Below are 288,358 nucleotides of genomic sequence, written 5' to 3' on the forward strand. Positions count from 1 at the left end.
CTTTGATAATTAGGTTTTTATCAAGTTGAAGAAAATTCAAATTATATTTTAATATGGATATTTGCAAGTAGTCGTGCCCCTGGATCCTATAGAAGGGGAACACTATGTCGAGCCAGTGAGAGGGGGCCTAGAAAATATCTACAATGTAATGACCATATTTGATGAATATGTCAATCCTACAACGAAGAGTAATATAATTTAGCATAGTTTCAATTCTTATTTGTTACACTAAAATTTGTCACCATGACTATTTGCAGTTAGTATGGCTCCATCAACTGTCATACTATCCTCCTTGACAAGTCTTATACCTCTGCTCCTCATGTCAAACTCCAAGAAAGAGAGAAAGTCCTTAAAAAGTTAATTAACTCTGGTTACGCAATTTCTCTTAACCTTACCTGCGTGTACGCACCCTAAGTTCACAATACCTGCGTACATGTATGCTTTTTCTGTAAAGGGGTGGGTGCGTACTCCTATAAAGGTCAAAAGGCGCGAGTTTTACTTCAAAAAAGTTACTTGTGGTCGATTCTAGAGCATTCTAGAAGTTGGTTTGACGTGTATTGAGCGCCTCCAGATGGTTCATGTATCCCTATGAAAGAGGAACTTATCCCATCAAGAGGGGAGCTATCCCATTCAAAGAGGGGCTTATCCCATTGATGGTGGACCTGATTAACTTCCTCCAAAGCATTATAAATACAGGCATTGGGCCAGAGGGAGGGGAGGTTGAAAGCTGAACATTCCTAAGGGTAGATGCTGCTGAAATTAGGACTCCCTTATAGAGCTTGAGAGGAGAGATTCCCATCCTTTCTTAGCTTCATTTGGAAGTGGGTGAGCTGATCAAAGTAAAGGAGAACTCTTGCTGGACCCTGGGAGGGTCCTGCACAACACCAAGGCACTGGTTGTAATGGTTTCTTTTGTTTCCACTTAATACAATTAAGTTCATTTTTCTCAACAAGTTGTTATATATAATTTGTTTCATATACTCCTTGGTCTTTATGATGAATATGTTTTATTTTATGAGTTATTTAGGTGCTATGTAATCGTTTGCTTGTTAGTGAATGCAGGTTTTGAAGAGAAGGAGGAGCTCATCTGGATCGGAGAGGCTGGACTACTACAAACAGCGTTGGACTAAAGGTATGTTTTAAACACCTGATTACTTGTATTCTAAATGCATATTTAGGGAAAGATAGTGCTTAATTGTCTTGTTTGTCACTAGAAAGCCTTAGCTTCTAGGGAGGTCAGTTTTGTCCGCAAAATTGACTCTTTCCGCATGACAAAATGGCGACTCCACTGGGGATCGAACCCAGAATCTCTGGTTTCCCGAAGCTATTGCAGTTTCCGAGCTTGCTGGTAGTTTTTCATCTACTAGTGATATAGGCGAAGAAACTGAGATATCTGAACCTATTACTCCAACTTCTAGTGCTCCTGATTCACCTAGGGTAGAAAGAGTCATCACCGAAAATCTTCCTTCTGGTTTGATAGCTATTGAAGAACTTGCTCCAGAAGAAGAAATAGGCGTCCCTATCCCTGAAGATCAACCTACTATTGATCTAAGGGAGCGTGAATCCATTTTTTACAGTCCACCTAGAAGTACTACTTGGTATCTTTCGTTAACTAATTATTTGGACAACTCAGGGTCAAGTTTTTCTCCACCTCGTACTCCTTATCCACCCGGAGGTATTTATACTCCTGTAAATATGTTTGGTTAGTCGTCCATGTTTACTCAATCGCCTGAATCTTTTTTGTACGGCGGTCCTTCTGTTCCCTCTGGGTATCAGTCACTTTCTGGTACTTTTGCGGGGGCATCTCCTCAACCCATTGAACATGGGTTATTAACTGGAAACAATGGTAATAAACCGTTGGGCGTAGGAGACATTTACATGATGTCAGGTTCAATTCCCAATTCTCAATCTCAAGGTGGCCAGTTACTGCCTGGGGGGCAACCTCAAGGTACACAAATTGCGTCTGGGGGGCAACCTCAAGGACAGTATGTACCCGTGGTGCAGTACATTCCTCAAGGTCAACCCCAGCCTCAATTTATACCTCAAGGTCAACCCCAGTATCAGTACTTACCTCAAGGGTATCTTCCCCAAGGTCAGTACTTGAGTCAAGGTTATCAACCACCCCAAGGTCAATCTTATGTTCAAGGTACGGGAAATGTACCTTTCAATTATCAATCCTACCCTCAATCCGGTTATGGATCTCAATATCCTCAACCTGTCATGGGTCAATACCCCGGAATGACATAGTGTGGGATCCATCGCAAGTTCAACATGTATTGCAGCCAAGTGTATAGTTGTCATCTCAAGCTGGACAACCCTTAGTTTCTGGTTCACCCCAGCAACCAGTCCAGTCTAATGTTCAAACTTCTGTACCTTTGGTAGTTTCTCAGTCTGGGCCTATTGGACCTAGTACTCCATCTCAAACGACTGCTGCAACTACCGCAACATCTGTTCAGTCTACCACACTTACTTCTGGAGTATCGACAACTCCGGTTTCTACTGTCTCTGTAACTTCTCCTCAGACATCTTTACCCTTGTCTGGATCCACGATTCAAACTACGGTTCAGATGCCTGTAGGACAACCAGGTTTAAGTACGGTTGTCACTAGTCAACCACAATTCGCTTATCAACCGTACCAGGGACAATACCAATACGGGCCTGCTGTCCAGCAGCCAGTTTACTAGTATCAACCGTATCCTGGGTACACTTATCAACAACCACAACAACCCCAGTACGGTCCAGTTAATCCTGGTTTTCCGGGAGGATACAATATCCCGAATGCGATTCCTATTCCAAGTTATCCTGGATATCCTCCTCCTGAGACTGGTCTCGTGACCCAGAGTTTTAGGGATCCTAATCGGCAGTTACCGTTTATCGCAACTTTGGATTTACCAGACTTGTCGCGCCTAACGAACGATCCAATAAATTATCTTCCGTTTTGGCCGCCAATGCCAAATAAGTTGCCCAGTGACATACCCAAGTTCGAAGGTAAGTCTAGAGAGGACCTGTCGAATCATGTGATGACTTACCACCTCTGGTGTGCCTCTAATTCCATCTCGGATGATTCGATCCGCTTACGTCTTTTCCAGCGTACTCTCATTGGTCTCGCGGCCAAGTGGTACATTGAGTTACCACGGGCCTCTTTTTATAATTTTAGCCAGTTAGCTACCTCGTTCTTAACTCATTTTCAGTTGCCGGTCAGATATGATAATGGCACGGAGTTACTAACTTCATTAAAACACTCGACGTCCACTTATATTTCCGATCATATTCATGAATGGAGACGTCGAAGGCGGTTAGTGAAAGTTTTTATCCCGGACCAAATCTTAGCTGAATGGTTTGTTAAATCATTGTTACCGAAGATTACTGAAGACGTAGCTAAGGCCGGAGTAGTTACTGAGGAGCAAGTGATTGCTCAAGCGCAGTACCTTGACTTAGTTTATACTCAGTGAGGTACGTTACATGAAAAGATCCCAGATCTTCCTAAGTCAAATCAAATCGCTGCTGCTCCTTCGGGGTCTCATGCCGCTGATGGTATGATTGGTACGGTGAATACTAAAAGCAAGAAGAAATCCTCAAAGAATTCTTCGCCTATTATAACCTTACCAGACTCCCCGACAGGAGAATCTTCTGCTGAAGTTTCCGCTGATATTCACGTTGTAGAGTCATCTACGGCTAAATCAAAATCCGGTGGGAAGAAGAAAGGTAAGAAGAAGAATAAAGTAGACAAAACTCCAAAGGAGAAAACAGAAAAGTCGGAAACCAATGACGAAAAGCGCAAACCTCGATATCCTTGTCTTATTTGTGAAGAGGATAATTTTACAAGAGATTGCCCTCATCGGGCCGAGGTTGTGAAAATCGTCAAGGGTTCCCCAACTCCTGCTGTTTTGAAAGATCCATTTCCAAAGCAGGAGAGTAAGATGATAGGTTCTTCCTCGAGTGCCAGTGAAGAACCCATATTGATGATGTCTCATGTAAGGATTGCGACTCGATCGCAAGATTATGGTAGTAAAAGTCCTGTTGATGGTAAAGAAGCAGAATATTCTCATTCTAATCCATCAACCTCAGCTCTCGGTTCCGATCCACTACAGATCGAGAAACCTAACCCGGACTTAGTAATCAAACCGCCCGCCAAGGGTGTACTTCGAAGGTCTGCTTTCAATCCACATGCGAGAGCGGCCCAGAATTACAACATTGTTGAGGATTTAGCTGTTTCACCCTCAGCAATGTCGGCTTTGGAAGTGCTGCAATCATGCCCAGCACAACGCAAATTACTTTTGTCGGCTATAGGAGTTGTTGATGTTCAGGACCCGAACCTAATAATCTTTGATCTAGAAAATAGTACACCGCGTTTACCTCATCAAATGGCTTTCCAGATCCCAATGATAGTCAAACACAGGCCTATTCATTGGACTGTAATTGATGAGGTAGCTTCCACGTGTATTATGTCGATACAATGTTGGAGATCGCTTGGTTCTCCTTCACTAAATCAATCCCCGACAATTCTTAAGGCCTTTGATGGCCATGGGTTCCATCCGTTTGGAATTCTACAGGATTTGCCTATAGGGGTTGAAGGAAAAACCGTTAGTCTGGATGTGGAGGTGGTTGATGCCCCTCTAGACTACAACCTTCTCTTGGGTCGAAGTTGGTCTTACGCTATGACGGCGGTCGTTTCATCGGTCTTCAGAGTAATAAAGTTTCCACATAATGGCAAGATCGTAACCATAGACCAGCTGGCTTACTTTTCATCCGACCTAGCCTCTTCAGAGAGTATCCAGCATGTCGGTAAAACGACTATTCCTTATAAGGATGTTGGAGTAGGATTAGTTAAAGATGCCGGTTTACTGGGAACTTTTCCTTTTCCTCCAATCAACGCCTTGTCTTCGTTTGCATCTATTCATATGATTACTTCAGACACTGTTGTTTATGATGATCCTTGGATCGTTCCTTCTGAATCTGAGATAGACTCATTTGGTGATGCTATGCCTTTGAGTCCATATGAAATTGCCTATAAAGCCGTGCAGTCTTTTACCGACCCGCGTTCAACCAAATGAATGTGGTCCATGAGGAATCACTTTTCACGTCAACCTCGGAGTTAATAGCGTTTCCCGAAGTTGTGTCATCTGACGAGCAACTTCGTGAAGTCCTGTGTGTAGACGATTTACCATGGGAAGATCTCCATCACAGATCTTCGTTTTTACCTGAGGATGATCGATTTGAACACGATTTCTCATCAATCTTTACAGCTGAATATGTCAAAGAAGCTCAGAATCCAATGAAACATCCTGATTCAGAGCTGAATTTGGGAAACATTTCTCGCACTATTCCCATTGACATTTCAGTCAAGCCCGGAATTGTTGAGCATATTCATATAGGTGCCTTGTGTTCAGATGACGAAATTCAGACATACAAGGCCCTATTTCAAGAATTCCGCGACGTGTTTGCCTGGTCCTATGAGGAAATGCCAGGAATTGATCCCGCAATTGTTATCCATGAGATCAAGACTTACCCGGACGCTAAACCCGTCCGTCAACGTTTTTGTCAGATTCACCCATGAAAAGTGGCTGCAATTAAAGCAGAAGTCGAGAAGTTGTTGAAAGCAGGTTTCATTTATCCGATCTCGTTAACGGATTGGGTATCGAATATTGTTCCGGTTAACAAAAAACAGGGAACAATAAGAATATGCATCGATTATAGGGATATCAATCGAGCTTGTCCCAAGGACAACTACCCAACACCCTATATCGATCAAATAATTGACGATTGTGCCGGTAGTGAAATATTTTCCTTTATGGACGGTTTTTCCGGTTACAATCAAATCAATATTCTACCTACCGACCAACCAAAAACGACTTTCATTTGTCCATGGGGGACCTTTGCTTATTTCAAATTACCTTTTGGACCTAAGAATGCCGGAGCCACTTTTCAAAGGGCGATGTCTTATGCGTTTCATGACATCAAACACATTGTGCAACCGTATCTCGATGATTTGCCCACTCATTCATTACATCGAGCTGATCACCTTGTCCATTTACGAGCAATCTTCATGAGGTGTAGGCATTATTGTATTCGGTTGAACCCACACAAATGTGTCTTCTGTATAGAAGTGGGACGATTGCTGGGATTTGTAGTTTCAAAAGCCGGCATTCGCGTCGATCCCTCGAAGGTAGAAGCTATCATCAAATTGCCTCCTCCTTCGAGTCTTCGCCAACTCCAAAGTTTGCAGGGGAAAGCAAACTTTTTACGCCGATTCATTCCTAACTACGCCGAGATTACAAAGGGTTTTACTCGGTTGTTGAAACAAAACGCTCAATTCTCTTGGGATGAGATAGCTCAGAAATCTTTTGATGCACTCAAGCACGCGTTGACCCATGCACCGTTGCTGCATCCTCCCAATTACAACCAGGATTACTTTTTGTACCTCGCCGCTGCTCATTCCACCATTGGAATGGTCTTAGTTCAGGAAGACGAATTCGGAACGGAACATGTGATATATTACCTTAGTCGGACGTTAAATCAAACTGAGCTCAAATATTCACATGTGGAGAAATTGGCATTGGCAGCCGTTCAAGCTGTCCAACGTTTTCGTCACTACATTCTACTCCGTCAAACTACAGTCATTTCGGATTGCAACCCTATGATCTACATTTTGACTAAACAATTGCTAGGGGGCAAGTACTCCAAATGGATTGTTATCCTGCAGGAGTTCGACTTGGAGTTTGAAAAATCTAAGTCTAAGAAATCTTTAGTTTTTGCAGAGTTAATGTGTGACTTCCCGCGTGCTGACACATAAACTGTGGTAGAGGAACCCATTGCGGACGAATCTTTGTTTCTCATCAGCACTTTAGATTCATGGTATGGAGATATCATCGTCTATCTCCAGACCCAATCCTTTCGGCCCGAAGTTTCAAAGTTGGAACGTTGGAAAATTCGATTCCAGTCCCAACAGTACAAAATTATTGCAGATACTCTTTATCGCCGTGGGGCGGACTTGGTTTTTCGACGTTGTTTAACTCACGAGGAAGCTGAAAGGGTTCTGAATGACTGTCACTCTGGAGTGTGTGGCGGTCATATGTCTGGGTATGCCATAGCCCAAAAGATATTGCGCGCTGGCTACTTCTGGCCGTCCTTGTTTAAAGACTGTATTACTGCGGTCCGGAAATGACACAACTGTCAAGTGTTTGATTGCAACATGCACGCTCCACCTGCTCCTCTCCACCCTATAATTGCCGTTGGTCCTTTTGCCAAATGCGGTATTGATTTTATTACATGTAACCCTCACTCGGCCGGGGGGCATGCGTATATCATCCTTGCGGTTGATTATTTTACTAAGTGGGCCGAGGCGATGCCTACATTCGAGGCAGACAGCAAGACAACTGCAATTTTCGTATTCAATCACATTATTGCTAGGTTTGGTGTCCCACAAGCGATAATCACTGACCATAGGCGCCATTTTCGAAACGTTATTATGACAGAACTTACAAGCCAGCTTGGTTTGCGTCATGATAGCTCAACTCCTTATTATCCACAAGCGAATGGTCTGGTTGAGGTCCATCAACAAAGTTTTAGTTATCATGATCCGACGAATCATTGGTATTCATCGGTCGAATTGGCACAACATGTTATTTTCCGCGCTTTGGGCGTACCGAACCTTAGTGAAAATATCAACAGGGTTCACTCCTTTCCAACTAGTTTATGGTTTGGAAGTTGTGCTGCCCATTGAATGCGAAATCCCGTCACTTCAAATGGCCGTCGAATTACTTCCAGCTACTCCGAAGAGGAGAAGCGTTTATTATACTTAGCTCAATTAGATGAGACTCGACGTGATGCTGCATTGGCGATCGAGACTCATGCAAAACGTATGAAAGCTCAGTATGATCGAAATGTGACTCGAAATTTTTCGGAAGGAGACCTAGTGCTATTATATGATCAAGCTAACGATAATTTAGGTGCTGGAAAATTTGTTCCTATGTGGAATGGGCCCTACATTGTCAAGCGAAAGCTAGCAAAAGGGGCCTATGAGCTGGTTGATTTTGACGGGGACTCTTTGGGTAAACCCAGAAATGGACTTTACCTAAAGAGGTATTATGCTTAAATGATGGGTATGGAGAATTTTTAGTTAGGTTAGGTTTTTCTTTCTAGCTGGTGTGTTTGTTAGTTTAGACAGTGTGCTTAGCTTAGAAAGTGTGTTTTTCGTCATTATTCTGCTTATCTTGGTTTTATGCTTGATGTTTGCAGATGTCGATGCCTCTCCAAACATACATTGGATTTGCTGATGGTGCTTGTCGTAGTACACGGAATATCTCTTCCGCAGCTTGGGTTATCTATTCGCCCTCTGACAAGTTAGTTTCTATGCATGGGGTGAGCCTCGGTCAAACAACAAACAACATTGCAGAGTACAGTGCAGTGATTGAGTTATTGTCTGAATCTATTTCATTTGGGATTCGGAGTTTGATAGTGAGGTTAGATTCTGAACTCGTTGCATTACAGCTTAATAGAGTGTATGCCATTAGAAATCCAGTGTTATTAAGGTTATTTTTGAGAGTGCGCCTCTTGGAACGTGAATTTGATTACATTGAATATCAACATATTCCAAGGTCTTTAAATACATTAGCAGATGCAATTTCTTCTCGAATGTTAGACAGACATTTGCAATAATCATACATGTAAATTTAAAAACATTTCATCACACATGTTTAACAAGATAAGCCGGTAATAATGATGTATATAGATAGGAGTGTGTCAAAAATACATCGTCTTCGATCATAGGTTGAAAAACACCTTATGATCGGCAAAAATGATAAGTACAAAAAACCAAAATGTCACATGTGTCTACAAAAACGACCATCCAATCACTGGTGATGCTCTCTATACGACACCACTGCACGAGCCACCCTACACAAGAACCTCCTAAAAGGTCCTGGGACTGCGACTACATAGCGCTGAAGCCTGATAGGAATATCATCTATAGTAGTCTCTGGTATGTCTGCTGTAAGACGCTCTAGGTCTTGTTCCAACTCAACTAGGGTCTCTGTGGCCTCGTCCCGTGGGGCCGGTGCCGCTGCAACTGGTAGTCTCCTTTTGAAAGGCCGGAGATTGGCTGGACGACGTGGGCCTACATCTGCATTTTGAAAATTGTTACTGTCAGTTTTGAGGCGATATAAAAAACAAAATATAGTAGATAATTTAAAAACTTGTGAAAAATGAAGTACCTGTGTCATCCCATTGTTCTCCCGGTGGAAGAACCATGTCCGGATCTCCACGAAAATCAACTCTAGCATAAGGAAAATCTTGTATGGAAAAGATCTGGTCCTCCAACCAGTGAAAATACTCCGGAGTAAATCGGACAACCTCCGTGCCCTCGTCAGGATGACGGGCCATAACCGCAACCCATCGCATCAACTTAGGCTCTCGGGGAGGCCCAATCTCAACAGTGAGCTGCTGTGGGATCAGCATCGGAACCCTCTCTAGGGAAAAACTCACAACTAAAGGCCCATAACCAAAAGTCTTCAACTGTCCGTTTTTGGTTCTAGTCAGTTGGCCCTTTAAATTGGCCAACACAGCATCACACCAGTTGAAAATGGTGCCCCGATAGTAATCAATCGCCATCCGCATCTGGGATCCAGTGGCAATGTGCAAAGCGGCAGCCCCGCAAAGTCTGGTAACCATGAAAGCAATCACCATAAGTTCAGTTGGGATATAGTTTTGATCTCTATCCTCTTCTCCTGAGACTGAGTGTTACACCACTCTTGTCGGAGACTAGCGATGGACTGGCCACCCAGCCTAGTCCCGAACAGAGTCAAGTGTTCGCCTCTCTTGGGCAAACCAGTGAGGAAGTAGATATCTGAGGGCTCTATCTCGAGCTGGTGCCCTCCAATGTAAAAGCACTGGTCCTGGACGTTCCATCTCTCTACTAGCCACTCTAAAAAGCGCACCTGGGCCCTCATGCCAGGTATGGCCCAGTATTTGTAGAGGCCGCATGCCTTTAAAGCATCAATGGACGATTGATGATTAATGGCGGCCAAATCGACATCTTCGTGCTCTCTCTCGTGCCAATCAAGCATGGTGGGCAATCTACACACCAAAAAACATCTGTTAGAATCAATGAAATCAAAAAATTTTGGTCCTTTTTGAAGAAATTGGGGTTTGAAAACTCGTTTTGCGGGGTATGCTCCCCGCCTTTAGGAACAGAGCATGGGTACGCGGGTTCCCTTAAGGCAAGGTGCGTACGCCCAGGATTTTCCCAACTGAGAAAATGTCGGGGTACGTGGGTCACCAGTGGAGCACCTGCGTACGCCGAAAGGCGGACCTTGAAACCCCAAAGCTTCCAAAAAATGAAACTAGGGCCTAAAATCAAATTCTAAACGGATGAAAACGAAGAGGAGGATGTTGTAGAATACCTGATGAGACGACATTCGATTTCGACGGTCGGATTCTCCGTAATGTCCACGGGAAATTTCTTGCCAAAAGCCCTTTTTCTCTCCTCAACAGTAAAATGGTAAAAATGAATTGGTAAAAGCCCTTTTTATAGGTTTTTTGGGTAAATAAATGGTAAATTTGTTTATTTTTCACCATGAAAAGGTATTTTTCAAAGTATTTTTATCTATCTTAAACAGGTATGAGTAATGTGTTGGTTTTTGTGCAGGATAAAAGGATTTTCAGGGAAAATTGTCATTTTTCACAAACAAAAACATCAGAGTCATCTTTAAGCCCTTTTCTGACTCCTAAAACATGAAAAGATTGCCGAGCGTTTCTTTTACACTCGTTAAAACGGAATTATAAGACGGTCCCCTTATAGCCCTTTTCTGACCGTAAAAACAGGAAAATATTGCTGGATTTTTGTCGTTTCAAATTCGATATTGGAAATAAAACAACGTGTCCTTGATCGCTTTTTACTTTTCAGGTCAAAGACACTAATTATGAAAGTACTCCTTGGTCGTAAAATATCAAGCGGTTCTCTCAAGTATTATTTTATACTTTTTCGGGCTTGGGAGACACAAATTTACGAAAAAGTTCAACCCTGGAGTCTTCTTAAGTTTTTTCAGACTCTCTAAAATTGAAAAACGCCGAGTTTCTCCTATACTGGACTCGTTAAAATTTCACAGTAAAGGACCTATTCGATTACAAACAGGAATGGACCACTCCTTCTTAGGGTTCGAATCTAAACTAAGTTGGACTCATCCGAAGGATGAGCTTATAATCAAGCATATGTTATCCTCCTCAAGCTTGTTAAAAAATAAAGAGGTACTTGCCAGAAATGGTGGGGGAAAAGAGAGAAAAATGAGCCTATTTGTTATCCTTTGTCTCAGAAGAAACCTTATCACCACTCTTGAATACGACACTTTTCATTCACCTGGGATGGGAAATCCTTTGCCTAACAGTTGATCAAACCACATTGAAAATCTTCAGCTGGTTCCGGGTATTAACTTTGAGTCGATTGTCACCAAGCCATCTGTCATTTCGTTATGTGTTCAAGAGGTCACTGCAAATAAACCATTCATCTGCAAAATACCTGGCATCCATCTCGACCATCCCTGAGTCAGTCCTTACAGCTACATCTCTTCAACTTGATTTATGATTTTGTGTTGTGGGCTTGCCTGCAACGGGTCGCTTTCTATCGACATCAGCACATTATCTAGAAAGATGACCTAGAAATCGTCAGTACCTTGAGATCTGCATGCATCAATGGCAGGTTTCTCGCCTTTGACGACGGTTTACATCATTGACTTTCGATCGAAGGATTCCGTGACATGTTCGACATCAACACATTCATTCACATCTCATGGATTGTACTGGGTACTTTGAGAACCATTGACATCACTGGTGGTCTCTCTCACACTTGTTAACAGTTTACATCATCGACTGGTAATCAAGTGGTTTCTACCATGTTCGACATCAACTCATTTATTCGCATGGATAGAATCGTACCATTTCGGGAAGTAGAAATGAAGACCCTGGATCTAGTTTCCACCATCCAGGCTGTGAGGATTTTTGTATTCATTATACAGTAGACTAATCATAAACAGATGGCTGCGTCCATACTGTGTCTACAAGAGTCTATGATTATGATGTACTGCGAAATCATTCCTATATCAGAGCAGTAGTTAGTTTGTTAGTTAAAGTTTTCAATCTGAGTATGGGAATGCCTACCTCAGCGATGATATGATCTTATATATGTATTTTGTGTTGAATATTTGCAGGTTCCAACTGGGCTCTCCACAAGATAATCCTTGAAATGATAAAGTACTTCACCCTTCCTAGATGATATGAAACCCTAATCTACTACAGGCTTCGCACTTTAGGGGGCAATCTGTTACACTAAAATTTGTCACCATGACTATTTGCAGTTAGTATGGCTCCATCAACTGTCATACTATCCTCCTTGACAAGTCTTATACCTCTGCTCCTCATGTCAAACTCCAAGAAAGAGAGAAAGTCCTTAAAAAGTTAATTAACTCTAGTTACGCAGTTTCTCTTAACCTTACCTGCGTGTACGCACCCTAAGTTCACAATACCTGCGTACTTGTACGCTCTGTCTGTAAAGGGGTGGGTGCGTACTCCTGTAAAGGTCAAAAGGCGCGAGTTTTACTTCAAAAAAGTTACTTGTGGTCGATTCTAGAGCATTCTAGAAGTTAGTTTGACGTGTATTGAACGCCTCCAGATGGTTCATGTATCCCTATGAAAGAGGAACTTATCCCATCAAGAGGGGAGTTATCCCATTCAAAGAGGGGCTTATCCCATTGATGGTGGACCTGATTAACTTCCTCCAAAGCATTATAAATACAGGCATTGGGCCAGAGGGAGGGGAGGTTGAAAGCTGAACATTCCTAAGGGTAGATGCTGCTGAAATTAGGACTCCCTTATAGAGCTTGAGAGGAGAGATTCCCATCCTTTCTTAGCTTCATTTGGAAGTGGGTGAGCTGATCAAAGTAAAGGAGAACTCTTGCTGGACCCTGGGAGGGACCTGCACAACACCAAGGCACTGGTTGTAATGGTTTCTTTTGTTTCCACTTAATACAATTAAGTTCATTTTTCTCAACAAGTTGTTATATATAATTTGTTTCATATACTCCTTGGTCTTTATGATGAATATGTTTTATTTTATGATTTATTCAGGTGCTATGTAATCGTTTTCTTGTTAGTGAATGCAGGTTTCGAAGAGAAGGAGGAGCTCATCTGGATCGGAGAGGCTGGACTACTACAAATAGCGTTGGACTAAAGGTATGTTTTAAACACCTGGTTACTTGTATTCTAAATGCATATTTAGGGAAAGATAGTGCTTAATTGTCTTGTTTGTCACTAGAAAGCCTTAGCTTCTAGGGAGGTCGGTTTTGTCCACAAAATTGACTCTTTCCGCATGACATTATTCATTAGAATCGAATGAGGCATTGGAAAATTGGAAGCAACACCTTCCTAAGGTTTCCAGACAAAAATGTTTACATGTAACCCACATAGTGTGATGGATTAACACAAAGAATTGGGAATCTCCTAGGTTCAATGGATTAATTGATGTATATAATTTTGTTAAAGAGTTGGAGACACAAGTTCTAGATCATATCATATTTTCGGCCCTAAAATCCACTTTGACACACTGGTGGGTAACAAACAAGGAGGATACATAGTCTTAGCAATAGTGCAGGTACTTGTTGCAGATTGGATTTGGATTGGATGTAGGAGATTGTAAGGAAATATATATTTGTAAGGAATCTCCGACCAATCATCTAGATAATTGTATTTCAGTATGGAGAGAAGATAAGATTCAAAAGTAACATCATTTTTTACATACTTCAGATATTGTGCCTTGAAAGTAGTATACATAGTTGGAGTTGTAGTGGAATACAACAAATTAGACAATAATTTCAAAGAACTTCCAGCTAATATTTTAGCTCAATTTTGATGACCTGTAAATATATGAAGCATTGAATGGAATGAAATAAAATATATTTGCACCTAGACCAAGGACTGCTAAAAAAGGAGGTATTTCTTTGCACATTTCACAGGCACTGTCAAACTACAAAAAAATTAGCAGAGTGTTATACTATGTTAGAATAATTTGATGATGATGAGGATTCTAGGGACCTACACATTCTAGAGTTTGAAGGAGAATGTGAGGTATTTGGACCATAGTTGGAATCCATTACATTATATTATACTTAGCCAATTACGAAACACAAGGTGAACATTAGCATGGAGGGAAAATTGAAGTTTGTAGTAATTGGTGATTATTGGGATGAGGAAATTGTTGGCCAAATCTTTGAATTATTGTGAGAATATTAGGATCTCTTCCCCAACACTTTCTTGGAAATGAAAGTCATAGTTAGCAAGCTATGGGAATGAATATTTTACTAAAATTGGATGCCAAACCTATGTGGCAAAGACCATATCAACTAAACTTGATATAAAAGTAGAAGGTTAGGGAAGAGATCGAAATAATGTTGGAGGTTGGAATGATAGAACCTATCAAGGAGTTCAAGTGGATTAGTCTGATGGTCTTACAACTATAGAAAACATGTGAGATTTACATCTATGTGGATTTGAGAAAGTTGAATGTTTCCTATGCTCATTGGGCCTTTCCCTATGTCTTTCACAAATGAGGATTTGGAAAATGTCCACGGACAAGGGACTTACTCCTTTACAAGTGATTTATTAGGGTATCACCAGATTAAAATCACTAAGGAGGATCACCATAAGATAATAGTTTCCACTGAGTGGGGATCATTTCAATACATTATCATGCCTTTTGGATTGAAGAATGCTTTGACAATATTCTGTCTAGTGGTTTTCGCAACATTTAAGGACTTCATACACAATTTTTTAGATATTTATTTAGATGATCAAACCACTTTTAGTTTGCTAAAGAAACGCATCAAGGTGTTGTGAATTATGTTAGACATGTGTTGAAAGGTTCAAATTTATTTGAATTTAAAGAAGTTCATCTTTTTTTCACCATTTGGGATTCTACTAGGACATATTCTATACAAGCAGGGATTGTTGGTGGATCCATAAAAAAAATGTAGTGGTTGTAAATCATACACCTCTAACTTTAGTTCAACAATTGTACGTTACATTGGGGTACATTACGTACTATAAGATGTTTATGAGCAGTTATGCACAAATTACCGTGCCGCTAAAAAAATTGATGAAGAAGGATGTTAAGTTCCATTAGAATGAAGAATGCTAGCATGTGCTAGACACAATAAATAAGAAACCAATAATTGTGCAATTCTAGTATATCCTGACCAAAACAAATAATTTCATGTATGTGTGGAAGAATCATTGATTGAGTTGGGAGCGGTATTGGCACAACCAGGAGAGGTCGAGACGGATCATCTAATGGCTTTTAACAACAAGAAATTATCCTTGGTGAAGCAAAATCACACCACAATGGAGGGTGGAGGACTAGCAATGTTGTATACTCTGCAAAAGTATAGACACTACCTATTAGGATTGAAATTTAATCTATACACCAACCATTATGCATTGCACTACATTTTCAATAAACTAGTGCTGGGGGGTGTGATGCAGGTAAGTTCCCTCTACGGACAGAGACAACCCCTCTAGCCATAGAGTGGGTCTAGTCACAGTAAGACAAAGACAACAGCTAATTCCTTAAATAGTTTTCGTTGAAGAGGCCTACCTTATACCGGTGTTTGATGAAATCTTCGTCACGTAGCTCCAGCTATCGCTTTCTTCTCCTTAATGAATGATTCACTTGATACAACATATGAAAACGACAAAACACATAATAGAGCACAACAATGAACTATCTACTTATAGAGTCAAGGAACCATAAGCTATCAACATACATTTCATACATGATATAGGAAATAACCATTGATTGTATTAATGTAAACAACAGTAAAGCTTACAAACACGCCTTGACGTCGCAAGCTTCCTTGAAAGGGTCCGATCAGTATGTCTCCATAAGCATTCACTCTCAAAGGTCTCCTAGAAAGACTGATGACTCTCTCTCTCACCCAAAAGCACAAGTATGAAACTAAGGAAATTACAACAAGGTTCCTTCTTACAAAACCATTTTACACTCTCACAACATGAAAGGAATCCAAACTGTAAGATATCAAACCAACAAGCTAAGAACTAGCACACCAAAAGCTCAAGTAGCACTCTCAGAATTATGAACTCCCTGATCATAGTCATGGAGGATGCTTTTATAAGAGGAGGAGCCTCCACAAATGAGGGGAGAGGAAGCTTATATTCAAGGGAGGTTACTCAAAAGGTGGAACCACCATCTCAAAAGGTGAGAGGAAAACTTCCTTGACCCAATAACCAGCTCCAGAACCACCCAGAAGCATTCTGTTTGAACTAATTCACCATATCTGGGTCATCGCAGGTCAAACACTGAGACTCAGAGACGACGTCGCAAGGCGTTAGTGCATTCTGGGCTATTGTCGCAGGCAGGATACTGATGACCTGCGACGATCCATAAAATCCAACCGTTGCTAAGAATAGATGTACCCTTGCGACGGTGTCACAAGGTTCTCGTTCAGTTTGGTCCATCATCGCAGACAGGATACTAATGTCCTGCGACGATCTTGAAACATAGGTAAAAAGGGTCAACTTCAGGATTAATGAGCATGGTTAATCTTCTTGAGTGATATGGAAGATGTATAACACAAAGTAGATGCCATTCAGGGACCGACTCTACCTGGGATCAGGGGATGTGAGGTCGGTGACAAAATACTGTGTAACAGATGCCCCCTAAAGAATGAAGGCTGAGAGAGTGGAAGGGGTGAAATGCTGTACGAAACCATAACTGAATCAAGACACCATCGCGAAGAACCTGCAGACGTAAGTACAACTAATATCTCTGATAATGAAAGAAGTACATGTAGTCGAGGTATGGGCACAGCCATCCAAAAGACAAATAGAACTGGTCTGTGGTATGGACGCAGCCATCCAGAAAGACTCAAGTATGGTCGCAACCATCCAATCAAAAGATTCATGTATAAATAATCCACGCAACCTAGACTTGTGTGATATGAGCCCAGGGTCTTGAATCCCAACCTATCGATCGTACAATTTCTAATATGCGAATAAATGTGTTGAAGTTGAACATACTAGAAAATCACTTGATTACTGGCCAATGATGTGAACCATTAACAAGCGTGAGAGAGATCACTAGTAATGTCAATGGTTATCAAGGTACGACTAGTACAATCCACAAAGTGTGAAGAATGATCTGGAGTCGAACACTTGTGAAATCACCTGATCGAAGACCAATGATGTAAGCCTATTGTCGAGTGTGAAGAACTTGCCATTGAGGCATGCAAGCTCCAAGGTACCCGAAAGGAGTCTCTAGATCAACTTCCTGGATAATGAGTTGATGTCGATAGGAAGCGATCCATCGCAGGAGGGCCATAATGTTTCCCACATCAACGATGTGAGATAAAGGAACAAGATGTAGATGGATGAAACAGAGAATCAGAGGAGGATGTAAGGGCGCAAACTGCAGAAGGATTAAGCTCTTGAACATATCGGCGACACGACTCTGGAATGTGGCAGCATTTTGGTACCAAGGGATCAAAGGTCATGTAGAGACAGCAGGGATCGAATGGAATGAGGCAAAATGAAGAACCCAAATCCCGGAAGGCCAATGATGAAGTGAGGATATCCCAAACCCGACGAGAAGCAAAAAAGGTGTCAATGTTCAAGAGCGACAAGCTGCTGTAGGTAATCAATCGAGTATTTCCAAATTCCCCCCCCACCATTGCTGGCGAGTACCCCAATTATTTTTGAAACACAAGCTTGAAGGGGATAGCATATTCTTGCAATATAAGTTTGTCCTTTAGACAAATCCAACCCAGTGAAATTTTAATGAGCCCTAGGGAGGAGAAGCTCGGGTCTCATCATGGTGATGAGTCCAATGTCATCAGGGTTTAACGAGTCCGACATAGGTAAAACTCAGAGTCTTTTTCATGTTTAGAGAGTTTGAAAAAGACATGGAAAAGAAAACTCCAAAGGGGCCCTTTTCGTATGTTTGTGTCTCTCAAGCCCGAAAAGGTAGAAAACGATACTCGAGAGAACCACTTGACTATTTCAATCAAGGAGTACTTTTCGTAAATAGTGCCTCCAACCCGAAAAAGTAAAAAACTTACTGGGGACATGACGTTTCGTAACCATTAACAAGCTCGAAATGACAAGGGCTTGACAATCTTTTCACATTTCAAGAGTCAGAAAAGAGCTTAAAGTTGACTCAGAAAGGGTTTTTCAGTACTTCTTGAGTATATAATTCATGCACCGATCATCACTAGTGCTCAAAACACCTACCGCTACATAAGAAAATGCAAACGTAAGATCTGCCTCACAAAAACACGCATATAGGCCAAAACCCTAATTTCAAACTGTCACACGGAATAAGTCGATCTTGCGGACAAGATAGACCTTCCTAGAATCTAAAGAAGACCTAATGACAAGAAAACCAACCAGACACTATCTTTCTCTAAATATGCTTTTATAAACAAAGGCAAACAAGTGTTTTAGGGCCTACCTTAGGTCCAACGCAAGTTTGTGGATGCCCTCGCTCCTTCGATCCAAATGAGCTCCTTTGTCGCGAATCTGCAAACACAAACAAGCAAAAAAATTAAATAGCACCTGAAAAGCCAATATCATAAAACATATTTAACATGAAAGTCAAGGAGTTCATGAAACAAATAACATGAGATACTTGTTGAGAAAAATGAGTTTGATTGTATTAATTCAAAAGAAGAAGAACTTTACAACCTGTGCCTTGACGCTGTACAAGCTCCTCCCAGGGTCCAGCAAGAAGTCTCCTCTACTTTGACAAGTTTCACTCACTTCCCAATGAAGCCAAAAAGGTATGTGATCTCTCCTCTTAAGCTCAACTAGGAAGTCTTGATTTCACCAGCATTTACCCTCAAAAATATTCAGCTTCTAACATCTCCAACAACCAGCCCAATGCCTGAATTTATAGTGCAATGGAGGGAAGTTACTAGGTCCTCCTTCAAAGGGATAAAGCCCTCCTTCAAAGGGATAGCTCCTCTCATCAAGGGATTAGCTCCTTCTCTTTTGGGATGCATGAACCACCTAAGAGCGGCCAATCCACGTCAAAATTCCTTCTAGAATCATCTAGAATTAACCCAAAGTGAGTTTTTTAGAATAAACTTACGCCTTTTTGACTTTCACAGGGGTCTGCACCCACACCTTTAGGGACAGAGCGGGCAGGTCTGTAGTTTTTGTAAACAGAAGGTGCGGGACCACAGTGACAATGAGAGAAAGTGCGGAACCAGAGTTTTATTGATTTTCAATGTCTTTCTCTCATTTTCAAAGCTTGAATTGAAGAGCTGAAGTCTGAGACTTGCTAAGGAGGACAGTACAAGTGATGATAGACCCATACTGACTGCAAATAATCATGGTGACGATATTTTTGTGTAACACAAACCTTAGGGAAAACCCTAAATTTTTGAAAAAAAGATTATAAAAGAGACATTATGGTGAAAAACCAATTTACTTGTGTTTTTGACTGTGGTAAAAAACTTCAAACATTGCGTACCTTATGAAACTGGGCGATCGATTTCGGGAAACTCAGTGGTCCATTGCCTCTCGCGCTTCCTCCAGGTAAATACCCTATCCCTACCATTGTTTTTTTGCCAAAATTAGATGTAATTTTATGTTTTAGACCGGGGTTTAAAGGAATCTTTTGGACAAAAATTCCGCGTCAATCATTGCAAGTTTCCCCCTCGGGGTTGCGACGACCGAGAAATTTGCACAAGGAAAAAACGAGATTGTCGCAGGAAAGTGATGTACACTTGTGACGACCCACGAATTTGTGAACTATTCAAATCAGCCCATCGCAACTATTTTAGGAATAACTATGATGACCACCAGAACCCAAAAATATTCATTTATAATCAGTTTTAAATGGTGAAAATGGTTGGATGGCTTTTAACAATGGGATGTTTATGCATGCAGGGATAAACAATGGCATTCGTATGGCAAGAACGTACACATGACCATGATGATGAGATTAGAATAGCGGATCCTCAGTGTCTGAACATCTTGTGGAACTATGGGTTACTGAAGTTCTTCCTGACACCATTGCTAAGAGCAAAATTGGATTTCCTGGAGTACCTAATCCGAGCATGGAATCCAAACGAAGGCAAGTTTATAATTTGTGGGCAAGAAATTGAATTTGATGCCACGAACATCTACCTTTTGACTAGATTGTCAAGGAGAGGAGAGATGCCCCGCATGGTGGGAACTCGGGTTACTGGAGACTCGATGGACACACTTATCGCATGACTGTGCCCCCCAGGAGCACGGAAATCATCAACAAGTGGCAAGCTACAAATTGTCACTGTTAATGATTTATCACTATGGGTGTTGCTATATAACCAGAGCAGCTGGCTCCCAAGCCTAGCACGAGGCGACCAAGACTTAGTTACGGTTAGCCCAAGACTGCTTGAACCCTACTATGTTTAACTGGGCAGAGGTCGTGTCTCTCAACATGAAGAGACAACTGACCAAGTGCCATCGGGGTGAGGCAAAACAGTTCGGCTACGGCTCAATCTTGATACCGCTCATGCTGGAGCGAGTACCAATCCCACAGAGACAAGATGTGACGTTGGGATGGCTAGGACCATGGCAGACATGGATAACATGATGGGAGCTTGTGATGCCGTGAGGAGGCGGTGGCTAGCCTACATCATGGGGTCCAGAATTTGTTGAGTGGATGAACTGCCAACAAGTTATAGTTGAGGATTGGTCGTATGCTGGGATGGACTTTAGGGGAGATCCATACATGCTGCTTCCACCTGGCGAACAGTGGGACGAAAGAGGTAAAATACTCAGCTTGACCGACAAACTTTTGCAATTTTTTGTTGTTTTTGGATTTTAAATATACATGCCCTAATTATTATGTATGATTTATAATTTGCGCAAATGTGTATCTAATACATAATCCACCAATGTATCAGTCAATATATTTAACATCTGCATAAAAGAAAAAAGACACAATAAACGAGAAATTGCTTTACACACCAAACCAAAAAAGGTACATCGGTGCATGGGTTCATTTTTTCACAAGCTCGAACCATGGAGAACTATGCTTGGGTTTGGTTTCATTTTTTCACAAGCTTGAAATGAAAAACTATGCTTGAATAAGGTTTGCATGCCCCCAAAATAATGATCCAATCGAGGTTTGCATGTCCCCAACATAAGGATCCAATCGAGGTACATGCCCCCAACATAATGATCCAATCGAGGTTCACATGCCCCCAACATAAGGATTCAACTAGGTGGATGGAATGAAGGTTCACTCTCGAGATTCAGGAAAGAATTGACTGGGATTTTACGAGATCTTTAATCAAAGACTCGATTGGGAAAAGGGAGTTGTTTCATTTTTTAAAGAGGTTGACATAGTGAAAGAACTATCCTCAAGACATTTGTTTCATTTTTTAATGAGGTCGACACAAGACTATGAATTCTCCTCAAACCTCTTGTTTCATTTTTTAAAGAGCTTGACACCAAACAAGGAACTATGCTCCATACTCCTTGTTTCATGTTTTAACGAGGTTGACACAAGATCACAAATTGTCCTCATGATTCCTTGATTCATTTTTTAATGAGCTTGACACAAGACAAAGAACTATCCTCAGGAGATTGGGTTCAGTTTTTAATGAGGTTGACACAAGATCGAGAAATCTCTTCAGGACACTTGTTTCATTTTTTAATGAGGTCGACACAAGAAAAGAACTCTCGTTAGGACACTTGTTTCATTTTTGAACGAGGTCTAAACAAGAAAAGAACTCTCCTCAGGACACTTGTTTCATTTTTTAACGAGGTTGACACAGGAACAAACTATCCTTGAGACACCTGTTTCATTTTTTAACGAGGTTGACACAGGAACAAACTATCCTCGGGAGATTGTTCATGGGCCATACGAGAACATGACTCCCAAGAGGTCTTCACTGGATGGAAGAACCATGCTCTAGGAGGAATACATGTCAAGGGGCACCAATGACAGATCGGGCTCCAACGCCCCTAGTACATGATGTACGAGACCACCTGCATGATCATCAACAGATGCGGAGATGGAACAGGTAGCCACATAATTAACCTGTGGCAGGGAAGGTACTGCTGGAAAACAAGAGCCAATAAGGGATGATGGTTGCAAAGGAAGTACTTGGTGACCAAAGAACGACTATTGATCTATAGTCACAATTCTTCCATCATGTGGAAAACAAACCACACAAAAAAGCGAAGAAATAAGAGCTCCCATGAAATAAATATAGTCACGGCCAAGGAGAATATTGAAATCCAACGCACCTTGGATGACCATCACGTCTATATAGGCAATTTTACCTCCCAAAGTAATAGGTAACTTCGGAAGGATCCTTAAGGGTTGACTGGTTCCTCCGTCGAAAGCTAACAGATTCTAGGTGATAGACACAAGTTGTGGGGAGCCCAAAGCTTGCCAAGTAGTGGAAGACATGAGATTAATAGACACACCCTCATCCAATAAAGTTCCAAGTACCGCCATATTATAGGCGTGCACGGTGATCTGAAAAGGCACATAAGATGGGAGGTAGAAAGCAGTCAAGTGACTCCAATCGAAGGAAACAACAGAACTACTTGGTGGGGGTATCATATGATTGCCCCCATGCTCTGTAGGAATCAAAGAAGGACTCTCTTGATTAGTCGAGACAGGAGGGTCGCTCTTTGATTCAAGAGAATCTAACGAGATGAGAAGAACATGAGTAGTATGATCATAATTCTCTTCCAGAACAAAGTGAACAATTGGTGGCGAAACCAAGTCGACACTCTGTGCAACCAATGGTTGGTCGAGAATAGTCATGAGAGACTCTCACTCAGAGAGAGCAGGACAAGCAAGAGATGAATCCAAGTCAATCTCTTTGTCAACCGAGAGAGGGTCAGAAGAAAGCCTCTGATAACCAACCGGAAGTTGGGGTTGAGGAGCTGTAAGATTTTCCAAAATGGTGGAAGCTTTATCCATGAGCGGACAAAGGTGAAGAAGATGTTCGCCTTCACATAACTTATAGGGGAATCTAATCTTCCCTTTCTTCTTACCAATGCTAGTTGAGGATGTGACATCGACATGACCTTCAGAGGGCAATGAGGTTTGACGAGTCAGATCTTGAGGCCATACTTATAAAATCCTAGGAATACCAGGACCATCACGAAGAAAATGGTCACACTTACATAACTTACAAGGAAATTTAACCTTCCGTGGAGGATCAGAAGGTTTTTCTATCGGAGGTGTACTCAGAGCAATAGTTGCACGGGTGGCCTCTCGCTTATCTAACTTCTTCTTCTTCATCTTCCTCTTCTTCTTCTTAGCCTCCTGGTTACTGGATTTAGAACTTTCACCAGGCAAAGTAGAATGGGAGGGTGAAGAGATAGGGGAAGAAGGCAAAGGGTCAACCCTACAATCATCTTGTCATGATTCAAATGAAGGAGACGGCGAAATAGGAGTCGGGACGCTCGGGACCACCAAGGTTGAAAACAACCAAACATGTAAACCAATGGTTAACCTAGGCAAGGACAACGTTGCCATATAAGGAGCACCAACATTTCCAAAAGAAGGAAAAGGACCAGGACTCCCATCCGGGGGAAGACCTTGAATGGTAGACTCTGGAAATGTTGCCATTGGAATCGACCATGAAAGTAACACTAACTTTAACCCGAAATATTTCGTGGGCAGTTAATTTTACAACATTGAAACAAAATTGTGCCTTTTCATATTTTAAGAGTCAAGAAGAGGATGAAAGGTGACTTTATCTCTTTCGAGGTTTAATGAGCCTGAAAGGACAAGTGCTCAGATGATCCTTTTACTTTTAAAGAGTCAAAAAGGAATGAAAGTGACTACTCTGGAATTCTAGGCAAGAGGTTTACCAGACAAATCGTAAAACTACATATACACCTTGGTAATAAAATGAAACAGAAATGACCAAGGACTTTCCGTACAGCAGTCAATCTTCCTGAATGCTGTGTTCAGTGCATTACGACTCGTAAGGCGATAGACTCAGTGTCCTATGGATAATAGGATGATAACCTAGTGGGGTCTCCCAATATATACGCGATGATACGGGGAGCACAAATCCATACTAGCATCTATTGTATCACAAAAGGAGGAATCACCCAACCTTAGTGAGAACGATAGGAACTAGGTTTAACAATGCCGGAACACATCTCTAGCCTAGACCTCTAAATATGTGAGCGTTAGGTTCCAATGCATTTTTAAGTTCATTTAATAGATTTTAACAGTTAATCTTGAATTAAGTCTCAATTTCAAGGCCTTATTGAATGTATCTTTAACACTCCTAGAATGCAACTAGATGAGCAAAAAACCATTCCTTTCGATGAAAGACTACCTAAATGAGGGCAAGGAGTTCATTTCCAAACAAGCAAATGCAAGAATAGCAGTGTAAGAAAGTAATCCAATCAATAGGAAACACAATGCATCGATTTCTGCTTATCTCACAAATACTATGACAAAAAAATGAAAGATTCAAATTTTCTTTTTCAATTCCTAATCATAAAGAATCTACTAATGCAAACATGATTTCATTTAAGTATACTATATGAGTGCAATTGTTTTTGATTTTTTGGAATAAATAACAAACAAGCTAATGCACAACTTGATGTTGGAAATAATACTGAGAGGGGGGGTGAATCAGTATTATCAAGCAATTTACCAAATCTTCCTTATTTGATCTTTTGAATTATTCTTGCATATCAGTACCATAAAATAATGAGCATGAATAAAGAAAATAGACAGTCACACCAAAGAACACAAGATGTAAGGTGGAAACCCAATGCGGGAGAAAACCACCTGCTGCAATATGTCTCTATCTTCTTTCAAGAAATTCTTTTTACAATGATTTTGTACTGGTGCAGTCCTTTACCAGCACGCAGGCTGCAACCTGCAGAGAGCTACAACTCTCTCTCGTTTTCCAGTCTCTCCTGGAAGGGAGCTACAACCCCCTACTTCTTTTCATGAAGAATCAAATGATCAACAAGTATACAACAGATACAGTCCACTACAGATATCAGATCAGTAATTACAGAAATAACCCAGAACACCTTATGAACAGAAATATACAGTCAACAGATCATCTTAAGACAGGGACGCATATTTTCTTTCTGTGACCTGCGACTGGACGCAGTCTACCTTCCACTGTTCTGCGTGCCGACGCACCGTTCCTCTATGCTTTGCTGCGACCGGCGCACCTAGAAACACTATCGCGCCGCGTCTTGTGCTTCAGAGACGCACCCAATAACACAGTCGCGCCGCGTCCTTTGCCTCCGAGACGCACCTGAGCCTTTACTGTACTGCGTCCCGGCGCACTTTCCCTTCACTGAACTTGCGTCCCTTCAGATATAAAAGATATGAGGACTTCAGAACCAACCCAAACACTCAGATCCACAGATCTGATCATGCGCCATAGAGATCACAGTCCATTAGAAGATTCGCCTTCATAGATCTGGACTAGATCTCACCAAAAGATATTCAACCAAGATGATGCTTAATCCAAATGAACTCCTTTGCTTTATATAGGCAAGCATCTCCCCAAAACATGGAACAAAACCACGAGCTGACACCATAGAAACACAAAACCGTCAGCTAGATACCACACAAGAAACCCCCACGTGCTTTTCTCTGCCTTGAAATGTGTGCACTGGGCGGACGCACCTCCTGAACGGCTGGCCTGCGTCCCTGGACGCGGGTTCTGTATGGTATACCTGCGGGGACGCACTTGCTGAACATATTTCCTGCGTCCTTCTTGATTTATCACCTGAATGGGTTTGCCATCAAGGACAACACCTGAATCATAATGCCAACAATCTCCCCCTTTGGACTTGATGGCAACCACATAATCTTCAGCTTCATTCTCCCCCTTTGACATCAAGGGCAAAGGGTATGCTCCCCCTATGCTCATGCATCTCCAGATCTGTAACCAGAAATCCATCATGAAGGAGATAGAGACATATTGCAGCTATTTCCAAGATCTCCTTCTCCATAATGCCAACAATGCATTATGTGCTCCCCCTGAGCCTATACCACCAATAGGAAGATGATCAACAGTAAGATGATGCATCAACAACCCCCAGCTTTTGCCTGAGGTATTCAAAAGTGTCCCTGGGCAACGGTTTGGTGAAAATATCAGCAACTTGTTCCTTAGAAGGAACATACTCCAACTTGACCTTCTGTTCAAGTACTTGTTCCCGGAGAAAATGGTACTTGATTGGTATGTGCTTGGTTTTTGAATGCATAACCGGATTCTTTGAGATGCTGATTGCACTTGTGTTGTCACATAAGATAGGGATTGGAGGAGTACAAGTGATTTGATAATCCTGCAAATTCTGCATCATCCAAAGGAGTTGGGTGCAACAAGATGCAGCGGCAACATATTCTGCTTCAGCTGTAGACAAGGCAATTGAACTCTGTTTCTTGCTGAACCAAGAGACCAGTCTGGGACCCATAAAGAACGCACCACCACTTGTGCTTTTCCTGTCATCCACGCTTCCGGCCCAATCTGCATCTGTATAGGCATGAAGAGTAAGATCTGTATCTCTAGGATACCATAAGCCATAATTTTGAGTCCCTTGAAGATATTTGAAAATTCTCTTCACTGCTTGAAGATGAGTCTCCTTCGGATTTGCCTGAAATCTTCCAACTATTCCAACTGCATGCATGATGTCTGGTCGGGTACCTGTCAAATATAGTAAACTTCCAATCATAGATCTGTAGGTTGGTTGATGTACTGCTGCAGATTCATCATTTGCACTGAGACTACATCCTGTGACCATGGGTGTACATACTGGTTTTGCATCTTCCATGCCATATTTCTTCAAAATCTGCTTGAGATACTTGGTTTGAGATAAAAAGATTCCTCCTTCCTTCTGTTGGATTTGCAAACCAAGGAAATATGTCAGTTCTCCTAGCAAGGACATTTCAAATTCTTTCTGCATGACTGAGGCAAAGCTTTGACTCATAGCTTCTTCATTGCTGCCAAAAATAATGTCATCTACATACACAACAAGTATTAGCAATTTGTCATTTTCAACTTTTATATACAGATTGCTATCTGCTGAACCTTTTAAGAAACCTTGTTGATGAAGATATTTGTCCAACCGGTAGTACCAAGCCCTTGGAGCTTGTTTGAGACCATAGAGAGCCTTTTTCAATCGGCATACAAGATTTGGATCATTTCCAAGAATGAACCCATCTGGCTGTTCAATGTACACTTCTTCTTCCAAGTCTCCATTCAAAAAGGCTGATTTCACATCCATTTGAAATACTTTGAAGTTCTGAAAACTTGAGAGAGCAAGGAACATTCGGATGGCCTCAAGTCTTGCAACAGGAGCAAAAGTTTCTTCAAAGTCTATTCCTTCTTGCTGCGCATACCCTTTACAGACGAGTCTGGCTTTGTTTCTAATTACTTCTCCATTTTCATTCAATTTATTTTTGAAGACCCATTTTGTTCCAATAACATTCTTATCTTTTGGTCTAGGAACCAGCTCCCAAGTGTTGTTCTTTTCGATTTGCTCAAGTTCTTCATCCATTGCTTTCACCCAACATTCATCTTTGCATGCCTCTTTCACATTTTTATGGTTCGGTGGAGGAAAGTAATGCCAAATAGCTTGAAGCTTCTGCAACTGTTCTTCTAGTTTGTATACCTGCTTCTTTTTGTCCCATGATCTGAGATTCTGGATGGTTCTTCTGAACATATCTGGATGGAGTCTTTTCTTCTATTCTTGTCCGTTCTTCTGCTTCTTCGTGAGGTTCTTCTTGAGATTCTTCTTGAGGTTCTTCTTCTTCATCATTCTGTCTTTGAGGGTAGCTCTCATCTTCTTCGATGTCTTCACGATGTATTTGCCTAGGAATATATCCCTTTTCATCAACCACTACATCAATGCTGTCAACAATTCTGCCAAGTCTTTTATTGTAGCATTTGTATGCTTTGCTATGTGGAGAATAGCCAAGAAGAATGCCTTCATCTGCTCTAGGATCAAGTTTGCCAAGCTGCTCCTCAGTATTCTTGATATAGCATTTGCTCCCAAATATTTTGAAGTGCTTTACCGAAGGAGTTTTACCACTCCAGAGCTCATGAGGGGTTTGAGTGCTGTTCACCCGGACATTTGTCTTGTTGAGAATAATAACCGCAGTATGTGCAGCCTCACCCCAGAAGGTTGCGGGGGTTCCTGATTCATCAAGCATAGCACGAGCCATTTGTTGGATTGTTCTGTTCATTCTTTCAACAACTCCATTTTGCTGAGGCGTTCTAGCTGTAGAGAATTCTCTCCTTATCCCATGTTCATCACAGAAATCGAAAAATTCATTTGAAGTAAATTCCCCACCTCTGTCAGATCTGAGGCACTTAATTTTGTGACCTGATTCATTTTCAGCCAAGGCTTTGAAGGTTTTGAATTTTTCGAATGCTTCATCTTTGTGCTTCATAAGACCTAACCAAACAAACCTGGAGAAATCGTCAATAAATAATATCAAGTATTCCTCTCCTCTAGGTGTTCTTTTTCTGAATGGTCCACATACATCTGTATGTACTAGCTCAAGAGGCATGCTGGCTGATCCTTCTTTCTCTGGAAAGTTAGTTCTGGTTTGTTTTCCAAACTGACATGATCTGCATATGGTGTTGTCAGGAATTTTGATATCTGGAAGATCGCGAACTGCCTGATATTTGCAAGCTTTCCTTATTTGTGAGAAGCTTAGATGTCCCAACCTTCGATGCCATAACCAGTGCTCTTCATTCTTGCTTAGATAGCATTGTTGTTGTCCTTCATCAAATATGTATAGATTATTTGGAGTTCTCTTTCCTTTGAGAACTGTTTTACCTGTATCAAGATCACGAACAAGGCATCCATTTGATCTGAATATAACCTCGGTTCTTTGATCACACATCTGGCTGACACTTAGTAGATTATGCTTCAATCCATCAACAAACAAAACATTTCCAGCCTTAACATCTTCTTTTAAAGGAGCAATACCTTTTCCTTTTATAGTTGCAGGAGTATCATTTCCAAAAGAGACTTTCTTTCCCTTTTCTAAATTAGAATAAGACTCAAGTTTTTCTTTATCACCTGTCATATGCTTCGAACATCCACTGTCAATGTACCATAGATTTTCTTGTCCTTCTGCATAAAATGCTATCCCACATCTTTCTGTTTGAGGTTCCTTTATTCTCCATGTTTTGGCGCCTGAGGCTTGTTCCTTTTTCTGCTCTTGTACCTTTCTTTCCGGAAACCTGCTTCTGCATTCAAAGTCTTTATGTCCAAAATTATTGCAAATAGAACATTCAACTTCATTTTCAAGAGCTGAAAAGTTGTTATAGGTCCTTTTTGTAATCCCTGTCATACTTCTTTGTTTTTGAGCTTCCCTAGTCATGATTGTTTTATACGCAACACATTGAGCTGCTTTGTGACCAAATTTATGGCAAGAAAAGCATTGTCCATTGAAGAAGCTTCTGCGATTATTGGATCTACCAGCCAACTGATTGTAATTTCTATTTTCATCTATTCTTGAACCAAATTGAGAAGATTTTACCTGTGGCTGGTTGTGGCTTTTGTTCACCCTTAAGCTGGATTGCCCCTGATAGTTTCTGCTTGACATTTGTCCCTGCTTTACCTGATGATCTTCCTTGTGCTCTTGCTCATTTCTTCTTGCTGCATCAAGATAACTTTTTGAAGTGGATGCTTGAGAAGTTTCTCCATTATAGCCCAAACCTGTCTTATTTAGTGGAGACCGCTGCACACTGATAATCTCATCCAAAGTTTCAGATCCTTTGACAAACTTGAGATTAATAATTTTTGTTTTCTCAATTTCTTTTCTAAGACCAACAATTTCACCTTCTAATTTTTCAAGATGTTTTTCCTTTTCATCAATTTGGAATTGTAGAGTATCAATAATCATGTTCTTTTCTTCTATGCATCTCTTGAGTCTAGTAATTTCATCATAAAGGTTATCCACATCTACAGCATCCTCATAATCATCATCTTCAAATGCCATTAACAACCTATATTTATTACCTTGTTCATCTTCATCACTGTTTGATAAGCCATCACTATCTTCATGGGTGTAGTAGCTTTTCTTATTTGCGCTTTGTTTCTTGTTCCATCTAACTGGTTCCTTTCCTTTATCCTTATAAGAGCATTTTGCAGCATAATGACCTACTCTTCCACAAGCAAAGCATTTGAAAGGTAGCTTACCTCTGAACCTTCCAGAACCTCTTTGAAGATTTCTGACAAAATTTGATTCTTCTTCCTCTTCTTCTGGATCATGGCTTGCTTCATAGTAATCTTCTTTGCCTGATGCTTTAAAAGCAGCCTCCCTTCTGTCTGATGGTCCTCCCTTTCTCATTTCATAAGCAGTTAGAATTCCATGTAGCTGAGACATAGTAAGAACACGGAGATTTTCTTTTTCTTCTATTGCAGATACTTTGGATTCAAACTTGGGGGATAATGATCTTAGAATCTTTTGAACTACTAGAGACTCCTTTACTTCTTCACCCAAATTTTTCATACAATTTACAATCTCATCTACCCGAAGAAAATAATTAGCCACACTTTCATCATTATACATCTTGAGAGTCTCATATTGAATTCTGAGAGTTTGAAGTTTGGCTTGTTTTACCTGTTCATCTCCTTCATAGCTTGTGATCATTTTGTCCCATATTTCTTTTGCTGATTTGAAGTGCATTACCTTCATGAATTCTGTTTGGGATATACTTCCTAATAGAGTACTGACTGCTTTTGCATTTGTTTCATACTTCTTTTTCTCAGCTGGATCTGTAGGAGTAGCTGAAGGAAAAGCATAGCCTGTTTCTACAATGTCCCAAACTTCAGTACCAAGAGATTGAAGATATGCAGTAACTCTTACCTTCCAATAATTGAAGTTTGTCCCATCAAAAACTGGTGGCCTGATTGATGCTTCTCTCTCGTAGTTGCTCATGATGAACGATCTACCTTCAAGCGATCAAGCTTTTCTGAAGGACCTGCTCTGATACCAATTGTTGGAAATAATACTGAGAGGGGGGTGAATCAGTATTATCAAGCAATTTACCAAATCTTCCTTATTTGATCTTTTGAATTATTCTTGCATATCAGTACCATAAAATAATGAGCATGAATAAAGAAAATAGACAGTCACACCAAAGAACACAAGATGTAAGGTGGAAACCCAATGCGGGAGAAAACCACCTGCTGCAATATGTCTCTATCTTCTTTCAAGAAATTCTTTTTACAATGATTTTGTACTGGTGCAGTCCTTTACCAGCACGCAGGCTGCAACCTGCAGAGAGCTACAACTCTCTCTCGTTTTCCAGTCTCTCCTGGAAGGGAGCTACAACCCCCTACTTCTTTTCATGAAGAATCAAATGATCAACAAGTATACAACAGATACAGTCCACTACAGATATCAGATCAGTAATTACAGAAATAACCCAGAACACCTTATGAACAGAAATATACAGTCAACAGATCATCTTAAGACAGGGACGCATATTTTCTTTCTGTGACCTGCGACTGGACGCAGTCTACCTTCCACTGTTCTGCGTGCCAACGCACCGTTCCTCTATGCTTTGCTGCGACCGGCGCACCTAGAAACACTATCGCGCCGCGTCTTGTGCTTCAGAGACGCACCCAATAACACAGTCGCGCCGCGTCCTTTGCCTCCGAGACGCACCTGAGCCTTTACTGTACTGCGTCCCGGCGCACTTTCCCTTCACTGAACCTGCGTCCCTTCAGATATAAAAGATATGAGGACTTCAGAACCAACCCAAACACTCAGATCCACAGATTTGATCATGCGCCATAGAGATCACAGTCCATTAGAAGATTCGCCTTCATAGATCTGGACTAGATCTCACCAAAAGATATTCAACCAAGATGATGCTTAATCCAAATGAACTCCTTTGCTTTATATAGGCAAGATTCTCCCCAAAACATGGAACAAAACCACGAGCTGACACCATAGAAACACAAAACCGTCGGCTAGATACCACACAAGAAACCCCCACGTGCTTTTCTCTGCCTTGAAATGTGTGCACTGGGCGGACGCACCTCCTGAACGGCTGGCCTGCGTCCCTGGACGCGGGTTCTGTATGGTATACCTGCGGGGACGCACTTGCTGAACATATTTCCTGCGTCCTTCTTGATTTATCACCTGAATGGGTTTGCCATCAAGGACAACACCTGAATCATAATGCCAACACTTGACTGATCAAAAGGAAAATGTAATCTATGCTTCACTAGTGTATGGAAATCAAATCAACACAACAAGCTAGTTTGATGACCAATTACTATGGATCAACCAAGAAGATGGGCAAGTAGCAAGAGAACAGCTTCAAACAAATCAACAAGACCGTTGTGGATGTAGTGCAGAACCTTGGAAGGACAAGCAACCCAAAACAAGTGAATTCTTGATGAAACCCTAAAAGACTTAGGTCACACAGCCCAAAAACCAAAATTCATACAAACGGAATCAAGAAGGATATGGCTTAGCAAACACAGTCAAAACAAGCTTAATAAGATGTAATACATAGCAAAGGACAAGCTACATTGGCCTATTCAGGAGGCAGGGCTATAAAAAGCAACCCTACAGGAATCGTTGTAGGGGTAAGACTGACAACTTGAGACGATCGCCAAATCATCGCAAGCACTACACTAGCAATGGAGTGATGTTGTCGTAAGGGTACACCTATTCTCAGCGACAATCTGATTTCAGGAATCGTCGCAGCTGTATGACGGGATATCCGCGACGTACAACTTGGGTAAAGAGGACAAGAGTGATTCGTCACAGTTGTTAGGAATTAAACAACGACGATCTCAACAGAGAGGGAAAACAAGGCAAAAAAAACTGAAAGACACCAGGCTTATCACTCAGATAGTGAGGTGGACTACCAGATCTACTCAAGTGATCCAAACACTGATGGTTCAGTCCCAAAACAAAGAGACACTATGTAATTCAATAAAAAACAAATCAAGAGCAAAAACAAGAGACAACACACAAAAGGGTCCCCAGTGGAGTCGCCAACTTGTGATGCAGGTAAGTTCCCTCTGCGGATAGAGACAACCCCTCTAGCCCTAGAGTGGGTCTAGTCACAGCAAGACAAAGACAATAGCTAATTCCTTAAATAGTTATCGTTGAAGAGGCCTACCTTATATCGGTGTTTGATGAAGTCTTCATCACGTTGCTTCAACTATCGCTTTCTTCTCCTTAATGAATGATTCACCTGAAACAACATATGAAAATGACACAACGCATAATAGAGCACAACAATGAACTATCTACTTATAGAGTCAAGGAACCATAAGCTATCAACATGCATTTCATAAATGATATAGGAAATAACCATTGATTGTATTAATGTAAACAACAGTAAAGCTTACAACCACGCCTTAATGTCGCAAGCTTCCTTGAAAGGGTCCGATCAGTATATCTCCATAAGCATTCACTCTCAAAGGTCTCCCAGAAAGACTGATGACTCTCTCTCTCACCCAAAAGCACAAGTATGAAACTAAGGAAATTAGAACAAGGCTTCCTTCTTACAAAACCATTTTACTCTCTCACAACATGAAAGGCAATCCAAACTATAAGCTATTAATCCAACAAGCTAAGAACTAGCACACCAAAAGCTCAACTAGCACTCTCAAAACTCCGAACTAGCTGATCATAGTCATGGAAGATGATTTTATAAGAGGAGGACCCTCCATAAATGAGGGGAGAGGAAGTTTATCTTCAAGGGAGGTTATTCAAAAGGAAGAACCCCATCTCAAATGGGGATAGGCGAACTTCCTTGACCCAACAACTAGCTCCAAAACCACCCAGAAGCATTCTGTTTGAACTAATTCGCCATATCTGGGTCGTTGCAGGTCAAACAATGAGACTTAGAGATGACGTCGCAAGGTGTTAGTGCATTTTGGGCTATCGTCACAGGCAGGATACTGATGACCTGCGATGATCCCTAAAATTTGACCGTCGCAGAGAACAGGTGTACTCTTGCAACGGTGTCGCGAGGTTCTTGTTCACTCTGGTCCATCGTCGTAGACAGGATACTAATGTCCTGCGACGATCTTGAAACATAGGTAAAAAGGGTCAACTTCAGGATTAATGAGCATGGTTAATCTTCTTGAGTGATATGGAAGATGTGGACACATATTTTGATGTATGACACAAAGCAGATGCCATTCAGGGACCGACTCTACCCGGGATCAGGGGATGCAGGGTCGGTGACAAAATACTGTGTAACAAGGGGGGTGTTGTTGCTACTACAACACCCTCCAAATTTTTTCTATACTCAAATTTTGGAGCCTGCTTTCTAACATGTTAAGTGTCACTTTTGGTTGTCAAGTGTTGTTTTATGTTTCTACACATATGATAGGTGTCCATATTCCTTTCTGAGTGTCATCACATCATCAAGAGTAACAATAATGAACATTAGGGTCATACTTGTACACGTTTTGATCATAAAATGATACTTTTGGTCGTAACTGCACATACTTTGTCTGTTCTACTTGGAGAATATTTGTAAACTGACGTTTTGATGTATATTGCTTAGTCCTGGGTCATGTCTAGGTTTTATCGATGTTTTGATATGTTTCACACTTGATTTTACTTCTAACTCAATGTGTTAAATGATTTCTGACTTTGCAAGCCCACCCTCTAGATTAAGAGAGTGCACTACACACTCTCAAGGCTTATTGGAGCCCCACTTGTCAGTTGTGACTATAACATGTGCCTAGAAAGCCTTCCTCTAGCACACAACATTCTCTCAGTAATCAATACCCTTCCTTGTTTCTTGTTCCTACACCCTGCGCCAAACCTATCCATAGTCTCCAAGTTGAGTGAATTTCACACTGTTAGTGGGCAGTGAGACCTTCCTTGCGACTTGGTCCCTCCTTGTGGCCCAGGCTCTTCCTTCCCAGTGCACAATGTGTCATTAGTGAACGGTCATGTTCCTTGTCCCTTAAAGTTTCACCCTACGCCCATTAGGCTTCCTCCTCCTCTAGTTGAGCACACAACACATCATTAATAGTCAATGAAGCCCCTCCTCATTCCTTGCAAGAGAGCCCTGCACCTAGAACCTTCTCTCTCTCCCCTTTGGTGCACTGTGGATCCACAAGTAGAAATTTTGCATGAAACATGATAGAATATGAAATTTTTGGGCTTGTTATCACCCCAAGAAACTCTCATAGGTTGTAAATCGCAGATGCTTGGGAACATTACAAACTCAACAAATTGTTAATATTTTTCTCTGAACTATGGGAATAAAAGATGGTTTGGATCAAGCCAGATAACCATTTCTACTATGTTTTTACTCAAGACATGCATGAACACCCTCATCTTTACAAGGCTTTAGACCACTAATGCTCAATAGTTTATAGATTTAATGAATGGATGGAGAATAACTACTGTATCAGCAGATGCATATATAAACACATATGAATGGCCAACTACCGAAAGTAAAAGAATCTTGCAAATCTAATTTATCAATGTAGAGATAAGATGATAGTTATCTGGCATTAGACACAGAAGAAACATGAACAACCTGTTCAAGTGCAAGCTTGGAACAGAAGAGAAAATGGACATTGAACATATAATAGTAAAAGAAGCTTATATTGCTAGAATGAAGATGAGAAGCTTGAGTAGCAAAGTCCCAATGGTCTCCAGAAGTTGAACCCTTGTTACATGTAGTTTTCTACCTTTTATAGGCCCTTTACAATGCTCCTAAGCTCTCTAGAAGTCTCAGAGTCTTAGACTTGTTTGATCTGTCCCTTAACCGTTTGATTCCATCAATAGGTAGGCATGGCTCGGAGGTTTTCCTCTTCTGATAGAGGAATAACCATATTCAGATATTTTGGGCAGTCTGTTGTGATGCCGGAGAGCTCTCTTGTGCCAAAGATGCCCCATCGTATTTGTTAGGATGACTACTGCATTGGCAGGACTGTTAATGCCCCATGATTTCGTTTGATTTGGGTTGAGGCATGCAGTGGCCCTTCTTCTTCCCTTTCCGGGCTCTGTTTTGCGGCCACTGTCTCTCCGCCGAATCCTTCTTTTGGTGTGTATGATGATTGCAAGACTCCTCTAAGGATGGCTTGCCGCCTGAACCTGCAATGGAGTGGCTATCGTGAGTAAAAGGGAATGGAGCAACAAGGGCTGTCAGATCGGGACGCGGCAGATCCGACAGTGATCGCAAGTGGGAGGTGTGCACAAGTTAACGAGTGGGGGATCGTACCGGAAGGGCGGTAAGCGGTTTCCCCGCACTGATCTTCGGGAATGATGGTTTCCGTAACGCGGGGTGCGATCGAGTAATAGAGCGCCGCGTGGCAGATAAGTCTGGCGGGAAACTACCTTCCCCGCTGCCTAACAGATGTGCAAGTTCCAGCGGCGGGGGAAGCGTATGGCGTTGGATCAACGGGCGGAGGATCAGACTGTCATGAATTAACGCACATGTCTCGGGGTTGATGTGACAGGTACGGTGTGCAGGTTTATGATTTTCAATATATGCACAGTTATAAGGGCTTAAGAGGTTAGTGGCGGAAATAAACAAATAAAGGTTTATGCAGGGTTTAACAGTGTTAAAACGCAATATGACCCGAGAATTGGTAAAAAGGGTTTAGGCGGGGTTTTGGGAGAAAAACAGGGATAGAAGGGGTTTAAAGGAGAATAAGGAGGATTCAAGGGGAAGGAGGAAATGGAGGTGTGGGAGTTATAAGGAGAAAAGGGAAAGTAAAAGGGAAGGATGAAATGAAGGTAGCAGGGAAAAAGGGGAGAAACAATGATAACCATTATAAACAATCTCTGAGCCAGCAACCAAGGACCAAACTTATTCCTTCTCCTGGAAAATCAACAACATGTAGCAGAGCTAACAATGGCTCCTTCTGGGGATGAGATCCTCCATGTGAGGTCTCAAGAACCTGTAGACCATTGCCTTTCCAGCTGAAAGCAAATTAATCAAAATTCCTAGTGTTCCATTGGGCATGGAGTCTACTACATCTATACTAAAACTGATAAAAATACAATATTTACAACCTTTAAGGCCAAAGACCTTAAACAAAATAAACTTTCAAAAATCGCCCATTGACTGGGCCATCAAAAACTGCCTCTCCTCCCATACTTTTCAGTATGAAGGTGTTGTTCCCTTGAACCTGTGAAATGATGAAAGGGCCTTTCTTTCCCATGATTGCCTTTCTTTTCCTTTAGTGCATCCCATTTCAAAACCAAGTCTCCAACCTGAAACTTGTCTATTTTTGCCTTCTTGTCAAAGGCTTTCTTAATCTTTTTCTGATGTGCTACAACCTTTTAAACCAGATGTTCTCGGATTTGATGTACCTCTGCTAAATCAGTGATCCTGTGTGCCATGTCTTCTTCCTCACTCTGTTCTGGTTGCAGGAAATTCACCACAGGGAGAGTTAACTGAATCGAGAATACAGCCTCAGTGCCATACACCAGCTTGAATGGAGAATTCCCTGTGGATTTCTTAACGGTCACTTTGTTAGCCCACAGTGCATACTTGAGCTTAGAATCCCAATTCTTTTTGTTGTCCTCCAACAGCTTTTTGATTATCCTTATCAGGCTTTTGTTAGAAGATTCTGCTAGACCATTGCCTTGAGGGTAATATGAGGTGGAATGAACTAGTTTAATACCCATTGAATCACACATTTCCACCAATTCTTTAGCCCTGAAAGCTGCTGCATTATCTGTGATTAACTTATGTGGACTACCAAATCTGCTGAAGATATTCTTTGTCAAAAACTTCATGACCACATTATGATCAACCTTCCTAGTAGGGACTGCTTCAATCCACTTAGTGAAATAATCAGTGGCTACTAATATCCACCTGTGCTGGTCACTGGAATGTGGATTTATTTCTCCGCTAAAATCCAAGCCCCACTGTTGAAAAGGTCCTTTTGCCTGAATTGGTTTTAGGGGCAGGGATTTCAACTGTTGTTTTCCTTCAAATCTTTGGCACTTGTCACAAGATTTAACAAAAACAAATACATCATAAAATAAAGTGGGCCAATAGTACCCAGCTCTCAGAATTTTATGGGCTGTGGTTTTCCAATAATGATGCCCTCCCCACAGGCTGGAATGAAATTGCTGCATCACTTCAATTGACTGTTGTTTGTCCAGGCACCTCAAAAGCACTCTAGATGGATCCCTCCAATAGAGCAGATTTTGATTGATGCAATACTTTTTTGCCCTAAGTTTCAAAGTTTTGGCTTGACTTTGAGTAAGTTCTGAAGGGATTTCTAGCTTCAGCAAGAAATTAATTATTGCAACATACCAATTACAAGAAGCTAGATTCTCGGCCATTAACTGCTTTCTGTCTGGTTCAGCTGCTTCCTTTTTTTCTTCCTGATCATTTTTTGCAATTGTGCACAAGAAATCAATATCTAAAGATCTGCAATTTTCTTCAGCCAATAGCTTGGCAAGACCCTGACCTCTAACCAGCTTAGTGGGCTTCAGCTCTATGTTTTATTCAATCAGTTTAGCAATCCACTTTGCCCTTTTTCTTCATGTTGCTTCCAACCTTCCTCATAAGCGAATTAAGAAAGAAACAAATCGTCATGGTGTATTAGTTTCTTCAGTGGAAGATTTTGTCATTGCCACCCTTGAAGAGTTACCAGATCCTACTGAAGGAACATATAAACTAGGGGAACATACAACTATTGATGAATATTTGGAAGGATATGAGTAAGACCTTCAATTCTGTGACAAAGAACAACTTGGTTGTAACGAACATTTGAACGGTGAAGGGGAAGAATCACCAGATTTGGAAAGAGAGGAGGAAGAGCAGGAATAAGACACGACTGATACAGATTTGGATTGGATGGTCCAAGGGCCACTTTATCTTCCAGATAATCTTCATTGTATGCCTAAACACCTGGAAAAGTTTCTATCAATTTTTGGTCCTAATAAGAAGACAAACACTAAGGACCATATCGATGACTTCTACATGCATTTATGAATGCTTCAGGTATGCTTTGATGACATTGCTTGTAGAATTTTTTAGTACACTCTATAAGGTAGAGCATTGATATGATATCATAGTCTTATGCTCAATTCAATTCATAGTTGGAGGGAGTTTAAGAATTTATTTTTAAAAAAGTTTGTTGTTGACAAAACTACTGCCATATTGCTAAAATAACTCAAGAATCTAAATATGGGGGAGAAAGAGAAGGTAAAGTATTTTAATCAAATATTTGCAAGTATATTGAATACATTCCCCTCAAATTTCCAACTACATGATTCTATCACGAAGGATTATTACACAACTTCCTTGCCTACAAATATTTTTGTATTCGTTAAAACAACTGCAAAGGATACTTTGGTTTTAAAATTTGCAGAATCCATTGATGTTGAGAAGGAATTGCATTCCATTGGAGCCATCGATGATAGTGAAGAATCTAAAGACTCCAAAGGTGCTGGTAAGAAAACTCAAGCTTCTTCAATCAAAGCTAAAGAGAAAGATTCTTGGCCAAGTCTCTAAAGTCACTCACCAACGAAGTATCTAAATTAAAAAGAAGGTCAAGTGAGGCATTGTGAAGCCCTAATTTATATAATTAACATATTTTAACAAAACTTATGCTTAGACTACCAACAATGAAATTTTTATTAATTCATTAGTGAATACTTACCTGGAACTCGTGTCTAAAGGTGTTTCTGGCGGTTGCTTCTCCTTCTTTTGTTACCAAACCGACCCTTTCCTCCCAGCCTATCTGGGATCAACCTTTGTGGTTCCTAGATCTAGAAGACTTCAAAATGTCTTTTGGCCCCCATGCCCAAAGCTCCAAGAACAATCAAGACTCAGTCTTCACTATTTGTTTGTGGCTCCTGGTTATAATTTCCTCCTCTGTCTCTATGTAAAATTGCCTCTCCTTTCTATGTCATATTTCCTCTCCTTATATCCCCAAAAACCATCGTCTTCCCCCTCCTTCCACCATCTCAACATTCGTCGTCCATCTGTTTTCCATGCACCTGTCCTGTTACGTGGAACCTGAGGTGGTCACACTTTTCCTTTAAATAACACTATTCGATTAGATTAAATTGAAATGATTTATTTCACTTTTAATGTTTATTCCATACTTTTTATTTATTAACTTATTCAACTTTTATGTCATATGCCTTTTGATTAACATAGTTTTATGCAGTATATTTCTTTTACTAAAATAAAATGTATAATTCTTTTAGTTAATATAAAAATGTTATATATTTTATTTTCACATTTATCTTATAAAATCCTTTTAATTATTATATATATATATATATATATATATATATATATATACTTTTATTAGATTCATATTATAGGGGTGGTATAGCAAGTACCCCACTCTACATATTCATTATATTCTAGTGAGTTAGGTATTTACTTAGTACTTCAATAATTAATTAATTACTCTATACTTAGACATTTTCCATTATCATCTAGTATGTATACTAGTGCGATACACGTGATGCATGTATAATATATAAAATATACATGCAGTGTGTGCATGCTAATATTCCTTTGTTCCCTATAATTTGATGGGTCATTACAAGCATCTACCAACAACAGGTCCTCCAAGCCACCTTTCTTTAAAAATAATAACAATAATCAATCGGCTAAGTCCACTCAAAGCTCTAATTCGATGTTTAATGTTGAAAGTTGGGGTATGGATAACTATTTCACTTTCCATCATGAGAAGCATTCAAAGAAGACACATACCCAATGGAATCATAACATGACTTCTATGATGACTAACTTTGTGGATACTTTACTATCAGATGAGTAGTCTGAGCAGAGTGAAGAAGCAAATGAATCTATCATGGATGAGGAAATTTCAGGTGTTGGATACTCAGTTAATTCATTTCATGTCATATACAAGACCGATAAGCAAAGTTTTGAAGAACCACTAGTGAGTGAGGCTCCTCCTCAAAAAAGACTGACCGATATAATTTAAGGACAAAAGGACCTATTTCTAAGCAAGATATTAAAAATAATTTTTTAATAAGTATTTAAACCACCCCCCCCCACCAAAATCCTGCTCAGAATTTACAAAACAAGTCTAGAAGTGCTCCTTCTAAGAACACTTCCATGAATAACAAGAACAAGTTCGTCACTGCAGAGGCTTCTAATAAGACTACACCACTAGATACTTCAACACAACCTGTGAAATTTGAAAGGATTGATTATAATATTGTTTAGGATATGAAAAGAGCTCATGCCAATATTGAAATCTTTGAGCTCGTGAAGATAGAAGATAAATGTCAACTGTTAATCCAAGCACTTTTATCACAAGCCCTGATAGGTAAAGAAGTTTCTACTTCTCAAGCTTTTTCAAGTAAGTCTTGTGATGTTCTTGAATTTGTAGTCAATGTTATTAATTTAAATTCTAACACTCTTTGTCCCTTGTTCCTTTTAACATTTTAAATATTTAACTATAACATTCACAACTGTCTCGTTGATTTGGGTGCGCCTACAAATGTAACACCTTTATTCATTGTTAATAAAATTAATGCTAAATGGGAAAATATTGATGCATGAATCATATAGTTGGACAAATCATTGGTATAAGTAATTGGTGAACTCCATAATGTTACTATATGTTTTTCATTTAACCAAAGAGTTCACCAATTCATTAACATTGTTATTGTGTACATCCCCGAAGCCTATGGATTACTTTTGAGTAGAGATTGGTCCAACAAATTACAAGGATGTTTCTCAATATACTGGAAACATTTATGACTTCCTTATAAGGGAAGAAACAATCAGATTCGAATAGAAAGTGAGCCTTATATGAATTACAGTGTGACACCACTTAAGGGACTTAATGACGTAGTTGGCTTTACAAACATCATTTTCGGATTTTTTTTTCTAGAGACTAACCATAGGCATTGTCAAGCGCAACCATCACCTGTACCATTAGATACACAGTTGGAGCTCCTTCCATTTCCAACTAGTGCAAATCAAATTTGTAATATAGATGTACATAGTACTAGTATAGGAATAAACCCAATAACTATTATGATTTGGACCTTGTACTTTGATGGTTCAAAGACCCAAAATGGTTCCAAAGCCTATTGCATTCTCATAGATCCTAAAAAAAAAAGTTACATACTATCATTCCTCTTGGATTTCGAGTGCACGAATAACACTACTGAATATGAGGAACTCATTTTAGGATTAAATAAATTCATTGACATCAAGGTAGAGGTACTTAAGGTAATTGGTGATTTAGAGATCATGAACCATCAGGTATGAAATACTGTTCACTGTGTTTCACCTACTTTGAAAAACTACCAACAAGAGGTATGGTGACTTATTTCATCTTTTAAAGCATTTAGTATTGTTTATGTTCCTAGGATTCATAATGTTTCCAAAGATATATTAACCAATGAAGTTTCTCATATGTCACCATTAAAAGATGGTTTTTCTATCGAAATTATTTATAAGCCATTTATGCTCGACAATGTAACTAATTTTCATGTATTTAATGATGAACAACAGATACTGCATTTCATGGCCAATGATGATGTCTTCAAGGATGGCGTCATTGAAAAAATGAGCATGATAAGGCTTTGCAAGATGCAGTTCAAGCATAAAAGTGAATTCCATGCTCAAGAGTGTGGTATCACTTGAAAAAATTTATGGCTTGCAAAATTGCTTCAGGGGACTAGTGAACACAAAGACCTATAACTCAACACTGTCACATGAACAAGTCAATTTGGGAACCAAAGAGGATCCAAAGTATGTCATTCTTGGTACATGGTATTCTCCTCAAGAACAATAGGATTTTATCCCCCTCTTCAAATAGTACCGAGATTTTTTTGCGTGGATGTACGATGATCTGAAGACATGATACACACATCATTCAACACGTTATTCCTATCAAGGATAAGGAAAATCATTTCCAATAGAACAAGTGCAACCATGTCTTGTAATTTAGATATACAACAATATTTAGAGCATGAAACCTTTCCTTCTCATCTATCAAATAAATAAAAGAGGGAAATACATCTTAATCTTTATCATACAAACTAGTACATGACGTGCTCTTTAGAAAGCACCATAATGGTTGTCCTGCTTAGATGCTTAGAGTCACAAGATTCATAACAATAGGTGGACAATTTTTGGGTGATACCACAACACATAAAGTCATGAGGGTTGGTTATTATTGCCCCAGATTATTTAAATATGCTCATGTTTGTGCCTAAAAGTGCCCAATATGTCAAAGGTGTATTGGTCGAGATCAAAAGTCAACTGCCCCATTGCTACCTATAGCAGTTGAAGAACCATTCCAACAATAGGGATTGGACATCATAAGTGAAATATTTCCTTACTTGTCAACAAAACATAGATACAATCTAATTGTGACTAAATATTTCACTCGGTGGACTGAAGCAATTCCATTGAGGCAAGTCAATGATCAGGAAATCATTCAATTTCTCAAACATAACATCTTAACCAGGTCAGGCATTCCTACATCTATTGTATTTGATAATTTAACTTACTTTTCTTCGTTAAAACTTTATGAGTTTACATTAGAATATGGTATTGTTTTAAAGCATGCATCTAACTATTACCCACATCGAAATGGTTTGGATGAATCCACAAATAAGAATTTGATCTGCATTATCAAGAAAATTGTTTTCTCCGAATAGAAGAATTAGCACAATGATTTTGTGAATGCATTATGGGTTGAATGTGCCAGTCCTAAGCCCTTGCTGCGAACATCTCCATACTTCCTTGTATATGGGAAAGAGGCAATCCTTCCACTGAACATTTACCTTATTGCCTTGCATCTTTTGAAAGAATCTAAAAAAAAACCTTGTCTCCTTGCCTTGTCTTCTTGTTCAAATATGGATAGACACTCTTTTTAAACTTGAGGAAGAAAGGCTTAATGAAAAAGAGAAATGTTCCATCCATCAGAACCAAATCAAGTTTTGGTTTGATAAGAATTCTATAGGGAACACAAACTTTAGTGTGGGTGACTTGGTATTAAAGTGGGATAAAGCCCATGAAGAGAAAGGGAAACACATCAAATTTAAACCCCTGTGGATTGGACCTTATACCATCATTGAAGAACTGGGCCACCATCCTTACAAGTTGAGATATTTATATGGGAGGACTGAACCTCTTCCCATCAATGACCGAGACCTTAAACACTACTTCTAGTAGCATCCTCAGGTCACATTCCTTTTGTACAATTTTCTTGCCTTGTATTTTCTATTTGTTTTGGTCATGTTTTGTTCCCTTCTGTTGTTTGGTTAGTGTACATAAATAAGACTTGTGTGTATGAATGTATGGCTCAAAAGGATTATGTGGTGAAATAAATAGGGATTGTGACAACTGCGATGCTTGGGTATCTGTTAGTTCTTTTGCTTTGTTTGGGATGTGCCTCAAGTCAAGTAATGTCCAGACGGATAATACAACACATTCAAGAGGAAATATTTGAGTAGAACCATGCCATTCACATCTATTTAGCATCTCCATTCCGTCACCTGGTATTGAATTACTTGGTGTTCTTCATGCTAATCCAAACATGTAGAGAAGGGAAAGGAGAAAACCATTGGTGAGCAAACCTATACTAGTGGTATATATACCCTTCTCTGAAGGAAAAACCTCTTCTGCTCTTAATAAGTCATGATCCCTCCTCCACCCCATGAAATAATATGTGCCTTAGCATAATTACATATATAAATAAATAAAGGGTGATGAAGAGAAAGGATTCCTACATAGAGAGGTGAAGAAAGTAACTTTGTCGGGGTACTTAACAGGTTCACTGGCAGTGAAGCTATGCTTGTGGTCCTGTAGTGGCTCCTTCAGGGCACTAAACAGGCTTGCTAGAAGCAGAGAAACACTAGAGATGGAAATAAAGACTTTGAATATATTTAACTCGAAATTACATACTACCCTTTCCTTGGACCGAAACAATTGTGAAATGGAAAAAAAATTTGTTTGTGAAACCAAGAAAGGAAATGAGGGTACTACATTTATAACTGGGTTGAGTGGGGAAGCTAAGGAAAACCCCTCCGTGAATCTATACATCCTGAAGGGCTAATAATTTTATGAAAACTATTCCTAGACAAAGAATTTGAAGTTTGTCTAGTGTGTCGCCAAGTGTTTTCATTACTACAACACTCTCCAAAATTTTTCTATACTCAAATTGTGGAGCCTACTTTCTAACATGTTAAGTGTTTCTCTTGGTTTTCAAGTGTCATTTCATGTTTCTACACATATGTTAAGTGCCCATATTCTTTTCTAAATTGCATCGCATCATCAAGAGTAACAATAGTGCACTTTAGGGTCATAATACACTTTTTGATCCTAAAGCGACACTTTTGGTTGCAACTGCACATACTTTGTATGTTCTACTTGGACAATGTTTGTAAACTGGAATTTTGATGTATACTTCTTATTCTTGGGTCTTGTCTAAGTTTTATTGATGATTTGATATGTGTCGCACTTGATTTTAGTTCTAACTCAGTGTGTTAGACGATTTTTTACTTTGCAAGTGTGCTCTCTAGGCTAGGAGAGTGCAATGCACACTCTTAAGGCATAGTGGAGCCCCCCTTGTCAGTTTTGATTACGCCCTGCACCTAGAAATACTTCCCTCATCACACAATGCACTCTCAATCATTAATACCCTTCCTTGTTTCTTGTTCTTTTTCCCTATGCCAAGCCTAGCCCGAGTCTCAGAGTTGAGTGCATTGTGCACTCTTAGTGGGTAGTGAGACCTTCCTTGTGCCTTGTTGTTGTGCCCTGCATGATCCTTATGGCCCTAGCTCTTCCTTCCTAGCGCACAATGCATCATAAGTGAACATTCATGTTCCTTTTTCCTTTAAGTTTCTCACTACACCCATCAGGCTTCCTCCTCCTCTAATTGAGTGCACAACACATCATCAGTAGTCAGTGAAGCCCCTCCTTGTTCCTTGCAAGTGCATCCTGCACCCAAAACTTTCTCTCTATCCCCTTTGGAACACTGTGGATCCACAGGATTTTTTTTTGCATGAAAGATGATAAAACAAGATATTTTTGGGCTAATGTTTGCTTTCCATGAGTGATCTACATCTGCAGGTGTTCAATGAAAGATGGAAAATATTTATGAGGAGATCTGATGAGAATTGTTGCCCAATGAAGCATGCTAAAGTCGAAGGCACCATGTTGCAACAATTAAAAGAACAATGGATCCTGATGATCAAAGTGACTCATGAATACTCTAATATCTCTCTAGACCCTTTGGAGGGTAGGTAGGAAAGAATGCAAGATCTATTACGAGTATTGAAGACATAGTGGCAGTGTCATCACTTATCAAAGAACCTTATGTACAAGTCACCATGAGTCCAAGTCATCAATGTTGCTGACTTTTCATGTTGTCGTCACATGATGATGTCATGTATGGAAAAAAGAGCCACATGGAGAAGTCCAAAAGTCACATAGAAGTACAAAAGTTATATAGAAGTCCAAAGGTCACATTAGAAGTCTATGAGTCATGGGAATAGGAAAGGTCACTCCTTTTGTTATTAAATAGGCCTCATTACTCAAAGAGATTACTTTTAACCTTGGATTCTCCATCCAAGCATAGGAGAGGAAGATAGTTCTTTTGGAGAGAAAGTAGTGGTTCAACACTCCACCATTGGAGCTAGTGGTTTTCATTGTATTAATGTATCTTGAAACTTTCACCTAATATTTGAATCTCTTTGAGCCAACACATTTTCATGTGTATATCGTGGATTGTTTTGGACTATTCTTGGAATGTTTGAAGTGTACATTGTCATTCATGTGTACTAAATAAATTGAACTATTTCGATGGCTTTTGGTGCTTATCTCATTGAATATGTGTTGTATTTGTTTTCATGATCTATTTTCCTTGATGGCTAATGATTATTTCATATGTATGTGTGTGTGTATTTATTAGATTAGTACTAATAATTCTCTTATAAATGCTTGTTTTTATTCCCTTCCAGTGAAAGAGCCTTGATACATATTACAATTAAAAATTTCACAAGGCATACTCACTTGCTCATTCAAAGTACATGTGCATTTCTCTCTTATGCTAATAGTTGCATCCAAGGCAAATCTTTAAGTAAATGGAAGTTGGGCCATACTCCCGGATGGGACTCCTATACAAAATGGTATGAGGCCTAATTGGGGCTTCATATCATGGAGATCCATTGTATTTTGGTGGGTCTAACATTGTCAATAGCGGGAGAATATGCAAATGGAATTTTTGGTTTTAGGAATATGACTTTGAAGTAATAGTTAAGCTTGTAGGTTGAATGCAGGGCCAGATCACTTTCTAGGATACTTTATAGTGAATATGCAAGGATCGTGGGAAATAACTTACCTAATACACAACTATTCAACATCAAGATGGTAGATGATTACTTTGTAGATATAATTTAGTTCCTTAGCATGGGAATAACACTGCAAAGCTATACAGTCGCACAAAAGAAACAATTGGTCGTTAAGGGAGTAGATTATTAGTTAATTTTAGGTTGTTTGTATAAGTTGGGAGAAAATAGTATAATCCATATTTGTGTATTAGAACATGAAAGACCATCTATATTAATGGAGGCACATGAAGGGGTGGTTGGAGGCCACTATGTAGGAAAATATACCATGCAAAAGATTTTGATCATAGGCCTTTATGGCCAATAATTCACTGTAACACGAAGGAGTTATATCATAGTTGTGATGTTTATCGGAGAGTGGGAAAACCATCACATCATGATGAAATGCCACTACATCCAAAGGTAATGTTACAACCATTTGAGAAGTGGGAAGTGGATTTCATTGTTGCAATTAACCTTGCGATCAAAAGGAGCAGAGCCGCTATATTATAATTGTGACAAATTACTTTCCCTGATAGGATGATGCAACCCATCAAATACTATATTGCAGAAATATGAGGTGGTTCTTATTTGAAAATGTTGTCACCCATTTTGGTTGTCCCAATATTTTTATGAGTGATCAAGGAACTCACTTTCTAAATAGAACCATCGAAGCACAAATGGAGGAGTTCTAGGTGCACCATCAAAAAAACACTCCATACCATCCACATGCAAATGGCACAGTAGAGACCTTCAATAAAATTTTGGAAAAGGCATTGAAAAAGGTATATAATGTGAACATGGATGACTGGGACTTGAGAATTCTCATATTACTTTGGGTATACCAAATTATGTCAAAAAGAAAGATACCCCACACACCGTTTCAGTTAGTATATGGGTAGAAGAAAAAATTACCATGGAATTCATAGTCCCTAGTATTCATATTGCTTTTGTGACAAATTTTAAAGATTCTGGTACAATAGAACAAAGATTGATAAAATTATTACAACTAGAAGAAGATAGGTTCATAGTATGATTCCACCAAAACTTGCAAAAAACTAGGGAAAAGGTGTGACATGATTGTCATATTAAGAAGAAGTAGTTCTAGACTGGCGATCTCATGTTATTGTATGACAGTAAGTTTTTGAAGCACCTTGGTAAATTTCAAATGAATTGGATGGGACCATATATTATTAAGTATGTCGCAAATGTAGGGGTTTTCCAACAAGAGAAACTAAATGGGAAGCCCATCAAGGGACTTGTAAATGGGATTCACTTGAATTTGTATAAATACGACCAACTAAACTCTTAGAGATGATTTGTTTTTGAAAAAAAAACTACTTTCTTTGTGTTTGCAGGTAGAAGCTAAAAAGGAGGAAACCACAAAGACTTCGTGACCATGGAAAACAACATGCCAAGTCTGACACGATAGAGCTTCCACATCATTGTGAATATCTGACATACATTAGACTAAGAGAACCATGTTGTCATGTGAACAAATGATCAAATGGAGTGCATGATATTAGAAATGACCTGGAAGGTGGAACATAGCTAGATATTGGTGACAACAATGAAAACCAGAACAATGCAAAATAAAACACTGGAAAAAGCATGAGCTACCCACATGGAATGGACACCATGGCCATTTATTGGAAAAAATAATAAATTTATTAAAGAAAAATATGTTCCATATTAATGGATTTGACTGAAAGGCTATTGACATGACCTCCACCATGGCTAGGTCTACCAAAAAATTATTCACCTAGAAAACCCTCCCTTGTTAGACTGACAAGATTATTATGGGATTATGATGGAATCTCCAAATTTATTATATTTGGAAAGGAATGTAAGTGTAACAACCCTGGTCAAAATTCCACGTAATAAGGTGTTGATGGTGTTGGACCAACCAACATTCAAGGGGATATCCCTGGTAAGAAGTCCCAATTATACCTCAGACCGTTTGGAGTAGGAGTACCGACAATGGGTAGTAATGTAGTGCCTTGAACATGGTAGCACGTAGAGGTAAGTATGATGACTTTGGTCAGGATAAAGTGTGTGACCTTGGAGTGAGTCAAGTGAGATGTATGGGGGGTTCTAACACATGAAGGGGAAGGGAGGTGTGTCTCTTACAAGCCTGTAATAGTACACATCCTGAAAGGAACACACAAGCGGAATGACATCACAAGTTTCAAGGCGAAATAGTCCACAAAACAAAGTGACAGGTTAATCCAACAACACGCCTTCAACAAGATTAATACAATTACATACAAAATAGTTCATAAGCAAATGCGTAAGTTAAAAAACATACATTGCTAAAGTAACCAGAATAGTCAAACTACAATAACAACATATGCATGAAAACATGTTGGCTCAGTTATATTATTATTAAGTGAAAGTTCCATCGATACATACACCATTGACATCCACTAGCCCCAATAGTGGAACATTACAATCAACACTTCCTTCCACTCCAAAGAAGTGTACTTTCTCTATGCTCTGTAGAAGCCAAGGCTCGTCACAATACTCCCAAGCCTTCTCTAAGCCTAATTCTAGCTAAAAGCTTGTTCTATGAGTTATGAGGTTCTATTTATAACAAAGGGTGGGGTGACCCTTGACATTCCCCTTTGACTACCCTCATGAATCTTCAACTCCTTTACAAATAACTCTTTACATTACATAGTGACTGTTCACATTCCACTAATGAAACTTGCAATTTCACTTACAATATATTTACAAATATACATTTTCCACAAATACCCATGTGGGACAAAATAGGCTAGAGTTAGCCTAACAAGACAAACACTATGACTCAGAAGCTTGGGGAAAGACCAACTCAGCAACATCCTCTTGATGATCTTTGGTGATGAACTGATACTGAGCTTAGTATTGCACTATGGTGTCCCTATACTGTTTGGTGATGTATTTATGGAAATAGACTCTTGCCTTCATGGCTTCTGGGTATATGGTCTTGGAATCTTTTTCCAATTCATCTTGAAGTATGCGCGACATTGTCCTGAGTATGGCGAGACCACCAATGTACCTCTGCATTTTTTCTGTGCTTAGCTGCAAGTCATCACTGGTGGCTTCTTGCATTAGCTGCTCCATGTACCTGTCGACCTCCAACCATACTTGGTTCTTCTCAATGGCTTGGATGAGGGAAACGAATGAAGGGATCTTGTATGTCCTCACACTAACATTCAGACTCTTGAACAACCATGCATAGGAATCCTGTATGCTACTGAAGAATGGAGGTAGCTTCTCATAGTTCTGGATCAATCTCTGGATCCATGCTTTGTCTAGCTCTTCCTACGGCTTCATCATCTTATGCAAGCAAGGCAGGTCTCCCTTTTATATCATTGTCCATTCCTATACATATGCAATATCTATATGTCCTTGAGATTTTGGTTAATATTTATGCACCGCTGCTGAAAACCATATAGATGGATAACTTCCTTGTGCACGGTGACAAATCCGTCATAAATTTTGTGCATGGTGGTCTTAAGAGTTGATACTTAAGCAAGTATCACTTTCCTCATCTCTGCCATAGCAGATCCTGTGGATTGTTCTTCCCTCTGCCTAGCCACTTGTAAGTCCTTTGCCATCTTATCATTCTCTGCTAACAAGAACTTGACATTTGGGCTTGTGGCTTTTGCATAAGCCTCAGTGGCATCGACCATGGAATATGGATGCTTTCTAACATCTGACAATATCACCCTTTCCTTCATAAATGCAGGTGATGTGTGATCATCTAGGAAATTATCTCTCTGTGCATGAAGAATCTTTTGCTGCAACTCATCAAAGGATATATTGTACACATCCATCAACGGATCATCATAAAGGAGAACAACCTAACCTTTCTCGCTCGAGACTGGTTCTAATACTGGAGGTGGTGGAGACTGCGGGGCAACCTCAGATGCTCTTGACATGAGGTCGGTATCTTGGTCCTGTGGCTCCTGTTCCAACTCCATGTCCATCTCTTCAACCATTTTCTCAATCTATTGAAAAAGTTCCTGATCCTACAACTACTCACCCTCTTCTTTATCTATTGGCTACTCTGCTTCTTCAACCTATATTGGTGCAGTTTTCTTTGTCATTGCACCTTCAGCTTCTTCTTGTTCCTGTTTTTTATTCTCTTCCCTGTCTCTCCTTCTTAGCTTATGCTCTTCTTTCATCTTCTTCTCTGTTTCCTGCAACTTCCTTTCTTCTTCCTCAAACTTTTTCTTTTCTCTCTTCCTTCGCTCTGCTCTTTTTATGCGTTACTTCCTCTTCCCCTCCACTACCAAAGATGCTTTCTGAATGAGAGGATATTCTATGAAGTTGGAGCTTTTCTTAGCCTCTGAGTTCTCAGAAATCTTCCTCTTATTCTTATCCTACACCGATTTGCTGCTTATTATTGTTGTTCTTGTTTCTTCTTGCTGTGTTGCTACCTATAGAGCAACTTTCCATTATGTGGCTATGCTGACTAGTTCAACTAGCTTAGAGTGGTTGTAACAATAGCTCCAAGGGCCCTCCTCTGCCCAATGACATGCCCCATGGATCCATGGATAATACATTCTCACACAATGGTTCTTGGAGATCTTGTGGGGATCATACAGATTGTAATCTCTAGTGCCGAAATCATACTTCACTATCTCCTTGGCTTCGACATGCACATCCTTCAAGCTCTTAATCTCGTACAATCCAATCACAAAGGAAGAGCGGGCCATGGTGCCTTCTTCCTCCTATGCAGCCTTGCTGATAACCCTATGGAGATGTGATATGCAACCTCTTGCATGACCAACTTGTCCGTAGCAAACCTTCGTAATATATCTAGAGGCTTCTCTCTGCCAAACATCCTGATGAAGGTGCCACTGGGTGAGGCACACCAATCTGCAATGTTAAGTAATTCCATCATCGCTTCTTGGGACATGCAGGGTGGATCCTGCTCAAAGATAAACATGTACACCGGGGTGATGAAATGGTCATATAAACTTGCCATAACTCCTTGGTAGCTACACTCAGAAAGAAACTTGCAATAAATATTGATGGCATGTTCCTATGGTGTCCACATCCAACCCATGCCAGGAAACTGATGCTCAACACAGATTGCATCAAGTAAATATGTGAACATGTAGAATCTCGCTTGCTTATCCTTGGGCGGATTATGGGCATTAGTCACATGGAATTTCAACTGATTAGCCAACATATCCGACCAATTATATGGTTTTCCATCTTTCACCAACTGGTCCAACACAACAACCTAATTATGCGGAAAGGTCTCTGTGCTCTCTTAACAGTACAATCTGTATGCGAATATGATTAAGAACTGGCAGGCCTTTCTAAGTGACTTTGTCTTGTAAACATGATTTGGTGTGGATCTGAATTTTGACGGCTCCTTCACTCAACGATTTATAATATCCCCGATGTTTTCATAGCTATGGGTGGCATAGAAAAGTTCATCCATGTGGTTCACCAGTTGAGGTAAGTGATACATCTGATGATAATTCTCCATCCTGAAGGTAACAAGATGTGTTCCATAGGCACTACTCAATATAATCATCTCGGGATCTTTGTGTGAGACAATCCAATGGATGATGTCTGCGCAAGGGAAGGTTGGGTACCTGCATGCAACTTTATGTAAGTCTGACTGATGGATATTGACATACACCTGCCAATCTTCTAGATCTTCCTTGAAGTCTCTTGCAAACATATCCTTGAATTACTACCATGTTATCTTCATGCCTTTCTCAATGAACAACTGAGTGTTTACATAAACTAGTAAACTCACTGACACCTGTTTAACTACATCGCCAATGCTACTTTCAATAGTGTCTTTTGATGCATCTCTCTTGGAATCCATGTTCCCTGTAACTGTGGAGAGTTTCTCAACAACTGTTGTACCTAGAGACAGGGAGGAGACTCATGGCATGTAAATATTAGTGTGAAACTAAAATCACTTCAGGAACAGACCAAACAATAAAATAGGCAATTGCTAGGAAGAATTGTGCAATACTGGCTCACAGAGGTGACTGACTGCCAGTTGGTTCTACACATTGCCCAGTCCCAACTGCTAGTGGGGAGGTGTTGTTGACTGGAATTGCGTAATGTGTAGTTCAGTCAGGCTCAGGTTAGCTAGGACTACACATTGCGCAATCCCAGTGACCAAGGCTTGGGACTGGATCCTGGAACTACACAGTTGGAGCCATGCCTTGGTGGCCTCTATGCAATTTCTGGAGCCAAGGTAGAGCCTTGAGATCCAGAAATGCGCAGTGCATGCCGGGAAGAGCTAGATCCAGGATAAGGAAGTCTAGGTCTTCCCAAGAAAAACATGAAAATGAGAAGCTCTGAAAGTGGAAGTGAAGGTGGGTATAGATCTGAGTGAATGATAATGCATACAAAAAAAAACAAGTGCAGGAGTCAACCAAATGGAAGAACAATGAAGCATGTGGAGAGAGTCGCCGCAACTATGACCGTTAGTGCAAAAACTAGGTTATGCATGCAACACTTGGGAAAGATAATGAAAAACTTTAAATAGCACTTCTACAAGAAAAAACAAATCAAAACACTAGCAGTCATTCAATAAAATAGGTACAATAGTACTCTCACAATCTAAGAAAACAAAAGCGACATAAAAAGAAACAAAAGACTAGAAAAGAAAGAATTGCCCAAAAAAGTTGCTACGACTGTGTCAAAGGTTTCTAGATATCCTCAGTAATGCCAAAGCTCCAAGATCAAATGCACAAATGAGCTCTGGTGGTGTTCATTAAATAAATTTGGTTGATTTAGGGTTTATGACGCAAAGGCCAAAAATATAAGAAAAATTGACATAGGCGGAAGTTTCCAAAAATAACTCAAGTGTAACTTCGACTACTAAAAATAGATCCCTATTTTTTAGGGATGGTTTTTCACTTTTTGCTTTTTTTCTTTTCTGGGAGAATCTTCCATGCATGCACGGAGAGATTGTGCAATTCCTAAGGAAATTGACAACTCACTAGCTCATGCATTAGGAAACTGCTAAGGGAAAGCTTCTGCGCAATTCCTAGGCTAATTAGCTCAGGCTACTTCTCATGGTCTACGCAGTTTCCCATATGAAGGTAGGCTGCTAGCTGGGCTTGTGTAGTTGGGCTTGCGTAATTTTTGAGACGAAGCTCACTATTGGCTTGAACTGCACATTTCCCGAGAGAAAGGCTGGTTTACCTTAAGGATTGCGCAACTCACTAAGGCAAGCCTGGAGTTAGGTTGCAACTGATTCAAGAGATCGGCTTGTGGTTAGACATCAAAGCAAGTTAGAAAACACAAGTTGTAAGCATAAGATACAACTCAATGAAAGGACAAGTACCTAGGTCAGTGTGAGATAAGCTATTAAGATTTTAGTAGGGAGGCTCCAAAACAAAGTGTAGGCAAAATTTTGGAGGGTGGTTGTAGCTGCTGCAACATTGGAGACAAACTGGTAGAACTCCAACTCTCTCTATTGACCTTGTCTCGTGCAAAGTGAGTCTATCTCTTCCGAAAGTATTGTTCGATTCTTTGATCATCGTGTCTTCCTCACTAGGTTGAGTTAAATATGTAGTCCCTACCATTCTCTTTATCAGCAGAACACATACCAAGCCAAGTCAACTAAGTTGTTTTAGTTGGGGATGAGGGGTATATTGATGCACAAGAAATATAGATTGTCAGAGTTTTAGTTTCATCTCTGGTGTTGCTCCACTACCAGCAGACCTGGACAGTATCCTGACGGAGTCACTTCAGGAAAAAAAGCATTGCTCCACTGCTGGCAAGCTTGGACAGTACCCCGATGGAGTTACTTACTTCACCTCCCTGCGCAAGAATCCTTTCTCTTCTTTCACCTTTATTTTATTTTTTTCATTTTTTTATTTTTCAAAGAATTGTGCATAGGCACTTATTTATTCACGAGGTGGAAGAGGTATCCCGACTTATTGAGAGCAGAAGAGGTTGTCCCTTCAGAGAAGGATGTTTATATATACCTTTAACACACTTGTTAAGGTTTCCCCCTCACCTTACTATACTTGACTTAGTTGAAAAGGGTTAAATGAATATAGAAAATCGATTAGAGTAGGCGGTACTAGTTAAAAGTGCAAGCGTTGTGATTTCACCAATAACTCACTTTAAAAGGAACGTATTTTCCATTAGGGTATCATCGATTAAAATAAATGAAATATCTTCATAAGGAGAGGGAATATATACATAACCAAATTTTCATAGTTGTACAAGTCCTCTTATATTTCGCCCTGCTTGTCACAAGAAGCCAAACATGATTTCATGGTACAACTAATCCTACAGGTGCATAAACAAACAAACAATAAAAGGAAAGAAGTAAAATGAAGAAAAAAACAAGTAAGAAAAAGAAACACAATAAATAAAACACTACTCCTACTCCTAAAGTAAGAAAACCATGGGCCAACTCATGTGAAGTGATATTTCCAATGTAGCCACTGGCACATTGGTTAGCCCATGTAAGTGATGGTATGGTTAACAAGAAAGCTATTCAGGAAAACCAACAAAAAAGAAAGATAAATCAATGAAAACCAACACGTTTGAAGTTTGAATGCGTCCATAGAAAAGAAAATATTGAAAGCACATGAAAGTCACTCTGCATAGGTATAATGGTGTTGTATCACACTACACATAAACAACAAGGATGTACACTTTTTCAAACGTGACAAATGAGAAACCAAGAAAAAGGAAGAATTTTTTTGTTTCACCACAGTGCTTGCTATGTATGACTCCTCCAATGCATGAGCGATAGGATTGTGTGATTCTAGTGGAGCATTTGAAATATGTAAACTAGATTGATTTTCAATGTGAACAAGAGAGTAATGAGGATCCCGGGGTGATTCAACAGATTTTTGATCATACATGGAACTGACCTCAATGCTACGAGAATTTGACATAACCATCAGCTCAGGCCAAAGTGTCTCGACATCTTGATGGGTTTCCACTTCATCAGAAGATAGATCATCAAAGACCAGCAGCTACAAATATCAATAGTAGGTGAATCAAAATAGTGATCAGATGAATGAGTGAAAAGATCACAACAACCATGATCAAAAAATTCAAGATGTACATCGAAATCCTCATGGTCTGACGAATCATACAAAGGGGTTGATGAAAAACATTATTTTTCACCCTCTGAATTTTTGGAAATGAAAAATGAGAGGTCAAGTGGATTTGTGAAGAAAGATTTGTCCTCTTCGCAATTAAATGACATATTGACATCCTAAGCGTTCTGTGAATGATCAGAAGTAGAGACATCCGGGGATGAATTTTCACAAGAAAAATAAAAATGGCAGAATCAAAAAAGATGTAAGGATAGAGTGGATGAGGTGTGGATAAAAGGAGGTCAAACTTCAACGCGACTTCTTCTTCATATTCCCACACATACTCTTAAAAAATGATAGTGCAGGTTGGATTCTCAACACCAACTCCATCCATAACTTGATCCTTGTGAACATCACATGTGGAATCCGGAACATATGAACACAACACATAAAAATTTGGAGGATCAAAAGAACCAGTGGATGGAGGTCGAGCGGATGAGATCATGTGACAACCATCAAGGTTACAGTCCAAATCTATGCAGAAATCCAGAGTAGGTGGAGAGGGAGGAGGTGACGGTTCAGTAGGTTGGTTCACAATTGTTGGATTAAGGGGGCCTGTTCCAGGTTCAAAGTTATTCGTGCCAACCAAAAAAGCCCTACCCTATTGGCCCATTCAGAAACAACTTGCGTAGCACAAGATGCAATCTCACCTGAAGCAGTATTGGGGGATGCTAGAACCAAGTTTCTATATCCAGAGACTATGTGATGTGTATTCTAAAGCCATTATAGCTCAGATCTACCTTCGTGCAGATCTATACCTTCCTTTTGTCTACTACTGCAACTCTATCCAATTGACCTTCAGGTCTTCGTGAAGGTACACGATATTCGTGCTTATCAGACATAAACGAGACAGATCCACTATTTTCACTTAATCACTGGCAACCCTAGATTTGTCTTCGTGTAGATCTATTCACCCAAACAGTTATCATAAAATATCTAGTTACTATCTTTGCAAAAACAACTCATTACTTATTTCATGCATAGATATTAAATATTCAATAGATTCGCGCAGTAGAGCACATTCATTTATAGGAAACTGTTTACAGAAAGAAGATATATTAACTCAAGCATATATCAAGAACAAAGCACATATGTAATTGATTCAACCCAAAATCATCTTTATTAGATTCAACATTCAATTTACAGACTCTTCTACGCTGCACACCCAGCTGCAGGGGCTCGCGCACTCAACTACGAACTTGCCAAGGTCTCCGCGTACTCAGCTCTAGGAGGCTTCCCCTTTCACCTAAGTATAGGAAACAAAGCTTTCCTGCCTTAGAACCTTTCCCGTGCAATGATTTTTATCCAAATTTATTCTCCTACACTTGCTATGACTCAAATATTTATAGACTTTCTATTACAATACCATGGCCTATGGCCTATGGGTGAGTCTCAAAACCATCCTATCACCTACCCATTCAAGGGGCTAAAGCCCCTTTCACTCTTACTTAGCCATGCACTCTACTTCCACATTTGATGGAGACTTTACATTCTTTACAAAATTCTAACCCAAAACTGATTAAACTAACAAAAATTGACCCTAGGGACCCTATCCCAACACGCCCCCAACACAAATATGGTGACTCGCCCTCGAGTCACTCAGCCGGCTTCTCTACTTTGTGGTGGAGCTCACTAAATCCTACTTGAATGCTTCCAATGTTGCGATGCCTTGTACTGCAGCCCTCTTCACCTCTTCGACCAACTTTTATTTAGTTGGTCCCTCTATCATAAGACACATGGTCCTATGAGTCTGCTGCAAAGCTTTCAATTTTCCTGAATAGTCTAAGAAATCTGGCTGGCCTCTTCTATCCAAGGTTGAAGCCAAGCCTTTAACACTGATTCTTTTTTCTATGATTCCTGAACTTGTTCCTGTACAAGCTTCCCTTCCTGTAGGTGTGCGAAGCGCTAGACTGGCTCCGATGTGCATGCAGTCACCCTGATCTCATCATATTTCTGCTAGGCCTCTTTGATTTTTGTACTTAATCTCTTCAAGTTTGGGTGCTCCTACAAAGTGTCCCATAACTCCATGGAATTGTTCAAAAGGAAGTCACGGCCTTTGGCTACATTCTCCAAAGTAGTTATGTGCTCGTTGATGGCTGCATCGCACTACTCCCTGACCTTTAGTGGAGTAGTTGGTTGTAGTTTCAGCTGTATTCCGCTATCTTCATATGGAAATCAAAAGTGACTCAGCCTATTTCATATTTTGATTCACGCACGACAGTAACCAATTTCCTAATCTCTGCCGCAGGTGCTGCATCCTTAGGAATATGTAACTCTGGGACTGAATTATGCGCCTGTGTAATTGTTGCTTCCAAGCTTTGACTTTACGCTTCTAGCTGTTCGTTTTCTTTAAAGACTTGAGCCTTCTCAGCGAATATCTATTCATTGTTCAACTTAACCTCACTAACCACTGCTAATGTGTGATACTCTCTGATTCGAAGCTCGTTCGAGACCCCCTGATGAAGTGCATGGAGGGTCTAAAGTGGCAGCGCGACTAAGTTCACCCCCATGCCTTTAATCTTTCCTAGTTGGGCACGGTCTTCCTCTGATTCTGCGTGCACTGTACCTTCTTGTAAGGAGATGACTCTAAGTTCCAGAGTCCTTTTTGTCTCCAACATGCTCTCACTCACTTGTTTCAGGCTCGCTTGAACCCTGCTCACTTGTCCAACGCTTGCCTAAATTCTTCCTATCTAGATCTGCAATTCGTGCACATCCTTCTGGACACTCCCTAGTGTCTGCATGTACTGTTTTTCAAATTTTTTCCACAGTTCTGTTGTGGTGTCTCTGACCTTATCCCTAATTTCATTGAGGTCCCCTTCTATGAGGACCATTAGGTCAATGCACGCTTGCTTGTCTGATTTGTGCTTCTTCCTTGGGCCTGATATTGTTTCCTTAGTCCACTTTTTCAATGTGAAGGGAGTACTCTGCTCATCCCCTCCATCTCCGCCCTACTCGGATAGTTCCTATTCCTCAGTATTTTTGGAAGCCGATGCTTCAACTTCCACTGTGTCCTACTTTCCGGTGTGCTCTTTCTCAGCGCGCTCTTTTTCAGCACCTGCCTTAGCAACGACTTCTTTCTTCATCTGCTTGGCCAAGGCCTATGCAACTGCCTATGTTGCTTCTTTTCATTTTTGTGCAGCTGTCTGCACAACTGTTGTCTACAAAAGAAAGATTTCTCTACCTTGACTGGTGCCTGTGCCAACATCTGTGGGTTGTTGCCACTCCACTGGCCAACTCCCCACAATTTCCTGCACATTTTTTTCTGAAACTAGGTATGGAAACTTGTGCTAGATCTGCTTAGGGTCTCGCCTTGCCTAGATAGAGACATTATGAAAGTCGACCTTAAACTCTGCAAAGGCCTGCAGTTTCTTAAACAAGGTTGGAGACAACCTTGGTCGCTAACTTATCACTGTGCATAGGTCCATCTCAACCAGTATCCAAAAAACCTTTGATTCCATGATCTTGTCTGGATCCTTCATCACCCACAGTGAAATGAACTTCGCTGCCTTCGGTAAGTCTTCTTCCTGCAGAGGAAACTAAATATCCTCTGATAATCACCATGTTATGGATAGAATTAGCAACAGGAGCTAGGCATACTGAAATGCCTTGCTGTCCTCCTGTGCTTCATGGCAGTTCACTAAGAATTATTTACATAGGTATTGTGCCCAGTTGTACTGCACCCCCTTTGCGCACTGTGCATCCAACGAAACGACTGCCATCGGAACCCCATCTGTGCGACATTTCCTCATTATCTTCCCGACTAAAATTTGGGTGGAAAACTGCACCGCTTAGTCTAGAATTGAGTGGATAGAATATCCACATGACTTTTTTTATCATCCCAAATTTAGTTTTCATTCGATCCACCAGCTCCTTTTCTTTGCTCTTTCCTCCAAATTCCTTGGCTGGGTCTGCCCCTTTATAGGGAAACTTCGTAATTCTATGGATAAGCATATCAGTTATAGGGATGGGTTCACCTAGCCATAAGCACCCATCATGCACTAGCGCGAGCAGCTGGCGCACACAGAAAGTGTTGATAATCAACCAGTGGAAGTGTGGCACACAAAGCATATGTAGTAATCTGGCCTACTCGACACCTTTGACCCATTTCATGGGTTCCAGCCTTGTGACCCCAGTTTCTTCATAATAAATCTTGGTCATGTATTTATTGGTGGCCAAGTGAGGGAATTTCTCATGGTTGGTGAGATCCCAATCCTCCATCTTCAACACTAGGATGCGCACTAAGAACACGCCTTCGAAAACTACCTCTTCTGATTACGAAGGTGTAGAGATCGTGAATTTTCCCGAATCTGGGTCCTTGGTTACCTTGGCTTTCCCTTTCTGTAGAGGGATATACATCGGGAGCTATGTGATAGGCTCACCCTCCTCAACATCTAACTCCTCAACTCCATCATGGAGCTCCTCTACCTCCAAGTCCACTGGTTCCTCCGACTGCTTTGCCTTGTCCTTCTTTTCTTTCTGTCGACCCTCTGGGCTCTTCCTCGATGATTGCCTCACTAGTAAAAGTTTCTTCTTCTTCTCCTTAGCAGTTGATTTCTTTGGCCTAGGTGACCTCAGCGCTGTAGGCACTGAGGGCAAATCTTCCATGGAAACAACCTCAAGGGTCTTTGTTTTAGAGACAACAACTTCAGAACTTACTAGAGTAGACATTTTTTCAAGAATAAGCTGTTGGCTAATTTTAGGCAGCTTCGCGAATGTCAGGCTGGATACTAGGTCCTCCCAAACCTATCGATTCATATAGAAAAAACAAGAGGACTTGCACCAATTTCTCAGAAAGAAAAGTGTTTTGCGGTAGCCCAACATGCCAGCTTTATAGGCGAATTTGAATTCAAATTCGACCATTCCCTCCATTTTCTGGTCATAAATGTGGCTTTGGTAGCAGATCTCCAAATATTTTCGCCATAAATGTCGCCTACTCGCTCCTCCTAATGGGATTTTCACTATACAATCATGAACAGTTACTTCAACGGCTACTTTTGGACATGGCTATGCAACATCGTCCCCCATGGCACAGCTCGTGCATCGTAGCTTCTTCTATTGTAGCTCTTTTCTCCATCGCCCAACCACCTTACTGTATTTTTCTCCTCTTTGGGCAATGTAGTTTAAAGTCCCGCTCCCCCTTGTAACTGCCTGGAGCACTAAGACTATCCTGCGACCATGTGATCATTGCACGGGGCCAGGATCCCTTGTATACAACTTCAACCTACTTCCATTCACTTTTCCAGGGAATGGCTCCCCATCCAAATTCACAAGATGAACTGCGCCACGATCCGTGATCTCCTTAACAACATATGGCCCTAACCAGTGCATTTGAAATTTCCTTGGAAACTTTGTGAACTTGCTGTCATATAGTAGCACTAAATCATCCACCTTGAAAGTGCGTAGCTTAATATGTGTTATGTAAAAAACTAGTTAATTTAGGTTATTATTTAATTTTAGGTTTAGTTAGATGAAAGGGCACGATCATAAGATCATGCTCTTTCCCAAAGGGTGCCCATGGCAGCATATAAGCCAGGCAACCCATTGTAAACAATCATCATCTGTAAATTTATCTTATTAATAAAATATTTCTATATATATTCCTGTCTATCCAGAAGTTTATGCTTCCTGTCTATCCAGTAGTTTATGCTTCATTGGTATCAGAGCCAGCCGCTGTTGCAGCTCTTGTTCGCTCCTCGTACCGTCCGTTGTCTATGCTCACTGCCAGCGTCATTCTACCCTGTCCACTGTCCTCTGCACGTGCCGCAGTCTGCTGCATATCGTCCCCATCTTTCGCACTGTCCAGGTGACCGGCATCGTTTTCCCGCGGCAAGCTCTGCGATTAGTTTGAATAATTGTTGCGGTGGTATCAGCATGTGGGTTTTACTTTTGAAGGTCAAACGAGGGGTGCCTACCAAAAGCCGTAACTATTCATGTGATATATATATAATATATAATATAACTTTATATATAAGTTATATATAATATATATTATAATTTAATCATAAGTTATATGATATATAACTTTAATTTAGTTATAAGTTATATATAAATATATATAGTTAATTTAATCAATTAAAATTATTCTAATTAATTAAAAAGTTATATATTTAAAAGTTAATTTAATTAATTAAAAGTTATATATACAAAATTTATTTTAGCTGAAAAAAAAAAAAAAGAAAAAAAAAGAGGAGGAAAAATATTTTAGCTGGCAAATAAATACACGCCCCCCCAAACCCGCTCAAAGTCGACAATGACAATGGTGGATTTCCAAAAAAAATTGTCGGATGAAGAGCATAAGATAAATAGCAACCACGATGAGGTCAATAAAAGATTAAATGAATTCCAGATCAAGCTTAGGGAGCAAGCTGATGAAATAAAAAATCTTCACGATACAACAAATCGAATAGAAATAAAGATGGAGAATTACCATGTTCAGACAGAAGCAGGCATCAGAGAGGTCTTAACAATGCTAAAAGTTCTGTGTAAAAGGTCGAATTTTACACCCGAACAACTACTAAAAGAAGGTGAAGAGAATCAAGAACACATCTCGTCAGATTCAACTATGTCCACAGACTCTCATGACAAAGTTGAATCCCCAAAAAAATTAGCGACACCCCACCAAGAAGCAAGTAACACAGCCTTTACAAACAAGCAACTCTGGGATAACTTTACCAATCAACACCCTTTTTTCGCTCAACCAGTAGCAACATACCAACGAAGGGCAAAAGTCGAGATGCCTAAATTCGATGGAAATGAAAAAAACAATGTTGCATGGATAAATAAAGTAGAAGAATACTTTGAGATATATGACATCAACAAGGATAATTTTAGGGGCGAATGCTCGCCCTTTGGTGAAATTAAAGGGTTTTAAATTTTTAGTGGGCGAATATTTTGTATCATAGTACATTTTTACAAATCACCTCAAATAGCCCACCTTATTTTAAGGGAGAGGGTAAAAAAGGTAAATTTAGCCCTTGAAATTAGGACTTACAACCTTCCATTCGCCCATTTTCAAGAATAGGTTTTATTTAAGTGAATCCATTCGCCCATTTTCAAGAATAGGTTTTATTTAAGTGAATCCTATGGGCCAAATACCATATTTATAAAAGAGGTATGGTAAATTAATAAAAATATAAATAAATGAGAGGTATGGTAAATAAATAAAACATTTTTTATATTTACTCCAAAAGTCACCTTATATACATGTAAGGGTGTAAACAAATAAAAATATAAGTAAAGTGGAGGTATGGTAAATAAATAAAACGTCTTTTTATACTTACTCAAAAGGTATGGTAAACAAATAAAAATATAAATAAACTAGACGTATCGTAAATAAATAAAACCTCTTTTTATATTTAGTCCATAACCCTCGTTTCTATTTATGAAGGCTCAAGAAAGAGGTTTTATTTAAGTGAATCCTATGGGCCAAATACCATATTTGTAAAAGAGGTATGGTAAATTAATAAAAATATAAATAAACAAGAGGTATGGTAAACAAATAAAATATTTTTTTATATTTACTCCATAAGTCACCTTATATTTACGAACACTCAAAAAATGGGTTATATTTAGGTGAAACCTATGGCCAAAATACTATGGGACAAATACCATGGACTAGATTGTTATTAATACCATGCAAAAAACCATTATTAACCCTAATATTAGAATTAATAAAAATAAAAATGGCACATGGTATTGACCCATGGTATTCACCTGGAATGTAGCCTATTTAAATGGGGGAATTAAACCAACATGTAGCCTATGCTAAGATTCACTAGGACTTTACAAAGTTTTATTATTTAGTGAAAGACTCGCCAAGATTTTATAATTGAGTAAAATATTCGCCATGCCTGGTGAGAGATTCGCCAAAAAATTATATATACATATTATATTATTGATAAAATCGCCTTCCATTTTTCCTATATACCATGGAGATTCGCCCATTTATTATATTTATAAATTTAGGGGGGTTCTTAAAATTTTCCTTGGACATCAATGACGATGACGAAAAGCTCAGGCATGCATCCATGAAAATGGAAGGAGAAGCATATAACTGGTATATGTGGTGGAAAAAGACAACACACGTCATTAGCTGGAGAAAGTTTAAAGATGCATTCTTCAAAAGATTCCAAGGTGTAAAGGAAGAAGAATTATTTTCAAAACTCATCAAATTACGACAAAAAGGAAGTGTGGATGAATACACTCAAGAATGGGAGACCTTAGTAACATGAGTACCTGGGTTATCAGAATCTCGTCTAATTCAGTCATACATCTCGGGACTCAAAATCCATTTACAAGCAGAACTTAAGATGCATGACATTACATCTATAGAATTAGCAAGACGAAAAGCAAAAACAACCGAAAAGAAATCCGAACCAATATTTTGGTCAAAAGCGGAAAAAGCTTATGCAAGATGAAGGATACCCCAGTATGTGGACTCAAATAATACAAGATATGTTCCACCACATCGTCGTGAAGATGAAAAATATAATGTGGAAATGCAAAGGATAAAAGAGGGTAAATGTAAACGCTGTGGTGAGAAGTGGGACCCCAAACATAGATGTGCTAAAGGAAAAGAACCAAAGAACCTATATAATTGTGAAGCAACCAATGATTCAAACAGTGAAGATTATGACATAGAAGACACAGAAGACGCCCCAGAATTCTCGCCAGAATTAGATGATGGAAGTATTCCACAAGTGTCATTATCAACTATGACAGGTATATCACAACCTTAGACTTTAAAGTTAAAGGACACATAAAGAAGAACAACGTAGTGGTTCTCGTCGACTCTGGAAGCACACACAATTTTTTAGATGCAATCGTGGCAAAGAGACTCAACATCTTTTCATTTCCCTTACCAAACATGAAAGTGATGGTAGCTAATGGTAAGAAGATTGAAAAGGTAGGGAAATGTCATAAGTTCAATTTGCAGATTCAAGACTTTAATCTAGAGTCTCCATTCTTCACGGTACCATTAGGAGGAGTAGATGTAGTCTTAGGTATCCAATGGCTACGAACTTTAGGTACTTATGCTGCCAACCATCAAGTACAATTTATAAAATTCAAATGGGGAGGTCAGAAGTACAAGCTACACAGATTCCAAGCACCAGAAAATCAAGTTACATCAGCATCCCAGATGATGAAGCTGAGTCGAAATGGAGCACCTGCTTATGTAGTACAATGTCACCAGTTAGAGATGTTATCTGCAAATATGACTAGAGAAGAGTCACCAGAGATACAAGATTTGATTCGGAAGCATGAAAAAGTATTTCAAGACCTACCTATGAAGATGCCACCTAATAGGGAGATTGAGCATAGAATAGAAGTCAAGGTATGGTCAGACCCCATCAACATCAAGCCATACCGATATCCACATCTCCAAAAACCAGAAATTGAGAGATTAATCCAAGATCTTTTAAAGTGTGTGACTTTGATCATCTTGGAGTGTCTGATCAAGTGGAAGAACTTACTTGAAGAAAAAGCTTCTTTAGAGAACGAAGCATTTTGTCAACAACGTTCGCCATTACATGTGCTTTGAGGACAAAGCATTCTTTCGAGAGGAAGGCAATGTTATGTAAAAAACTAGTTAATTTTAGGTTATTATTTAATTTAGGTTTAGTTAGACGAAAGGGCACGATCATAAGATCATGCCCTTTCCAAAAGGGTGCCCATGGTGGTATATAAGCCAGGCAACCCATTGTAAACAATCATCATCTGTAAATTTATCTTATTAATAAAGTATTTTTATATATATTCCTGTCTATCCAGAAGTTTATGCTTCCTGTCTATCTAGTAGTTTATGCTTCAATATGCCTATCATGCCGTGCTTTTTCTCGTTCGTTTTGCGCTTGTTGGTGGAATCCTACAGGAAAGTGATATTCTTCCAACTCCAGTAACTGCGTGAGTTGTTCCTCCAAGGTCTCGTGATATGCCATCTCTGTCAATACTAGAATACATAGGCTAGGAAAAATGTATTCCATAGACATCATTGCCTTGATCCCATAGACCAACATAAATGGAGTTTGGCCTGTCAACTTCATGCAGGTAATCCTATATGCCCATAGAACCGCTTGTACACGCACATCCCAGTCATTCCTCTACGTGTTACAGACCCTTGTCAACGCGTTCTCCAAAATCTTATTGAATTCTTCAATACTACCATTGGCTTGGGGATGATATGGTGTACTCTTTTGATGGTACACCTGGAATTCTTAAAGCATCGCGCTAATTATTTCATTCAAAAAATGTGTACCCCTATCACTCATCAATACCTTAGGAAACCCAAACCATGTTAAGATATACTTGAATAGGAACTTCTCAGCAGTGGCAGCAGTACAATCCTTCATCACCTGCGCTTTTTCCCATCTTGTTAAGTACTCCGTTGCAGTAATAATATACCGCACTCCCGTCTTCTTTCCTGGTGGCTATATCGGTCCTATAAAATAAATGGTCCACTTATAAAATACTTTAAGTGACACCTGAGGGTTTAGGGGCAATTCATCTCTTCGTGAAGGCTTTCCCGGCCTTTGGCAAGCATCGCACGCCTTGCAGTAAGCCTTAGAATCTTTATGTAATGTCAGCCACCATAACCCTGTGCAAAAAATATTCTGCATAGTCACTTTTCCTGCATAATGTCCTCCCGCCACTTCTCCATGTTTTTCGGCGAGGATACTAGCGCGTTCAAACTCGGGAACATACCTTTGTAGTATTTCATATGTTCCCATCTTATACAAGTGACCCAGAATCATCGAAAAATATGTAGAATGGACTACTAATTCCTGCTTCTGCTGAGTGGAATATCCTTCTAGAGCTGTACCCGTGGTTAAAAGCTGAATGATATCAGAAAATGGTCATCCGCGATGCGCACCACAAAGAGATGCGCATCCAATAGTCCTTCCTCCAAACTATTTGGTTCTTCGCCCGTTTCAATCCTTGACAGGTGGTTGGTCCCGCATTCAGCCTTCCAGGCTTTACAATTATTTCAAAGTCATACTCTTGAAACAACAATAACCATCGGGGGATTTCCCCCCCCAACACAGGCTTATTGATGAGGTACTTCAGAGTGGAGTGATATGTATACATTTTAAAATGCGTGCCCAACAAATAATTTCGAAATGTTTACACCGCGTAGACCGTCGCCAACCCTTCACACTCTGTAGTGGAATAATTCTTCTCGGCCTTTGATAACTTTATGCTCATGAAAGCTATCGAATGATCAATTTCTCCCTCACCGTCCTGGGTCAATACTTCTTCGAGCGCAATGCAAGAGGCATCCACATGCACATAGAGTTATTTCTTCCAATCCAGGAACATCAAGATCAACGTAGTCACCATCTTCTCCTTCAATACATCCAGGTTGTGCTGACATTCTTCATTCCAACAAACCGTTGTGTCTTTCTTGAATAACTTTTCTATCACCGTGGTTATCTGAGCATAAGCCTTGATAACTTCCTATAATACCTAGTGTGCCCCAATGTCACACATAGCTACTTTACATTCCTGGGAACTTCAAAATTTACAACCACAGTGATCTTCGCAGGGTCCACCATCAAACCTTGCTTACATACTACATGACCAAGCAATATTCTAAAGGGCACATTTAATATGCACTTCTTCAAGTTTAGCACGATCCAATATCTATGACATGTATCCAACATAAGGCGCAGACTTGCAACATGGCACTTCACCAACCTAAACACAGTCCAATCATCAAAATAAACCTCAAAAAAATTATGAATAAACTCCTTAAACCAACCACAATTACTACCCAAGAGAAGATTGCAGGTGTGTTCTTCAGTCTAAATGGCATTACTGTATATTGAAAGCAGCCCCACTCTGTCGTAAAGGTTGCCTTGCTTCGATCTTCCGGTGTGATCTTTTTTTGATGGTATCCTGAAAATCCATCAGTAAATGAATAAGCCTCCTATCCGCTAACATTCTCTAATACTTCATCTGTAAATGGTGTTGGAGATAGATCATGTACACATGCATCATTCAAGTTTCTTAGGTCTATGCATATCCTAATTTCACCCTTTTGTTTCTTCTCTTGGACAACCATTGGGCTCACCTAATCAAATTCCTCTACTAGTTCAATAATTTTGGCATCCAACATCTCATCAAGCTCTTAGCGCACCTTTTCTTTATACTTCGGATTGAGCCGATAAGGTCTCTGCTTGACGGGCTTTGCGTCAGGTTTCAAAGTGATTTTGATTACACCCAAATATCCTACAATCCCCTTCAGATCCAAGAACGTTTTTGGGAATAGATCCTGGTATTTGCGTAGCAGTTCAACCACCCTATCAACTGTATCTTCATCCAAATAATCTCCTATATTCACGAACTTAGGCTCTGCTTTAGATCCAATATTTACTTGTTTTTTTTAAAAGGATCTTATATATCTAGGTTCTTTGCTTTCGGTCCTTTGACTGCACGCTGTCCTTATGTCTCTGGAATGCTAATATTTTGTGGGTCTTCTTCTTCCTCTTCAACAGTCACATTGTAACATTCGAGCGCATGGCACAACAGTTTACTCCAATTCGGCTAAGCCCATTCTACTAGTTCCTTAGGCATTCTGAATATAGTTGATTTTATTTCCTAGAGTGCTTCATCAATGCATTCAAACCCATCCTAAAAGCTGAAAGTCAATAATAAACTATCTCTAAAGATATCTCATTCAGTTTTCCCATGGTGAAGTTCCGTTTCCAAATACTAGTTCATTGGAATTGTATCTAAGGTATGATAGAAAATGTGCACCCATTTTGGTTGTGAATTCATTCCCCAGGCCTTAGTCCACCACGCCAAATGATAGTGGGGATCATTCTTCCCACTGTACTTCTCAGTCATTCTGGTATTATCATATCCAAATGTTAATTTCATCATCCTTTTATATTTCTCCCAATCAACAAAGTTATCCTTGTGCATACCCCACCAATGGGCAGGTGTAGTGCGCAGTGCCAATTCAAGCGCTTGGAAGGGATGTTATTCAGGTACTTCCCTTTCAAATTCATCCAGAAATAGATCGACAACATTCAAACCATCATAATGGGAAGCTTCTTTATCTCAGTTGAGACGCACATTAGTGATTTGGTCATCATATTGCAACGCAATGTAGATACTTCATGCAACTGATTTTGCCAATGTTCAAGCTCTTCATCTGAATCTGAAGTGCAGGAGCTATCCCTATCCCATGAAATTCGTCCATCAGCCGTAGGATTGATCCCATATTCATTTCACGCTATGATCTTGTATATCTGATCCATATCATCATCATCATCCACAAAGTTGTGAAAAGGTTCAATATAGTGCTCTCCCTCGGCAGGGTCTAGTGGTACTACAACCCGGAGCGCCTTCCTTTCAAATGTCATCTTCCGCTTCTTGAAGTTGATTACTGCATCCATGTCAAAAGCCCAGTCAATTCCTAGTAACGTGGGGTAAGGTTTACTATCATCCACTATTTCAATGACCTCAAAGTCAGCCAGTGCATTCGCACCCTCAATGTCTACCGTCAAACCATCTAAGTGCCCCACTGGAATAATCTTTTGTTGATTTTCCTTGCGTAGCAAAATAGGAGACCACTACAGCACATGTCTCCCCATTCTTTCCCACATATGCTTCATCAATACATTCACATTAGAACCCAAATCCATGATGACTTGGTCCATTTCATATTCGCCTATCTGTGCAGTCAGTCTCATCTCACGTCGTGTCATCTTCTTATGCTTACCGAGTTTCCTTACAGCGTGCTGTTCTGAAGAAACCTTAATCCTATCTGCATACGTGTCTATTAATTCTTGGGGCCCTTCTACTACCTTCTTATTGAGTAGCAAATTCATACAAGTTTTCAGGAAAGTGGCTAACAACGAGGGATCTACATCTTGCACTGCATTGTGCCCAACAGATTTCTCTTGACTTCCTGATGTAGAAGCTTCAATGAAATTCTTTTTAGCCTCCATGAAGTTTATTTAGCTCGGTTAAGGTCAAATCCAACTTCCTTTTCAGTGGCCTTGCGCACCCATCCCTCGGTCTTTGGTTGTTTTCCCTTATCTTCGCCAGTGGTCATACCACTTCTTGTTACTATATTTACACTATGATCTTCTTCGCGTGGTTCCACCCTCATCATCTGGATATTATATGTAGGCTGTTGGGGTTGTGTCTTCTTTTCTTTCATCTTTTCTATAAAGATCAGACAATCTTCTATCACATGGTCGAACTGTCTGCAGTATTGACATGACGGATGTGTTGGGTTTTGGAAGTCTCATGTGAAGTGTCCTATCTTGCCACAGTTATAACATATCACTTGTCCACGACCTCTACCATCCCCTCCTCCACTTCCTCTTCCCTGGCCTTGGAATCCTCCACACGCTTCACCCGCACCCTGCTCTTGAGGTTGATTTTCTGCCTGCATGCGGTAGGTAGGGGTTCTATCCATAATTAATTCATATCTTCGGCAATGACGATCATCATGACCTACCGGCTTGCATAAATTGCAAAAAAACTACTAAGGGGTCTGTACAAACTTCTGTAGCAGATGACAATTGTATGTTGCCTGCTATCTTGTAACCTGACAGATAGCACACCATGGTGCAACTCCCGTGCTCGACCTAGCCGTATTTTCTGGCTTTAGGGGAACAGGCCCTCCCCCAATAAGATAATTCTTATAACCTGGGAAATGGTCCTTATCATGCCCATGGCTCTTGCATTTCAAGCACCAAACTTCAGCGTGCACCTTAGGCTGGGCTTCCTTTCCTTTCTTCAGGAAAAAATCTAAGTGCAGGATTTCTCGCTAGGAGTGAATCTGTTGCACTCCAAGGTTTGTATCATGTGTGGGTGAGGCTTCCAACCTCATCGCAATTTTTAAGGCTTCTGCTTGCATTGCTATCTTTCGTTGTGATAACGGAAATCTTAAGTGTGGCAAGAGTGACGCGATATACCAGTCTCGATGCTAGGAATCTGTAATCACCATATTGGCCTGCCTGATAAGGAATTTCAACCTCTTATTAGAGTCCCAGGATGACTCATTTATCCTTTGTCAAATTTCTTTGAACTCAGTTACCCACTGTGCCTCTAACTTAGGCTTTGCTGATTTTCTGCCAACATCATGTTGGGGTGATTTGTGTAGTACTTGAAATACCAGGTTAAATCTCGGTCTTGTAGGGCTGTGACCGGATGCGCTTTCTTGATGTTATCGTGCATAATCAGTTGTGTTGTCCACATAGCTCTTGCAACAAACTAGAATTATTCGGGGCCTTTGCTCCCAACCCATTTAAAAACTGACATCTTCATCACGTTTTCCATGTTGAATGGTGGAAGTGGAGGTGGAGGTGGAGGCAGAGTGGTTGGACGAGGTATCCTCGGGATACCCTTCTTAATCAACTGTACTATATTTTGTGGTGTATTCAGCACCATCCCTTTGTCGTCACTTGAAGGGGATTTAATGAGCAGATTGTACTCTGAGCTTGTTCCTTCGTTTCTTTTGAAGAATTTACCACTTCGTGGAGCCCCAAACATCAAGGTAATTGCATAACCCTATTTTCACATAACAACATTTTAATCCACGTTTTCAATGATTTCATATACTTACCTCGTGGTCCCTCAAAGAGCCTACATTCTGCTTTGTTATAGCTGATAGTTCTATCGATCGTGAACTCAGTCACAAAACTTCCAAGTGTGTGATCAATCCAATGATCCATGACCCGTGCGATATTGCTTTCTGATGCTTTCAGACATTACACCAATCCTGGAGTCCACACTATAGGACCATCGAGCTTCCATGTCCCTTGGCTATCTGCCAATCTAGACAACCATTCATGTAGTTCTTCAAGGAAGAAACAAAAGAACACTTCGGTCTTGTCTATGTACAAATATCTCTGCAACCACTGGTCCTTGGACAATTTGGGGCTTCTATTCTCTTGAGCTGCAAACGCGTGCACTTTTCAGTCAATCCACTTCTCGATCTCTTTCTTCGTAGGAAAGAACTTATTACACATCTCTTAGATAGATCCCGGTCCCGACAAAGGAACCATTTGTTGGCTTAAGGGGGCCTGACCCAAGTTTAGAGTTATTTGTCCAACCAAAAAAACCCTACCCTGCCGGCCCTTTTGGCAACAACCTATGTAATGGAGGCTGCAGTCTCACCGAAGCAGTATTGGGGGATTATAGAACTAGGTTTCTACATCCAAAGACCGTGTGATGTGTATTCTAAAGCCCTTATAGCTCAGATATGCCTTCGTGCAAATCTATACCTTTCTTCTGTCTACTACTGCAACTCTATCCAATTGACCGTCAAGTCTTCATGAAGATACACGATTGTGCTTATTAGACATAAAAGAGACAGATCCAATATTTTTGTTTAATCACTGGAAACCCTAGATATGGCTTCATGCAAATCTATTCTCCTGAACAGTTATCATAATAGATCTAGTTACTATCTTTGTGAAAACAGCTCATTACTTATTTCATGCATAGATATTAAAGATTCAATAGATTCATGTAGTAGAACACATTCATTTATAAGAAACAGTTTACAGAAATAATATATATTAACTCAAGAATATATCAAGAACAAAGCATAGATGTGATTGATTCAACCCAAAATCATCTTTATTAGATTCAACATTCAATTTACATACTCTTCTACCCTGGGCACCCAGTTGTAGGGGCTCGTGCACTCAGCTATGGACTTGCCAAGGTATCCACGCACTCAGCTGCATGAGCCTTCCCCTTTTTCCTAATTACAGGAAACAAAGCTTTCCTACCTTAGCACCTTTCCCTTACAATTATTTTTTATCCAAATTTATTCTCCTACACTCACGACGACTCAAATATTTATAGCCTTTCTATTACAATACCATTGCCTGCAGCCTATGGGTGAGTCTCAAAACCATCCTATCACCTACCCATTCAAGGGGCTAAAGCCCCTTTGACTCTTACTTAGCTGCGTGTTCTGCTTCCACATTTCGTAGAGACTTTACATTCTTTACAAAATTCTAACCAAAAACTGATTAAACTAAAAAAAATTGACCCTAGGGACCCTATCCCAACAAAACATTCTACCACCTTGTCTTGTGGAGCTAGAATTGTTTGATGAGAAGAGGAAAGAGATTCACTCGTGACAGTGACCTTTTCCATCTTATATTTGGAACCTATAACACTGAGTTATGTTGCGAGGGGTTTCAAAGATTCTGATTCGTGTGGATTGTTATATATGCGAAGAAGATACTTAAACCTTTCTGTGAGAAAATCCCAATCAACTCCATATTCCGGGAATTGAAAAGTGATATTAAAGAAGAATTGCCAAAATTGCGCAATAGATTCATCGGGTGCTTTACGTAATTCCAACATTTTATGATTAAGTGCTTTATGATCGTAACCACATAATGAACAACCTAACTCTCTAATCATGTGATTGAAAGAGTGAATAGAGGTTGCAGGCAATGTGAGACACCATTGATTAACGCGCCTTTCGAATGTGTAAGCGAACAACCCACAGGAAATTTCATCCAAGGGGACTTCATTCCTGTCATGGAAACCTAAAAAGGAAACTCCATGTCTTAAAAAGGCTATTCCGCCTTCACAATCATATTTAATTCATGACAAGTCCTTGATGAAATCCTCTGACACTTGAAAATCATGAGCATGAGAGAAACATGCCAGAGTTGAGATTGTGATGTAAGTCATGAATGATGTGTAGAGATTCAAAACAAACTTTGAGGGCTTAGCTTGTCATCTGTCGCTCCTTCTAGCGCCAGAAATGTTGAAGGTGCTAGACTCGCCAACATTCAAGAGGATCACCCCGATAAGAAGTCCCAACTAGAGCTTAGACTATTTAGAGTAGGAATCCCAATAGTGGGTGGTAATGTATTGCCTTGACTGCAGTAGCGCAGAGGTAAGTATTATGACTTTAGTCGGGAGAAAGTGTGTGACCTTGCAGTGCGTTAAGTGAGATGCATGGGGGGGTTCTAACACACAGAGGGGAAAAGGAAGTGTGTCCCTTAGAAGTCTATAATAGTATGCAACCTGAAAGGAACACACGAAAAAAATGACATCAAAAGCTGCAATGCGGAATAGTCCACAAAAAAAAGTGATGGGTTAATCCAACAACACGCCTTCAATAAGATTCATAAAATTTCATACAAAATTGTTGATCCAGATCTTGGGGGGAGGCCCCCAAGATCTAAAAGAATTGAAATGGATTTTGGGGGAGAAGCCCCTAAGATTTGAAAAATTGAAATGGCAGAAGAAAAAGAAAAGAATGCCCAATAAACAAAACCACAAAGAATTTTTTAATTAAAATGGAGAATAATTGTAAAAGCTACATTGTGGCAGAAAAACTATCCTTTTACAAAATGTGACTTGTTACTTATAGTATTTTTCAGTTACAATACCATCGGCCAATTCCATGGGTGAATGAATACCATGGGTGGATGTCACTTACAATACCATGGGTGGATGCTACTTACAATACCATGGGTAAATTCCATGGGTGGATGAATACCATTGGTTGATGCCATTTTCTATTCGGATCATTCCTCCTTCCTTAAGAAGCAATGGTCCCCATTGTTACTTATAGTATTTTTAAGTTACAATACCACAGGTCAATTCCATGGGTGGATGTCACAATATCATGGGAAAATACCATGGGTGAATGAATACCATGGGTGGATAAATACCATGGGTGGATGAATAACATAGGTGGATGAATACCATGGGTTGATGCCATTTTCTATTCGGATCAATTGTTCATAAGCAAATGCATAATTTAAACAACATACATTGCTAAAGTAACCATAATAGTCGAACTACAATAACAATATATGCACGAAAACATGTTGGCTCAATTATATTATTATTAAGTGAAAGTTCCATCCATACATACACCATTAACAACCACTAGCACCAATAGTGGAACATTATAGTCAACACCGCCTGCTCCTCCAAAGAAGTGTACTTTCTCTACACTTTGGAGAAGCCAAGGCTCGTCACAATACTCCCCAACCTTCTCTAAGCCTAAGCCTAGCCAAACACTTGGCTCCCAAAATATTGTTCTAGGAGTTATGAGGTTCTATTTATAACAAAGGGTGGGGTGACCCTTGACATTCCCCTTTGACTCTTTAACTACCCTCATGACTCTTTAACTCCTTTACAAATAACTTTTTACATTACATAGTGACTGTTCACATTCCACTAATGACACTTGGAATTTCACTTACAATATATTTACAAATATACATTTACCACATATACCCATGTGGGACAAAATAGGCTAGAGTTAGCCTAACAAGACAAACACTATGAATCAGAAGCTTGGGGAAAGATCAACTCGGCAACATCCTCTTTATGATCTTCGATGACGAACTAATACCAAGTTTGGTACTGCGCTATGGTGTCCCCATACTGTTTGGTGATATCTTTCTAGAAATAGACTCTTTCCTCCACGACTTCTAGGTATATGGTCCTGGAACCTTTGTCCAATTTATCTTGAAGCATACACAACATTGTCCTGAGTATAGCATGACCACTTGTGTACCTCTACATATTTTCTATGATCAGCCGCAAGTCATAATTGGTGGCCTCTTGCATTAGCTGCTCCATATACCTGTCGACCTCCAGCTGGACTTGGTTCTTCTCGATGGCTTCGGTGAGGGAATCGATTGAAGGGATCCTGTATTTCCTCAACATGACATCCAGACTCTTGAACAACCGTGCATAGGAAGCATATATGCTACTGACGAATAAAGGGAGCTTCTCATAGTTTTGGATCAACATCCAGATCCATGCTTTGTCTATCTTTTCCTACGACTTCATCATCTTATGCAAGCAAAGCTAGGCTCCCTTGTATCTCATTGTCCATTCATGTACGTGTGCAATAGCAGCATGTATGTCATTGATATTTTGGAAAATATTTATGAACCATTGCTAAACACCATATAGATGGACAAATGCCTTGTCCACAATGAAAAATTCATTATAAAGTTTTGTATTTTAGTCTCAAGAGTTGATACTTCAACAAGTATCACTTTCCTCATCTCTACCATAACGGATCCTGCAGATTGTTCTGCCCTCTGCCTGGCCGCTTGCAAGTCCTTTGCCATATGATCATTCTCTACTAACAAGAACTTGACATTTGAGCTCGTGGCTTCTGTATAAGCCTTAGTGGCATTAGCCATGGAAGTTGGATGCTTTCTAACATCTTACATTATCACCCTTTCCTTCATAAATGAAGGTGATACGTGATCATCTAGGAAATTCTTTCTCTGCGCCTATAAAATATTTTTCTGCAACTCATCAAAGGATATATTATACACATCCATCAAAAGATCATCATCAAGGAGAAAAACCTCTCCTTCCTTGCTTGTGACTGGTTCTGATACCAAAGGTGGTGGAGACTACGGGCGACCTTGGTACCTTGGTCTTGTGGCTACTATTCCAAATCCATTTCCATCTCTTCAACCATTTGCTCAATCTGCAGAGAAAGTTCTCAATCCTGCAACTTCTCACCCTCTTCTTCATATGCTAGCTGCTCTGATTCTTCAACTTGTATTGGCACATTTTTCTCTATCATAGCGCCTTGCCCTTCTTCTTGTTCATGTTTCTTCTTCTCTTCCATCTCTCTCCTTCTTAGCTCCTACTCTTCTTTCAACTTCTTCTCTGTTTCTTGAAACTTCCTTTCTTCTTCCTCCAATCTTTGCTTTTCTCTCTTCCTTCCCTCTGATCTCTTTATGTGCTATTGCCTCTTCACCTCTGTTGCCAAAGCTACTTTCTCAATGAGAGGATCTTCTCTGAACTTGTAGCTTTGATCAACCTCTGGGTTCTCATCAATCTTCCTCTTACCCTTATCCTGCGATGATTTGTTGCTTATTTTTGTTGTCGTTGTTGCTTCCTGCGATGCTAATTCCCATAGAGTAGCTTTCCATCATGTGGCTATGGTGACTGGTTCATTGAGATTGGAGTGGTTGTAAAAATACCTCCAAGGGTCCTCCTCTACCCAATGACATGCCCTGTGGATCCATGGTGATACACTCTCACACAATGGTTCTTGAAAATCTCGTGGGGATCATACAGATTGTAATCTCTGGTGTCGAACTCATACTTCGTTATCTCCTTGGCTACAACATCCGCATCCTTCAAGCTCTTAATCTCGTACAATCTAATCCACAAAGGAAGAGTAGGCCATGGTGCCTTCTTCCTCCTATGCATCCCTATTGATAACCATATGGAGATTTGATATGCAATTTCTTGCATGACCAACTTGTATGTGGCAAACCTTGGTAGCACATGCAGAGGCTTCTCTTCGCCAAACATCCTGATGAAGGCGCCAATGGGTGAGGCATAGAAATCTGCAATGTTAAGTAATTCCTCCCTTGCTTCTTGGGACATGCAAGGTGGATCCCACTTAAAGATCAATTTGTACACCAGGGTGATGAACTGGTCATCTAGCCTTGCCATAATGCCTTGGTAACTACACTTGAAAATCAACTTGCAATAAATATTGATGACATGTTCCTGTGGTGTCCACATCCAACTCATGTCAGGAAACTGATGTTAGGCATAGATTGCATCAAGTGAATATGCAGACATGTAGAATTTTTCTTGCTCATGCTTGGGAGTGTTCTAGGCATTAGTCACATGGACTTTCAAATGATGAGACAAAAGATCCAACCAGTTAAATGGTTTTCCATCATTCACCAACTGGTCCAACACAAAAACCCAATTTTGCTGAAAGGTCTTCATTCTCTCTTAACCATACAATATTCATGCGAAGATGATCAATAACTGGTAGGCCTTTCTAAGTGAATTTGTCTTGTAAACATGATTGGGCATGGATCTAAACTTTGGCATATCCTCCACCCATTTCTTTATAATATCCCTAGTGTTTATATAACTATGGGTAGCAAAGAAAAGTTCATCCATTCGGTTCACCGACTGAGGTAAGTGATACATCTGATGATAATTCTACGTCCTGAAGATAGCAAGTTGTGTTCCATTGGCATTTCTCAATGTCATCATCTCACTTTTTTGTGAGACAATCCAATGGATGGTGTCCACACAAGGGAATGCTGGGTACCTGCACGAACCTTATGTAAGCCTGACCGGTGGATATTGACATACACTTGTCGATATTCTATATCTTCCTTGAAGTATCCTAAAAAGATATCCTTGATTTCCTACCATGTTATCTTCATGTCCTTCTCAATAAACAACTGAGTGCCTACATAAACTAGTAAACTCACTAACCCCTGTTCAACTACATCCCTAGTGCTACTTTCAATATTGTCTTTTGATGCAACTCTCTTGGAAGCCATGTCACTTGTAACTGTGGAGAGTTTCTCAATAACTGTTGTTCCTAGAGACAGAGAGGAAACTCATGGCATGTAAATATTAGTGTGAAACCAAAATCTCTTCAAGAACAAACCAAACAACAAACTGGGCAACTTTTGGGAAGAATTGCGTAATAATGGCTCTTAGAGGTGAATGACTGCCATCTAGTTCTATGTATTGTGAAGTCCTAGATGCCAGTGGGGAGGTGCTACTGACTGTAATTGTGCAATCCATAGTTTAGTCAGTCTCAAGCCAGTTGGAACTTTGCATTGCACAATCCCAATGACCAAGGCCTAGGACTAGCTCCTAAAGTTGTGCAATGCATAGTTGGATCCAGGCCTTAGAAACCTCTATGCAATTTCAGGAGCCAAGGCAGAGGCTTGAGATCTAGAAATGCCCAGTGCATGCTGGCAAGAGCTAGATTTGGGCAAAGGAAGCCCAGATTTGCCCAAGGGCAACATGAAAACGAGCATGTTTGAAAGTGGAAATGAAGGTGGGTGCATATCCGAGTGAATGATGATGCATGCAAATAAAACAAGTGTAGGAATCAACCAAACTGTATAACAATGAAGCATGTGGAGAGTGTTGGAAATAATACTGAGAGGGGGGGGTGAATCAGTATTATCTAGCAATTAATAAATCTTCCTTATTTGATCTTTGAATTATTTTTGCATGTCAGTACCATAAAATAATGAGCATGAACAAAGAAAACAGATAGTCACACCAAAGAACACAAGATGTAAGGTGGAAACCCAATGTGGGTGAAAACCACCTGCTGCAATATGTCTCTATCTTCTTTCAAATTAGATACTCCTTTTACAATGATTTTGTACTAGTGCAGTCCTTTACCAGTACGCAAGCTGCAACCTGCAGAGAGCTACAACTCTCTCTCGTTTTCCAGTCTCTCCTGGAAGGGAGCTACAACCCCCTACTTCTTTTCATAAAGCATCAAATGGTCACCAAGTACATATCAGTTACAGTCCACTACAGTTATCAGATCAGCAATAACAGAACTAACCCAGAACACCTTATCAACAGAGAAATTCAATCAACAGAACATCTTAATACAGAGATGCAACTTTCCCTTCTGTGACCTGCGTATAGACGCAGTTCACCTTCTGCTTTCCTGCGACCACCCGCAGAGATCCTTCTACTGTGCTGCGTGCCTGCGCACTGTTCCTTCAACTGCTCTACGTCCTGTTGCTTCAGGGTCGCACCCAAACACACTATCGCGCCGCGTCCTGTTGCTGCAGAGACGCACCCGAAGACACTATCGCGCTGCATCCTGTTGCTTCAGGGACGCACCTGAACCTTGGTCGGCCTACGTCCCCACGCAGATCTCCAGATACTGAACTGCGTCCAGGACGCACCTGAACTTCGTCTACCCTGCGTCCCCACGCAGGTATCCTCCTACTGCACTGCGTCCCGGCACACTTTCCTTTCACTGTACCTGCGTCCTTTCGGGTATGAATGATTTCAAGACTTTAAGTGTAACCCAAACAGTCAGATCTATAGATCTGATCTTGCGCCAAAGAGATCTCAGTCCTTCAGTAGATTCGCCTTTTAGATCTAGACCAGATCTCACCTCATAAGATATTCAACCAAAGACTTGCAAAAACCAAATGATCTCCTTTGCTTTATATAGGCAAGTTCCTCCTCAAATCATGGAATAATACCACGAGCCGACACCATAATAACACAATACCATCGGCTAGATACCAAGAGTAAAACACAAGAAACCCCCACGTGAGCTTTTCTCTGCCTTGAAATGTGTGCACTGGGTGGACGCACCTCCTGAATGGCTGGCCTGCGTCTTTGGACACGGTCCCTGCAAGGTGTACCTGTGGGTACGCACCTTCTGAACTGATTTCTTGCGTCCTTCTTATTTTTCAATAAAAAGAGAGCCTTGTCATGGGAGTTGCCATCAAGTACAACATCTGTAGCATATATAGCCATTCCTGAAACATAATGCCAACAGAGAGAGTCTTTGCAACGATGATCGTTAGTGAAAAAACTGGGTTATGCATGTGACACTTGGGAAAGGCAATGCAAAAATTAAAACAACACTTCTACGCTATTCCTGGGCTGAGTGGCTAAGGCTTCCTCTCATTCTTTGTTTAGTTTCCCAGATGAAGGTAGGCTGCTAGCTGGGTCTGCGCAATTCTAGAGCTGAAGCTCATTGTTGGCTTGAACCGCACATTTCCCGAGAGCAAGGATGGTTGCCCTCAAGGATTACATAGCTCACTAAGAAAAGTCTGGAGTCGGGTTGCAACCAAGTCCAGAGATTAGCTTGTGGTTAGACATCAAATCAAGTTAGAAAACACAAGTCATAAGAAGAAGATAAAACTCAATGAAAGCACAAGTACCTGGGTTAGTGCAAGATAAGTTGTTTGGATTTAGGTAGGGAGACTCCAAAACGAAGGGTAGGAAAAATTTTGGAGGGTGGTTGTAACCGCTACAACATAAAGTTAATAAAGGAAAAATAATAACCAAGGTCATGGGACACTTATTCCAAGTTGAATGTTGGGGAAAACATCCCAGTGTGGGTGTTCATTTGGTTTATTATGGCTAAGGAAATTGGCAAAGGAAAAGGAAAATGTTTTTGAAGGGAAAGAGGCAATAATTGGCATTTTATTTATGAAAATAATGGAAACTAGGAGAAAAGGAAGGTGAAAGGTCATAGGTTGCATGTGAGGAGGAAAACGAAGGAAAATGAAGAAAGTAGAGGCCTCAATGATAAAAAGGCTTCTGAGGACCAGTTCACAACCTTTTTTCTGTTCAATTTTGGAGCTCTCTCTCTATTCTTTCTCTCTCTTGGACACAGAGTATTCTTGCAGCACTCTAGAATTGGAGGAAAGAAGGAAAAGGAAGGACAAGAAAGTAAGAGGAATCAAGGATTGAGTAAGGAAGAGTGTGATTCAAGTGGCTACAACAAGAATACTTGCACGTATCGTGTTTTATGTATGATTTCCTTGTTAGTTTTCACATGCATGTGTGTTTTTAATTGTCTTGTTGTCTTTGGCATGGGTTTTTCCAGGTATGATAGTGGTTTTCAGCCTCTCCTTGCCATTTCTAGATTACCATGGTGTGATGGGGTTTCTTGTTTTTGTTGAGTTGGATTGTTGGATGGTTTCAAAACTGAGTGGGGTGATCTCAGGGGAGAAACACAAGGCCTAGGAATCCCTAGATTGGTGAAGGTGGGATTGCGGTAAAGCTTGATTGTGTATGCCCTTGTTAGGCCTAGGAATCCTCGATCGATGAACGACAGGATATACGATAAATCCTAGAGGGTGGAGCCTTGTTGGGCCTAGGATTCCTCCACTAGTGAATAGCAGGATATACAGTAAATCCTATAGGTGGAGATAGACAAATTCCGCATGGTTTAGGTGGAAATATCCGGAGGCATGCATGCTTGTTTATGGACTAATGATTTGGGGCAGTTGTGGAAAAGCTTGGCTATATTGATCAAGGTTTCAGGCCTAGGAATCCTGTTGGTTTAGGTTGGGCTAACCTAGGTTTGAATCTTTATTACGCACCAACAAAAAACCCTCAACAACTAGCCCTTTCGGAAATGACCTGCAAGCAAGTTGCAGTCTCACCCGACGTGACTATGGGAGGTTGCAGAACCAGGTTTTTGCAGCCTTGAGGGGTACCATGATGTGGTAATGTGGTATTTTCTTATGATTTAAAAATTATAAACTACTTCACATTCACGAACTACTTCACACTTATATATTAATTCACAGAATTACATTAATCACTTAAACATCTTATAAACATCCATAAACTTCATTGTACTGAAATAAAGTGCAGATAATAAGAAAATCAACACATGAAGACACAGATTTTACCGTGGTTCATCCCAATGTGGGACTACGTCCACAAGAACTATTTCTTATAATATATAATTTGGTACAACAAATAATTCTTCACCTACGCACACAGTTGCAGGTTGTCTGTGCACTAAGCTGCAGATGGTCTGCGCACTAAGATGCAGACCCAGGCCTCCGCGCACTCAACTTTGGAGCATTTCCCCTTTCTTTGAAGTACAGATCACAAAAATACAACCATAAACATAGATTTCTATCCAATTCATGCCTTCCCTCTTTATTATTCATCCCTATATATACTATTACATTGAAGGATTACATCGGTACATTACCATGGTTTCAAAAATACAAGGGGCTATGGTCCAAAACCATTCAAATTTTACAATATTATATTATTTTACAAAAAGGGAGGGGATTTTCCGTGAAGCCCCTACTCCACGTGGTGACTTTGTTGTGCAGTCCTTATGCTCTGCTGCACGGTCCATTTTGCACATTGTGACATTCTTTCTACTACGTGGTCTACCCACAAAATTTAGATTCCTTGCCCAAAATCTAACCAAGTTGGGTTGCACCCAACAAACCCCCATCATTCACATGTGACTCATCCCGAGTCACTCAATTGCTTTGCCTCTGAACTTATCTACAATGTTATTGTATGTCTTGTTGAATTGTTGCAAAATCTTTGCCAGCTTCTTTTCCTGGTTGTGCACTTCTTCTAATAATTCTTTTGTGACATTTTATGGAACCTTCATTGCCAATTTTGTCTCCCTTTTTCAAAGTTGCTAAAGCTTTTCATCCATTGCTTGTGATAGCTAGAGGGCCTCATCCTGTCAAGGTTGAGTCCTTTCTATCAAACTTTTCTCCTCCTTCAACTCTTTGATTTTATTTTGTAGGTCCTTTGACTCATTAAGTTTTGCGAGCCTCTGCGAGATTGGAAAAGTCTTTGCAGCTACCCAACTCTCCTCTAATTGATGCTTCTTTTGCTACATTTCCTCCTATAGTTTCTGAAAATTTGGATCTTCCTACAGCGAAGTCCAAATTTGCATGCTCTCATCCAACAATATTCTAAAGTTCGCCAATGTTGTGGAGATGCTGGCCATCCCAGTCTTTAAGTCAATCTCCCTCTGGTCTCTTACCTTCTATGGCGTAGTTGGATGCAACTTCATTTGCAGCTCACTACTCTGTATCTCATACTTGAATTTCACTGCAGTAATTTTATTGTTCTGCTCCTTGACTGTAAGGCCGAGCTTCATGACCTTGTATCATGCTGACTCTTCTTCGCGGACATCAAGGTCTGGAATTCCCTTACATGTTGTTTCCACTACGTCCTTGAGCCTATGATACTCTTTTTGTATCTGCTCTTTTTCTTGTATTGTCTACTCAAGCTTTTGCCACAACACAACCTGCTCCTTTTCCACCTATATATTAAGCTATGACATCTTCTATTCTCTTAGCTTTAGTTCTTCTATAATATCCTCGTGTAGCTTGTGTAGTCTTGGAAGCAACACTGCTGCGATTTTCATGTTGATATGTGTCCACTCCTTGGCCTAATGCTAGATTTATGCTGATTCAAATTCTAGACCCCTTATAGGTATCTGTTTCAGCCTTGATTGAAGGGTAGGCTCTAACAGCCTTCCTTCTATAACCCTTTCCTCTATTTGTGCAAACTATCTAACTGATAATTGTAAAATATTTAACTTTGCAATCCTTTACTACACACCTGTGATAATCTTGCCATAGTGATCTTCCACCCTATTCTAGGATTCCATTGTTATCTCCTGAACCTTGTATCTGATTTGATCCAGGTCACCCTCAGTGAAAACCATTGGTGTGATTTCTTTTGTTTTATCCGCTTTATGCTTCTCTCTGATCTTAATGGTAGCTTCGCCTTGGATCTTGCTTTCCTCCACGACAATTTTATCTATTTCTGCCTTTTCTGTCTCCTTAGTCATATCCTCACCTCCTTGAGGGTCCTCCTCATGGTTTTCTTCGTCATGTTGTTCTTCTTCATGGTGTCCTTATTCCTCTTCCTCTTCCTCTGATTCCTTCTCCTTATCTTTTCCATTGGCTTCGCCATGCTGCGAAGTGTCCTACTTCCTCTAGTAGATTCATCCATTCTAAGGGCCATGTCTATACTAATTCTACCAGATCATATTCTGTGACCATATATGGGAATGAATGCCATTTCTTCTTCATGTCTCTGCATGCCTCTATGTACAATTTTTTAAATTTTCCTTGAACCTCACCATAGGGTTGTACTGTTTGTGAAAACACGGTGAAAGGAACGGATACTAGTTTACTAACATGTGAAGATCCATTTGATATATATGAAAAATATTATATTCTCCTACACTCGCGATGCTTGAGTGGTATGCCACAGTGAAGCATACCTCGTGGCCTCACATACATCTAAAGGCACCGAAGGGAACTATGTGTCCTCCGACTCTTTCCATGCTAACATAGCAATGATCACGATTAACTAGGCGATGTGGAAATATGTACTTTTCTCCTAGATCTCATGGAAGTCATCCATGAATTCCTTGCATAAGTATCCATCCCAGTTATACTGGACTCCATTTGTGCACTATGTGGCTAAAGACACCACCGATGCACAAACTTCATTTGCGTGGCACTTCCTCATAATCTTTCCGGCAAAAATATGTGATGTGAAGCAAACTGCCTAGTTGTCGATCAAGTTTATGTTGTATCCCCTTTTGCCTTTGATCAACCCGTACTTCTTCTTCATATTGTCTGCCAAAGTGAAATACTAATCCTTTCCCACGAACTGCTCCACGGGGTTACACCGCTGGTACAGTAATCTTGTGATCCTCCTGATCAACGTTTGGTCTATGGGGATCTTATTCCCCATCCATAGGTGTCCATCACGTATTAATACCAACAATTGTCGCACACACGTTGTGTTTTATGAACTTCTACCAAAGTGTGACACATTCAACATATTGAGCGGTCCTAACTATGCCAACCCATTCGCCCACTGTTGTGGTTCCAATCTCGTCACTTTGATCTCTGGGTAGTGAACCTACTTCAAGCACTAGTTTGGTGTGAACTAAGGGTAATTCTTCTGGTCATTAAAATCATAATCTATAAATTTGAGCTACGGAATTTTCCCTAAAATTTCCCCTAAAAGTGACACAACTTTCGGAAATAGTGGTGTAAATGCCCCATACTTCGCGTCTTTGGAATCCTTTACACGGTTGGCACTTAGCTTCCTTGGCAGGATGTATGAGGGTAGAGGCAAGATGAACACTGTGCCACCTTCCTCTGCCTATATTTCCTCCACTTCTTCTTCACCAATATTGACCTGCTCAGGTTGCTTCTGAGGTTTCACAGGTTTGGCAGGCTTCTTGTCTTGCTTTTTCTTGGTTCTTTCTTCCTTGGTTTGCTTCTTCCTTGGTGATTTCCATTGTTTTTGTGGCGACAATGTTGCTACTATGGGTGATGCTAGTGTGGTTTTCTCAACTATTGGAACAACCATATCAACTGTTTCCATGACTCTAGACAATCCCTTCTCACGAAAATTTTGCACAATCTCCTCCCAAGATCACTCAGACGACATACACAACGAAGTCTCCTACAACTTCTTTGCACTATTAATCACTTGAGCTCTTGATTCAGCAAATTTCTTAATATGAGTGGGAGTCGGTTATTTATAACAATTCCAGCCTTCGAACCTCATCATTAGATTTGATTTTGTCCCGATTTTATTCAGATTTTATCATTAAATGCACATCTGTCCTTAAATTCTACCAATCTGTCATCTTAAATGCAACACTACATGTGTATTTTCCCTTTTAACGGTCATATTTCTACTTTCTGGTGAAATTCGACACGTTCCCTATTGTAGCGCACCTTTTAACTTCGACATATTCTCAACTGTAGCGAAGTACTTTCTTCGTCAAAGCTCTCCCCTGCATATTAAGATGCATGCTTTTAAGATAGATGATTTAGTGCTTCTATATGATAGTAAGTTCACTAAATTTACAGGGAAATTTCAAATGCATTGGTTAGGGCCATATGTTGTTAAGGAGATCACAGATGGTGGCACAGTTTAGCTAGCAAAGATGAATAGGGAACCATTCCCTGGAAAAGTGAATGAAGGTAGGCTGAATCTGTACACAAGGGATCCTTCCCCTACGTAATGACTATATGATAGCACGATAGTCTCAATAAACCATGCAACTACAATGGATTGTGAGACTATAAATTACGCTGCCCAAAGAGGAGAAAAACATAGTAGGGAGGTTGCACGATGGAAGATAAGAGTGTGACAGGTGAAGTTGTGCTAGATGAGCTACACCCTGGAGGATGGTACTACATAGATGGGTCCAAAAGTAGCCGTTGGAGTCACTATTCATGATTTTAGGGCAACAATTTTGTTAAGAGGAGAGGGTATGCATAATTTATCGAAAAATTCTTTGAAGATCTATCGACAAAGACGCATTTAGGATTAGAAATTGGAGGGAACGATCGAATTTGAATGCAAAACCTCCTATAAATTGGGCATGTTGGTCCGCCGAAGAACACTTTGTGTTTTGAGAATTCTATATGAGCCCTCTTATTGTCGCTGTATGAATCGTAAGGTTTATGAGGACTTAATTTCCAGGTTTAAGGTCTCGAAGCTCTCCCCTGCATATTAACTAAACTGCTTCGGGTGAGACTACAGCCTGCGCTATGCAAGTACTTTCTTTGTCGAATCTCTCCCCTGCATATTATCGACTGTAGCGAAGGACTTTCTTAAAAGCGCGCATCTATCCTCAGGATACCTTGCGTAATTAATTGAACTGCACTTTGCGGTGTAGTCAGCACCATTCCTTCGTCGTCACTTGAAGGGGGTTCAATGAGCAGACTATATTCTCAGATTGATCCTTTGTTTCTTCTAAAGAATCTTCCACTTTTCATAGCCCCAAACATCAAGGTAACTGCACAACCGTAATTTCACATAACATCATTTTAATTCAAGTCTTTAAAGATTTCAAATAATTACCTCGCGATCCTTTAAAGAGCCTTTGTTCTGCTTCACTATAGCTGATATTTCTATCAATTGAAAAATAAGTCATAAAACTTCCCAATGTGCGATCAATACAATGATCCACAGCGCGCGCGATATTGCTTCCTGATGCCTCTAGACGTCGCACCAGCTCAGATTTCCACACTATAGGGCTGTCAAGCCTCCACGTCCCTTGACTATCAACCAATTTAGACAACCACTCGTGTAGTTCATTAAGGAAGAAACAAAAGAGTGTGTCGGTCTCGTCTGTGTACAAAAATCTCTACAACCACTGCTTGGAAAATTTACGGCTCCTGTTCTCTTGGGACGCGAACACATGACCATTTTGATCAATCCACTTGTCAATCTCTTTCTTTGTAGGAAATAATTTATCACACATCTCTTAGATAGATCATGATCCCGGCAACGGAACCATCTCTTGGCTTAAGGGGGCATGTTCCATGTTCAGATTTGTTTGCACCAACCAACAAAACCCTAACTGTTGGCCCTTTCGGCAACAACCTGCATAACGCAGGCTACAGTTTCACCTGAAGCAGTATTGGAGGATGCTAGGACCAGGTTTCTACATCCAGAGACCATGTGATAAGTTATCTTAAGCCTTGGTAGCTCAAATCTTCCTTCGCGCAGATCTGTATCCTTCTATGGTCCACTACTGTAAGTCTAAGAAAACAACTTCTAGACCTTCGTGAAGAGTCTGAGATTAGACTTTATAGACCTAAAGGAAGTAGACTATCCACTTTCGCGCACTAAATAATAAGCCTAGATCTGCCTTCGTGCAGATCTACCCGTTTCAACAGAAATTATAATAGATTTAACCTTTATCTTCGCGAAAATAGATAATCACTTAGTTCATGCATAGATCTTAGAGATTAAATAGGTTCACGCAACAATTATACTTCATTTCATAGAAAACAGATCATTAAGCCATAATCCATAACTTGAATAGAAATAAGAATAATACACAAGGTCAAGGTATTTGTTCCAAAACCAATCTTTATTAAGTTCAGTGTTCAATTTACAGACTCTTCCACCCTGCACACCCGGCTGCAGGGGCCCGTGCACTTAGCTGTGGACTTTCCAAGGTCTCCATGCACTCAACTGTAGGAGCCTTCCCCTTTCGCCTAAGTATAGGAAACATTGCTTTCCCTCCTTAAAACTTGCCCAAAAACAATAATATTCTATCTTACATTGATACTTAGACTCACTATGACTCAACTATATATAGCGTTTTCAATACACTACCATGGTTCGCGAACAATGGGTGAGTCCTCAAAACCGACCTATCACTTACACAACAAGGGGCTAAAGCCCCTTTGACTCCTACTTAGCTGCATGCTCCGCTTCCACATTTCACGGAGACTTTACATTCTTTACAAAATCTATTACAAAAATTGGTTAAACTAACCCAAAATTGACCCTATCCCAACAGGGTGTCTGACCTATCAACTTTTGTATGTATTCCTATAAGCCCATAATACTACTGGAATCCTAAGATCCCAGTCATCCATGTTTACATTACTTACCTTAGTCAGTGCATTCTCCAAAATTTTATTGAATTCTTCCATAGTTCCATTCGTTTGAGGATGATAAGGAGTGCTCTTTTGGTGGTAAACTTGAAATTCCTCAGTTAATGTTTCAATGGTATTATTCAAGAAATGTGACCCTTGGTCACTTATCAATATGTTTGGGCACCCAAATCTGGACAGTATGTATTCAAATATGAACTTCACAACAATTTTTGCATTGTAATCCTTCACTAGTTGTTCTTCGGCACACCTTGTCAAATAATCAGTCGCAGTGATTATATACCTCGTACTAGACCTTTTTCCTAGTGGATTGATGTGTCCAACAAAATCAATAGCCCGTTTATCAAAAGACTGCAATGTTAGTTGTGGCACTAGTGGCATTTGATCTCTTCCTAAAGGTTTCCCTGTTCTTTGGAAGACATCACAAGCTCGATAACACTCCTTTGCATCTTTGTGTTGTGTAGGCCACCATAATCCAACTCTTCAAATTTTTTGCGCAATATCTTTCCCTACATAATGTCCACCAGTTTTTCCACCATGAGATTTTGTTACATTAACTGTCTTTCATGCCCAGGAACATACCTACGCAGTATTTCATCTGGTCCCATCTTATACAAATGCCCTGCTATTAGTGAAAAATATGATTCCTTAACCACCAATTCTTTCTTCTGTTTCATAGTGTATTCTGAAGGGGCCATCCCTATGGTTAAGAAGTGAATAATATTAGCAAAGTGTGATCCTCTACTATGATCACAAACAGCTATGCATCATGAAGATTATCCTTTATATTCATTTGTTTTTTTCCTATTTCCAACCTTGACAAATGATCAGGTCCAACATTTAGTCTTCTTGGCTTAACAACAACTTCAAAGTCATACTCATGAAATAACAATAGCCATATGGAATTTTTTCCTCCTAAAACAGGCTTATTAACTAAATACTTTAGTGCAGAGTGATTTGTGAACATCTGGAAATGTGATCCCAACAAATAATGTCTAAACTTCTGTAAATAATATACCATAGTCAATCCTTCCCTTTCTGTAGTTGTATAGTTCTTCCCTACTTTAGATAGTTTCCTACTCACAAAAGCTATAGGGTGAGTGATTTCTCCTGCACCAGGTTGTGCCAATGCGACTCCTAAAGCTATGGATGAAGCATCCACATGAACATGAAATTCCTTACTCCAACTCGAAATACCAGTGTATGAGAATTTACCATATTTTCTTTTAGTGTGTCGAGTCTCTTTTGACATTTTTCATTCCATAGGAATGTTACATCTTTCTTCAACAGTTTTTTCCATAGGCACAGTGATCTGTGCATATCATTTGATCATTTTTTTGTAATATCTTGTATGTCCCAATGTGGTGTGAAGTTGTCTTACTGTCTTTGATGGAGGTAAATTCAGAATAATAGCAATCTTCACAGGAGCCACCATTAATCCTTTCTTGCAAACAATATGTCCTAGAAATATACCAAAAGGTACACATAATATGCACTTTTTTATATTTAGAAAAATCTGATACTGCCTACATGTGTCGAGCATTAGTCTTAAGTTCGCAACATGTTTCTTCAATAACCCAAATACTGTCCAATCATCAAAGTATAGTTCTAAAAACTTGTGAATATATTCTTTGAAATATGCAACCACTGCTCTTGAAAATATGGTAGGGGCATTCTTCAGTCCAAAAGGCATCATTTTATACTGATATGAACCCCATTATGTAGCGAAGGTGGTCTTCTGTCGTTCCTGTGGTGCAATTCTAATCTGATGGTATTTTAAAAATCCATCTGTAAATGAGTAAGCTTCCCGACCTCCTACATTGTCCAATACTTCATCAGTGAAAGGAGTAGGGAATGGGTCATGTAGAAATGCATCATTTAACTTCCTTAAGTCAACACAAATACTAATTTCTCCTTGTGTTTTCTTTTCTTGTACCACCATAGGACTTACCCACTCTAATTCTTCCATAGGTTCAATGATTCCAGCTACTATCATTTTGACAAGTTCTCTCTTCACTTTTTCTTTGTACTTTTGATTCAGCCTATAAGGCCTTTGCTTACTGGCTTCACATAAGGATTTAGAGGAATCTTCATAACTCCTAAATCTCCTACTATGCCCTTCATTTCTAAAAACTTAGTGGGAAATTACTCCTGGTATTCATGCAGAAGATCTATCTTTTTTCTAACTATTTCTTCGTCCTAATAATATCATATTGTTGCAAACTTCAGCTCCTTATCTGATCCTATATTCACCTTCTTTGTCTTTAATGGCTTTTCTATATTAGACATTTCTAACTCAACTCCATTCACTTTGTGGTAGCCTTCATATTCTTCTGTGTCAATATTGCGAGGGTCTTCATCTTCTTCTGTAATGATGTTGTAGCATTCCAATGCATTTTGTAGCTCTGAAGCCCAATCAAACTACCAAGTGAGTAGAATTTCATTCTCAAAAATAATCTTTTTAACTATCTGAAGGGTTGAATCTATGTATGGAAAATCATCTTCAAAGCTAAACGTCAATATAAACCCATCAAACATCTCTGCCCAATTCGTAATACCATGTCAAAGTTATGTTTCCAGGTACCAGTTTTGAGGAATTATCTCTAATGTATGGATGAACCCATGCACCCATTCTTCTTGTGGAATCTCCTTCCATGCTGTCATGTAGAGCCGGATGTGCTCTCTAGGATCAGTTTAAACATCATATTTATCTGCCAAGTTTGTTTCTACCTGACCAAACCTTATCCATATCAACCTTCGACAATCTTGCAAAGTTCATATATTCTTCTTATGTGTACCCCACCATCTAGCAGGAGTAGCTCTTAGGGCTATATCCAAAGATAACAATGTTTGACACTTTGGTACATGTTCTTCATATTCTTCCAAAAAAGTATTTATATCACCCGAACCATCATAAAAAGGTAAGTCACATACCTCAGCTATCATACAACAAACTGCTTTAGTAACATTTTCACATCGCCTCATAGATACTTCATGTAACCTGTTTTTCCAATTTTCCAAATCTTCTTTTGAATATGAAGTACATGAGCTTTCATGCTCCCAACTCAACTTGCCTTCATTAGGGTTAACATAGTCTTGTTCTTTTTCTTTCATCTAATAGATGTTATCTATATCAGCTGCATTGTAATCCTCTTTAACCGGTTCAGTATACCTTTCTCCTTCTGATGGATCCAAGGGAACGATCACTTTCATATTGTTGCTTTCAAATATCATTTGCCTCTTCTTTAAGTTGATTATAGCCATGTTGGAAAATTCCCAATCCAGTCCAAGTAATGAAGGATAGGGGTTACTGTCATCCACAATTTCTATTACTTCAAAAAGTAATAATGCACTCCCCTTCAATGTCGAATGTAATGCCTAATAATATTCCTAGATGAACAATCTTTTGTTGATTCGCCATTCTTAGCTGAATAGGTGACCATTGCAACTTTGGTTTACCCATTAACTCCCATGTTTTCTTTGTCAGGACATTAGCTTCAAATCCCATATCTAACACAACTTGGTCCATGTCGTATTCTCCTATTTGTGTACTAAGCCTCATTTCCTTTCCAATTCTCTTTTGTCTATGTAAATTATTAACTTCTTGCATCTCACTCCACGATACTTCTTTATATGTGCAGGAATTTATCAATTCCTAAAGTCCTTCTACATCTCTTTGATCTGGCAACAATTTCATACAAGTTTGAAGAAAATATTTTAAAATATCTACCTTGTATGTTGCATCATGTTCCTGTATTGTTAGATCTTGGCCTTGTGTCAAAGTTGATACATCACTACTATTCTTCTGATTTTGTTGTGCAATAGATGTCGAAGCTCCTGAATCCATAAAGGTTTGCTTCGATTCCATAAAGACTTTTTTTTTCCTTTTGAATATCAAACACAAGGTAATTTTTAGTATTCTTTCTAACCCATGTAGCTTCATATTCCTTCTTTCCATCTACTTTATCACCTCTAGTCGTAATTCCGGTCTTTGTTACAATACTAATGTGAGGTTCATTGGTCCTTGGTTCCATAGTCATCATTCAGATGTTTTGTGTCAGCTTCTCATTTCTTCTTTCTTGCATTTTTTCCATAAGTACCGGACACTCTTCAATTACATGATCAAAGGATTTTCAATACATACTTGTGGTGGTGGGATTATGATAGTCTCTTGTGAAGTGTCCTTTCTAGCCACAGTTATAGGAGATAATCTATCCTTGTCCTCGACCAGCTCCTCCACCTCGACCTCTTCCTTGATAACCACCTTGACCATTGCGCTATCCATTGTCTTTGTGTCCATGTTCTTTTTCTTGCATTCTATATGCATTGGCACTTCTCTCCATCATCAGTTCATAAGATCGACAATTGTTTTCATAATGTCCCACTAATTTTCAGAACTTGCAGTACAGTTTCTTGGGGGTTTTCACATATTTTTGTAACAAATAACAATCTTCTACTCAATGTTCGCCTCTAGTTTTACATATCTCACACCATAAGATGGATCCAAGATTCAAAGGATTCAATGCTCCACTAGCCATGTAGTTTCTGAAGAGAGGGCATTGTTCTTTAGAATGGCCTTCTGCTTTACACTTTGTACACCACACTTCTTCTCTGACTTCCTTACTTTTCTTCATATCTTGTATCTGCAGAGTCAAATTTGACAATTGACTCTGGATCTGCTACATACCTACATTGGTATCCCCTATAGGTGAAGCTTCTAATTTCATCACAAGTTATAAAGTTTTATCTTGAGTTTCTATCTTCTTTTATGACAAAGGAAATATTATATGTGGAAGTAGCGTAAATATAAACTATTATTTATGTTGTTTAAGAGCTATTTCGAAACTCACCTGATCAAATTATATCTTGAATATTTGATCAAATTCCTAAATAGACTCAGTAGGCCTCTTTTTTATTTCTTTTAACTTTGTGATACACTGCAAATTAGACTTTGATTTCTTAAATTATTTTACCAATGTTGTTTTAATGTCTGCAAATGATCTAATTTGATTGCTTGAATACTTCATGTAGCACGTCAACGCTCTATCTCTGAATTTCGTGACAGGCTCCACTTTCTTTATATTTTCATCATGGACCTACTTCGATGTCCATACTACTTCACATAAGAATGAGAAATTCTCTAGATCCTTTGATCCAGTCCCTTTAAAGACAGATAACTTAATATCATCGACCATAGTTCTTCTTTGGGAGGGGGAGGGGGATTCGTAAGCGGAGGGGGATGGGGGTAGGGGGTAGGGGGACCGAGAAAACCAAAAGTACCCTAATTACTAGTTGATTTTGGCTTCGAAAAACTTTCAGGCTGGAAGGGTGAATACTGTGGAGTTACTTAAGGGTCCTTAGGGCAGTTTTCTTCACTTTTAGACTCACTTAACATAGGGCTATAGTCAGTTTCAATAAAAGTCCTTGGATCTTGGCCATGAGATCTCTTTCTAATGTCTATTCTATGTCTTTTTCCACTTCGTATTGTTCCATTTTCTTCTTCGGATCTTATTCCAAATAGAAGTAACTAATAAATTGTTTGCATTCATAAAATCCCCTTTTCCCACAAAGGCATCTTAATATAGAGTTTTAGAGATCAATAGAACTTACCTCGTGGTCCTTTGAAAATTTTCCATTCTGCTTCACTGTAGGACACAATAGAGTCTACCACAAACTTAATAATGAATCCTCCCAAAATGCTATAAATCTAGAAATCAATAGCTCTTGATATCCTATTATCAATATTCTTGAGTCGATGTATCAGTTCAGTAGTCCATCCCTTAGGTTCGTGTCCTTTAAAAAATGCCTTTCTCTCAGTCAACCTTGATATCCACTGTATATCTCAACATGAAATCAACTTAATAATATTTCGTATTGATATTCAAAAATATACTTCTCCAACCACCTTTTAGATGACAAACGAGGGCCTCTATTCTCCTTTTCTACAAATTCTCGTTCCTTCTATTCTACCCACTCTTGGATTTATTTCTTCAATGTATGCCACGTAAACATGTCCCTCAAACAGATCCAGGGCCTAGCAATAGAACCATTTGTTGGTTTAGGTTGGGTTGACCCAAGCTTGATTCTTTATTGCGCGCCAACAAAAAACCCTCAATCATTGGCCCTTTCAGCAATGATCTGCAAGAAAGTCGCAGTCTCACCCGAAGTGACTATGGAAGGTTGCAAAACCAAGTTTCTACAACCTTGAGGGATACCGCGATGTGGTAATGTGGTATTTTCTTATTCTTTAACACTTATAAACTACTTCACATTCATGAACTACTTCACACTTATATATTATTTCACATAATTACATTCATCACTTAAACATATCATAAACATCCATAAAATTCACAGTACTAAAATAAAGTGCAGATAATAAGCCAATCAACACATGAAGACACAAATTTTATCATGGTTCATCCTAATGTGGGAATACATCCATAAGAATTGTTGCTTATAATAGAGAATTTGGTACAACAAATAGTTATTCACCTTCGTACGCAGATGCAGGTTGTCTGCACACTAAGTTGCAGACGGTCTGCGCACTCAATTGCGGAGCATTTCCCCTTTCTTCGAAGTATAGATCACAAAAATAGAACCATAAACATATTTTTTTATCCATTTCATGATTTCCCTCTTTATTATTCATCCCTATATATACTATTACATTTAGGGATTACATCGCTACATTACCATGGTTTCCAAAATACAAGGGACTATGGTCCAAAACCATTCAACTTTTACAATATTATATGATTTTACAAAAATGGAGGGGCTTCGCCACGAAGCCCCTATACTGCACAGTGAGTTTGTTGTGCAGTCCTTGTTGTGCTCTGCTACTCTACTGTGCGATCCACTTCGCACTCCGTGACATCCTTTCTACTACGCACTCTACCCACAAAATTCGGATTCCTTGCCAAAAATTTGTCCAAGTTGTGTTGTTCCCAACAAATCCCCTGGTGGATATATGGTAAATCATGAGGAAGCCTTGATTGGTTCTATTGTGAGTACCACATTCATGCCTGGAATATGGCACAAGGGTGATTGGCTAAAAAAAGATTTTTTTAAGCTCGATCTATGGTCAAGTGGTTCGTGGAAGTCCCTAACTTGGTTGGCTTATGCATACATTAATAAGAACTCTTTTACTTTGGTATTTCATGTGTAAGTATACTTGTTCATATGTAGTTTCTATGGTTGTTCTATATTTTTATTTTGTTGGTTATATGTTGTTTATAAACATGGTTTATGATAGACTTTGGTAATGGCTCTCATCATGATTTTATTATTGCATGAAATGTTAATGAATATATGACCTAATAAATGATTATGTAGTTATTGTGATAAGGCCTAAATTCTTCTTGATGATTCTCAGATAAGTATGAGACCCCTATGCCCAGATATGTGGTTATGACCTGTAGATTATATGTTTGTGATATGCTTGATGAAATTCTTGTCATGGCTAGTAGGGATTAGGTCAAGTCCTTCTACCAATATTTGCATTAGTAGCTCTTATTCATTGTTATTTATCATTTCTGGAGGTTTCATGAAGTTATGGGAAGAGGTTTGATACCTAGCCCTAAAAAATAGCTCAGAATTGCCTAAAATGGGCCACAGTTGCATGCATGCCTTACTAAGGGAGTGAATAGAGGGTCTCAGTTGCATGCATGGCTTTTCATGGAATCGAGTGGGGGTCTAGCTAAACAAAATGACAAGTGATGAAGGTGCATCTAACCTAGGGTTGAATGTTTACTAAAGGAGTTAGTTTCCTAAGTTAGGATTTAATTATTTATTGTATTTTCCTATATTTTTAGGAGAGAATGAGAATTATTGTAAATAGGAGAAAGTTCGAAAGTATTTTGGTAGGGTTGAGAGATTTGAGGGTTCGTTATATCTTATCTAGAGATGAGGGATTAGATGAGAGTTTTTATGGATCATGAGAGATATTATGGGAGTTTGTTTAGGATCTAGAACCTACTTTGGGTTTAGATCCACTTGTATAAATCTAGGTGAGCCCATGAGGCATGTATGTAGGAGTGAGAGTGAGGAATGAGATGCCAAAAATTACGCCAATAGTTATATTGTAAATATATTATTTCTTTAATGAATTATTTCTGATATTTTATGTGCATACATATTGTGTGGTTTTCATAATTATGTTGTGTGTTCATTTTTAGTTGCAGGCCCTATGTCATGTCTCATCAACAAGTTGCCTCAGGGGTTGGGCACCTAGAAGGGTTGGTTGTCTCCTGAAGGTTCTATGGCTTCTGAGAAAGGTAATATTGGTCCTTTTTTTTGTTTCCACTTCCTTAACTGTACATGGGGAGTTGAATCACATCCTAGTAACTCTTCGTCACATGTTTACCCCAGTGGAACAGTTAGCTTGGGTAAATGTGGGAGGATCTTGTTACAAAGTGGTATCAGAGAATCTTTCACCTTTTGGACTAGATGGGAGAAATGTGTTCTTCATGCATACATGTTAGTTTCATATTTATTCTTTATGATTATGGTCAATGTACTTGTTTTGTAGTCATGGTTTTAGTTGTGTCACCATGTGAAAGTAGATAGTGTTTTTTTTTTATTATGTATTTTCCATAAGTGTGTGCCAGTTATGAACTTGTTATGCATGTCAGTGTATATACATCATTATACATACATTGGCATGGTTATGTTTGTCATGCATGAGGTCATGGTATATGGTTGGTATAGTCATGCATTGTAACTAGATGATGGTTGATATGATGTTTATATAATGTTGGCATTATGGTTTCCTGGTATGACTGTATGTTACAGATGTTGTACTTGATGGCAACTCCAGTGGTAAGGCTCTCAGTTTGTTGAAAATTAAGAAGGACGCAGACAATCGGTTCAGAAAGTGCGTCCCCGCAGGTATACCATGCAGAACCCGCGTCCAGGGACGCCGGCCAGCCGTTCAGGGGGTGCGTCTACCCAGTGCACACATTTCAAGGCACGTGGGGGTTTCTTGTGTGGTATCTAGCCAACGGTTTTGTGTTTCTATGGTGTCGGCTCGTGGTATTGTTCCATGTTTTGGGGAGGAGCTTGCCTATATAAAGCAAAGGTGTTCATTTGGATTGAGCAATCGTCTTGGGTTGAATATCTTATTTGGTGAGATCTAGTCCAGATCTAAGAGGGCGAATCTTCTAATGGACTGTGATCTCTATGGCACATGATCAGATCTGTAGATCTGACTGTTTGGGTCTGTTCTGAAGTCTTCATATCATTTACATCTGAAGGGTCGCAGGTTCAGTGAAGGGAAAGTGCGCCGGGACACAGATACTGTAAAGGGCAAGTGCCCCGAGACGCAGATACTGTAAAGGGAAAGTGCGCCGAGACGCAGTACAGTAGAGAGAGACCTGCGTGGGGACGCAGGGAGATCAAGGTTCAGGTGCGTCTCTGAAGCAGAAGGACGCGGCGCGATAATGTTTTCAGGTGCGTCTCTGTAGCGAAAGACGCGGCGCGATAGTATCTTTGGGAGCGTCCCTGAAGCAACAGAACGCAGATCAGTCACAGGAACAGTGTGTGGGCACGCAGCGGAGCAGAAGGATATCTGCGTGTGGACGCAGAGTAGCAGAAGGTTAACGGCATCTGGTCGCAGGCCATTGAAAGAAAAACTGCGTCTCTGTTTTAAGATGTTCTGTTGATTGAATTTCTCTGTTGATAAGGTGTTCTGGGTTAGTTCTGTTATTGCTGATCTGATATCTGTAATGGTCTATATCTGTTATGTATTTGTTGATCATCTGATGCTTTATGAAAAGAAGTAGGGGGTTGTAGCTCCCTTCCAGCAGTAGACTGGAAAACGAGAAAGAGAGAGAGTTGTAGCTCTCCGCAGGTTGCAGCCTGCGTACTGGTAAAGGATTGCACCAGTACAAAATCATTGTAAAAGAAGTTTCTAAATTGAAAGAAGATAGAGACATATTGCAGCAGGTGGTTTTCACCCACATTGGGTTTCCACCTTACATCTTGTGTTCTTTGGTGTGACTATTTGTTTTCATGCTCATTATTTTATGGTACTGATATGCAAAAATAATTCAAAGATCAAATAAGGAAGATTTATTCAAATTGCTTGATAATACTGATTCACCCCCCCTCTCAGTATTATTTTCAACAATTGGTATCAGAGCAGGTCCTTCAGAGAAGCTTGATCGCTTGAAGGTAGATCGTTCATCATGAGCAACTACGAGAAAGAAGCATCAATCAGGCCACCGATTTTTGATGGGACAAATTTCAATTATTGGAAGGTAAGAGTTACTGCATATCTTCAATCTCTTGGTACAGAAGTTTGGAACATTGTAGAAACAGGCTATGCTTTTCCTTCAGCTACTCCTACAGATCCAGCTGAGAAAAAGAAGTATGAAACAAATGCAAAGGCAGTCAGTACTCTATTAGGAAGTATATCCCAAACAGAATTCATGAAGGTAATGCACTTCAAATCAGCAAAAGAGATATGGGACAAAATGATCACTAGCTATGAAGGAGATGAACAGGTAAAACAAGCTAAACTTCAAACTCTCAGGATTCAATATGAGACTCTCAAGATGTATAATGATGAAAGTGTGGCTAATTATTTTCTTCGGGTAGATGAGATTGTTAATTGTATGAAAAATTTGGGTGAAGAAATAAAAGAGACTATAGTAGTTCAAAAGATTCTAAGATCATTATCCCCCAAGTTTGAATCTAAAGTATCTGCAATAGAAGAAAAGGAAAATCTCCGTGTTCTCACTATGTCTCAGCTACATGGAATTCTAACTGCTTATGAAATGAGAAAGGGAGGTCCATCAGACAGAAGGGAAGCTGCTTTTAAGGCATCAGGCAAAGAAGATTACTATGAAGCAAGCCATGTTCCAGAAGAAGAGGAAGAAGAATCAAATTTTGTCAGAAATCTTCAAAGGGGTTCTGGAAGGTTCAGAGGTAAGCTACCTTTCAAATGCTTTGCTTGTGGAAGAGTAGGTCATTATGCTGCAAAATGTCCTTATAAGGATAAAGGAAAGGAACCTGCTAGATGGAACAAGAAACAAAGTGCAAATAAGAAAAGCTACTACACCCATGAAGATAGTGATGGCTTATCAAACAGTGATGAAGATGAACAAGGTAATAAATATAAGCTGTTAATGGCATTTGAAGATGATGATTATGAGGATGCTGTAGATGTGGATAATCTCTATGATGAAATTACTAGACTCAAGAGATGCATAGAAGAAAAGAATGTGATCATTGATACTTTGCAATTTCAAATTGATGAAAAGGAAAAACATCTTGAAAAACTAGAAGGTGAAATTGTTGGTCTCAGAAAAGAAATTGAGAAAACAAAAGCTATTAATCTTAAGTTTGTCAAAGGATCTGAAACTTTGGATGAGATTATCAATGTGCAGCGGTCTCCTCTAAACAAGACAGGTTTGGGCTATAATGGAGAAACCTCTCAAGCATCCACCTCAAAAAGTTATCTTGATGCAGCAAGAAGAAATGAGCAGAAGAACAATGAAGATAATCAGGTAAAGCAGGGACAAATTACAAACAGAAACTATCAGGGACAATCCATCTTAAGGGTGAACAAAAGCTACAACCATCCACAGGTAAAATCTTCTCAGTTTGGTTCAAGAATAGATGAAAATAGAAATTACAATCAGTTGGCTGGTAGATTCAATAACCGCAGAAGCTTCTTCAATGGACAATGCTTTTCTTGCCATAACTTTGGTCACAAAGCAGCTCAATGTGTTGCATATAAAACAATCATGACTAGGGAAGCTCAAAAACAAAGAAGTATGACAGGGATTACAAAAAGGACCTATAACAACTTTTCGGTTCTTGAAAATGAAGTTGAATGTTCTATTTGCAATAATTTTGGTCATGAAGACTCTGAATGCAGGAGCAGGTTTCAGGAGAAAAAGGAACAAGCCACAAGCACCAAAACATGGAGAATAAAGGAACCTCAAACAGAAAGATCTGGGATAGCATTTTATGCAGAAGGACAGGAAAATCTATGGTACATTGACAGTGGATGTTCGAAACATATGACAGGTGATAAAGAAAAACTTGAATCTTATTCTACTTTAGAAAAGGGAAAGAAAGTTTCTTTTGGAAATGATACTCCTGCAACTATAAAAGGAAAAGGTATTGCTCCTTTGAAAGAAAAGGTCAAGGCTGGAAATGTTTTGTATGTTGATGGATTGAAGCATAATCTACTAAGTGTCAGCCAGATGTGTGATCAAAAAACCGAGGTTATTTTCAGATCAAATGGATGTCTTGTTCGTGATCTTGATACAGGTAAAACAGTACTCAAAGGAAAAAGAACTCCAAATAATCTGTACATATTTGAAGAAGGACAACAACAATGCTATCTTAGCAAGGATGAAGAGCACTGGTTATGGCATCGAAGGTTGGGACATCTAAGCTTCTCACAAATAAGGAAAGCATGCAAATATCAGGCAGTTCGCGATCTTCCAGATATCAAAATTCCTGACAACACCATATGCAAATCATGTCAGTTTGGAAAACAAACCAGGACTAACTTTCCAGAAAAAGAGGGATCAGCTAGCATGCCTCTTGAGCTAGTACATACAGATACATGTGGCCCATTCAGGAAAAGAACACCTAGAGGAGAGGAATACTTGATATTATTTATTGACGATTTCTCCAGGTTTGTCTGGTTAGGACTTATGAAGCACAAAGATGAAGCATTCGAAAAATTCAAGTCCTTCAAAGCCTTGGTTGAAAATGAATCAGGTCACAAAATTAAGTGCCTCAGATCCGACAGAGGTGGGGAATTTACTTCAAATGAATTTTTCGATTTCTGTGATGAACATGGGATAAGGAGAGAATTCTCTACAGCTAGAACTCCTCAGCAAAATGGAGTTGTTGAAAGAATGAACAGAACAATCCAACAAATGGCTCGTGCTATGCTTGATGAATCAGGAACTCCCGCAACTTTCTGGGGTGAAGCTGCACATGCTGCAGTTATTATTCTCAACAAGACAAATGTCCGGGTGAACAGCACTCAAACTCCTCATGAGCTCTGGAGTGGTAAAACTCCTTCGGTAAAGCACTTCAAAATCTTTGGGAGCAAATGCTATATCAAGAATACTGATGAGCAGCTTGGCAAACTTGAACCTAGAGCAGATGAAGGCATTCTTCTTGGCTATTCTCCACATAGCAAAGCATACAAATGCTACAATAAAAGACTTGGCAGAATTGTTGACAGCATTGATGTAGTGGTTGATGAGAAGGGATATATTCCTAGGCAAGTACATCATGAAGATATAGAAGAAGATGAAGGCTACCCTGAAAGACAGAATAATGAAGAAGAAGAACCCCAAGGAGAACCTCAAGAAGAAACAGAAGAGCAAACAAGAATAGAAGAGAAAACTCCATCCAGATATGTTCAGAAGAATCATCCAGAATCTCAGATTGTGGGGCAGAAAGAAGCAGGTGTACAAACAAGAAGAATAGTTGCAGAAGCCTCAAGCTATTTGGCATTACTCTCCTCTACTGAACCACAAAATGTGAAAGAAGCATGCAAAGATGAATGTTGGGTGAAAGCAATGGATGAAGAACTTGAGCAAATCGAAAAGAACAACACTTGGGAGCTGGTTCCTAGACCAAAGGATAAGAATGTTATCGGAACAAAATGGGTCTTCAAAAATAAATTGAATGAAAATGGAGAAGTAATTAGAAACAAAGCCAGACTTGTTTGTAAAGGGTATGCGCAGCAAGAAGGAATAGACTTTGAAGAAACTTTTGCTCCTGTTGCAAGACTTGAGGCCATCCGAATGTTCCTTGCTCTCTCAAGTTTTCAAAACTTCAAAGTATTTCAAATGGACGTGAAATCAGCCTTTCTGAATGGAGACTTGGAAGAAGAAGTGTACATTGAACAGCCAGATGGGTTCATTCTTGGAAATGATCCAAATCTTGTATGCCGATTGAAAAAGGCTCTCTATGGTCTCAAACAAGCTCCAAGGGCTTGGTACTACCGGTTGGACAAATATCTTCATCAACAAGGCTTCTCAAAAGGTTCAGCAGATAGCAATCTGTATATAAAAATTGAAAATGACAAATTACTAATACTTGTTGTGTATGTAGATGACATTATTTTTGGCAGCAATGAAGAAGCTATGAGTCAAAACTTTGCCTCGGTCATGCAGAAAGAATTTGAAATGTCCTTGCTAGGAGAACTGACATATTTCCTTGGTTTGCAAATCCAACAAAAGGAAGGAGGAATCTTTCTATCTCAAACCAAGTATCTCAAGCAGATTTTGAAGAAATATGGCATGGAAGATGCAAAACCAGTATGTACTCCCATGGTCACAGGATGTAGTCTCAGTGCAAATGATGAATCTGCAGCAGTACATCAACCAACCTACAGATCTATGATTGGAAGTTTACTATATTTGACAGGTACCCGACCAGACATCATGTATGCAGTTGGAATAGTTGGAAGATTTCAGGCAAATCCGAAGGAGATTCATCTTCAGGCAGTAAAGAGAATTTTCAAATATCTTCAAGGGACTCAAAATTATGGCTTATGGTATCCTAGAGATACAGATCTTACTCTTCATGCTTATACAGATGCAGATTGGGCCGGAAGCGTGGATGACAGGAAAAGCACAAGTGGTGGTGCGTTCTTTATGGGTTCCAGACTGGTATCTTGGTTCAGCAAGAAACAGAGTTCGATTGCCTTGTCTACAGCTGAAGCGGAATATGTTGCTGCTGCATCTTGTTGCACTCAACTCCTTTGGATGATGCAGACTTTGCAGGATTTTCAAATCACTTGTACACCACCTATCCCCATCTTATGTGATAACACAAGTGCAATCAGCATCTCAAAGAATCCGGTTATGCATTCAAAAACCAAGCACATACCAATCAAGTACCATTTTCTCCGGGAACAAGTGCTTGAACAGAAAGTCAAGTTGGAGTATGTTCCTTCCAAGGAACAAGTTGCTGATATTCTTACCAAACCATTGCCCAGGGACACGTTTGAATACCTCAGGCAAAAGCTGGGGGTTGTTGATGCATCATCTTGTTGAACCTCTTCTTATTGGTGGTACAGGCTCAGGGGGAGCACATAATGCATTGTTGGCATTATGGAGAAGGCTGCAATATGTCTCTATCTCTTTCATGGTGGTGCGTTGCTGCAGATCTGGTTCATATTCAGGGGGAGCATGAGCTTAGGGGGAGCATACCCTTTGCCCTTGATGTCAAAGGGGGAGAATGAAGCTGAAGTTTGTAAGGTTGCCATCAAGTCCAAAGGGGGAGATTGTTGGCATTATGGTTTCCTGGTATGACTGTATGTTACAGATGTTGTACTTGATGGCAACTCCAGTGGTAAGGCTCTCAGTTTGTTGAAAATTAAGAAGGACGCAGACAATCGGTTCAAAAAGTGCGTCCCCGCAGGTATACCATGCAGAACCCGCGTCCAGGGACGCCGGCCAGCCGTTCAGGGGGTGCGTCTACCCAGTGCACACATTTCAAGGCACGTGGGGGTTTCTTGTGTGGTATCTAGCCGATGGTTTTGTGTTTCTATGGTGTCGGCTCGTGGTATTGTTCCATGTTTTGGGGAGGAGCTTGCCTATATAAAGCAAAGGTGTTCATTTGGATTGAGCAATCGTCTTGGGTTGAATATCTTATTTGGTGAGATCTAGTCCAGATCTAAGAGGGCGAATCTTCTAATGGACTGTGATCTCTATGGCGCATGATCAGATCTGTAGATCTGACTGTTTGGGTCTGTTCTGAAGTCTTCATATCATTTACATCTGAAGGGTTGCAGGTTCAGTGAAGGGAAAGTGCGCCGGGACGCAGATACTATAAAGGGCAAGTGCGCCGAGACGCAGATACTGTAAAGGGAAAGTGCGCCGAGACGCAGTACAGTAGAGAGAGACCTACGTGGGGACGCAGGGAGATCAAGGTTCAGGTGCGTCTCTGAAGCAGAAGGACGCGGCGCGATAATGTTTTCAGGTGCGTCTCTGTAGCGAAAGACGCGGCGCGATAGTATCTTTGGGAGCGTCCCTGAAGCAACAGAACGCAGAGCAGTCACAGGAACAGTGCGTGGGCACGCAGCGGAGCAGAAGGATATCTGCGTGTGGACGCAGAGTAGCAGAAGGTTAACGGCGTCTAGTCGCAGGCCATTGAAAGAAAAATTGCGTCTCTGTTTTAAGATGTTCTGTTGATTGAATTTCTCTGTTGATAAGGTGTTCTGGGTTAGTTCTGTTATTTCTGATCTGATATCTGTAATGGTCTATATCTGTTATGTATTTGTTGATCATCTGATGCTTTATGAAAAGAAGTAGGGGGTTGTAGCTCCCTTCCAGCAGTAGACTGGAAAACGAGAAAGAGAGAGAGTTGTAGCTCTCCGCAGGTTGCAGCCTGCGTACTGGTAAAGGACTGCACCAGTACAAAATCATTGTAAAAGAAGTTTCTAAATTGAAAGAAGATAGAGACATATTGCAGCAGGTGGTTTTCACCCACATTGGGTTTCCACCTTACATCTTGTGTTCTTTGGTGTGACTATTTGTTTTCATGCTCATTATTTTATGGTACTGATATGCAAAAATAATTCAAAGATCAAATAAGGAAGATTTATTCAAATTGCTTGATAATACTGATTCACCCCCCCTCTCAGTATTATTTTCAACATATAATGCTATGATTAAGTTTATATATGTATTGTGCTAATATGGTTGCTCTTGTAGATGAGATATCCTCCCCTAAACTATACAAAGGTATGTTTATTATGTTATGTTTTGGTTTAATATTACATGGTATACTTGCAAGACGAAGATCAAACATGACTAGCAAGATGGTAGACTACAGTTCATGAGACTCTCCCTATGGATCAAATGAGCAACGTGGTGGTGGGCACTGTTATGACTTAGCAGGCACTTTGAGAAGTTTGAAGGCATAAATAATAAGTTGCAAAGCATACAATGACAAAATCATTTAGGAATAGGTGAAACAAGGAGAAGTTAATGTAAAAATCCTTTAGAGTTTGTCAGACTTGTAGAGGGAGGGACCGCTTAGGATCCGCCATGGGTAGGAGGATGGAACTAAGGGGACATATGGTAGTAGATCTCATGGTGGGTACATGTCGGATAGAGATGAAATGATTAGATATGGAAGGTTCTTGTATACCCTAGATAGGATAGGCGGTGGACACAAGTTCTATTCCATTTCTGGTTGCCATAAGTACCATGCTCATCATCATTATCATCCTTACAAGAGTGACAGGGGATATTTTTGAGAGGAGTTCAAGAAAGAAAATCCACCTACCTTTGATGTGGTTTTGAAGAAAATGTAATATGAAAAGGCATGACTACTTGGGATGAAGAAGTTCTTTGAGCTACATGATTACATGGAGAACAACTATCTTCAGCCTCAAAGGGAAAGTAGACATCTAGTGGGAATATGTGAAGTGGGTTAGAGACATCAGGACAAAGGAGTTGAATTGGAATGAATTCAAGAAACTTTTCAAGAAGAAATATTTGTTAGAGAAGTACTACTACAACAAAGCCAATGAATTCTATTCGATAAAGATGGGATCGATGACAGATGAGGAGTATATGACCAAGTTCCTAGAGTTTTTGAGGTATGTACCGTATCTTAAGGATGAAAAAGCCAAATTTCAGTGATTTGTCAGTGGATTTCCATTAGCATTTAGAGATAAGATTGAATATGATGAGCCTCGATCACTTAAATAATTAATTGGTAATTTGAAGCACTTCTATGAGCAATCAAAGTGCAATATAGAGTCTCAACAAGGTTGGAAAGGGAAAGACAAGGCTAAAGGTAAATGGCAGCTAAAGAAAGCAAGACCTCAGGATACAGGTGAGAAATAAAATGTTGCACCTTACAAGAAGTTTAATGGACCTTAGCCCGGAGAAAAGAAGAATAAAGGTGATGGTAAGGGATGATTGCATTGTTGGACATGTGGTAAGGAGAATCTCAAGAGATATTATCTGTAGAACTAGGGTGATATGCCTTAGATTTATAGTGCACAAGATGCACAGATAGTTGGGGATGTTGGGTAGAGCATTCCACTTATTTACACAACACTAGATAACAAGCAGGAAAATCCCCAAGAATCTATTATCGAGATGGAATGTAAGCTTTGTGATCAAGTTGTTTCTCTTTTGATTGACCCTAGATCTAATTATAGTTATGTTAATCCTAACCTAGTGGATAAGTGTCATTTGAATAAACAAATGTATGTAGAATCTTGGTTAGTGCAGTTAGCTACAGGTACAAATAAAAGAGTTCATCATTTGGTAAGAGGTTGTGCATTCGAGTTGAATGGTATGCCTACATTAACACATTTGAATGTGATTCCATTAGGATCATACAATATGTTGTTGGGTATGGACTAGTTATATCTTCATAGGACCAAGGTGGATTGTTATGACAAGGCTATTGAATGTTTGGATGAAAATGGAGAACAAAGGATCTTGTAGGGTAAGAAGAAGAAAACATCAGTTAGAATGGTCACAACTATGCAAGCAAAGTGTAGTCATAGAAAATGGTGTGTGTTATTTGTAGTAAGTATTTCCAGTGATAAAGTAAGGATGTCGAGGATGCAGATGTATTGAGCAGGTACCTGATATCACAGTAGTTTCAGGATGTATCTCATGCAGATATTTTAGTGTTTTCACCTCACAAGGAAGTGGACTTTTCCATTGAGTTGGTAACAAGGGAAGCACCAAAGTCAAAGGAACCATACAAGATGAGCACACTAGAGTGAGTAGAGCTAAAGTTGCAGTTGAAGGAAATGATTAACAAGGGATACATTAGGCCAAGTGTATTGCCTTGGGGTGCACCAACGTTGTTTGTGAAGAAGAAGGATGGTACTCTTAGGCTATGCATTGATTACAACTAGTTTACCAGTTTAACAAGGTGACCATTAAGAACATGTATTTGTTGTTGAGGATTGATGACTTGTTCGACCAATTGAAGGGAGAAATAGTGTTCTCGAAGATTGAATTGAGATATGGATATCATCAGGTATGCATTAAAGGAGAGGACATCTACTATTGGGAACGGGTCCCCTGGGTGTTGGGAATAATACTGGGGGGTGGGTGGTGGGGGGGGGGGGGGGGGGGCGAATCAGTATTTACAAATCAATAACTTTTTCATTTCCATAATCAGATTTATATATGCTACTTCAGTGAAGGGAACTCGCGTGTGTACGCAACTGTTCATAAGGAAACCAACGTATATCCAGTGAACTTATGATTCAGTTAATTCATCATATGTTGATCTTTAATCAATGCATTAGTACTTTATTAAACATTAAATAGTAACCATGTGTAGTACTAAAAAAATAAACCATCACACATAAGAAACACACATGAACACCAAGATTTAAGGTGGAAACCTAATTTGGGTGAAAACCACCTGCTTCTGTCATCTCTGTCTTCTTTTAATAATAAGAAAATATGTTTACAATCTTGTGTTGGTGCAGACTCATACCAGTACCAAGGATAATTTTAGGGGCGAATGTTCGCCCTTTGGCGAAATTAAGGGGTTTTAAATTTTTAGTGGGCGAATATTTTGTATCATAGTACATTTCTACAAATCACCTCAAATAGCCCACCTTATTTTAAGGGAGAGGGTAAAAAAGGTAAATCTAGCCCTTGAAATTAGGATTTACAACCTTCCATTGGCCCATTTTCAAGAATAAGTTTTATTTAAGTGAATCCATTCACCCATTTTCAAGAATAGGTTTTATTTAAGTGAATCCTATGGGCCAAATACCATATTTATAAAAGAGGTATGGTAAATTAATAAAAATATAAATAAATGAGAGGTATGGTAAATAAATAAAACATTTTTTATATTTACTCCATAAGTCACCTTATATACATGTAACGGTGTAAAGAAATAAAAATATAAGTAAAGTGGAGGGATGGTAAATAAATAAAACGTCTTTTTATACTTACTTACTCAAACGGTATGGTAAATAAATAAAAATATAAATAAACTAGACGTATCGTAAATAAATAAAACCTCTTTTTATATTTAGTCCATAACCCTCGTTCTATTTATGAAGGCTCAAGAAAGAGGTTTTATTTAAGCGAATCCTATGGGCCAAATACCATATTTGTAAAAGAGGTGTGGTAAATTAATAAAAATATAAATAAACTAGAGGTATGGTAAACAAATAAAACATTTTTTTATATTTACTCCATAAGTCACCTTATATTTACGAACACTCAAAAAATGGGTTATATTTAGGTGAAACCTATGGCCAAAATACTATGGGACAAATACCATGGACTAGATTGTTATTAATACCATGCAAAAAACCATTATTAACCCTAATATTAGAATTAATAAAAATAAAAATGGCACATGGTATTGACCCATGGTATTCACCAAAATGGCACATGGTATTGACCCAGGGTATTTAAATGGGGGAATTAAACCAACATGTAGCCTATGCTAAGATTCACTAGGACTTTACAAAGTTTTATTATTTAGTGAAAGACTCGCCAAGATCTTACAAGATTTTATAATTGAGTAAAATATTCGCCATGCCTGGTGAGAGATTCGCCAAAAAATTATATATACATATTATATTATTGACAAAATCGCCTTCCATTTTTCCTATATACCATGGAGATTCACCCATTTATTATATTTATAAATTTAGGGGGGGTTCTTAAAATTTTCCCTGACCAGTACATAGGCACCCACCTGCATAAGGCTACAACCTTCTCTCGTTCTCTAGCTTCTACTGGAAGGGAGATACAACCCCCTAGTTCTTGTACTAGCCGATATGTTTACTAGTACGTAGGCTCCGACCTACAGAAGGCTACAACCTTCACTCATTCTCCAGCTGCTACTGGAAGGGAGCTCCAACCCCCTGATCAAATCACCAGCCACTACTGGCAGGAAGCTTCGACTTCCTCACTGAAGGCTCCAACCCTCAGTATCCTCCAGGGACCACGTTTCATAAATTTTCACACTGGATACTCCTGGTACACAATACTACAATATGAAGGCCACGTTTCATCAAATTTTCACACTAGACCCATTAGTAACATTGAAGCTCAAAATCAATCACCACTGCAATACAACCATCAAAACCAATCACTGAAACTCAATCATCAATCTCTGACATAACTGAAACCAATCATCAATCTCTGAATCAACCATAACTGAATCAATCAATCACTAAAACCTCTGACATACTGAATCAAAAAATCACTGAACCTCTGACACAACTGAATCAACCATTCATTCAAACTTAATCAAATTCAACCAATCAACTGGAATAGACAGATTACTATAACCAGTACACAGATCTGAACCCAGAACACTACATCAACAACCAGAACCAACTGTAACCTCACAAGTCATGTGTCATAATGTATACAATCCTTCAATGAAGCCAAATTGAGTGTATACGCCACTTCCTTTAGCCCAACCTGCGTATACCTCTAAATATACTGAATCATAAAACCTTTGAACCACAAACCATATCAATCAGTGACATTATGAAGATCTACTATCATATTACAAATTTCTAAACAAATAGCAATAAGGATCACCCTTCTTTTTTAATCAATCAATCAATCAAACTCAATTTCTTTACGCATTCAGTTTTACTTTCAGATCTAAGAAGAATTCATTGGTAGACAGTAGTAAAACAGTGGCACTGATCTGATAGATCAGTCATCCCTGAACATCAATCTTTTCTTTTTCATATGCTACTTGGAAGAACCAAACCAGCGTGTATACGCACCTTCACCAAAGCGAATCAACGTATAGATATTAAAATACTTATAACTTCGCTGCAATTCCAGACTTCAGACATACCCATATCATCACATATAAAGGATAAAACATGCGTTAGGAATCAGATTAGCCTATCCATTATCAGATCACATTATGATAAGTTATTATGATCCTGATCCATCATTAGATCTCATTCATCATCAAACACTCAGGTGCATACTTAGTTCATATCAAGAAAAGCATCAGAAACCCATAACATGCATATTTTATTTTGATCTAATACTTCATAATACATTCATTACTTTTTCCCTTAGCCCTTTGATCTTCTCCTCCTTATATAGTTTTAGCCTTTCTCAATACCTCGGATCAAAACAACACTTAGAGCCTATGGTATTCTTTGATGTGATCAAATAACCATTATTCCACTGAATATTGTGGGCTAATACCATGGTATTGTCCCTTGGTATCCTTTCACCTTAATTTCCTTAATTTTTCATCCCATACGTGCTTTTTCTTCTATGAAAGTGTGTGCATATGTATACACTCTTTTTGTATAGTGAACCCGTGTGTACACGCTCTTTTTGTACAATGAACCCGCGTATACAAATTAACACACCTAAAAATGTCCTTTTTCTTCGACTTCTTGATTCTGATCTGTAGTCCTTTGTTCCTTCATCCTATTCTTTTCTACCATTACTTTGTTCCCTTTGAATATACCTATTATAATGTGATTTTCCATTGTACATTACTTCTGAACTGATTCCTTTGAATTGCCCTGCATTTTGTCACATTTGTAAACACAACTTCCATGCATTCTTTCAACATCTCATATCTCTCCTATAGATTCATCTAGTTATGTAGATTCATCTAGTTACCATATACAAGTGAGTTGTTCTGGTACAAGTGGGTTGCCATCAAGTACAACACATGTATCACAATTCCAACAATCTCCCCCTTTGGACTTGATGGAAACCATGTTGGTGTTGATTACTGCAAGTTGTCAAAATTATTAGAGATAACAAGAAACACCAAATACTCTCCCCCTTTGACATCAAGGGCAAAGGGCAGACCAAGATACTCTCCCCCTTTGATATCAAGGGTAAAGGGCTGACCAAAATGAAGAATTTCATATTTGAACAACCGAATATGAACATTGATCATGCTCCCCCTAGGTACACGTTGAATTCCCTGATTAAACTCCCCCTTTATACATGTTGAGATGCACTATATGTCCATGCTCCCCCTGAGCACATGGAGAGTCTACAAAAATATTTTCCAAAAGAATAACATGACTCTATAACTCAACTATGTGAGTATGAACTTCCTATCACCAATGACTCATACATACATAAATCTCCCAACCAAGTGGGGATATACCAAATTTGACTCATCTACATAACCGAGTGGGGATATATCAATTGTTTATGCATGAATGAAATATAGAAATTATTACATCATGGGTCTTTATATGACCTTTACATTGAATGATATACATGACATTTATAACAGAGACCAAATATCTAAACAAGACCATGATAGTCATCAGAAACCATGTATGATATGCACCATAAGCAACTATCAACAACATCTAGACCAACAACCTGTATATGTCCATCATTAGTACCAAAGATATCATAATGTAATTATCAACCTGTGACAAATTATGCTACATATAGATATCAACTCATTCTCTTGATCTCATCAAGATCAACTTGACCTGTTTCCTTAGTAGAAAGAGCCTTATCATAACCTTCCATGAATCAACTAAGCATATGTCATATCTACAAGTAGTAACACAAAATCATTCACATCATATCATATGTATGTGAAAACACCATAGTCATCATCTATGATCATAGTATCATAATCAATAACTGCATGATCTTTCCACAAGAACCCTCAATATATCAACAATGTATCATCACTAGGAAACATCCCACATCTGATAAGAATCAACCATGATAATCAACATATGTGAGTATCAAACCTATCATCATAAAGTAAGAAGTCATCATCATTATGTGACTAAGTAAGCCATGTCTCCAAATATATATGTCTTCATGAAACCTGCAATATCACCTTCTCTTGGCCAACCAACAATATTTATCAATATGCATAATGTGTATCCATCAAAGAGATAGCAATATGTATCTAGCTTCTCATCAATGTGAAAAGAAAACCATGAGCTCACAATCATTTGTCAAACTTTCTTGATACCATCAAGATCAACAATCCTCAACCAATATATCATGTGAGAGCCAAGAACTATGTGAATCTTACACCATAACTGCACCATATGAACTTTATACATCTTTGAAGGCATGATGACAACAACATAAAAGAAATGAGTGACTCTTATCATCATGAAGTTGTGTACTCAAGCTTTTTTCTTCTCCTTGTCCTTATGAAGATCACCATGTATATGTATTGTATGCATCATCAAAAAGTCATCCACTATCGTCCATAAATCTGATCTGAATAACAACTATGTAACCCCAAGCAATACAAGTATCATCTGAGACTTTATCATAGGCAACTCATAACTGCAGCATAGCATGATGTATCATTTAAACACTTCAACAACATAAGTACCAAAGACTTCTGAACATAATGCCAACAATGCAATATTAGAAGCATAGCATATTCTCCCCCTGAACCTGTGCCACCTGTTCATTGTCAGATTTGATCATTGCATATATCAGTAAGAAATATCAAGGCATCATCATCAATAAGATATACTTCAATTTATCAACAACTTATGAGGATCAAAAGTGCTTCTAAATAACATCCACTGACTGTAGTCATCAATCATCAAGATAGAAAAGATAATTGATAATTGTCTGAACCATATCAAATCATTTTTCTGAGTCTGTCCCACTGCTTCTTCATCAAACCAACATATACGTGATTGTGCAGCTTCGAACTCACGTATATACGCGACTTATCTTCATGATAATTGTGTATGAGAATTAAAAAACTGAAATTTCATACTCTCAGTTTCTCCTGAGCCTGTTCTGTCTGTATACTGAGCTATGCCACATATTTCTGGTTGTACTTCCTTCTTCTTCCATACCTTGGAGTGTGATGATGTTTGCTCCTTTTGGTATGTTGGCCAAATTTTTCTCCTACATTCTTTTGCTATATGCCCAAACTTGTTGCAAGCATAACATCTTATATTTTTCATATTCCCTCTATGGCAGTTGATGGCTTTGTGACAGAACATATTGCAAGAAAAACAATATCCCTTAAAGTACTTGGAATTTGATGATCTTTCCGTGTGACAGTTATTAGCTTGAACCATTCTACTTCTACATCTGGCTGCAACATGTCCAAAATTATGACATATAAAACATTCAACATTATTAATTAGAGGAAAGAATCGATTAACACTTCCATAGTTAGGATTAAATCATTTTCTTTGAAGACTTTCTTTCCTTGTTTGTTGATGTGGTTGACCTCTTTTCTCATTGTTGAGCATTTCTGATTTTGCACTAGAGTTCCTTGCTTCAGTTTGTGACTTAGATTCACCTTTAACAGTTTCATGAAAACCAAGACCAGATTTGATGGAAGGAGACCTTTGACTACTAAGAATATGATCCAAAATCTTAGTAATATCTTGAAATTGTAAAAGTTTATCCTTTTCTTCTAATTTACCTTTTTGGATATTTACCTCAACCTGATATTTCTCTTCCTTTTCAAGATACTGCTTCTTCATGATTTCTTCATCTTTTCTTCCTTCTTTCACTTGTTGCCTTAATTCGAGAACTTAATTTTATTGTTCTTCAAATGCTTGGAGTAGTTCTTCATTCTGAGTATTTGAATTTTTGAGATCTTCTTTTAGAGAAATGATCACACCTTCAAGACCTTCACAGTAGTTGGTTATTTCTAAAATTTCCTTGGTTGTTGTGTCCTTTTCATTCACTTCATTTCTCAATGATGTCACTTCATCCTACAACCTTTGACATTGGTATTCCTTTTCCTTGCATTGCTTCCTTACTTTGTTTCCTTCCTCTAACTGGGCTTTTAATCTGGTAACTTCTTCTTTGTAGGCACATGCCATTTTATCAATTAGATCCTTTTGATCTCTAATTGTGTCTGTGAGCTTTTTAAATTATGCCTCTATTTGATTTCTTTCTCTTTCACCCATAAGAGAAAATTCAGCTGTTTCGCTGTCACATTCATTATCTTCAAATGAATAGAGAAATGTATCACCAAAGGACAACAAATTTGTACCTGATAATTCTTTTGCATTTTCATCTTCATTCTGAGGTGATTCTGAATATGAGAAGTTCCTTCCACATAATGGCCAACCGTCTCTTCCACTGTCATAGTTCCCTTGAGATGTCTTCTTCTTTTGAGGTGCTTTCTTCTTTAGCTTCTTTCCGATTGTTTCTACAGATCTCCTTCAAGCGATCAAGGTTCTGCTAAAGGACTTGCTCTAATACCAATTGTTGGGAATAATACTGAGAGGGGGAGGGTGGGGGGGGGGGGGGGGGGGGGGGTGAATCAATATTTACAAATCAATAACTTTCTCATTTCCATAATCAGATTTATATACGCTACTTCAGTGAAGGGAACTCGCATGTGCACACAACTGTTCTTAAGGAAACCAGCGTATATCCAGTGAACTTATGATTTAGTTAATTCATCATATGTTGATCTTTAATCAGTGCATAAATACTTTATTAAAAAATAAACAATAACCATGTCCAGTAATAACATAATAAACCATCACACATAAGCAACACACATGAACACCAAGATTTAAGGTGGAAACCCAATGTGGGTGAAAACCACCTACTGCTGTCATCTCTGTCTCCTTTTAATAATAAGAAAATCTGTTTACAATCTTGTATTGGTGAAAAATCTTACCAATATGCATGCACCCACTTGCAGAAGGCTATAACCTTCTCTCATTCTCTAGATTATACTGGAAGGGAGCCACAACCCCCTAGTCCTTGTACTAGCCGATATGTTTACTAGTATGTAGGCTCCAACCTACAGAAGGCTACAAACCTTCACTCATTCTCTAGCTGCTACTAGAAGGGAGATCCAATCCCCTGATCATATCACCAACCACTACTGGCAAGAAGCTTCAACTTCCTCACTGAAGGCTCCAACCCTCAGTATCCTCCAGGGACCATGTTTCATAAATTTTCACACTGGATACTCCTGGTACACAATACTACAATATGAAGGCCACATTTCATCAAATTTTCACACTAAACCCATTAGTAACATTGAAGCTCAAAATCAATCACCATTGCAATACAACCATCAAAACCAATCACTGAAACTCAATCATCAATCTCTAACATGACTAAAACCAATCATCAATCTCTAAATCAATCAATCACTAAAACCTCTGACATACTAAATCAAACAATCACTGAACCTCTGACACAACTAAATCAACCATTCATTCAAACTTAATAAAATTCAACCAATCAACTATAACAGACAAATTACTGTAACCAGTACACAAATATGAACCCATGACACTGCATCAACAACCAGAACCAACTGTAACCTCACAAGTCATGAGTCAGAATGTATACACTCCTTCAATGAAGCCAACCTGCGTGTATACGACACTTCCTTTAGCCCAACCTGCGTATACCTCTAAATATACTGAATCATAAAACCTCTAAACCACAGAATGTATCAATCAGTGACATTATGAAGATCTATTGTCATATTACAGAGTTCTAAACAAATAGCAACAAGGATCACCCTTCTTTCTGAATCAATCAATCAATTAGACTCAATTTCTTTATGCATTCAGTTTTACTTTCAGATCTAAGAAGACTTCATTGACAGACAATAGTAAAACAACAACATTGATCTGATAGATCAGTCATCCCTGAACATCAAGCTTTTCTTTTGCATACACTACTTGGAAGAGTCGAACCAACGTGTATATGCACCTTCACCAAAGCGAACCAACGTATAGATTTGCAAATATTTACTTATAACTTCGCTGTAATTCCAGACTTCAGACATACTCAAATCATCACATATAAAGGATAAAATGTGTGTTAGAAATCAGATCTAGCCTATCCATTATCAGATCACATTATGATAATTTATTATGATCCTGATCCATCATTAGATCTCATCCATCATCAAACACTCAGGTGCATACTTAGTTCAGATCAAGCAAAGCAACGGAAACCCATAACATGCATATTTTATTTTGATCTAATACTTCATAAGACATTCATTACTTCTGCCCTTAGCCCTTTGATCTTCTCCTCCTTATATAGTTTTAGCCTTTCTCAATACCTCGGATCAAAACAACACTTAGAGCCTGTGCTATTCTTTGACAGGATCAAATAACCATTACTTCGCTCAATATTGTGGGCTAATACCATGGTATTGACCCTTGGTATTCTTTCACATTAATTTCCTTAAATTTTCATCCCATACACACTTTTTCTTATATGAAAGTGCATGCATACATATACGCTCTTTTTGTATAGAGAACCCGCGTGTATACGCTCCTTTTTTAGAGTGAACCCGCGTATACAACTTAACATACCTAAAAATGTCCTTTTTCTTCAACTTCTTGATTTTGATCTTTAGTCCTTTGTTCCTTCATCCTATTCTTTTGTACCATTACTTTGTTTGCTCTGAATAGACTTGTTATAATGTGATTTTCCATAGTACATTACTTTTGAACTGATTCCTTTGAACTGCCCTGCATTTTGTCACATCTGTAAACACAACTACCATGCATTATGTCACATCTGATATCTCTCCTATAGATTCATCTAGTTGCCATATACAAGTGAGTTGTTCTGCTACAAGTGGGTTGCCATCAAGTACAACACATGTATCATAACGCCAACACTAGGGTCAATTTTGGGGTTAAAAGACCAAGTTTTAGGGCAAAAAGCCCGAATTTTGTATAAAGGAATGTAAAGTCTCCGCATTTTGTGGTCGTGGAGTGCGAAGATATCAAGATTCAAAAAGGGTTTCTGCCCTTAGTTTAGATAGATTGTGTCGGTTTGATGAGATCCGACCTTGGTCCATGGACCATGGGATTGTATAAAAAGGAGCTCTTATAGGAGTCTAAGATAATACAGTTGATAGTGCGAGTCATTGATGAGTTTGTAATGAGCTAAGAGTGAGAGTCTTAGAGTAGGAAAGAAGCTCTGTAGCTGAGTACACAGAGGCCTAGGGTAGAAGTCTGCAGCTGAGTGCATGGACCCCTGCAGCTGTGTGCGCAAGGAAGTTAGATTCTGTACTGGAAATCTCGATCATCACTAAAGAGAAGTATTCTGAAATTACTGTGTATTTCACTCCTATCAATTGCATGTGATTATTTTATGTTAGGCACTGGGTTTATGTTTTATTGCTAATTTGATGCGCTAATCTATATGTTTTCCTCTGTTATATGAACGCAAGTAGGGATATATGTTTACACAAAGATAATCTTAATTACATGGTAGAGTTGGAAAACACTTAAGATAATTAAGGAAACTATACAACAAAGTAGTTACAGAGGCGCGTAAGTGCCTAAATTTCTTGTTAGGGTTACGCGAAGGATGATCACAGACCTTCGCGGAGGTTCTGAAAGACTGATAAATAAGTACATCGATAAGCCTAAAGGTTTATCGATCTGTGTGAAGACAGAGTTAAAGTGTAAAACTGACATCACAACCATCTCAGGGTTTGAAACTTGGTTCCTGCATCCCCCCATACTGCTTTGGGTGAGACTTCAATCCGCGCTTTGCAGATGGATGCCAAAAGGGCTAGTAGTGTAGGGATTTGCTTGGCTGACTAACGTTGAACCTGGGTTAGGGCCCATCAAGCCACTGGATCCTGCAGAAGGACCGCGCTATACAGAACCGATCCATGATTATGAAAGTGATGACTATTTGGACCAGATTTACAAGATAACAGCTTGAGATCAGGATTGGGTGAATCTGATAGCAGACGGACGTATTACATGGGACTACGAGAGCTCCTACACATCAGATTCAGATGAAGAACTGGAGCACTGGTAGAATCGACTGCATGAAGTATCTATGCTGCACTGTAATATGATGACCAAGTCGTTGCACTGTGTATCATCAAAGATAATAAATCTACCTCACTATGATGGGTTAACTGATGTTGATCACTTTTTGGATGCATTTGAAAGAGAAGTACAAGAGAAGCATTGCCTCGAGGCATTAGATTGGGCGTTTTGTGCTACACCCACAAGATGGTGGGGTACACACAAGGATAGTTTTGAGGATTAGCGCAAATATAGAAGGATGATGAGGATATGCTTTGGCCACCCGAAGGTACGACTAACAGAAAAGTATAACGGGAGGAATGATCCACGCGATCATTTGGCCAAATGGATTGAAGTATATGGAGCGAAGCCTCAGCTAGAGTGGGTCAATCTATTTTTTCATACCTTGGATGTTATACCAATGAACTGGTACTTGGAGATGAAACTCCATCATGGCACCGAAGAATGGGATGTTTTGCACCAAGGATTTCTGATGATGTTCAGTTTTGAGGATGGATTTGAATCTATCGATGAAGAATTGTAGGAGGTTAAAATAACCATCTTTAGGATACTGCGGGATCCTCTAGACCTGATTCAACCTAATTGGACTACCCATCTAAGCCATGCGTTGGAGTGTTACAATGTAACACCAGAAGAAGAAGACAAAGACCCGAAGAAGATTAATATTCTAGATATTGAAGGACACCGTGAATTTGAAGGAACACAACTAGAAAACCTAAACATAACTGAGCCACTCAAGACTAGGCAGGTGAAAATTGGCACAAAAGCAAAGCCGAAGTTTGCAAAAATTGGGAACTACTAGGACGAAGCGATAGTAGATAAGGTCACCAAACTGCTCCGCGAATATCAGGATTTGTTCCCCACGATGTTTTCTGATCTGAAAGGAATAATAGGAGACCTAGGTGTCATGAAGATCACCCTAAAACCAGACATGAAACCTCTGAAACAAAGACCTTACGAACTCAATCCAAAGTATAAGGAAAGGTTCCGTATTGAGTTAGATAAGATGCTCGCGGAGGGTATTATTGAACCTGTGGAAGAATCTGATTGGGTAAGCCCAATAGTGGTTCAAGAAAAGAATCAAAGGGAAGAAATAAGGATATGCATAGATCTCAGGAAGTTGAATGATGCTTGCGTGCATGATCCCTTCCCAACCCCATTCACCGATGAGGTCCTGGATAATGTTGGTGGCCAAGAAGTGTATTCGTTCACTGATGGGTTCTCTGGGTACCATCAAATCAAGATCGTGCCAGAGGATAGAAGTAAGATGACCTTCGCAACTGAATAGGGATGCTTCCAGTATACGGTGATGCCTTTTGGGATGAAGAACATGTTGACATTATTTTCACGTGTAGTCATCGTGGCGTTCAAGGATTTCATTGATAAATTTCTAGAAGTATACTTTGGCGATTGGACAACGTTCAGACTGGTGAAGCGCCATGTGGCATGTTTGCGCTTGATGCTAGATACATGCCGGAGGTACCAGATTGCACTCAATATGAAGAAATGTTTGTTTTGTGTCCCTTTTGGGATCTTGCTGGGCCATGTGGTATGAAGACAAGGATTGATGGTAGACCCAACAAAGATCGCGGTCATAATCAATTTGGAGGTGCCAAGGAGTGTGAAATAGCTGCGCGCAACCTTGGGGCATACAAGGTACCATAGGAAATTCATCAAGAGCTATGCCCAGATCACAGCGCTGATGGAGAAACTATTAAAGAAGGACGTCACGTTCTACTGGAATGGTGAATGCTAGAAGAGCTTGGATGTGCTGAAGGAGAAAATGGTCACCACGTTGATCTTAGTCTTCCCGGATTGGAAGAAGGAATTTCATGTGCATGTGGACATGTCATGTATTGTGCTGGGAGAAATATTGACACAGGCCGGTGAAGGGGACTTGGATCATCCTATAGCATTTGCAAGTAGGAAGTTGTCCAAAGCGGAGACAAATTATTCCACAACAGAACGTGAAGGTTTAGCTATGGTGTACGCACTCCAGAATTTCAAGCACTATTTGTCGGGCAGACACTTTAAGATGTATACAGACCGTTCCGCGTTGAAATACCAGGTCAACAAACCTGTGTTGGGGGGGAAGATATGCAGGTGGTTGTTGTTGTTCCAGGAATATGACTTTGAATTTATTGTGAAACTAGGACGCTTGAATGCTGGACCGGATCATCTGTTGCACATTGAAACAGGGGAGGAGCCTACTAATTTGGAGGAGGGGCTACCTGATGCACAGCTCTTTACAATGAACATCATGGACAGTCACTTTGAAGATATTATACACTTCCTGATGACAGGTATGGCTCCGGAAGGATATACGGCCAATAGAAGAAGGAATTGGTGGTGTGCGCGACAGACTTTTCTATCATTAGAGGGCACTTATAGAAATGGGATCAGATGAAATATTGCGACTTTATGTGCCAGAGTTTGAACAAAATAGCATCCTCATTAAGGCTCATGACAGAGCCATGGGAGGTCATTATGCAGGAAAAGCAACAATGCAGAAGATTCTACACACTGGGTTATGGTGGCCGACCTTGCATAAGGATTCAAAATCATATTGTAGGGCATGCGACGCATGCTAAAGGATAGGTAGACCATCGCATAGGGATGAGCTACCATGGAATCCACAGATATCACTACAACCCTTCGAGAAGTGGGCGATTGACTTTGTAGGACCAATTCAGCCTCTAGGGAAGAAGACGGGTGCATGGTACATCATCACCGTGACTGAGTACTTAACCAGATGGACAAAGGCACATCCTACGAAGGACTGTACAAGCATGACAGTAGCCAAATTCATCTTTGAGTACGTGCTGACAAGGTTTGGTTGTCCAAAAATTCTAATGAGCGATCATGGTACACACTTTCTCAATGAGATGATTAGTGTGATGACAGAAGAGTTTCAGGTTTACCATCAGAAGAGCACACCCTATCATCTGCAAGCTAATGGGACGGTGGAAGCATTTAATAAAATATTAGAGAGCACACTCATGAAGGTTTTCAATGCTCAAAGAAATGACTGGGATGTTCGCATACTTGCGGTGCTATGGGCTTATAGAACGACTTGCAAGAAGTTGACTGGACAAATGCCATTCAGACTGGTTTATGGCATGGAAGATGTGATGCCGATGGAGTACATTATACCTAGTCTACACATAGCAGCATTCACAGGAATGGTAGATCACGAAGCCCTGGAAGAGAGGCTCGCGAAGCTAACGAAACTGGCTGGATCACGATAGCCCTGGAAGAGAGGCTCAGCGAAGCTAACGAAGACTTGAGGAGAAGTGGAGAATGTTGATGTGTGAGATGTCTAACCCCATTTATAAACTGACTCTAAGTACATTCCTCCATGCAGAGGCAAGACAAAGGTTCCGAAGGATATTGATGAAAGTAAGGTCACACTGCACACACCCTTACTACCAGACCAAATCATCTTTGAAGGACCGCGCTTGGGGCCATCCCCCTTTTAAAATTGGAGGACTGGGATTTGGCTGATGTGGAACGCTTTCCCCATTTAGCGATGGACCAACTCATGCACCGCGTCTTCTACAAAGACTCTGGTGTGACCACGCTGGAGCCAAGAAAGTGGGTAAAAGGGGTGGATAAGGTGGGTCTGTTAAACATGTTGTGGGTACCGCACTACAACCGCACACCCATAACCATGGTAGTGATCAAGCAGCTATTGTGCTTGGTGCACGATGGGTGTTTGTGGCTAGAAGAGCCGATACCCATCACTGACATGCTGATCCATAGGATCACGCGACTATCGCATTTAGGACAAAATCTGGCCATGGCATTTGGCAGAAAGACAGGTGAGCACGACCTCGCTGAAACAATGAAGGAAAAATTCAAACTCGCTAAGAAGTTGTGTGGCTACGCCATCACAAGTATAACTGACGCCGCGGTCAAAGTAGCAACCCAAATCTCGGCAGGAAAGATTATGCAGAAGTGTCACGTAGACGAAGTGTCGGCACTAGTATTAGCCTTAGCGGCCCAGTGCGCAGAGGGCGTATAGTTTAATTGGGCGCGCTACCTCTACGGTGAGTTCCTCGCGAAATACAAAGAGGCACAGGATCACAGCAAAACATTCCACTATGCATGGCTGCTACTGTCCATAGTCTTGGTTTCGTGGGAGTTACCAAAGGATAGCCAGTTTCCTCCAGTTGCACCCGACCTATCGGAAGCAACAAAGTTCACTTGGATATGGGCTATGAAGGACCCTTAAAGGGTCAAGGATAGCAAGATCTTTTGGATCTTGATGGAGATGAGTATCCATATGGCCATCAACCGCAAACCGCGGCTGTCGACAACCATTTTTGAGAAGTTGCAAGAGTATGTGGAGTTTAAGGCCGAATTCCACCGTGTCTCAATACACGTGAAAAAGGATCCTGAATAGAAATGGTATGACCTGCCATACCTTGCCACAGACAATCTGATTAAAACAGTCCTCGACCACTGGCCAACAGATTGGTGCACTACCTTAGACTTGACAGGTGGGTCTAGCAAGACCGTAACGCAGGGGAAAAAGGAAGAGGCCAAGTTGAAGATGGAACAGTTAGCTGCAAAGAGAAAAAAGGAGGCTGAGGACAAGGCCAAGGCAGAGCACGCTGCCACGAAGCAGATGGGAGGATAGGCGGAAGAAGAGGAGCTCGGCTCTGACAAGAGTCAGAAGTTGCCTTCCTCGGAGATAGAGGAAGAGGACCAACAGTCAGAATAGGGAGGAGTAGACCCAAAGACTACTCCATTCCGTGTTAAGCACAATAGATATCCAGAGAAGTTAGGGCCATGAAATAAGTCTATGGCTAGCAAGACTTCTCTCAATCCAATCACCTTAACTGAAGGTGATTTAAATGATATCGATGATACGGTAAGGGATGCTACCATGGAACTGCTTCAGCAGTTCGAGCTACAACAAAAGCAGGCCTTGGGCACCATTCAGATGGGTATACATGAGCTACAGATCCAGGCATCGCAGGTATAGACTAGCGTGGGTTGAAGTAGCGCGGTGTCCACTAGTTTGGCGCCCAACACATCGGAAGCAAAAGGGCTGGTACCACACTAGATCCCCGGGCAATATTGCTGCTAGAGGGAGCGCTAACCACAGAGACCAAAGCTGACAGGTCTGGTGTCAGTGCCCTCAAAGGAGTTGGGATCAATTTGGTCGCGCTTCCCAGTGACGCACTTCACATTTTGCAGGATGGCATGATAACGGAACTTCGGGCCCACAAATAGCACGCGTTATAGGTAATCAGTGAGCAGAGAGTCAACAACGCTCATATGACTGTACAAAGAGATTCCGCTATTGAACTCTTCAAAGCCATCATAGGAAAAAATGAGTGCACGACCAAGGTAGTGGCTAAGGCATGCAGGACTGTCCTAGAGTTGGACATTCCCAATGATGAGCCAGTAGATGTGCGGATTTGAAAGCTCGTTGCCGGAGTGCGTGATGCAAGAACAAAGTTGGAAAAGGTTCAGTTTGACCTGAACCTCAAGATTGTAGAACTGCAGTTGAAGGCCCAACCTTCAACTCTGCCAGAAGTAAGAGAGCAGCGTGAGGCAGTTGTGAAAGATGCCATGGCAGTAGTGAATAACGCAGTAAAGGATTTCACTACGCTCTTCAAGCAGTCGCTCGAAGTAGTCACTAGCCTGCAAGAGGACCCCAATGTACAAAGGCTTGAAACGAAGGCGTGGGAGCTACAACAGCAATATGAGGAAGTTAAAGTGATGGCACGCACCGTCGCCATCACACAAAGGTTAGCAAAGGCGCTAAAAGAGCAGGTGGACGTAGCTCAGCACAAGGAAGAAGTGCTGAAGGCTCGCTTGAAGCCTTGGCTGGAAAAGGCATATTTGATCACAACCACTATTGAAGGCAACCTGCCTAGTCTATAGGTGACTCAGTAGAAGATATGGTCAGATAGTGTAGGGCTAATGACGGAGCAACTGGTCGAGGAGATGAAGCAGGCGGCAACGCAGTGCACTGCTGAAGTTGTAGTAGTCAAAGTGGAGTTGGGAGGTCTTCGCGACAAGATCTCTGCACCAACCGAGTGAATCGAGGGTGAGTCACCATGTTTGTGTTGGGGGCTTGTTGGGAACGGGTCCCTTGGGGTCAATTTTAGGGTTAAAAGCCCAAGTTTTGGAGCAGAAAGCCCGAATTTTGTATAAAGGAATAAGGTCTCCACATTTTTTGGTCGCGGAGCGCGAATATATCAAGAGTCAAAAATGGTTTCCGCCCTTAGTTTAGATAGATTGTGTCGGCTTGATGAGATTCGCCCTTGGTCCAAGGACCATGGGATTGTATAAAAAGGTCTTAGAGGAGTCTAAGATAATACAACTGATAGTGGGAGTCATTGATGAGTCTGTAAAGAGATAAGAGCGAGAGTATTAATGTAGGAAAGAGACTCTGCAGCTGAGTGTGCAAAGGCCTAGGATAGAAGTCCACAACTGAGTGCATGAACCCCTGCAGTTGTGTGCGCAGGGTAGTTAGAGTCTATACTAGAGATATGGATCATTACTAAAGAGAAGTATTATGAAATTACTGTGTATTTTACTCCTATCAATTGCATGCGATTATGTTATGTTAGGCACTGGGTTTATGTTTTATTGCTAATTTGATGCGTGAATCTATATGTTTTCCTCTGTTATATGAATGCAAGTAGAGATATATGTTTACGCAAAGATAATCTTAATTGCATGGTAGAGTTGGAAAACACTTAAGATAATTCGGGAAACTATACAACAAAGTAGTTACAGAGGCACGTAAGTGCCTGAATCACTTGTTAGGGTTACGTGAAGGACAATTGCAGTCCTTAGCGGAGGTTCTGAAAGACTAATAAAGAGGTACATCGATAAGCCCTAAAGGCGTATCGATATGTGCAAAGGCGGAGTTAAAGTGTAAAACCGACATCACAACCATCTCAGTGTGCGGAAACTTGGTTCCTGCATCCCCCCATATTGCTTTAGGTGAGACTTCATTCCGCACTCCGCGGATTGATGCTGAAAGGGCCAGTAGTGTATAGATTTACTTGGTTGACTAATGTTAAACCTGGGTCAGGGCCCATCAAGCCAACATCTACACAACTTCCTTCCAGACTAGGTATGGGCATTATGAGTTTGTTGTAGTTCCATTTGGTTTGACTAATGCTCTAGCTACTTTCATTTTCTTGATGAATAATGTATTGTGTCCTTACCTAGACAAGTTTTTTTTAGTGTGGTCATTGATGATATATTGATATATTATAAGAATGAGGAAGAGCATGCCGAACACTTAGCAGTAGTGTTGAGATTACTAAGGGATCATCATTTGTATGCTAAGCTCATTAAATGTAGTTTCTTTCAGACAAACATACATTACTTGGGACATGTTATTTCCAAGGAAGGCATAACAGTGGATCCAGAGAATATAAGAGTTATCATGGAGTGGGAATTTCCTACAAATGTGGATGGGGTAAGATCATTTATGGTACTAGCACATTATTATAGGAGGTTCATCAGGAATTGTTGGCATTATGACTAATGTGTTGTCCTTGATGGAAACCTACTTGATGAGTTTTCCTTTGATGGAAACCTACTTGATGAAGATGTCAACAGGATATGTCTACATGTGACAGAAAAGGATTATCAGTTCAGAGATAGAAGAATGATAAAGATGAAGTTTGAAGAAGTATATACAGGTTTGGTGAAGCAAAGTCGAGTACACACAGGTTTTACGAAGAAAATTCGTGTACACACTCAGGTTTGGTGAAGCAAAGTAGAGTATACACGGGTTTTGTAAAGAAAAGTCATATACACATACGAGTATTAAGAATGAAAGGGGCGTACAGTCTCCACATCATGGTATTCTAAATACCAAGGGTCTTTACCATAGTATGACCTGTGGTATTGAGCCCAGCAACGAATATTTGATCTCGTCTAAGAATACCATTGGCATTAGTATGGTTTTGACCTATGGTATTGTCTAAGGGCTAAGCTATATAAGGACATGAATATCAAAGTCTTTTAGTGTGCAAGTGATGAACATTTAATGAATAGTTAAATCTGAAGAAAGTGTGCATGTAATGGGTTATTATTCATTTTTTTGATCTAAAATGAAGTATGCACCCGGGAACTTGATGATGGATCATATCCAATAGCTCTGAGATGACCGTTTTGATTATGGGTTGATCTGATGAGTGATGATAGTGTCTTGACCAGTGATTTTTCTGTGTATGCAGAGATCTGGGTATGTCTAAAGTTCTGTGATGCAACAAAGATTTATGCTAGTAATTATAGATTTGTACGTGGGTTTGATAACCTGAAAGGTGCGTACACACGCAGGTTTAATACTGGTAATTCGCATATATATTCATATCTATACGTGGGTTTGTTTCCTAAAGAGCGTACACACACAAAAGTTTTATGAGGAAAGCATGTATATAAACAAGGGTTTTGCTGAAAACGATGTCTGATCAGTTTAATCAGTCTTGCTATGTTTCCACTATCTATCAATAAAGAATTACATGATGATCTGGGCTTAATAGTGTTGTTTTGATTTAGGATTGATTGATTTCAGAATTATGAATATCAGTGATGTTTCTGTGATTATTTCAGAATGATGCAATGGATTTGTGTATGATACAATGTTTATTTCAGAGTGACAGTGGTTCAATTCCAAGGTTCAATGCTTTGATATTTATAAGTGAGTATGCTTCAAGTAAATCGTGTATACACATGAGTTTGCTAAAGTAAACTAGCGTATATATTCTGTTATTTTATTAATCAGGGTTTTTAGTTGGTTCTGTGAGTTGATGCAGTGTTTGGGTTTGATACTTGTATTTTGGTTACAATGATCTAACTCCTCTAGTTGTTTGAGAATAAGTTGATCAATTTGGGTTTCAGTTGATTCAGTGATTCGTTGATTGGTTGATTTAGTCGGTTCAATGATTGGTTGGTTCAATGATTGAGTTACAGTGATTAGTTTTCAGTTTTGATATTTGGTATTGGGCTTAAATGTTGGTAGTGGGTCCAGTCTAAAAATTTGATGAAACCTGACCTACAGTTGTGATTTTTTGTAGTAGGTGGATCCAATATCAAAATTTATTAAACGTTGTCCACGGATGTGATGAGGGTTGGAGCCTTCAATGAGGAAGTTGAAGCTTCCTTCTAGTGGTAGTTGGTAAATCAAATCAGGAGGTTGGAGCTCCCTTTCGATGGGTGCCGTGTTGTAGCGGCTACAACACCCTCCAAAATTTTGGCTTGCACTTAAATTTTAGAGTCTTCCTTGGTCTTTCCATTTGTGGTTGAAAACACTTGAGCTGATTTCATGAGCTTTCTAAGAGTATTTTTCACCCCTTTTTCTTGTTTGATCAACTATCATCTTTTAGCATGTTTGATTGTGTTACCATCCTTGTGGCCCTTTTCTGGTGATTTCAAAGGCTGGTCTTTCTGTATTTGAGTTGGCCTAGAAATGTAAAAATTTGTTGCACTCATACACAAAGTTTTAAGCACTGTCGCACAAGTGTTGTCACAGTCGTCCTATGTTCATCCTAAGCGTCACACTTGTCACTTTTCATTCTAGGACAGTCTAAGAGAGGGTAATGCTTTGTCTTGTTGTTCCAGTGGTCTATGTTGTTGTGTCATCAAAGTATGCTAAGTGTGTGATCACAAGTTCAAGTTCCTCACAAGCTCACTTTCACTGGACCCTAACTTAACTGCACACTGCATAGCCTCAGCCCTAAGTGATGCAACCTTGCCACCTGGAACTGCGCAGTGCGCAATCACTATCCCCCAAGGTTGTTGCATTGTGTAATACCATAGATGAGAAGTCTGCCTTCATCCCCATATTTATGCAATAACTTCTCCTAGCCTCACCTGAACTGTGCATTTCACAAGACCAATCATCAAGCTTCTTCCCTGCTTACTGGAACCTCAAAATGTACAAAGAACCAAGCCTTCTTTGCCTCCCAGAACTGTCAAGAAGTGTCTCCCCAGTATCCTCCCTCAGCTAGGACCTACTGATCTCAAGAACTATGCAAAATTGTCCTCTGAGGCCGCTCTTCTGCCTAGTCATGTCTTGCCTCTAAAAAATTCACAGGCCTGCCTCCCAGGGTCCCATCCTGCATCAACCACTGATTGTTAGAACTACGTAATCTTGTCTTCGAGTGGCTTCTATGCATTTTTTCCCAATAGTGAGGACTATGCTAAGGAGTTCCTTAGCCAAGCTTGAGCTATGATTTTCACAGTCTCAGTGACCAACCTCCCTCCCTATCACTTGGAACTGCGCAATGCGCAATTACTGGGCATTTTTTCTCAGCCTGTCACCTATCCCGGGCCTAGTCCATGAATAAGATTGCATCATCTTAGACTAGGGAGATTTTGGATTTGATTTCATCCTGTCATCAGTGAATTGTAGGAATAGGTACACTGTTAGATCATGGCGAGATGATGAATAAGGAGAAGAAGGAGCAAACATGCTAGAATACTCACTCATAGCTAGACGGAGAAAGAAGTTTATCAAGAGCAAGCAAAGGGAACACATGCATGCAACCACCTATCAAGACCAAAGATCATTTAAGACCCTGCATCATCAAGCAATGTGGATGAGAAGAGAAATCACATCCATGAACACATCTATCACTCAGCACTAACAATGACTTGACATTGCCTCCTCAACAAGCTAGTCCATGTCAACAGTGCCATGTCATGAGTTGTCAAAGGCCGAATCACTATTATGAGCCATGTATATTTTAAATCAAATGTAATGTAAAATGGAAGTCTAATGGACACACATGAATATGAAGAGTCATTTGAGTTAAAAATTCATAGGAATTTGAACAGTCATGAGGGTAGTCAAAGAGTCACAAGGGTTAAGCATCACCCCTTGGTTATATATACCCCCTCATTGTATGACCAAAGGACTTTTTACCTTGGCTCCTCCTACAAAGCATAGAGAGTTTCAATTAGTTCTTTGAGGAGCAAGGAGTGGCTCTAATGTCCCACTACTGGGGCTAGTGATGTATGATGTAAATATGTGTCTTGTAACTTTTTATTAATACAAAAGCCTTTCAGGCCAACACTTTTCCATGCATGACTTATGGATGTTTGTAAGACTATTTTGTGAGCATTTATATTTCATGTTTGTTTCACATGTACTAATATAGTTGAACTATTTCGGTTTTTTAGTGCTTATCTTGTTGGGTATGTGCTATAATGGTTGTCACTATTGTCTCATCCTTGTGGACTACTCCATAGGATACTAGATAGACCTTTCCCACTCATCAGTTATAGAAACTATCACATTTGATGTGGACTATTCTATTGGATGGTAGACATATATTTCCCTATTCTTTAGTTTTAACGAGTGTTGCATCCGTTGTGGACTATTCCACTGCATGTTAGACATGTTTTCTTGGTTCATGTGTGTCTCTTCCTGGGTGGTACTATTACCTCTCACTTAGAGGCTCACTTTTCTCCCCCCTTTTTCAATAAGATAACCTAGACACAATTATGTTGCACACTCACTATGCACACTCACCTTTCTTTTCAAAGGTACCATTGCAACACTCTCTTGTGTTGAAAGCTAGAGCTGAGGAAAAGCTCTAATTATTTGGAAGTCGGACCATCATACCGGATGGGACTCCTAAACTAAATAGTGTGAGGTCTAATTGGGACCTCATATTGGGGAGATCCCCTAAATGTTGGTGGATCCAACACTGTCAACATTTATGGCACTAGAAGGAGGGTAGCCTATAATTTATGGCTGATTTTTCCACTGACCCCACTCATCCATTTTTTGGTCAAGGCAGTAACATTCACTCCCTCTCCCCTACCTGCAATTCTAAAGTTGGTAATTCCTCACCTCCCAAGCCTGAATGTGAAATCTCATACCATCAAATCCGGGCTCTCCGTCCCATCACCCGTCAATTTGCAAAAGTTGTTGGACTGATTCCAGGAGTGTACACTCTTCCATATTCTCAAAAGAAGAACAAGACTACCCCCATAGGATTAGTAGTTACATCTATTGAAGAAATGATCTTTATCGCTCTTGAAGAGCTAGCAGAAGCCATGGAGAAAGAAGAAGAACCTCTGCTTTTTCAAGGAGAAGAAGAAGGAAACCCCTTACTCTCAGGTTCAAGGTCTGACGGAGGAGGCAGAGGGGAAGGAAACGAAGGAGGAGGAGCCAATAGATTCAAAAGAGGAATCATCATGCTCATAAGAGGAAGAGGAAGACAACAAAAAATACAACATGGCAGACTAAAAGCTGGATTTGATGACTCAGGGCCCATTGTCACTTCCGGGAGTCCTACACAAGATGCCAAGACACGCGGACAAGATCTTAACGAAATATGACCCTGAAAAGACAATGAAGGTGGAAGATCACTTATACACTTTCTACCTACATATGTAGACACTCGAGGTATGTTATGATGACATTGCATGTAGACTATTTCCATGTACCTTGGATGGTAGAGCAGTTGTATGGTACCACAACCTTCCTCCAAACTCCATCCAGAATTGGAGGGTATTCAAAAGGATCTTTCTTGAGAAATTTGCTGAAGACAAGACCCTTGCCATGTTATTGAAGGAGTTGGGTAGTCTCAAGATGGAGCAGAAAGAAAAGGTCAAATATTTTAATCAGAGGTTCAACCATATTTTGAACAAGTTCTCATACGATACTAAACCTCACGACTCCATCACTATCGACTACTACACATCTTCCTTGTCTAGTAGTATTGCATAGTTCATCAAGCGAGGTGTGAAACCAACTTTAACAAAAAATTATGAAGAGGCTATTGCCACAGAGAATGACCTGCATGCTATTGGATTCATTGTATACGATGAACCCACTAAGGACTCCAAGGACATGGGTAAGAGCTCTTAGACCTCTGTGAGCAAGGCTAAGGAAAAGGAAACAAGTGATATTGAGAACCTTACTCACCTCATCAAATCCCTGACCACTGAGATGGATAAACTTAAACAAAGGACAACCAAGATCACCGTGAACAATAGGCCCCCCAAGTACCCACAAAAGAACAATGTATCTTCTAGCAGCAGCAACAACTAGCTGGCCAAATCTGCACAGAGCTCCAACATGGTTCTGAACATTGAGGAAATCACTACAGATCCATACTACACGTTCCACCATGAACACCATTCGGAAAAAATATGCCCATAATGGAACGATGGAATGAGTAGTCTTGTTACATAGTTGTGTGATGAGGTCATGGTTGATGAACAACCAAAGCCTGATGAAGAAGAAGAAGCTGCTATAGCTGATGAAGCTCCAAACACTGGGCATGTAGTAAACATGTATCAGTATGCTCTCGCAGCCCAGAATACCACCACCAATAAGGAGCCTCTGAGTGACGGTCTGACCTCGAAGAAAAATAACTGATACAACTTGAGAAGTCAAGGGGCCACCACTATGATTGAGGTACCAAAACATAAATTCAAAGAAAAGCTATTAAGAGAAATGGTTTCGTCAGTCAACTCAAGACAAAACACTCAGATCAAGTCCGGGAAGACAGCTTTGACGAAAAGGGTTTTCACAAGCAGTAAATACAAAACCATTCCACTGGAAACCATGAATTTGGTTCCACCCCCAAACACCTCAGTGAGTCTTCCCGCAATAGAGTATAACATTGTAGAAGATATGAAGAAGGCTTGTGCAAATAGTTCACTATTTGAACTTACAAAAATCATGAGCGAGTGAGACATTATTCTATGAGCACTTGGGAAAACCTCTACTGGTGATGCCACTTCTTGAAAAAAGGGATCTAGTAAGTCTCCTGACACTCTTGCATCCGTTCTTAACGTGCTTTGCATGGAGGAGGCAAACTCACTCTGCCCACCATTCTTGTTGTCATTTGAAATCTTTAACTTCAATGTTCACAATTGCTTGGTTGATTTGGTGCATCAGTTAACGTCATGCCACTCTCCATGGCCAAGAAGATCAACGCTCAATGGAGTAAGATAGATGCATAGATCATCCAACTAGATAGAACTTGTGTGCCAGAAATTGGTGAACTCAAGGATGTGATCATCTGACTATCATCTGATGAACAAGTTCATCAATGCATAAATATTGTAATTGTGGACATCCCAGAAGCATACGGGGTATCGCTGAATAGAGATTGGTCAAGAAAGTTGCGAGGATACTTTGCCACTGACTGGTCGCACTTATGGCTTATGTATAAGGGCAAGAACAACAAAATCTGAGTACTATTAGAGAGATACATGAAGCACAACATAACTCCCTTGAATGGATAGAACAATCCGTTGGATTTCACGGAACTTGCTTTAGGCAATTGTTTTCTAGAGACACAATTGGGGTGCTATCTTGCAAATCCATCCCCTATCCCACCAGACACACAGTTGGACTTCCTTCCATGTTCAAATGGTGGAAATGAAACTTGTACAGTAACTATTAGTAGAAGTAGTAGCAGTAGTACTAGTGCGATAAGCGGTCCCTATACATATGAGATGTCGGCCATGTACTTTGACGGATCCAAAACACAGGAGGGCTATGGAGCTGATTGTGTTTTAATAGACCCGCTATAAAGAAAACATTTAATCTCCAATTTCATGGAATTTAAGTGCATGAAAAACACTATAGAGTACAAAGCACTCATTTTGGGCTTACATAAAGCCATTGAACTCAATGTTGTTGTCCTGAAAGTGGTAGGTGACTCTAAAATTGTGGTGCGTTAGGTATGTAACACTATACACTGTGTGTCACTTCATCTTAAGAGTTATCAACAAGAGGTATGGTGACCCATTTTTGATTTCCAAGCTTTCAATATTATTTCAGTTCTAAGAATGCGTAATGCAACTGCAGATGCCTTGGAAAATGCAACTGCGAGGATGTTATCATTAAGGGACAATTTTACTATTGAAATTTTGTATAAACCATCTGTCCCAAACAACATCACTAGTTTATGTGTTTTTGATGATGATCAACATATACTCAATTTCATGGCTAATGGTAACGTATTCAAAGACATAGTGATAGATGAGGACGAGCATAAACAGTCTCTGCAGGACGCGACTAGTACAAGAAAAGGTAACCTCATCCCCAAAGGTGTGGTATCACTGGAAAATATGTATGACCTAAAGAACCGTTTTCAGGGACCTATGAATTCTAAGACCCATAACTCTACATTTCCACGCTAGTAGATCAATCTAGGAATAGAAAAATATCTGAAGTATGTGAATCTCAGTACTTGTTGTACCCCACAAGAGAGACAAGATTTTATCCGCCTCTTCAAGTAGTACATGATGTCTTTCATGGATGTTCAATGATCTTAAGACATATGACACGTGAATAATCCAACACGTGATACCAATCAAAGAAGGGGCCAAGCCTTTTCAACAAAAACTGAGGAAAGCTCACCCAACGCTTGAGCCCCTCATAGCTTTGAAAGGTCAGTTTCAATCTTCTCTAACTTCTGATCCAGAAGTCCATTTTTGGACTTCCACATATCATTGGAAAGATTATTCCGAGCACTATCCAATGGAGAGGGACTAATTTAGCTTTGAGAGCTTATGTGACTTGGGATATTTCTTCAAACTTCACTACTCTTTTTCACTTTGGACAACTAAAAACACATTTGGCAGTGAGTGACAACATTGGCTCCACCTGGGGATGGGGCATTGGATTGCAATGCATTGAGAACCTACAGTCTGTGAACTTCTCTTTTTGGGCATGGAGTATTTTTAAACAAGTGAAAATTTTGTGAAAGTGAAATTTTAAACAGAAAACTAGAAATTTCATATGATAATTACAATGTACACACTGATATTTAAAATGAATGCAAGATAGGTACCTTTCACTCTGGAAATAGAGTTTGACGAACTGACCATTTACTAGAAGCTCCAAGGATTCACCTTCCCGATTTTCTAGTAGGTACGTATTATTTCCTTTTTCCTCTGAAATTTTGAAAGGTCTGAACCAAAGGGAATCAAATTTTTCGTGTTTACCTTTTTCTTCCGTCAGACGTCCCATAGAAGAACTAAATCTCCCGATTGAAGAGGTCGATCCTCGGCCTTTTTGTCAAATAGGGATTTCATCTTCTATTAGTAATTTGCCAATTTAGCTCCCACTCATTCCCTATTTACATGAAGCTCAACCAATTGGTTTATCCTTCGTGTCAAAGCACTTGACTCCTCTTTAGCTTCTTGTAGTAACTTCGCCGCTGGCATTGCTAATTGGATTGGGAAGACTTCAACCTTACCATACACTAGATTGAAAGGCGATTTTCCAGTGGAACGTTTAGGAGTCACTCGGTTAGCCCAAAGTGAAAACTTCAATTGGGTGTCCCAATTCCTCTGATTTTCGGTGATGTTATTCTTCAACACTCTCACTAAATTTTTGTTTGAGGACTCAACTAAACTGTTTCCTTCAAGATAGTAGGTAGTGGAGTGCCCTATGATGATATTGAATTTCTCACAGAAGCTGTTGAATTTTGCCAATTTGAAGACCTAGGCATTTTCAATGATGATTTTGATAGGGCAACTAAAACGCGATAATATGTTTTCCTCCATAAACTTAATTACCACTCTGTATGTAGTGTTTCTGGCTGGGATGGCATCTACCCACTTGGTGAAATAATTCATGGTCGTTAATATCCACTTATGTTGGCCACTGGAAGGTGGGTTTATTTCTCCTATGATGTCTAGTCCCCACTGTCTAAAGGGTTCTTCCACATGCACTGGGATCAGGGAAAGAGGAGAAAGTTTTTATCTCTCAACAAAGACTTGGCACTTCCGACTTGACTTGACTTGTAAATGCATATTTCCAAAGAGTGTAGGCTAGTAGAATCCTGCCTTGAATATTTTGTGAGTTGTGGTCTTCCAGCTGTAATGACCTCCACAAACTCCCCCATGAAATTCCTCAATCACTTTATGAGTTTCACCTTCTACCAAACATAACAACAAAACTCCCACCAAGTCTTTCCAGTAGAGTTGACCATTGGATATGATATACTTTTGAGCTTGTAGTCTCAACGTCCTGTATTTGGATTTATCCAGCCCTAGTGGGCACCTTAGGAATAAGAGATAATGGATGATATTCTTATACCAGGGTGATCCCTCATATTTAGCATAGATATTTTTCTTTGTTGTTTTAATCCCATTCTGCTGAACTTTTGTTCTGTCTTCCTCTATTATCAGGTTTATTCCCAAAGCTTGGCAGTTAGATTTTGATAAAATCTTGGCCAACCCCTGGCCTTTTATGAGCTTAGTAGGCTTTATGTCTAACTCATATTCTTGTATATTTGCTATCCACCTACCCATTTTTCCTTCATTGTCTCCTTTGCACAAGGATGTCCTTGACCGTTGTCGTTGGGAAAAATGCTATGATTTCTGCCTGTAGCATATACACTCAAAGTGCCTTCAAAGCTTTGACTAGTGCATATGCTTTTTTCTCCAAGATGTTATATTTCAGCTCAGCATCCCTCAAGACTTGGTAGAAGAAGGCGATGGGCTTCTCATAACCATATTTTTTCTTCTACAGCAAAACTACAACAACAGTATGCAGAGAAGCAAAAGAAAAGATATAGATAGGTGTTGAGTAGTCAAGGTTGACTAGTATTGGTGCTTCAACAAAATCTTCTTTAATTCTAGTAAAAGAATCTCGAGAGGTAGGGCTCCATTTGAATTCATTTTCCTTTTTAAGCATATATGTAATACCCTTCACTATTTTTGCATAGTTGGGTATGAACCTTCTCAAGAAATTGATTCTCCCTAAAAAGACTTGGACTTCTTTCTTATTTTTGGGTAGAGGAATGTGAATAATAGCTTCGACTCGCTTAGGATCAATTTTCACTCCTTCTTGTGCTACTATGTGTCCTAGTAGCTTCCCCTCACTCAGGGAAAACTGAGATTTCTTGGGATTCAAAGATAGTCCATATCTCTTGCATTTCTCAAAGGTGAGCTTCAAGTGGAGGATGTGCTCTTCATCGGTCTTAGAGAAGACTGTGATATCGTCCAAATATATCACTATGAACTTGTATTTCTCTCCTACAAAATCTATATCCATAGCTCTCTGAAAGGTGGCCCCTGCATTGATAAGACCGAAAGGCATGCAAGCATACATGAAAGTTCCCCAAGGGGTGGTGAAAGAAGTCTTCTTCTGGCCATCAAGGTGGACTGCCACTTGGTTGTAACCATAGAACCCATCCATCATGGAAATTCTAACTGATCCAACCACCTTTTGTAATATGTAATCCATCTTGGGCAGTGGGTAATTGTCTTTCAAATATGCCCTATTAAGGTTATGAAAATCTACACATAACCTTATTTCTCCATTCTTTTTTCAGACTGGGACTAGGTTGGCCACCCATTCTAAGTACCTTAAAGGCACTATGATTTTAGCCTGTAGAAGTTTCCTCACTTCTTTTTCAATAGAGGTGAGTAAGAGTGGATTAATCTGCCTGAGCTTATGCTTGCATGGTTTTATTCCACTCTATAAAGGAATGTTATGTTGTATGATGTTAGTATCAAATAATTTTAAATCCTCATAAGACCAAGAAAAAACATCCTTATAGGTTTTGAAGCGATTTAAATACCTGTGTTTATATTGTGTGGGGATTCCTTTTAATAGTCTGACCATCTGGGGTTCGTCTTCTAAGCCGATATTGCAATCTTCTACTTGTTTGTCCATCTCCGTAGTCATTGTTTCGGAAGCTACATCATTCTTTTTAAATAATCTTTCTAGTGGAACTAGCCCACGAGGAATAGTATCCCCTTCCAGTTGTAGAATTCTCTGTCCAGCCACTGTGTCTTCCCACGAAGTTGTTTCTTAATCTACCTCTTTTTCCTCTCCTTGATCAAAGTTGAGCTAGTGAATTCCCCAACTACTTCTATAAATCGTTTTATCCACTCATCGTCCTTAAATACCTGCCAGTGCTTGACATTATTAGGTATAGAGCATTTGTGTCTGACCTCCACCTCATACCTGAGGAGAAGATATTAAGGAGATTTGAAATTTCTTGCTACTACCACAAGGGAATCAACCATTTTTTTTCCTTCTCTGGGCAGAAATTGGATATTAAAGGCCAGGAATAAGTTGTCAATTAAATTCCATACTTCATTCTGGTAAGTCCTCAATTTGGGGTGTTTAGCCTGGCACTGATTTCGGATCTTCTTTACAATCAGCTTGGAGTCTCCATGCATAGTTAAGCATTCAATATTCATATTCCTTATCATTTTTGGCCCAAGGAACAATGATTCATACTCTACCATGTTGTTGGTTGCCTCAAACTCCAACTTGAATGAGGGGTATTAAGCTTCCCTCAGGACTTACCAACAATACTCCTGTTCCATTTCCCTCTTTGGAATTTGCTCCATCAAAGTATAATTTCCATAATTTGTTTTTATCTGTGTGCTGGTCATCTAACGGCATCATTAGATGTACTTTTGTTTCTTCTAAGATGGTCTCATATTCTTCTAGGAGTAGGAAGGAGAGGTCACTTTCTTTTCCGTACACTGGAGAATTTTTAGAACCTTCAGCTATGGTCACAGTTTTTACAAATCTGGACTATTTGTACAACCTCCTTTATTCGCCTCCAAAAGTGGGAATAGTGGCATAATTTATATCTAATTTGATAGATCCCCCCACCTTGAAACCCCAAGACCTAGATAGTAGCATGCAGAATCGAGGGGGAATATCTGCCACTACTATGTCCATCACTACGCTCTTCATAGGGATCTGAGCCAAGTTTACCACCAGATTTTTATCATTCCTAAGCATTTGACCCTCTTAGAGTTAAAGGAGTATAGGTCCTGTTATCACCCCAAGAAACTCACCTAGGTTGTATATCAATGATGCTCAGGAACATTGCAAACTCAACATAATGTTGGATAAAATGATGGATGAATGAAAGAAATGTTGTATATTCAAGCCAGATAACCACTCCTACTATGATTAACCCCAGACATGGGTGAACACCCCCAAACTACAAGGCTTTTAACCACAAATTACTAACAGTTTAAACAAAATGTAATGATGGAGAAGATTGACTACACCAGCAGATACACAGGACCCTGTGATGGCTAGCTGCAACCAGTTAAAAGGTCTGCAAATCTGTTTTCTAATACATAGATAGGATGAAAGCTCTCTATGCATTAAAACAACAGAAACCTGCAATCAATTTCAATGAAACGGCTAAATTCTAACACATAGGTGGGATGACAACCCCTCTACTACTAAAAAAAATCAACAGCTCATGAAATAATGCATGACAGGCACAGCCTAGGACATAGAAGAAGTGAAAAATGAGCAATTGACAACAAAAGATGCTTGAATTAGTTGGAAATGAAGACCGGATGCTGTAGGTCTCAAAGTAGTTACAATCTCCAGAAGTTGAAGTTTACAACACACTCACACTTCATCTATCACTCATCAAACTGATTACATAGTTTTTCTAGGTATATATAGAGTATGTTTACAAAATATCTCTGTTAGGCTATGCGTGAAGGTGTCAATAAATGATCACCAACCACATTTACATTTAGATATAGCTCTTTTGCTACAATATGAATGTTTTAATGGACAAATGACATTTACTGGTACTTTGGTGTACTCCTTGAACAGGTTGAATGTTGACTGGATAAACTTACATAATTGCTGCATGGTTGAACTGCTTGAGGGTGTCCTTTCTGTCCTTGACCATGCTATTCCTTAACTGAGGTAGATGATGATTAAATACAAGTAACTAGATCATAACTTGCTTCTCCACACGCCCAAAATTGGCCAAAAACACAGTAATATACATCAAAATGGATAGGGGTCGAGGAGGAACACTGTCCGTCGGATAGATTGCATGGACGATCAAGATATGTTGGCGGAAGGCAATGGGGAGGCACAAAGGAGCAATTTGAATATGAGCCACTAGATTAGGGAAATGGATGGCGTAGATCATGCTAGAACGAACTATCAGGAGGTGGATGAACAGGGTGAATGAGGGCTGTCGGATCGCGGTCGGGCAGATCCGACGACGATCAAGTGGCAGAAGAGGGCGATGGTTAATAGGTGGGGAAATGGTACGATGGCGGGAAGTGGTTTCCCTGCACCACCTTTGTGCTACGGCGGTTTTCATACAGGGGAAGCGCGATGCAATAAGATTAAGGCACGTGGCTAGCGGGAAACCGCTTTCCCACAGATTATATAACGTGCAGGTTGACAGAGAGGGGTTTGCGTACAACGTTGGATCAACGGGCGGGATGATTGGACGGCACGGAATTAACATGCATTTTGGAATGATGCGACAGGCGATGGGACATGTAAAGCCGTGGGCCTAGGGTTTAATTAAAGCTAAGGGTTATGAATTATGTTATATGCACAAAAAACATAGGTTAACATGATTTATAAAGGGTTATTAGGGTTTTTAACGTTAAACAATAAAATGCCCGAGGACTAAAGGGAAAAGGGGTACACAAGGTTTTGAAGGGATTAAGCAGGAAAAATGGAAAGGAGAAGGGTAAAATGAATCTTCCAGGAGCTCCTTAGCCAACAAACCCATCATTTTACAACCTGATTTTAGCCCTTACACACTAAATCTGTAGCAGAGCTAACAGGTCCTTATAGGGTCTAGTGATCTATAAGCCAAGTTGTTCCATCACAGCTAAGGGCATTGGGGTTATGTGAGGCTCCAAAGTCCAGTTATGCAATAAGAGGTCATGAATTACCAGGGTCACATAGAAGGGTGTAGTGGAAGAATCAAGTTATTCAACATGAGGCCCAAAAACAACCATTGGTCTTTTTTCTTGAAGGTTTAAACAGTCATGGGTCTGTACTAAGGTGGATGGAAGCATGAACTAGGAGACTTGAGCTTTATAAGTGGGTTGTTTTAGAAGTTCAGTTAGGGGAACAACAATATTTTACCTTCTTGAGTTCCTTCTGAAGATTGAATACAGACTGGCCCTTTTCTATGCCTCCAAGCTCTACCTCTCTTTCTTTGTCACGGTTGTTTTTATCATAACGGATGTCTTCTCTTCTGTGTGTTCCTCAGATTTATTGCATTCCTTATTTAAGGAGACTTTTACTTTGGATTGGTAAGGGTTCAACTTCCCTTTCCCTTTATTTAAAACTAGGGGATATTTTTGGGAGCAGTTTCCTCTTATTGTTAAGGTTCCCTAGACCTCTTTTTTGAAGATTTGAGATCATACTTTCGATGTAGTTGTGCTTGCATGAAATCCATAAATTTTTTACAATAATCCCCTATGTTTTCCTATTCCTCTTCAAAGAAGGAGGAATACAAGTTTCCATTCATCTCATGTGTATTCGGTGGTTGTTCATTGGGATCATCTTCTAAATATAGAGGAGGAGGGATCTGATCGAGTTGATCTTTTCTTTCCCTCTGAAGTATCTGACCTTCTTGAGTTCCTTCTGAAGATTGAATACAGAATGGCCCTTTTCTATGCCTCCAAGCTCTACCTCTCTTTCTTTATCACGGTTGTTTTTATCATAACGGATGTCTTCTCTTCTGTGTGTTCCTCAGATTTATTGCATTCCTTATTTAAGGAGACTTTTACTTTGGATTGGTAAGGGTTCAACTTCCCTTTCCCTTTATTTAACACTAGGGGATATTTTGGGGAGCAGTTTCCTCTTATTGTTAAGGTTCCCTCGACCTCTTTTTTGAAGATCTGAGATCATACTTTCGATGTAGTTGTGCTTGCATGAAATCCATAAATTTTTTACAATAATCCCCTATGTTTTCCTATTCCTCTTCAAAGAAGGAGGAATATAAGTTTCCATTCATCTCATGTGTATTTGGTGGTTGTTCATTGGGATCATCTTCTAAATATAGAGGAGGAGGGATCTGATCGAGTTGATCTTTTCTTTCCCTCTGAAGTATCTGAAATGGTGGCCTTCTGTACTGTGGGTTATAACCTCGGTTGTTACCTTGAGCATTCTATTTCAGGAGACTCTTGTTCTCAAGCTCAAGCTTCACCACCTTGTGCGATAAACTCTTAATGAGCTTATCCATTTCTTCCCACTTCAGATATGGTAATTATTTACCTTGACCAGAGAAGGATGCTTCTTCTTTCCCCCTTTTCTTGTCAGGAGGTTTATTCTTTCCTGCCTATCGAGGTGAAATTTTCTTCCACCTCAAAAGCATCAACTTGGAGTTGATCCAGAGTACGAGAATTCCTCTTCCTCTTGGTAAAGCCAAATTCGGACTTAAAGGCTGCCATAAATACTACACGATCAACAACTTGAGGAGGCTTTATCTCAACAGGTAGATTATTATATTGCTTATTGAATCTTTTTATGAATTCTGAAATATCCTCTTTTGGCTTCTTACTTATAGCATTGAACTCTGTGAAGACATACTCATGATCTCTCTTTTCACCCCACTTTTGTGTGAAAGAGTCTTCGAGTTCTTCTCAAGTGGTGATGGCTTCTCCATCAAGGAATTACACAAAGATTCTCAGGACCACATCCAGTTGTTCTACATTTAGATTCTCAGCAAAAACACAGAAGCTTTCAATGTGTCTCTATGTAGTGTTTTCATCTTCCCCATTGAACCTAGGAAAAATGTTTAGGTAGTCCTGAGGCATAGCACTTAGGGTTGAGGTAAATCAAGAGGGGCATATTTATTCAGTAAGAAACCTGGAAAAACCATCTGGATTAATGGAGGGGGGTTGAGATTTTCTAGAGGAACTTGGGCCAAAACCACAGTGGTTGGAGTAACTAGAATGAGAGAAGTGTGACTGCGTGTATAGTGGATATTGCTATTATTGAGGATAGATTTACCTTTTTAAATATTAGGAGGAGGAGGAAATGAAACAAAAGGAGTCGTAACTGATATTTCTTCCACTTTGATCTATGATTTGTGGGAACGATGCTTTAGATCATCTTCTGCAAGGTATGTAAGGACCTTAGGAGTAATATTTGAGTAGTGACTGACAACGTGTTGGGATCTGGAAGAGGAAGCTTCAAATAATGATGAGACAACAACATATTTAGTAGGAGTTTCTCCTTCTAGACTCTCCTAAAAATTAATTTCTCTGGGTTAGATACAGAAGGGGTTTGCTACTGAGAGGTATTTGAGTGAGTGTGAGGATTTCTAAGAGCCAAGATGATAAATGATAATGAGATTTGTGGAGTCGCCAAGGTGATGAGGATGCAATGAGAACGTCTTTTCTCACCTACATAAAGAGTGCTTAACTTGTCGTATCCCAGTGGAAAAATCCTTCAATACATTCCCGAAACAACGCCAAAAGATGTTGCCGCTTCTAGAGACAACCTCAGATTGCTTACAAGACTAGTGCCTGGAACATCTATATTTTATGTGTCTCATACGATTCTCAGAAAACTGGAGACATCACATATATTTTTGTACTTATATATATATATATATATATATATATATATATCTATATATATATATATATATATATATATATATATATATATATATATAATATATATATATATATATATATATATATATATACAACATGGGTTGGTTCATTCATCCAAGGACATAAGCCATGTATTTCTGGTACTCTTTCACATATACAACTCACAGAATATATGTATGAACTAGTGGAGGTCGAGTAGTTCGAGGACCTACAGTTTAATCAGCTTTAGTAGAGCAATGAAAGAAGAGAAGGAGATAAAATAACTCATCATATAGAGCTTGAAACATCAAGAATTCTATACTTATCTAAGTTAAAGATAGACATAATGGATGAAAGAGGATTGGGTGTAATGATTCATGGAGCGCAATTTTAAAGAGATAATCTCAAAGATACATACAGGCATGTGCATTAACGAGTCAATACAAATGAATCTGTAAGAACATATGAAACATTTATAGTAGCTACAATTACATGAAATTAGAGAGGAAACCTGAACATAATGGAATTTAAACAAAGAGGGAACACACTATAGTACTCAAATGTAGGAATCACCACCATTTCATTAATATTCTAAAAGATACAAATCTTGAAGTCATACAGTCTCAGAAATAACATGTAGTTTTTTTTTTTTCTCGGTAAAGATTAAGTCTATTAAAGGAAGGTAATGTACATCAGGAAAATAAAACCAGGAGAAGCAGGAGCACAGGCAGCCGGAAAGGATATGCTATCCACCTCGACTCCTAGAAGAAGTGAGAAGAAGGAAGAGATGAGCATGAATTAACTAGAAGAACCAGGGAGCGAAAGCATAGAATAGGATTCTACCCAACATGGGCAGAGTCAACTATTCGGCACTTTTTCCCTTTCTTTTTACCAACTTTGACCCATTCAGGAGGGCAATGTTGAGCTGGCATGGATTACAAACTGAGCTGGATTGACTGAGAGTTTTCCTTATCTGAATCCGAGGTAGAAGATTCATGAATTCTTTTCTGGGAGAATGGCTGGACGGACAAATTTTTAGGCGCAGCCGAGGGCAGATCCTGTGCCATCTTTGCATCCACTTCCTCCTCATTCTCCTCCTCTTCATCCGAGCTGAAATCAAAATCGTCCATGGGTGGAGGATCATGAGGCTTCCAGCTTTTGGATTTCTGCTTAGGATTGGCTTTCTTTTTTTGGGCTGGCATCGAGGGACAAGAGCTCTGAAGGTGCCCTGTGAGATGGCAGTTGTGGCAGTGGAACGCTGTGTTCTCGTAGTCCAAGTTCTGAGTCCAGTGGAAGTCTCCAATCTTGAGATTGATCTTGTCCGGGAGACCTTTGCTCATGTCTATTTCTGCACAGATTCTGGCAAAGGTGTATAGGCCCTTTTCTCCTCTAGACGTGTCTGTGTCTAGAAGGCGGCCTAGAGAGTTACATATCCCTTGGAACACTGCGAAGTGCCATAGATGTGCCGGGAGGTTAGGTAGTCTGACCCAGATTGGGAGCTTGGTGATGATTGTTGTGGATGGATCGAAGTCTGGGAACCAGGGGGTGAGGAATAGACCTGCTGAACCCCAGAACCATGGCCCTTCTTTTAAGGCCTTTTGGTAGTCCTCATCAAAAGCAAACACTGTAATGAAAAAGCCTTTTGAGCATAACAGAACTCGACAGTTGTTGGTCCAGTTAGAGTGAATCCACTGGTAGAGGTCTGCTGTGCGCGGCCATAGCCCATTGAATCTGCATATAATACCATGCTCTGCAAACTTTTGGGTCTGCTCATCCAGCGTTGGATGCCCTATTTCGATTGAGGGGGTTTCCTCCAGTTTGTCCACCAGAAAAGGTTTTGGAGCCTGGACTGGTGGAACTGTTTTTTCCTGTTTTTGTGCATGGACAACCTCTTTGTATGAGTATGCCTTGGCAGAAGATGATTGTCCTGTAGCTCCCCCTCTCAAACGAAGGGCAATACTAATGGAAGCATTTCTTTTAATACTGTAAAAAGAAAGAGAGTATGGATCCTCAAGTTGTTTACCTTCGTAGAGAAGCCGTTGAGCTACCGAAGGGATCCCTAGCTTGAGATCCAGTGTTTGCTTGAGGTCCTGCACTAGATCTGTGGAATTCACCCATTGTAGCAGGGTTTTACCGGAAATGAGCTTGATTTGTATTTGAAACAAGACAAAAAAATCAGAGCTCCTCTTTCCTCTGCAGATCTGAGACAAGGGGAGGCGGGAGCTTTGCTGGGTATTCTTTTTCTGAATTTGCCTGAAGGGCATGAGAGAAGAGGATGGGGGTAATCCATCGTCATTGAGACTGTTGATGCAACCTGCTCTATCAGGCCTCCATATGGCCCGTCCAGATAGATCCAGGGTTCTGAGGAAATTCTGGAATTTAAAAACAGAGTACTGGCTATCTTTGGGAGGCAGAGGAGGAGATAAGAAGGTTGAGCAGCCTTCCAGATTACAGAACAACTTCCTGTTTGCCGTCATCTGAGGAAAAGCATGAGAATGATCCACCTGATCATCCTTGGCCTTCATGTTTGCAGTCTGAGGTAAGCAAAGGATGCCCGAAGCCGCCACGGAGGGCCAAAGTCTAGCAGCCCCAGAAATCCGAGCGGAAGCTAGAGAGGCGCGGGAAGCTTTCAGACAAAGATGAAATACCTGCATTTCAGTGCTTAAAGGGAAAACCATCGTCCTGTGGCTGAAACGCGCTCCGCCAATAACCTCAGGGCCGAACAGAGGCCAAGCGGCGGTCAGAGGAAGAGAGGCGGCATCCAATAAAATAGGGATCATCGTTCCAGCCTGCAGATCATTGTTTAAGGGGGAAATCAGCGCTCTGGGGCTGAAACGTGCTCCGTCGTCCATAGCATGGCCGAGCAGGGACCAAGCAGCGTCGGAAGGAGAGGAGGCGACGTCTACGAAGCTAGGGTTCATCGTTCCAGGAAAACTCTTAGGTCAGAAACATTCGAAATAACATGTAGTTAATCTATAGGATTCATACCTTTTTCTAAGTGTTTCTTCCTCCCTTTTATAAGGAGAGGGAGAACATGGAAATTACAAAATATCTCAGGCTAGAAATTCCAGTTTCCTGCATGACTAGCTGTCTCATCATGTAGGCTTTTTGGTCTCGAATTATTACAACAGAAAGATCCTTTTCTTGAAAATAAAACGGAATGACAATAGCAATCAAAAACAACAAAACAGAATTAACAAGTGACACTGAAATGATGGTCTTGTAAAAATATCTCCATGCCACTCTCTTTGCTGGCCTCTAGTCCAACTGTGTTTCTACTACATTATGCCTCATGCTCTCTTAGCTAGTTCCTTGTCACTTTCGGTCTTAACAATTTCACTTCTACTCTTAGAGGAAGTGAGAACGATGACCCATGATGGTCATAACAGATTCTGAACACAACTGCCAACTCATCCGTCCCCTCTTACTTTCTTTATCAGGCCAATGGAACTCAGTCTGCCTAGTGAAACGAACATACAAGTGTAGCAGAGCTTAGAGATCAGGGGTTTTAAACTAAAGAGACTCTACAAAATTGTGAACGTTGATCTCCTTTGACCCCCTATGGTTTAGCACCTTTTAGTGTTTCTGTATCATAGGATCGAGGGATGTGACTTGGGGCTCAACCTTTATATCAGAGGTTTCTTATTGGTGGTGTTATCACTCAGAAGTCTTCCCTAGAAGTTATAAAAAGAAGGAATAATCTGAGGTAACCACAAACCTAATCTTTTAGACTCGGGTTCTAGCCAACCTAAGTCCAGAGAGGGCTCTCTCTTTATAATTTAACTTTGTTTTGGGTGGGATTTCAGGCTAGTTCTTAGTGCTCATGAGATTTTGATTTTGATTGGGTGGTGGAATTCTGGGAACAGATGGGCAGAACAAGTCTTCAGGCCATTGGGCTATGGAGTCAATCAAAGAGTGGCTTAACTAGATTAGATCAATTACTAAAGGAGGAGTTCACAGGGCAGGCTAGCACAACAAAAAGCAAATCTGTAGGTTCAAATGGATGAGGTAGTCCTAACCAGGGTAAAAGGGAAATGAAGAATCCTTAAACTGGGATCAAGATGAAGAACAGAAGGAGATCAGTAGCAAAGGGAAACTAAGAATCATTTACTATGGACCTAAGGGGGGAAACTATGGAAGTAAGGGAGCAATTAAGAATTCCCAGACTAAGATAGTTTAGCAAAAAAAAGTGAGAAAGTAAACAGTCAAGACGGAGATCATTAAAGCTAATTCTGAAATATCATTCCATTTAGATTTCATAGAGAAACATGTGAATATTTATAAACATGAAGAGAAAACAGTAATAAACACAAAGAGATAATACTTATTTGATTTCCACTGTGCACAAGAATCCTGTGAAATGTCTTTAGCTTTATTTCATGATCCAGCAAGCCAGTCCAGTCTTGATTACAATAGCTCCTTAACTTGATATGAAATGTCTACAGAAATGTCTTTTAATCCACCCTAATTACTTCGAAATGTGAAGTATTTATACAAAAAATGTTACAAAATATCTCATAACAGTTTGAGAATTATTCTAGGAAATCAAAAATATCTTCAAGCATTAAGATAGAGACAGATGGGAAACTACTTCTTGCTGTCCCTTTTATTGTGATTGTCCTAGCTATTGTAGTTTGAATTTGTCTCTTTCAGTTGATTGATATTTGTGTGCTGGAATGACTTTATGTCTTTAACCTGCTGACACTCTTTACTTGTTACACTTTGACCCTGTTTCACCTGTTTTACCTAGCTGCCATATGGATTTACTGCAGTAACTTTATAGTAAATCTGTTAATTTTATCCACCATTCATTTTCAGGTAACTTAATCTTTAGCATCTTTCTATATGTCTCATCAGCTTTGGTGTACTTGGAAAAATTTGGCTTGTTGACAAACAGGTGCTTTACCTCATGCTCTAGGAAGAACAGATTTTCCAGATTGTCATACAATACCTTTCCTATGGGCAGAGCTTTTACCCCTGAAGTACTAGCTTGGTTGCTAGCCAACTTGTTTAGTCTTTCAACGTAGTCCTCTTGGGTCATAAGCTTTTCATGGATGACCATAGGACTGGGGAGGCCTTTTTCCATCAAAATACCAAACTTTTTCGTGAATATATCAATATCAGCTTGGATGCTTTGGCATTTCTTCTCAAGATTGAGCATAAGGTTCCTTTTAGTAAGAACCTTCTTAATTTCTATGATAGTTCCTGTCCTATCTTCTATGCCCAGTTCATCCAGTTAATACCTGTTCTTGTTGTTCAAGAGTGTTATCAGTTGGTTAGCCTCCTCTGGCTTGTCTCCCAGGTCTTCTCTTGCCTTTAGAATTGCTTCGGTGGCCACTTTCACTAGTTCAGTCTACTCAAAAATTACTTGAATTTATGGCCAAACATCATTTACAGAGTCAATGATGTTGGACCAGAGCATCTCCTTTATTTCTCCTAGTGGTTGTTGCAATGTTAAGTCCTTCTCAAGGATTTTTATCCTTTCACCCATTCTTTGACTCTTATGAGCTTCTTCTTTTTGTTGTATTTGTGCAAGATGTAGTCAGTTTCGAGACTTGACACCTGTTCTCTAAGTCTTTTAAGTTATGTAGCCTGGATGGTCATTTCCTCCATGGATTTTACTAATTAAGTTGTTTTCTCTATAGATGTACCTACGCTTGTAGATGTCCCTGTGACTGGCATGGTTGTAGCTGGTGGAACTGTTGGTGCTAAGGAAGCAGCCAATATAGAGGGCACTGTTGTAGAAACTGTAGGAATGACAGTCTATGGAGTGGTGGCCAACTCACTCTGTTTAGACTGAATCAAGTTGTCTAACTCTTTCTCTGTTTCCTTTAATTGATTATTTAGCTTAAGGACTAAGTCCATAAGCTCCCCTGTTCCTTCTGGGTTTCTAGTACTTCAATTGTTTGTGGATGATGTAGATGAGGGATTTTGAGCTGCTTTTTCAAGGCAGCTATGTCATCATTTTTCTTTTTGATTAGCTTTTCTGTTGCATTTACATCCTTGGGATCATGTCCCAACTCTATGATTAAGTCCTCCAAGGACTTTATCTTGGTGTCCTTGGCCTGTGAAGAGGCCTTCTCTAGTTGGAGTTGCACTGATATATTATTCAACGAATTTTGTAGCTGATGTGCTGCAATGGCCTTACTAGTCAATGTGGAATAGACCATTTCTCCGGTCTGTTTGTGCAATTCTATCTGGTCGATAGGATGTATATCCTTTTCTAGCACCTAAAAATCTATCTTCAAGTAATCTACTATAGACCTAGGTTGTTGTATGGTATGCTTCATGAAATTCATTTGCATCTTACCTTCTTTTACATCAAAGGCTAACATTAGCCTTGTTTGATTAGTGGGAGCCATTTTAAGGTATTGTGCATAGCTCTAGGCCTTCAACCTTTCATTTCCGGCCTTTATCTCTTTGTATTTCTCTCTAAAGTCCTGGTCCTAGCCAGTTGAAGCCCTAAATGAGGATACATCCACACTCTGTTGTCTTTCCAGCATTTGAGCTTGTGTAGTGGAAGATTCTTGTGTTCCTCCAGAGGGAGTGCCCTACCTGCTCTCTGCCCTTTCTATACCTGTGGTTCTAGTTGTTTCCTATGTAAACTCTTGTTCTGAAAAAGGATTTAACCTTTGCCTTTTGATATAAGTCTGTGCAATAGGTCTGCTAGAAGGAGTGGTTTCCTCCCTATCTCTTTTGGGATTCTTCTCCTCATTTAGAGGATTCTGTACAATAGGAGGAGTACTCATGATGTGTTCTGGTTGAGCCAGCTCTTCTGATATGTCTAGTTGCTCTAATTCTTCTTACTCTTGAGGTCCTTCTTCTGCTTGTTTCTCCCTATGTTCCTGTGTTTCCCTTTGGGATTAGGATTCTCCTGGTACCTGTACAAAGGAATCCTTATCAAGTCTCCTTTCTAGACCAATCAACACATTATCGACAGCAACTTCTGTGTTATCTTGGTCTACTGAAGTGTTCTCCACCCATTCTAGTTGATTTGCATATTATTCTATCTCAGGAATTCTATGATGGATATAGGGAGACAATTTGTTCTTTTACTTCTATTGCAGATGAAGTCAAAGGGGTCATATGTCCATATGAAGCTTTGTTTCAGTTTGAGCCTTTGAAGGATTTCTGATGCTTCTCTTCCAACTTCTCTATTGTTGCATATAAAGGGGCCAAGCTGGTCTTTTATTTTGAGTTGAGCTTTCTTCTTGGCCTTTACAAAATGTACCTCATCTGAATTAATTATTTTCCTGTAGTACTCCAGAGCAAACAATCTCATGGGGAGGTATCTTGGTAGTTTGTAGGGTGCTAACTCACAGCCATATATCCTGATTTCAGTGTGATTTTGGTATAAATACCAGTCTCCCACTTTGTGTTGTTTAGATAACTGTAGGACCCTCCTGATATCTGCACTGATCCTGGGGGGAGGACTTCCTAACAACATGGTTGCCACTGGGTGCACAAAAAGATCTATGAAATCTGTATAAGTATATGGAGAGTCATATTGGTGGATTAATGGGGTCCAGAAGATTACTGATCTAGGGTTGCCTCTAGTATCAAGCTTTTGAAGTGTGAATGGAAATTTATCAGCTTGATAGTATAGGAAAAGATGATATAAAACTGATGAGTACTTGAATACTCTTTCATTGTCCATTCCCACGAGTTGATCATGCATTTTATTTGCAATGAATTTGGCATAATCAAACATGATGGCAGGGGGTTGTCCAAGAATGTAAATGGACATGAAAGCTATAATAATATCATCAACATACTCACTGGTAGTATAGCCTAACACACTAGATATCATTGCTATGATGTCTCGACCAAGTTCAGAGAATATGGTCCACATGTATGGGGGAGGGTCCTTTGGAATGTATTTCTCTTCCACAATGAAGGTCTGGAATAATTGAGCAAGTTTGATGGAGGTGATTGTAGGGAATTTGTTAAGCAGGTCTCCAATAGAAATGGGAGTCAGGTTTTTCCCTGGTTGCAACTGTAGTATTTCATTGATGGATTCAGTAGTGATGGTGAATAATACAGTATGGTCAGGAGTCATCACTTCTCTTTGGCTGGGACTGTAGTTCATATGGCAATAGTGGACAATTTCAGGGAAGATATGAACTCTAGGGAATTGGTATTTGGGCAAATTTGATTCCCAAAGACCTATTTTGTCTGCATGGTTTAAGTACTGGTCCTTGTACCTGCAGAATAACTTCAGTGGGGATTCATGGACAGAGGTGTCTTTGATTTGAAAGTCTTTGTCTGCCAAAGGAAGATGGTCTAAGTCCCGGTGGGGAGTAGTAATTGGTCGAATATCCATTGCAACTGGAGTAGCCATCCTTGGTTCTTGTGGATTCAAGAATGGGGAAAAGGGTTTTCAGGTAAACTGGGGGCAAATTGGTTCAATTCAGAGTAGTTTGGGGTTGCTGGGCAATTTTTCCACTTAATTACTTAATAATTTAAGCAATTGAGTAACAGTTTTTGGGAATTAGACAGGGTTTCTCAATGAATTCAAATAAATACCTAGTTTTGGCTCTGAATGGGTTCATGGGCAAGTGTGCATGGTTTGCAGGAGGCGTATGTGACTGAAGAATGGACTGGACGTTCAGCAGCTTCGGCAGGTTGATGGTTGAACGTGGGTTGGCAGTTGCATGGAGGTCTAAGCATTTTCCACAATAAAACAAAAAACAATGAGTTTTTTAGTTTTATTTGTAAAGTCAACCAATTTGGCGGGTACACGGGGAAAGGTATGTTTGGCATTAAGTAGGGGATGAGATGTTTTGTCGTCTAGCAGGAGGCGGTAAGTGGGTTTGGGTCGCATCGCTTTTAGGCCGGAGTGGTTTCGGGGGGAGGTCACCCGATGCCATTTATCGGGCGACACGTAGCATCGGGGCCCAAAGTGAAACCACCCATATCGGGTGGGTAAAGTTCGACCTTCAGAGGCCGCCCGATATGATCGTCAACCATCAGATCGAAAGGGGGCAGATCACATGGTGATCGGGGTGGGGGTTTCATCACGAGGTTAAATGGAGGGGCCTAGCGGAGTTTTAAAAGTGGCAAGATTAAGTTAATCAGGGATTATGGTGTGGTTAGGGCGTCGGGGGCAATTTCATTGGCAGGGTTGACTATCAATTAACTGCAGATCGGTTAATTAATTTCTTTTATTTGGATAGGGTTTATAAAGTTTATGTTTCAAACTTTTTGGGGCGGGATATTAATATAAGGGTTTTTATTATAACTATAGGGGAAGGGTTTATTGCTTTGGGAATTAATATACATATAAGTGTTAGAAGTTAATATGATATTGGTGGAGAATGAATAAAACGCTAAGTATAATGCATTTCGTTCTTTTGTTTTGTCACAAACATTATACTTAGGTTAAAGTAGTTTTTTGGTTTTTTATGAAAAAAAGGGTCTTTTCATGGGGGAATGATCACTTTTTCTAGGATAACAAGGTTTTATCCTTAGAGAAAGGGGTTTATTAGGGGAAAATGATTTTTCCTTAGGAAAATGATGTTTTTCTTAGGAAAAGGGATTTGTTGGGGAATATGAGTGAATTTGAAGGGGGTGAATGCTTATGAGGGGAATTTTAGTACTTAGGACCTATAAGTTATTGGGTCGAGGGTCTGGTCCCTCCAGAAGTTAGAGAAATGCTTTGAGCCCCTTTAACTTAAGATTTTAGGTACTTTAAGACTTTTCTTGGAAATTAGTTAAGTGGAAAATGTAATGAATGAGGGAGGTTAATCAATTGACTTTGTGTGCTTTGATAAATGTTCAATTTTCATCCATACTTAGAACTTTGATGATGAAGGTGAATAATATGATCTTATCTAATCAATCATCACAATTCTGCAACCATTCTTCTACTTACCCATCTACTCATCCTACCATTTTTACTTCTCTTTATTAGGGTGCACTTAAGCTAGCAAACCCTTTATCAAAACTTTTCTTTTCTTTTACAAACGTAATCTATCTAAGTCTAACCTTATTACATCCAAGGGCTCAAACTAAACAGTCGAGCTCCTTTTATTTACTCTACCTATCTACTTATCTGCCAAGATTAAATAGTTTGGTCAGATTTTATTCTCTATCTCTAAGCATAAAATTGAAAACATGAAATAGCCAATTTTAAACATTTTGACCATCCATGGATTGTGGAAAAGGTAACAAGTTGCACACAATTTTTTATTCTGCATCAAAAGTAAACAGTAATGGCATTTTGACTTGCACACTTTCATGGTATTTTTTCTTTATTGGGGTTCATTTTTTCATCTTTTTTTACCTTTTTTATTCTTTTTGTCCTTTGATTTTTCTATTAGGACATACCCTCTTTACATTTTTTAATTTTTTTAATTTTTTTGAATATGGAAAGCATTTGCAGAAAGCAAAGGTATGTACATATTACAGATTTAATCTCATCCATTCAAAAGTTATGACTCCTATTGATATAGGAACCTAACAGGTGGCTTGCAATCAAGGACTTAACTTGGAGTGATGCGATATCATGTTTCACTGATTTCCGATTGCTAACCACCCTCTATGCTTAGCCCTTGGTTTCTTTGACTCTTTATGTGACTGCAGGCCAGCCCCTGTATCGGATCCCCTTTATCGGTGGATCACAATCGGAGGTTTTACATTTTGTAACAACATGCCTCAACCTATAAATGATGATTTTCTATCTCCGATGTGACATCATCTACTGCCACGTGTCACCTTGTGAGTGGTGACATGTGTCACCCTATTTTTTCCCCTTATGACCCCTCAAAATGTTGAATCTGCATGGCACGGTTCCATCGTATTGCCACATCATGTTGATGTCAGTGCCATAGTGTCTTTACCAGATCCAATAATACTCTTCCACGCGGTCCCTTGGAGGAGAGAGAAAAGGCCCACCTGCCCCTAGTTTTTCGCTAATTTCTTTTGCAAATCACTTTTGTTCCTTCCTGGCGATTTACACTTATCGACATATTGATGAGCCTTGGTATTGCAACAAGAATGTTGCAACTCCCATGGCTACCGACTTTAATTATCAACCTGGGGTTTGTACAAACTTAAGAGGTATCGGCACTATATGTGCAGCATACAATGTGTCCTTCCTTTGCTGTCATGATGTAATGGAGTGCATGTACTAAAATCAAACCCTAAACTAGCTACCGAAAATGAACATAAATTGAAACCCTAACCTATTGCAAGAAATAAAGTACAAGGAAAGAAACATATTCTAATTGCATAAATATCATGAACTAAATGTAAAAGAAACCTAACTTAACCCTATTTATCATATGTGATGATTTAAAATAACTGAGCATGGAATCTGATCTAGAGAGTGCTAACTGTTGTGTGCATGAATAAATATAAAATAACTTTTTCCTTTTTATCTTTTTGCTTGAAAAATGTAAATGCTAATCTTGCTTGGTTCTTTGGTAGGGGAGACAGGTGTGAAGGAAAAGGAGTAAAATGGTTCGGATGGCTTGGAGGGAAAGTAGAGGACCAATCCTAGCTTCTAGTGATGATTTTTCTCAATTTGGGCTCAAAACAGGCCACTACAAGTTTTCCTGCAAGATGTCTACACGAATTACTAGTTCCTACAAGATGTCTACATGATCCCCTGTTTTATTACAAAAAGCAGGCCAAAATCTTAGGAAGTGGTCTAGAAGGTAGAATGGAGCTTGGGAAAGGTGGATAATGGAATAATAAGGCATGGAGGTGGTGGACACTACCCAGAACTCAGGCAAGGGCTTCAAGATGGGAAGATTTTCTCAATGGAAATGGCAATTTTTTCTTATAAAACAAGAATTTGGATTGAGACTTTAGTGGATTTTGGTGACACGGATGGATGAGGTGAGATGAGGTATCCTTGCAATGTAGAATTTCCTACAACAACATACATCATTGTCTGCATCTATCCACAAATTCATCTATACATGGGAAAGATTTATTAAATAACGAAAAATTACTTAGTCTAAAAATAAGAAATTTGAGAACTAGTGAACTAGTAAATCTATCAAATGCCTAACCTAATCAAATGAAAATGAAATGGGGTAAAAAAAATTATTAAATAGAATGTTTTTTTAATCTAATGCAAGTGGAACCAACTTGATTGAATCTGGTTAGCATGCTCTAAAAAATAGCAAAAAATTAGATTTGGGAATAAGAAGACTAATCCAAGTATCTCAATGATTTCTATGACCTTCCAAATATTTTCCAAGGATGAAGTGATGTTTGTGATACTGAAAAAGAACTTACATCAATAATTTAACCCAATCCTACAACAAGAAATCATTAATACTAAATGCAAAAATGGAAACAAATAAGAACAAGAGATGCATGTGAATAAGAAGTGAAAAGAAGAAAAGAAAATGATACAAAGGGGCTCTAAGGCTCCTAGGATGTCCAAGCCCAAGGAAAATCAGAGACCTATGGAGGATAACAAGATTTAGAAGTTGAGCATGACACCAATCTTCATTATTTTCATCAATACAATTACATCTCTGCAAGAAAATACAATGGAGCTTCAGAAATACGAGTTCTCTCCACAAGAACACTAATGAAAATATATATAGAGAGGAAAATTCGACTTGGTACCTATAAAAAATAATTAGGCATCATTCCCCATGAATGGGGGAAGCTTTCCTCACCAAAATCCCTTGATTAGTGGATCTGGTTCCCAATACTAGGAATCTACATTAAATGGTAGGGAACACATTCCTAGATTTTCTCAATCATTGGAGTTCCACAATCTGTGCCATAATTCCATAATATCTTGTTTATTATTTAATATTGATCCTCCTGTAGTAGGGAGCAAGCCCCTAAATTATCTCCTCCTTCAAATCTTCATATTCTGCCCAATATTCTCATAATATTCCACAAAAATAGATAATATTAGGCACAAATATGCAGTTATTCATAAACCTTCCTAATGAATATATTAAAGTTAAAAATAAATTATCTAATTCAAAAAGAGAGGTTTAATGTGTTGAAGGATGGTCATAGGCCTTAATTTATTTTTAATTTAGAGGGGGCCTTAATTTATGTCTAATTTAGAGGCCCATCACATATTCCTCCCACAATTTCTTAAGAGTGGTCAAGTTGAAATCGTCGATTGTCGATTTGCGATATGTTTATGCGGTTGCGATTGTCGATATGTGACCTGTCGATGCACCATACATGACCTCTTATCGTTGATATACACTGTACCTTGGACCTCTGATATGTGATCACCGATATTAGTGATCATTGATCACAATTTTTCTCTTACCTCGCTGATATGTGCTTAGTGCTACCAATGAGAAATCGTCGATGTGTGATAGCCAATATCGGAACTCTACTACACGAAGAGTCGAATGCACTGCTGTTATGAAGTGTGATTTCCAATTTATGATGCGGGCCTGATGTGCGACCGTTGATATGCCATGTCGTTGGAACCTCCTATTTGCAATGATTTGGGACCTCTGATATGCCGAGACCTTACCCTTGGTCATTTTCTCCTTGTTTTCTAGCTTTGAAAGGGCAGCTTCAATCTACTCTAACTTCTGATCCAGAAGTCCATCTTTGGACTTCCACATATCGTTGGAAATATTATTCCGAGAAATATCCAATGGAGAGGGGATAATTTATCTTTGAGAGCTTATGTGGCTTGGGATATGTCTTTAAACTTCACTTCTCTTTTTCACTTTGGACAACTAAAAACAATTTGGCAGTGAGTGACAACATCCCTAACCTTCTACTTGGTCATCTGGTTTATCTACATCTACTATTCAAAGCATGACTTCCATTCCTAAATTTATTACGACATTAGATCAACAAATTTACATGGTTTCTTGTAATTCGATTAACCCTCAAGTAACCCCACCGGGTGTTTATTAACAGTCTGGGAGGAAACCACCTTATCCTCCACTTAGAGGGAAACCTATTATTGGGGGTCAACCTCTTATGGTCAGATAACTCATCCCAACCTAGGTCAACATGTTGTAAATCAACCTTTACTTGGTACTCCTTATCCTAGGATGAACACTATTTGGAATCCTGCCTTTAATTAACAGTATGGTCCAGGTGCTCCACAAGTGACACTTTATCAACCTATTCAACCTACTGGACAAACTATTCCTCAAATACTTGTTCTAGGTATTGTTGTACCTATCTAGTAGCTTGTTCAAGTGATTCCTTAAACAATTTTCCAACAACCTATCCAAGGAATCCCTCAAACACTTTTTCAACAACCGATTCAACGACTTGTTCAGAGTTCGCCATAGACCCGTGTTAAAACAACTTTTTCACAGTTGGTTCCAAGTTCTCCTCAACCACCTATTCCAAGAGTATCACAAATGAACACTCCAGTAAACCCTCAAATATTTGTTCCTCAACCTACTCATGCAATCCTGTAGGATTTTTCTTATCAAACTACTCCTATGGTCCATCAAATTGTTCCTACAGTTCAGATTATCCCATAGATTCCTATCGGCAACTCATTGTCAGAATAGTGAAAACACCTTTTCAAGGTCAAGCTTTCCAAAGCCCACCTTTCCAAGGTCAAGCTTACAAGGTTCAACCTTTTCAACGACATGTTTTTCAAAGTCCTCCTTTCTAAGGTCAAACTTTCCAAAACCCACCTTTTCAAGATCAATTTGTTCAAAGTCACCCTGTTCAAAGCTAATTTGTTCAAGGTCAACCTTTACAAGTGCAACTTGTACAGGGGCAATATTACTTAGGTCAAATGGGTCAAGATTAACCTTTAAGATTTAACCGTACCTTGGTCATACTTATCAAGTCCATGTTCAACCTCAACTCAGTATGGTTCACCCTGGTTACCTTGGCGGAATTCCAATTCCAACTGGACAGGCTATTCCAGGATATCCTGGGTATCTGCCTCCAGGGGTTTCTCTTATTCCACAAGGTTATCGATCTTTACCACAAGACCCTAACCGATAGTTACCATTCATTCTAACCCTAGATCTACCAGATTTATCCCAGTTAACCAATGATCCTATTTATTATTATCCTTATTGGTCAACAATTCCTACCAAGTTACCAAGTGACATACCCAAATTTGAAGGAAAATCAGGATAAGGCCCATCCAATCATGTGATGACATATCATCTTTGGTGTGCATCAAATTCTTTAATCGATGATTCCATCCGTCTTCACCTTTTCCAATGAACTTTAATTAGTTCGGTAGCCAAATGGTACATTGAGCTACCCTATGCTTCTTTTCATAACTTTAATTCCCTAGAAACAACATTTTTGACCCACTTTCAGTTACCGATCCGTTATGATACTGGTACTGAACTATTGACTTCATTAAAATAATCAAAATCAACTCACATTTCCGATCATATTCATGAATGGAAACATAGACGTCGCTTATTCAAGGTTCTTATTCCAAATCAGATTTTTGCTGAGTGGTTTACAAAGTCACTTCTTCCCATCATTACGAAATATTTTTCCAATGGAGGTGTCATAATGGAAGAGTAAGTAATTTCTCATGCCTAGTACTTAGACTTAGTCTACACTCAATCTGGGACTTTGTACAAAAAAAATCTTGAATTCACTGCACCCTACGGGTGAACCAATCAATACGTAGGATCAGGATCTAATGTCATTGATGGTATTATAGATTTTGTTAGCCAACTGTCTAAGGATAAAAAGAAAAATTCTAAAAGAACTTAGACTTTGGCCATACAAGATGCACCATCTTAAAGCCTTCCTCCAGAAACTATCTCTGAGATCAATGTTGTTGAATCATCTACTAGCAAGATGAAATCAACCAAAAGTAAAAAGAAAGGGAAAGTTAAATCGAAACAAAATGCTTCTTCGAAGGCTAAACCTACTAAATATGAGCCTACTGATGAAAAAATGAAAACCTCACTATCCTTGCCTTATTTGCAATGAAGATCACTAAATGAAGGATCCATTTCCTTCTCAAGACATCAAAATGGTTTCTCATAACAGTTCTTCCTCTTCCAAATTTCAAGATATCATGATGATGTCTTCGAAAGAAGTTATGGTATCTACGGGATCAAAAGATTACGGGTTTAAGCATCATGTTGACGATGAAAATGAGCCTAGTTAATCTATTCAACCTTCCAATTTAATTACTCCTCCTCCTTTTGAACCATTATAGATAGAGAAGTTGAATCCTAACATGATGATCTAACCACCTCCCAAAAGTGTGCTTCGGAAATCAGCTTTCAACTCGCATGCTAGAGATGCAAAAAATTATAACATTGTTGAAGACATGGTTATGTCTCCCTCCGCAATGAAAACTCTGGAAGTGCTGCAAACATGTCCGACACAACGAAAGATTTTATTGTCAGCCATAGGAGCTATTGATCCAAATGATTCTAACCTAGTTATATTTGATCTTGAAAGTCATATCTTGAGACTCCCTCATCAACTAGATTTTTAGATTCCAATTTTTGTTAAAACTAGACGAGTATTTCATACAGTTGTTGACGAAGGATATTCCACGTGCATTATGTTGATTTCTTGTTGGAAAGATTTAGGTTTTCCAACCATCAATTAGTTACGTACCACTTTGAAAGCCTTTGATGGAAGAGGTTTTCATCCATATGGGATCCTCAATGATTTTCCCATTGATCTAGAGGGAAAAACAATAGCGATCAAAGTTGAAGTTGTTGATGCTTAGCTCAATTACAACCCTTTTTTTTGTCGAAGTTGGACCTACACTATGTCAGCAGTGGTCTCTTCATTTTTTTGAATGATTTAATTTCCTCACAAAGGGAAAATTTTCAAATTAGACCAATTGTCTTACTATACTTCAGACCCTAACTCTATGGGTAGCATACCTTTTGTCGGAAAAATGAATACTCTTTATGAGGATATTGGTGTTGGTTTACTCAAAGACTCATCACTGATGGGAACCTTTGTGATGCCTCCACCAAACTTTCCTTCTAATTTTATCGAGTTTAACTTGATTACATCAAGCACTATGGAATCTTTTTTGATCCATGGATAGTGCCTTTAGAGTATGAATTATCCCCTTATGTCAATAAGATGCCTTTGAACCCTCTTGAATTGGCTTATCAGGCAGTACAATCATTTTCCGGCCCTTCATATTCTAATATTGATCGAGTGGATACGATCAATGATGATTATTCTTATTTACCTTGGTTAGAACCATTTTCACTCTCTAATCCTTTCGATGTATGTTTCCAACTGATGAAAGCATCATGGAGGTTATGACTTCGGATGAAATGGCTTGGAATCATCACCATCATCGTTCATATTTTCTACCTGACCCTAATAAAATCGAGAATGATTTTTCAAAATTGTTTTCACCTGAGATAGTAAATAGTCCAGAGTCACCCATTTCAGTACTTCAAACTAACTCCAAAATGAATTTGGGGAACATATCTGCAATGGATACCATTGACATCTCAGTTAAAACAGGGATTGTTGAAAATATTCACATAGGTGCCTCATGCGCAATCAAAGAAATTTGAACATGTAAGGCCTTATTTCAAGAATTCTGCAACATTTTTCTTGGTCCTATGAAGAAATTCCAGGAATTGACCCAAGCATTATAATACATGAAATTAAGGCTTACTCAAATGCCAAACCTATAAGACAACGATTATTTCTGGTGCATCTACAAAAATTTGTTTCCATTAAAGCTAAGGTCAAGAAACTGCTCAAAGCAGGTTTCATCTACCCAATTCCCTTAACTGATTGGGTGTCCAATATTGTACATGTTAACAAGAAATAGGGAACCATTAGAGTATGTGCTGGTAATATGAATATTAATAAGGCTTGTTAAAAAGACAATTATCCTACTCCTTATATCGATCAAATCATTGATGAATGTGTTGGCAATGAAATGTTCTCATTTATGGACAGATTTTATAGCTGCAATCAAATCAACATACTCCCAGCTGAACAACACAAAACCACATTCATCTTCCCATAGGGGAATTTTTCCTATCGAAAAATCCCACTTGGTTTGAAGAACGCTAGTGCAACTTTTCAATGGCCAATGTCTTATGCATTTCACGATATCAAGCATATTATGCAGCCTTATTTAGATGAATTTCCATCTCACTCATTGAGAGGGGAAGATCATCCAATGCATATGAGATAAATTTTTATCATATGTTGTCATTACAATACTCAATTGAATCCACATAAGTGTGTTTTCTATGTGCAATCTGGTTGATTGCTAGGATTTATTGTTTCAAAGGAAGGCATTTGTGTTGATCCATTGAAAGTTGAGGCTATTTTTAATCTGCCTCCTCCTTCCAATCTTCGCCAACTCCAAAGATTGCAAGGGAAATAAAAATTTCTACATTGATTTATCCAAAACTACACCGAGTTAGCTAAAGGTTTTACTCGAGTTTTGAGAAAGGACATCTAATTTATCTGGGATGAAGTGGCTCAAAGGGCTTGTTGGGAGCCAAACTTGCATGTTTTTACTTACCTTTTTATCCTATTGTCTTTCACATTTTCACTCCTAACTAATGGTGAGCACCGGTATTGCAGCAATAATGTTGCAACTCCTAGGCTGCCTACTTTACTCTTATCAACCCAGTAGTTTGTAACAAACTTGGAAGCGTCGGTGTTGTATGCACAAGTACTAGTTCTCACTGCAGGTTGTCACTTGGTCAGCCAGTGCAAGATCACTAGGAGCTCAAGCCAACTTCTATGGATTCCAGAAGAAGCTCTATATGTTATGAAAGGAAATAAAGATTACTCTGCAGATGCTATTCTAACTACAGAAAGGAGAAAGACTGAAATGTAAAGCAAACCTAGTAAACCCTAATTAACCAACTAATTCTACTTTTGCAGAAAGCACTATGAAAACCATGAAAGGAATGCCATTACCTACTCAAGGAAGTAAACAACATCTAACTATGTTATTTCTAGAAGTAAATAAGCAAAGAACATATTTTTGGATTTTTATGTACTTTTATGTGAGTTTGACATGCATGTAATTTATTGTGTGTGAGTGTGGCAGTGAATAGGTGGTGTTGAAGGGAGGTCTTGGGACTTGAGAAGATGTAGAATGGTGTGGATGGGTCCTATGATGTCTCAGGTGGCCTTCTGGAGGCTTTTCCCACACTCGGCCTTCAAAATAAAGCCTCCAGGAAAATCTACAGGAGGACACATGAAATCTACAAGAGGAAAACAGGGAACCTACAGGTGGCCTACAGGAGGAGGCCGAGAGCAATTTTCACTGTTTTGAGGGTGTGAGAGTGGGTGGAAAAGGTGGATTAAGGTTGGAATGCAATGATAGGGCACCTAGGGTCTACCATGAATCACCAGGAGAGAGAAAGATGATTGGGTTTGCTTAAGGAGAGAGGAAGAAGTTCTATGGAAAAGTGCAGGAAACTAGGGCAGAATTGAGGTGAGATTTGGGAGACCTATAGGGCATGGATCAGATGGAGGGTTTGATTGCTGATAATCTGGCCTACTACTAGAAGAGATCTGCTACATAGAAACAGATAGTCAACCAAGGAAATCAAGCAACAAGTGAAATGAATGCATTTAGGAAAAACAAAGTTTTTCATTAAAATGGTCTAAACTATGATCTATGAAAGGAAATGTTGAGAAATGTTGTAATAAAGGAAAACATGAAAGAAGACTATTGAAAATAAAGAAGTGAGCATGATGAAGAAGATCTAAAGCAAAGAAAAATTGGACTATTAACCTACTAAAAAGTTGCAAACACTAGAAGTCCTATGAAGAAGGAAAATCTGTGTTTTTGGGGCAGCAAGAGGGTCTTTGCCTCAAATCATGGTCCCAAAGGGAGGAAGAGAGGCCAAGGCACTGTTGATAGACTTTTGAGTCTTTATTGATCACGATTTAACCTGCTATAGAAAGCACAAATGGAAGCAAACTACTGAATCATCAAAAGCAACCTATTCGTAACCATAAAAGAAATACATCTAACAACGACCTAATCTACAAACTAAAATAAAACATACAAATACAAGTAAAGAGGAGCTTGGCTGCTTGGATTGGTCCCTAACCCAAGAGCTTCAACCCTCTAAGGTAACTCAGTGCTAGCTCAAAAAGGATTCCATCTTTATTATCAAAACAATAGAAAGATTACATGAAACTGTCACAAAATAATAAGCTCGAAGTTGGAGCAGAGTTTACATAAGAAAAAATCCAACAAAAATCCAACACTAGTGAGGCCCTAGGCCCATCTACTTATACAAATGAAGCTACCAATAGCTTCCTTAAAATCAAGGAGGCTTGGCTCCCAAAACTCGAGATAATCATCAGTCATCCTCCACTTGCTCGGCTGCCTTCTAGTGCATGATTCGGCTACTTGTATTTCGAGCTGAATGAAGGGGAATTAGAAGTGAGGAGTAATAAATGAGGTGGATTCCATCCTATAAGTCCTCTCCTTTGTCCACTTCGAGTTATTGCTACCTGTTAACACCCAGGTTGTTCCCTATGACTCCCAAGGGAATACGGCCGGGGTAACCACTAACCAATCTTTGGATCACAGCTTCTAGCCAAACTGTGATCAGAGAGGGCTCTCTCTTTATGATTTGTCTCTGTTATGATGGTGTTTTAGGCTAGCTATTGTGCTCAGGTTTCTGGTTTATGTTTTTGGTTGAAGGATCTCCTTCAGGTCTTATGATGTAATACTTTGATGGTGAGTTTCCATTGGGCAATGGAGTCTAGATGCTGTGAGATGATCTTAAATGTTGAGTACTGTTCTAAATGCAAGGCCTGTTGTGTATTTAACAGACAAATTTAAACTTGAGTGATGATATGTGTCAACCAGCAGAAATCTGTTAAGAATTTTCTGTTATGTTGGTGAAATGAAAATGAACGCAGAGCACAGGAGCAAAGTATGAATTCCTGTGTCAGTGGCCAATATGAAAGATGTATTCTGAAAGTGCAGCAGCTTAAGAATCACACTTTATATAGATTACACCTGAAGAAAACATTTATAAACAACACAGACTGAACTCAGGGTGCTCAGTGAGTAAATCCTGGGAGTTATTCTTTTTCTCTGTTGCTTAATATCGGAAATCAGATAGCGTATATGGATTTATAACAAAACAAACTAAACATGGAGAAAGTTACAGAGACTTATTGCATGGTAAGATACGCAGGGATCCAGCAGTCATGAACAGGAACATAACATCTTCAACACATCAAGCATCCATGAAATTCCATTGCTTTCCTTTATTGACTTTCAGAAAACAATTACAGCATAAGAGACTCTTCAGGAGAAATTCACAACAACCCTTGCTATCTCATGCGAAGGGGATTTTATAGAGAGGTGTATACAAAATATCTCAGGTATTGAGTCATCTGAGAGAGAGAAAATATCTTCAGTAGTGTTCAGAAAGTAGGCAAGAAGTTATTACAATGTTAAATGCAGCGTAAATGCCCTTTATGTCTGTCAGAGGATTGTCTTGACTTTTAAGAGTCACTGAGTCGGTTGCATTACTCTGTATTAATTCTGGAGGTACGCATTTACTTTTGGCTGCGCAGTGCATTCTCGGGTTTGCCAGCTGTGGTTCCCTTTTCTTCTTTGTTGGCCGCTACATCTGCTGAGTTGGCTCAGCTTTGATTTCATGATGCCTGCTGACTTTGTTGACTGTTCTTTTCATCAAAATTTGTAGAAAAAAAACAGAAGTTGTTGAATGCCTTACTGTTTACAAAATTCTCTGAATTGCATCTGTCCACCATTCCTGTGTAGGGAGCTGATGCTTGAGGATGGCCTCCATTGTCTCTTCAGCTTCTGTGTATTTGAAAAAAGTTGGGGCTACATCAAACAAGTGATTAATTTCATTCATTATAAAAAGTAGATTTTCTATCTTACTATAGAAAATCTGTCCTGTAATAGGCCCTGTGTCTTCTGAAGTGCTGGCCTTCTCATTGACCTGTGCTGAGGCAAAAACATTTACTCTTTTAGCATACTGTTCATGGGTGAATAATTTCCCTCCGCTGTTCAGTAAGCTAGGGAGTCCTCTACTCTGCAACACTTGAAACTTCTCCATGAACTTATTTACCTCTGTCTGCATATCCTGGGTTCTCCTGTCCAATGTTTGCACTAGACTTCTGAGAGTAAGAACCCTCTTGATCATTTGAATAGTCTCAGTTCTATTTGCAATTCCCATGGTGGCCAACTGAGAGCTTGTTTTGTGATTGAGCACATTGATCATTCTTGTAGCAACTTCAGGCATATTTCCCAATAAGGCCCTTGATGTTCGGATTTCCCTCTATGCCTTTGGAATGAGCTCTAGTTGCTCATGGATTGTCTCGATGTATGGCCATTGGTTGTTGATGGATTTACCAATATTGGACCATATCATTGCTCTGATCTCAGCTATGATTTTATCTAGCTTGAGCTCATTCTCAAGCTCCTTGATCCTGTCTTTAAGAGCTTTGATTTCCTTGGCCTTTTCTCCCACTTCTCTCTTTGTCTTATCATGCCTTTCATTTACCTTGGCCAGCTTTTCCTTAGTTTCATTCAGCTCTGTCATCTGGGCTTCCAAAATTTGTATTTCATTCTTTAGCTTCTGCATATCTAGGCTCTGATCTGTGCTGATGGGTGCTGCTGAAGTAGATGTGGCTGTTTGTTCAGCTTGCTGAGGTGGAGGCACAGTAGTAGGAACAGTCTCCTCAAGATTGATGACTTGAGGAGGGGGCTGAGATGTCTGCCCTTCCTGTGCTTGTTTTGATGATGCTTGTAGAGGTGCTTGTGTGGCTTCATATTGCCCCAATTTTTCTTGTGCCTTCACAAGCTCTTTGTAAATTGAAATTAGCAGGTCAGTAGAATCCTGCTCATACCTTTGCTTTGCTACCTCATCAGTCTGTGGATGGATAGTGGCTGGAATTTTGATCTTCTTTCTCAGTGCAGCCATGTCAGCATCTCTAAGTTTCAGGATCTCTTGTATCCCTTTGATGTCATTGGGATTGTGCCCAATTTCTACAATGATTTCCTCCAGGGCTCTTATCCTGTTGTCTTTGGCCTGAGAAGAGGCCCTCTCCAGTTCTAGCTGGGAAGCTGTGGCATTCAGACTGCTGGTTAGTTTGTAATTATCCAAAGTCTTGTCGGCCAATGAAGCATACACCATTTCTCCAGTTTGCTTATGCAGCTCAATTTTGTCCATAGGGTGTATGTCTTTGGCAAGTACCTCTAGGTTGGTCCTAAGGTAGTCAGCAGTGGATTGTGGCCGGAGTGCTGTAGGCATAAAGTGACTCATTGTCAATTTGCCTTCACTTACATCAAAAGCAGACATAAGTCTCTGCTGATTGGAAGGAGCCATGTTTAGCAGGTGATTGTACAATTGTACCTTGATAGGGTCACTCCTCCTCTTGATGTCTATAAACTGTTGCTTGATGCTTACTTGTCCCTCTTTCTGCTGGCTGGAGGAGCTGACCTCCCCTCCCATGGTCCTGTCTTGTTCCTGCTGGAAGGAACTTGCTGAAGTTTCTCTGCTGGGTGGGCCCATGCCCAATGCTTCTCTTATTGCTATATCCTCCTCTGGAAAATCATTGAGTCTCTGTCTTTTCTCTCCCTGGTCTATAGAGGATGTCAAGGGAGTCTCTCTGTCTCTTTTTCTAAAGACAAATGTATCCTCCTTTTGAGGGGTTTGGAGGACCGAGGCATCAAAGGTAGTGTCTTGTCTTGTAGGCCCCGTTTTTTCAGTGGTCTGAGGAGTCTCCACTGTTTCCTTTTGCTGGGCAGACTGCTCCTGCCTTTGTTCTTCTTGATGTTGTTGCTCTTGCTGTTCTGGTTCTTCTTGCTGCCCTTGCTGCAGCCCTTCTGCTTGCTGCTGTTGTTTTTGTTGCTGCTCCTGCTCCATCTCTTTGCCTTTGCCCTTTTCTGAGATGTTTTCACCAGTTCTTGTAGCTTGATGTTGGGCAGTTGAAGAAGACGCTGCTGCTCCAATTTGTGTGCCTGGCAGTGAAGGGACCTGTGAATAAAACTCAAGGTCAGCCAACTTCTTAAGGTTTCTTAGAGCTCTTTGATTAAGCTCTTCTTGGGTCACATTTTCTTCTAAAGTTCCTCTTCTCCACTTGCTTTGGTTGGCATATTTTTCTAAGTGAGGAAGGCTATAATGACCATAGGCAGATAATTTGTATTTGAGCCTCCTCATTGTAATGAAGTTGTTGGGGTCATAGGGTTTCCATATGAAGCTGTATTTGAGACCAAGGCCCGCAAGCATTCTATCTGCATCTCTCCACCCTTCATCCCTTTCATTGAGAAGGAAATGGCCAAGTTGATTTCTGACTTTTAACTTTGCCTTCTTACCTTTTCCTGAAAAGTGGAGCATATCCACATAACCAAACTGCCTGAAGTATTCCAAGGCAAGTAGCCTCATAGGCACAAATTTAGGTAGTTTAAATGGGGGCAACTCACACCCATATAGTCTGATAACGGTGTGGTGTTGGTAGAAATACCAATCCCCAATACTGTATGCTTTTGATAAATGCAGGAGTCTTTGCATTTCATCTGTCAATCTGGGAGGAGGTGAACCCAACAGTAGAGTCAAGGCTGGATGGATGAAAAGATCAATAAATTCGCAGTAGGTGTATGGAGAGCAGCTTACTATGTGAAAAACAGATGTCCAATACACAACTGATCTCAGATTGCCCTGTGCATCTACTCTCTTCTTTGGGAAGGAGAACTTATCATGCTGGAAGTAAAGGAGTAGATGATATAGGTAAGAGGTGTATCTAAACACCCTTTCTCTTGACAAATTCATCAACTGATCATGCATCTTGTCTGATATGTATGTGGCATAATCATAGGGGATTGGCTTCTTTCCTGGGGAAAACATAAGCATCATTTGTATAACTGTTTCATCCACATGTTCTATTGAATCATATCCCAGGATGGGACTGATCATGTCAACCAGGTCTAGGCCCAATTGGTTGAGGTAAACACAGTTGATAGGAGGAATTTGTAGAGTGTCAGCCTTGATGAACAGCTGGTTGATCTTAGTAATTTGGGCCTCTGTGGTTCTGGCTCCCTGTATTATTAAATCAGCTAATGACAGAGGGACCAACTTTTGATCTGTCTGGAACTGCAACATCTCCCTGATGGCTTCAGGGGTAATGAGGAACAGAATTGAGCCTGAAGAGTCCAGAACTGCCCTCTGGGATGCATCATAGTGGTCCGCAACTAAGTGTACAAGCTCAGGGAATTGATTAACCTGAGGAAGCTTGAATATTGGGAGGAATGAATCCCAAATTCCCAGGATGTCTGTCCCCCTCTCATGTTTGATCTTTATCTCATTTAGGATTTGCAAATGGAACCTGCTTCTGCTCAACATCTCCTCTGTTATCTTGTAGTCCAAGTCTGCTAATGCTCTGGTGTCCAATGTTCTATTAGGGACATTCAGGGGAGCCACATTGAGGGCTATAGGGGCTACAGGGGGGTCCATGGCTCTTCTTTAGGATTTCTGCTTGCTCAAGGACTGTGTTACTATGCAGAGTAACACCAACAAGGTTTCTTTGCAGAGAATGATGGTTTTGTAAGTGAAAGGTGGAAGTAAGGCTGCAGCAGTTGAAATACTGCCTCTGTGTGATTAGGTGGGTGGCGGAAATGTTCAGAGGATACTCTTTTGCGGTGTACTTGTCTCCTGCAGGTGACGGGTTCACGATTGCGCGAACCAGTGACAGTTTTCTTTCGAATTGCCTACAATTGGCTTGACAGTAGCTTAGTGACGGCTCTGGTTCAATTTAAATGTCAACTTGATGGTATTTAACGGTGAAATTGGAGTCTTAAGGTCTGTTACTCATTGACATGCGAAATGCAGTGAAAATGGAGTTTCAGAGCTCAAATGAGGAATACCTGTAGATTTGGATCGGTCAGAGCTTGTTGGCGCTGAGGAAATTGACGTTCCGGTGGTCAGGAAACTCTTTTCCGCGGCTGGTGCAGGTTTAAACATAGTTTTGCATGCAGAACACAACAACGACGAATGCACAAAAATGGTAAAAAACACGAATTTTTGGCTAAAATAGACCTTTTGGTGCTTTTGGCGCGAATCCGTGCTGACGTCAGCATGACGTCATTGGTGGGGTCAAGGTCGGATGACGTCATGCTGACGTCATCGGGTGACGTGGCGGGGTCTGGTTGGTCCACAGGGGCAGTGAGATGGCAGGACAGGTGGACCAATGGCAGGGCAAGAGACTGACGGGACAGCGTACCTGGGTGACGGAGCGATGACATGTTGATGACACGGCGATGACGTGAGCAGGCGGGATGGGGAACCCGGAAACCGACAGTGGTTTTGTATCGCACCGTTTCCTGTACGGGGGCGGTATCCGTTGGTTGTACCTCCGACGCATTGTGGTGAGGGCGCGTGGCAGCGGAGTGACGTCCTCAAAATACGGACGTCGGGAGATAAGTTTCGGGCATCGGATGGGCTCCGACGTCATGGTGATCGTTAGATCTACGGAGGTTGATCGGACGGTGGTCGGATGGCTGATATGACAGGGGGATAGTACGCATAACTGTCGGACGTCGGAAGGACTCCGACGCGATCAGGGCCGTCGGATCTGGAGGGCCTGATCCAACGGTCATCGGGGAGGTGACATGGGCAGTGTATACGGAAGCGGGCGGAGGCAATAAAACATGTTTTGAACGGGTTTTCAATGTATTTCGAAAAAACGATTTGCATGCGCTTAACCTTGGTTATACGGCGGAAAGTGGGTTTTTTCATGTTTTTTTCCCTTTGAAGCGGGTAAAGGTGGAATTTAAGCCCTTTAGGGGTTTTTTATGTGCAAAAGGGGTAAAAATAGAGGAATCAGCTCATGAAGGGGAAGGGGTAGTTGGCATAGGTTCATCAACATGACCTGGTGTCATTTGATTCCTGACTCGAGACTTTATTGGCTATAATGCCAAGGGGGGGGTATTTATAAGATTTTGGGATTTATACACCTTGGTGTTAGTAATATTAGGGAAAAAGGTGATATAAGGGATTTATATAGTAGGGTTAGTGTTAGTATGGAGGAGGGGGTAAGTGGAGGGAGAAACCATTAAGTTTATATGAAACAAACTTGGTTTTAAGAGTAGATCAAAATGAAAAGATCTTTAGACAAGAAATGTGGCTTCTTAAAGGTTAAGAACCACCATGAAACCTTAGTCTTTTCCATGAATCTAAACTGATGGGGGAATGTTAGAAATGAAATTGGAGGGGAATGAGGGAAATTAGTCATGCTTCCTGATGTAATCTTTTGCTTTGATGCCCACCATCACCGTTCTTGCAATGATGGGGATAACCTTTCTGCAACCCCAACTACCTACCCAGCTACTTACCTAGCATTTTTATTTCTTCTTGGAGGGTGCACTTGGACTTGCAGACCCTTACTTGCCTTTTCTTTTCTTTGGCTTTTTCTTTTGCTTTCTCTATCTACTTCTACCCTTATCTCTTCCAAGGTCCCAGATTAGGCTTTTGGGAGCCTTTTCTTCTCTACCTAAACTAGTTGTCTGCCAAGATTCAGCTGTTTGGACAGACTTCTTTCTCTATTCTATAGCATAAAATTGAACACATGGCATGATCCAGATTAAACTGTTGGATCATCCATCAAAATTTGAAAATAAGGTCATCAACATTGAAACACTTTACACACCTTCTTGTTCTCTAGGAAATATGGGATCTTTGTGAACTCAAAGCAGAGCATATTTGGACTTTCTCTTGCCAATCATGAAATATGAAACCTATTGGTATAGGTATCCAACAGTGGCTCCACATGGGGATGGTTTTTCCTTTGAAAGACCAAGAACAGCAGGTCAGATTGCCTTGCTCTTTAGCTGCCCATACCAATCTTTGAAATTTGCTGCATTAATGTGTCAAAATTGTGTGCTTCTTTCTTGGAAGACCTCTGATTCTATTTGCCTTATTGCTGGTTGGTGAATTACTTAGAAAACTGCATTTTACAATCTAAAACAGAAAACAATATGTACATCTGCATATATACAAGGAATCCTTAGATTCCACTCATGGGGAATAGTCAAAATAGTGCTTTAGCATCCTGCCATTGACAGGACCTTCATCCAAGTCAGTTTCAGTCAGACTTTCAAGGAAGTAAGTGTTGTTACCTTGTACTGCTTGGACAGTAAATGGCCCTCTCCATAAAGAATCAAATTTTCCATGTTTTCCTTTCTCTTCTCTTCTTGCATCCCACTTTAAGACTTTGTCCCCCACATTGAAATCTTCTGCTTTGGTTCTTCTATCAAAGGCCTTTTTCAATTTTTCTTGTAATATCTGCACTCTGCTGAAAACTTGTTCTCTAGTTTGCTGTAAACAGATTATCTGATTGATCCTCCTTTGCATATCATTGGGCTCTGCTTGACTCTCTTGCAGAAGCTTCATAACCGGCACTCCTAGTGATGAAGGAAATTTGGCTTCTAATCCATAGACTAACTCATATGGGCTTGTCCCAATTGATCTTTTTGTTGTTAGTCTGTCTGCCCATAAAGCATTGACTAGTTTCTTATGCCAGTTCTTTTTGTTCTCTTCCAGCACCTTCTTTATGATATTGATTAAACTTTTGTTTGATGATTCAGCAAGGCCATTTCCTTGAGGATAGTAAGCAGTAGAATGGCCCAAAGTAATGTGAAATTTATGGCAGAAGTTCACCATTTTCTTGGATCTGAAGGCAGCAGCATTGTCTGTTATTATCTTGTCTGGACAGCCAAATCTAGCCAGTATATTGTTTTCCAAAAACTGAATGATTACTGAGTCATTTGCTTGTCTGCATGGGGCAGCTTCAATCCACTTGGTGAAGTAGTCTGTTGCTGTTAAAATCCATCTGTGTTGGCCTGAAGATGAGGGATGAATTTCCCCAATGAAATCCAAGCCCCATTGTTGGAAAGGTCTCTCTGTTGCAATGGGTCTTAAGGGAAGTGGCAGCAACTGTCTTTTGCCCTCAAAGAGTTGGCATTTGTGGCATGAGGCTGTGAATTTCTTCACATCAGAGAACATGGTGGGCCAGTAATAACCAGCCCTCAGTATCTTGTCCACAGTGGACTTCCAGTACAAATGTCCACCACAGTCTCCTGCATGGAAGTCTTGCATGATATTGTTAGTTTCATTCTCCATTAGACAGTGCAGCAATATACCTTCATGGTTTTTCCAAAGCAGATTTCCATCTATCACACAAAATCTTGATGTTTTCATTTTTAAGAACCTACACTTAGTTCTGGACAGTCCTGGGGGAGCACACAGGTTTTGCAACACATAACAGATATCAGAGTACTAAGGAGATTGTTCAAAGGCTACATTGATCTTTGGAGTCGCCAGCTCTGTTTCACTGTCCAGTTGATTGATATCTAAGGCTTGGAAATTTGCTTCTGTCATTAATTTGGCCAAACCTTGCCCTTTTATTAGCTTTGTAGGTTTTATTTCAATGTCAAATTCTAGTATGTTTGCAATCCATTTTCCTCTTCTGCCCTCTAAGTTTTCTTGGGTGAGAATGTCTTTGACAATAGGACTTGGTACATAAGCCACAACATGGGAGTAAAGGATGTAAATCCTAAAGTCTTTAATAGCTTTGATCAAAGCATAGGCTTGTTTCTCCATAATTTGGTACTTTAGAGGGGCATCTCTAAGAGTTCTGCTGAAGAAGGCAATAGGCTTCTCATTCCCTTGGTCATCTTTCTGTAATAAAACAGCAGCAATAGTATGCTGGGAGGCAAAAGAGAAAATGATAAAGTCTTTGTCAAACTGAGGATTGGTTAACACTGGGGTTTGAGTCAAGGCCAATTTTATACTTTCAAAGGCTTGCTTGGCTTCAACTGTCCATTTTACTTTTGAATCCTTTTTTAACATGTTGTTCAATAATCTGATTAGTTCTGCTAAATTCGGGATAAACCTTCTTAAAAAGTTAATTTTTCCTAAGAATCCTTGCAACTCTTTGACATTCCTTGGGTGAGGCATTTGTAGGATAGCTTGTATCCTGTCTGGATCAATTCTTATACCATCTTTTGAAATAATGTGCCCTAAGAGTTTCCCTTCTTCCAAGCCAAATAATGATTTCTTGGGATTTAAAGAAATACCATATTTCCTGCATGTTAGGAAAATCTGTCTCAAATGTTTCAGATGTTCTTGGTCAGATTTTGAAAAGGGTGTAAGATCATCTAAGTAAATGACCAAGAAGTCATGAATCTCTTTTGCAAAAGCAATGTCCATTGCTCTTTGAAAAGTTGCCCCTGCGTTTTTCAATCCAAAGGGAATTTTTACATACTTGAAAGTTCCCCATGGGGTTGTAAATGCAGTTTTGTCTTGATCATCAGGGTGTACTAGGATTTGATTAAAGCCTGAGAATCCATCAAGCAATGACATTCTTGAAGCCCCCACCACTCTTTGGAGAATGTGATCCATTTTGGGTAAAGGGTAGTTATCTTTGAGTGATACTTGATTCAGATTCCTTAAGTCTACACAAAGTCTAATCTCACCAGTCTTTTTCCTTGTAGGGACTAAGTTGGAAATCCATTCAGAGAATCTGATTGGTGCTATGATGCCAGCTTTGAACATTTTTTGCAATTCCTTTTCAATGGAAGGAAGGAGTACAGGATTGATCCTTCTCAATTTTTGTTTGAATGGTTTTTGATTAGGCTTGAGGGGAATGGTATGCTGGATGACAGAAGTATCATAGGACTTTAGATCCTCATAACCCCATGCAAAAACATCTTGAAACTCTTTAAAGAGGTCAATGTATTTGGGTTTTTGATCAGGGGGCAAAGAAGCAGATAGCTTTATTATTTTAGGCTTGTCAATAGTACCAATGTTGCATTCTTCAACTGCTGCATCTAATGGCTGCATCTTAGGTTTCCTAGGGACGTCATTTGAATCAAAAATGTCCTCTAGTGGGGTAAGGCCTACTGGAAGGAAGTTGTCTTTGAGTTGTATGATTTCAGCTTCAGCGTTGCTCACCTCTTCACAGTCAATTTGGTGAATTTGCTGAATGTTTTGATTATTGAAAATGGTTGGATTCAATAATTGTTTTGCTGTTCTAGGTGATATTGGCTGAGCAGTCTGTTGGAACTGTATTTGTGATTGACTTGCTTCATCAAGTATTTGTGATTGATTTGCTGATTCAGTGTCAATATTTAATCCTGCAAACTCTTGTTGTGAGGTTAGAAAATTGTTTATTTGCATATCATTCTCAAATACTTGCCATTCTTTGACATTGTTTGGAATAGAGGGTCTGTATCTGACCTCGGCTGTGAAACAGTTATTGGGTTCTAGTGGGAATTTGAAGGTGCTGGCAAATGTTGCCAAACTGTGTGCGTGGAGATTGTGGCCCCTTGGAATTTTTGTGATAAAGAACTCAGAGAAAGTCTCCAATATTTCAATTACAGCAGACCTGTAAGATCTCAACCTTTTGTCATTGGTGACAAAACTTCCTTTCACTTGTTGAATTACTAGATCAGAGTCTCCCATGATGGAAAGCCTAGGAGCTTGTAATGACTTTGCTAGTTTGAGACCTAGTAACAGAGCTTCATATTCTGCCATGTTATTAGTGCATCTAAAATTTAATCTATAAGCCCTGCCTTCTGCATGGTCTTTCCCTTTGTTATGTATCCAAACTCCAGCTCCTGCCCCTAACTTGTTAACCGAGCCATCAAATTCTAGGACCCACAGGATATCTTGTTGAAAAGGAGGTTTAAAAATCTGTTCATGAGATGGCCATGTAAGCAGGAGTTGGGGTTTCTTTTCCCGCTTGTTTTCTAGGACAGTTTCATCACTTTTTTGACAATCTTTGACAACTAGAGGAGGGATAATGTCTATTGTTGGACTGATTGATGTTTTATGGGTGCTACTTGCTTGATTAATGTTTTGTTCTTGCAAGAGTTTCTTAGTTCCAATATCATTGTTTGAGAGGCTTGCACTGTCATTGAAGAGAATGAAGGAGTCTATGTCTTGGACTTTCTCTTGCCAATCATGAAATATGAAACCTATTGGTATAGGTATCCAACACTACCATTTTTCGATTGGATCCTTGACTTTGACCTCGAAACTCATCAATAATCTACATTAAATACATGTTAGACCACATGGCACAATAACTAACTCAACTCACTCTATAAGCATAAATATAACCAGAAAATCATACAATAAGCTAAGAGAATGGTTTATTTGACTAGGTTAGGAGGTAAAATGTGCCCATATAATTACCCATTTATGAGGCTCATCATCACCCCCCTACCGAAAGTGTTGCTCATCCTCTGAGCAACTTAGTTAATCTCCTCATCTTTTATGGCCCTGGTGGCCTCCCTAGCATCCCAGGCTTCTGATGTGGTATGATTTTCTTTGCCATAGAATCCTGCCTTCCTGTCTATCTCCTTCCACTACTCCTCCTCTTATTCTTCTCTTCTGCCTTCCAACATGCCTAACAGCAGTGGGGGACTCAGTTTGAGGCCAATCTAGTTGACCTTCAGCCTCTACATGGAGTGCTTGTACATTGGCACTCTTTTCAGTGCCTCCTTCAACCTCATGGGGGAATGATATTCCCTGATCTGCAAACTGTGTGGTAAGGTGTTCCATCTCCTCATGCATGCATGCACACAGTCATCCCCAAGTAGCCTTTGCATATCCTCAAAGTGTGCAATGGCTTGTGCCTGATTGGTGAGATATCTAGGGGCAATCTGAGGGTCATTAGCAAGCAAGTTGTGTGTGCTGATGAGTGCCATAGGATCTGATGGCTCAACTCTTATCATTAGTGACTCATTCTGCTCCTTTACCATCAATCTTTTTATTTCTGCTGCCCTCAATTCTTCATGGTTCATCCATGAGGCCATGGCCATTAATTGCAGGTCCCCTAGCTTGGCATTGGGGTCCCACACATTCATGTCTGTGAGGGCCATGTTATGTAGGTAGAATTCTGCCATCTTTGCCTTATCCTCTGATGTGCTTTGGTCACACAGATCCATAAACTACCTGTAATCTTGGAAAGGCATTATACCTCTTTGTGCCAGAGTCTTTATCTAGAATTGTAACCATTGTTCCTTGAGATAGAGGCCATAGGATTTTGCTGGTGTTCTACATTGTAATGCCTCCATGGATAAGCTGGCCATGCATGCCAACTGAGTCTCTTTCTCTTGCAGTTGCCTCCTTAACAATTCATTTTTAGTTTCAAGGTGGCTTCTTGTAATTGCTTCCCTGTATCTGAGAGCACTCAAATCTCTGCCCATTTCTCTGAGTTTGTTTTCCATATTGCCAACATCCTCAACCCCTTTGGATTTAGCTATTTGCATCCACCTATGTGTTCTTATTCTTTCTTTATCTAATTCAAAGAATAGTGGAATTGCAAATTTTTGTGGGATTATCCTTCCTCCATCAAGTAGATTGTAATAGGAGGCAAGAATAAGCTGGGGATCAAGTTCTTGTAGCTTTGTTGCTTTCTCCTTTACCTGTGGCTGTCCTTCCATCCTTTTCTCAAGATTTTGGTCTCTTGTAGTTTTGACAGTGTCTCCTGTAGAACTGTCTGAGCCTCCTGTAGGACTATTTTTGGGTCTTGTAGTACTACCTTTTCCTTCCATGTGGAAGATCTAGGACTCCCCCTTTTATATGTGATAGGTGTCTTGGAAGGGGATTCTTTCCCCTTGGCAAAGGGTGAATCTTAAATTGTAATTGGCACTTTTGAAGAGGGCTGAGGTTTGCCTGTTTTGATTCTTGTGCTCTTCCTAGCCCTGAAATACATGGAGGCCTGTCTTTTCCTCTTTTTCTTTGGCTTGATTGGTGTACTGAGGGTAGTGAGGGCAACTGCTGCCTCCCTTTCTAGAGTCTCAGGGGACTCTTCTCCTTGTTCTGCCTTTTCTGCCTCTTTTTCTCCTCCTTCTGTCTCTTTTTTTGTCTCTTCCTGCTCTATTTCTTTAGCTCTCTCCTCCTCTATTTCAGTTTCTTCCTCCTTCCTTTCTTGTTCTGCTAAGTCACCAGTGGCTTCACCTTCTCCCCCTTGCTGCTCTTCCTCCTTACTTCTAGTAGGACTGACATCATAGGTTAAGGCCTTTATGTCATCCTCAACTGTCATGTTTCGGAAAACTTCCCATGCTATAGGGAGTGTAAATGTATGGAGGGATTCCTCCACTAGGATTTTGATTAACCCATGGTGAGCTAGCTGCTTTGAATTTCCTGCTTGAACCTTAGTGCTGGAGTCAATGAGGGACTACAGGAGGAAGTAGGGGATACTGAGCTTCTGAGGTGCTGGAGTGTCCATGCCATACCTTAATTCATGGAGGATTCTAAAGTGATAACCATAGACAATGTTGTACCTCCCCTCATAGGAAATGTATTTGATTATTTGATAGCTAACCTCATCCCAAGGATATGGTATGCTAGCCCTTCTAATGCCATTTTTATCCTCTACAGGGGTTTCATTGTTTTGGAAAAAGTTTTTCTTGGCAGCCTGGCCAATTGGTTTCTCATCCTTACTCCAAGGCAGCCCAAGAGGAAGGGTAGTGACCCTACTGATAAATTCAGGGGTTATCTCCATGGAAAGACCTCTAAAGGTGACAGTGGCATGAGTTCTTGTGTGGGGTACCAGAGAGAGAGAGCAAACTCTTGGGCAATTTCCTCATCAAACCCTTGGAATTTCTCAAAGAAATTCATCCAATTTGCCCTTGTGAAGATGTCCACCACTTGTGGATGTGCATGGAGCCTAGTGGAGTTAGTGGGCTCCTTTCTCATAAACCCTCCTGTCATTTTTTTTATACTCTTTTGGGAAACCAAATGTGGAGATGGAGACAACAAATTTTGAGAAAAACAGAGAAACAGAGGAGACTGTTTTTTTTTTTTTTTTTAAATAAGCAGAATTTTTTTTGTATTTTCTCCTCTCCTAAAGACTTTATTTCCTCCTCAAATTGAAACCACTTCTTGCATATATTTATATTCAATATGGGGCATGCATGAACCCTACCTCTTCAGACTGAAAATCGTGCTAAAAATCGTGTTTTCTCCCTTCAAAACAACTCACTGCCCCTCCTGTAGAAGCATATTGTCCCTCCTATAGAATCCCTGTAGGTGCTCTTGTAGAACCTGTAGATGCTCTTGTAGAAAATGCCAAGAGCAGGAATATGGGGAAGATCGATGGAGGACAATGGTTACGAGGCTGTGGGGGCACAAGGAGACTGTTGTAGCTGAGTTACAAGGAGAGAATGAAGGAAAAGGTGGTGAGAATGCTCGGGGAGGAGTACTTATTACCCTTTATGGATATTTCCGGTGATGAGGGGTGAGCTAGCAAGGTATATGTTGGCCATATTCAGACCATTGGTCCCCACCTACTTGGTCATCATGGCTTCTCCTCGTAATCATCTCCCATCATTGCATCGGAGTTCACACTTCCTCCACTACCTGTCCTTGGCATCTTGTGCTAGAGTTGACTGTGTGCACGTGTGGGTGACATCTCGGATGAGTGGAGTCAACTAGATGAAGGTGGCCAAGTTAACTGGCCACCTTTCCTTCGTTCAACCTCAACCATCTCATTGCTTTTGCATGAATTCTAATTACACAAATGCAAACAGAGGAGCGATTTAGTTACTTACCTGTGATGCGAATGTATTTGTTGTGAGGTGTTGTGGCTATCTCTTTGTTGCATGCCTTTATTTCTTTTGATGCATGTTGTCTGCTTGTCGATGTGTCGTTGTGTCTTGTGTAGGTTCTTCTCTGGATGGTTCTGAGCTTCAGGTGCCTTCTCAACCTTCATATGTGCATTCTCCTGCTGTTAGTGTTGGGTTTTGATGGGATCAACAGCTACAAGAATTCCTACAAGAGCTCCTGTAGCTGCTTCTCCCCTTGAAACTTCAGCTTCTTCCTATGCTTGGAGCTTAAGGATGATGCCATAGATATAGATAAAGATGGAGAGGTAGTAGGTAGGCTTCAGGTGAGGTGGATGGTGTTGCTTCCTCTCTTATTTTTTTGTTTTTTTTGTTTTACTGAAAAACTGTTTTTTTTTCTGTGTTTTTCTTGGACAGGAAGAAAAATGATGCTTGGGGTGTGATCTAGGCTTGGAAATTATGGAAAGGAGGTTTGAAGATTGTAGGAGGGTTTATAGGTTCTTCATGAAGCTTCCCTGTCCCTCAAATTTCCTTTTGTATCCATTTCTGGCTCTCTGTAATTCCTATAGGAGCCTCCTGTAGAAAACATAGTTTTTGAAAAAGAAGCACAGTGGGGTGAAAGAAATGCCAAAAATGATGGAGAAAAGTGTGGAGAAGATGAGATGGGTACTGGTATGAATGTCAGGATCCCCTTGGCACCTTCTTCAGCTCCTTGTAGTCCTCCTGCAAGCCTTCAATGCAACAAAAAAATAATCTTCTTTCTCTTTTTTCTCTTTTTTTTTTTTTTTTTAAACAACTAGGGCGCCTCAGAGAGGTTTTCACCCTAATTGCCTGCCCTGGGTACCTCCAAGGAAGGTTTTCACCCAGGGATCTTATTTTTCTCTTGTTTTTTTTTTTTTTTTTTTCATCACTGGGCCGCCTCAAAAGAGGTTTTCAACCCAATGATGGGATTCAAGCGCCTCATGGAGGTTTTCACTTGAGACCTTATTATTTTTTTGATTTCTTCTCTTTAGTGAGTGGATGAAGTGGAAGCTAATACATGCTCCACTACCATCACTGTTTTATTCAAATCTTCAATAAATTCTCACTTGGAGAGGGGTTTCTTATAAACTTTCAACTGATGTCCATTGACAAGCATGGGGATGGCTTCATCATCAATGGTTCTGCTCAGAACTGAACCATTGTCATTGCATTTCTCCACAGTGTAGGATCCCATCCATATTCTCCTTAGCTTGCCTTTGAAATCTTTGTATCTTGAATCATAGAGTAGTGCCCAATCTCCCTCTTGGAATTTATTCACCTTGATATTTTTGTCATGCCATATCTTTCTCCGAAGCTGAACTACCTCTATATGGAGAAGGGCTTGCAATTTGTATTCATCCAATGCATTGAGCTGAAGTAGTCTCTCCTTCTGTGCATGGTTGAGGTCTAGGTCCAGCTGTACTGCCATCCTTAGTGTATTGAACCCAAATTCTATTGACAGCAAAGCCTTCTTCCCATAGACTATTTCATAGGGTGTGAAACCTGTGGTGGTCTTCCATGTTGTGTTGTAGGCCCAAGTGGCCTCAACTAATCTGTCCACCCAGTATTTTCTGTTGCTACTCACTACCTTGGTCAGGATCCCTTCCAATGCTCTGTTAGTGACCTCCACCTGCCCATTGGCTTGTGGATGGTAAGGGGTGGAAGTCCTGTGCTTGATTTTATGATGTGTGAGCAGGTCTTCAATCAAATTGGAAGTGAACTGACTGCCTTGATCTGTGACCAACTCTCTTGGATACCCGAACTTGTAGAATATGTTTTCTCTCAAAAACTCAGCTACTTTTTCCTCTATCGCTGCTTTGATTTCTTTTGTCTCTGCCCACTTTGTCAGGTAATCAATGCACACAATGATGTATTGTTTCTGCTTTAAAGGAGGGTCGATAGGACCCACAAAGTCCATGCCCCACTTCTCAAATGGCTAAAAGGTCACTTGAGGTTGCATGGGCATCTCATCCTTTGGAGTAGGTTTCCCCATCCTCTAACACCGATCACACTGGCTGGTATATCTCCTCACATCCTGATGAAGAGTGGGCCAGTAGTAGCCTGCTTGCAATATCTTGAAGGTAGTTATTTATGCTGCAAAATGACCTCCACAAGGCCCATCATGACAGGTCAAGAGGATGTCAAAGACTTCCTCCTCCCTGACACATCTTCTCAAGATTTGATCTTGGCGAAGTTTGAAGAGATTGCCCCCAATCCAGGTGAAAGGGCACTTTTCCTTACTATCTTGCTCTTCTCTTTTGAGGACAGGTGTGGTGGGAACTATGTTGAAACCAAGTAGTTTGCTTTATCAGCAAACCATGTAGAGAGTACTGAGATAGCAAACAGATGTTCATCTGGCATTTGGTCATCCACCATTCCTTCTTCACCTCCAGGCAAATTTACTCTAGATAAAAAGTCAGCAACTCCATTTTCTTTACCAGGCTTATCAATAATGGTCAAATGAAACTGCTGCAGTAAAAGCAATCATCTAATAATGCGAGCATTTACATCTGGTTTTTTCATTAAATATCTAATTGTAGCATGATCAGTGTGCACAAAGGTTTGATAGCCTATGATATAATGTTTGAATTTGTTTAAGGAATGCACGATAGCTAGGAGTTCCTTCTCGGTCACTGTATAGTTTAACTCTGCCTTTGACAAGTTTTTGCTTATAAAGTATATTGCATAAGGTAAATTTTCATCAATTTGTCCTAAGGCTTCTCCTATTGCTTTGTTCGAGGCATCTATGTGAATGTGGAAAGGTAGGGCCCAGTTTGGGCCTCTAAGAATTGGGGTAGTCACTAACTTCTCTTCAAGGTATCTAGGGCTTCTTGACAGTTTTCTGACCATATGAACTCAACATCCTTGCCTAAGAGGCCAAACAAAGGAGAGGCTAGCTTGTTGAAATCTTTAATGAATCACCTATATACCTAGCTAAGCCTAGGAAACTTTTGACATATCTCACCTTTTGAGGAGGTGGGACCCTTTGGATGATGGCAATTTTGTTGGGGTCCACCTGCAGTCCTTGTTGAGATATTGCATGACCTAACACTATCCCTTCAGTCATCAAAAATTCACATTTTTTCAGACTAAGGGATAGGTTCATCTCAATACACTTGTCTAGAACTTTTCCTAGGTTAGATAAAGCTTCCTGAAAGTCAGAACCATAAGGAGTAAAGTCATCCATGTATATCTCTACTGCATCATGAACTAATTCAGAAAATATACTCAATACCACTCTTTGGAAAGTGGCTGGAGCGTTGCACAAACCAAAAGGAAGGACCCGATATGCAAAAGTACCCCAAGGACAAGTGAAAGTGGTCTTATCTTGGTCTTCCGGGCTGATTTGAATCTAATTGTACCCGCTAAACCCATCTAGGAAGGAGAAAAACTTTTCCTTGCCAAACCGTCTAACACTTGATCTATGAAAGGTAAAGGAAAATGGTCCTTTTAGTGGCTTTGTTCAATTCCCGATAGTTGACACAGATTCTCCACTTACCATTTTTCTTTGGCACTAGCACCAAAGGAGAGACCCATTCACTGTCAGAGATGGGATAGATGAATCCTGCATCAAGAAATTTCTGCAGTTCTTCCTTAACAATATCTTTAAGTGCTGGATTCATCCTCCTTTGAGGCTACCTGACTGGTTTGTAATATTCCTTGATGTATATATGATGAGTACATACTAAAGGGTGCACTCCCTTCATCTCCATATAACTCCAGGCAAAGGCATCTAGATGTTTTCTCAATAGGCTGCATAGTTCCTTCTCCTGGGAAGTGGATAGGGATGGATTGATTTTCAAGGTTCTTTCTGGGCCGAATCATATATTCTTAACACGGAGAGAAGTGGAGTCAGCCGCACAGAGATCAGTTGAGAGGTTGTTTTGGGTTTCTCTTAATATGTCCTCTAATGGTGATACACTGGGAGGTGGATTCTGAATCAAATTTTCAATCATATGATCCTCACTTGTTGTTCCCCCCCATGGCGATTTCTAATGCACAAAGTGGTGCAGAATAAACTTCATCCTCATCTTCCTCCTCCAACCAAAGAGGTAAATCATGTTCTAACAAGGGTTGGGCAGGAGGATATAGGATTAACTTCTTGGACATGTGCCTATTCTTTATGGTCATGTTCCCAACTCGACAGCTGATGTAGGCATCAGCTGTAGCCAACCAGGGTCTTCCCAGAATGAGAGGATACCAAGTGAGCTTTGCCTTTGGCTGGAGAACTACGAAATCAGTAGGGTACTCCCAAGAATTAATGGAGACCATCAAATCTTCCACAATCCCCTCAAGGGTCACAGTGGAGTGGTCTGCTAGTTGTAGCATAGTCGTGGTCTTCCTCAAGGAGCCCTGGAGGTTAAGTTTGAGCATTGTGTCTTTTGTCATCACATTAATGGTAGCTCCCAGATCAACCAAGGTATGTGGGATCATGGCGCCATTGATGTGGACATCAACTACTGGACTTCCAGGGTCCAGATAATTTGGACAGATTACCTGCCCTAACATCAGGTCAGACAGTTGTCCTATGACATTGATGGTTGGGGCATCTCTCTTGCACCTTCCTAGATGCCTAAAGCACTTCTCTTTGATCAACCTATTGTAGATAGGCACATCTTTTATGGCTTGGAGAAGTGGTATCTTCACACACAAATGTTTCAATTCTTCCAGGAGTTTAGTTTCTTCTAGGGTAGGCTGGACTGTCACGAATAGTCTCTCAAGAAAGGGTGGAATTGCTTTAGGTTCTTTCCTCTTTATTTTCCTCAACCTCCCTGGGTGGAGGCTGGCTATCTGGGATAACTTTCCCAGATCGCAAGTTAATTTCCTAAATCTCCACAGCATAAGTTGGGCATGATGGTTCCCCACTATACACTTCCTGAGCCTGTCTATTGTTCAGGTTCGGATTTGGCTGGGCGGGAATTTGGGGTTGATTTGGTGGAGCAGGAGGTAAGGGTTGTGGTTGGGCAAGTGGTGGAGGCAAAAGAGCGGGAAGAGAGTTGTATTGGGGCCTCCACCCCTAATGAGATCCATTCCATTGAGGTTGTGGCTGAGCATAGGATTGAAATGAATGGGTGGTTGTTTGGGCATGATATTGAGATGTGAAGGACCAAGGAGGAGGTGTGGACTAGGAAGGATGAGCAGGAGGGCCCCAAGAAGGTATGGAAGTGACTTGGTTGGGGTTGTAGTATGCCTGAAATGTCCCTTGCATCCCCTGCTGGTATGGTCTAGGTCCATGCGGCCTTCTTTGCTTTATGTAATAGAGCTGTTCAGTGACTCCCTCAGCCCCTTGATATACAGCTTTAAGTCCGAGAAAGGAAGGGCACTTATCTGTAGAATTATTCTCTTCACAGACTGAACAAACCTCTATGGAGTTCAATGGGCATTAATTCCTAGGATGCCTCCTGGTGCATCTAGGGAAAAAAATGGCCAAATCCCTCTCTGCTTCTTCTTGTTTCCTTTTGATATGTAAGGTATCCATTTGCATGGCAAGAGTCTGCAGCATCTCACTCTTGAAGTCTTCCAGCATGTTTCCAATTTATCCTTTAATGGATGAGTTAGAGGAAGAGGTACTGGCTATGGGTTGACTCCCCCTACCTTTCTTTCTGGCTGCTCTAGAATGGTTTCTAAAAACAGTCTTTATGTCCTCATAGGATAGTTGGTAGATGTCTCCCCTGGCCAGTAGATGGAGGGTGTCTAAAAGATCTTCTCGAATTCCCCTGAGCAGGACCAGTTTCAGAGACTCAGGGTCACGTGCATACCCGACCCTTTTGTAACTGAGCTGGAATCTCTCTTCATAGTCTTCCAAGGACTCATCACTTCCTATGGTCATTCGAAAAATTTCTTCTTTAGTATCTTTTGACCTACAATAGTCTCGATACTTGTTGTTAAAGGCTTGCTGCATCTAAGCCCAAGTTGTGATGCTATTGCCAGGTAATCCCATGAACCAGTGCAGTGCTGCATCCTTGAGAGTAGAAGGGAACAATTTCAACTTTTTCTCATCTTCTGCATAGTCATAGGTTCGATAGATGACAACAAACTCGAACAAAAAGGTGTCAGGATCTTCTGTAGTCAGACCATGGAAATGAGATAGGGCGGAAGGGTTTATATTCTTCATTTTGGTGTCCCCATTGGTCTCTCAAATGGGAAAGGTACCCTTTATTCTCTCTCCATTCCCCCTAGCATTTCTGTTTTCAGCCATTGGCTTCAAAGGAATGTTTTCTTCTTCTTCTTCCCCTATAGGTTCTTCAAATATGTCTTGTTGTTCACCTAAGGGTTATTCTTGATCCCAGCTGCCAAAGAAGAGAGAAGGTTGGTTGTGTGAAGCAGTGGGGCTGTTGGGAAAAAATTTCCCTGAGTTATCTCTATTCCTACAAGGCATGAAAGGAAATCTTTTTTGGTTGGTTTTTGTTTCTTTTTCCCCACACTGACAGTACCTGCAGAAACTAAAATTGTGATTGAATCAAACAAATTGTAAGTAACTGAAATGAACTTTCTGAAATGAAATTTGCAGAATTGAAGAGGAAAGCAAGGAAATGCAGAACTGAAGGAAAATGAATGACTAGTCTACTCTTGCTGAAATGAAATTTGCAGAATTGAAAATGAAAGCAAGGAAATGCAGAAGTGAAGGAAAAGAAAGGACTAGTCTACTTTTGCTGAAATAAACTATTAGCAGAATGTTGCAATAGAAAATAGAAGAAAGTAGTAATCATGGAATACTCTGATGCTTCCCTGGAAACGACACCAAAACTGGTGAGCACCAGTATTGCAGCAATAATGCTGCAACTCCTGGGCTACCTACTTTACTCTTATCAACCCGGTAGTGCATAACAAACCTGGAAGCGTCAGTGATGTATGCACAAGTACTAGTTCTCATTGCAGGTTGTCACCTGGTCAACCGGCACAAGATCACTAGGAGCTCAAGCCAACTTCTATGGATTATAGAAGAAGCTCTATATGTGATGAAAGGAAAGAAAGATTACTCTACAGATGCTATTCTAACTGCAGAAAGGAGAAAGACTGAAATGTAAAGCAAACCTAGTAAACCCTAATTAACCAACTAATTCTACTTTTGTAGAAAGCACTATGAAAACCATGAAAGGAATGCCATGACCTACTCAAGGAAGTAAACAACATCTAAATATGCTATTTTTAGAATTAAATAAGCAAAGAACATATTTTTGGATTTTTATGTACTTTTATGTGAGTTTGACATGCATGTAATTTATTGTGTGTGAGTGTGGCAGTGAATAGGTGGTGTTGAAGGGTGGTCTTGGGACTTAAGAAGATGTAGGATGGTGTAGATGGGTCCTAGGAAGTCTCAGGTGGCCTTCTGGATGCTTTTCCCACACTCAGCCTTCAAAAGAAAGCCTCCAAGAAAATCTACAGGAGGACAGAGGAAATCTACAGGAGGAAAACAGGGAATCTACAGGAGGCCTACAGGAGGAGGCCGAGAGTAGTTTTCACTATTTTGAGGGTGTGAGAGTGGGTGGAAAAGGTGTATGAAGGTTGGAATGAGGTGTTAGGGCACCTAGGGTCTACCATGAATCACCAGGAGAGAGAAAGATGATTGGGTTTGCTTAAGGAGAGAGGAAGAAGTTCTATGGAAAGGCGTAGGAAACTAGGGCAAAATTGAGGTGAGATTTGGGAGACCTATAGGGCATGGATCAGATGGAGGGTGTGATTACTAATAAGCTGGCCTACTATTGGAAGAGATCTGCTGCATAGAAATAGACAATCAACCAAGGAAATCAAGCAACAAGTGAAATGAATGCATTTAGGAAAAACAGAGTTTTGCATAAAAATGGTCTAAACTATGATCTATGAAAGGAAATGCTAAGAAATGTTGTAGGAAAGGAAAGCATGAAAGAAGACTATTGAAAATCAAGAAGTGAGCATGACGAAAAAGATCTAAAGCAAAGCAAAAATTGACTATTAACCTACTAAAAAGCTACAAACACTAGAAATCCTATGAAGGAGGAAAATCTATGTTTTTGGCACAGCAAGAGGGCCTTTGCCTCAAATCATGGTCCCAAAGGGAGGAAGAGAGGCCAAGGCATTGTTGCTAGCCTTTTGAGTCTTTTTTTATCACTGTTTAACCTACTATAGAAAGCACAAATGGAAGCAAACTACTGAATCATCAAAAGCAACCTAATCTTAACCATAAAAGAAATACATCTAACAGCAACCTAATCTACAAACTGAAATAAACATACAAATACAAGTAAAGAGGAGCTTGGCTACTTGGATTGGGTCGTAACCCAAGAGCTTCAGCCCTCTGAGGTAAGTAATCGCTCAAAAAGGATTCCATCTTTATTATCAAAACAATAGCAAGATTACATGAAACTGTCACAAAACAATAAGCTCGAAGTTGGAGCAAAGTTTACATAAGTAAAACCCAACAAAAATCCAACCCTAGTGAGGCCCTAGGCCCCTCTACTTATTCAAATGAAGCTACCAACAGCTTCCTTAAAATCAGGGAGGCTTGGCTCCCAAAACTCGAGATAATCATCAGTCATCCTCCACTTGCTCGGCTACCTTCTAGTGCATGATTCGGCGGCTTGTACTCTGAGCTGAATGAAGGGGAATTCGAAGTGAGGAGTAATAAATAAGGGGGATTCCCTCCTATAAGTCCTCTCCTTTGTCCACTTCGAGTTGTTGCTACCATTTGTCCATTGGATCCTTGACTTTGACCTCAAAACTCATCAATAATCTACATTAAATACATGTTAGACCACATGGCACAATAACTAACTCAACTCACTCTATAAACATGAATATAATCATAAAATCATACAATAAGCTAAGAGAATGGTTTATTTGACTAGGTTAGGAGGTAAAATGTGCCCATATAATTACCCATTTATGAGGCTCATCAACTAAGTCATTTCATACCCTAAATCGTGCAGGTATACCTCTAATCATGTCTTTATGAAATAATTAATCATTGAAGCATAATCTAGGGGATTATGACCAAAGTGCTTGCTAAACTTCATCTTATGTGCAAATTTCGAAGTCAATTGGCTAAGTTTACACGTCGAGCTGGTAGAGCTATTATCGAACTGCAACTGTAACAACAGAATTGATCCAGACTTCCTCTTTCTATCTTTTGCATTCAGTTTTGGGCTTATTACAGCCTTCATGTAAATCGGAGGCAACAATTATCTTAATCCCAGGAACAGTTTTTGTATAAGAAAGGATAGAGAGTTTGAAACAGGGGGTTGGAGACAAGAGAATTGAGCTTTGTAACAAAGACTTTTACATCACTGAAATTTACAGTTTTCTGATCTTTCTTAGAGTTCGTGAGTTCATCACAACCCTGATCAGGGAGTTGGGCCCACTCCCCTTATTAGGTGCTACTGAAATAGTGTGTGCTAGTTTATTTTCCATGTATGTATTTAATTTCCTTATTGTGATGGTTTGATGTAATTGCTGAGAATCAAATTGTTGTTACAGTTACTTATTTCTGCCATTCCATTGTTGTTACAGTTACTTATTGTTATCATTCCATTGTTGTTACAGTTAATTATTTCTATCAATTCTATTGTTGTTACAGATGTCATTTCCATTGCTATTACAGTTGTTTATTATTTTTTGATGAATTCTCGGTCAATTCTGGGTTGTACAATTGTTACCTACATAGATTTTCTGCATTAGCCTTGAAATAACCAGTAGATACCGGATTGATAATTAATGTGAGAAAGGGTTGAATAGTTTTATTCACACTTGGACACCAACATTTTGGCGTCGTTCTTGGGGAGGCTATCAAAGGTACAAGAGAACAACCAGTGTTGGTTGCTGGATCGATCTCATGTCCTGGGGAGAGAAGTTTTCTTACTCTTCTCCAGGTTTCGAGCTTTATTAATTTTGGTTTTTCTGTCTTTATTTCGATTGATTGCATAGGGGCTGCTCTCTCGCCCTGGGGAACGAATTTTTCTTACCTTACTCCAGGCCCTGAGTTTAATATTTCTCTACTTATTTTGTTTTTCTTTTTTCTCTTAAAACTTTTCTCTTGCCTTGGGGAGGGAAGTTTTCTTACCCTACTCCAAGTCTTGAGTCTAGAGTTTTCTTGATTGGTTTGTTTTTTTAGAATCACTCTCTCGCCCTGGGGAAGGAAGTTTTCTTGCCTTTCTCCAGGCCCAGAACTTACGGTTTGCTTTACTTTTTATTTTGTTTTCTTTTCTATTCCAAACCATTCTCTCGCCCTGGGGAGGGAAGGTATCTTACCCTACTCTAGGCCCTGAGCTATGAGAACTTTTAATGCATTAAATGCATGATTAAAGATCTGAATAAAAGGGGCAGAGGAGGACACCAAAAGAAAGGGAGGAAGGATTTAGGTAGGAACACCTACATCCATGAAATCATTATGAAAGCTGAAGCTGCATCATCTTCGCGAGCCACTGTTAGGATAAGGACTCATATGCAGTTTGAGGGAAGTTTGTTGAACAACCAATATTACCCTCGAGAGGGAGGATACCCCTTTCAAAATTATAAGGAGAATAAGTAGAGAGAAACTCATCATATAAAATAGAAGTGCTCCCTTCAGCAGCAGAAGAAGAGGAAGTAGCAAGCAGAGGGTCAGAAAAAGAAATCAATCCAAGTGCACCTACAGAATGAAATTTGGGGGAATTTGCGTCACTACGTGATCAGGGAAGTGTTGTTAGGCGACCTCAATCACCAGTTGTCATACAACAGAAGCATGTTGAAATTCTGAGTGATTATTAGATGGTATTCATGGCACGTCCAACCTCCTTGATTGAATTTCCAATTGGAGACATTAGAGATGATGCGCCGATGAAGCCCATTCCACTGACCGCTTTGCCTAACTTCCATGGGATTTCCTCAGAAGATCCAGATACATTTATGTTCGAATTTGATATTTTCTGTAGGGAATATGACTACATGGCTAATGCTCAGAAATTGAAAATATTCCCTGCTACTCTCAAAGGGACAGCTCTGTGATGGTTTATAGGTCTGGGTAGAAAATCTTTCTCCTGATTGGAGGAGATGAAGAAAGATTTTCTAGAGAAGTACTAGGATTATTGTAAATATCGGGATATAAAGGAAGAAATTTTTAAATTTATGCAAAAGGAGGATGATAATATGGAGGATTGTGTGGAGCACTTTAAATATACCTTACAGAGATCTAGCCATAGCAACCAGGATAAGGATATCTTGAAAATTATTTTTCTCCGGACCCTAAGGGAGGAATCTCTAGACCTTTTGAATATAGTGGGAAAATGTGATATATCTGAGGAATTTGACTCTATTTGTGAGTTATGCATTCAATGTTCACGGGGGGATGCAAGGAATAAGTAAGGAATTATAACTTCCAAAACATATAGCAGAGGGATTACAAAGGGAGAAATTGGGAACTTGCTGGATAACTTGAAAACCGACATCCTTAGTACACTTTCCTCTCAGATGGACACGTTACAGGAAAAACAAAAGAAAATGGAGTTAGAAAGGACCATGGCCATCTTCTGCCCTCAGTGCAAGAAGAAACATCCATTAAAGGAATGTCCATTAAATACTGTGGAGACATGTGCAATATGTGAACAGGCTCACTCCACTAGTTCATGTCCATCTCTTCCTGGGCTAAAGGCAGTATTCTAGGGAACAAGTGAAGGAGTAGAGAAAATATGCTTTATGGGTTCCAAGAAACCATGGCAGCTAGAGCCACCAAACTCAATCAAGGTATGTCTCAAGAACTTTCTCAATATTTTAGCAATTTAAATATGGGCCCTCAATCATTACCTTTTCCACAATCATGGCCTCAATTTTATCAATATCCACCCTGACAGTCTTAGTTCCCTCAGTCTAGTTCAAACCCTTCACAGTCTCGAAATTGGCGAGGGCCTTCCCCTCCTCTTGGTCAATTTCCTCAACCTATGCAACAACAATAGTTACAGCTGCCTTCCAACATTCCTTCTAGTACTCCTCCTCGCCCTCAACTTCCTATCCAACATAATCCAAATTCTAATAATAAGGGTGATCAGAAAATTGACACGCTCAACCTTCCTTTATATAGCATTTCTATCGCAGAATGTAATGAGATAAATCTGCGATCTAGTCGGGTGGTGAATGTTTCGACTTCACCAATTATCGTCGAACATATTTGTGATGAAGATCCAGAACTAGAATCCCAAGTAGCCGAGAATAAGTCAAATCAGAATTCTGTCAAACACCCCCCTCCTCATTTGGGTGTTATTCAGGGCTACCCAATTGATCCGCCTTATCCCAAGAGATTAGCATTGAGTAAGCAGAATCCTCGGCCGAATTTTACCTTTTAGGGGAACTACAAAACTTGTTTGTCAAAATTCCCTTACTCCAAGCTATGAGGGATGTGCCTATTTATGCTAAGATAATTAGGGAATATTGTTCCAAGAAACCTGGAAAGAAAACAAAAGGTTCGCTTACCATTCATGTTATGGGGAAGCTATCAGACATTATCCTAAGAAAATCTATACCTATGAAATATGGAGATCCAGGGAACCCAATTCTAATAGTGCAGATTAATAGGTTTGACATCCCGAATGTAATGGTAGATTTTGGGGCTGAATTAATGTTATCACATCTGAAACTATGCTTACATTAGGTCTATGAAATCCAAAACCAACTCCTACTGTCTTGGAATTAGCAGATAGATCTACAATAAGGCTGATAGGAAAATTGGAAGACATAACAATTTCAGTGGACTCATGGCATTATCCCATTGATCTTCTGGTATTACATACACAATCCTCAACTGGTGGTCACCCTCTAATTTTTGGAAGACCTTGGCTAGCAACTATAGATGCCTATATCAAATTCCAATCAGGAAATATGGCGATATCTAATGGGGAAGATACAAATAACCTTATTCTTTACCCCCTACAGAACCAAGTTCATTAGGTAAAAAAACATTTAAACAAAATTCCATACCTTTAGAAGGACGTGAAGCTGAAAGTGAAGAAACTAGACCAGTCCTTACTATTAGTCAAGCCCTCTGTTTTAAAAACGAAATGAAATATGATACTATTAATACTTTTATCAGTAGCCCCCCTGCCATTTCTGATACAACTTGTCAATTTCTAGAATATGTTATGAGCTATGAAATGATGGTAACTATTGAATCAAGCATTGAAGATGAAGATATTCCTGTAATTGCACCCTGTGACAATATCCCTATAGAAATTGAGCCAGGGAAGACATTGAATATTAACCTGAATCTTTCACCATCCCAGACCGAACAACTCCTGAAAGTCCTTCGTGAACATAAGGAAGCATTCGCATGGGATTATACAGATATGAAGGGTATCCCTGCTGATTTATGCACTCATCATATATACATTAAAGAAGACTATCAGCCTGTGAGACAGCCCCAGAGAAGAATGAACCCTACTCTGAAAAACATTATCAAGGATGAACTTCAGAAGTTGCTAGATGTAGGATTTATTTACCCTATCTCGGATAGTCAATGGGTGTCTCCGCTAGTTATTGTTCCTAAAAAGAATGGTAAGTGGTAGATTTGTGTGGACTATAGGGAGTTGAACAAAGCAACCTTGAAGGATCATTTTCCCTTACCCTTCATTGACCAAGTCCTTGATACCTTAGCTGGGAAGAAGTTTTTTTCCTTCTTGGATGGGTTTAGTGGGTATAACCAAATCTGAATAGCTCCTGAAGATCAGGATAAAACCAATTTTACATGACCTTGGGGGACTTTCACATACTGGGTCCTCCCATTTGGTCTTTGTAATCCCCCTGCTACCTTCCAAAGGGTAATATTAGGGATTTTATCTAATCTAGTCGATGACAGTGTCGAGATTTATATGGATGATTTTACACCATATGGGGGATCATTTGAGGAAGGGTTGGAAAACTTGGAGAAGGTTCTTAAAAGATGCATACAAATGCATGTTTCTCTAAGTACAATTAAGTGTCATATGATGAGAGAAGAGGGTATAGTGTTGGGACACTTGCTTTCAACTGTTGGAATTCAAGTTGGTCCGACCAAGGTAGAGGTAATATTGCATTTTCCTGTACCAAATACACCGATGCAGGTACGTAGTTTTATTGGTTGTGTTGGTTGTTATAGACGTTTCATAGAAAAAATTTCTAGAATAGCATTCCCACTTTTTCATCTGTTAACTAAAGATGCAAAGATTTTGTGGACATGTGAGTGTCAAGAGGCTTTTGCAAAAATCAAGGAACTAATCTGCCAAGCTCTGATCTTGCGAGGTCCTGATTGGGAACTCCCATTTCACATACACACTGATGCCTCTCAAAAAACAATAGGGGTCTTTTTGGGACAGCAAGAGGACAAGAATCCGTATGCAGTATACTATGTCAGCAAGAATTTGACACCTGCTGATTAAACTATACAGTAATAGAAAAGGAGTTTTTGGCTATTATTTATACTGTTAATAAATTTTTGCATTACATTACTGGATATCCTACTTTTGTGCACACTGACCACGCAGCAATCAGGTACTTAATGAATAAACCTATAACTATGGGGTGTGTCACAGGGTGGTTATTATTACTTCAAGAATTTGATATTACCATCATAGATAAACTGGGCAAGGATAATGTAATTGCTGACTTCCTGTCTAGATTAGATACTAATGATGAAGGTACACTTATAAAAGATAATTTTCTGGATGAATATATTTTTTTAATTTCTACTCCCACTTCGTGGTATGTAGATATTGCTAATTATCTTGCTATAGGGAAGGTACCCAATCATTTGTCATACAAGGAGCAATGGAAGATCATTCGTCATAGTACCCATTATTCATGGATAGCAGGATATCTATTTTATACAGGAATCGACCATCATATTAGACACTGTGTAGTAGAAGATGACATCTATGATGTACTAAAGGCTGCTCATGACATCCCTTGTGGAGGATATTTTGCAGACAAACGGACCAAACATAAGGTGTTACAGATGAGATATTATTGGCCCTCCTTCTTTCGGGATGGAAGATATTATGTCTAAAGATGTGATAGATCCCAGCGAATGGATCATCCTAGCCCATCAGATGAAATGAAGTTACAGCCTCAAGTCATCCTTGAACCTTTTGAGAAATGGGCCATTGATTTTTTTGATCCATTTAATCCGTCTTCGCATCAGGAATTTTATATTTTAGTCTGCACGGTTTATCTGAAAAAGTGTGTTGAGGCCATGACTATGGAAAAAGCCACATAACAGGTTTGTGGTGAAGTAAAATTCTAAGTGCGGACACAAACAATTCCTCTAGCCCGAAATCGGGTCCAGCCACAAACAAGGCATTCTATGGAAGATTTCCTTAGGTTAGAACCAATTAAGAGGGCCTACCTCTTAGTACGCTTTTCCCGTTTGGTGGTGACCTTGTTTCCTCACTCCACCTATCTCCCGTTTCCTTCTTCGAGCACCTAAAACAAATAAACAACAGCAAACAACAACCGTGATAATAGACAAATTGTATTCAACCTACTTAACAAGTCAAGAAACATTAATCCATAAACATGTGAGACGACATATTATGTAGTAAATCAAACGGTAGTTGCATATATATTAAATCAAGAAGATATTACAATCGTTGTGTTGATGTTTTTGTTCTCCTTCGACAAATCCAGGTTTCCACACACTTCCGTTAGCATTCCATGATGGCCTCAACAATGGTAGTTTTAAGGCTCTTCCCTTTAGTCTTCACACTAAACCAAATTCACACTTCTCCCTCACACACAACTAGAGAGCTACAATTATGAATAACTTGTTGATTACTCCACAATCAAAACTTCAACCAAAGCTTATTTTGAACTAAAAGCTAACACTCTAGCCTGTGCTTGGGAAAAAGGGAGATTTATATAGAATTTATGGAAGGGAGATGGTTCCTCTTCTCACGGGAGAATGTCTTATCTCTTGAGGTAGTTCCATCCGAATAGGGGAAAGGAACCCAAACTGACCTCCTCAACTCCATCCGACCTAACCATTTACCATACTTCCGTTACAAAGCTTCTAGAGCTAGAAGCTTCAGTTCCTTATTTAAAAGACTTTCCTAAAGAGGATCGGCATGACTGGAACAAGGCTCAGTCGCTCCAATCGGTGCTAGGGACAGTTGTAGTCCCTGCATATCGGCACTATGAAGACACAGGTCATTAGCGTCGGTCTTGTAAACTGGGAAAAACAGAAGATGTTTGGGAAATGATGCAAAAGGGAATTGTTCTTCTCATGAAGAGGGACACAATGGGAGTTTCTTCATGAATGGAAAGCATGTAGGGTTCACTGTAGAGGTCCTCCAGGATCATGGAACGGGGAGTACAGGGACAGTGACAAAATGTTTTGTAACATATGCCCCTAAAGCGTGAAGGTCGAACTAGAGTGAGGGGTGAAATGCTTTATGGATCGGTGCGGGGAACCGGAGTCTGTCTTCGAAAAACCTGCGAGCAAGTACATATACATGTACATAACTGAAAAGTTTGTCAAATGATACATGAATCATGGTATGGACGCAGCCATCCAGAGAATGATCATGTAAATGGATCCAGGCATGGGCACAACCATCCGATAAAGAGGATCATATCGAAACCAAGGTATGATCATAGCCATCCAATAATGAGAAGGATCAAATATGAAATTCATGGTATGGTCGCAGCCACCCATCTGAAAGAGACATGTATATCAACATAATCATGTCACACCACCTTGTAACCTTAACTTTTTTGTAATCTGAGCCCAAGGTCTTGCACTCCAAGACGACCTAGTCAAAGTACAAATTCTAACATGTGAATAGATTTGTGGATATCCAACATGCTAGAAAATTGCTTGATTACTAGCCGATGATGTAAATTGTTAACAAGCGCAAGAGAAACTACCAATAATGACAATGGCCCTCAATGTACTATCAACACAATTCATGGAATGTGAATAAAGTAATTGAAGTCGAACACCCTTGAAATCACCCGATCGAAAGCTAATGATGTGAACTTGTCATCGAGTGTGAAGAACTTGCCATTTGGGTATGCAAGCTCTAAGGTACTGGAAGGGAGTCTCTCGGTAAACTTCCTCGATAATGAGCTGGAGTCGACAGGAAGAGACCATTTTGAAGGAGGGCCATAATGTCTCCCACATCATCGACATGAGAAAAAGGGATGAAAAATGATTTTGGATGATACAGAGAATCATAGGTAAGTGTAACTATAGAAGGACAACTCTTGAACATATCGGCGACATGACTGGAAGTTTGGCAGATTTTGGATCCATAGGATCGGTGGTCATGATGATGTGGTAGAGATCAAATGGAAGGTAAAAATAAATGGCCCAACCCAGGAAGGTCGAAGATGAAATGAGGATATCCCAACCCAATACGAAGCAGAAAGTGTCAAGTTCAAGAGTGAGCTACCGACACGACTGATCAAATTTCCAAATTTTCCCCCACCATTTCTGGCAGGTACCCCAATTATTTTTTAATCGCAAGCTTGAAGGGGGTAGCATATGCTTGCATTGTAAGTCTTGCTGAGGAAGGAGAAGGTCATGTTCATCATGGTGATGAATCCGATGTCATTGTATGTTTTAATGAGTCTGACAAAGGTGTAACTCGGTATCTTTTTCATGATTAGAGAGTTTGAAAAAGACACGGAAAAGAAAACCCCACATGGTCCCTTTTCATACATTTGTGTCTCTTGAGCCCGAAAAGGTAGAAAATGATACTTGAGAGAACTGCTTGACCATTTCAGTCAAGGAGTACCTTTTTCATAAATAGTGCATCCCATCCCGAAAAAGGGTAAACTTATACTGGGTGCACGACGTTTCGCATCCATTAACAAGTTCAAAATGACAAGAGCTCGGAAATCTTTTCGTGTTTAAAGGGTCAGAAAAGAGCTTGAAATTGGACCCTGTATTTTATTCTCTTTTACAAGTCAAAAGGGAAAAATACTCGGCAATCTTTTCATTTGAGTTTTACGAGTCGAGAAAAGAGTTGAAACGTGACTCGGCACCACCGTCGAACATCCATCACCTGTCGTTAAGCAAAAGGTAAAATGCATTATCCAATTCTTGAGGCCAAATAGGTCAAACATACTTCAAAACCATAATATTTCATGAAAAACTGAATAAAAGGAGGGAAGAGTAAATATTTTTTTACCATTTACCATTTTACCTTATTGTGAAAAAAAATTTACCCACTTTTGCCCTAATTTTTCTGGAGCAGATTGCGGGAGATTCGGGAAGTCATTCACCGAGCCATTAGTTGCAGGTAAGAGCCAAGTCCTTAAGTTCCATTTCCATACTATTAATTCTTGTTATTGTCCATTTTTTTTAATTTCTAAGGGAGGTTTTGGAAAAAACAATTCGCCCTCGGTCGGCGTGATTTCCGGGCATAGAATCACATCGGCTGAGGGTTTCTAAAAATGACCAACTGTGTCGTCAGCGCAACTGTTTTTAAAATAGGCGTACCGGTGCCGTGAACAACGAAAAAAACATTTTTTCTCTTAAATCCACCATTTGAATCCAAATTTTAGTTGTCAAAAATGATTATTGACTTGAATACATGGTTTTTACAGGAAATAATCGTCGAAAATGGTAAACTAGAAAGAATGTGAGCACGAAGATGTGGACACCCAAGAAGTGGCTGATCCAAACTGCTTGGATGCCTTGAGGAACTTTAGGCTCCTCAATTTCTTTCTCACACCACGGATGCGGGCTCAACCTGAGTTGCTTCGATACCTTATTAGTCTCTGGGACATAAATCGGGAAATTTTTATCATTGGTGACTAGGAGTTGGAGTTGGAAACTTTAGACATCTATTTCATCACAGGAATGTCCCAAAGAGGGGAACCAGTCAACCTATGTGGGTCACGGCTGATTGGGGCAAGCATATCCATGCTACTTTCCGAACATTGCCCAGAAGCCCTCAAATCCAAGAGTGGCAAGATCGAGATTTCCATTGTGCGAGATATTACACTGAGAGTGCTACTGTTGACCATCAACAGAGTGGTTGGGTCCCAAGCAGAGCATGAAACCAACAAGTCGAAATTTTTATATGCTATCGACTGTACAGCACCGACAATATTCAATTGGGCGGAAGCCATGAAGATCAACATGAAACGTCAGCTGTCAAAAGCTAAGGCGGGGAATCTGAAGCAATTTTGCTTCGGATCTATGCTAGTGACCTTCTTCCTGGAGTGGGTTCCATTGTTCCAGTACCAACTGACTGAGGTAGATCCGCCGATGCCACGAGACCCACGGATGGTCTGTTGGAGTCGTTTGATGCCTAGAATCACCGGGGGCCAGCATATGTCCTACAAGCCCGCCTTCTTCTCATGGCTACAACGACAACTGATCGTAGTGGAGGATTGGTCGTATAGCAGTACCAAATTCCGCAGAGATCTAGATATGCCGCTTCCATATGGGGAGGATTTCCAAGATGAAGGTAAAAAATAAAATTTTAATTTTTTAAATTTTAATTTTTTTTTTATATATATGTGTTCATAACATTTTGTTTTATCAATGCAGATGTTGGACCAGAGCGTCCTACCGGGATGTCCCCGATAGCCAGGTACATCGCTCACCAGTTTGATGTCACTCCTTATCAAGAAGGAAGAGACAACGAGGAGGATATCGCGAGGAACCTTGAGGGGTTGACTCATGGTATCCCAGAGTATGCCCGAGTGGGAGACATCCCACGCCAGTACCAGAGGCATGTGGTGGGGGTATCTGATCGGATCCACCGATTGCTGACTCTTGTAGCATGAGAAGTTTCATGTTACCGTGATCACCATGCTAAATAGCTCCTAGGTCCAGCATTTACATTTTTTAGGCCTGCGTCCCATGGATATATGAGGCATGTAAGTGGCAGATGTTATTTGAACACACATATTATTTTTTGGGGTTTTGGATGTATCAAACATTATCACCATATATATATATATATATATATATATATATATATATATATATATATATATATGTATTTTCTTGCTTACTATGGTACAAATTATTTGTTTTAGCTTTTCACATGTTTCGTAAATGTCTATCCAACACATAATTAGCTAATGCATTTGTCAATGTATTCATGTGTCTAGGAATATGATGATATGTAATGTAATCAAAATTTCTCTCCAGTAGACGAATACGTAGATACATTCTCAATATCTGAGGATTTCTGACGGAATATTTCCCGTTGAGTTGAAGGACAACAAGTTGTGAATCCAGGTTGACAACCAATTCCTGAATGTCAAGAGCAATGGCTTCTGACAACAATTCGATAACTACGTTGTATTCAGCAATGTTATTAGTTGTACGACCTAAACAAATACCTTGAAGATCAATCAACTCACCATGAGGGTCATAAATGGCCCATGCTGTGGAGGATAGATTTTGGGTACTACGGCAAGCACCATCAGCGAAACCAATGTGAGGAGTCACAGACATCTGCAAAGTAGGGAAAACACATAGTAAACAGGAAAGTTGTTTGAAAACTAACACACCAAACCACACTGCACAAAATTGAATGACACACTAATGTACACAAGTAACCATGCAAGATGACCTAAGCATAGTACTTTTTGAGCGAGTCCATTGTGCGGACACGAGTAATCAATCAACACATATGAACACTAGAGTTTTACTGTTGACATGACGAGTAAGCATCGACTTGGCCAAATAATAGAGTAGAACTCATATAAGGCATTTCCCCCATGACCCCTGGGCAAGGGAGGGTTATGAGTTAGATGACAACCCTATTGCAAGAATGAGAAATCGGTAAAAACTCGGGGAGGGAGAAAAAACCTAAATCCATGAGGGGATAAAGGTGCCCTCAGTTTAAAGATATTGACAATGGCAGGCGAAACTAACACCTCAATAGGCAGCAGAGAAGAGAACCTCTCAAGACACATATACATGACCGCCGGGCTAGGCAAGAACGAGGAACGATCATGAGTATCATTCAACGGTGATTCCTCCAGAGACAATACTTCCATGATACTCTTGTTAGCAAGAAAAGTCTCAGCTAAGGGATCAGGATATTCCAAAACACCGAGCCATGGGGATTGAGAATACGTATCGAGAGATGTCCTCGAAACAGGAAAATTAGAGGATACAAAACTTGATGCCAGAACAATTTCCACATAATTGATTTCAGTGGGACTAAGCGGCATAACCTCGCCCCAGGTATCAAAAAGATCTGGTGAAGGTATAACCCAAGGATCATATTTGACCGACATCATGTTGACAGAGGCAACATGAGGAGATGGGAGCGGAAAAATTCCCATCAAGGCGGAATCTTTAAAAAGTCCTGCCCCCACACTCTCATAAGGATCATCGGTGTGCTTGACATATGGAACATTTCCATCTAAGGAGGAAGAGGCAAAAAAAGATATTCGGTCGACTCTGACCATCTTCCCTTGATGGGGAAAATGAATCACGCAGAATAGGGAGGAGGCTACAAAATGCATGGCATGGGTCCAGCTCCGTCCGAGTAGAAGATTATAATTGAGATTAGTGTCAACAATCTCCACCTCGACATGTACTGTCTTGCCCTCCAAAATAATGGAAAGGTTGGGTAAGACACCGAATGGTTGCGAATTGCGCCCATCGAAAGCTTCCAAAGTGTTAGGGGATTGGTTCAAAGTAGGAGAACCAATTTCCTTCAAGCAAGCGACTAACATGATGCAGGTAGAAGCACCTTCATCAATGACTATCCTATGAATGGTTTTCTCATTGATGATTACCTGCATGAGAAAGGCAATCTGATGAGGCAGTCATGGAACATGGTTCTCTAGATCAAAACATATCAAATTAAAATCATTAGGATCAATACCTCCAATAGCGGACACTAATGATTTCCACTGAGACAGACTGCTTTGGAGTACCTCGAAAGCAGACATAGCTAAAGGTTCTTGAGCCAAATCCTCAACAATATTATAGTGTTGAGCGGTTCGAGCGTTGGGATTGTACGAGGACTTCCTTATCACACCTAGAGAAGGTGGTCAAATGGCGGAATCAGGGTTAGGGTGCTCGATAGGAAGAGGGCTAGAACTAGAGGTGGCAGAAGAAGAAGGGGTAACTTCTTTCTCCTTCCCTGCTGCCGGGGTAGGAGTTTGATAATCTTTTGATCTAGTAGCTACATTAATAGGCATACTCATCATGAACACTTGGGATCCTGAGGAAGCAATGATTGAGTTTGGTCTACCATTTGAGTCTGTTGAGACGGAAACGGCTCTTTCAGGACAGTTGGGGTCCCTTTCAGCAAATGACTAACTTCGGACCGTCGGGGACAATCCTTAGTATAGTGATCCTCCTCACAAATGACACATGGATACTTAGGCTTCCATTATAAAGAATCACCAGCAAATGACTTAGGAGGACCCTATTTTGGGGCATCGACATTACCCTTGCCTTTTCCTTTCTTCTTATCTTTCAAGGATTTGTCCACTATGGTAGACTGGATACCGTGGACCTCTGAGGTTTTACCAGGGCCACGTGGATTCTGGGAAGGACTATTGGAAGCAGTGTTCGAGACCAACTTCTATTTGGAAGAATATTTCACAGGGGTCTGGGATACTGAACCAATTACTCCATCAACAAGAGGTGTAGCATGTGACTTCGATGACGTTGGATCAGGTGATGGCCACGGAGCATCGAGTAACGACTCATACAAAGTGCCAGACTAAGAATAAATGAGATCTAAGTACTAGGCACGAGCAATGGCTTGTTCTTCGGTAACGCATCCACCCATAACTATATCGCGAGAAATTGGAGCGACAAATAACTTGGTAAACCATTCGATTAGCAACTGATTAGCAATCTCGAATTTGGTTTTTTTGAGAAGATTTTTCGGCATAAATCACATTAGAATGCATTTGTCAATGTCTTTCAAACCAATGAGTGTGGTTCATCGTCAGGACAACTTGAAGAATCAAATCCTGGTTGCATGTTAAATAGATAGAGCAAAACATCCAATAGCTAAATTTGACCAGGCAACGGTGATATTGCCCTGGGCAACCAGACTGGCTAATGGATACATTTGACTGGGAAATAGCTAACTTGACTGGATCAAGGGATAGGGACAGGAAAACAAAATTGGTTAAATAATTAGAAAGTCGGTTATATGCCTATTACCATATTTAAATAAGGTAATGTATATATATGAATCAATTAGACTTATATTAAAGTTATATAAATAAATACATAGTTAGTTGAGTTAGTTTAATATCTATTATTATATATAAATCAAAATGAATCAAAAGTACCAATATTAAACTTATATAAAACTTATATAAATAGAGTTATATAATTAAATATTTCGTAAATTAAATGTAAGTTAGTTTTAATTATATTTAATTGAAAGGATTAATATTAAATTCGTATGTAATTAAATAGTTAATTAAACGTTAGTTTAATATCTATTATTATAAGGTAACTTATTTAATCAATATGAATCAAAATTAAATTTATATAAAAGTAATATAATTAAATATTTTAAAATATTTTAAAATTGTATAATTAAATATCTAGTTAATTAATTGTAAGTTAGTTTTAATTTTATTTAATCCAAAAGGGCTAATATTAAATATAAATATTTAATTGTAAGTTAGTATTGTTATAGTCATTGCCATAACAACTAATTGTTGTTTAACCTATTAATAGATCTTATTAATAAAACTATTAAAGTCAACCTAAGCCATAAACCTAAAACTATCTAATGATTATAATAGGAATAATTCATTAAAAGAATAACTTATTAAGATAGTTGAATAATGTACCTAGGATATGTGGAAAATTTTCTCAAACTTAACTAACCAATGAGGAGAAAGAAAGAAGTTTGTTTTAAATTGGTTAGTTAATCTTAAAAAACTTTCATCAATATTTAGTTAAAGAAAATGTTTATAAAGGGATTTTTATTTCTTAAACAAACAATATTGTATTTAATATAAAAATCTAAAACACAAAAAACAAAGGTACGATAAAAAGGAAACACCAACGATCAAAGAGTGAGGGGGAAATTTGGAAGGCTCCACTGAGAAGAACACCACAAGGAGCGGGGGGGCAATGGCTAGGAAGAGAGGGCAGGGATCCAGCAAATGCTAATTTTCCAGTCGTCATCTCTATTGAGATTGCTCGACCTTTTTTCAATCTCAATTGCTTCCCTAAACTTCCGATGATGAAACTGAGGAACCCTAGCAATAACAAATGCCTCCTCAATACACACATGATGTTTCGTCTTCTCAGCATGCTATGCTAAGGTGGAGGATCGAGTCCCCCCATGTTTTAAGTTGGTTGAGTGCTCATTAATCCTCTGATTGATAGAACGACCAGTCTCACCAATATAGGGGGTCCCACAGGAACAGGGAATAACATAGACACCTTTCATGTCCTTAGGGTCGACCGAGTCCTTTATTGACCGAAGGGAGCTACAGATTGTGTTAAGGGGTCTAAAGGTAGAGGGAACATTATGCTTCCTAAGAATCCTGGAAATCTTATTAGTGGTCCCATGGATGAAAGGGAGATGAACCCCTGAGACTCGATCTTTAGAGTTTTTCTTGACCAATGAATTCGTGTTGCCTTTAAGGAAAGCCTTCTGACCGAGGTGCCTACTATAACCGTTATTAACAAAGACATTAAGGAGGTGGGCCTTCTATTTATCGAGGCTCTTTTCATCAAAGATTCTCAGCACATGAGTGGCAAGTGTATTGAGACTCCCAACTTTTGAGCTGGGAAATGATGGGAGCTGGCATGAAGATACTGCTCAGTGTGTGTTTTCTTCCGAAACACCTTGTGGGAGAAGGAGCCATCATTATTATTTGAAATAAGAACATCGAGGAAAGGAAGGCATCCATCGACTTCCTGTTCCATAGTGAACTTAATGGGAGGGGATTGCTTGTTGAGATGCTTGAAGAAAAGATCCAATTCTTCTTGGCCATGAGACCAGATGACATCAGTGTCATCCACAAATCTCTTCCAGAGCTTGGGCAAGAGATGGGCTGAGGCAAAGCCTTGGATTCAGAATTTTCCATAAAAAGGTTAGAAACAACTAGAGATAGGGGGGAGCCCATGACAACACCACATGTTTGTTCATATAACTCACCTTCAAAGCTGAAAAAAGTGGAAGTGAGACAGATCTCAACTAACTGAGCGGTATCAGGGTCGGTGAGCTAGTTAATAACCTTAATGGCCTCATTTATAGGAATACACATGTAAAGGGACACCACATCAAAACTCACAAGAATGTCCCCCAGGTCAAGCTTTATGCCCTTAAGCTCTTCAACAAAGGGCGCAAAGTCTTTGACTAAAGACCCTGTGAGGCCAACTAAGGGCCTAAGCTTCAAGGCAAGGTATTTAGAAAGAAGGTAAGTAGGACCACCAATGGTATTGACAATGGGCCTAAGGGGAGCCCCCTCCTTATGAATCTTTGGAAGCCCATAGATCCTTGGAGTAATGGGGCTACTCTCAATGAGTTTATGGCAAAGAGAACCCACTGAGTTGTTGGACTTGATAGCATTAGCCACAGTTCTTGAGATCTTTTTCAAGGGGTTCTTAGACAGCTTATATAGCTTCCACTATTACAAATATGATCCAACATCTTCTAGCGATAGTCCACTTTATCAAGGATGACGGAAACCCTTCCTTTATCGAATTTTAGAACCACAATATCTTTATTCTAGTTTAAGGATCTGAGGGCATCAAATTCATCCTTTTTGATGTTGTTGCTGGGGGGCTTTGCCTTCCTAAGGACAATGGCGCAATCTTGCCTAATAGTGTCCTTAATATTATCGGGTAAGCCCTTAATCCCAAACTCTACGTCACAAATAATGTCTTCTACTAGGATCTTCTTAGGGGCCAGGGCAAAATTTAAACCTTTACCTAGAAGATTGAAGACAGCTGGGGGAAAAGAGAAACTAGAAAGATTGACAACCCTATTATTCTGAGAGGGAGGGGGGAGATTGTTCATATTTATATTATCATTATATTTCTTATAAGTAATATTATTATTATTTGTTGCATCATATTCATAATTAATTTTATAATTATTATTATTATTATTTATGTTAGTCTTATTATTATAACCATTATTATGTTTCAAATTACGAGTGATCAGGCAACGTCTACGTCTCCATTCATGGATGTGATCAAAGATGTGCATTGCAGTATCTTGCTTGAGCGATGTAAGCAAATAGGTGCCAATTTCATAGCGATCCGACAACTATAAATGTGTGAGGAAAGCCATAAATAAAGAGTTGAAGTCATGATAAGTACTTCAAGGGAGCTCGATGTACCATTTGGCTGCAACACCTATAAGGGTTCGTTGGAAAAGATGGAGATGAATAGAATCATCAACGGAGGAATTCGAAGAGCACCAAAGGTGATACGTCATCACATGGGCTTGAGGATCTTCTTTTGCTTTTCCATCGAACTTCGGACAATTGCTCGGGATCTTGGATGAAACCGGAGGCCAGTATGGCGAATGAAGAATTGGATCATTCGTGAGTCGAGACACATCTAGAAACTCTAGTGTAGCCAAGAACGACAATTGAGTATTGAAAGGAATTGGAGGTCGATAAGCGGGTCCAACTGGAGGAGCCCATCCCTGCTGATAAGGATTTTGTCCCCATAGTAGAGGGGTTTGGCCATATGGCATTTGATTTTGCCCCCACTGTAGGTTACCTTAGCCATAGGGAGGATTTTGACCTTGAAAGCCTTGAAACTGTCCGGCCATAGGTTGCTGATAAGCAACATATGGGTTCAAATACTGTTGAGCCTGTTGGCCTTGGATGAATGGATACTACACCTATTGTCCCTGAACATACGGGTTTTGAACTTACTGCCCCTGAACAAGAGGATTTTGGACCTATTGTCATTGGACATAAGGATTATGCACTTGTTGTCTATGGACATTAGGATTTTGGGCCTGTTGGTGCAAGGCTTGACCCTGACCTTGTCCTTGCAAGGGTTGACCCTGTTCATATGTATATAAGGGTTTCTGCTACCTGGGTTGGCTCTATTGCTACAAGGATTGACCTTGCGGCTACAAAGGTTGTCCCTACAGCTGCAGAGGTTGGCCTTAAGAAGACATAGGCTGGGAGGTTTGTGGGGCATACTGCATCTGAGGCTGCATGGTTTGTTGCAACTGTTGCGATGGTTTCCCATGTGATTCTTACAGTTGTCCTTAATGCGGCATCATCTGCACCTACTGCTACGCAGACGGACCTTGCTGCAACAAAGGTTGCCCTTGTTGCTGCAGAGGTTGTCCTTATTGCTACAAGGTTACTGGAATAGTTCCCGGATCAAGACTTTAGAAATTTCCGAATTGTATCTAGCCATAGCCATCGTGAAGAGTAGATGGACCAGGCTAAACATACTACCCAGGCTGAAGAACGTAAGGTGGATTAACCATTCCTTGGGAACCATATGGAACATAAGGAGCTTGGTACTGAACCTAAGCTTCATAGGGCTGCTGATACTAGAAATTTCTTGACCCAGACAGACCAACGGGATTTTGGACCTATTGGTACTGGACATGGCTTGATCCAGCAGGACCAGCAGGGTTTTGGATAGCACCAGAAGAAGGTTGGTTCATCCCAACCATGTGAGGTTGAGAGATACTCACATTGGTTATGCTTGACACCATAGAAACACTCAGATTCTGCCCCCCAGGTGGTGGTACAACTTTTCCAATTACTAGAAGGGTCGAAGAACTGGCAGCAACATGCCTCGAGACCATCGGTTGAACCTGACAGGTGACTTGGACGTATGAGACAAGAGGGTTTGAAATGATGGGTTGCACCGGGACTGAGGCAACTACAGAAAACATCGCCTGTTGGGAGGTCGGGTTCTGAATGAACGAACCTATAGTAGGCATGGTGCTAGACGCCTAAACAGGGCTGTGATAAAGTGATGAGGCACTAGGTGTACCTGAGACCAACTGTTCTAAAGTCACATAATTAGGTGGAAAATCCCGATACACATTAATGGGAATGATCCCCGTGTAGGGGAAACCTTTAGGAGGAAATTGATGCTCTTCCTCTTCGATAGTGTGCGGAGTAGAAACTTTTGATTGATCCAGAGAGGTAGTTGGAGCTTCACCTTTGGGTTCCATAGCTAGGAATTGGCGACGATGAACGATCGAAGATGTACGAGGGAATAATTCCAAAGGAACACCTGGCTGATCGTACAGACTGTACGAACGTTGCGTGATAGCATAACAGGGTCAAACAAAGGTTTTGGAGGATATATAACCAGTCCAAGTTGACCTTTAGTGGTCGGCGAACTCTCAGGAGTCTGAACGAGGTTCTCCAGAGATTCCAGACCAATATCAGAAGGTGACCCAGTATCTGAAGTAGGTGGGGGATGAGAAGACAAAGGTTGAATGCTCAAAACGATTCTGAGTTCAACACCTTGGTCCTCGAGTGACTCTAGTAATTCAAGAAAAGGCTCCTCAGACAATCTTTCAGACAAAGGAGAGGAAGAGGAACTAGGTGAACCAAATGGTTCAGCCACGATGACCTCATCTTAGTTAACAGGAAAAGAGAGATAAATTTCAAGGCTTTAAAATGTACTTTAAGGAAAATTCACGATTTGGTATGAAAAAGACTAACAGGATGTTATAAGATCGTGGGCAACAATTTTTTAAGATGCATAAATGAACTCATGCTCTTTCATGTTTCAAGAGTCGAAAAAGAAGCAAAGATGACTCTATCACTTTCGATTGGAAACGAGCTCAAAAGGACAAGCGCTCGAATGATATTTTAAGTTTAATGAGTCAAAAAGATAAAATGACTACTCTGGATGATCTAGGTAAAAAGGATTACCAGGCAACCATGAACTGCAGAATACCTCTTGGCGAACCGAGAAGTACGGGTAGGAAATCTCCCTGAATGTTGTGTTTGGTGTATCACATTTGCAAGGCGGCAGACTTGGCTTCCTATGGATAAAGGATTGCAGCCTAGAGGGGTCTCCTTTTATATACTCGACGGTACAGGGAGCACAAGTCTGTACTAGCGTTGTCTAGTGTCAAAGCTAACGATAGTTGCTAGGTTTAAAGATGTTGGAACACGTCTCTAGCCTAAACCTTCAAGATGTGATCGTTAGGTTTCAAATGCACCTTAGGTTTATTGAGTTCATTTTAAAGTTTATCTTGAATTATGTCTCAGTTTTCAAGGCTTAGCGATGTGACTCGAAAAGTCCTAAATGCAGCTAGATGAGACAAGACCCTTTCAATTCGATGAATTGTCTACACTAGAGAAGGTAGAAAACACAATAAAATTCAAAAAACCAAGCAACCGAAAGAAAAGTGATTTTTCACTACACTTTTTGAAAAAATAAACTAATGAAAAATTCATTCCAATTCCTAGTTTCCTAACTAGTACACTCCAAACAGTCCTTTCAAAAGTAAAGAGAATTCTTTTTTCTTTTCAAATGAAAATGCAATCCTAGTCTTCAATGATGCTAACTAACGTAACATATTGATGCAGCAAACTAGAATTATGTACTTTTCATGAAATGACAAAATGAATTTCTCATAAAACACTTCAATGAAAAAGTTTTCGAGACAATCAATTCTCAAGCAAATGAAAAACACAAAAAGAGAATCTCTTTCAAACTAATGATGCAATGACTCTACCAAAAACAAGACAAGCAATGTGATCTATGTTGGAAAAGAGATTTTTAGACAAGCAAATGAAACTTTTCAAACTTGTGTTATGGAAACCAGGGCAATAAGAGGACTATAAACAAAATGCAAGGAGTAGATTCACCAACAACTTGACTCACTGAGTTCACAATCAACTGAATGGATGAAAACCTAGATTCCCTAGGGTTACAAAACATCCACAGACTCAAGAAGTCAAGTAAAAAGAAGGCAAGTCAACAAGCAAATAAACCAAGTGAAATGCAGCTTTCCAGTCAGGGAGAACACAGTCTAAATGAGCCACAAGGTAGAAATCAAGAGAGCAAGACACACTAGCCAAGATTTGGGGTGAACCCTAATCTTCACTTACAGGCATTAGCGTGATTGCCTAACTAACAACAAGCACTAGAAGGGGGTCGGTGCGACTGTTTCTGAGCATATCACTTTGATCGGCATGACTGTCAGTGAAATAAGCACGCTGAGTGAGGATGCAAAGCAAAAAATAGAAAATTTCAAAAGTTGAGACCAGACTTGCTACTGTGAATTTCAAACCCAGAGTAGTAAACAAAGCAAAGTAGACAAACTAAAGGGAAATGGAAAAACTAGAAAGTTCACACAAAACCATGAAATTTCAAGCAAGCAAACAAAAGGATTGGCGTCCCTAGCGAAGTGGCCAATTTGTGGTGAAGTAAAATTCTAAGTGCAGACACAAACAATTCCTCTAGCCCAAAATCGGGCCTAGCCACAAACAAGACATGAACTAGAGAGCGCAATTTTGGTCCACAATAATGCAGATGTATGGAAAGTCTTTGTAAATGCAGGATGGGATAGATATTTTGAGAGATTGTAGGGGTTTGACGAGACTGTTATAGCTGAATTTGCATTGAACTTGGAAGAAGATCATTTGAGAGTTCGAGGTCATAATATCCCTATCATAGAGGAAACCATCTCAGCCATCAGTGGACTGCCATAGGAAGGGCATAAGTGGTTTTCACGAAAGGCTCCCTTGCCAGAGTTCTCGAAAGTATTTTTACAAGCCAGAGAAACAACAATTCAAAAAGGAAGAGGGTATGATCGTAAGTCATTACCTTATCCCTGGGGCAAAGTTGCATACTTCGTGTTAAGATACATTACCTACGAAGGATAATTTACAGTGTTGTTCAAGTATCATTTTAAATTTTTAGCGTCCCTTCTGTTTCGGCATGCAAAAATTCATTCACTGAATATGCCTTTCTTCCCCCGGAAAAGTCTTCAACTGATGGCGCAATCCGCCAATCACTCTCGGCAAGTATTAGCAGTCCTCACGAATCATGAGTTGGTCCAGCTACTAGTAATTCAAGTGGTGGCTCAAACTCCTGCACCTTGGCTACAATTTGTTGAATTGTCGGAAGAAGAACTTGAGGGAGTTATATCTACAAAGGTGGAGGATGGTGAAGGCTCAGCTGAAATGGAAGACGCCACAGTTGATGTTGCTCCAAAAGAACCAGCATCACCTATTGGATCAGTTGAGATGGAAGATGCCACAGCCAATGTTGTCCCACAAGAACCAACATCGCCCATTGGCTCAGTTGAAATGGAAGATGTTACAGCCGATGCTGCTCCACAAGAACCAACATCGCCTGTAGGCTCGGTTGAAGTGGAAAGGATGGAAATTGAGGACATGGTTGATGTTGCTTCAACATCAGCTGATAATTCTCGGGGAGGAATACCACCACCATCACTGGAACAAATGAATTTGAGGTCTGAAGAAGAGAGTGCAGGTGGTGTTGTTACACAAGAACCAGCACCACCCATCCAAGAAAACTTGGGGTCTGAAGTAGAAACTGTAAGTGGTGTTGTCACACAAGAACCAACACCATTGATAGAAGAAACCCTGGAATCGGTAAAAGAAAAAGAACCTACACCTGACACGGTTCTTCAGGAACCACAGGGAGACTCAGCCCAAACAGAAAATGCAAAAGTTGAGGGGCATGACTTAGGGAGTACAGTCTAGATGGAAATGAGAGAAGATGTTCTTCATTCTTCCCTTCCTGCAACTCTACCAAGAGGGGCGAGGAAATCTCGGACTCCTCGATGCTCGAAGGAGGAAAAATTCATTCCCCCAATTTTAAAATTTGTTGGTACAAGATTTGATGCACTGGTTGAGGCGACCACTCAAGTGTCGGCGCTCGTCATTACATAGACAGAACAATTTGGAAACATGCGTGTCAGAGCTGCTACACAAGAACCAGTGTTGAATGAGGAACAGATTAAAGAAGTAGTGATGGATGCTAGCCCTAAAGAACCACCAAGGGTAGAAATTCATGTTGAAGCTACCCCACAAGGGTTAGAGTCAACTTTTGTACAAAGAATGGATGACCGGGCAAAAGAGAAAGCACAGGAGAAAAATGCTGAGAATATTCCGCAGGCTGCCGAGATAACTCAAGAATTATCGAAAGATGCAATGCCTCCTAAAACTGAGCCATCAGAGCTAGAGGTAGTTGTGGAACGCATGGGAGAACAAGTGGGAGAAAAAGAAGTGGAGAATGTCGAGCCCCCGACTATGGTAATTCCAAAAGAAAATGGAGGGGACACCACTCAAGGTGAAAAGCAAATAGAAGAAGTGAGGGTGAAGGTGGAGCCAATCGACTGTACCGATGACCCACCATGCCCCACACCAGCTACGAGACCAGTGGAGGAAGTCACTATCAAGCAATAAATTCATTGATCAATGTGCACAAAGGAGACCTACCCTTAAGGAAAGGTATCAGTCTTAGTTTAATGAACTTATGCAATTAAAATAGATAATCTAAGATTTAGGAAAAGGTTGTTGCGCTTGCAAAGGGGAGAAAGAAGGTACAGGAGAAAAATTGCAATACTTAAGACTGGAGCTGCCTCCTCAGTAGCTCAAACTGGGGATAATCCCATTGTTTCTGTTGCGGTGAAAATGAACCCTATAGACCATTTATGGGAGGCTCGAGAATTCATTTTGACAACTGAGATTTAAAAATGGTAGGTTGTGGTTGTCCGTCTTCAACATGGGACAAATGTTGTGAAAGATCATCAAGAAGAGATAAACAAAGTTCACAACGAGGCTGTAGAAATGATCATTGATTATGTGGACCAAATGGATAGGGAAAGGTAGAAATGAGAAAAACAACAGAAGAATATCAAAAATTTAGAAGAGTAGGTGCGAGTGCTAAAAGTTGATAAGGAGGAAATGTTTACCTTAACGCAACAGGTAATGCCTTGTCGCCCCCCTGCTCACAATTATGCTTTGTTTCTTCATAAACATTACCTTCTTTTTTTCCTGGAAAGTATTTGTCTCAAGATCAACCATGAAATCGAGGACCCTATACAGTTTCTCCTAATTATAAGGCTTCATGATGTCTTGAACCAACACTTAAAATGTGAACTGTATATGCATGATTATTTCTTGGAAGATGATGAAGCATTCAACCCAGTCCCCTATGTAGGGGATATTCAACTAAGAGCTTTCATGTCGTACACCATCAATCAAGTCAAGTGGAAGAAGGCCAATGATACATTTGAAGAAAATCAATCCACTAGGACTCTTCTTATTTGAAGAGAGAATTGGCATTCTAGCACTATTTATAATAGGCATGCTACCTTCTTGAGGATTGAGGGGCATCAAGAAAAGATATTGGTAACTCATAGATGGTGCATTAGGTTATGCACGACACAGGTGGTTGCTTGTCAGGATGAGGCTCTGGATAGCTGTCAGAAGAGATGGAGGTTTTCATCATCAGTTGTCAGAGTGTGGGAACCTTTTGGGGACCCAAACTATGCCAGAGCACTGGAAAGATTGCCACATTATATTTCATGCATCCACACTCAAGGGGTCCATTGGATGGGCTTGAGATTCCAGGCTCCCATCCTTTGGTTGTCAGCATATCAATACACTCCTGCCTACAATGTGAACAGTGATTTGTGGAAAGATATCTTACTAACAGATGGATACACACCCCTAGGGATAGATATGGCTGAAAAATATGATCTTTCTCCACTGCATGCTAATCACAGTCAATTTAACCCAGACCTGCAAAGTTGACGGGTTGCATGAGGACATGCAAAAAGACCAGTTGGGGGGAGATGTTGGGAGCCAAACTTGCATTTTTTTACTTACCTTTTTATCCTATTTTCCTTCACATTTGCACTCCTAAATAAGTCACTTCATACCCTAAATCGCGCAAGTATACCTCTAATCATGTCTTTATGAATTAATTAATCATTAAAGCATAGTCTAGGGGATTATGACCAAAGCACTTTCTAAACTTCATCTTATGTGCAGATTTCCAAGTCAAATGGCTAAGTTTACACATCGAGCTAGCAGAGCTATTACCAAGCTGCAAGTATAATGGCATAACTGATCCAGAATTCCTCTTTCTATCTTTTGCCTTCAGTTTTTGGCTTATTACATCCTTCAAGTAAATTGCAGGCAATAATTACCTTAATCTCAGGAACTGTTTTTTGTATAAGAAAGGATAGAGAGTTTGAAACAGGGGGTTGGAGACAAGAGAATTGAGATTTGTAACAAAGACTTTTACATTAATGAAATTTACAATTTTCTAATCTTTCTTTAATTTTGTGAGTTCATCACAGCCCTGATTGGGGAGTTTGGCCCACTCTCCTGGTCAGGTGTTGCTGAGATAGTGTGTGCTAGTTTCTTTTCCATGTATGTATTTCATTTCCTTGTTGTGATGGTTTGATGTAGTTGCTGAGAATCAGATTGTTGTTATAGTTACTTATTGTTATCATTCCATTGTTGTTACAGTTACTTATTGCTATCATTCCATTAGATCCTGGATTGATAATTAATGTGGGAAAGGGTTGAATAGTTTTATTCACAGTTGGACACCAATAGGGCCTTTGATGCACTTAAATATGCATTGATCCATACAATGTTGTTAAATCCTCCTGATTATTACCAAGACTAATTTTTATGCTTAGCTACATCTGATGCCACCATTTGCATGGTTATAGTTCAGGAAGACGAATCAAATGAAGAGAATGTGATATATTACTTAAGTTGTAATTTGACCAAGACTGAAGCAAAATATGCACATGTGGAGAAATATTCCTTGGCAGTTGTTCAAGTTGTCCAACATTTCTGTCACTACATTTTATTGCACAAAACTACTATAATTTATGATTGCAACCCCATGGTTTAAATTATTAGAAGAAAATTGCTTGGGGGAAAGTATTCAAAATGTATAGTTATCGTACAGGAATTCAATTTGGAGTTCATTAAATCCCAATCTAAGAAATCATTGGTATTTGCTGAACTATTGTGTAATTTTTCCCATACTGAAACTAAAAACATGGCAAAGGATTCTCTTCCAGATGAATCTCTCTTTCTAATCAATACTTAGATCCTTAGTATGGAGATATCATCATTTATCTTCAGACCGGGAAATTTCAGCCAAATCTAAGTTGAATTGATCATCATTGTATCCGGCATCAATCCCAACAATACAATATTATTGGTGATACACTTTATTATCGTGGTGCCTATTCTATTTTCCAACAATGTTTAACTCATGGAGAAGTCGAAAAGGCATTAAATGAATTCCATTCTGGAGCTTGTGGCGGTCATATGTCAGGGTTTGTCACTACTCAAAATATCATGTGCGCAGGGTATTTTTGGCCTTCTATGTTCAAACACTGTATAACTGCAATCTGGAAATGCCATAATTGTCAAATTTATGATCATAAAATGCATGCACATCAAAATCCTCTTCACCCAGTCATTGTTGTGAGTTTTTTAATTGTGTTGGACTTGCCAACATCAAGGGATCTCCCCGATATGAAGTCCCAACTAGACATCACACCGTTTGGTGTAGGAGTCCCATCCATTATGATGGCCTGGTTGCCTTTATCTTAAATCTTTTCCTCAGCTCTTGTTTGTCAACACAGGAGGGTGGTTTGCTCTGTCTTTGAATAGTGATTGCTAGTGTTACTTGTGTCAATGGTTCTTTCACTACAAAGGGAGTGGGTGGGAGTGAGTCCCAAGTCAGATGGGAGGAAGTCCCAACTCTATTAGGAACACGCAACACAATAGGACATGCACAACTTCCGAAGGAGAAGTCCACACGAATGTGGCAGTCACAACACACAAGGAAAGATAACACGTACAACACACAGCAGAGGAGTCTACGCAAGTGCGACAGTTGTTATAGCAAGTATATGTGAAAGGTATGTCTGATGTCGGGGGAGGTAACCAACAAGGGCAAGACAATGTTAACATCTCATATAACAAATTTCCATTAATATATATGTATTACAAGAATTGAATGAGTTCAAGTGTTAAAAACAGGTTAAAGAAACATGCATTACAAGTGTTCAAGATTAATCTTACAAAAATTACAACACGTGTGAAAATGTGTTTGCCTGTTAGCAGGATTTTGAATTAAGCGAAAGTTCCAAGACACATCGTTACACCATACATCACTAACCCCATGGGTGGGGCGTTGGAGCCACTACTTACTCCTCAAATTAAATATTATAGACTCTCAAGGCTATGTGGGAGGAGCTGAGGTGAAAATTCCTTTGCAAGTAAAAATGAGGGGGTATTTATAACCAAGGGTGAAACTGACCCTTGTGACTGTTTGATCCCCTCATGACTGTTTGACTTCCATGACCTTTCAACTTTACATGACTCTTCATATGACAAGTGGGTCTCTTGGACTTCCACGTTACATTACATTGATCACCAATATGGCCCACAGTAGTGATGTGGACAGCATGACTCATGACAAGACTCGACATGACAGTGCTGGTACATTCATGTTGTTGTTGGTGTACATGTCGAGCTGCAGTGTTGCTGGGTGATGGATGTCCTCATGGTGTGTCACAACTTCAGCTCCACATGGCAAGGTGCGTGGAGTCCTTGATGGCCGTTTGGTTCGCTTGATGTTTCATTTTCACGTTGCTCCTTTCTTGTATGTTGGCATGGTTGACAGGTTCGTCCGTTCGTGAAAAGCGTATGTTCGTCCATCCATTCGTCTGCGAACACATCTTCGCATGTTCGTTTGTTTGTCCATCCACGAACACATATTTGCATGATCATTTGTTCATTCATTCGTGAACATGTCCTTTTGCATGTACTCCCTTTGGTCATGTCATCCGTCGTCGTGCCATGTTTGTTTGTGTACCTGTACCTAAAGTCACTCATGACGAGACGGCATCAAATCCATAAACCTCCTATTCTACCATGATGCATGATTGTTTCAGATGCAAGTGACCGGGAGAGAAGACAAGGTTATGAGCTTTAAGCTGGGATGGAGGCTCCAGGAAATCCTCGTGAAAAATGCGCAAAAGTCACTGCACAATTCCTAGAGGGAACCGGTAGTCGGTTGCTGCTGGGGAAAACTGTGTTGATGCTGGGAGGTTGGTCTTCTGATCACCTCTGTGCAGTTTCTAAGCTGGGCAGACTGCTAGGCAGTAGAGGGCTTGCTCATGAAATCTGTGTAGTTTTCCAGGTGAGTAGCCAGTGGTGGGCTAGATGGAAAAACTGAGCAATTTTCTTGGGGAGACAGGGACGGGCACTGGGTGTCTGTCCAACCTGTCTGTGAAATTTTCTTAGTCAACGAAGCGGGAAAGGTTTGCAGTCTCTACGCAATTTTTGAGGGGAATCAGTCCCGGGGTGACTTCTAGGTCGAATTTTCCAGTTGACCAACATGAAGGTTGATTGATCAACTTGCAGGTAGCACCGCTTGAAATGGCTTGCTTGGTGCTTCTACATTGTTCTAGGTGACAGTCGATCAATTCGATGGCAGGGTGAAAGTACGGCTATCAGAGGGAGATCCGGTCGTCATAACTTCAGCAAAATGACTAAGTGTGTGAGAAAGTGAAAAGGTGCATACGCGATCTTGCAAACACACACTTACATGACTTGACGAGGAGAAGACTCAAACCATCCAGACATGCATGATCAATATGACTGACCAACGGTGCAAGTCGACAAGCGCAATTCTTGTGGTTGATTGTTGGATGACCACGATGACGCTTGCACGACAATGCATATGACTTCGTGTGTGAGAGAAATGGATAGTTTCATAATGAACACAACATGTACACATGAAGCAAAGACCTTGTGCACAACCAGAACATGGTCGCAAGCATGACATAGCAATCAACATGCAGAAGACAATAGTTGGTCGAACAAGTGAAAAAGAAGCACGACATGTAGAAGCAACACATAAAGTGACTTTTCACATTTGCACACATGCATGTTACTGAGGACAGGATGATATGATAATGACAAGAAGTCCTGCAAACTCAACTAAGAGGTGTACTTCGAAAGATGTTCCATACTTACCATACTTACCCTCAAGATGATCATGCATTCGACAGAGTTTGCATGTGGTCCTGATCTTTTCCATTACTTGGTTCCTTGGTCCTTCTCCTCAACTCCTTGGAAGCGATTTGAGCATGTCACATTTTCGTGTAGCCACTTAGAGGTAGGTCTGCGCAATTTTAGTGGACAGTGGCTGTTGCCGAGATGAGGCCCTGGGAGGTTCATCTGTGCATATTCTGCATGCAAGGCCTACAAGATAACTTTGACAACATTTCGAAATTTTGAGGCTCAAAGCACTGCTGCGAGATAGGGATCCCAGGGGGACACCTCTGCGCATTTTCTGAGTGCAGTGCTACTGGACTGCTCTGCGCATTTTGGAAGAGCAGTGTTGGTTGGGGCCTCTATGCACTGCGGGGTTTCAACAGTCAAGGGAGGTTGGTGTCTCTGTGCAATGTGGAGTTTCAACAGGCAAGGGAGGTGTTGAACCTCAGAATTACCTTCCCCTTGACATTTGTTCTCACCTTTTTCCCTTGATTTCTCACAAGACTCTAGATCCAATCAATGATAAATGCTAGATTTTGTCTTAGGAAAGCATTAAAATGATCACCATATTATATTTCATGTTCTTGCTATTTTAATATATTTTTGAAAATTAGCTACAGAACACAGCCTGTTTTGCGGCTAACTGTGGGTTCCGTAGCTACTCTCATGGTTTGGAAAGATACAGGTGTCAAATGAAGAATTGGGCCACATGGGCATCTCCAAAATCATCTCCACATGGATTCTATCCTACTCACTCAGTCTAGATCGACAGAAAATCATGCCTAAAGTCATGGTCAAAGATGGAGCCAAATACATTATCTAGTAGTAGTAGGACTCTTGATTTGCTCTTTCGTAGCTAATCAAGAGTCTAACAGTTATGTTGAAGAGTTAATGTGGATTAAGCCAGTTGTAGCTGATCAGAAGTTGAGGAGTTAATGCAGATCATGCCACCTATAGCTGATCAGAAGTTTAACAGTCTCATTACAATTCGAATTAAGCCACTTGTAGCATGTCTTCTTATAAACAGTCATGATAGATTCGGATCAAGCCACCAGTAACAAGATTTTCTCTTAGACAGTTATATTGTCTTTCTATAAATATCGGTTGAATGAGACCGAGAAGTAGTTAGAAGCTAGAAGGAATTACAGGATTTTGTTAAATACTCTATTCAGACTTCATTTTGTTGATAATACAAACTTTGTTTTGTCAATGGTGGTTTAAAAGTGCATCTTTAATTAGCTGTCATCCAGCCACATCAGTTGCAGAGGGCCCCTACACTGAAGGAGGTTTTTCACTTGTTGTTTTCATTTTAATTTCTATTACTCTATTTTCTACAAGTCTGTTTTCTCTAATTTTGTTTCATTTTAGTTTGTAACCAATAGTGTAAGGATAAAAATCACAACTATGCAAGTCTTATTCTTCTGAGATATTGTACGAGAAATGACTGAATGAAAAATGAAGTAATGAGAATACACAGTTTCTTAGCTTCTTACTATTTTGATTACTCATTTTCTTAGCGTATAACTGTCAATTAGCTTTATTAATAGATGTTCTCAAAACCATTTTGAAATGATGACAATTCTAACTTAATTGGTTGAATATCTAATTCATGTAGTGATTGAGCTTACTCAGCACATTGTTAGTTTTACAACCTGTCATATTTTCTTTTCTGTTTTCAGGTCATTATTTAGTTTCATCACTTGACATTCCAAAAAATAATTTCAAGGAGATTGATTCTATCATATTCCAAAATTGAATGGTTGAAGGGCTAAATGAATGAAATTTTTGAATTACCTTCTGCATCAGTATTACTTTTGGTTTTAAGAATTAGATCCATGGATTAGGACTAAATGGTAGATAAGATAGATGCTATGTTTCTCTTATTAGGTCCTAACTAGTTAAAAATTATTCTTGGTCCGGAGATTAGACTAACTTAGGAACCTATCCTTCCTTTAAAACTCATTAGATCCATGTAAATCTCTCATAGATTGTATATTCTTAGACATCAAAGAATAGAAACCCCCAAAACAAACATAAAAATACAAAACAACGAAGTAAGAGAAAAGTTAACTAAGCACATATAGTGCATCACACTTCATCAGTCTACAAACCTCAGTTGATAATTCATGCAAGCAATTTAGGACACTAAATTGACTAAACATTTTGGCACCATTGTCGAGGAAGTGTAATTAGGTAACCTTATCTCTTACATTAAAAAAAAAAATGATATGCGTAGAGAAAGAGACTCTAGGGGTAGATTCATAGCTAGAGGCAGGAGTTCAATTCCTACAACACCACCTACTCCACCAAGACTAAGAAGAGATACACCTCCATCTCAAGCTCATATTCCTAGCCATAGACCTCCTGAAGTTCTAAGGTCAGAAATTCAATCAAGAGGATCTCCTACTTCATCTATTGAGGCAGTGCTAGAGGAGGAAAATCTTGGATCTCCAATAGAAGAAGTAGCCTTTTTCACCTCTACAGGGGAACATATTTTAGTTGAAGAATTAAGAATACCTAGTGAAGAAGAAGAAGTAGAACCTCTCTTCCACATACCATTAATAGAGGAACCAGAGGAAGAGCAATTAACCTTACAGGTTGAATCTTATATTAACTCTGAAGAAACTATAATGGCAGAAGAAGGAGAGGATGGAGAATTCTCACTGTTTGGAGGAGGAGGAGGAGGCAGAGGAAGAGGTAGAGCAAATAATGGAGAAGGCAGAGGAAATAATGGAAGAGGTAGAGGAAATAGGGAAGTTGATAATTCTTTTGGATTCCCTATATTTGATGAAGAAATAGATGCCACAATGAAAAATATCTCACCTTCTGTCCTCCAAAATTTTCATGGATTAAAAAGTGAAGACCCTAAAACCTTCTTATTTGAATTTGAAGTCTTGTGCAGAACTTATGATTATTTACAAGACTCTCAAAAACTCAAATTGTTCCCTTCAACATTGAAAGGAGCTGCTTTAAAATGGTTCATGGGATTGGTCACTCAGTCCATTAGAACATGGAATGACATGAAGAAAGTGTTTTTGGATAGGTATTTCGATTATTGCATGCCTATCAATCACATGGACGAAGTGTTCAAAATTATGCAAAGAGAGGATGAAAAGTTAGAGGATTTAATTGAGAGATTCAACTATAACTTAAAAAGAGCAAAAATGGATAACTTAGATCAAGATACTTTAAAAGATCTTTTATTAAAATCCATTAGAGATGAGTGGATAGATATCCTTAACATGATGGGGAAGGGAGATATCTCTCAACTCCCATTAAGTGATATAGGAGAATTATGTGTTCATCTCTCAAGAGGAAAATCCAAAACTGGGAAAGGTCCAAGAGATCCTTCTCTTGTTAGGGTGAATAAATCTGCAACTGGATCAGTGAGTAGGGCAGAAATTGGAAACATGCTTGATGAATTTAAAATAGATATTCTAGGGAGCCTTAGTGAACAGATAGACACCATTAAGTTACAAAACAAGTAGAAAATTGAGACTGATGCTCTGGCTATTTTTTGTCCCAAATGCAGAAAGAAGCACGCTTTAAGAGAATGCCCCTTAGATGCAAAATTCATAGAGACTAGTGTGATTTATTCAGAAAACCATGAGACCAAAAGTTGTCCTTCAATCTCTGGTCTTAAGGCTATTTTTCAAGAGGAAACAATTTCAAATCCAATAGAGTCTCTTTGCTTTGTCTCTAGAAGACCTTGGCAAGGGCAACAAAATCAGGGTTTTAACGACCAAATGTATATGCAGCTCCCTCCAAATTGGAATTCTTGGCAACAACCTTGGCCTCAATCTCAATCTCAACCCCAATCTTGGGCTCAAGGAATGTAGAATCCTTATGGAAGATTCTCTCCATACTATCAATATCCTCCATCATATCCAAACTATCCTCCCCAACAAATTGCTCAACAAAATCAACAGCCCCAACTTCAAAACCAAAACCCTCAACTTTCACTGCCATTTCCACCAAGACCAAATCAATTACCTACCCAACCATTACCTAACCCCAACAATAAAAATCCTCAGAATACCTATATGGTGGAAGGACATCAATTTCCAACTTACATGATCACTCCATTAGATCTCAATGTGTTGGGTCCCTATAATACTAGTGATTACCCCATTACTATTGTAGTTATACCCCTTATTTATATTGTTGTGCCCCTATTACCCCCATATTGTTATTTTTGTGCCCCATAGAATCCCTCTATTGTTATTTTTGTGGCTTTATGTTATTATTGTTAGGTCGGCTGGATTATATTGTGACTCCTTAGACTCCTATATATAGAAAGGAGGTTTTGTCATTTGAATCATCCAAGAATTGTTCATTTATGTAATGTAAAGGAGGTTTCCCCCTCGAAGAGGCTGAATTCTAAGGCGTTGATCTATCTTTTCTATCTTTTCTTGAGCTGGTTTCATAACATTTGGTATCAAAGCTTTGGATTCTAGGGTTTCGCTGCTCCAAACAGGTCATCGTGGCATTTTCGCTATAACTTGTTCTGTGATGTTTCAGAAGTCACAAAAAAAACCCATTTGAGAAGAAATCGCATTGAACCTTGGGTCTAAATTTCAAAGCTTTTCGCGCGATATTTGCGGAGATATGATCTGAGGAAGTTGGTCTTTTTGCAAACTCCTGAATTACATTCAAAACAGGTGACCTGGGGAAAATCGTCATAACTTTCTCTCTGGGAATCAGATTGAAATTTCATAAAAAGGTATAGAAAGAGGACAGACTGTAGTTTCTTTTATATCTTTTTCAGAACCAAAGATCAAAAATTTTACACGTGGCACTTCATACAAGTTCGCTCTTCTGGAAAGGTCTATAATCAGGTCTTCTTGGGAGATTGTGCATAACTCTTTCTTGGAGAATCCAATTTGGATCAGACTGGTGGAATTGGAAAGAGGACACAGAGAGCTACTACATGTCACAAATTCAGAACTAGATGATTTGAAAGTACAGAGATACATCAGAGGCAATATCGAGCTCCTACAAAGTGAAAAAAGGTGTGTAGATTTTTTTAAATTTTTGCTTAAGCTTGGTTTGAAAATTTATTTTGAAGGAATTCAAAGGGCATAGTAGAGCATTATTATTGGTAATTGATGCCTCGAGGAAAGAAAATGCAAACACCTAGTAAGGAACCTGAAAGCTCTAGCATGACTCATGAAGAAGAGGAAGAAATGCTACATGATATATCAAAATTACAAGAACAAGTGCAACAAATGTCACGCTCACAAAAGTTAACAGAAGCTAAGATAAATGGTGTGGAAGCTAAGATGAATGGCATGGAAGCTAAGATGGACAATTTGAAGACAGGCATGGCAGATTTGAAGACAGATTTGACAAATTTTCTACAAGAAATACTTACTAATGGTGAAAAGGTAGTAAAGGAAACTCATGATGAGAACAAAAGAAATGTTAATCATGATTCCATAGACGCTAATGTTGGATCGAAGAATCACCATATTCCAAAAATCGATATGAGGAAGTTTAATGGCAAGGATCCCGCCACATGGATATTACAGATGGAGCAATTCTTCGATCTCAATAATGTGCAAAATGCACAAAAGGTACGTATGGCAACTGTATATTTGGAACCAAATCAGTTTGTATGGTATCAATGGCTTTGTTCTCGTAAACAATTTATCACTTGGGCAATTTTTACGGAAGAATTGATAGCACATTATGAGGATACAAAAAGCAACACTTTTTTTAGCCAATTGATAAGTCTCAAACAAAAGGGTTCAATAATGGAGCACATTGAGGAGTTCCAAAAATTGAACATAAGGGTAAAAGATATTCCAGAGGAGCATAGGATTGATGTGTTCATGGGGTCTTTAAAGGATAATATCCAACATGATGTTCGCCTTTGGGAACCTGATTCATTAGAGAAGGCATTCAGGTTAGCAAGAAAAATGGAAAGCAAAATTATGGTAACTAGGAAGCATACCACTCACAACTATAAAGACGGAAGTGTTGTTGCCCCTAGTCTTCCACAACCTACAAGGTTGACACCACAACAATTGGAAGAAAAAAGAGAAAAAGGGATTTGTTACAATTGTGATAGCAAATACACAAAAGGTCATAAGTGTGCTGAGAACAAATTATTCTACATAGATTGTGAAGAGGAAGAAGAAGAGGAGCAAGAAAGGTCAAAAGAAGAGGATATACTCCCGGAACAAAGCCTAGATGAAGAACAAATAAATCCGACCATATCTTGTAATGCATTGGAGGGAATTACCACTCCTTAAACCATCAAGATAGAAGTACAAATCAAGAAGAAAAAGGTAATAGTGTTGATTGATTCAGGAAGCACCCACAATTTTATTCATTGTAGGGTAGCAAAAGAATTGAATTGCTTCCTATATCCAGCACCAGAGTGTCAAGTGATGATTGCAAATGGAGGAACAATAAATTGCTCTGGAAAGTGCCATAATATCAAGCTATCCATGGGAGAATATGTATTGACTAGCCCAATGCTTTCCATTCCAATGGGAGGTGCTGATGTTGTACTAGGAGTCCAATGGCTACAATCCTTGGGTACAATAGCTTTTAATTTTCAAGAACTTTTCATCAAATTTTCTACGGAAGGAAAGGAAGTTGAATTAAGGGGTATTGCAGGGAAACCAGGAAAGATAATCAGCTCTAATGGCATGACAAAAGCTTCTAAAAAAGGAGCAGAGGTGTAATTGCACAATTATGTTCGCTAGATGTTTCCACATTGGAATCATCTATTTCTCTAGATCTCCAAAAAGTCATGGACAATCATTCCAAGGTATTTGAGACTCCCAAAGGTCTCCCACCTATGCGTGATCATGATCATTCTATTCATCTGATTCCAGGAAGTGTTCCTCCAAACATCAGGCCGTACAGATATCCCTATGTCTTAAAAAGTGAAATTGAACGTATGGTTGCAGAAATGCTAGAGGCTGGTATAATTCAACCGAGTCAAAGTTCTTTCTCAGCTCCAGTAGTATTGGTGCACAAGAAGGATGGATCATGGTGCATGTGTCCGGATTATAGGGAGCTCAACAAGCTCACTATTAAAGATAAGTTCCCCATTCCTGTCATTGATGAATTACTGGATGAATTGCATGGATCAATTTACTTCACCAAGTTGGATCTTTGTTCGGGATATCATCAAATCACAATGAAGATTGAAGACATTCCAAAAACGACATTTAGAACTCATGAGGGTCATTATGAATTTTTGGTCATGCCTTTTGGCCTTACCAATGCACCTTCAACATTTCAAGGTTTGATGAATTCAATTTTCAAACCATTCCTTAGAAAATTTGTGTTAGTATTTTTTGATGATATACTAATCTACAACAAGTCTTGGAAGGATCATGTTGAACATGTTGATAGGGTGCTACAACTATTGGAGGAGAAACAATTATATGCAAAAAGATCCAAATGTTTCTTTGGAGTCCAGGAGGTGGAATATTTGGGTCATATTGTATCTCATGAAGGAGTTAAGGTAGACCCTAGCAAAATTAAAGCCATTAAGGAATGGAAAATCCCCACATCCATAAAGCATCTGCAAGGATTTCTTGGGTTGACAGGGTATTATCGCAAGTTTGTTAAGAATTATGGGAGAATAGCAACACCTCTAACAACATTATTGAAGAAAGATTCATTTCCATGGACTCCGAAAGCAACAAAGTCCTTTGAACATCTTAAAGAGGCAATGTGCCAAGCACCGGTCTTAGCTACACCGGACTTCTCAAAAACCTTTATTGTGGAATGTGATGCTTCACGAAATGGAATTGGTGCTGTTATAATGCAAGATGAAAGACCCATTGCTTTTGAAAGTCTTCCAATCAAGGGAAAGTTTTTAAGCAAAGCTATTTATGAGAAGGAAATGTTGGCAATACTCCATGCACTTAAGAAATGGCGACCCTACCTAATGGGAAGACACTTCAAGGTAAAAATGGATCATGATAGCCTTAAATATTTTTTAGAACAAAGATTATCCTCTGAAGAGAAACAAAAGTGGGTCACAAAGATGTTGGGTTATGACTTTGAAATCATCTACAAAAAAGGGAAGAAAAATGTGGTGGCAGATTCACTCTCAAGAAAGGATGAGGATGTGGAAGCATTGTTGTGTGCCATTTCTATTATCCAACCAGATTGGATAAACGAAGTAAGGGAGGAATGGAAGAATGACGAAGAAGTGTGGGCACTTATTCGAAAGCTACAACAAGATTCCAGTACTTCTGATACATTTAACTGGCAAAATGATTTGTTATGGTACAAAGATCGCTTATACCTCTGTAAGAATTCCCAGCTAAAACAAAATATTCTTATGGAATTGCACACTTCTCCCTTAGGAGGGCACTCAGGATTTTTAAAAACTTACCACAGGGTTAAGAAGGAATTTTTTTGGGATGGCCTTAAATCAGATATTCAAAAGTTTGTGGCAGAATGTTTGGTTTGCCAACAAAATAAAGTTGAAACAATTAAGACACCGGGTCTATTACAACCTTTATCCATTCCAAGCCAACGTTGGGAGGAGGTTTCAATGGATTTTATCACAGGTTTACCCAAGTCTGAGGGAAAGAGTGTCATCATGGTGGTAGTTGACAGACTTACCAAGTATGCACACTTGTGTGCATTATCACATCCATTTAAAGCCAATACAGTTTCTACTGCATTTATGGAAACAGTTCAAAAGCTACATGGAAACCCAAAGATTATTGTAAGTGACAGAGATCCCATTTTCACCGGAAATTTTTTGACAGAATTGTTTTCTTGTCTTGGCACTCAGTTAGCTCATATCTCATCTTATCATCCTCAATCTGATGGGCAAACTGAGATAGTAAACAAATGTTTGGAAGGATATCTTCGTTGCTTTGTATCTTATAAACAGACACAATGGGTCAAATGGTTGCCTCTGGCTGAATGGTGGTATAACACTTCCTTCCATACAGCAACAAAAATGACCCCATTTATGGCACTTTATGGGTATCAACCACCATCCATCACATCATATTTAAGAGAAAATTCTAAGGTTCAGGCAGTGGAACATCACATCGAACATCAACAACAAGTCCTCCAACTCTTAAAGAATAACCTCGTGTTGGCACAAAATAGAATGAAACAACAGGCAGATCAACATCGCAGTGAAAGAAGTTTTGATGTAGGTGATTGGGTATTCCTACGGCTACAACCATATAAGCAAATGTCCCTAAAGCAAGCTAAGGAGGATAATAAATTATCACCAAAGTATTATGGTCCGTACAAGGTGTTGCAAAAGATTGGTACTATGGCATACAAATTGGAGCTTCCTGCAGCTTCTCGATTGCACCCAGTTTTCCATGTTTCATGTTTAAAGAAGGTTATAGGTGACAAGTTCCCAATTCAAACAATATTGCCAGAACTTGACGAGGAAGGAAAAATTATATTGGAACCGGAAGCAGTCACAGAAACAAGAACTCGACAGCTACGAAATCGATCAATTTCAGAGTATCTTATCAAGTGGAAGAACTTATCCGCTGAAGATTCCACATGGGAGGATGAGAATTTTATGCATAAGTATCCAGAACTACTCAAACGTTGAGTACAACACTTTTTTGAAGGAGAGGGGCATGTTGGGTCCCTATAATACTAGTGATTACCCCATTACTATTGTAGTTATACCCCTTATTTATATTGTTGTGCCCCTATTACCCCCATATTGTTATTTTTGTGCCCCATAGAATCCCTCTATTGTTATTTTTGTGGCTTTATGTTATTATTGTTAGGTCGGCTGGATTATATTGTGACTCCTTAGACTCCTATATATAGAAAGGAGGTTTTGTCATTTGAATCATCCAAGAATTGTTCATTTATGTAATGTAAAGGAGGTTGCCCCCTCGGAGAGGCTGAATTCTAAGGCGTTGATCTATCTTTTCTATCTTTTCTTGAGCTGGTTTCATAACACAATGATGTCCAATTGAGATCTGGTAGGATATTAGAAAAGAAAAAAACCTTTTATGGTTATTCAAGAATAAGACAATTCTGACGAAGATTCTCTACAACAAAATAAAAGTTTTGAAGGAACATCTCCTCAAAACTAGAATACTGAAAATGAAAAACAAAAAGAACCAATAAACTCAACTCCTATCATAGAGAAACAACCAGTATCCACTTCTACACCTCCTTTTTCAGAAAGATCACAAGTTTATAGAGGGGTAGAAAAGCATATTATGTTGCCTAATTATGATTTTCTAGATGAATTGAAAAATTTCTGTATCAAAATCCCTTTGTTACAAGCCATTAAGGATATTCCAATTCTAGCTAAAACAATAAAGGAGTTGAGCATGAAGAAACCAAGAAGAAAAACAAAAGAAGTAAAAAGAATTCAGCTAGCAGGAAAAATAGCAGACATAATGATGGGAAAAATTGCCATACAAAAATATGTAGATCCAGGAAGTCCAGTTGTAAAAACACATATCAATGGAGTTGAAATTCCAAATACACTGATTGACTTAGGATCAGCAATAAACATCATGAGCAAACAAACCATGGAACAACTCAAACTTCCCAATCTTCTTTATACATCCACATTACTGCAATTGGTAGATAGATCTGTAATCAAACCAGATGGTGTGTTAGAAGATATTTCAGTGTCCTTAGACTCTTAGGAGTACCCTATTGATTTTATGACCCTAACCCAAAGATAAATCTAGGAGGACATCCACTTATATTAGGAAGACCTTGGCTGGCTACAATTGATGCTTTCATTAGCTGTAGATCTAGTGATATGTATATCTCTGATGGTAATTCAACTAAGAAATTCACTTTATATCCTCCAGCAAGAACAATCACAAAGATAGATGACAAAGAATGGATTGATGATGAAAATGATATTCAGCCTCTCTTTACTATTTCAACCATTAGTGAAGTAATGAAGATAGTCAAATCTTGAATACAGTGGAAAATTTTGAATCATCTCCAGAATATGAACATGATCAGTTTCAAGAAAAATATAATATTGAATATTTGTCATCTAGGCAGATGTCTCTTTATTCTATGGAATAATTTGGTAGCTCTACAGTTGAAATCTTTCCAGGGAAAACATTGGATATAAACAATAACTTGGAAAAATTACAACATGAAAAGCTAATCAAAACTTTACAACAACATTCTTCTACATATGCATGGGAATACACTGACATGAAAGGAATTAGTCCTAAGATTTGTATACATCACATCTACATTGAGGAAAATTGTAAACCTATCAGACAACCTCAAATACAGATGAATCCAAATCTTAGGGAAATTGTGAAAGAAGAGTTGCAAATATTGTTGAATGTAAATTTTATTTACCTAATTTCAGATAACCAGTGGGTTTCTCCTCTAGTGATTGTGCCTAAAAAGAATAGTAAATGGAGGGTATGTATTGATTATCGAGAATTGAATAAAGCTACCCTGAAAGATCATTTTCCTTTGCCCTTTATATATCAAGTGTTAGATACATTAGCAGGTAAGAAGTACTTCTCATTCTTGGATGGTTTTAGTGGTTACAATCAGATTCAGGTAGCACTTGAAGATCAAGATAAAACCACATTTACTTGCCCATGGGGAATTTATGCCTACCAAGTACTCCCTTTTGGATTATGCAATGCACCTGCAACATTCTAAAGAGCAGTACTAGGAATTTTTTCTGATCTGATACATGATTGTGTAGAGGCATATATGGATGACTTTACAGTTTATGGGAATACATTTGAGGAAGCATTAGAAAATTTGGAAAAAGTTCTTAAAATATGTAAGGAAGCAAACCTTTCACTAAGCCATGAAAAATGTTTTATGATGTTTACAAAAGGGATTGTTTTAGGACATCACATTTCAGGAGATGGAATTAAGGTTGATAAATAAAGTTGAAGTCATCTCTAAATTATCAATTCTAAGTTTTCAAAAGGATAATATAAGTTTTCTAGGATTCATAGGATATATAGAAGGTTTATAAAAAAATTCACTCAACTAGCATCACCACTCTTCAAATTGCTCACCAAAGATTGTGAATTCAATTGGAATCTTGATTGCCAGATGGCATTTGAGACTTTGAAAGAAAAAAATTTTGAGGCACCCATCTTAAGAGGTCCATATTAGAAACTACCTTTTCATATTTCAACAGATGCTTCAGATACAGCTTTGGGAGCTGTATTAGGACAAAAATATTCGATCCCTTATGCCGTCTACTACACAAGCAATAATTTGACTCCCACTGAGTTAAATTACACTGTAACTAAAAAGGAATTCTTAGTTGTTGTTCATGCTATCAACAAGTTCATACATTATATAACAGGTTATGAAACCTTTTTTCATACAGATCACTCTATAATTAGATACTTAATGAATAAACCGATTACTAATGGCAGAGTTACAAGATGGTTATTACTCCTGCAAGAGTTCAACATCATTGTTTTAGATAGACCTGGAAAACAAAATACAGTTGTTGATTTCTTGTCTAGAATTCAAAATATCAAAGATAACACTCCAGTTGAAGATAAATTTCCTGATGAATATCTTTTAGTAGTAACTACTCAAACACCTTGGTTTGCAGATATTTCTAATTACTTAGTCATAGGAAAATTACCTTCACATCTGTTTCTTAAGGAGAAAAGAAAAATCATTCAAACAAGTGCAAATGACTCATGGATTACTAATGAATTGTATAAAACAGGTCCAGATCTCATGATCATAAGATGTGTTCGAGAAGATGAAATGCCTGAAATTCTTAAGACATGCCATGATGAACCTTGTGGTGGACACTTTGCTGACAAGAGGATAGCCTATAAAATCCTTCATTTAGGATATTATTGGCCCTCCATCTTTAGAGATGCCAAAGAGTATGTCAAAAGGTGTGACAGTTGTCAAAGGGTAGGGAAACCTGCTCCTTCAGATGAAATGCCACTACAAACTCAAGTACTCATTGAACCTTTTGAAAAATGGGCCTTGGATTTTGTTGGACCAATTAATCCTCCATCTAAACAAAAGAAGTATATTTTGGTATGCACTGATTATGTCACCAAATGGGTAGAAGCTAAAGCATTACCTTTTGCTAATGAGAAATCTATAGTTAATTTTCTTTTTGAGGACATCTTCACTCGTTTCAGCGTTCCAAGAGAAATAGTGACAGATCAAGGATCTCAATTTACATCTAAAATGGTGGAAAGACTTGTGGAAGAATACAAGATAAAACATAGGAAGTCTACTCCTTACCATCCACAAGCAAACGGTCAAGTTGAATCTACCAATAAGGTGATTGAAGGAATTCTCACTAAGACTGTACATCTACATAGAAGAGATTGGGCAGAAAGGCTTCCTGAAGCCTTATGGGCCTACAGAAATACATGGAGGAACAAAACAGGACATACTCCCTATGAGCTTGTTTATGGGAAGCAAGTCTTGTTCCCTACATAGTTTCAAATCAAAACCTTCAAGATGGCAGTCCAATTGGGACTGAATTTATCAGAAGCAAAGAAACATAGATTGGAGCAACTCAATGAGCTTGATGAAATCAGGCAAGATGCAATTCAAAGAACCAGTTTAGTCCAACAGAAAAGGGTTGAATGGCATGATAAGTATATCAAGGAGAAGAAGTTTCAAGCAGGAGATTGGGCACTTTTGTTCGATTCAAAATTCAAAGATTTTCAAGAGATGTTTCAAACTCATTGGCTTGGGCCACATGAGATTGAAGAAGTCTTTAATAATGGAGCAGTGAGAATAAGGACAATAGATGAGAGAAAGTTACCTCTTCTTGTAAATGGTCATCGGTTAAAGATATATCATAAGCCAATTTCAAGGGAGGATTTTGTCAGAATTTTCCAAGATAACACTGAGATGAAGTTGGTGAAGAAGAATTCTTCTTCTCCACTAACTTAGTTTTCTTATCTATATATGTGTATATATATATATATATATATATATATATATATATATATATATATATATATATGTATACGTCTAAAAACTAGTTGTTCATTGGCTTACTTATACACGAAATACAGGGTGAAAATCAGAGATTTCTGGCATCCTATATTTCCTATTCTCTTTCTGTAATAAATATTGACATAAAGCTACATTCATTTGTAGTGCCTAATCTGCAAATTAATTTCATTTCATTTCATCTCACTTCACTTTCATTCCCTTTCATTGTTATATTCCATTTTCCTTTCATTACACTCCATTTTCATTTTATTTCACATCCATGTTCCATAGCCATATTTCATCTTTATCATGTTTTGCAGCTAATTCCATTCCACAGCCAATTTGATTCTATAGCCATATCTCATTCCGCAGCTCTATTCCAAATAAATGTTGATTGCAGGGAATTGAAGAAACTTTTTTTTTGAAGACTAATATGCTAAGAAGGGTATCTGTGGATCAACATCAAAGAAAAACAACAAACAAAAAGGTTAAGTTCCAAGAGGTAAAAGTGCAAAAAATTATTTTAAAATAGCAAGGTTAGAACATAGAGTATGTATAATATGGGCATTCATATGTTTCCATGACAAATCATCATTTGATTTGATTGCAATCTCTATCGTACTGCATATCCGCCACACCATCCATCTTCCGTCACATAACGGTCCATAATTAACTCCCTCATTGTTTTTAATGGTCATGACTATGACGTGACATACTTGTCCACGTTCCTCTAAAACCCTTACCATCTACTTATTTCATGCAAACCTGCAGTTCTTTTCACCATACTCGCAGTCAATCCATTTCATAAACCAAGAAGGGTAATTCTGAAGGTTAAGGAATTTTGTGAAGAAGAAGGCATGGGACTCATTGTCAGGTCAGAACTGGTAGGAGCAAAGTATATGGAAGGATACCCACAACTCAAGGAAATGTTGCAGAAGGCTGGATGGCTCAAATTCATCGAAAAATTTGATGGTTTTCATAAAGAGATCACAAAATCGTTTTCTAGATTTTTTGATGGTACAGAGGTAGAAATTGGAGAAATTAAGTTTGCAGTAACAGAGTCGTTCATAACAGAGGCTACAGAACTTCCAAGACATGGTGAAAGATGGTTCAAAAACAAAGAATTCCATAGTGAATCATGGAAAGTAATACTCAGGAACCTAGGTATGGATGTCTCTGTTTTTAGAAAAGGAATTCCCATTTCAGCTATTAAAACTAAATGGAGGAGCATGCTTTTGATATTACAGAAATTTATCACCTGTGAGGGGAGATTCGGGTACATGTATGTCTACCATATACGTTTACTGATGAATTTCCTAGAAAATGGAGAAATCAATCTTCCTCTCTTCCTGCTAAATATTTTAAGAAGGATGGCCTCAAATGTGCAAAAGAAAATAGAGTTCATAGACACAACCATGTACCATCATGGGTTGATAAAGATACTAATTGAGTTTCATTTAAAAGGCATAGGTGATACCTCGGAGGATTTCCTCTTTAGAAATCATTTTCAAGAAGCACCAAAGTCACCCAAAGAAGATAATGTTAGAAAAATCAGAAGAAAGAAGATTGGTATAACCATTAAAGACAGACCTGAGTCTTCATCACATAAAGATGATGAAAAATTAATATCTGAAGAACTGACAGAAATCAGGAAACAAATCAGAGCAAGAGGAAAGATAAGAAAAGAGAAAAAGGTCACAGATAAAGAGAATGTAAGTCATCCATAACCTAGAAGAAGCTCTAGACTCTGAGGGTTGGCAAAGAAAACACCATAAAAAGGGACAAAGTTCATAAACTTAGAAGAGGAAACCCTAGAAACTTCTCCTGTTAACATCTCTTCTGCACACAGTCCTCAAAATTCTCCTGACCATCATTTTAAAGGTATCCCCAGCAGAATATCTCCAAGCATAGACCCAGTACAGTAACAAATATATGATTATATAGAATCAATGGAGAAGAAAAATGCCTCAATGAATCTAGAACCCTCTATCAATCCACAAGAACCTCTAATTGACTCTCTCAAATAGGAAATTTATGAATTAGAGATATTGAACAGACATATCAAAAAAGAGAATGAAACCTTGAAGGAACAAAGTAAATTAGATAAGGATATTCATGATAATACCATTCTACATCTAGGACTGTGGTATAAGAAAAATAGGAAGTTGAAAAGAAATAATAGAAGTCTGAGTAGAACAGTCATCAACCTCAAATACAGGCTTCTTATGAGGAAACCCAGAATGACAGTCACTTCAAAGAAGAGCAAAAGAAGAAAATTGGATGTACTAGCAGAAGTGTCTGAGCAAATGCATTAAAGAGGAAGAACTCACATATTTGGCAAATTCCATGAGGACATGCAATGATTTTGTAGTGGGGGTATCTTGAACCTCAGAATTACCTTCCGCTTGACATTTGTTCTCACCTTTTTCTCTTGCTTTCTCACAAGAATACAGATCCAATCAATGATAAATGCTAGATTTTGTCTTAGGAAAGCATTAAAATGATCACCATATTATATTTTCATGTTTTTTCTATTTTAATAGATTTTTGCAAATTAGCTACAGAACGCGGCCTATTCTGCAACTAACTATGGGTTTCATAGCTACTCTCATCGTTTGGCAGGTTACAGGTGTCAAATGAAGAATTGGGCCACATGGGCATCTCCAAAATCATCTCCACATGGATTCTATCCTACTCACTCGGTCCAGATCGATAGAAAAGCATGCCTAAAGTCATGGTCAAAGATGGAGTCAAATACGTTATCTAGTAGCAGTAAGACTCTTGATTTTCTCTTTCATAGCTAATCAAGAGTCTAATAGTTCTGTTGAAGAGTTAATGCGGATTAAGCCACTTGTAGCTGATTAGAAGTTGAGGAGTTAATGCAGATCAGGCCGCCTGTAGCTGATCAGAAGTTGAGGAGTTAATGTAGATCAGGCTGCCTGTAGTTGATCAAAAGTTTAACAGTCTCATTACAATTTGAATTAAGCCACTTGTAGCATGTCTTCTTATAAACAATCATGATAGATTTGGATCAAGCCACCTATAACAAGATTTTATCTTAAACAGTTATGTTGTTTTTCTATAAATATCGGTTGAATGAGACTGAGAAGTAGTTAGAAGCTAGAAGGAATTATAGGCTTTTGTTAAATACTCTGTTCAAACTTCGTTTTTTTTATAATACAAACTCTGTTTTGTCAATTGTGGTTTAAAAGTGCATCTTTAATTAGTTGTCATGCAGCCACATCAGTTGCAGAGGGCCCCTACACTGAAGGAGGTTTTTCACTTGTTGTTTTCATTTTAATTTCTATTACTCTGTTTTCTACAAGTTTGTTTTCTCTAATTTTGTTTCATTTCAGTTTGTAACCAATAGTGTAAGGATAAAAATCACAACTATGCAAGTCTTATTCTTCTGAGATATTGTATGAGAAATGACTGAATGAAAAATGAAGTAATGAGAATACACAGTTTCTTAGCTTCTTACTGTTTTGATTACTCATTTTCTTAGCATAGAACTGTCAATTAGCTGTATTAATAGATGTTCTCAAAACCATTTCGAAATTATGACAATTCTAACTTAATTGGTTGAATATCTAATTCATGCAGTGATTGAGCTTACTTAGCACATTGTTAGTTTTACAAACTATCATCTTTTCTTTTCTGTTTTTAGGTCATTACTTAGTTGCATCACTTGACATTCCAAAAAATAATTTCAAGGAGATTGATTCTATTATATTCCAAAATTGAATGGTTGAATGGCTAAATGAATGAAATTATTGAATTACCTTTTGCATCAGTATTACTTTTGGTTTTAAGAATTAGATCCGTGGATTAGGACTAAATGGTAGATAAGATAGATGCTCTGTTTCTCTTATTAGGTCCTAGCTAGTTAAAAATGATTCTTAGTCCATTTTTAGGATATTAGACTAACTTAGAAACCTATCCTTCCTTTAAAACTCATTAGATCCATGTAAATCTCTCATATATTGTATATTCTTAGACATCAAAGAACAAAAACCCCCAAAACAAACATAAAAATACAAAACAACAAAGTAAGAGAAAAGTTAACTAAGCACATATAGTGCATCACACTTCATTAGTCTACAAAATTCGATTGATAATTCATGCAAGAAATTTAGGACACTAAATTGAATAAACAGGAGGAAGATTGGTGGTTTCATAAACAAAGCACATAGTTCTGGGAATCTGGATGAGGCTAGGTTGCTTGGGAAAATGGCTAAGTGTGATATTAATGAAACATATGCAAACATTGATAGGACTCAACTATGATTGCACACAGACACATAGACCATCCAGAATACGAAATACATACTTTTCTTGATGCAAAAAATTCATGATGTGAGTGCGTGAGGTGAGTGTGAAACATGTTGATGTGATGACAACCACTCATATGCACAAAATTCCCTTGAAGCAAGACAACATTCCCTTTTCATGATAGCCAACAACCGCTATGCCCGAAAATGACATGTGCTACAAAAAGATGAGAACACCGACAACTCTTTAGGATCAAGGAGGGGAGCTTAAAATCATCAACTTACCAAAAAATGACCAAGGATGATTGATCGCAAGATCCAAAGTAGGCTCTAAAATTTGCATGTGGGCCAAAAGTTTGGAGGGTGGTTGTAGCCGCTACAACACTTAGCGACACATTGGTATAACTCCAGATTCTTTGTTTTGGTTCATTGACAACAAAGGGCCTTGGTCTTTCAGGGAGAATTGAATCACTGTGCTTGTTACTTTGGCTTCCCCACTTACCCCATGGACAGACATGGTTCACCTTTTTCCAACTCAGTGAAACACAACAAGTTCAGCTTGATCACAATGTTTCGAAATTGGGAAGGGTAGTTTGGTTCATGAGATGAACATTTTCAGATTATAAGTTTTCATCTCTGGTGTTGCTCCATTTCCAGTAGGCCTAGATAGTACCCCGACAGAGTCACATATGAATGCACGCATTGCTCCATTGCCAGCGATCTTGGTTAGTACCCTAGTGGAGTTGCATGCTTCACCTCTCTGCGCATGAAGGCTTTATTTTCTTTTTCCTTTGTATTATTTTATTTTTTTTAAGGGGACTTTGCATTGTCACTTATTTATTTTTGGGGTGGAAGAGGTATCCTAACTTATTGAGAGAATAAGAGGTTGTTCCTTCAAAGAAGCATGTAAGACCTCTGACATAGGTTTATTGGTTTAAATTTTCCCCTTCTCCGTTTCTACTAGTTGCATGAGCTTGAACACACACAGCAGAAGGCTGAGTACAGGCATGGGGTTTCCCAGTGTGGACACAGGTTCATGGTTGGACCAAAGTTCTCTTTGCAGATGGCTCGTATTTTCCATCAAGACTTTATCAGCCAAAGGTTACAACCAAGCACAGAGAAGACAGATGCAAGACTGGACAGGTGCTACAATGTAACAAGTCTCTTAGATTTCAGCCACATACTCATTCAAAATCTAGAACTCAGTAGATGGCAGCACTTATTTTTGAAAAACAAAAATAGCAAGGTCAATCAAACGAAATGAAATGAAACAAAAATAGTAAGCAAAGCCAACACAACAAAAGTAAGAAAAGAAAACAAGCAAATAAACTAAACCAAGTCAGCAAGAAAACAAACATGCAAACCAGAAAGCAAACACTACTCCTAACCCTATGCTAAATGGTCGGGGTTACGTGAAATGAAATTTCTAGTGAAGCCACCATAGGCGTACCTGACCTGCAATCACGAAGACACAAGCAATTAAAACAGATAAAAAACAATGTGCAACAGAAAATGCAAAAACTTGACAAACTTGAACACGAGAGAGAAGGTCTTGCCTGTGGGCGGAAGAATGTGTCACAACCACCCAACACACATGCTTACCTCTTCCGTCACTACCATTTTCCAACAAACTGTTGGCATTTTGGCTCAGGTATGGCGCTATGATACAGGTGTTGTCCTTGATGGCAACTCTCTTTGATGACAGATCTCCGTTCAGTCTACAGAATGAAGAGAAATCTCATATACGCAGGTTAATTAAGTCCAAGTTACGTATACACGCTGGTTATATGCATACTAAGTCGTGTATACGCAGGAGAGCTATATAATAAGGCGCGTATACACGCAGATTCATGAACAGAAAAGTGCGTATATGTCGGGAAGTTTCCTTTTGGTCCATGGTAGTTAGTCCTCGGTACTTGTGCCCATGTCTTTGGACCAAAGTACCTCGACAGTCGTGTAGATCTCTAGTTTCGCAGTTGATGGTTTTGGATTTCTATGGTTTTGGCTCTTGGTATTGAGCAAGGCCTAAGGCTATATAAGGAGAAGAAGATCATTAGGCAAGATCATCTTTCGAAAAGGCTTGAATATCTGAAAAAGAAAGAGATCTGATATGCAGGTTCTGGGTTGCTTGATCTAAGCCAAGGAGAGATCACATCGGTTGATGGAAGACTAGATCTAAGGATAGATCGGGATCTAATGGTTTGAAATGCACTATCATGATATGGTTGATTATGCGTATTTCTAGATCTGCATATTGTCGCAATGTTATGTTCTGGGTCTAACTGATGTCTGGTACAGCTGCAAATTGAGAAAGTTTATTTTTAGATCTGTACGCAGGTTGGCTTCGGTAAAAGCGCGTGTATACGCGGGTTTTTCTCATTGAAGTAGCGTATATCTTTTGAAGCTTGATTTTGGGTTTACAGTGGGGTCTGACTGTTATTGCAGAGTTCTGTAGTCTGCTCTGTGTTCTGGTAACTGGTGATTGACAGGGTTCAGTGGTTCAGTGATTCAAAGTTTGGTTGTTTATGCTTCAATGATCTGTTGTGAAAGTTGAATGAATTGTGGCCTTCAGATTGTAATGTTGTGCTTCAGGAATATCCAGTCTGAAAATGTATGAAAGGTGGTACCTGAAGGAAAGAAGATTGTAGGTCAGCACCTACGTACTAGTATCTTGGCTAGTACAAGAGCAAAGGGGGTTGGAGCTCCCTTCCAAGGAAGTTTGGAGAACGAGAGAAGGTTGTAGCCTTCTGCAGGTTGTAGCCTGCGTACTGGTATAAGGCTGCACCAGTACAAAAGATTGTAAACTGAAGTTTCATATTAAAGAAAGATAGAGACAACTTGCAGCAGGTGGTTTTCACCCACATTGGGTTTCCACCTTATATCTTGGTGTTCATGTGTGTGGCTTTTGATCTGTTCTGTTATACTGCACCTGTTTACTGTTAATCTGGTGAATAATGTCCTGATGAGCTTAACTGAAGAATAAGCTAACTAAATTATGAGTTTTCTTCTTATACGCTGTTTTATTTAGTCACAGTAGCGTGTACACGCTGGTTCACTTAACTGAAGTAGCGTATATGTTTCTGAGCATTGAAAAAGTTTGATTGATCTGATAATACTGATTCACCCCCCCTCTCAGTATTATTTCCAACAATTGGTATCAGAGCAGGTCCTTCAGAGAAGCTTGATCGCTTGAAGGTAGATCATTCATCATGAGCAACTACGAGAAAGAAGCATCAATCAGGCCACCGATTTTTGATGGGACAAATTTCAATTATTGGAAGGTAAGAGTTACTGCATATCTTCAATCTCTTGGTACAGAAGTTTGGAACATTGTAGAAACAGGCTATGCTTTTCCTTCAGCTACTCCTACAGATCCAGCTGAGAAAAAGCAGTATGAAACAAATGCAAAAGCAGTCAGTACTCTATTAGGAAGTATATCCCAAACAGAATTCATGAAGGTCATGCACTTCAAATCAGCAAAAGAGATATGGGACAAAATGATCACTAGCTATGAAGGAGATGAACAGGTAAAGCAAGCTAAACTTCAAACTCTCAGGATTCAATATGAGACTCTCAAGATGTATAATGATGAAAGTGTGGCTAATTATTTTCTTCGGGTAGATGAGATTGTTAATTGTATGAAAAATTTGGGTGAAGAAATAAAAGAGACTATAGTAGTTCAAAAGATTCTAAGATCATTATCCCCCAAGTTTGAATCTAAAGTATCTGCAATAGAAGAAAAAGAAAATCTCCGTGTTCTCACTATGTCTCAGCTACATGGAATTCTAACTGCTTATGAAATGAGAAAGGGAGGTCCATCAGACAGAAGGGAAGCTGCTTTTAAGGCATCAGGAAAAGAAGATTACTATGAAGCAAGCCATGTTCCAGAAGAAGAGGAAGAAGAATCAAATTTTGTCAGAAATCTTCAAAGGGGTTCTGGAAGGTTCAGAGGTAAGCTACCTTTCAAATGCTTTGCTTGTGGAAGAGTAGGTCATTATGATGCAAAATGTCCTTATAAGGATAAAGGAAAAGAACCTGCTAGATGGAACAAGAAACAAAGTGCAAATAAGAAAAGCTACTACACCCATGAAGATAGTGATGGCTTATCAAACAGTGATGAAGATGAACAAGGTAATAAATATAAGCTGTTAATGGCATTTGAAGATGATGATTATGAGGATGCTGTAGATGTGGATAATCTCTATAATGAAATTACTAGACTCAAGAGATGCATAGAAGAAAAGAATGTGATCATTGATACTTTGCAATTTCAAATTGATGAAAAGGAAAAACATCTTGAAAAACTAGAAGGTGAAATTGTTGGTCTCAGAAAAGAAATTGAGAAAACAAAAGCTATTAATCTTAAATTTGTCAAAGGATCTGAAACTTTGGATGAGATTATCAATGTGCAGCGGTCTCCTCTAAACAAGACAGGTTTGGGCTATAATGGAGAAACCTCTCAAGCATCCACCTCAAAAAGTTATCTTGATGCAGCAAGAAGAAATGAGCAGAAGAACAATGAAGATAATCAGGTAAAGCAGGGACGAATTACAAACAGAAACTATCAGGGACAATCCTTCTTAAGGGTGAACAAAAGCTACAACCAACCACAGGTAAAATCTTCTCAGTTTGGCTCAAGAATAGATGAAAATAGAAATTACAATCAGTTGGCTGGTAGATTCAATAACCGCAGAAGCTTCTTCAATGGACAATGCTTTTCTTGCCATAACTTTGGTCACAAAGCAGCTCAATGTGTTGCATATAAAACAATCATGACTAGGGAAGCTCAAAAACAAAGAAGTATGACAGGGATTACAAAAAGGACCTATAACAACTTTTCGGTTCTTGAAAATGAAGTTGAATGTTCTATTTGCAATAATTTTGGTCATAAAGACTCTGAATGCAGGAGCAGGTTTCAGGAGAAAAAGGAACAAGCCACGAGCACCAAAACATGGAGAATAAAGGAACCTCAAACAGAAAGATGTGGGATAGCATTTTATGCAGAAGGACAGGAAAATCTATGGTACATTGACAGTGGATGTTCGAAACATATGACAGGTGATAAAGAAAAACTTGAATCTTATTCTACTTTAGAAAAGGGAAAGAAAGTTTCTTTTGGAAATGATACTCCTGCAACTATAAAAGGAAAAGGTATTGCTCCTTTGAAAGAAAAGGTCAAGGCTGGAAATGTTTTATATGTTGATGGATTGAAGCATAATCTACTAAGTGTCAGCCAGATGTGTGATCAAAAAACCGAGGTTATTTTTAGATCGAATGGATGTCTTGTTCGTGATCTTGATACAGGTAAAACAGTTCTCAAAGGCAAAAGAACTCCAAATAATCTGTACATATTTGAAGAAGGACAACAACAATGCTATCTTAGCAAGGATGAAGAGCACTGGTTATGGCATCGAAGGTTGGGACATCTAAGTTTCTCACAAATAAGGAAAGCATGCAAATATCAGGCAGTTCGCGATCTTCCAGATATCAAAATTCCAGACAACACCATATGCAAATCTTATCAGTTTGGAAAGCAAACCAGAACTAACTTTCCAGAGAAGGAAGGATCAGCTAGCTTGCCTCTTGAGCTAGTCCATACAGATGTATGTGGTCCATTTAGGAAAGGGACACCTCGAGGAGAAGAATATCTGATATTATTCATTGATGATTTCTCAAGGTTTGTTTGGTTAGGGCTTATGAAGCACAAAGATGAAGCATTCGAAAAATTCAAATCCTTCAAAGCATTGGTTGAAAATGAATCAGGACACAAAATTAAGTGCCTCAGATCTGACAGAGGTGGGGAGTTCACCTCAAATGAATTTTTCGATTTCTGTGACGAACATGGGATAAGAAGAGAATTCTCTACAGCTAGAACTCCTCAGCAAAATGGGGTTGTGGAAAGAATGAACAGAACTATCCAACAAATGGCTCGTGCTATGCTCGATGAATCAGGTACTCCTGCAACCTTCTGGGGTGAAGCTGCACATGCTGCTGTTATTATTCTTAACAAAACAAATGTCCGAGTAAACAGCACTCAAACACCTCATGAGCTTTGGAGTGGTAAAACTCCTTCCGTGAAGCACTTCAAAATCTTTGGGAGCAAATGTTATATTAAGAATACTGATGAGCAACTTGGCAAACTTGAACCAAGAGCAGATGAGGGCATTCTTCTTGGTTATTCTCCACATAGCAAAGCATACAAGTGCTACAATAAAAGACTTGGCAGAATTGTTGACAGTATTGATATAGTGGTTGATGAGAAGGGATATATTCCTAGGCAAGTTCATCATGAAGACATTGAAGAAGATGAAGGTTACTCTCAAAGGCGAAATGATGAAGAAGAAGAACCTCAAGAAGAAGAAGAATCTCAAGAAGAACCAGAGGAGCAGACAAGAATAGAAGAGAAGACTCCATCCAGATATGTTCAAAAGAATCATCCAGAAACTCAGATTGTGGGGCAGAAAGAAGCAGGAGTACAAACAAGAAGGACACTTGCAGAAGCTTCAAGCTACTTGGCATTACTCTCCTCCACTGAACCACAAAATGTGAAAGAGGCATGCAAAGATGAATGTTGGGTCAAAGCAATGGATGAAGAACTTGAGCAAATCGAAAAGAACAACACTTGGGAATTAGTTCCTAGACCAAAAGATAAGAATGTAATAGGAACAAAATGGGTCTTCAAGAATAAATTAAATGAAAATGGAGAAGTAATTAGAAACAAGGCCAGACTTGTTTGTAAAGGGTATGCACAGCAAGAAGGAATAGATTTTGAAGAGACCTTTGCTCCTGTGGCAAGACTTGAGGCCATCCGAATGTTCCTTGCTCTCTCAAGCTTTCAAAACTTCAAGGTATTTCAAATGGACGTGAAATCAGCCTTCCTGAATGGAGACTTAGAAGAAGAAGTATATATTGAGCAGCCAGATGGCTTCATTCTTGGGAATGATCCAAACCTTGTATGCAGATTGAAAAAGGCACTCTATGGACTCAAACAAGCTCCAAGGGCTTGGTACTATCGGTTGGACAAATATCTTCACCAACAAGGCTTTTCAAAAGGATCAGCAGATAGCAATCTCTATATAAAAGTTGAAAATAACAAATTGCTAATTCTTGTTGTTTATGTAGATGATATTATTTTTGGCAGCAATGAAGAGACTATGAGTCAAAACTTTGCCTTGGTTATGCAGAAAGAATTCGAAATGTCACTTCTTGGAGAATTGACATATTTTCTTGGATTGCAAATCCAACAAAATGAAGGAGGTATCTTCTTGTCTCAAACCAAATACCTCAAGCAGATCTTGAAGAAGTATGGCATGGAAGAGTCAAAGCCAGTATGTACACCCATGGTTACAGGATGCAGCCTCAGTGCAAATGATGAATCAGCAGCAGTTCACCAACCCACTTATAGATCCATGATTGGGAGTTTGCTTTATTTGACAGGTACTCGACCAGATATTACACATGCAGTAGGAATGGTTGGAAGATTTCAAGCCAACCCAAAGGAAACTCATCTTCAGGCAGTCAAAAGAATCTTCAAATATCTTCAAGGGACCCAAAACTATGGCTTATGGTATCCTAGAAATACAGATCTCACTCTTCATGCTTACACAGATGCAGATTGGGCTGGAAGTGTGGATGATAGGAAAAGCACAAGTGGTGGTGCTTTCTTCATGGGTTCCAGATTAGTATCTTGGTTCAGCAAGAAACAGAGTTCGATTGCCTTATCTACAGCTGAAGCAGAATATGTGGCTGCAGCATCTTGTTGCACACAACTTCTTTGGATGATGCAGACCTTGCAGGACTTTCAAATCACTTGCACTCCACCCGTCTCTATCTTATGTGATAATACAAGTGCAATCAGCATTTCAAAGAATCCAGTCATGCACTCAAAGACCAAGCACATACCAATCAAGTACCATTTTCTTCAGGAACAAGTGCTTGAGCAGAAGGTCAAGTTGGAGTATGTTCCTTCTAAGGAACAAGTTGCTGATATTCTCACAAAACCACTGCCCAGGGAAACTTTTGAATATCTCAGACAAAAGCTGGGAGTAGTTGATGCTTCATCCTGCTGTTGAAGTTTGTTTATTCTACAGAAAAGTTGGTATACGCAGGTTACGGAAGGGCTATCCGCGTATATACGCAGGTTACGGAAAAGGAAGTCGCGTGTATGTTGGACGCTTGTTGCAGAAAGTATATCCGCGTACATACGCAGTTTAATGCAGGAGAAAACGCGTATATGAAGTTCTGAACAGCAAGGGCAATCTCTGGAGTTCTGAACAGCAATGGGTATGTCAGAATTCTTCAGGCACAGTTTCAGGGGGTGCAGCAGGCACAGGTTCAGGGGGAGCAGCTTAAAAGTCTCATAAAGCATTGTTGGCATTCAGATGTTTTGGTTGTTGGGTTCAGGAGAAGGAGCTTAGAAAGAAATCCTGGTTGCTGATCTAAAAAGATGTTTCTCAGATGCTGCTGGTGACTTTCATAAGTCTTGGTCTAGATCTGTTGTCTCTATGTCATATCTCTTTTATGATGTCAAGGTCATGTAACGGCCTATGTTGGTTTCCCCACTATGCCTGGGATGAATGATGTAATATAATTGATTGTCTTTGATGTGTCCCCTCTTGGTAGGGAGTATGGATGTATGTATTGAGTCTTTTGGTGATAGGAAGGTCCCTTATGGTGTATAAGTCTTGGTTCTTGTTGAAGAACATCTTTTGCAGACCTTGCCTACAGTCAGGGGGAGCATGTTTCAGCACAGCCAAGCAGAGGTATCAGCATGTTCTCAGGGGGAGCACAGCCCTTTGCCCTTGATGACAAAGGGGGAGAATGATTCTAAGGATCTGAAGGTTGCCATCAAGTCCAAAGGGGGAGATTGTTGGCATTTTGGCTCAGGTATGGCGCTATGATACAGGTGTTGTCCTTGATGGCAACTCTCTTTGATGACAGATCTCCGTTCAGTCTACAGAATGAAGAGAAATCTCATATACGCAGGTTAATTAAGTCCAAGTTACGTATACACGCTGGTTATATGCATACTAAGTCGCGTATACGCAGGAGAGCTATATAATAAGGCGCGTATACACGCAGATTCATGAACAGAAAAGTGCGTATATGTCGGGAAGTTTCCTTTTGGTCCATGGTAGTTAGTCCTCGGTACTTGTGCCCATGTCTTTGGACCAAAGTACCTCGACAGTCATGTAGATCTCTAGTTTCGCAGTTGATGGTTTTGGATTTCTATGGTTTTGGCTCTTGGTATTGAGCAAGGCCTAAGGCTATATAAGGAGAAGAAGATCATTAGGCAAGATCATCTTTCGAAAAGGCTTGAATATCTGAAAAAGAAAGAGATCTGATATGCAGGTTCTGGGTTGCTTGATCTAAGCCAAGGAGAGATCACATCGGTTGATGGAAGACTAGATCTAAGGATAGATCGGGATCTAATGGTTTGAAATGCACTATCATGATATGGTTGATTATGCGTATTTCTAGATCTGCATATTGTCGCAATGTTATGTTCTGGGTCTAACTGATGTCTGGTACAGCTGCAAATTGAGAAAGTTTATTTTTAGATCTGTACGCAGGTTGGCTTCGGTAAAAGCGCGTGTATACGCGGGTTTTTCTCATTGAAGTAGCGTATATCTTTTGAAGCTTGATTTTGGGTTTACAGTGGGGTCTGACTGTTATTGCAGAGTTCTGTAGTCTGCTCTGTGTTCTGGTAACTGGTGATTGACAGGGTTCAGTGGTTCAGTGATTCAAAGTTTGGTTGTTTTATGCTTCAATGATCTGTTGTGAAAGGTGAATGAATTGTGGCCTTCAGATTGTAATGTTGTGCTTCAGGAATATCCAGTCTGAAAATGTATGAAAGGTGGTACCTGAAGGAAAGAAGATTGTAGGTCAGCACCTACGTACTAGTATCTTGGCTAGTACAAGAGCAAAGGGGGTTGGAGCTCCCTTCCAAGGAAGTTTGGAGAACGAGAGAAGGTTGTAGCCTTCTGCAGGTTGTAGCCTGCGTACTGGTATAAGGCTGCACCAGTACAAAAGATTGTAAACTGAAGTTTCATATTAAAGAAAGATAGAGACAACTTGCAGCAGGTGGTTTTCACCCACATTGGGTTTCCACCTTATATCTTGGTGTTCATGTGTGTGGCTTTTGATCTGTTCTGTTATACTACACCTGTTTACTGTTAATGTGGTGAATAATGTCCTGATGAACTTAACTGAAGAATAAGCTAACTAAATTATGAGTTTTCTTCTTATACGCTGTTTTATTTAGTCACAGTAGCGTGTACACGCTGGTTCACTTAACTGAAGTAGCGTATATGTTTCTGAGCATTGAAAAAGTTTGATTGATCTGATAATACTGATTCACCCCCCCTCTCAGTATTATTTCCAACACAAACCTCGGAGGCCTCTTGCAAGTGTGTGATGTTTTGCACCAAGTTTCTTAGCGAGTGCGAGGAAGGACTGAAGCTTGTTACCTACAAAATGAATTGCCAAGTAAGATTGTTCCAGCCATTTAGTGATTGGATCATAAAATTTGTGATGGTTGTTTTGAAATATTCATGATCTTTGAGAAGATGGATTCCTAATTCGAGAGAGGGGATCACCATGGGAATATGATATGGATAGATAGATCTGGTCATTCTCATCAGTCTTGTCAAGACAATGAGGGCCTACCATAGCCATCAGTGCAGGTCGAAGTTCCTCACTTGCTTGACAGAATTCTAAGAATAAAGATGTTACATGGTGAAGATCATAGTGAGCTAAGCGATTGTCATTGGATGTAATGTTGGGAAAATGATAAACTACATGAAAGCCACCCAAGGTAGAAGAAAAATCAGAACGGTCGGTCGAGATGCCAGATTCCTAGTTTAACATGAACAAAGAAAAATTTTGAAGAATCATGCGAATGCTCTAAATGAGGGAACCAAGTTCATTGTACGCTAGACATGATAGAACACCCACCTACAATTAGTGAAAAAGTGTGCAGGCATCATGGTCATCACAGAAATGTAGAAAGGATGCCAACACTGTGAATGTGTGAAACCAGTTGGGGTGTGGTGAAATGAGAGTAACTTGATTTGCACGATAGGTTGTGCGCTCGTCATCACACAGGGAGATTGCTGGTGTGATGAGTGGGCATATTTGACGTGTGAAATTTGTAAAAAGACCAAGGAGTTGATTACGAGAGAGAACATCCGATAAGTATGATTCTGGATAAAGATAGTCTTTGAGATGATAAACTTTGCTATCCCATGATTGAATAAGGGAAGGACACTCCCAACCTGAATTGGATGTAAGAGAGGTGCATGAAGACGAACATATTGTAATGGACTCGTGGATTTTATCATTAGCAAAAAATCTGAAATTTTGAAATATCACACCCAGAATAGTAAATATTATTTACACGGGGATCCATGTCAAGTGCAACCATGCAGATAGACAGATTGTGCATGAGAAACGAGATCTGATTTGGTTTGGTGGGCTTACCAGAGTCGCGAGGTCCTGACATAACCATCAACGGACGTTGAAGTGCCTCAACACCCTAACACATCCTGAAACTCTCCAGAATTGAAAATTTTCATTTTGAGATGTGAACCAGATCATGCATGGCTTGAGGATGGATGTTGTTACTGATTTCAAAACTTCTCTTAGGATGACAGCCATCTCTATCACAGGCTTCATCAAAATTTTTAGCAAGCTGACTTGACGAGTTGTCTTCATGCAACACACAAGATGATGATGAATGGGAAGATTCATGTGTGTTGAGACTATTTTCATCGTGGACAACCTCATTTCCTTGTGTCGATTAAGGAGATAACTCATAAGATGAAGAAGCAATAGAACTTGGAATATCTCCGACGCATGTTGATGTGTTGTGAATGATAGGACACATGGGCAAGTGAGGTGAAAAGGAAGCTTCGATATGGATGTCTACTTTGACTAGTGCACATTCCAGATCTGAATTAAAGTGTACATGAGATGATAGTAGATCATATGATGTTCTTGGACATTCATCACAACATACAGAAGAGTGGGAGTGATGATAGCCCAAGACTAGAGGTTAATCGAAAGAATTTATTGTGCATGATATTTCACCAGGATTAGCAGATCGAGAATCGATCAAGAATGGAAGCTCAATGTTTTGAGAGGAATTGATTATATCTTCACTGTCTTGCTCCTCCGTTTGTATGATGAGACTTCCTTTCACATGACTGCAACTTGAGCAAGCAGCTCGAGAATCAAGAGAGTGCACGCAGCTATCTTGTGAAGCAGATCACTCAAGTGAGTCATGGTGCAAGGAGTCATGGCTTGTAGATGATGGAGGATGGCAGAGATGCAGATTAGACTCAACACTTGGGTTATGAACGGTGATTTCCTCTTGCAGAACGGAGGGATGAGTTTTCACCATAGGCTTTTTGAACCATTCTGGAATTTCCGACGTTGGGGCAAGAGATAGCCGAGTAGATGGGTTGCGAACATGTTGCGCAGATTTCTTAGCTTTGAAACCGTGCAAGGGGGTACCTATTGCGCAGATTTCTTAGATTTTCAGTTGCTGCAAGGGGGCACCCTCTTTGAGACATGAGGTGTCTCGTGATCCGCAAGAGTCGAGGAAGAAGGGAAATTAGGAGGTTCACCATTTCGGGAGACATGAACCAAGCATTTCAGCTCTTGGCTCATGAAGTTAAGGTCCACAAACCGTTCAGGAATCTCATGACATAGGTGAAGGAAGCGGGTAGAAAAGTCCTCAACTGATTCACCAGGCTTCATTCTTAAATGAAGTAATTCTTTCATAGACATATTGGTGGTCACACTCATCAAAGGATTGATGGATCTCCTTGAGGAAAGTGAGAAGGGAATGACACCACCGATTAGCACGACCTTTAATGGTGAGGAAGAAGAGTACGCAAAAAAGGTCATCACTATCGATTTCATGAGATTTGCAGAAATGAAGAAAATTAGAAATGTGCTCAGTTACGGACGTTTTGTCCTCACCATCAAACATTAACAAGGACAAGTGATCAAAAAGCTCATTGGGGATTGAGAGCTGATTAAGGGAGAAATGAGCAAAACACCCCAGGAGCACGAATTTTGTATGATTCATGGCATAAGAGATTCAACCCATATGTACGGGCTCATTTTTTCATCTGGCCTTCCTTCTAACGCCAAAATGTTCACGGTGCTGGACCCACCAACATCAAGGGATCTCCTCGGTACAAAGTCCCAACTAGACCTCACATCATTTGGTGTATGAGTCCCATCCGGTACGATCGCCTGGTTTCCTTTATCTTAAATGTTTTCCTCAGATCTTGCTTGTCAGCACAGGAGAGTGGTATGCTTTGTCTTCGAATAGTGAGGTTTGCGTGCATGGTGATTTCTAGTGTTACTTGTGTCAATGGTTCTTTCATTGTAGAGGCAAAGGATGAGAGTGAGTCCCAATTTGGATGCGATGAAGTCCCAACTCTGTTAGGAACACACAACACAACAGGATGTGCATAGCTTCCAGAGGAGCAGTCCACACGGACGCGATAGTCAAAACACACAAGGAAAGATAACACATACAACACACAGCGGAGGAGTCTGTGCGAGTGCGATGGTCGTTATAACAAGTTTACGTGAAAGGTATGTCTGATGTCTAGGGAGGTAACCAACATGGACAGGACAACGTTAACAACTCATACAACACATTTTCATTAATATATATGTATTACAATAATTAAATGAGTTCAAGTGTTAAACAAGTTTTAAAGCAACATGCATTACAAGTGTTCAAGATTAGTCTTACAACAATTACAACACATGTGTGAAAACGTGCTGGCCTATTAGCAGGCTTCTAAATTAAGCGAAATTTCCAAGACACATCGTTACACCATACATCACTAACCTCGTGGGTGGGGCATTGGAGCCACTACTTACTCCTCAAAGAAAAGATTACAAACTCTCAAGGCTATGTGGGAGGAGCTAAGGTCAAAAGTCCTTTGCATGTACAAATGAGGGGGTATTTATAGCCAAGGGTGAAACTCACCCTCGTGATTGTTCGATTTCCCTCATGATTGTTTGACTTCCATGACCTTTCAACTTTACATGACTCTTCATATTGTTATCACTCAGAGGTCTTCCCTAGAAGTTATAAAAAGAAGGAATAATCTGACGTAACCACAAACCTAATCTCTTAGACTCAGGTTCTAGCCAACCTAATTCCAGAGAGGGCTCTCTCTTTATAATTTAACTTTGTTTTTAGGTAGGATTTCATGCTAGTTCTTAGTGCTCATGATGTTTTGGTTTGATTAGATGGTGGACTTAAGGAAACAGATGGACAAAACAAGTATTTAGGCCATTGGGCTATGGAGTCAATCAAAAAGTGGCTTAACTGGATCAGATCAATTACTAAAGGAAGAGTTCACAAGGCAGGCTAGCACAGCAAAAAGCAAATCTACAGGTTCAAATGGATGAGGTAGTCCTAACCAGGGTAAAAGGGCAATGAAGAATTCCTAAATCAGGATCAAGATGAAGAACAGAAGGAGATCAGTAGCAAAGGGAAACTAAGAATCCTTTACTATGGACCTAAGGAGGGAAACTATTGAAGTAAGGGAGCAATTAAGAATTCCCAAACCAAGATAGTTTAGCAGAAAACGAAGAGAAAGTAAGCAATCAAAATAGAGAGCATTTAAGCTAATTCTGAGATATCATTCCTTGTTGACTATTCAGATTCCATAGAGAAAACATGTGAATATTTATTACATGACGAGAAAACAATATTTAAACATGAAGAGATAATACTTATTTGGTTCCAACTATGCACAAGAATCCAGTAAAATGTCTTTAGCTTTATTTCATGACCTAGCAAAACCAATCCAATCTTGAATACAATAGCTCCTTAGCTTGATATAAAATGTCTACAGAAATGTATTTTAATCCACCCTAATTACTTCAAATTGTGAAGTATTTATACAAAAAATGTTACAAAATATCTCATAACAATATGAGAATTATTCTAGGAAACCAAAAATATCTTCAAGCATGAAGATAGAGACAGATGGAGAACTATCTTCGTACTGTCCCTTTTATTGTGACTATGTTGGCTGTTGTAATTTGGATTTGGCTCTTTCAGTTGATTGATTCCTATGTGTTGGAATCACTTTATGTCTTCAATCTACTGATACTCTTTACCTGCTACACTTTGACCCTGTTTTACCTATTTTACCTGTCTGCCATATAGATTTACTGCAGTAACTTTATAGTAAATCTGTCAATTTCATCCACCATTCACCTTCAGGTAATTTCATCCTTATCATCTTTCTATATATCTCGTCAGCTTCGGTGTACTTGGAAAAATTTGGCCTGTTGACGAACAAGTGCTTTACCTCATGCTCTAGAAAAAACAGATTTTCCAGATTATCATATAACACCTTTCCAATGGGCAGAGCTTTTACCCCTGAAGTACTAGCTTGGCTACTAGCCAACTTGTTTAGTCTTTCAATGTAATCATCCTGGGTCATTAGGTTTTCAAGGATTACCATAGGACTAGGGAGTCCTTGTTCCCTTAAAATACCGAACTTTGTCATAAATCTATCTATATAAGCTTGGATGCTTTAGCATTTTTTCTCAAGATTGAGCACAAGGTTCCTTTTGGTAAGAATCTTCTTGATTTTTATAATGGTTCCTGCTCTATGTTCTATGCCCAGTTCATCAAGCTGATACCTATTCTTGCTATTCAAGAATGCTATCAATTGGTTGGCTTCTTCAGGTTTATCTCCCAATTCTTCCATTGTCTTGTGAATTTCTTCTGTGGCCACTTTTACCAGTTCAGTTTGCTCAAAAATTACTTGAATAGATGGTCAAACATAATTGACAAAGTCAATGATGTTGGCCCAAAGAATTTCCTTTATATCTCCTAGTGGTTGTTGCAATGTCAAGTCCTTTTCAAGGACTTTTATTCTTTCTCCCATTCTTTGATTCTTCTGAGCTTCTTCCTTCTGTTGTATTTGTGCAAGTTTGCAATCAATTTCCAAACTTGACACTTTTTCTCTAAGTTTTTTGAGCTCAGTAGCCTGGATGGTCATTTCCTCCATGGCTTTTACCAATTCAGTTGTCTTTTCTGTGGATGTACCTGCGCTTGTAGATGTACCTGTGACTGGCATAGTTGTAGTTGGTGGAACTGTTGGTGCTAAGGAAGCAGCCAATGTGGAGGGCACTGCTATAGAGACTGTAGGAATTACAATCTGTGGGGTGGTGGCCAACTCAATCTGTTTAGACTGTATCAAGTTATCCAACTCTTTCTCTGTTTCTTTTAGTTCCTCATTCAGCTTAAGGACTAAGTCCATAAGCTCCTTTTCCTTCCGAGTTTCCAATACTTCAGTTGTTTGTGGATGATGCAAAGGAGGAATTTTGAGCTGCTTTTTCAATGCAGCTATGTCATCATTTTTATTTTTAATTAGCTTTTCTGTAGCCTTTACATCCTTAGGATCATGCCCCAGCTCTATGATTAAGTCCTCTAAGGACTTTATCCTGGTATCATTGGCCTGTGAAGAGGCCTTCTCTAACTGGAATTGTGTTGATATATTATTCAGCGAATTTTGGAGTTGATGCGCTGCAATGGCCTTGCTGGTCAATGTGGAATAGACCATTTCCCCAGTGTTACACTAAAAAATGTCACCTTGACTACTTACAGTTAGTATGGCTCAAATCAACAGTCATGCTACCCTCTTAGGCAAGTCTCACGCCTCTGTTATCCATCTCAAACTCAAAGAAGAGAGAAAGTCTTGTAAAAACTATGTTTATCTCTGGGGTCGCAGGTTCTCTCTAGCCTTACCTACGGGGACGCTGACCATGTTCACAAAATCTGCGTCCATGGACGCTCTGTATGTTAAGGGACAGGTGCGTCCCTCTGTAAAAGGCAAAATGCGCGAGTTTTATCTTGAAAAAGTTACTTGTGGTTACTTCTAGAACATTCTAGAGGTCGGTTTGATGAAATGGATGTGCCTCCAGTTGGTTCATGTATCTCTATTAAGGGGGAACTTATCCCATCAATAAGGGAGCTATCCCACCCAAAGAGGGGGATGATCCCATTGATAGTGGACCTGAATAACCTCTTTACAGCACTATAAATAAAGACATTGAGCCAGAGGGAGAAGAGGTTGGAGCTATACATTTTCTTTGGGTAAATGCTGCAGGATTTAGGTCTTCCATTAGAGCCTTTGTAAGGAGAGATTGTCTTTACTTGATTCTACTTGGAAGAGGGTGAGCTTTGTCAAAGTAGAGGAAAACCCTTGATGGACCCTGGGAGGAACTTGCACAACACCAAGGCCAGGTTGTAAGAGTTTCTTTGTTTCGTTATTAATACAAACTGGTTTATTTTTCTCAATAGCTTGTGTTAATGAGTTATTTCATGTGTTCCTTGGTCTGCATGTTGAATATATGTTTTATTATATGAAATGCAAGTGCTTGGTAATTGTTTGATTGTTTGTGGTTGCAGGAATTGACTTGAAGGAGGAGCTCATCCGGATCGTCAAAGAACGGACTTCAACAACAGCGTTTTGGAATAAGGTAAGCCTAAACACTTGTAGTTTTCATGTTGTAAAAGGTGTATTTAGAGAAAGATCACTCCATTTTGTCTTGTTTGTCATTAGAATGTCTTAGACTTCTAGGAAGGTCAGCTGTGTCCGCACCCTTGACCAATTCCGTGTGACAAATTGGCGACTCCACTGGGGAATCCATTAATGAGAGAGTCTTTTCCTTTATGTGAACTTTGCTTTGAGAAAATCATTTTTATTTTCTGGTTTTTGACTGTGAGAATTAGTATTTGGGTGGCTTAGCTTTAGATTTAGTTAGATTTGGTTTTTCTCAACTTTTCCAGAAGGACGCACCCTCTGAGTACTGCACAGTGCGTCTTTGGACGCGCTGTTGCCGTTTGCACAGAGCGGGGCCGCACCTGTGACAACGGGTTGCCTGCGTCTTCCTGTAAAATTTAGGAAAATTCCATTTTTGCTTTAATTGCTTTTAGATTTTGATTTTCCTTAGTATTTTCTGCCCAGATCCTTTAGTACCCTGTCAAGAATTTTCACCTGAACTTGTTTTGTGAGCTTTGTATGTTTTAGGAGAAAATTGAGCTGATCACCTTGTCCACCTACGAGCAATCTTTATGAGGTGTAGGCATTATCGAATTCGGTTGAATCCCCACAAGTGTGTTTTCTGTATAGAAACAGGTCGATTGCTGGGATTTGTTGTTTCAAAAGCCGACATTCGCGTCGATCCCTCGAAAGTCGAGGCTATCATCAAATTGCCTCCTCCTTCGAGTTTGCGCCAACTCCAAAGTTTGCAAGGGAAAGCGAACTTTTTACGCCGATTCATCCCAAACTACGCCGAGGTCACTAAAGGTTTTACACGGTTGTTGAAACAGAACGCACAATTCTTTTGGGACGAGATTGCCCAACAATCTTTTGATGCACTTAAACACGCGTTGACCCATGCACCGTTATTGCATCCTCCCAACTACAACCAAGACTACTTCTTATACCTCGCAGCTTCGCATTCCACCATTGGAATGGTGTTAGTTCAAGAAGATGAATTCGGAGCGGAGCATGTGATATATTATCTTAGTAGAACCTTAAATCCCACTGAGTTAAAATATTCGCATGTGGAGAAATTGGCCCTGGCAGCCGTTCAAGCTGTCCAGCGTTTTCGTCACTACATTCTTCTTCGCAAAACTACGGTTATTTCGGATTGCAACCCTATGATTTATATTTTGACAAAACAACTGCTAGGGGGCAAGTACTCTAAATGGATTGTTATCCTGCAAGAGTTCGACTTGGAGTTCGAGAAGTCCAAGTCTAAGAAATCTTTAGTTTTTGCGGAGTTGATGTGTGATTTCCCGAGTGCTGACACAGAGACTGTGGCAGAGGAGTCCATTGCGGACGAATCTTTGTTTCTTATTAGCACTTTAGATCCGTGGTATGGGGATATAATCATCTATCTCCAAACCCAAACCTTTCGGCCTGAAGCTTCCAAGGAAGACCGTCGAAAAATTCGGTTTCGATCCCAGCAATACAGAATTATTGGAGATACACTTTATCGCCGGGGGGCAGACTTAGTTTTTCGACGTTGTTTAACTCACGACGAGGCTGAGAGAGTTTTGAATGATTGTCACTCTGGAGCATGTGGCGGTCATATGTCTGGGTATGCCACAGCTCAGAAGGTGTTGCGCGCTGGCTACTTCTGGCCGTCTATGTTTAAAGATTGTATCCTTGCCGTCAGAAAATGCCACAACTGTCAAGTGTTTGATCGAAAGATGCGCGCTCCACCTGCTCCTCTCCACCCTATAATTGCCGCTGGTCCATTCGCCAAATGGGGTATTGACTTTATTACTTGTAACCCTCACTCGGCCGGGGGGCATGCGTATATCATCCTCGCGGTTGATTATTTTACTAAATGGGCCGAGGCGATGCCTACATTCGACGCAAGCGGCAAGACAGCTGCAGTTTTCGTATTCAATCATATCATAACTAGGTTTGGTGTCCCACAAGCAATCATCACTGACCATGGAAGCCATTTTCGAAACGTCATGATGACTGAACTTACAAGCCAGCTTGGTTTGCGCCACGATAGCTCTACTCCTTATTATCCGCAAGCCAACGGTTTGGTTGAGTCAATCAACAAAGTTCTAGTCATCATGATTCGACGGATCATTGGTATCCATCGAACGAATTGGCATAACATGTTATTTTCGGCGCTATGGGCATATCGAACTTCAGTGAAAAATTCAACAGGTTTCACCCCTTTCCAGCTAGTTTATGGCTTAGAAGCCGTGTTACCTATTGAATGCGAAATCCCATCACTTCAAATGGCTGTCGAATTACTTCCAGCTACTTCCGAAGAGGAGAAACGGTTATTATACTTGGCTAAATTAGATGAGACTCGACGTGACGCTACTTTAGCTATCGAGACTCACGCGAAACGAATGAAAGCTCAGTACGATAAAAATGTAACCCCTCGAAGTTTTTCGGAAGGAGACCTAGTACTATTATATGATCAAGCTAACGATAAGCTAGGTGCCGGAAAATTCGTTCCCATGTGGCATGGGCCCTACATTGTAAAGCGAAAGCTAGCAAAAGGGGCTTATGAGTTAGTTGATTTTGATGGGGACTCTTTGGGTAAACCCAGAAATGGACTTTACCTAAAGAGGTATTATGCTTAAAATGATGGGTATGGAGAAATTTTTAGATAGGTTAGATTTCCTTTCTAGCTAGCAAGTGTGTTAGTTTAGTCAGTGTGCTTAGCTTAGCGAGTGTGGTTTTTCGTCATTATTCTGGCTTATCTTGGTTTTACTCTTGATATTGTAGATGTCGACGCCTCTCCAAACATACATTGGATTTGCTGATGGTGCTTGTCGTAATACACGGAATATCTCTTCCGCAGCTTGGGTTATCTATTCGCCCTCTGACGAGTTAGTTTCTATGCATGGGGTAAGCCTCGGTCAAACAACGAATAACATTGCAGAATACAGTGCAGTGGTTGAATTATTATCCGAATCTATTTCATTTGGAATTCGACGTTTGATAGTGAGGTTAGATTCTGAACTTGTTGTATTACAGCTTAATAGAGTTTATGCCATTAGAAATCCTGTGTTATTAAGGTTGTTTTTGAGAGTGCGTCTCTTGGAACGTGAATTTGATTACATTGAATATCAACATATTCCAAGGTCCCTGAATACATTGGCAGATGCAATTGCTTCTCGAGTGTTGGACAGACATTTATAATAATCATGCAAGTAAATTTAAAAACATTTCATCATATATGTTAAACAAGATAAGCCGGTAATAGTGATATATATAGATAGAAGTGTGTCAAAAAATATATACATCGTCTTCGATCATAGGTTTAAAACACCTTATGATCGGCAAAATGATAGTACAAAAAGTCAAAATGTCACATGTGACTACAAAAGTGACTAGTCAATCACTGGTGGTGCTCTCTGTATGACACCACTGCGCGGGCTACCTTACGCAAAAATCTCCTAAACGGTCCAGGGACCGCGACTACAAAACGCTGAAGCCTGATAGGAATGTCGTCCATAGTAGTCTCAGGTATGTCTGCCGTGAGACGCTCTAGATCATGCTCCAACTCAGCTAGTACGTCTGCAGCCGCGTCCTGTGGGGCCGGTACCGGTGCAGCTGGATGTAGTCTATCATAAGGCCGGAGGTTGGCTGGACGCTGTGGACCAACATCTGCATTTTGAAAAAGTTTTACTATTAGTTTTGAGACGATATATATAAAAAATACAAAAAATACATAATTAGGAAACTTGTGAAAATAAAAGTACCTCTGTCGTCCCATTGTTCTCCCTGTGGAAGAACCATGTCCGGATCACCTCTGAAATCCATTCCGGCATACGGAAAGTCCTGTATCACAAAAAGCTGGCCCTCTAACCAGTCAAAATAACTATCTGAGAATCGAACCACTGCCGCGCCCTCGTCAGGATGCCGGGCCATCACCGCAACCCATCGTATCAGCTTTGGCTCCCGAGGACCCAAGATATCAACAGTGAGTTGCTGAGGGATCAACATTGGAACTCTCTCCAAGGAAAAGCTCACGACTATAGGCCCATATCCAAAAGTCTTTAGTCGTCCGTTCTTTGCCTTGGTCAGTTGGCTCTTCATATGAGCCGACACAGCTTCACACCAGTTGAAAATGGTGCCTTGGTAACAGTCAATTGCCATCCGCATTTGGGATCTGGAAGCAATGTGTAAAGCGGCCGCGCCGCAAATTCTGGTAACCGTGAACGCTATGACTTTGAGTTCCGGTAGAGTGATGTGTTTTATCTCTATGCCTTTTGAATGGTGAGCCCCACGTGTGCACCAATCCTCGCGGAGACTATCAAGGGATTGGCCACCCGGCCTAGTCCCCGCAAGACTGAGTTGCTCACCTCTGTTTGGCAAGCCAGTGAGAAAGTATACATCCGAGGGCTCTATCTCGAGCTGGTGCCCTCCTATGTAAAAGCATTGTTCTTGAACGTTCCATCGCTCAACCAGCCATTCCAAGAATCTTACCTGGCCCCTCATGCCCGGTATGGTCCAATATTTGTATAATCCGCATGCTCTTAGGGCATCCAGGGAAGGTTGATGATTTATTGCAGCTTCATCTTCCTCTACATGCTCTCTTTCTCTCCAGTCTAACATGATTAATGCCCTGCATATCAAAAATAGCAATTAGAAATTGATTTGGGAATTTTTGGTGGTTTTTTGAGAGAGTTGGGGTTTTGAAATGCGCGTTTCTCGGAAGACGCACCCCGGCTTTGTAGCACAGGGCGCCCGGACGCAGCTGGCCTGAAGGCGGGCTGCGTCTTCCGACCGTTTTCCCGTATGAGAAAAAGTCGGGGGACGCAGGTCACCCGAAGGGCACCTGCGTCTGCCGAGAGGCGCATTCCAAAACCAAAACCCTCCCAAAAAATGAAACTAAAACCTAAAAATTAATTCTAAACGGATAGAAATGCAAAGTAGGATGTGTAAAATACCTGGATGAAACGGCGTTCGATTCCGACGGTCAGATTTTCCGCAGCGACCACGGGAAGTTTCTTGTCAAAAGCTCCTTTTTCAACCTCAACAGTGAAACGGTAAAAATGACATGGTAAAAGGTATTTTTATAGGTTTTTTGGATGAATTAGTTCATTTTTTACCATGAAAAGTTGTTTTTCGATGTATTTTTGCCTATTTTAAACAGGTATGAGTAATGTGTCGCTTTTGTGCAGGACAAAGGGATTTCAAGGGAAATTGTAATTTTTTCACAAATAAAAATATCAGAGTCATCTTTTAAGCCCTTTTCTGACTCCTAAAACATGAAAAGATCGCCGAGCGTTTCTTTTACACTCGTTAAAACGGAATTAAAAGACGGTCCCCTTTTAGCTCTTTTCTGACCGTAAAATCAGGAAAAGATTGCCGGGTTTTTGTCGTTTCAAACTCGATAAGGAAATAAAACGATGTGTCCTTGATCGCTTTTTACTTTTCAGGTCGACGACACTATTATGAAAGTACTCCTTGGTCGCAAGATCAAGCGGTTCCCCCAGGTATTATTTTATACTTTTTCGGGCTTGAGGGACACAAATATACGAAAAAGTTCAACGTGGAGTCTCCTTTAGTTTTTTCAGACTCTCTAAAATTGAAAAACGCCGAGTTTCTCCTATACTGGGCTCGTTAAACTTTTACAGTAGAGGACCTGTTCAATTACAAACAGGAACGAACCACTCCTTCCTAGGGTTCGAATTTAAACTAGGTTGGACTCGTCCGAAGGATGAGCTTATAATCAAGCATATGTTATCCTCCTCAAGCTTGTTAAAAATAAAGAGGTACTTGCCAGAAATGGTGGGGGAAAAGAGAGAAGAATGAACCTGTTTGTCACCTTTTGTCTCAGAAGAAACTTTATTACCACTCTTGAACACGACACTTTTCATTCACCTGGGTTGGGAAATCTTTTACCTCACAGTTGACCAAACCACTTTGAAAGTCTTTAACCGGGTTCTGGGGATTAACTTTGAGTTATTCGTCACCAAGCCATCTGTTGTGTCGTTATGTGTTCAAGAGGTCTGCAAGAAAAACTTTCATCTGCAAAATACTTGTCATCCATTTGACCATCCCTGAGTCAGTCCTTACAGCAACATTTCTTCAACTTGAACAATGATTTTGTGTTGTGGGCTTGCCTGCAACGGGTCGCTTTCTATCGACATCGACACATTATCTAGAAAGATGACTTAGGAATCGACAGTACCTTGAAGTCTGCATGCATCAATGGCAGGTTTCTCGCCTTTGACGTCAGTTTACATCATTGACTTTCGATCAAAGGATTCCGTGAAGTGTTCGACATCAAAACATCTATTCACATTTCACGGGTTGTGCTTGGTACTTTGAGAACCATTGACATTACTGGTGGTTTCTCTCACGCTTGTTAACAGTTTGCATCATTGACTGGTAATCAAGTGGTTTCTAACATGTTCGACATCGAATCATTTAATCACATGGCTAGAATCGTACCAATTCGGGAAGTAGAAGTGAAGACCCTGGATCTAGTTTCTACCATCCAGGCTGCGAGGAGTTTTGTATTCATTATCTATGTAGACTAATCATAAACAGATGGCTGCGTCCATACTGTGTCTACAAAAGTCTATAAAAATGATGTACTGCAAGATCATTCCTGTATCAGAATAGTTAGTCCATTAGTTAAAGTTTTGAATCTGAGTATGGGAATGCCTACCTCAGTGATGATATAATCTTATCCATGTATTTTGTGTTGAAAATTGCAGGTTCCAACCAGGCCATCCACAAGACAATCCTTGCAATGATAAAGCGCTTCACCCTTCCTAGAATTACAAAACCCTACTCTATTCCAGGCTTCGCACTTTAGGGGGCAATCTGTTACACTAAAAAATGTCACCTTGACTACTTACAGTTAGTATGGCTCAAATCAACAGTCATGCTACCCTCTTAGGCAAGTCTCACGCCTCTGATATCCATCTCAAACTCAAAGAAGAGAGAAAGTCTTGTAAAAACTATGTTTATCTCTGGGGTCGCAGGGTCTCTCTAGCCTTACCTGCAGGGACGCTGACCATGTTCACAAAATCTGCGTCCATGGACGCTCTGTATGTTAAGGGACAGGTGCGTCCCTCTGTAAAAGGCAAAATGCGCGAGTTTTATCTTGAAAAAGTTACTTGTGGTTACTTCTAGAACATTCTAGAGGTCGGTTTGATGAAATGGATGCGCCTCCAGTTGGTTCATGTATCTCTATTAAGGGGGAACTTATCCCATCAATAAGGGAGCTATCCCACCCAAAGAGGGGGATGATCCCATTGATAGTGGACCTGAATAACCTCTTTACAGCACTATAAATAAAGACATTGAGCCAGAGGGAGAAGAGGTTGGAGCTATACATTTTCTTTGGGTAAATGCTGCAGGATTTAGGTCTTCCATTAGAGCCTTTGTAAGGAGAGATTGTCTTTACTTGATTCTACTTGGAAGAGGGTGAGCTTTGTCAAAGTAGAGGAAAACCCTTGATGGACCCTGGGAGGAACTTGCACAACACCAAGGCCAGGTTGTAAGAGTTTCTTTGTTTCGTTATTAATACAAACTGGTTTATTTTTCTCAATAGCTTGTGTTAATGAGTTATTTCATGTGTTCCTTGGTCTGCATGTTGAATATATGTTTTATTATATGAAATGCAAGTGCTTGGTAATTGTTTGATTGTTTGTGGTTGCAGGAATTGACTTGAAGGAGGAGCTCATCCGGATCGTCAAAGAACGGACTTCAACAACAGCGTTTTGGAATAAGGTAAGCCTAAACACTTGTAGTTTTCATGTTGTAAAAGGTGTATTTAGAGAAAGATCACTCCATTTTGTCTTGTTTGTCATTAGAATGTCTTAGACTTCTAGGAAGGTCAGCTGTGTCCGCACCCTTGACCAATTCCGTGTGACACCCAGTCTGTTTATGTAGTTCTATTTGGTCGATAGGATGTATATCCTTCGCCAACGCTTCAAAGTCTGTCTTCAAATAATCTGATATTGACTGTCAGGCCAGGCAGTAACTCTCCAAAGGCAGAAAAACTGATTGGTGTATTATTCCATAGGTAACCCATTTTTATATACAATAGGGAGTGATTATTCAGTTCATCTCTCGATGACTGTTCACCTTCCCAATTTATTTAGTTACATAAAATTCCCAATCATGAAGATTAGGTGTCAACATTCCCCCCCCTTAATCTGAAGGGATGTTGGTGAGTCCAAGCATCATTCTGAATCGTTCAAGCTTTTCCTTTCCAAGTGCTTTGGTGAAGATGTCTGCAATTTGCTCATTTGTGGAAAAATGACGGAGATGGATTGTTTTGGCCTCAACATGATGTCGAATCAGATGATATTTAGTATTGATATGCTTTGTTCGGTCATGGAACTTTGGGTTGTTGGCCAATTTTATTGCAGAGGTGTTATCAATCATGAGTGGAGTTGATTGTACTTGTTTTACCTACAAATCTTCAAGAATTTTCCTGAGCCACACAATTTCTTTCGTTGCTTCAGCTGCTGCCACGTATTCTGCTTCTGTTGTGGAATCTGCTAGAACTGATTGTTTGCGTGATCTCCAAGAGACAGCTCCTGATCCAAGACTCATAGCATATTCTGAGGTAGATACCCCAGTTTCTTTGTCTCCATCGAAGTCTGAATCAGAGTATCCAATCAAGTTGAAGTCGTCCACCTGTGTATACTTGATTCCAAGGTCTTGAGTTCCCTTCAAGTACCTTAGAACTCTTTTTGCAGCAGACCAATGTCCCTCACAAGGGTTTTGCATGAACCTGGAGAGGATTCCAACAGTGAATGAAATGTCTGGTCTGGTAGTAGTGAGGTAGATGAGACTTCCTACAAGTTGTCTATACTTTGTTGCATCCTCAAATTCCTTTCCTTCAATAAATGTGAGCTTTAAGTTTTGTTCCATTGGAGTAGAAAGAGGATTGCACTCTGTCATGCCAAATCTATTTAACAAATCTCCAATGTATTTATTTTGAGAAAGAAATATGGATTTTGGATGTTGGGTTACTTCAATGCCAAGATAGTAATGAACATAGCCCAAATCACTCATTTCAAAACTTTTCCCCAATTCCTTCTTTATAGATGCAAGGTAGCTTTCATTGTTCCATTTCATTAAAAGATCATCTACATATACCACAAGATACACAACTGTTTTGCCAACTTACTTGACAAATAAAGTTGCATCATCAAGATCAAAATGATTGAAGTTGAGTTTCAGAAGATGCTCAGTTAGTTTTTCATACCGGGCTCACGGTGCTTGTTTGAGGCCATACAAGGATTTCACAAGTTTGCATACTTTATGTTCATGTCCTTTCACAGCAAATCCTTCAGGCTGGGACATAAAAACATTCTCTTTTAGATCTCCATTCAAGAAGGCAGTTTTTACATCCATTTGATGGACTTTCCAACCGTTCTGAGCTGCTAGTGCAAAGAGTGTCCGGATGGTGGCCCATTTTGCTATGGGGGCAAAAGTTTCCTCATAATCAACCCCTTCCTTTTGTGCAAAACCTTTTGCCACAAGCCTAGCTTTGTGCTTGTCAAGTGAGCCATCAGCTTTGTACTTGTTCTTGTAGACCCACTTGCAGCCAATTGGTTTGGTTCCAAATGGAGGATCAACCATCTTCCAAGTGCCATTCTTTATGAGAGCATCATACTCCTTTTGCATCGCTTCTTTCCATTCATCATGAGAAGCAACTTCTTTGAAGGAAGTTGGTTCAAAATCTGTAGACAAGTTCAATTCACAATCATAAGTAACATCCATATCAACAGGTGAATTAGAGTCATCTACATCACCTCCATTTTGTCGGTTTGAATTTATGGTTCCTGTTTTTCCAATTTCATCAGGATGAACACTTTCAAGTGTCTTTGTCAGCCACTTTGGGGGACCTTTCTGAGATGGTCCAGGCTGCTCTGTTGATTGAGTTGGGACTGAATCAAGATTGAGTATCCCAATTCTATCAATTACATCACTTAAAGCATCATCCGTTGTTGGAGTTTCATGCAGGGGAGATTGTTCTTCAGAAGAAGATTCCACATGTTGATCTAGTATAGGAATCCCCCCTTCAAGATGTGGAATCTGATCATCAAATTCTTGAAATGATTTCGTTTTTGCGAATCTATCCAAGCGATCAAGTTGCCGCTCAACAACATTGTCAGATTTGGATGATTCAAGAAAAATGACATCTCTAGATACAACAAACTTTTTATTTACTTCATCATAGAGGCGGTATGCTTTAGAGGTGTTTGAATACCCTAGGAAGATACACTTACGACTTCTAGCACCAAGTTTGTTTCTATGTACCTTTGGTATCAAAGCATAACAGGTGGAACCAAAGATCCTGAGATGTTTTACCGAAGGAACATGTCCATACCACAATTCATAAGGAGTCTTGTTTCTTATAGCATTAGATGGACATCTATTCTTTATATATGCAGCACATAGAACAGCATCAGCCCAAAATATTATCTTTACATTTTTGAAGAAAAGCATGGATTGTACCATATTCAAGATTGTTCTATTCATTCTTTCAGCTACACCATTCTGTTGGGGATTATAAGGCACAGTTGTTTGATGTTTGATCCCATGTTGGCGAAGATAGTTTTCAAATTCATTTGATGTATGTTCTTTTCCATTATCAATGCGAATAGACCCAATATGAGATTGTGCATCATTTTCAATCCATTTATGAAAATTCTTGAATGTTTGAAAAGCATCAGATTTGTTCTTCAATAAATAAACCCAACACATTCTCGTGTAATCATCAATAAATGTCATGATATATTTATTTCCATTTGCAGAAGGAACATGCATTGGACCACATAAATCTGAATGAATGAGTTCAAGCTTCCTATGTTCTCTTGAATGTGAATCATGAAAAGACTGTTTGCTATGCTTTCCTAGAATGCAAGCATCACATTGCTTATGTTTCCTAGGAATTGTAGGCAAACCAGCAACACCATTTTTCTTCAATAAGCGGAGACTGTCATAGTTTAAATGTCCAAATCTAGCATGCCATAATAGACTTGATGGAAGTGTACCTTCTTCATGATGAGAAATATATGAGAAATGTTGTGCATGAGCAGAGGTTCCTTGCAGTTTGAGAAGCCTTTCTTCTTCTATTCCCCTCATGACAAGTGAGTGGTCAGATGCTTTTCTTACCTCAAGCTTGCCATCAAACATATGAATGGAGTGACCTTACTGGCGGATGTGGACCAAGGACAGCAAGTTTCTCTTGAGTTGTGGGAGATATAGAACATGATCTAGAAGAAAGTCTGGAAGACCAGGCAGTTTAAGCCTGATTGTTCCAAGCCCTGACAGCTTGATTTTTGACTGATCTGCAAAGTATACTGCTCCATCAACATTGTCAGTGAAATCTTCAAAAAAATCTTTCCTATGAGTCATATGACAGGTTGCTCCTGAATCAAGCAACCAATCATTTTTCGAAGAAGCAAGTGAAGCATTAAACAAATCTTCATTTACTCCAATGTTACATTGTGCCTCAATATAGTGAGCGGATTCAGGTGCTTTACCTTTGTCTGTATCATCAGTTTTACCTTTCTGTTGGTTTCTTTTCTGCTCAATTTTGTCCCATGGTAGCTTGCATGTAGAAGCATCATGTGATCCATTTCGTTTGCAGCGAATGCAATGCAAATCTGCTTTTTCTCCTTGAGAATGTCTGCCCCCCCTACCTCTGAAGTATCTTCCTCTTCCTCTTCGTCCACCTCTTCCTCTTGTAGAATCTTGAGCAGGATGTTTTTCTTTATGAGCAAGGCAAATAGTCTCTTCAGAAGATTCAAGGACTGTCTTCTTTCCAAAGGCTTTCTCTCTTTCAGCAAACTTTTTCACAAGAGAGTCAAAGGTTATATCTTTAAGATTTCCATTTGCTTGTAAAGACTCAAGATAATTGGAGTAAGTAGGATAGAGTGCCTTGAGAAAAGAAATAAGAGGGATATCCAACTCAACCTTAGTGGATTTGATATCATGCATTATGGATTTTACTTCAAATGCAAGAGCAAGAGGATCATTATTTTTCAGTTCAAGAGTGAAGAGTTTAATCATGAGCTGAACAACCTCAAGTGCAGAATGTGAGTCATAGAGTTCTTTGAGCTTTTGTAAAGCTTCAAAGGCAGTTGAATATGATGAAATATGGCGACTTACTTCTTCATTTACAGATGTTGCGATTAATGCATATGCTTTGCTGTTCTTGTTTTCCCAAATGACGAGCTCTTTGTCTGATGTAGGTTGTACTGGGTCATTGTCTCCTTCTCCGACACACACTCCCTTCCACAACTCATTGAAGATGAGGGTGTGTTTTATCATCCGGGACCATTCAGGATAGTTCTCCTTGCCAGTGAGAACTATTCCTACCATAGAGATGATTGAATGCATTCTGTAAAAAATACTTCTGCTGAAAAAAACTTCCTTACGTTACAGCCTTATGCACTATATTTTCTTCAAATCCCTCTAATGTTTGATAGAAGCATCAGCATTTCATTGAAATATTATGTACATATCACTTCAATATTACATATCACTTTAATGCTTTAACTTTTCAACGCAGCATTACCATTCAAATGATAAAAAAACTGTGCAATACTACTATGTTTTGAATGATATATAAAACTGCGCAATACCACAAATGCTTTGAATGATATATAAAACGCTTTGAATGATATATAAACTGCGCAATGCTTTGAATGATATATAAACACTTTGAATGATATATAAACTGCGCAATACTTTGAATGATATATAAACGCTTTGAATGATATATAAACTGCGCAATACTATTTGAACTCAACACGTATCCACGGACATTGTGGACTACCAAGACGCAGTTTTGTTACCATACCATGTCATTGCTGCCCAATAAGAGTACAAGATCTCAAAATCCTCGTCTAGATCTGTCCTCAGCAATGTTCACTCTCAAGGGCTTCCCACAGACGGCGCCAGATGGTCTACAAAGTGAAGATCTGCTCTTTCGAGCTTGCAATTTCTGCGAAATTTGGCCCGGAGACTTTCCTCGGTCTATATCACAATGAACGACCGAAGCACCTCGCACCAGATGGTCTACAAAGCGAAATAGGTGCAAGAGCTTACACACCGAGAATTGAGCCTGGCCAGTTGTGGTAAACTCCAACTGGTCTACTGGACCATAGCCAATGGACTGGTAAACATTCCCGGGAAATGTACCTTGTACATAACTATTGCATTTGCAAATAACAGCAACATGCCAGAGGACATAATAGGGAAAATTTGCAGCATGATCTATGCGTTTTCATAAAAACTTGCAACTTCGCATGGTTTAAATCTGTAACTGAAGAAAGAAAGCTTTGCTACGGAAGAAGTTATCTCAAAGGAATTGTACAGTAGAAATGACATGTGAAGGAACCATAGAGTATGTAAGAACCCTTTTTAAAACAGAAACTTCCCCATTTTTTTGGCCAGACTGCGGTCAATCTCCTGGAACATAAGGCTTTGGTATACCCACGTGGCCGACATAGGTGAAAGCATCTAAACACCGGGAATTGAACCTGGGCAGAATTGTTTGGCTAGCTGAGAGACCAAACCCACGAATGCGTGCCGAACGGAGTCTTGTAAACAAAAGTCTATTTGGATGAGAAAACTACAGATGCGTTAATACACAGATGCGTTAATGGACAGAGCCCAGTGGCACAGGGATACAGATGCGTTAAGATGACAGATGCGTTAATGTACAGAGCCCAGTGGCGCAGGGATATGAAACGATTTTGGATTCTGAGTGTCAGGAACAGCGTAGAGACAGAACGTAGGTAGGAAGATAGAATTATAGAAAGAGTTACAAAGACATAAAGGGTAAACAGGGAGCTGGCTCTGATACCATGTCAAGCCAGGCAGTAACTCTCCAAAGGTAGAAAAACTGATTGGTGTATTATTCCATAGGTAACCCATTTTTATATACAATAGGGAGTGATTGTTCAGTTCATCTCTCGATGACTGTTCACCTTCCCAATTTATTTAGTTACATAAAATTCCCAATCATGAAGATTAGGTGTCAACATTGACCTGGGCTACTGTGTGGTAGGCTTCATGAAAGTCATCTACATCTTACCTTCTTTTACATCAAAGGCTGACATTAGCCTTGTTTGATTAGTAGGGGCCATTTTAAGGTATTGTGCATAGATTCGGGCCTTCAATCTTTCATTTATGGCCTTTATTTCTTTGTATTTCTCTCTAATGTCTTGGATATGGCCAGTTAGAGCCCTGAAGGAGGATACTTCCACGCTCTGTTGTCTCTCCAGCATTTGAGCCTGTGAAGTGGAAGATTCTTTTGTACCTCCAGAGGGAGTGGTCTGCCTGCTTTTTGCTCTTTCTGTACTTGTAGTTCTAGCTGTTTCCTCTATGAACTCTTGTTTTGAAAAAGGATTCAACCTTTTCCTTTTGACATAATTCTGTGGAACAGGTCTTCTAGAAGGAGTAGCCTCCTCTCTATCTCTTTTGGGATTCTTCTCCTCATTTAGAGGAGTCTATACAATAGGAGGATTACTCGTGATGTTTTCTAGCTGAGCTAGTTCTTCTGATATGTCTGGTTGCTCTGATTCTTCTTGCTCTTGAGGTCCTTATTCTGCTAGTTGCTCACCGTGTTCCTGTGTTTCCCTTTGAGATTGGGATTCTCCTGGCACCTGTACAAAGGAATATTCATCAAGTCTTCTTTCTAAATCAATCAACACATTATTGACAGCAACTTCTGTGCTATCTCGGTCTACTAAAGTGTTCTCCACCCATTCTAGTTGATTTGCATACTGTTCTATTTCAGGAATTCTGTGGTGGACATAGGGAGATAGTTTGTTCTTTTGTCTTCTATTGCAAATGAAATCTAAAGGATCATATCTCCATATGAAACTTTGTTTCAATTTTAGCCTTTGAAGGATTTCTTCTGCTTCCTTTCCTACTTCCTTACTGTTGCATATAAAGGGGCCAAGCTAGTCTTTTATTCTGAGCTGAGCTTTCTTCTTGGCCTTCACAAAACGTACCTCATCTGAATTAATCATTTTCCTGTAGTACTCCAAAGAAAACAATCTCATGGGGAGGTATCTTGGCAGTTTGTAGGGTGCTAGCTCATAGCCATATATTCTGATTTCAGTGTGATTTTGGTACAAGTACCAACCTCCCACTCTATATTGTTTGGACAACTGTAGGACCCTCCTGATATCTGCACTGATTCTGGGGGGAGAACTTCCTAACAACATAGTTTCCACTGGGTGCACAAAGAGATCTATGAAATCTGTATATGTATATGGAGAGTCATATTGGTGAATTAATGAAGTCCAGAAGACTACCAATCTGGGGTTGCCTCTGGTATCAAGCTTTTGGAGTGTAAATGGGAATTTATCAGCTTGATAATACAGGAAAGGATGATATAAAATTGATGAATATTTGAATACTCTTTCATTGTCCATTCTCATGAATTGGTCATGCATCTTATCTGAAATGAACTTACCATAGTCAAACATGATGGCAGGGGGTTGTCTAGGAGTGTAGATGGACTTGAAGGCTATAATAATCTCATCAACAAATTCACTTGTCGTCTGGCCTAACACACTAGATATCATTTCTATGATGTCTCGGCCAAGTTCAGAGAATATGGTCCACATATATGGAGGAGGGTCCTTTGGAATGTATTGCTCTTCCCTAATGAAGGTCTGGAATAACTGAGCTAGTTTGATGGAGGTGAGTGTAGGGAATCTGTTAAGCAGGTCTCCGATAGAAAGGGGAGTCAGGTTTTGGCCTCGTTGCAACTGCAGCATTTCATTGATGGATTCAGCAGTGATGGTAAATAATACAGTCTGGTCATGAGTCATCACTGCTCTTAGGTTGGGACTATAGTTCATATGGCAATAGTGGACAATCTCAGGGAAGATATGAACTCTAGGAAATTAGTACTTGGGAAAACCTGATTCCTAAAGACCTATTTTGTCTGTGTGGTTTAAGTACTGGTATCTATGCCTGTAGTATAATTTTAGTGGGGATTCTTGGACAGAAGTATCTTTGATTTGAAAGTCTTTATCTACTAAAGGGAGATGGTCTAAGTCCCTGTGGGGAGTAGAAATTTGTAGGACATTCAATGCAACTGGAGCAGCCATCCTTGGTTCTTGTGGATTCAAGGACGAGGGCAAAGCGTTTTCAGTCAAAATGGGGGTTAAATTGGTTTAATTCAGATTGGTTTGGAGTTGTTGGGAAATTTTTTTACTTCATTACTTAATAGCTTAAAGCAATCGAGTAAAGGCTTGGGAATTAAACAGGGTTTCTCAGTGATTTTGGGTAAATACCTGGTTTCGGCTCTGAACAAATTGATGGATGACTATGCATGGTTTGCAGGAAGCATATGTGACTGAAAGGTGGTCTGGAAGTTCAGCATCTTTAGTAGGTTGGCAGTTGGACTTGGGTTGACAGTTGCACATACTCGGGTGCTTGCATGGAAGTCTGAGCGGTCTTTTTCACAATAGAACTAAAAACAATTAGTTTTTTAGTTTTATTTGCAAAGTCAACTATTTTGGTGGGTACATAGGGAAAGGTACATTTGGAGTTAAGCGGAGGACAAGACGTTTTTTCATCTAGCGGGAGGTGGTAAGTGGTTTTATTTCACACAGCTTTTGGGCTGAAGTGGTTTCAGGGGAAGGCTGCCCATTGTTATTCATCGGTTGCCACGTGGCAACAGGGTGAACAGTGAAACCACCCATATCGGGCTGGTAAAGGTCAGCCTTCGGAGGCCACCCGATATGATTGTCAACCGTCAAATCAAATGGGTCCTAATCGCACGGTGATCGGGGTGGGGATTTGACATGAGGTTTAATGGTGGGGCCCAGCGGGGATTTAAGCATGGTGGGATTAATTAATCACAAATTATGGCGGATTGAGGGCGTCGGGGGAAATTTCATTGGCGGGGTCGATTATTAATTAACCACAAATTGATTAATTAATCTCTTTTATTCAGCGGAGGGTTTTGGTTCTTAATTAGCCGTTGATCGGCTAATTAACCCTTTTAATCATTCACGATACTAATAAAGTTTATGTTTCAAACTTCGGGGTGGGATATTAATATGGGGACTTTATTTATAATTATATACGGGAGGGTTATATTTCTCTTTCGGGATTTTAATATATAAAGTTAAAGTTAATATGAATTGAAAGCAGAAAATAACTTAGCGCCAAGTCAAATGTGTATTTATAATTTATTTGCTTTTATAAACACATTATAACCTAGGCTTAGTGTTATTTTTGTGGGTTTCTTCGGAAAAGGGGTTTGCTTGGGGGTGATCACTTTTCTAAGGTTTTATCCTTAAGGAAAAGGGGTTTATTAGGGAAAATGAGTGAATTATGGAGGGGGTGAATGCTTATGAGGGGACTTTTAGTACTTAGGACCTATAAGTTATTGGGCCGAGGGTCCAGTCCCTCCAGAAGTCAGAGAAATTCTCTGAGCCCCTTTAACTTAAGATTTTAGGTACTTTAAGACTTTGCTTATGGGAAATTAGTTAAGTGAAAAAATGTAATGAATGAGGGAGGTTAATCAATTAACTTTGTGTACTTTAGTAAATGCTCAATTTTCATCCATACTTTAGAAATTTGATGATGAAGGTAAATGATATGATCTTATCTAATCAATCATCACAATTCTGCAACCATTCAACTACTTACCCATCTACTCATCCTACCATTTTTTCTTCTCTTTATTAGGGTGCACTTAAGCTGGAAAACCCTTATCAAAACATTTTTCTTTTCTTTTACAATAGATATCTATCTAAATATAACCTTATTACATCCAAGGGCTCAAATTAAACAGCTGAGCTTCTTTTATTTACTTTACCTATCTACTTATCTGCCAAAATTAAACAATTTGGTCAGATCTTATTCTCTATCTATAAACATGAAATTGAAAACATGAAATAACCAAGTTTAAACATTTTGACCATCCATGGATTGTGGCAAAGGTAACAAGCTGCACACAATATTTTATTCTGCATCAAAAGTAAATAGTAGTGGCATTTTGTCTTGCACACTTTCATGGTCTTTTTCTTTCTTGGGGTTCATTTTTTCATCTTTTTTGACCTTTTTATTCTTTTTGTCCTTTGATTTTTTTTAGGACATACCCTCTTTACATTTTTAATTTCTTTTATTTCTTGAATATGGAAAACATTTGCAGAAAGCAAAGGTATGTACATATTACAGTTTTGACCTCAACTATTCAAAAATTATGACTCCTATTGGTATAGGAACATAATAATGGCTCCACTTGGGGATGGCATTTCCTAGTGAAATGTTAAGAACTAGTAGATCAATGGCCTTCTAAATTACTGTGATTTTACTCTGAAACTTTTCCCTTTTGCTTTTCTGCTTTATTGATACTTATGACAGGAAAACTTTTGAAGCTTAGGTCCTTCTCTTTGGGCTTCAACTTCAAAAATTCACTATCCAATCAACACTAAACTTTTTTGAAAAATAGAATATGTACAAGTGATTAGTGAAATCAGTGACTAGGATCTATATAATGCTTAAGCATTCGAACATTAACCGGTCCTCCTTCTACTTTTGCACCATCCAATTCTTTGAGGAAAAAGGAGTTATTACCCCTGAAAGCATAAATGATATAAGGGCCTTTCCATAGGAAGTCGAACTTCCCATGTTTACCTTTATCCTCCCTTCTTGAGTCCCATTTCAAAGCTTTATCTCCTAGATAGAAATCGTCTTCCTTGGTTCTTTTGTCAAAAACTTTCTTGATTCTCTCCTGCACCATTTGGGATTTGATATACACTTCTTCCCTAGTCTGTTGTAAGTGAATTGTCTGGTTGATCCTACTTTGAATATCATTTGGCTCAACCTATGCTTCTTGGAGTAATTTCATCACTGGTGTTCCTAGGGAATATGGGAAAACGGCCTCCATTCCATAGACTAGTTGATAAGGACTGGTACCAATGGATTTCTTTGTGGTCAGCCTATCTGCCCACAAGGCGTTTACTAGCTTCTTGTTCCAGGTTTTCGTGTTATATTCCAACAATTTTTTGATGATGTTCACTAAACTCTTGTTGGAAGACTCTGCTAGTCCATTTCCTTGGGGATAGTAGGTTGTGGAGTGACCCAGGGTTATATGATATTTGTTGCAGGAATCAATCATCCTCTTTGATTTAAGAGCTGTTGCATTATCTATGATGATTTTAGTTGGGCAACTGAATCTAGATAGAATGTTGGCCTCAAGGAAACCTATTATGACAATATCAGTAGCTTGTCTTGAGGGTATGGCTTCTATCCACTTTTTAAAATAATCTGTGGCAGTCAAGATCCATCTATGTTGGGAAGAGGAAGGGGGATGAATTTCACCAATGAATTCAAGACCCCACTGTTGAAATGGTGTTTTAGTCTATATTGGTTTCAAAGGTAATGGTAATAGTTTTCTTTTTCCTTCAAAAAGCTGACATTTGTGACATGAGGTTACAAATTTCTTTACATCAGAAAATAGACTGGGCCAATAAAAACCAACTCTTAAAATATTATTAGCTGTGGTCTTCCAGTAAAGATGTCCCCCATAGTCACCTACATGAAACTCCTGTAATATTTTGTCAGATTTTTCCTTTAACAAACAATTCAGAAGGATGCCTTCGTGATTTTTCCAAAATAAAGCATTGTCAATTATGCAAAACTTCAAAGATTTCATTTTTAAGAACCTACTTTTAGTCCTGGATAACTCTGGAGGAGCTTGAAGATTTTGTATAACGTATATAATGTCAGTGTACCATGGTGAGTCAGTAAAGGCTTCGCTGATCTTTGGAGTTGCCATATCCTCTTCGTTATCCAATTCTACAATGAAATTTATGTCTAGGGCCTGACTATTTGATTCAACCATAAGCTTGGCTAAACCTTGGCCTTTGATCAATTTTGTAGGCTTAATTTTTAAGTCATATTCTAATATGGTAGCTACCCACTTCCCTCTCTCTCCATCTGGTCCATCTTGTGTTAGGATGTCTTTGACTACAGCATTGGGAACATAAGCTACTATATGAGAATACAAGATATAAAATCTGAAATCTTTAATAGCTTTGACTGGAGAAAAAGCTTGATTTTCCATTATATTATACTTTAAAGGTGCATCTCTCAGGGCTTTACTAAAGAAGGTTATTGGTTGTTCAAAACCCTGATCATTTTTTTGCAGTAGAACTGCAGCAATGGTATGTTCTAAGGCGAAAGAAAATATGATGAAATCCCTATCAAACATTGGACTGATGAGAACTGGTGTTTGCGTTAAGGCTAGCTTTATATCTTCAAAAGACCTTTTAGCCTCTAGATTCCATTTAATAGTCGAATCTTTCTTTAACATGTTGTTTAGTAATCTAATTAGTTCAGCTAAGTTAGAGATAAATCTTCTCAAAAAGTTTATTTTACCTAAAAATGCTTGTAGTTCTCTGATGTTCCTAGGATGTGGTATCTGTAAAATGGCTTCAATTCTTGTTGGTTCAATCCGGATACCATCTTTGGAGATAATGTAGCCCAGTAATTTTCCCTCTTCCAAACCAAATAAACATTTTTTAGGATTCAGAGAGATTCCATACTTCCTACACTTGGTGAAGACCTGCCTGAGATGATCTAGGTGTTGCTGATTTGATTTAGAGAATACCGTGATATCATCTAGGTATATTACCAGGAAGTCATGGATTTCCTTAGCAAAGGCTATGTCCATTGCTCTTTGAAAGGTGGCCCCTGCATTTTTTAACCCAAAAGGCATTTTCACATACATGAAAGTGCCCCATGGAGTAGTGAATGCAGTTTTTGCCTGATCATCTAGGTGGACTAAAATCTAGTTATAACCAGAAAACCCATCTAGCAGTGAGATTTTGGTTGAACCTACTACCCTCTGTAATATGTGATCCATTTTAGGAAGAGGGTAGTTATCCTTAAGTGAAACTTTATTCAAATTCCTAAGGTCAACACACAGTCTAATTTCGCCAGTTTTCTTTCTTGTAGGTACCAAATTAGAAACCCAATCTGAGAATCTAATTGGTGCAATGATCTTAGCTTCATACATTATTTTGATCTCTTTCTCAATAGAAGGCAATAGAATGGGGTTGATCCTTCTAAGCTTCTTTCTAAAAAGCTTATGGTTTTCTTTTAAGGGAATGGTGTGTTGTATTATGCTAGTATCATAGGACTTAAGGTCCTCATAATTCCAAGCAAAAACATCTTGGAATTCCTTTAACAATTCTATGTATTTCACTTTTTCATTGGGAGGTAAAGACTTTGACAGTTTTATAATTTTGGGATTTTCTTCAGAACCTATGTTACACTCCTCAATGTCTGCTTTTAAGGGTTCCATTTTCGGCTTTTTAGGGACATCGTTTGAATCAAATAAGTTCTCCAAAGGAGTTAATCCTTTGGGCAAAAAATTGTCTTTAAGACTGATGACTTCAGATTCTTCGTCGATTGCTTCATCAATTTCAATTTGTTTTAAGTTTCGAATATCTGATTTTGTAAACTTTGTGGGATGGAATCTATCTATCCTTTCATCTTCTACTTTGTTAATTTCTACTTTATCAGTGTAATCAAACTCTAATGTTATGTCTGTGTCTATATTTCTATTTACAAATTCATCATCTAAAGTTAGAAAATTGTTAATTTGTTGATCATTATTGAACACTTACCAGTTCTTTAAGTTGTCAGGAATAGCAGGTATGTGCCTAACCTTAGCAGTGTACTAATGGTTAGGCTAAAAAGGCAACTTGAAAGTACTAGCAAACATAGCTAAACTGTGAGTTTGCATATTGTGTTTTCTTTGAATAACAACAAGCTTGGTTTCTAAAAAATTATTTAGTATTTCTACAGTTTTTCCTCTATAAAATCCTAACCTAGGATCCCTAGTCATATAAACAGCGTTAATTGGTTTTATTACCAACTCAAAACCTCCCATAATAGAGACTCTTATGGCTCCTAACCTTTTGACCAATTTGAGACCCAACAGAAGTGCTTCGTACTCAGCCATGTTGTTTGTACATTTAAAGTTCAATCTGTAGGCATGGGCCTCTGAATGATCATTTTCTAAATTGTAAATCCATACTCCTGCTCTTGCACCTAGTTTGTTTACTGACCCATCAAATTCAAGATTCCATAGAATCTCATGTTCATAATTCTTACTGTCTAGGGGTACAAAATCTTCTTTGACTAAGGTATCTAGGTCATCTTTATTATCTAAAATCTCTTGAATTTGGATGCTTTGATTTTTCTCTGCTACTGTAATTTCTTTTGGTTTTGCAATAATGTTGTCTAAAGTGTTTTCTTGGTTAGATTCAACATTGTAAAGAATGAAAGAATCAATATCAGAATGCATTGAATATATAGGAAAGTTTTGAGGTCTCTCCTGGGTACTCACTACATACTTCATCATAGTCTCTCTATACAGTTTTTTAGGATGTCCAAATACTGATATGGTAGCATACGACATGTCAAGTGGTAGAGATCCCTAGAGTTTGGCACCCCACGATCTAGACAGCAGAATGCAATATTTTGGTGGTATATTAGCAACAACTATGTCCATAAGAATGGTCTTAGCAGGGTACTGCACTAGGGAAACACACAAGTCTTTTATAAGTCCTAGGCACTTAACTTGGCTTGAATCAAATGAAAACAAGTCCTTGTAAGGCCTAGTGATATCCAAGTTTAGCTTCTCCATAACATATTTAGGCATAAGATTGTGTGAAGCCCGAGAGTCTAGCATGGCATTATGTAGGATTTTATCGTGGATGTTAAAGCTAATGTAGAAGGGTTGTATCCCTCCTTCCACTAGTTTTCCATTAACATCAAGACCAAAAATTAACTCAGGTTGATCATCAAATAAGTTAACGGAGTCTTAATTTTCAACGAAGTTTAAAGATTTGCTTATTTGAGATCTGTAAGTTTCATGTTTAACCAGTTCTGTTAAAGGAACTGGGATTTTAAGTTTGGCCACCTTTGCTCCCAAATTGAAAGGCAGAGGGGATTTGTCTGTTTGAACATTTGAAATCTTAGCAACAGGGTTTGGAGTAGTTTTTTCTTCTTTTTCAGTGTTTGGAGTCTTTTTAATTGGATTTTCTAATATAATTTCTGGAGACCGTTCCACTATTTCCTTGAGGGGAAATGAAGTGGAATTTTTCACATTAGAAGGTTGATCATCGGTTACATCTTCAATGGTGGGACTGGGAGGGTTCTGATTTGATCTAGAAAAGGATTTGTAGAGTTTTTGTAACTGGAGCAGCTTTCACTTTCTTAGGCTGATTAGGTATTATTTTCTTGTTTTGGTCCGGAACATCAGAGTTCTTTTTGCTCCTCATTGTTTATGCACTTCGAAGATAGTAGAATCAAACCCTTGCTTGTAGTCGAAAGATTCTCTAGTTTGGATCTGTAACTGCTGAAGCATGTATAATTCCTGTTCATCCTGAGTCAAAAAGACCATTTCTTCATCATCTAACCCCATTAGGTTAATTTGAGTGTCTAGCTCAGGGTCTTCTTGATGGGACGTTTCAGCATAGTGCTCTTGAAAAGGAGGTCTAATGTTCTGATCAGGACCATTTTTACCAGTATTTTGGTTCTGGTTATTCCTAAAATTTGGATTCCTCACCGGAGGTGCCTGTTGTTTATCCTAGTGAGGTTTCCTTTCAATGACTCCTATCCTATCCATCAATCTCTCCATTGCTTTCGCTAAAGCATCCATTTTTTGATCAAAGGGTGAGGTTTCATCTTTCAAGGGTGTTCTTCTTTCATTTCTAACCCTGGCTCTCTTGGATAGCAGATTAGCTTCTACACTAACTGCTACACTTTGCATATCTTCTAGTGTAGGGGGATTCCTTTCTCTAAGTTGAAAAGCCATGTCAATGTCAAACCCCTCTGGAAACTTTATCAAGGCTAAGCCAGGTGGAGGCCTTAGGTCAAGTGGTATTGCATTATATACATTTTTAAATCTAGTACAGTAGTCCTGAATGGTTTCGTTTGGTCCCCTCTTGAGGTTTTCATATTCAAAAAGAATTTGAAGAGGGTTCTTTTCTTCTCCCACCTATGTAAAAATTGCTAGTAAAAAGCTTCTAAACTATCTATACCATTAGGAGGCAGAGATCTAAACCATGTTCTCACTTCTCCAGTTAGATTTTGGGAAAAAAATTCTCATTTGGACATCTCCAATGTCAATTTCATGCAGTTCAAAATAATCTGTCATTTTTCTTGTGTGATGTTGTGTTGTGTAAGATCCAGTGCCATAAAATAGGACAATTTTACTCTAATAGTCTGGTGGCAAGACACCTTGAGGAGCGAGCATCACAAGAGGGGCATATCTGAGTGCCATAGCTCTAAGTTAGACAGGATTGAGAACAAGAGTTGGGGTAACAAGAGGATTTCGGACAACAGGGGGATTTGGGGTAGCAGGGGCAATGGGTATTTGATGGGTAGTGATAGGCTGTTGGGGAAGCGAAGGTATGAACGGAGATGAGGAATGAACTTCAGAAGTGTGAGGAAATGATGGTGAGCTAAAAGAAGTTGAAGTTGATTCAAAGAATTCAGGGATTCTATCAGTAGTCGGGGATGACTGAGGGGAATTCAAAAGGTACTGATCAATTGACAAGTTTGCCCTTTGGACTTCAATTTCTGCTGTGAATTCTGGATCTAGAACTATGTCCTCAAGTTCACTCTCAGACTTGGTTCTAAATAGGGAAAGGTCAAAATACTCGTCAAAAGGGAGGTCTTCTATGAACAACCACTCACAAGGGCAAGAATTGGATCTAAATAAAGGTCTTGGGCTTACTGAACTTTCTTGTCTCCAGATTATTCTCAGAATAAGGTTGGGATTGTCAAATATAGGGGGAGGATTTGGATCAGTGATGACCCTTGTATAGTGAGTTCTCCTTGAAGCTAGATTTCGAGCTTTTTCTAATTATTTTCTTTTTATGAATTTTTGAAATAGCTTCTAATAAACCCTTTAAGAGGCTTGAAAATAAAAATTCGAATTTCTCAAAGGTTTATTAAGACTGGGGGTTTGATCCCCAGTATGGTCGCCACTATGTTATCACTCAGAGGTCTTCCTTAGAAGTTATAAAAAGAAGGAATAATCCAAGGTAACCACAAACCTAATCTGTTAGATTCAGGTTCTAGCCAACCTAGGTCCAGAGAGGGCTCTCTCTTTATAATTTAACTTTGTTTTTGGGTAGGATTTCAGGCTAGTTCTTAGTGCTCATGATGTTCTGGTTTGATTGGATGGTGGACTTAAGGAAACAGATGGGAAAAACAAGTATTCAGGCCATTGGGCTATGGATTCAATCAAAGAGTGGCTTAACTGGATCAGATCAATTACTAAAGGAAGAGTTCACAGGGCAGGCTAGCACAGCAAAAAGAAAATCTGCAGGTTCAAATGGATGAGGTAGTCCTAACCAAGGTAAAAGGGCAATGAAGAATCCTTAAACTGGGATCAAGATGAAGAACAGAAGGAGATCAGTAGCAAAGGGCAACTAAGAATCCTTTACTATGGACCTAAGGGGGGAAACTATGGAAGTAAGGGAGCAATTAAGAATTCCCAAACCAAGATAGTTTAGCAGAAAACAAAGAGAAAGTAAACAGTCAAAACAGAGAGCATTTAAGCTAATTCTGAGATATCATTCCTTGTTTACTATTCAGATTTCATAGAGAAAACATGTGAATATTTATAACATGACGAGAAAACAATATTTAAACATGAAGAGATAATACTTATTTGGTTCCAACTGTGCACAAGAATCCAGTGAAATGTCTTTAGCTTTATTTCATGACCCAGCAAAACCAGTCCAGTCTTGAATACAATAGCTCCTTAGCTTGATATAAAATGTCTACATAAATGTATTTTAATCCAGCCTAATTACTTCAAATTGTGAAGTATTTATACAAAATATGTTACAAAATATCTCATAACAATATGAGAATTATTCTAGGAACCAAAAATATCTTCAAGCATGAAGATAAAGACAAATGGAGAACTGTCTTCTTGTTGTCCCTTTTATTGTGACTATGTTGGTTGTTGTAATTCAGATTTGGCTCTTTTAGTTGCTTGATACCTATGTGCTAGAATCACTTTATGTCTTCAATCTACTGATACTCTTTACCTGCTACACTTTGACCCTATTTTACCTGTCTGCCATATATATTTACTATAATTGTCAGTAACTTTATAGTAAATCTGTCAATTTCATCCACCATTCAACTTCAAGTAATTTCATCCTTATCATCTTTCTATATATCTCGTCAGCTTCGGTGTACTTGGAAAAATTTGGCCTGTTGACGAACAAGTGCTTTACCTCATGCTCTAGAAAAAACAGACTATCCAGATTATCATATAACACCTTTCTAGTGGGCAGAGCTTTTACCCCTAAAGTACTAGCTTGGCTACTGCCCAACTTGTTTAGTCTTTCAATGTAATCATCCTAGGTCATTAGCTTGTCATGGATTACCATAGGACTGGGGAGTCCTTTTCCCCTTAAAATACCAAACTTTGTCATAAATCTATCTATATCAGCTTGGCTGCTTTGGCATTTTTTCTCAAGATTGAGCATAAGGTTCCTTTTGGTAAGAATCTTCTTGATTTCTATAATGGTTCTTATTCTATCTTCTATGCCCAGTTCATCAAGCTGATACATGTTCTTGCTGTTCAAGAATGCTATCAATTGGTTGGTTTCTTCAGGTTTATCTCTCAATTCTTCCATTGTCTTGTGAATTGCTTCTGTGGCCACTTTTACCAGTTCAATTTGCTTAAAAATTACTTGAATCCAAAGAATTTCCTTTATATCTCCTAGTGGTTGTTGCAATGTCAAGTCCTTTTCAAGGACTTTTATTCTTTCTCCCATTCTTTGATTCTTCTGAGCTTCTTCCTTCTGTTGTATTTGTGCAAGTTTGCAATCAGTTTCCAAACTTGACACTTTTTCTCTAAGCTTTTTGAGCTTAGTAGCCTAGATGGTCATTTCCTCCATGGCTTTTACCAATTCAGCTGTCTTTTCTGTGGATGTACCTGTGCTTGTAGATGTACCTATGACTGGCAGAGCTATAGCTGGTGGAACTGTTGGTGCTAAGGAAGCAACCAATGTGGAGGGAACTGCTGTAGAGACTGTAGGAATTACAGTCTGTGGAGTGGTGGCCAACTCACTCTGTTTAGACTGCATCAAGTTATCTAACTCTTTCTCTGTTTCTTTTAGTTGCTCATTCAGCTTAAGGACTAAGTCCATAAGCTCCTCTTCCTTCCAAGTTTCCAATACTTCAAATGTTTGTGGATGATGTAGAGGAGGAATTTTGAGATGCTTTTTCAATGCAGCTATGTCATCATTTTTCTTTTTTATTAGCTTTTCTACGGCCTTTACATCCTTACGATCATGCCCCAACTCTATGATTAAGTCCTCTAAGGACTTTATCCTGGTACCCTTTGCCTATGAAGAGGCCTTCTCTAACTAGAATTGTGTTGATATATTATTCAACAAATTTTGGAGTTGATGCACTGCAATGGCCTTGCTAGTCAATGTGGAATAGACCATTTCCTTGGTTTGTTTATGTAGTTCTATTTGGTCGATAGGATGTATATCCTTCGCCAACACTTCAAAGTCTGTCTTCAAATAATCTGATATTGACTTGGGCTACTATGTGGTAGGCTTCATGAAAGTCATCTGCATCTTACCTTCTTTTACATCAAAGGCTGACATTAGCCTTGTTTGATTAGTAGGGGCCATTTTAAGGTATTTTGCATAGCTTTGGGCCTTCAATCTTTCATTTATGGCCTTTATTTCTTTGTATTTCTCTCTAATGTCTTGGTTCTGGCTAGTTGGAGCCCTGAAGGAGGATACTTCCACGCTCAGTTGTCTCTCCAGCATTTGAGCCTGTGAAGTGGAAGGTTCTTGTGTACCTCCAGAGGGAGTGGTATGCCTACTTTCTGCTCTTTCTGTACCTATAGATCCAGGTGTTTCTTCTATGAACTCTTGTTCTAAAAAAGGATTCAACCTTTTCCTTTTGACATAAGTCTTTGCAACAGGTCTGCTAGAAGGAGTGGCCTCCCATCTATCTCTTTTGGGATTCTTCTCCTCATTTAGAGGAGTCTGTACAATAGGAGGATTACACATGATGTGTTCTGGCTAAGCTAGTTCTTCTGATATGTCTGGTTGCTCTGATTCTTCTTACTTTTGAGGTCCTTCTTCTGCTGGTTGCTCACTATGTTCCTGTGTTTCCATTTGAGATTGGGATTCTCCTAGCACCTGTACAAAGGAATATTCATCAAGTCTTCTTTCTAAATCAATCAACACATTATTGATAGAAACTTTTGTGCTATCTCAGTCTACTAAAGTGTTCTCCACCCATTCTAGTTGATTTGCATATTGTTCTATTTCAGGAATTCTGTGGTGGACATAGGGAGATAGTTTGTTCTTTTGTCTTCTACTGCAGATGAAATCTAAAGGATCATATCTCCATATGAAACTTTGTTTCAATTTCAGCCTTTGAAGGATTTCTTCTACTTCCTTTCTTGCTTCCCTATTGTTGCATATAAAGGGGCCAAGCTGGTCTTTTATTTTGAGTTGAACTTTCTTATTGGCCTTCACAAAACGTACCTCATCTGAATTAATCATTTGCTTGTAGTACTCCAGAGCAAACAATCTCATGGCGAGGTATCTTGGCAATTTGTAGGGTGCTAGCTCATAGCCATATATTCTGATTTCAATGTGATTTAGGTACAAGTACTAATCTCGCACTCTATATTGTTTGGACAACTGTAGGACCCTCCTGATATCTGCACTGGTTCCGGGGGGAGGACTTCCTAACAACATAGTTGCCACTGGGTGCACAAAGAGATCTATGAAATCTGTATATGTATATGGAGATTAATATTGGTGAATTAATGAAGTCCAGAAGACTACCAATCTGGGGTTACCTCTGTTAAGATTTTGGAGTGTAAATGGGAATTTATTAGCTTGATCATACAGGAAAAGATGATATAAAACTGATGAATATTTGAATACTCTTTCGTTGTCCATTCTCATGAATTGGTCATGCACCTTATCTGCAATGAACTTAGCATAGTCAAACATGATGGCAGGGGGCTGTCCAGGAGTGTAGATGGACATGAAGGCTACAATAATCTTATCAACAAATTCACTTGTAGTCTGGCCTAACACACTGGATATCATTTCTATGATGTCCCAAAAAAGTTCAGAGAATATGGTCCACATGTATGGAGGAGGGTCCTTTGGAATGTATTGCTCTTCCCTAGTGAAGTTCTCGAATAACTAAGCTAGTTTGATGGAGGTGAGTGTAGGGAATCTGTTAAGCAGGTCTCCAATAGAAAGGGGAGTCAGGTTTTGGCTTGGTTGCATGTTAGGACCCTATACTACTAGTGTAACCCCTTATGTTATTAGTACAACCCACTTATTATATTGATGTACCCATGTAGTACCCATATTGTTACTATTGTGCCACATAGAAGCCCACTATTGTTATTATTGTGCCCTTACATTATTATTGTTATGTCGGCTCTGATTATGTTATGACCCCTTAGACTCCTATATATAGAAAGGAGGTCTTTTCATTTATATCATCCAAGAATTGTTCATTTATGTAATGTAAAGGAGGTTGCCCCCTCGAACAGGCTGAATTCTAAGGCGTTGATCTATCTTTTCTATCTATTCTTGAGCTGGTTTCATAACATTGCATTTGCAGCATTTCATTGATGGATTCAGCAGTGATGGTAAATAATACAGTCTAGTCAGGAGTCATCGCTGCTCTTAGGCTGGGACTATAGTTCATATGGCAATAGTGGACAATCTTAGGGAAGATATGAACTCTAGGAAATTGGTACTTGGGAAAACCTGATTCCCAAAGACCTATTTTGTCTGCATGATTTAAGTACTGGTCTCTATGCCTCTAGTATAATTTTAGTGGGGATTCTTGGACAGAAGTATCTTTGATTTGAAAGTCTTTATCTGCTAAAGGGAGATGGTCTAAGTCCCTGTGGGGAGTAGAAATTGGTAGGACATTCAATGCAACTGGAGCAGCCATCCTTGGTTCTTGTGGATTCAAGGACGGGGGCAAAGGGTTTTCAGTCAAAATGGGGGTTAAATTGGTTTAATTCAGATTGGTTTGGACCTATAAGTTATTGGGTCGAGGGTTCGGTCCCTCCAGAAGTCAGAGAAATGCTCTGAGCCCCTTTAACTTAAGATTTTAGGTACTTTAAGACTTTGCTTATGGGAAATTAGTTAAGTGAAAAAATCTAATGGATGAGGGAGGTTAATCAATTAACTTTGTGTATTTTAGTAAATGCTCAATTTTCATCCATACTTTGGAAATTTGATGATGAAGGTAAATCATATGATCTTATCTAATCAATCATCACAATTCTGCAACCATTCAACTACTTACCCATCTACTCATTCTACCATTTTTTCTTCTCTTTATTAGGGTTCACTTAAGCTGGAAAACCCTTATCAAAACATTTTTCTTTTCTTTTACAATAGAAATCTATGTAAATCTAACCTTATTACATCCAAGGTCTCAGATTAAACAGTTGAGCTCCTTTTATTTACTCTACCTATCTACTTATCTGCCAGGATTAAACAGTTTGGTCAGATCTCATTCTCTATCTATAAACATGAAATAGCCAAGTTTAAACATTTTGACCATCCATGGATTGTGGCAAAGGTAATAAGTTGCACACAATCTTTTATTCTGCATCAAAAGTAAATAGTAGTGGCAATTTGTCATGCACACTTTCATGGTCTTTTTCTTTCTTGGGGTTCATTTTTTCATCTTTTTTGACCTTTTTATTCTTTTTGTCCTTTGATTTTTCTTTTAGGACATACCCTCTTTACATTTTTAATTTTTTTTTATTTCTTGAATGTGGAAAACATTTGCAGAAAGAAAAGGTATGTACATATTACAGTTTTGACCTCAACTATTCAAAAATTATGACTCCTATTGGCATAGGAACATAACACATATGACAAGTGGCTCTTGGATTTCCACATTACGTTACATTGATCAATAATATGGCCCACAGTAGTGATGTGGACATCATGACTCATGATAAGACTCGACATGACAGTGCTGGTACATTTGTGTTACTGCTGGCGCATGTCGAGTTGCAGTGCTGTTTGGTGATGTATGTCCTCATTGTGTGTCACAGCTTCACCTCCGCATGGCAAGGTGCGTAGAGTCTTCGACAGTCTTTGGGTTTACTTGATGTTGCATTTGCACGTTGCTCCTTTCTTGTATGTTGGCATGGTTGACAGGTTCGTCTGTTCGCAAAAATTGTATGTTCAGCCGCGAACACATCTTCGCATATTCGTCCGTCCGTCCATCCGCGAACACACCTTTACATGATAGTTTGTTCATTCATTCATGAACATGTCCTTTTTCATGTACTCCATTTGTTCATCCCATCCGTCGTTGCGCCATGTTTGTTTGTGTACTTGTATCTACAGTCACTCATGACAAGACGACATCAAATCCATAAAACTCCTAGTCTACCATGATGCATGATCATTTCGAATGTAGGTGACCGGGAGAGAAGACAAGGTTGCGAGCTTCGAGCTAGGATGTAGGCTCCAAGAACTACTAGTGAAAACTGCACAGAAGTCACTGGGAGATGGTGATGGACAATTTAGATCGATAGTGACTGTCCACGGGGTTTGGCTCAGCTGGAGGACAAAACTGCCAATTTTTGGGAGGAGTAGTCCGAGTTGCAGGAAGGTTGGGTAGACAAAATCTGTGCAATGTTTGGAAGAAGCGAGCCACGGGAGTCTGGAAACCAAAATTGTGCAATTCCTGGAGGGAACCAGCAGTCGGCTGTTGGGATCTTCTGGCAAGAAAAACTGCGCTAATGCTAGGAGGTTGTCATGCTGATCACTTCTGCACAGTTTCTGAGCTAAGCGGATTGTTGGACAATAGAGGGCTTGCTCATGAAATATTTACAATTTTCTGAGTGAGCAACTGACCGGATGACTGGTGGGCTGGCTGGAAGAACTGCACAATTCTCTGAGGGAGATAGGGACGGGCACTGGGTGTCTGTCTGACTTGTCTGCACAATTTTCTCAGTCTTCGGAGTAGGAAACGTCTGCAGCCTCTATGCAATTTTTGAGGGGAATCAGTCCCGAGGTGACTGTCGGGTCAAATTCTCTCGTTGACTAGTGGGAAGGTTGTGTTATCACTCAGGTTGTCCCTTGGCTCCTTAAGGGATACGGCCGAGGTAACCACAAACCAATCTTTGGGCTGCAGGTCCTAGCCTACCTGCAGTCAGAGAGGGCTCTCTCTTTATGTTTTAACTTTTTTTTGGGTTGATTTTAGGCTAGTTATGGACTTCTTTTGGTTTTGTTTTGATTTTGGTGGGATGATTGATGTTTTCAAGTAGGGAGGCATGCATAATGTGAGAGGTTCAAACCATTGGGCATGGAGTCATGGAGTAGGGCTACTGGTGCGTTTTCTTGGTCACAAGAGGAATATAGAGCAGGATAGCTACACATGGGACAATCATTCAAGCTAAAAAGGATGAAATGAAGGTTAAGGAATGAAAGGCAACTAAGAATCTCTCATTCACCATTAACAGAGGGGAGATGAGTGAACTATATCTAGGAGGAGTCAAGAATTCCTAAATAACAGTCATACATGAACGAAAATAGAGCAAATATGAGCCATGAGGAATTCATATTTATGCCTAAATCAGAAGAAAACATATAGAAGTCACAGAAACTGAGCATAGAGTGCAGCCAAGCAAATTCTAAGCTAATCTTTCTTTTTGTAACTTAGATGGTGATATATGTATGATATAAACATATATGAATTGAAAAAAGAGGTAAGAAACACTTATTGGGTCATGTAGCAGCGCAAGAATTCTATATTTCACTCTTCAGCCATTAATAACACAACAGACAGTCCATCCTCCAAGCTTTTCAGCAGTCTTTGATTATAGAAATTCTCAAACATACAGTGCGAGTCCAGAATCGAGATTATCAACCAACCAACCCCTTAAACAATGAATTAGGGTGGTTTATATATAGAAAATATCCAAAAATATTTATTACAGCAGACCTTAAATAGGTCTGAGGGAAATGCGTTCTTTAATCTAATCTTGTCCTGAAATTAATGCAAGAAAATATCTTTGAGCTGCGCTGGAGGCAGCTGTATCAAAATGAGTTAATATGGCGTCCTTATGGCTCTGTGCTCTTCATTTAGCCATAACTGTGCTTTGGGCTTTGATCCCCTGCTCTTGAATGGCTTTGATGTGTATTAACTGTGATCTGAAAGCCTTAAATGGCTTCACTGCTTTCTTTGACTTTGCTTGGGGGCCTTTAATGTTCACCTGCTTTGGTATTGTTGATCTGATACTCTTCACCGCTTCACTGATACTCTTCAATTTAATCTGGGCTTCATCTTTCCTCTAATACTCTTTTATAGTTGAATTGGGCCGCTTTCTCCCCCTTGATGTGTTTGAAACTGTCAAATCGCTCCTTTTCTGCCCTTTCAAGGCAAAAACAGCTGCTGCAAATGATTTTCGTGGCCTCTTGAATGTTATCGGCGCTTGCCGAGTTGAATATGAATATCAATGAAGAAAATCTGTCAAACTGCGAGTTTTCGGGCCTGCTGGTAGCCGAGCAATATGAAGCCTTCCATTTTGGTCATTTTTTCTTAGCGATGCGCGATTAGTGCTAAGTGCTCGTGCTTAGGAAAACTACCTCTGTTTCTCGTTTCAGGCTTCCTTTGCTGCGATTTTCGCCCTTCGCGCCTTCTTATAGTGATGACGTCAGCAGTGGGTCCCGGTACGGTAGTGACGTGGCAGGGTGACGTGGCAGTACGGCAGGGATTAAATCAGCGATCGGAAATCGGCGGGGATAGGGGGCGATGGCTTTTATATATGTAATGCGATGGGAGTGATCGTCGATATCGGAAAAGCGATAAGGCATGCGGCTGTGCGAAAACATGGGAAATATTTGTGGAAATGCCATATATTGAGGTAAAATGAGTTTAGCGGCAAAACTCAAGTTTTTGCAATATAACAAAATTTTATGGGGAAGCAGAGGTATATATGGATAAATGATGTGATTGCGATAATGAGTGGATCGTGATGCGATATGCTTTCGGGTGTGATAGCAATATCGCATCGGCGGATGAGAGGGGGGCATATATATACAGGTACAGAAACCTTGCGACTGTCGATCGCGAAATCGCTTCGGCGAATTGATATCGGGGAGTTATAAAAAGGGGGCCGATGAATGAATGTTGCAACCTCCGACAGCGATATCGCATCGGAGGGGAGGAAAACACATCGGAGGAGAGGAAAACACATCGGAGGAGAAAACACTCAATCGGAAGAGGGTTAATGCGATCGGAGGATGATTTATGTGATCGAAAAAGGATTTTTAAAGCTTTGGAAGGGTTCTTGAGGCCTCGGAAGGGGTCCGATAACCAAAAAAGAGGAATTCCATGCCTTGGAAGGAGTCCAAAGACACTTTGAGGGAGTTTTAAGAAGCAAAACTGAGGGTTCTTACTAAGTTTCAGGCAAACTTAGAACTTCCCAAGCATATTTATGGTTATATTTCAACCAAAGGAGGGGATATGTAAATAATGGGGATTTTTACTATATTTTTTAGTATGGGAAGGGGAAATAAGGAGGGATTTACATAATAGAGTTAAGAGTTAATATGAATTTTGTGAAGAAAGCGCTAAGGATAGGAATCTTAGGCTTTAAAGGGGAAACAGGACCTGTATAAGAAATATAAGCATCCTTAAGCAAAGGAGATCTTTACTTAGGCAATGATATGACAAATGATGAAACTTAAGAGATATCAAGCAGATCTCGACCTCTTTGTGGAGGTTAGTGAATGATTTGGGGAACAAGAAGAAGGGGGAGTTAGTCATGCCTCGCTTGAGCTGCTCCAAGGGAAAATTGCATTGCACTTGTGATCTGAAGTAAAATAACACTTTGAAATACAAAATTGATCACACTTATTCATTCTGCAACCTCAAAACTACTTACCCAGCCTACTTACCTAACATTTTTTCTTCTTTTTTGGTTTGGGTGCACTTAGACTTGCAGACCCTAATTATCTTCTTTTCTTTTGACTGCCCTCCTATCTAAATGTACCCTTATATCTTCCGGGGCTCAAATTAAACAGTTGATCACCCTTGTTTCTTTGCCTATCTACTCATCTGCCAAGCTTAAGCTGTTTGGACATATATTCATTCTCTATCTTCTAAAACAAGCAATTTAAACCTAGGGAAGCCAAGATTAAGCTGTTTGGCTTTCCCTAATCTATAGAACTCTTCAAAAATGGTATGTTTCTTCAAAAATGGAACTTCTTGGAAATATGGAACCTTGCAGCATGAAAAGATGACATATTTGGCATGTAAAACAGTCAATCATGAAATATGAAACCTATTGTAATAGGAGGCTAACAGTGGCTCCACTTGGGGATGGTTTTTCAAGATGAAAAGCTAAGAACAGCAGGTCAGAATGCCTTGATCTTCAATTGTTGTTGTAAACTGAAATTCTCCTTCTTCTTAATGCCTTTGACTGAATTAAGCTGATATGCAGTATCCTTTTGAGCTGAATTTCCGAAACATTACAGCTCTGCTTCTTGCCTTTTGGGGTGCTTGTAATCATATTGAAATCTGCTTGAGCACTTCTTTGTAATTATTTCAAAAACAGAGATCTGAAATAGAACTTTCTTTGGTCTTTCCTTCAAAATTTGCTGCATTGTTCCCTCTTACTGGCCTGCTATAAGAAAATGCTAAAAATACAAATATTAATGTACAGATAGTATACAGAACTGCGCTGCCTTCAACAAATGGGATCATGATAGTGCTTTAGCATTCGGCCATTAACAGGGCCTTCTTCAGCTGTGATGCCATCCAAATTGTTCAGAAAATATGTGTTGTTACCTTGAACAGCAGAAA

Source organism: Pinus tabuliformis, chromosome 1_2 (assembly GCF_031772625.1).
Source record: "Pinus tabuliformis cultivar Carrire ecotype Pingquan chromosome 1_2, CPIR1, whole genome shotgun sequence".
In the NCBI taxonomy this organism is placed as follows: Eukaryota; Viridiplantae; Streptophyta; class Pinopsida; order Pinales; family Pinaceae; genus Pinus; species Pinus tabuliformis.